The 261,509-nt window shown below is 46.5% G+C and overlaps 1 protein-coding gene across 1 annotated transcript; it reads left to right on the forward strand.

The window, feature by feature from the left end:
- Window positions 1-25,151: 25,151 nt before the first annotated feature.
- On the forward strand, window positions 25,152-239,466 carry SHISA6 (shisa family member 6). The gene is made up of 6 exons (XM_030461941.1): window positions 25,152-25,828; window positions 38,076-38,236; window positions 71,767-71,862; window positions 221,521-221,583; window positions 232,803-232,955; window positions 238,916-239,466. Exons 1-6 carry the CDS (start codon window positions 25,152-25,154, stop codon window positions 239,464-239,466), a joined length of 1,701 nt encoding a protein of 566 aa, XP_030317801.1.
- The last annotated feature ends 22,043 nt before the right edge of the window (window positions 239,467-261,509 follow it).

Consider the following 261,509-nt stretch of genomic DNA (forward strand, 5'->3'; position numbering starts at 1 on the left):
GTACCATTTCTAATCTGGATTCTCCAAGGGATGTTGCAGGGGTTGTGTGGGTGAGCACAGAGCCCCAGCTCCAGCCTGGGTTGGGACTCCACAGAGTGTTGCCTGTCCTCTGGTGAGATGAGGAGCAGGGGATGTTCCTCTGGAGCTAAGTCTCCTCCATCATGCAGATCCTCATTCCCAAGGCACTCACCTCCCAAGAGCTCCCAGGAGGAAGGAGCTGAGCAGCACTGATCCACAGGGAAGGGTTGGAGGTGAAGGAAAGCTCTCAGCTCCAGGAAGGTCATTACTTACTGGGATGTTAATGACCCAGAACTATGCAGTGCAACAACCAGGGAGGGACCAGGGAGATATCGTGCTCCCAGCACTGGGATTTCCCATCACATCTGGTTATTAGCACAGGGATGCTGTGAATTCCAGACTCTCTTCTGCAGAGTATTTCAACAGGACACAGAGGGAGAAGGGCATTTTGACCTTTCAGAACCTTGAGCTCAAGTCTTAATCATTGGACCCAAATTCCAGCATCCTGCTTCAAGGGCAGGAAGAAGCACCAGGAATAGGTGAGCCTGAAGGGAAAAGTAAAGATCCAGAGTGGTCATGCATGATAGAATCCCACACTGGTTTGGGTTGGAAGGGACCTTAAAGCTCATCCACACCTCTCACAGCCCAGGTTGCTTCAAGCCCCATCCAACCTGGGCTGGAACACTGCCAGAGATGGGGCAGCCACAGCTTCTCTGGGAAACTTGGGACAGGGGCTCAGCACCCTCACACCAAAGAATTTCTTCCTAAGATCTGATCTCAATCTCCCTTCTTTCTGCTTGAAACCAGTGTGAAATCCTGTGTGCCCCAGCCTGGTGATGTTTGGTCCCTTTCTCAAGGACAACACAGCAGGCTCACAGCCTGTCCCTGCAGATCCTGCCTCTGCCTGAGGACAAGTAAAACACAAGAGCAACACTGTCCAACCAACCTTCCAACTGTTCTTGGAGTGAAGTGACACTTTTTCCTGTGTGGGGACATAGAGGTCTCACTGTGGCCACCTCCTGTAGGTCGGGCCATCAGTTCTGCCCAGGGTAGTGCCAGATCTGCCCAAAACTGGCAGGGCTTTAGGGGTCCCTGGCTGCTTTCTCTGCTCCTGAGCCAGCAGCTGCCAAGTGAACTTCACCACCCAAACCTCCTGCCCAACACCCTCTACCTGCTCCCCATGCTGCTCTCTCCCTCAACACAAATACTGAAAAAACCCTTGCTCAGAGCAGTTTTTCTGGTTTCTGCCATTCTGCTGCAAAATACCTCCTGATAGGTGGGACTGGCACAGCAGAGATTTGTGGGATGAGCTGCTTGGGGCAAGGTCTCAACCCTTTAGACATGTTGGGTTTTTTTCAATCCCCCAGACCCAGGGGAAATGACAGATATTTAGGGTTTTATGCTTTAGCTGGAATCCAGCCATCGACTTTTATATTGCTCAGGTGGATTTTCACATTGTTTTGTTGGTGAAAAGGAAAGTTCTTTGAGTTTTCTTAGGTTTTGGGGGTTTTTTTTCTTTTCCTCAGAAAACAGTCAGTATCTGGTTAAGAAAAGAAAGGAAAAAAAAGCAGCTGAAAATCCAATTTTTCTTTTCTTGATGGAATAATTTTGACAGCCCTCATCATGACACAATAAAAGCAGCTCTCCAGGGATTATGGGTAGTGGGGTAGCACCACTAATGAAAATAAGCAGGCATTTCCAGCAACCTTTAACTAAAGACCTGTCCTGGAGGGAAGGAGAAAGAAAGCCTCAGCACAGAAATGGGAGGTAAAAGACTACTTAATCATTTGTCAGGCCAGCTCTGGGGAAGAATGACAGGACACAGAGCCTGCCACAGGGATAAAGAAATGTTGTTTGCAGCAAGGACCTGGTTTGAGATAGATATCACCCCCCTGATGTGAGCCAGGGATCTTCAGGACCAGGAACATTTTTTCAAGGAATGAGAGAGAAGGAGGTGCAGAGCTGTGGGCAGGGATGTGGGGTAGCACATGGCACTGCTGTGGCCCCTCTTCTGATGGTGGCAGCCATCCTCTGCAGAGAGCCAGGTCTGAGGGAGGAAACTGCAGTCCTACCCCAGGCTCCTAGGAATGCAATCCAGTTGCCTGTCAGATATCCAAGAAGAAATCTTCTGTGTTTTCTGTGCATTTACTAGATATGTAGGATGTAAGACATCATCAGTTATTGTCTACTTCACCAAAGACAAGTTCACCATGTGGCTTTCAGAGGCATCAGGAGGTTTTCCCCTCCCCAGAGCTGTGCATTCACAGCTTTTTCTTCCCTATCCAGACTATTCCCTTCAGACCTGGCTCCATGGAGCCTCAGTGTCTCCATCTGCCTGGGCATGTCCCAGGTCTGCTCCTTACAGCCCCAGAGCAGCCCCACACCATTCCTCCATGCACAGCCCAGTGCTGCTCAGCAGTTTGTGGAGCACCAAACCTAGAGATGTATGAAGGTTGCTGGGAAATCCAGCTCAGCACAGCATTGCTGGATGCTCTTCATTTCCCATCTTCCTCCTGCTACATCCCATTAGCTCTGAACCCAAGCCTGGGGTCCTCTTGCAAGGGGGGATTTTGAACCCACAGTCTCCCCCTCACTCTCTCCATCAGCTCATTCTTCAGCTGCCCCCTCATCTCCCTACTCATTATTGTAGTGGAACAAAGCAGTCAGCTGCCTCTGATTACCAAGAAGTGGGTGTGAGCCAGTATCAAATCCACCTGTGCCCAGTTAGGGCAGGCCCCCTGTTGAGCATGTGCAAGACCAGGGGGCCAATAAAAGATGAGGCTCACACCCACCGAGTGGCTCACTCTTGGGCTAGTCACAAGAGAGGCTGGTAGCTCATTGAGCCATGGTCTGATCTTGCTAGTTCCACTATGTGAGCACAACTCTCAAGTTTATACTGCTACACCTACTCAGACCTTGAGGCACCGATCCCTGAAGAAAGATTTGTCTGGCTACACATTATTCCCCAGAGCAGAAGGAGCTGGTGTCTGAACATCTCCTGCCTCTCACTGCATGATTCTCTCTTCTGGTCAAAAATAAAGCATCTGGGATCCATCCCATCAGGGCTAGAGGAGCAAGCTCTTCCCTTCCCTCAGGCTCACCCAAGGAACAGTGATATAGCACAGTGAGCACAGAACGAGCTCAACTTCAGCCCTCATCATCCTCACCTTCAACCCTCTTCACCCATCTGGTAGAAGATGGCTTCATCTGTCCCAGTCAAGCTCACAAGGCAGATGGAGCTGAACCTCAGCAACCCCTACAGTGTCCCTGGAGACACTTCTGTGCATTCCCTCTGCCTTCCAGGGGGATAATCAAAAGGTAGAAAGGGCTTGTTTGGTTCTTTGTTGCCAGAACTGGGGTCAAGAAGGGCTGCAGAACATCATTCCTCCAGGCATCATTCCTCCAGCTCCAGGAAAGGTGAACAGCAGGTGTTACATGGCCACATGGACACTTTGCATTGTATCCAGGAACATGTGTGACTGAAATGCAGGAATGCAGTGAGAAGGAATGGAAAGGGAATATTTTGGGTACTACCAGACATGTGCCTCTTTGCCCACAGGTAGACAGGGCCCAGTTACAAAGCCCCAACTCCTTGGAGAACATCCAAGTCATTGCTTTTTTTCTCACAGGAAAAATGAAATTAAAATGTTTCAGCTTTCTGTGAAATTTCCAGCCTCAGCTCCAAAGCACAGAAAGTCTGGAATTATGCAAAGAATAAGTCCCCAGTGTTTCTTGCCTTAACAAAATGAGTCCTTTCCTCTTCAGCTCCATCTCAGAAATAGCAAAGTTGTGTGGGTGAACCACAGAAGAAAGGTTCAGCCCCAAGGGTTCATGTGTGGCAGAGAAGCAAGGAGTTGAACACAGGGCTGTGCAATGGGAGGCACTGGCAGCCCTGACATTTCCAGCCTTACTGGTGTCTCTGGTGATATTGATGTGCTTCCAGCTGAGTGCATCCTGGAGTGCTCTGCTGGGTGGGGGCCAGCTCCAAGTGATGCTTTTGCCATGGATGGAGGGCAAAATCAAACTGCCCATGGGATTTGTCAGACTCTGCTGGATCCACTGAAGAGCTTTGTGTCAGCATCGTGTCGTTGTTTTGTGAGCATCCCCTAGAGAGAAATCCCTTTTCTAGGGGAGCCAGGGCAGAGTCCAGTGGTGGAGGGCAGAGAGCTGTAAGGGAACAGCCTGAGGTGGGGGGTGAGCAGGGCTGCCCACCCCTGCTTGAGGCTGGATGCAGATCCATGGTTCAGCAGAAGGAAGACTCCCATGTGGTTCACTCTGAGCACTGCCTTGGGGGTACCATGGCTTTCTGCTGGCTTTGTTCCCCATGTGGAGCTCCACAGTCAGTGGTGCTGGACAGGTTTTGTCACCAGCCTGCTTCACCTCCTGTGTGGAAAGGGTGGCTCCTGTCCTGGACAGGTGTAGTTGAGGGATTCACCTGGCCAAGACATCAAGCTTAGAAGGGAAAAGGCTGCATCCTTGCAAGGATAACATGGGCTGAAGTTCCTCCAGAACAAGCTCTGCAAATGTGATCTTGTGGAAAACCCATGCCAAAGGCAATGGAGAAGGTAGAGGGTCAAGAGGATGAGGAAATCATAATGAGAGAGGGAGAACAAAGCAGTGTCCTGGGCTGAGGGATAAGCTCAGTGGGGTCACTTTAGACATCTCCAGAGACTGTATCCAAGCCTCCATCACCCATGAGGTGCTGGGTTCTGTGTTTCTGTGCCATGGACAGAATCACACTGGGTGCATCCCCAGCCAGCCCTTCCTGGGGTCAACATTCCTCCAGAACACAGCTGATGGGGAACAGCAGATGAACCATCCCTACTGATGTTCCTCCTCCTGACCATTACCAGCCTCCTTTCTCCCTCAGCAAGGCAGCATGGCCTGTCACATCCCCATGAGGGTGGTGAGACCCTGGCAGAGGTTGCCTGGAGAGGCAGTGGAAGCCCTATCCCTGGAAGTTTTTAAGGCCAGGCTGGACAGGGCACTGAGCAACCTGAGCTGTGGGAGGTGTCCCTGCCCATGGCAGAGGGGTGGAACCGGATGAGCTTAAAGGTCCCTTCCAGCCCTGAAAATTCTGTGATTCTAGGAGCAGAGAGGCACAGAAACCCTGATCCCACCCTTATTCCAGTTTAACCAGAAGCCAAGGCTGGTGAAGGACCAGTGAGTGCCAGGCTGGGGGGTGACGTGCTGTTTGCTCACAGCACAGCCTAACAGGACCTGCTTCAGTCATAAAAATGAAAATCAATAAAACCAGAGCACTAAGAAATGGAGGTTGATACCTGGCAGAGCAGGGCAAATCAGGCACTGGATTAACATCCCATTAATGGGGATGGGGCCAGCATCACCGGGCAAGCTTTAAAGAGTCCCCATGGAGTCTGGCAGAGGAGTGAAGCCAGGATCATCATTGCCTTGGCAGGTTCTGGAGTCCCATATAGGTTACCCAGGGAGGTTGGTGGCGCCCCATCCCTGGAAGTGTTGAAGGCTGGTGGAAGGTGTCTGTGCCCATGCAGGGGGGTTGGAACTGGATGATCTTTAAGGCCCTTCCAACCCAAACCTTTCCATGATCCTATGATTCTATATCAGGGGGGTAGGAGCAGCTACAGCATCAGTGGCATCAAGGACACAACGTCCCTGTGAGGACAACCTGCACAGCATCCCCATGCCCAGCACAGACAGCAAAGCCCCTGTCCTGCAGCAGAGGAGCTGGGCAGACCCCACTGCCCCCCAGCATCTCATCCTGCAGCATCTCACCCATCCCAGCCTTGACTCTGTGGGGCCCCAGGGTTGGTGCTGGGAGGTGAAAGGAGGGCACTGCCAAGGCTCCTGCACAGACCATCCATCAGCCAGCCCTGCCAAGGGGCTGGGCCCTGCTCTTTAATGGAGGAGAAATTCTGAGCCTGAAATGAAAAGCAGAGGGGAAATGATATTTCTTCATCTGTTCTGCATTGCTAAGAGGTGGAGAGATCTCCCATTTATAACCAAGAAGCCAAAGAGTAATTGCCTTGCTGGACCCAGCCCCTTTCTAATAGTCCCGGGCAGCTGATGGCTTTTTCATTCAGGCTTTTCTAAGGATAGTGATAAAAGAGCTAAAAACTGGCACAGAGCACCTGCCAGTCCTGTTAGTGCCCATCCCAGGTGGGGGACTGAGAGTCAAGAGTCTTTGTGGAAGTCTGTGTTGCCATTTAGTTCCACCCAGGGACACTCTGACCACCACAGACCAGGTCTGGAGCAAGTGCCTGGGGCCAGGGGCCAGGGACACTGCTGACACAGCAGCACCTTGCAGATGCACACAGCCTCTGGAGAAAACTTCAAGCTCCAAAGATTTTTCAGGAGCGTGACATGAAAATATAAGAGCAGAAAGAGGATTCAAATAGAGGAACAGGGCAGGCACAAGCACCTGAGGTGCTGTGTAGTGTCACCTGCTACTGTGCCACCCACCCCATCCACACCCCCAAGGTGTCATTTAGTATCCAATAGTCCTGTGTACAGATCCTGGGATCCAGGGGATCTTGAATAGTGCCAGGCAGTGTCTGGGTGACTGAATCCAACCCAGGTGTCAGCATTTTCGTTTCTTCTTGCCATTACTGAGGGGTGTTACAAACTCACCATCTCCCACAGAGCCTCTCACTGATGTATGTCATGGGAAGAAGAGAGCAGTCCACAGGGGACGAATTCTAAGGCACCCCATGCTGCTTCCCAGAGGAGTAAACCTGTTCCTGAAGCCCATTCCAGGTTCAGCATTGCTGGGTCTATGGCTATAACACCTTTTGTGCCAGTGACCTGGAAATCACTTCTTACACCAAATGGATTTTAGAATAAAGGATGCAGAAAAAGCACACCTGGTGTGCTCCAAGTCCTAGGGAAAAATTGATGAGATTCAGGCCCTAATTTACAGGGGTAAAAGACAGTTGTGCTTTTATTTTCTCACATCACAGACGAGTTTCCAGAAGTTTCTTTCTGCTCCATCCATCTCACTGCCACGCAGCCTGGTGGCTGGGATCCAGGGCATTACTGGTACTCGTTTCATGGATGAAGACAGTGATTTGTACACAAGAATCTCTGTTCCTCATCTCTTCCTAAGCCTCTGCTCTGACTCATGTCCTGTGGATGTGGAAGAGCCAAGCATCCAGACTTTTTTTTCTTCCTAGTTGAGCTGCCCCAACTATCCTTAGATGCACTAATGCCCATGGGTGAGCAAGGGAGAGTTCTCTCCTGTCCAGACAACAAACAGAAGTTTCTGGAAGAATTCTGATGCTTAACTACAAACACAGGATTTGTGGGAGGGAAATGTTTGGTCTCAGGTGGGGGGAGGTCTTAACAAATCTGTGTGTGTGATAGGCTTGTAACACAAAGCCATTGTCTGAGGGAACACCCAGTTGTCTCAGGGTACAAAGGGAAGGGCCACAACCCAGAACTGGGATTTTAGGAGCAGTCAGCTCTTCACATCTGAAGGAAGAAAAGGTGGTGGTTTGCTCCTCCTAACTGGATCCTCTTGGCTGTGAAATAGCTTGGCTGTGCTCACCTGATCCTGTGGTGTGTCTGAAGGAGGGGAGTGAGGTGTTCTGGTGAGGAACAATGACAGCTTGGACCACTCTGGCTGTGCTCTGCATAGTCCTGTGACAATCCCTGACCTTCAGGTCACCTTGGTACAACTGTGCTGGGATGTTGATGGTGCAGAGCACGGTCCTGCAGCATTGAGGGTGGTGCTACCTCTCCCTCCAGGCACGGAACTCAGTACCTTGAGAAGTGGTCCTGTAACCCCATCCCCTAAAATGCACACTAAGTCCCCTGCTGTGCAGATGACACACTTCTTGAGAAGAACTTTTTGTTCTGTCTCTGAGCTCTTTAAGACAGAAATACAGGCAGAAAGCTGTGCTGGTAGAAAATGATGGCTGTGAAGTTGGGCCTGGGGGAAGAAAGGTGTCCTGTGCTCCAGGCATTTTCCTTCACATGCTCATCACTCTGGGCAGTGGTCGGAAAATGTGGTCACAATCATGACTGACCATAATTGAGACAATGCATGAAATTGCTCTCAAATTGCTGGAAATTCATTTGGTGATGTGGAAATGCTCTGGCTGGCTGTTTGGGAAGGGACACAGTCACCCACATGATGCCCAAGGGCTGTCTGAGGCATCTGCACGGGGCCAGCAGATGTGACACAGCAGCAGCAGGAAGACAGCATCCTTCTGGAATGATGGCTGGGGGATCTCTGCTATCGCTGAATACCCACAGGGCCTAAAATGACATTAATCATCCTTGTTTGGTCAAAATATGACACAAGCTCTTAAAAGTGGTGCTGAAACCAAAGAAGAAAAAAAGGAAAAAATCCAAGAAAGATGGAATTGTAAAAAGCAGGATCTTCCCAGGAACAAGATCCTGTCCTTCTCTGTCCTTCAGCACAGGGATGTCCTATCCACCATCATGCTTGGTGCCAGGTAAAGCAAGGAAAAATGGGTGAATCTCCAGGCACTGCTGGCTATCCCAGCCAGGAACTTGTTAGATTCTGTGCTACTGATGGAATTTACTTCAAAACCTTTGCCAAAGGAGCTCTTTCAAATCCAGATTTTTTTTCTGTGTGTTTTTAAATGATCCTTTACACAAAACAGTGATCGGTGCCTTTTAAATAAAAGTTACCTTTAGCATGATTCTTTTTTGCAGGTAACTGCTGGTGTATTTTGCTGTAATTTTATTGTCCCTAAGGTTTGGGAAGTGTTTGGAGTGTGTGGTTTTAAAATACCTGGTAAGTAGGAATCCAATATTGACCAGAGGCAGCCAGCAGGGCTGGGATTCCTTTGCATGCTCCTGGTTGCTGTGCTATGCAAACTTCTCTTTCTTTACAATAAGAAAGTGGATGGCAATAAGGGAGTGGATGGCAGTGGTGCTCAGATACGTTACCAGTGACACAACCCACAAGAAGAAGAAAAAAAAAAAAAAAAAAAAAAAAAAAGGCCTTGTTTTGAAAAAAGGTTCAACAGGGATTCAGTTTGGTTTGCTACCAGGGTTCAGAGACACTTCTGGCTCTGGATTTCTTAAGAGCCTTGGTCTCATGGCTTGTGGAAAGTGTCCCTGATCAGCAATCTGCAGGCAGGACCATGAGGACATCTTAAGGCACTGTCTCAGTGTTGTCATACAACAAAGGGTCTTTTTGCTCCATTTACAGTACCTTGACAGTGAGGTTTTGGAAGTATCTTCCTACAACATGTAGTGCAAAGCTCCTTCCACTTGCTGCTGTGTCTCCCTGGTCATCTTCCACAGCTGATTGCCCACTAGTGGAGCAAAATAACAGCAACAGCCACAGGGAAAAGAACAGTAGGAGAAGGCACATTGTACAGCTAAGGAAACAGGGATTTCTGAGGAGAACAGCAACTTTCCAGACTGGGGAGATGTTTGCATATTGGGGTTCTGTGAACAGACAGGGCTTTCCAAAGTAGACAAGGAAACCTTGGCTGTGGTGGGACAAGTGCCCAACATCAGTCATTCCCATACTGCTGTCCTGATGAGACTGGAGTGAGTCCAAGGCACCTGGATTGCTCTGCCACCAGGAGATGAAAGTCAGAGTGTGTGAAGCACAAGATAGGAGGGATGGAGAGGGACCAAACATCAGAGAGCTCTAGCAGGAAGGGAAGCAGTAATCCCTTGGCTGCTTGACAGGGACCTGCCAGTTCTGCAGCAAGCAATGCTTCCAGCTTGCAGAGTTGGATAGGATTATCCCAAATAATCAGGTTTCCAACAGAAAATTCCCATTTCTCTGCCTTTTGTCAAGAACATGAGCTTGGACACCCCTTGCTGAGGAAGAGCTATTGCCTCCTCCTTGAAGGAAAATTGCTCCCTTAAAGGAGAAAATATTTATGGATCCACAGTGGAAAATATCCAGCAGGAAGCTCAGGAGTGTCACTCAGTTACGCTGGGCATGCTCTAGGGCACGAGAAGTTGGTGGTGTTGGGTTAAACACCCTCAAACTCACTAAAAATCCCATTATGGGGAGTAGGTCCCACTGTCTGTCAGCTCTGGGACTTGTTAGCAAAAACCTTACAGAGCAGGGAAGTGAAGTCCTTGACACACGACAAGGGACAGTACTTTCTGTTCACATCTGCCATCCTGAGCAGCTCAGAGGAAAGCATCGGGGGAGTTTGTCACTCCGAGGTGCACCAGCCCAGCAGAAAAAGCTGGGACTGCATGGCTGCCTCCTGGCTACCAGCAGACACCTGAGGAGGGCGATCTCACCTCCCCAGCATCTGTGGTGCGCTGGCAACCTAGGGCCCTCCCTGAAGTGGCTTTAGGGGCATACTTGAACGTGCCTCAGTTTCCCCACTGGTTTCTTAGAATGCTGGGGTTCCTGCCGTGCTGAGGGTTAGGGGAGGGGGTGGCCCAACGAGGGAGGTCGGGCCCTCCGCAGCCCTACTCCCCGGAGCTCTCTGCCCGCTTTGGGCTCCGGCTGGACACAGGGCTGGGGGGGGCGGTCCTGCCCGGGGGGCTCCGCAGCTGAGGGGTCGGGATGGGAGCGGCAATGGCAGGGGCTGAGTCTGCCTGGAGGGGCCGGGATGGGCCGCACCGTGCGGGTCTCTCGCAGGCTGGGCCGGTCGGTGCGGGTCGGTGCGGGTCAGTACGGGTTGGGCCGCTTGGTGCGGATCAGCGTGGACGGAGCGGGTCGGTGCCAGTCCGTGCCGGTCGGTGCGGGTTGGTGCGGATCGGTGCGGGTCGGTCCGGTCGGTGCGGTCCCCGCGGTCTCTCCCTGCCCTCTAGCGGTTTCTGCCGCCGCCTGCTCCGGGCGCTGCTCCGGGCCCGACCGAAGCCGCAGCCGCCACCCCGCCTCCCGCTCCCAAACGCTCCCGAACCAGAGGGACCGCCCGGCTGTCCCCACTGTCCCAGCACCGCCTCTGCTCCGCTCCCCGCACCGCAAACGCAGCTCGGGAGCGCTGCCTGTGCCTGCGGGGAAGCTGCTTCCTCCGAGCGAGCGGGACCCCCTGTGGAAGGGCTGCAGGGGTGTAACCGGGAGACCCCCGGGGGAGGGGGCTCAGCTCCTGGCAGCTCCTGGCTCATGCCACGAGAAAAGCCGTACGGGCACTGGTGAAGGCGGGATGTGAGAAGAATAGAGGGTCCCAAGGATCAGAGACAGGTGTCTTCACCTGTCTGCACTGAAGCCCTGTGTGTCATCCTCTGATGCTACACCCCTTTTTAGCCATCCCAGGTGTAGACAGTAGATCCCTGAGTTCCAGCAGTGGAGGGCTGAAAGCTACATCCAGCCCAAACTACCCACGCACCTCTCTCCACAGACACAGGCATCTCCAAGGAATTTCACTCCTGCAACAGGAGTTGCAGGCAGCTGCCTGGAGATGGAAGTCGCTTTCCTCACCCATCAAGGGAGTCCTGGAGATCTATTTCAACCAGATCTCCATCGGGATGAGCTGCAACCTTCTCAGGCATCCTGCAGGAGATGTCACAACCCAGAATGTGCAGGTTCTCCCAAACGTGTGTGCAGTATCAGTGGCACTGCTGATGGCTGCAGCTTCCCAAAGCTGAGAGTCTGTGAGAAAGGGGAAGGTGGCACCTTGGAGACCAGCTCAAACCTCCTCCCATGATGCTGCCCTTGTTGGTGCTCAGGGGAGGGAGATCAGTGTTTGTGATTCCACAAACTTTGCTCCTAGCTCTCCTACAGACCCAAATCCCCAGAATTCAAAGGAAGGTCCCCCACTCTTTCCTCCTGTGCCCTCCCAGTTACTGCAGAGAATCAGGGCCAGGGCTGAGCAAAACACCTGGGCCAAGATATTTCAAAACCCTTTAGGTAGAGAAGATGTCCATTTCTGGCCTGCTTTCCTCCATTGTCAGACTGATGGAGACTTCCTCCCTGTGTACCCAGCTGTGGGTCAGGCTGCAGCCTCTCACTGTGATGTCTCGGGCTCTGCAGAGTGTGCAACAACAGAGAGAGGGGTAAGCTTTTACTTTGGTACCTGGATTGTTTGAGTTTCTTCTGTTCCTGGGCTTGACAATGGGAAGGACTTGTGGAGAAGAAAAGAAGATCCATTCTAACTGTCATACAGAGAGCAGAGCTGCTTTTTGGCTCCAGGTGCATCAAATATTGTCACATTTTTTTTCTTATCAACACAGTTGGAGCAGTGCACTATTGGACTAGTCCTGCCACTGAGAGCAACAGCAAAAGCTGCAGTGCCATGCAGCTGAGCTGAGAAGTGTTTCATTCAGAGCAGGACTTAAAGAGGAGCTCTGGGAAAAAAGGGCTGAGCCCAGTTTTCAAAGAGGGCATATCTCAGGAATTCAGACTCTAGTTTTCCTCCTCAAACCCTCCTGCTGAAAGAGATGGGAATGGGTCAGGACAATAAGTTTCATTCAGGAACAAGTGCTTCCTGAGCTGAATCTGTTATGCATGTAGCCTGTGTGCTGCCAACATCTGTACATGCCACAAAGCCTTGCTGTGAGTGGGTTGGAAATGGAAGTACCATGAATACAGTGATGCTGTATACAGTCTTCCTGTAAGGACAGGCACTTTCAAAGATAAATGAATCTGGTACATTAAAATATACAGTGAAATCAAAGAGAAACCAGAAGGAGGTAGAAAATAGATCATAGAGATACAGAAGAACAGCTGGAGTAAATTAAGTTAGGTAATTGGAGCAGGATAAGGTAGGTGAGCAGCAAAGCTGGAAGGAGCTATTCTTAGCACAAGCATTTACTCATCAGTGAATGTAATCCTCCTTTCTGCTTGTGGGTGGCCACTGAATGGTTTGCCTTTTGGCTGAAGCTGCTGGTTACTCCAAAGCCTGTGGTGACACTTGCATGGAATGTGCCAGGGGGGAACGGCCCCCTTGGTGTGCTGGGGAAGCCACACTCTGCAGGGTGTAGGGAGGGAAAGGGGCAGCTCTCCTGGTGCTCAGGTAACAGCCCCATCACTGCTGGGTCCTGTGCTCCAGAGGACTGCTTCAGCTTTGCTTCCCAGCCCAAAAGGCCAAGGCAGTGATCCTTTTTCTTCCCTGTGTGTAGTTTAGCTTCTGATATATTTTCCAGGAGTTGTTGAGGACTCCTGAACTATGACTCAGGATGGGTGTCCCTCAGAGGAGCAGAGCCCATGGCTCCATCCCTCTGTGTCCAGGGCAGAACCCAACAGGAGCAGGGCTGCCAGGAGAACCAGCCTGGAGGGCAGCTTCAGAGGCAAGGCAGAGCCACAGCCTTCCTCACAGCACGGGGGGGAGCCCAGTCCACCCCCCACTCCTACCCAGGGGCCTTGGGTGTCCCTCACAAGTGGGGGTTCCGATCTCAGGGTGAGGAGGGTGCAGGTTGTGCTGGCTCTTTCTGCAGCTGCATCCAGCTCCAGGGCAGACATGGGCCATTGACCTGGGGGACATGAAGAGCAGAAGTGTCCCACAGCTGCCATCAGCTGCACATGCATGAAACCAGTGCCATTTCCAGCTGGCATCCACCTCTACACAGGGTGGCATCAACTTTTCCAAATATTTTCCAGTGCTGTGAATGACACTCAGGATGGACTGTGGGCATTTACCTGCCCTGGGGAGGCCATGGAGTTGGCTAATGGACAGTCTGCATCTCTGTGGGGCCTGCTGGTGCTGTGGCTACACGTGAGCATTTGTTACTTGAGCACAAAGCATCCCCCTCAGTTTCTGAACCAAAATCCATCAGCTTCAGTTCCCCAAGAGAAGCCACTGACTCAGCTGTAACAACCATTCAGGCCAGTGAAGTCTCCTCCATTTGATACAAAATATCAATTAATATAAATCATTGGAATGCAATAATGTGCTCCAGCCCCTTCTTATCCCTCAACTGTGGAAGAAAATCCCAGCAAACAATTTAGAGTAAATACCTTCATTAAACACTTAAGTGAAGCAGATAGGATTACAGCACATCTGTAAGCAGGGGAAGGAAGGGGCTGATGTAATCTAACAGAACAAAGCAAGGGGACAGAGCTGTGTGTGTATAAAATGAAGCTTTCTTACTAAAGAGCTGATAAGTAAATAACAACAGGAAGGCCTAATTAATGTGTAAATGTCAAGGCCCTCAAACTGTGTGGGTTTGCACTGATAACGTGGGTGGGGACTGGGTAGGACAGAGCCCTAAGAGGCCACCACAGAAGAGGATGCTGTGACCACCTCCAGCTTGCAAAGCAGCAGCTGCATGGCCCTGGCTGTCCCAAAGCCACCTTGTCCCCTGGTGAGCAGGACATGTTCCCCAAAGCACTTGGCACAATGGGTTCATCCAGCTCATGATGGTGGTACTGACTTGGACATTCTGGGTCCCCAAGGGGAAGGAATGTGTGACTGCTGGGGGGCATGGGGAAGGTCAAAGCAGCCATGGCTGTGCAGGCAATTGCTCACTGAGTGGGGACTCAATAAGGAGCAAATATCACAGGAGAGGTATTCCTGAGTTACACCACCTGAGCTTTGGCTCTGCAGCTTAACAGACCAGAGTCAAGAGTGACAGAAGCCAATGCCCCCTTCCCACCCTGTCTTGGCTTGCCACTTCCAGGAGCTATTTTGAGGAGCCCCAGGGACTCTGGGCACAGAAAAAGGGTCCTCAGCAGCACATCTGTTTTTTCTCAGCTAAATTTTGTCCAGTCAGAAGCTGATGCAGCTCCATCAGAAGCCGACCATGATGACCTTAACCTTGACCAGCACCACCATCAGTGTGTGGACATCATTTCTGTGGAGTCTCCAATGGAAGCTGTCCCAGCCAAGAGCTTGATTGCTACAACTGTGACATAAGGAGAGCAAGAGAGGGGTCTGTCCTTCAGTGTTGTCTCCCCTGGGCTGGGGAGGCTCCTTTTGCACACTTTGTGCTCTTCCCCTCCACCCAAACCTGTCTGTGATCCAGTAGAGGAAGATGAAGCAGGATTTTTGCTACCAAATACAATGGGGATGCTGAGCAGCAGCATGTGTGTGCTTGCAGCCACCCCTCTCCACGTGTCCCTTAGTCACCCCCCAGGCCCCAGATGGGTGGCAGCTGTGACACGCAGAGCTGGGGACAAGCTGCTGGCATGCAACTTGGAGCAAATTAATTTCATAAACCAAATAGCTGCCTCTCCTGTTCCCTGAAGAATCCCTGAAAAATTCATGCATGTCCTTAAAACATAAATAGAGAAATAAATTCAGGCAGACAGTGACCTGATGTGAAGCTGAGGCTCAGAGATAAAGGATGGAGGAGAAAAGGTATCCTGGGATTTTGAAGCAGAACTTTAAACATGTATAATTTTTTGTTTGCTTTGCTGGAGAAAAACAAGGATAAAGAGACCATCATCATCCTGGAGTTAGTAAAACTAAAAAAGACCCGTTGGTTGTGTATTGTGAAGAATCTGGCTGGTTCCTTTTGGGGGTGGGAAGGGAGATTCGTGCTTGCTCTCCCAAAAAGAAACACATTGCCTGTGCTGACAGGCACTGGAACTCATCCCACCACTGATGGTTCCATCACAGTTAAGATTTACTCCCATAGCTTTTGTGTTTTATAACATTTACTAACAGTCTTGATCTGTGTGTTAAAACCCTGAGGAGTGGGCAGTGTCTGTCAAGGTGTCTCACATCCCTTTGGTCTGAGGAAAGTTTGGATATTTTTATTTTCCAGAAAAAAAGGATTTGTCAACAAAGGTCAGAGCTTGTATTACTGCAGCTGGTAGACTGGAAACAAATGGTCAAGCCTGCAGATGAACAAGACTTTTATCTGCTCTGTCCTGTGACATGGGGTTTCTCAGATCTGGGAGCACTGAAACCCAAGGTGCAGAGGTGTCAAGGGGCCAAAGCTGATCTCAGAACATTGTGTCTGTGGCCTGTTCTCACCATCCCCTTGTCTGGTCTCATTAGGAAGGGCCAACAGCCTAAGGAAATTCTCATCCAAAGGGCTTGGTGTTAGGGTTGTGAGTGCCTTGGAATCATTCGCTGTCTGCAAGCCTGGCTTTTGATTTCAAACAGCTTTGTGAGAGGGGAGCAGTGGGAGAGCAGAGAGGCTGCAGGCTGTGCTGTGGGACTCAGCATGGAGCCCTTGGCCTGAGCCCAAAATCAGGTGGAAGGGGATGGGGGGGGGCACCTGAGTGACTCCAGAGTGAAGAACCCCCAACTTTCTGGGGGAGGGAGTTCTAACACAGTTCTCAGGTAGCTTCTGCCCCTTTCCAACCCCATGTCTGAATGTCCATCACGTCCTAGAAGGAGAAGACACTCACTCTACAGGAAGCCTGCAGACACAGTACTCTCCTTGCATCTGAACAGAGAGCTGCTGGTCCAGCAAGGGCTTTGCTCTTCTGTGTAGTTTCTTTAAGCACCTCCTTTGCTCACTGCTGTCTTGTTCAGGAATATCACAGGCCTGTAGATGTGCAGTCAACATGATTTGTGTCACTGCAGGGGTGACTGGGGAGAGACTGTCTCCTTTCTTCTCTTGTCAAGAGCTGCTGAAGGTGTCCATGCCCTGTACCTCATCCTGCTCCACAGCGGTGAGCGCTGGAGCCCCATGCTCTTCCTGAGGAACCCAGTTCTTCCTGAGGAACCCAGTTCTTCCTCCCATTTGGTAGAACTGGCCTTGCCTTGGAGGCACCTTGGAGGTGCCTACAAGCTTCATTTTCTTCCCTTTATTGCCAACCATAGACAGTGTGAGTGGCAGCAGAGTTCCTGCTGTCACCTGACTTGCCCACATAAAGATCCACCTGGTATAAATGAAGGAGCTCACTCTCTGCCTTTACAGCCCCATGAAAACCACAAGGGGAGGAGAAAAATGCTCTGAGGACCTCCTGTTGTGCTCCAGGCCAGAGACGTTTGGTCAGGGTCTGTGCTGCTGCTCTGCCCACAGCAGGTTGGTGCTGGGGGGGGACAGGCAGTGCCTGCACCTTCTCCTCCCTGCCCAGCTCAGGTGAGGGAAACAGGGCTGACAGCTTCCACATCCATGCCAGCCACAAGCCACAAGCCAAGGGATATTTCAGTGTTTTCGAACTGTTCTGAATTGAATATTTTCTCACTGCCTTTCCTGTAATTATATCAATGAGAAAAAAAAAATTGAGTAGGGATTTTAATATAAGTATAACAGTAACCAGATCTAATCTCCAACCTTTTGAAATATAAAGAAGCTGCTTTATCTGCTTGGAAGCACAATCTCTCCCAGCAGTGCTGGGAATTTGTGGGAGTTAAATTAACTGAGGCAGTGCTCCCCTCTTGCTCGTTGAATGTAAGTGAAACATATTAAGGATTGATGCAAAGGGAGAATTAATAAAAAATGTTTGGGAAACTTTCAAAGTTTAAGTAAGTTTACTAAAGGTTTCCCAGGCACAGGCAAACAGGTAGAGAGAGAGCAGCCCGGGTGACACCCCAGATGCTTCTCTCTCTTTCCCTGAGAAATGAGGAGAAGCAGCATGCAAAAGAAGGTGCAAACATGGCTTGGCATCCTGGTGACATCCATTGGGTGAAAGAATCCTTTTGCAAACCAAGCAAGTAAAACGTGTGCAGGGTACCCAGATCAGGTGCTGGTTACCTTTAGCTGGGGAGTTTGGCAGGGGAGACAGTCTTCAGTATAAGATCCGGTTACAAATACTAAACAAAAGGCAAGGTGAGGGGATAGGGAATTATTTACATCTTGAGAGAGCAGCAGGAGAGGAGCAAGATCAGTGACCCTGGTCACAAACCTCTTGTCTGACTGCAGAGTGCCAACTAGAGCAGAGCAGAGCATATTTCTCCAACACCCTGATTGTTCCTGTGCTATCAGTGCCAGCTTGACCACCAGGCTGTAGCTTGACATCAAAGCCAGAACGTCTCTTGTTCCCAAGGGACTGATTACCTCCTGTGCTGAACTCTGTGCTCTTGGACACATTATTGATGAATCCTGCACTTTTCCATTTAATTTTTTTTTTTCTTACTATGGGTCCCAATTTCTTCCCATCAGGTTTCTCTCACTCAACCCTCTCTTCTAGCAGCTGGCCAGGGGGGTTCAGAGGACTGAGCTGTGGTCCAGGCTCATATTGCCAGTAATGGTAACATGATGCTCTGAAGGATGCTCACTAAATTTGTTCAGCAGATGGGTGAGTTCTCACAGCTGCACACTTTCAAGGAAAGTACAGCATGGCAAAAAATGCCCTTGAACCACTCAAGGATTCCTGCAAACACCACCCCAGTTCGCTGGTGTTGCAGCTCTTAGATTTGTGCTGGTTCCTACAGGCACACGCTGCAAACTCTGCAGGGACTGAAAGCCAATTTCAAATAAAAACCTGGTGATGATGCATTACACTTTCCCACCATTTAGTGGTGAAATGAAGGCTGTTTTCTGAAGGATGTTGATGCCCACGGGAGCACAAGTCCCGCTCCTTCCCGCACAGCTCTGCTTGGTGCTGTGGCACTGATGGGGAGAACACTCCTGGGCTGCTCCCACAGCTCCTGTGCTGGCTGCTGACAGCAAAAATTGGCCTCCTACCATGTGCTTTGGCCTGGTTCAAGAAGAGAAGTGGTGGCAGCAGCACCAAAATGTAAGGAAAAGGGTTCCTGTTCAACCAAGGGCATCCCCATGCAGTCACCCAGCACCACCTCCTGCACACCAGACCTGCTCCTCCTCTGCTCCCTGTTTTGGAGTTGCTGATGAACATGGTTAAGATTACCCAGCCTGCCATGCTAGCAGTGCTCCTCTGCCTCATTCTTGTCTGCATTTTGCAAGCCTGGGGTTCGGTTTTCTTTCATCTGCCTCTCAGCCTTGGAAAATATCCCAATTTCAGCGTGCTCTGAGCTCTGTTCAAAGGGCTTTGGAATCCTCCCATCTTCCAGTCACTCAATTGGCCCATGAATGCCTGAGAAGAGCTGGCTCATCCTTGGGGATTTTAGAAAAGGTGTAAAATCCAACTGTAGAGAGAAGCAGAGGGACTTCCAGAGAGAGGGACCAGGATGTGTGGCACCACTGGGAAGCAATGCCAGGGCTGAGTAACTCATGTGCAAAGAGGGGGACTGAACACTGATTCTTCTCCTGAAGAGCCTGTCTGTGAGAGTTGTGCAGCTCCATCTTAGGCAAACCTGTTAGGCAGTGTCCCTTTTGGCCAGCTCTGCCCATATCCTCTCTTGCTGCCACTTCTTCATCTGCCCCACCTGAGCTGCTTCACTCACCATGAGGAAGAGGAAGGGTCATTGTCTTGCTCCTCTCTGCTTCTAGGCTCATGCTGCTCTGAGTGGGGGTACAAGAGCAGGTAGATAGGGTCTCTCTAAGACCAGCATTCAGCTCTTTAGTGGGTGGTGGGCACCCAGAGCTGTGTGAGTGACAGGCAGTAATACAAAGGTTTCAGAAGAGCAGAAAGAAGGCTGATGGAGAAATTCTCTTGGTCTGCAGCAAAGCCAAAGTGATTTGTCAGGTTCAGCTTGCATGTCCTGGCTGACACAGTGTGATCCTCCTGCTCTGGCTTCCAGCCTCTTTGCTCTTTCCATACAGATATCAGTGATATTGATCTCTGCTGCTTAGGTCACAAGGTTGAGCACTTGAACCTAATTACTCAAGCTGACAACTTGCTGTTCTATGTAGGAACATGGGCTCAATTAAGGGGAATGAAAGTTTCCAGGTCTACAATAAAAGAAGGGATCTGGTCTATGTGATAGTAGCTGGGAGTGCCATAACCACAGCTTTCCAGAGCTTTGCCAAGGTATATAGTTTCTTCCCCATCTTCAGATAGGGTCTGAAATCTTCCTGCAAGGATGAGACAGATGTGTGGCACCAGTAGTGATGAACTGTTACAGTCCTGGGATCACACAATCTTCCCAGCTATAGCAGGCTGCAAACAGACCCTTCTGTGGCATTTCAATGCTGGGTTTCTACTGTTAAATTAACACATCCAGATACAACTGTCATCAGCCTTGGATGAGGTATTTGGAGAAAAGAATAATCCACATCCCCTCAAGGTTGTCTGAGCCTGTGTGAAGTGGGCATGGACCCAGGGTGTGTTGAGCTACAGAGCCAGAGGCCATCTCAGAAGAGGAAGCTATCTGAGTAGCTCATCATATTGCTGGCCTGTGATAATCATCACCAACATTCACCTCTCTCATGTCCTGTTATCACCTGCATCCAGCCCATGGCTGAGCTAATGATGCACAAGGCATTGGATGAATGCAATCTGGTTCCTTCCATCTGCTTCTCAGCTGATTTGGACAGTTTCACCTGGGTCAGACTGGCTGGTGCTGAGGTGCTTTGAGCTGTGGGACAATGTGAATGGAAGAGTGACTGCTGGGCTTGATAGATCCCATGGAAAAGATGGATCTGGTGGACAATGGTAGAGCTGTGCCTGGCCAATTGCTGGGAAGAGGAGAAACCTACCCTGGAGTTAGTGAGAGAAGGTGGTGCCATAATGGTAACAGACATTACAACATTGACAGACATGATATGTCAGTGAAAAGCTCTTACTGGTTTCCCTTCTGTGCACACAGTGATAAGGAAAATAACCAGCAAAATGGAGACAAGATGCCTTTGTCAGTCGGGTGCTGCTCTTCACCAGGATATTGCCCTCCATGGGCTGAGAAAAGCCCAGCCTGTAGGAAAGTCCCAGTTTGCAGTGGCAAAGGGAGAAAGCCAGAGCAGTTGAACATGTCATTCCCAAAGTGTTAGGAAGGGCTGGAGGTTGCACAGTAAGTACCTGTAAAGAAGAAGCCCATGCTGAGGTCTCTGTATTCCCTTGGGTCCCCTGGGGATGTCACATATTGCTGTGAGCAGTTGGAGGGTTTCCTTTCTGCCTGATTCTCTGTTACCAGTAAGAAGGCTCAGCAAGATTTGACAAAGTGCAGAGACACCAGCAGGTGAATGCTTTTTAGGTGAAGTAGTTCTCTATCAGCTAAGAAGGGACCACAAGAGTGACCTTAGAGCTGTTTTCTGCATGCAGATCTTCTTCCACACATGCAGGAAGGAGCAAAATACCTCTGGTACCCCCAGAACTAGTGCTTGTTGTGTTACTGCATTTTAGAAGAGTTCAAACCAGAAGTAAAAGGAAAATCTGTGAGCTGTGCAGGCATCAGCACTGTCCCTCTGCACACCACAGAACATTACTGGAACAACTCTGTGGGTCTGGATGGTCAGTTTTGTGTCAGAACTTCTTCCACTGAGACAAGACACTGAGCCTCCACCCATCCACCTGACCACAGGACCTTGCAGTCTGCAGAGGTGTAGTGGTAAAACTATTTTTTGAAGCCTGCTCTGAAAGCAGACCTGGAGAAATAATGAGGCATCAATCATTTGCTGGAGAAGTTCCCTCATCTTTTCCTTACAGATGGCTCTCATGGACATTTCAAGTGAGTGCACTGCTGACCTGCCTGGCCAAAGCTCTTGCTGATGAGACATCAGTGAACTCATGGAACCTCTCCCAGAAGTGCTGGGCTGTCTGATCTAGTGGCATCACCTGCTGCTGACATTGCTGCAGGCAGCAGCAGCATCTTGATCCCCCCAGTTGCATGGGTGGGTAGGTTGTCTGGAAAGCTGTGCACACATCTGTCAACAGCCTGGCAGTCTCCTCCCCTCTCCCCCTCAGTGAGACAGAAAACAGAGCATTAAGTGATGAGAATGCCCCAAAGACAGACACAGACGTCACTGCTGGAGGACATCACGAGCCTGTGACATTCACTGCCACAGTGGCTGGATAGAGAGGAAGAATGAGACAGAAACAAGATGTTCCCATGGGTAAAGATAATCACAGTTCCACAAACAATAAAAAAACATATAAACCACGGAATTCTCTCAGGCACCAGAAAGTAAACCAACCGCTAAAAAGTGATGAAATGTCCCTTTTCTGAACTAGTTTCTTGTCCCTTTGAAGCAGCTGCTCAGGAAGCTGCATCAGAAGCTGATCCCATCTGGCACTGCCTGGAGTGCTGTGTGACATCCCTGCTGCCTCCCTGCCTGTTGTCACTGCACTCCTTCCCCTTGCATTTCCCTGCCTGGTTTCCATTCTCTGTCTGTCTGGTCCCTGGGAATAAGCAGCCTCCTGTTTTTAACAAAACTCGGGATCCACCCTGTGCCTTCACCACATTCAAAAAGCAAGCCCATAGCTGGTCCAGCAAGAGAGAATTCAGCTTCCAAGCAATAATCCCCCAAACCCCTATTATTAGCTTTTTGTAGCTACATTAATTTTAGAAGAAAAAATTAGGTCCAAAGTGCTGGGCTCATTTTAATAAAGCTTCACGGTCACCATTTAATCCCTTGACGAAGAAGAATCAGCTTTTGAGCACATCAGACTCATTACAAACTTCTCACAAAGTCATCAGAGTCCAACAAGTGGTGGGAGGAAAACGGGCTGAAGGTGAATGGTTCTGGGAAAGAATTAGACTCAGCAGAAGTTACTGAACCTACACTTCACTGCCAGCAGCTGCGGCACTTCCAGGAGAGAGATGAAAGCACCCAGGAAAGAAGATAAACAAGAAAACAGCTCTGAAACAGCCATGCTGATAAAAGCAACCTGGGGAGGATGGGACTTGAGATAAAAGAGAAAGTGCTGGAGATCTTGCAGTGACTTCCAGGTGGGATGAAGTCAGGGAGTGGAGCTGTCACCAGAGTCATCTTCCCTGAGGATGGTTGGATGGTTAAGCGTGGAGCAGTGGTTTTCTCCCACAGGCATCTCAGCCCTAGGAAAGTCCCAGCAACCTGACACTGGTCCTTGGTGACTGTTTTCTTCTTCCCCCATTTGCTTTAGCTCTTTCCATCCCAATATTTTGGCTCCGGGCAAGGCAATACAGGAGATCCATAGAGACTCTGTCCTCCTTTAACATGTTTATTAGTGTTGATAAAGTGAGCAGGGAGAGGCAGAGGCACCTGGATGTTTCATCATTCCCTTGGGCTGATGCAGCCATAGTGGTATCACAGGAGGATGTGGAGTCCCAGCCTCAGTCAGAGCTGGAAGCCATGCAGACACACTAAAAAAGACAAGTCTCAGGCCCCAAATATTCAGAATACTCAACATTTAGCACTGTCCTCCAGGGAGATACTGTTTTGGTAGACTTTATTCTGTGCCCTGGTAACATGGGGTGGTTTCCTCTCCACTGCTCTCTTCCCACTACACAACCCTCCCCAGGCTCCTGAAAAATCCTTGCCTCCAGCTACAGGATGAGTCTTCATGTGCTCCTCTTTGCTGTGCTCACTCTCTGTCCTGTGTCCTCACAGCTGGCAGTGCCTTGTACATCTTCAGGGGATGTTTGTAAAGGCCTTAGTCTTGCTCACAATGGGAAATGGGGGAAGCACTGAGAGTTGGAAGATATTGTAGCATGGGAGCCCAGCAACTCACAGCAGTGGAACCTTCTGCACCTGCAGGAAACTTGCTCAGAACTACCTCAAACAAGAATGTGGTGTCTGTGCCTGGGTCACTGCCCTAGAGAGGAACTAGTTTGATGAAGTGGGGAGTCTATTGTACAGGTTGGGGTGGGGGATGTCTTCTCCCTGCGGATTAACAGCTGAGCCCTTGTAGCAGGGAACTGGGACTCAGTTGGACTCCATGCACCTTCCCAGGCAGCTGCCAACAGCCCCAAGATGGTGCAGCAATCCATGCAGGTCCTGGGGGGCATGTCCCTGTGGAGGTGGTAGCAGGGCAGTGGGGACAGCATGGCCCTGGTGAGCAGCATGGTCTGCCAGTCCTGAGGGCAACATCTGCCCTGAGGGCAACATCTGCACCAGATTGTGCTGTGGCCACTGCCCTGGGACAGGAACCTTCTGGAGAGGTGAGGGAGCTCTCCCCTGAGCTTCCAGGGGCAGACCTCTGGGGACACCCCAGGCTCTATGAACCCTGGGAGCCTGCATATAGCTCTAAGCTCCCTGACCTTATGCATATTTGTAGGGCCCTGTGGACACACCTTGATTAGCATTCCACCTCCCACAGACACTGTTACAGGGATGTATCACTGCAGACGTCCACAGGGTCTCCAATATTTATACGACCTATAAGGTCTACATAGCCTCAAATATCTGTAGGGACCATATTGCCTGCACACATCAACTCATAAACTTGTGCACACACTGTTAGGTACTATACAGACTGCAAACCTACAGCCAGCACAGCCCCTGTGGTGCCCTGTGGGCACTGCTGTCCCCTGCACCGACAGGGACTGTACAGAGCTGACCACAAGGGACCAGAACCCCATGAACAGGTACACAGGGACCATACACCACACACCTATATGGACCACAGCCCTGCCCACCTCTGTAGGGACCATCACCCCATGCACTACACCTTGCTCACACCAGTGGGGACTGTACCCCCCAACCCTATAGCCCCCGTGCAATCCTGCAGCCCTGTGTACCCTTACAGCCCTACACACCCCTATATCTCTGCACATCCCTGCACCTCTGTAGTCCCCCACACCCCTATAGACCCGCACATCCCGCTATAGACCCACACACCCGATAACTCCACACCTCTCCGGACCTCCATACCCCGCTATAGCCCCGCACATTTCTATAGGGTCGCCGCACACCACTATAGGGTCCGTGCCCACGCTCCCGCAGGCAGCCGCACGGTGCAGCACGACCCCTCCCGGGAAGAGACGTCCGGGTCCGGAGCTCGAGGGGTGGCGAGGCGAGGCGGGGTGGGGGGTCCCGGGCCGGGGTGTTGCCCCCTTGCCGCCCCGCGGGTGACGCCGTCCCGGAGCGATGTGATGTCAGGAGCGGGCCGGGAGCAGGGGGCGGGCCTACCCGGAGCACCCGGCGCGGTGCCCGCCCCTGCTCCGCGCCCCGCTCCGCTCCGCCCCCGTCTCGGCGAGGAGCGCGGGCAGCCCGCCGGCTCCGCGGCCCCGCTGCAGTCCCGCTCCGGCATGGTAAGGCCGTGGGCGGGGGACGGGCGGAGGGGCGGGCCGGGGTGACCGGGGCGCGGCGGGCTCTGACCCTCTTCCCGTCTCTCGCAGCCCCTCTCCGCAGGAGCACTGGCCGGCTCGGGACCCCGCCGCCTCCAGCCCCGCTCCGCCGGGCTCCGCCGCTCGCTGCGCGCCGGCATGAAGCGCCCGGAGCCGGGCAGCAGCCGCTGAGGAACCGGGCGGCAGCAGCAGCAGCAGCGGGACAATCACCTCCACCTTGGCCCCTCGGCGCCCCCCTCCCCCGGCTCCTCGCCCCCACCCCCCACCTCATGGGGCAGCTCCGCGGCCGTTGAGCCCCTCGCCCGCCGCCCCCCACCCCGCGCCGCCCCCCGCGGCCCCCGGCCTCCCGCTGCCATGGGGCCGCGGCACCTGCTGCTGCCGCTGCTCCTGCTCTCCCTGCAGCTCCTGGCCCTGCTGCTGACCACCCAGGCGGCCGGGCCCCCCCGCGCCAAGGGCAACCGGACCCAAGGGGCGGCGGCCCCACGGCGGCCCCCCAAACCGGGCAAGGAGCTTTTCAACCAGACGCTGGCGGGCCCGGGGGCTGCCGCCCCCACGGCGCTGCCCGGGCGAGGCAAGGGCGGGGGGGGCGGCAAGACGCCCCCCGGAGGCGGGGGCGGCGGCGGGGGCTCGGCCCCGGCACACGAGACGTGCTGGGGGTACTACGACGTGAGCGGGCAGTGGGACAAGGAGTTCGAGTGCAACAACAGCCTGACGGGCTTCCGCTACTGCTGCGGCACCTGCTTCTACCGCTTCTGCTGCAACAAGCGCTCCGAGAAGCTCAACCAGAGCCTGTGCCGCAACTACAAGAGCCCCGAGTGGGCCCACCCCACCACCGCCAGCGGCTCCCTGCCCGCCGATGGCAGCAACGGCGCCGACGGGGACGCCAACAAGTACGACCCGGACAAGGACAGCACCAACGCCACCGTCTACATATCGTGTGGAGCCATCGCCTTCGTGCTCATCGCTGGCGTCTTCGCCAAGGTGGCCTACGACAAAGCACGGCGCCCGCCCCGGGAGATGAACATACACAGGTGAGATCCTCCCTCTGCTTCCAGCACCCATTCTAGCTAGGGACACCCTCCTCTCCAAAGGTTCCTCCTTTGTGTTGCATCTCCAAGTCCCTTTCCAACATCGGTCCAAGGTTTCCCAGTTTCACTAACCATTCATGGGGGCCTCCTTTCATCCACCCATCCAAGAGCTTCCCATTTGTGCAGCCAGTGCAAGGGTTTCCCCATTGCATGAGCCCTGCAAGAATTCTATCTTTGAACTGGCTGTCCGAGGGTTTCCCTTTCTGCATCACTGTTCAAGTGTTCCCTGATGCTTTACCTGTCCAGGGAGTGCCCCTGTGAACTACCTATTCAAGACTTCATCCTTTGCACTGCCTGACTGTTAATTTCCCCCCTTGCACCACCCTGTTGAGGATTTCCCCTTTGCGATGGATGTCTAAGGGCTCCCCTTTTGCTTCAAGGGGTCCCCTCCTCCAAGGGTTTTTCTCCTTTGCAAGGGCTGTTCAGGAGTTCCCTTTTTGCACCACCTGTCAGGATTTTCCCTTCCCATCACCTATACAACAGTTCCTCCTTTTTACCGTCTGGCCAGGGACAACCCCACCCCCCCATGAACCATCCCTCCTTACCCTCACCCACTTCCCACCCAAAGATCGCTCCCGTTGCCCCCCCCCCTCTCAGCTCTCCCACCCCTCGGTGTTTTCAGGGCTGGGGTCCTGCTCCCGCCATCAGCACCGCGGCCGCGGACAGCTCCGCGCTGCCCTGCGCACATCCCGCCCCCCACGCACCCACCCCCCCCCCCCCAAGGTCAACGCAGCCGCTCCTACCCCACACACACCCACCCCAGGGGCAGCACAGGCTCTCCTTGCCCCTACCCCCTCCACCCTAGAGGCAGCAGAGCCTCCCCCTGCCCCCTCTCCCCCTCCTCCAGGGGCCTCAGAGCTGCTCTGACCCCCATACCCCCACCCCAGGAGCAGCAGAGTCTCCCCTTACCCCTCCCCTGCTGCCCCCCATGGGATGCAGAGTTGCTCCTAGCCCCCCTCCACCCCAGGAGCAGCAGAGCCTCCCCTTTGCCCCCCCCCTTCCCCCGCACCTAGAGCAGCAGAGCCTCTGTGCACCCCACAGATCCTGCCTGGCTGGGCAGAAGTTGAGGAAAGTGTGAAGGGAATCACTCAGCATCCTCTGGGCAGGTGCCTTTGCCTGGTGGGCTCAATGGTGCGGGGGGGAGGGAAGGGTTGGGGAAAGCAGTGCTATCAGGGAGTCCTATTTTTCTTCATACATCTTTTTGTATTCATTTCTCCTCTACACCCGGATAGCTCAAGCTAGTAGGCTGTCCTTTCTGGCTGGCTGCTGGGCAAGCAGCTTGTTAACCTTTCCTTGGTGTTTTTACAGTGCTGTTTTTACCCTTTTAATAAGAGAACACACTCTTGGCATGTCAGACAAAATCCTGTTCAAAAGGCAAAGCTCAGGCTTCCCTAACAACCCCCCTTTTGGACAAAGGCATGTACACTCTCAATTAATATTTTTTTCTCCCTTTTTTGATGAAAAAGTCCCTCCAAGTGATGCGTGCCTCTTCTGTGCTGTGAATCCAAGAGGCTCCTATATTTGAACATAAAAAATGGTGAGGAGCTTCTGCCTAAGAACATGAGTGGGGAAAACCCTTATCTCTAGCAGATGATGCTTCAGAAAAATTATATTAACTATTTATGTTTTATCAAAACAATTAAAACCATTGCTCGTACTTTTAAGGCTGAATTTCAGTGGCAGTCAAAAGAGTCCGAGGCAAGAAATTTTAGCTTTTTACAAAGAAAAAAGAGATAAATGATGCAAGTTTTATTTATTTGCAAAGATGTGTTTTATTTGGACTTCTCTTTTCGTAAGACCACACCAGGGGGTGCTGGCTGGTGGTAGTTACTGTGTCTTTAATGAGTCCAAGCCATGGTGGTGACACTTGCTGAGATTCTGGCCCATCACAAAACCTGCCTGCCCCTCTCTCTGCCTTGACAAGAGAAGAACTTTGCAGCGTTTGAAACATTGTGGTATATTTTAGGTCACTTGTGTCTATATAGTAAAGGGTCCTGAAAGGAGCTTAGTAAGAAAATAGGCTTAATTTTCTTAATTAAGTGCCAGTTCCCCACCTGCCCAGCTCTTTTGGCTTCAAGGTAACTTAGTCTGGGCCTTCTCACTAAATTTGGAAGGCTGAGTGGGATGCCCCTCTGTTACTTGTGCTCTAGCTCCAGTGTGCCACAAGGTTGAATCCTACCCCCTTTGCAGTCAGAGACAGTGTTGCCAGACTTGTCTGAGTTATTCCTGATGTTTTCATTTCTTTGATGCTTGCTTTTCTTTATTTAGATAAGTTCTGGTGAAATGATTCACCTGTGTGTAGAAGTATGAATGGCAGATTGAGTGCTTGGGAAGCTTGACTTGCAGAGCATTTTAAGGAGTTGATTGACTTCTATAATATGGTAGTTGGTAAAAGATTATACCTTTCAGAGCTCTGTTACACCTGAATTTGATCAACATTGCTCGATGGTTCAAAGACTATGAAGTGCATCTCCAACAGACAGGGTCTGCATTGGTTGGGGGGAAGATGCTCCAAGTGTTGGAAGCAGAATGCAAATGTGGGGAGAGGAGCGGTCTGGCTCTGAGAATGGCTGCTGAAAAGCAGGGGAGAAGAGACTCAAGAGTGTAGTCAAGATATTTCTATCTGTTTGAGGTTGTGAAGTGTAACATCCAGAATTCACTGGAGTGATGACAAGTGTATTATGTCTCGGTGTGCATCGCACCGAAACCTCTGGCATGAGGCAAGCAACAGTATAAAGAGAAATTATTACAGGGGGCTAGAAATAGCCCATCAGAAGCAGTATCTCACACCCAGGAAAGATTAAAAAGACTTCCCTGCACTTCACCATCAGCAAGATCACCCTTTCAATTTTATTTCCTCGTAAATGGCCAGTAGCAGAACTGTATGTAGACGTTATTTCTCTGCTAAGTTCTCAGCCAGCCTTTACAGAAAATCCTTATTAACTCAGTGAGAAAGAACATTTTGATGGAGGCAGGGCTCATTTCATGTCTTTCGAGAGAAAGGAGGGTTTACAAATTCACAGGAGAACGGTCGCTCTCATGTGAAATGAAAGGCTGTCTGTGCTCTGAGATATGCATGTGCATTTCGGAGCTGAAAAATGCAGCCTTGTTTTCAGGCACCTTTAAAGCAGAGGCACTGCTGGGATTCTGGGCTGAGCAGAGCCAGTAACTGATCCTTAAGTTCATGTCTAAGAGCAGTAAGTGGAAGCGCTTTGAAAAACGCTGAGCTGAAATATTCGTATTTTACAGAAACGTTTGTAGTGTTTAAAAACTTTGTTGTTTTTTTAATGATTATGGGGTATTTCAGCCTGGTCATGTGTGACCTCTTGTCTGGATCTTGCTTTGGACTTACACAGCCAGAACTAATGTGTGCTGGGCTCCAGCTAGAAGCTGGGGCTGGTTTCTGAGAGCTCTACCCAGCAATGCTGCATCTGCTGATGCTCTCTGACTGCATTTTTGAGGCCAGTTTGCTTTCAGCAGTTTGTCAGGGTTTGTTTTGGTTTTTTGTTGTTGTTTTGGTTTTGTTTTTTTTTTTCTCAAGCATTTCTTAAGTGAGCAGAGTCTTTTGCTTTACTTACAGTAAGGGAACAAGCTTGGAAATCTTTGACAGTGAACAAGGAACCTCAGCTGTTTGTTTTCAAAGCTGGGGATGCATTTTTCTGTAGCAAGGAGGGGGTGACCCAGAATATTCTCTCCCCATAGCCATGACCCTATATCCCCACTCGACAGCACATCAAGAACTCCTTGCTAGCAGCATCACTCTGTGACCCCTGTTTAGCCCTCAGCAGCCCTAACCACCCCTCTCTCTGATGAGTTTGGCATGCACAAATCACGAAAACTGTGGTTTGCAACCTTACCCATGGCTGGCTGCACGAGCAGCTGAAGCCCTCCCTTGCAAGCATGAAGGAGAGTGGCAGTGATGGCCCTGGGGCAGTGGTGGAAGCCCAGCTGTTCTCCTCTGGCTGCTGAGAAGAGGCCCTGGGATTTTTCCCAGCAAACTAGCTCTGTACCCTGCTAAAAGGCCATCTTCTGTCTCTGGCTGTGCATTGGGTGATGGGTGTTTTGGCTTTCAAAAGGGAGAAGGGAAGCAAGCATCTTCTGCCCAGGGTGCTCCACACTCCCCTGTTCCTAGGGCATCTTTGTTGTTACAAACAGGAAAGCTGTTTGTGCTCCTCTTTCCGTTTGTCTCTACATCCTCTGCTCAGTGAATAGCACCAGTGACTATTTTTCTAAATGAACATCCTTTCCCCGGGTGGAGGCTACAGTTGAGGTGATCAATTTCTTGCCATTTTTACTCTGTGGCTCTGGATTTTAGCAGAGCTGGGAGGCAGCGGAGCTGCTTGCCCCACAGACCCAGCTGCAGGGCACTGCCTTTCAGGATGCTAACTTCAAATCCAGGAGGTTTTCTCTTCCTGCAGACTGCCTCTCAGCACAGCTCCCAGGCCCTGTGGGTTCTGGGGGGGTGTCTGACGGGTGGCTAGGGCCAAAGCTCTTCACTGACAGGGGAGCTTGTCAAACCTCCCTGTCTCTAGGCTTAGTTTTTAAATTGTGAGCTCAGCTGGCTCCTTCCCTGCTGGTGTGTAATGCTTGAAAAGGGAGAGGGTGCTACAAACACACACCTGGCTACAGGGACTAGACAGGAGATTTTCTTCCATGGATGCTGCCTCTTTCTTTTACCATTTGTTACTCATTTTTTTCTTTTTATGCTTTGCTTTTTTTTTTTTTTTAACTCCATTGTCATTCACCTGGCTAGCTCACCTGCTCCTTACCCTGTTTTGTATTTGTCTTGGGTGATGACAGAATTGTTTTCTCCTGATGGTTTCTGAGTCTCTTCTCTGAAGTACCTTGTCCCTCCCACAGTGCCCAGAATACAAGCTCACTAACATGTGTCAGGCTTGATTAAGGTAAACGAGGAAAACGCACAATCTTGTGACCTGAGAGAAGTTACTCATTGCTACTTCTATTTCAGAGGAGTACCTCACCTTGGGGTCACTGGGATGACTCTTGTGCAGGGAGAAGACCCAAACTTTGTCCTGTGTGCATTGATGCACTGACCAGGTGTAGCCATGTACCTGTACACAACATTTCTCCTTTTCCTTTGCTTAACGTGTACTGGGGAAGCTTCAGGCTGAAGCTGTAGACAGTTTGCACAGGCTGGTGTCTGGTTTCTTTTGGCCAAGCTTTCCTCTTGGAATCTATGTCACAAAGAGCCTGGCTTTGGTGACAGCTGCTGATGAGTCTTCTTCATTTCTGAACTTTTCCCAGGGAGAGCTGCCTAACCAAATCATTGCAGTGTCTCTAATTCCATTTTTTTGACATTTTTCTGCTTTCTAATTAAATTTTCTCTTGGTAACCCTCTATCATAAGGTGCCAGGGGAATCCAGTCTAGCTCCAAACTTTTATTTCTTTCAGTTTTGTAATCTTTTCTGTCCTTCAGTAACATCTGATCTATGTGTCTTTGGAGATCAGCTGCCTTTTAAAACTTATCTTTCACGCAAGAAGATCTGAACCTTATCAGGAAAATGAGATCAGGGTGCTTTTTTTCCTTGCCTTTGCCCCTACTCACATGGGCAATCTGTATTTCCTTAGATCTGTGTGTTCTGGATTGCGTGGAGGTCTCCAATGTCTCATTACCCAGACAGATAAGCCTGGAATTCTTTCATGAGAAATATTTTGCTGTAGTTCAGCTCTTGCCCCAACCTCCTTTACTGCAGTCATAGGACTCTTCAGAGAAAGTGCAGTGTTTGCTAATGAGTTTAAAGTCCCTTAATTGTTCTTATCGTGTAGGATTTGATACAAATAGACACCTTGTGTGTGAAACCACCTCTGTGCACTCTGCAGTTTCCAAAGTGCTGCAGATCCACCAAGCTCTGGTACTGGCTGCGTGCACAAGCACAAACAATAACAGATGTAAAAAAACCACCAAACTGGACCAGCTGAGCTCTCAGCAGAATTCCTTCTGGCTTTTCTGCCTGTGAAATACCTAGCAAGACCTGCTATTTTTATTTTCTCTTTATAGTCAGTGCTGAATTCCTTTTCTGTACAATAACACTGCTCCCAGTCCCCCCAGCACCCACCTGTGCTTTTATTGTTGGGTGCTTCTCTTTTCCAGTCTCCTTTTTGCTCTCTCCAGCTCCAGGGGGATGCAGCTGTATTGGTAGTGGGTCCAGAGCCAGGGAAGGGGATGCTCTGAGGAGCATTCCCAGCAGGACAGCAGGTGGGAGCCAGGAGAGGGGATGATCTGAGAAGCACTCCCAGCAAGACAGCAGGTGGCAGCCTGATCTCTGCTTGCCGGGAGCTCCGGGATGCTGTGGGACATGGCTCCTGGAGGCACCTGCTTCTTCATCCCTCTTGCTGGCCCTAAATAGCCTAATACTGGATTTGGAGGTGGATCTTTGCTCATTGCTGCTCTGGCCACGTTCTGCTCAGTGTGAAAGCTGTCTGCAAAAGGATGTCAGATGGATTTTAACTTTAAAATTACAAAATCATTACCTAACAGTTTCGTTCACTTTGGACCTGCTGGGTCACTGTTCAGAAGCAACAGTGCTACCTGTTGTGAGTTTTGTGACTGTGGAAAATCCCTCGCCTGTAGCACAGCAGTGACAGGAGACTCCCCCAGTTTGTATATCCCTGTCAGATGTGTACGGTGCCTGAGGAAGATGTGCAGCCTAAAGCACTGCTGGAATCTGTTGCTCTGGAGACACAGCCTAAAGAACCTGTCCCAGAGGCAAGAGCTTTGCTTTCCAGTTGTTGATTCCACCTCACATGCTAAAGACAGAGGAGATGAGATCAGAGGGACGGTTGTTCTCTCATTGCTCTGTAGCACCTGTACTACTTCTAATTCAGCTGCAATGGCGTTGCCACGTACAAGCATTCATGCAGTGGGTGTCTTTATGGGATGTAATTATGTCACCGATGGGTTAGTTTGGAATTCACCAAGAGGAGTGAGTCAGGAAACCTGCCAGCCTCATTCTGCTGTCATTAGCCAGGATAACAGCATGGTCCTTAGTCCATCTCTAATTAAGCTTTCAGTGAAACTCGTCATTGAAGCCAAACTAAATTCCAGGAGCTTCAGAAAAAAATCTTGTATTTGCCATCAAGATTTTCCAGAGGACATCTGCCTTTCCCTTTTCTTAAGAAAAAATATTTCCTCACCTATGCCGGGTGCATGGGCACAAATGCTTCACTCTTGTAAGGGTGTCCTAATGCTTCATTCTCTTCCTCCCTTACTCCGTGTGTGCATTCACCCATTTCTGTTCACACACACCCACAGGCACCCACCACACACCCACTCAGGTTACTGTGCCAAACCATTTCCAGTGTTCCCCCTCATCCCCCCTGCTCTGGAGCTCCATCTGGCAGCTGCAGAGATAGGTTATCTCCTTTGCTGACCCAGGACTGATGCATCTCCAGGAGGCTGCTGAGCCCTTGCACTTTCAGAACCATGATCTGTTTTATCCAAGTCTCTTCCACACGAAGGAGGCTGCATCCCAGAGAGGTTTGCTGGCAGGAGCAGCAGCCCGGTGGTTCCCTCAGTGGATCACTTTGCAGTGGTGTTTGTGTAATCAATTAAAGCCCCATCCATCTGGCAGTGAGATCAGAGCACCATGGCCAGACACGGGCCCTGGGGGTGATGCCAAGGAGGCAGCAGAGATGGGGAGAGCTGACTAAGGGCTGGGCACATTTGCTTTCCAGCTGTCTGCTGTTTCCTAGCTAGCACGGGGGGAATCACTCAGACAAGCAGCACAAACTGGAGGGTGGGACAACAAATCCCCATCTGGGCCAGAGGTAGCACATGGCTCGGTGTGGTGAGCATTCAGAACATCAGAAGGTGCTCAGCAGGGCTGGGGTCAGGCTCCAACCCAAACCAGGGGTGATGCCCGTCCGTGCTCTGCCAGTGAGCAAAATCCCTCTCCCTTGGAACTTTCCCCTCCAGGTGAGTGGCTCAGCTGGAGAGATTGCCTCCAGCTCAACTCCCTTTTTCTTTCTGGGTTAGTAAAGCATAGGGGGGAGTCTTTAGCCTCACTCCTTTTTTTTTTTTTTAAAGACTTGTAGTGAAATCCTGGCTGCGCTGAAGCGGATTGGAGTTCTGCCACCAGCTCCATCACAGCTCTGCTTTCAGCAGGCTTTTAGCTCAGCCAGACACTGCTCTTTTTATTGTGCTCTGCCAGATCCATTTGGTCACTCTTTTTCCATTCTTCTCCAAATTCACAGGGACTTGGGACAAGCAATTCTGCTTTCTGACAGCCCCTATTGTGAGGTCCCCAAGAGAGGGGATTTTCAGGTGGCGACTGAGTGAAGGTTTGTGTGTGCATCACCTGCACTGCTGGAAATAGAAGCACGGAATCCTAGAATGTCAGGTTGGAAGGGACCTCAAGGATCAACTGGTCCAACCCTTCTATTATTGTTTATATTAGATGTCCCAGCACCCTGCTGAGCTGAGACTTCAAACTTTTCAGAGTGGGGGAATCCACATCCTGGGAACAACTCAAGTGTCTGACTGTCCTCAGGGTGAAAAATTTTCCTCTTGTGTTCAATCAGAATCTCCCCAGGAGTAACTTGTGCCCATTGCCCCTTGTCTTGTCCATATGATTCCTTATAAACAAGGAGTCTCCATCTTCTTTGTAGCCATCTTTTAAGTATTGGAACATTGTAATAAGGTCTCCCCTAAGCCTTGTCTTCTCATGGCTGAAGAAACCACAAAATACTCTGCTTTTCCCATCTCCTGTCCCTATCCAGTGTCCTCAGTCACTGTCCTCTTCTCCAGTCTGATCTCCCACAGCCCACAGCCCAACCTGTTGGAGCTACCAGCAAAGGCCCCCTTGCCTTCAGGAGAAGAGATATGTGTGCCCACACATTCATACTGACATCCTGTGTTTCAGTTTCTGCCCCTTGCCTCTTGTCCTGTCTCTGGACAGCACTGGGAAGGGCTCAGCTTCATCTGCTTCCCACCCTCCCATCAGTTATTGATACTCATTGATGAGACCCCCCCGAGCTTTTTGCTCTCAGGGCTGAACAGCCCTGGCTGTCCCAGCCTCCCCCCTGCCTATGAGAGGCTCTAAACCCTTCATCACTTTTGTGACTCTGGATTGGACCCACCCTATGGTGTGCATGAGGAGCCCATCACTGGACTCAGCACTTCAGATTGGTCTCACTCGTGCTCCGTAGAGAGGAAGGATCAGCTCCCTCCAGCCTGGAGAACATGACTGATTATTTACTTACCTACAGCATGGAGAAGCTCCTCTCTTCTCTCCCACATCTCTGCACCAGGGCTGAGAGCTGAATACCCTCCACATATCTGCTGGACTTCACCCTTTGCCTGGTCTTTAATGTGGTTTGTTCTGCTCACTGTCTCCTTGTTCTGGCTTGGTTTTCTGTCCCTCCCTGCCATTGCCCCTCTCCTAGTTTGCCTTGCCTTCCCTCTTCCCTCTCTAGCAGGGTCAGCTGAACTCATCAACACTGGGGCCCAGCTGATGTCCAGCCATGCCACCCTACAGCTTGCCCCATCCCTTTTGGCCCTTTGCATGTCCAACAAGACCCTTTTAAAATTATTTTTTGGAAATGCCCACAACTGCTTCTTTCCAACTTCCCGTGTTCATCCCCCTGTGTCTCTTCCTGAAGTGCTCACTCAGTTCAGAGTTTCCTGAAGGTCTTTCCCTGCTGACCCACCTAGAGTAGGACCTGCCCTGCCTTGAGATGTCCCCCTGTGCAAGACTTTTAGTTGGTTTTTCTCCCATGCTGCTTGTCCAGCACTGGTGTGGAACAACACCCCTGATGTCAGTGTGTCTGGTTTGGGCTTAGGTGGAAAGAAGCTTTCATGTTCTCCCATTAATGCAGAAGCTGTCATAAATCATTATCTGGGGAAATCATCCCACAGTTACGCAGCTCTGGCTCCTCCAGCCCCTGCCACAGGTAGCACGTTCCAGGGAGCGAGGTTTGTTTGCTGGAGATAAGAGATGTGGCATCACAGGAAGGTTTCTGAAGTGTCTCACAGCCTTGTGCAGGTGATTAGGATGCTGCTGGCAGCAGTGGGACTAATTGTACCTAAGTGGCTGCACACACCAGACCCTGAGATTTCCAAGTGTTGCCCTGTTGAAGGTTTTGCAGTGGACAATTAGATGTACCTGAGAGACTTGTACTCATCAAATCCTTCCTCCTTGTGGTGTCACTGACCTTCCACTGTGGTGATCAGTGCTGCTTGGAGATAAACCTGATATGAGATGAACATGATTGGGTTCACAAGGAACTAAACCTGTTCGATCCAAGTCAGTTTGATGTTCTTCTCCACCAATAATGTTTTTTTTTGCTGGTGCTGGAGTCTCTTTCCTCTCTGTTACCAATGTCCACAGTGAGGACACTCAGGACACTATTTGGTGTATTTAGGTTACAAGAAGATTAGATCCTCAGCAGTGCTCAACCCGATCTGTTTCAGTCCCACACACTCAGGAGCTTTTGCCAGCTCTGTTCAGTTCCTCTCAAGGATGGTCTGACAGGACAGACATCACTTCTCTCAGTACCACCTGGGGTTTCTTCAGGCCCTCTGAACAACCTCTTCCTTTCCATATAGTTGGAATCCAACTCAGTGTCATGGAATTGTAGGATCATAGAATGGTTTGGATTGGAAGGGAACTTGAAGATCATCAAGATCCAACCCCCCTGTCTGGGCAGAGACACATTCCACTAGACCAGACCTCACCCAACCTGGCCTTGGCCTTGTTATGTTGCGACCAACAAGCAACCCAGAGAGTAGCTCTTCTCAGTTTTCCTCCACCATGAAAAACAAAGAAGGGATTAAATTTTTTATCATCAGAGTTGTATTTTTGTTTGTGGTGGGGTTCAGTGAGCTCAGCTCCTTGTAGTGAAATGAGGCAACCAGGTGCCACTAATTACCAGTAGTGGGCATGAGCTTGTGTTAAGCCCACCTGTGCCTGATTAGGGCAGGCCCCAACTGCGCATGAGCAGGATTAGGGGGCCAATAAAAGGTGAGGCTTGAAGCACAGCTTCAGCTCTTTCCTGAGCAAGCCAGCAGAGAGGTCAGTTGAATCTGGAGTAGAACTGAGCCTGAGGGCGACAGACTTGGAGCGCTATTTGTGCACTTCTGCTGGAACCCCTGTTGGAGCTCAGAGCGCGGTGCCCTAAGAGAGGTTCGTCCTTGCAACAGGTCCTGGTTGTAACCGAGGAACAACTGAGCATAGTTTGATGAGAAGCTGCTGACCAATGTTTCCATTATCTTGGCCATGTTTTTGTCCTCATGGAGAGCAGCAGGCTCAGGGCTGGGCTCTCAGGTGGCCAATGACTGAGAGGATGAAGCACATCTCATCAGCTCCAGCTGTTCCAGAGAATATTAACTTTAATTGTCTCAGGTGATTGCAGTGAAAGAAGGTAAATTGTTCATCCAGGAGACAGAGAAATTATGGGGCAGTTCAGCCTGGAGAAGAGAAGGCTCCAGGGAGGCCTTAGAGCCTGTAATGGAAGGGGCTACAAGAAAGCTGAGGAGAGGTTTTTTACCAGAGAGGGTAATAACAGGACAGGGGGCAATGATTTTGAACTGAAAGAGGGGAGGTTTCAGTTAGATATTAGGAAAAAATTCTTTACCATGCAGGTGAAGAGTCCTCCAAGAAGCACACAGCCCCTATGGCTGTGTACTGAGCTTCTGGCAGAAAAAGTTCAAGGATTTAATGAGTGTAGGAGGGTGGAGTCCTAATCTGATTCAATCTTAGTTTGTCTTGGGCAGAGCAGTTTTGGTGTGAGCTGTAGAAGATGATAGTGCTGGAGTCTTAGGGCTGTGGGGTGCTCAGTGGTGAGCCTGTCTGAAGGCAGTGCCTGACACCATGGAGAACAGTTCATCTGAACTGACACTGACAGCAGGAGAATGATGGAGAGATAACATAACCCTGGGGTGAAGTGAATTAGTGGAGGCATCTGAAAAACTAAACAATAGCCAGGCAAGCTTGTAAATACAGGCAGTAGATTCACAAAAAGAAATTGAGCTTTTAGGCTTGGCCTTTTTTTTTTTTTTGCATACTTATTTGTTTATTTTCTTATTGTTGCTTTGTTTTCTTTTTATGGTAGAAATCCAACTACTGCTGGACTGGCACAGTGACTGTGGAAGTGACAATACTGAATGGCATTCTAGCTACTGTGTGAAAACACATTTTGATCTTTTTCCCCTCTATTTCTTTCTCTGCAGGGCTCTGGCTGACATCTTAAGGCAGCAGGGACCAATCCCAATAGCACACTGTGAAAGAGAGACTATCTCGGCCATAGATACCTCCCCCAAAGAAAACACCCCTGTCAGGACATCTTCCAAAAACCATTACACCCCCGTGCGCACCGCCAAAAGTAACCCAGGTAAGTGCTGCTTTCCTGTCCCCTCTCCTCAGCCAGGGCTGCAACAGCAGCATCTGAGAAGGCAGCAGAACCTCATGCTTTACCAGAGTGGATTTTGTCGGGATTAGGATAATAAATGACTTTAAAAGGCAATCAGAGCAGAGGAGCACAAGGATCAGTGGTGGTTCTTGAAGATTTTTTGCCTAACTGTTCTCTCCAGGCATTTGAAAAATTCAGAATTAGGGAGGCAGAAATTGAGTTTATACCAAAGCGTTCCTGTTAAGCTGAGGATGTTGTGTGTTTCCAGCAAAACTGGTGTGCTCTCAAGCATAATTGGGCTCTCTGCACACAGCAGCTGAGAAGAAAGAAATCCACATAATTGGGGCCACTTTATTCATTCAGGTGAACTATAGGCATGTGCAGAGAGAGTAGTGTGGAAGTTGACCTAGAGTATCCCAGGAGCTGGCCTGAGGTCCTCTAGGAGCCTTGGCCTGGGAATCAGGACAAGTCAATTTTTTTCCAGCTTCTGCCAGCTGTGAGAATTTGGTCACATCATTTGTCTACTCTTTGCCTTGATTTCCCCAGTGGCAGGAGGATGCCAGCCTCTTGGGTAAAGCTATTGTTGTGATTTATTTAATGCTTTGTACTATTGGTAGTTATCAAAACAATGTCTTGATGGTTGCTGACCACCTTTGTCAAGCAGGATGTGGTAGGCTGGCCATCACTTGCCATCTCAGTTGCAAGGGGATGTGTGCCTCAAAGATGTGCCCTCATTCAGTCACAAGCTATTCAGATTCACATGGAAGTTTCTGAGTGGCATTGCCTGACCTACATCACCCGGTGATCAGAGGAGGTATTGCTAATAGTCCCTGCTGGGAAAGCTTCTGAAAGAAGCTCTCAGGTGCTCCACAACCTCCAGGGCTGATTGTGCCCTGCTCTTTGTGGGAAGGGACTGGATTCCATTGCCTTGTCATGGTGACTCTTAGAAGGGTTTTGGTTCCTTTTGTGCAGACAGGACCAGGTGACTGTGTTCTCTGGAAACCTCCCCTGCTGCTGGGAACAAAATAATTGCCCTGAGAACTCAGAAGGATTTCTTTGCTTTCCAATTTTCACTCAGAGGTCAATGAACCCTGTAATTTTGTCTGCCAGAGAGTTCTACCTGTGAAATAAAAGGTTGGGCTGGAGAACGGTGCATGAGGTGGGGTGTCTGGAAGAGGAAGGGGCTTTTCCATATCTAGGGCTTGGGACTGGATCTTGAGAGGATATGTGATTCTGCCCCAGGGCAGAAACAAAAGAAATAAAGGTTTATGGCCAGTGAGCAGCTATAGATGCCTTCAGAGAATCTCTCACATAAGCCTAATGATAAGAGGAATCCCTTTCTGCAGACCTCTTGTCTCATCCTGCTGGCTCCTGTTGCTCATGTAGGGCAGGAAAATGATGGTTCTATGATGATTCTAAAATCCTGAATGAGGATGCAGAAGAAATTCTTTGCTAGCAGCAGAAGCAACCATCTAGATACTGGAAGCCTGGAAGTGCTGAGGCAGTGTCAAGTCTGAAAGAAGACAAATGGGAAGGTTTGAGAGGGGAATCACCAGCTGCAGTGTTCCCTGGCTTCTGGCCATTGCTGGTGGCTCCAAAGGACATTTTGAAGCCTTAGTACTGCACTGGTGGAGGCACACAAGGACCAGAGCCCAGTGATTGGGGTGCTGGTGCAAATGGTCACGCTAAAAAGTGACAGTGCCTGGGAAGGGAGTCTGCTTGGTCCTTGTGGGGACCAGAGAAATGATCCAAGGGCTGGAGCAGCTCTGCTCTGGAGCCAGACTGGGAGAGCTGGAGCTGCTCAGCCTGGAGAAGAGAAGGCTGCAAAGGGGAGACCTTTATTGCAGCATTTCAGTACTTAAAGGGGCCTATAAGAAAGATGAGAAAGATTTCAGCATGGTCTGTAGTGATAGGACAAGGGTGATGGTTTCAGACTGGAAGAGGACACATTTAGACTAAATATTAGGAAAAAAATGTTTAGAGTGAGGGTGCTGAGCCCCTGTCCCAGGTTGCCCAGAGAAGCTGTGGCTGCCCCATCCCTGGCAGTGTTCCAGCCCAGGTTGGATGGGGCTTGGAGCAACCTGGGCTGGTGGGAGGTGTCCCATCTCCAAACCCAGCTCCAACAGAGGGGGATTTCACTTCCAGCACAGCTTTCCTTCCATTGGCAGCTGTAAGAGGAACTGATTCCTGCTGAGGGGCAGCCAGTTGGACTGAATGTCACACCCAGACCTTGCCAAAGCTGAGAAGGGAAAACTTGATCTTGTAGCTTGCCCAAAAGAACTTGTTCCTGGCTCAGTTGTATCCATTATTAACATGTCCTCATATATAATATGAGACAGAAAGCTAATCACTTACAAAAGATCATGAGCTCATAAACCAGCTCTCCAGTCAATGGGTTTTTTTTAATACACTTTCACTTGCAGAGTAGAGAAAAGCTCTGTTGTAACTATTCTCTGTTACTCAGTTAATCTTCAGATCATTGCTGTAATCAGGAAATTGTATCAGTGAATGCAAAAATCTCTTAGATTGGTAGAAAAGGAAAAGTTGCAAACCAAGAATGGGTTCTAGCCCCTATAGCTAGAACAAGGCTGGTAAGCTCCAGTATGGAATTTGAAAAGGAGTCACAAAAAATACTTGTTTTTTGGGGAGGAGGTGAAGGAAAGAAATAAAAAGAGGGGAAGCAGGGCCATCTGGGAATAAAAAGGCAGTGGGATGAAATGGCAGGATCCAGGCAAGAGCACTGCTCACTGGTGCTGCAGAGTGGCTTGAGAAAACCTCAGTGAGATCTGCAAAGCCTCTGCTCTGATGGCTGTGGTTTGCCTCAGGACTCCACAGTATGAAAGTTTAAGCAGCCAGAAAGGACAATGGTGCTCACATACATCCTGAGATGGAATTTTGTATTTCTTTCACCTGGAACTTTTGTTTCCAAACTCCTAACTGCAAGGGTGCCCTTAAATTTTTTTCCATTTGGCTTGGCTGGTGCCAGTGAGCATACTGATTGTGGGTGACAGTGACAAATGGAGGTGGTGGAGCCCAAGCCAAGCAGTGTGTGCTGTGCTGCTGAGGAGCATGGAGCTCCTCTTACAAGGAGCAGCTGAGGGACCTGGGGGTGTTGAGCCTGGAGAAGAGGAGACTGAGGGGAGATCTTCAATGTCTCCAAAGATGTTCAGGGCATTGCTGCCACCATGCAGTGCTTTCAGAGGTGAAGGGTCCCCACTTGAGCCTGAGGCAGGGAGGTAAAGTCTGTGCCTGGAATTTGCTGCTTCTGACAGCCCCCAGCATCAGGAGGCTGTAAGAGTCCAGATGTTTTTTTTGTACTTGCTGGAGAAAAGATTGTGGCCTAGTTTTGTGTTCTTCTGGCCTCTTAATTCTCAGAATGTGAAACTGCCTCACCAACAGAATGTGCTGGGCTGAAACCAGCTCCAGATGTGCCAGTGAAGAGCTCACCCTGGGGGTAAACTGAGACAGTTTTGCAGTGTGAACAATCTTCCAGCATTCACCTGTGCTAGGGATGGGGATAGCAGGTGTGAAGAGTTATTGACAAGCATTACCAGTTTGAATGCAGCAAACAGCACAGGCTGGTGTTCTGATTAGCTTGATATATCTAGGGAAGGCTTTTAATAATCCATTTGAGTCAGGATGTTCCAGGGATGTATGTATTCAAAGTGTTGTTTTCAGCAGTACCTACTGAAAAATCAAGAATAAATCAAGAAGATACCCAGAGGCATCTTCTGAGCTTGTTCTGAATGGGAACAAAAATGCAGGAGAGGCCTTGAATCTTTCTGGCAATTGTAGCTAAGGTCTTTAACCAAATACAGGCAGAGCAGGATGGGGAGTGCTTCCATCCTCATGGTTCCAGAGGGAGGAGATCCCATGGCCCTGGTGAAGCCCAGGTCAGCAGATTGAGCCCAGGTTGGATACACCTTCTCCTTGTCCATCCTTCTCCCCTTCCCCTCTCTGTTTTTCCCCAACTCTCCAGCTGTTCTCTGCTTCAGATCGCTTCCTTTATTCATTCACTGAATTCTCCATCTTCTCCCCCAAATCCCCAGCAACTATTTGAATTAATTTACCGAGGCTCAGTGCAGAAATGGATGTCGAAGGCGTTCAGCTTCCCTGCTGCTTCACAGTTTGTGTTGTCATTTACAGCTGTTCAGGGGAATACAAAGCAGGTGTAAAATGAGCCCCAAGTTCCCACAGTAGTGTTTAACATCCCCTGTGCTCTGCTGTAAGAAACTAGTTAAGGTGCAGGCTGCTGAAGAATTAAGGAAACCACTTGGAAAAGGCCCAGAGAGTTCCAGGAACAAGGTTTGTTGGTTTTTTTTTTTGTTTTCTCCATATGCCTATTGCCGTTCACTGACATTTAGAAAGAAAGAAACAGGACCAGCTTTGAAACCTCTAGTATCTGTAGACAACCAGGTGATTCAGTACCACTCCATCTGCTTTTTCCTCCCAGCATTCCCCTGTTGTGGAAAGCCCTGGTGCTTCCCACAACTTTCCCTCCCAGGAAAATCCCAAATGAGTGAATACATTTTCTGAGCCAGCAGAAAATGTCAGATTTTTGAGGGGAAGAGTTATTCAGTGTCCTGGCATCCCAAACAGCACTGCCAAAAGGGAGGATGAGCTCAGCAGTGTGGGGAGAGATGGATGCTGCTGGAATTGGTGCTGGGTAGTTGAGTTGGGACAGAGCTGCTGTCTTTGGTGTGAAGGGTATAGGTTCCTCTCAGGTCAGCATCTCTTGGAGGGGTGGGCTGCAGTGTGTGCTTTAGGACTTCTCTGCTTGCACAGGGATGCTTTGTCACACAGGCACAGCCCTGACTCATTCAATCCCATAATGAAAGAGCCAGAGGTTTCAGACTTGCATTGGAAAACAAAGACTTTGTCCCAAATTACTTGGAATGCATGGAAGATAAGAGAATGGATGGCTTGGAAAGTCAAGTGAAGGAGCTACAGTGCAATGAGCTTATTGACCTTGATTTCAAATGGATCTTTTAAACTGTTAAATCACAGAATCACAGAAAATGAGAGGTTGGAAGGGACCTCAAAAGAGCATTGAGTCCAACGTCCCTGCCAGAGCAGAGTCACCCATAGCAGGTCACATAGGAACACTTCCAAGCAGGTTCTGAATGTCTCCAGAGAAGGATGTTTCTTTGCTTATCCTTTCTTAATCTTACTTCTTTGGATGTTCTCCCCCCCGTTCTGTTGCTGCCAAAGCTTAGGACCTGGTGCTGTGAATTGATGGTTCTAAACTGAAAGAGGGGAAATTTAGACTAGATATTGGGAAGAAATGATTTACAAAGTATATGGTGAGACACTGGCCCAGGTTGCCCAGAGAGGTGGCAGAAGCTCCATCACTGCAAATATTCCAGGTCAGGTTGGATGGGGCTTGGAGCAACCTGCTTTAGTTGAAGATGTCCCTGCTGACTGCAGGGGTGTTGGCCTTTAAAAGTGTCTTCCAACCCAAACCCCTCTGATTTGATGATCTGATCAGATGGAGCAGCCATAAAGGTTCATCAGATGCTGCCCACTAATCCTGACAAGTGCACCCTGAGGTCCCCAGCACTCTGCTGAGCCCCACAGCCTCCTCCTTCCCTCAGGCAGTCTGAAACTGCACCTACTCCTGCTTCTAGTTATTGATTTATTCTGATCTCCTGAGTGTTTTACAGACTGTAAAGTTTTAGGATAATCTGTGAAAAAGAACCTTTGGGAAAACTGTGTCCCACTAACAAGACTCGTGAGACAACAAAATATCCCCAGAAGAAATCTATTTACTAGTGAACTTACTGGAGAACAAAAAGCAGCCACATTTGCAATCGTGTCTCACATCCATATATCTCCCATGACTGATATCAGAGTTTCATGCATCAAAACAGTTTGGGTTTTTTTAAAAAATGAAAGAAGGAAAAAAAAAAAAGAGAAAAAAAGTCTGACTGCTGTGGGGCAAAAATTGTGGGTGGTGTGTGTGTGTACACAGGAATAAGTATAATATCTTGATGCTGACTTGAAGCACAGAGCTGTGACAGAGGAACAACATCCAGAGCTGTGGGGTAAATATCTGGTGCCTGCTAAAAAGTATGTTGGTGGAATTTAGCATTCATTTGACAGAGTGCAGTCCCCCTGCCACAGGGCCGGGCACAGCAGTGCTTATCATCCAGAGTGGTATCTGGAAACTGGAGGTTACTATGGTAACAGCATTATTTATTTATTTATTATTTATTTAATTTTATTTTTTTTTAAGAGAGAGACTAATGCAAGTTGTGAGCAGGAGAGAAGCTTTAGCATATTGATCTACTTTGAAACAAAACCTCCCAGGGAAGCTCAGCCTGCTGGAAATAATACAAAAAAGCAGATGGAGAGCATGGCAGTGAAGTGAAGCAGGCTCTGCTGGCACCATCCTCCAGTGGGGGAGAGGCAAGAGGGTGGAAAAAGTCTGGGAGTCTGAGGCAGGAGTGTCAGCAGGCAGGGACCTGCATGGTGCAGGGGACAGGGAGGCTGTGAGCATCTGCTGGGTGCTGTGAACATCTGCTGGGTGCTGCCCCGGGTGGTATAGTGCTGCACGCATGAAGGGCTGGGAGCAGGCAGGGCTCCTTCCCAGAAGTGGGCTTGGGGTTTTTTGTAGGAGTTTTTGGGTTTTTGGGCAAATCTCAGGGCTGATGGGGGTATGGCATCCTGGGAAGTGAGACTGATGGATGCAGGGGAGTCACTAACTGGGAACAGTGAGAAGGAGTTCTGGAGAATGGAGACCATGTGTGTGTGTAGGAGGTCCAACCTGATACATTTGAATGCTTTCCTGATTCCTGAATCTGTACAGCTGGATCAGGAATGGCAAAGAAATGTTCTCAAAGCTTACAGAAGCAGAGATGGAAATCCCAGAACACCTAAGTTGGAGGCTGGCTCATGATCTTCTCCTGTGCTGCTCACATTGCACCCTCTGCATTGTGGGTGATGGGAGGGAAGGATGCATGAGCCAAGGGCTTCCCCTCACCCCATGTTTCATCCTCCCCTTCCAGACCTAGGCAGGGATGGGGAGCAGAGCTCTCTTAGATCAAGGACCTGGCAAAGGGGCTCTGGAGGAATTTTGAGTGCTGTGAGAAAGGGCAGAACTGGAGGGGTACTCCCTTCCCTGGAGAGCAGGGGGCGTCTGACCTGAAGTTGTTGCCACACCATCCCAGCATGCAGTTTCTCAGGCTTGGATCTTCTGGGAGCAACTGGAAAACAGGGCTGGGGCGTTGGGGAGGGGAGCAACAGAAAGCTCAACCCCAGCCCTTCCAGTGGGAGGGCAGCAGGTCACCCAAGGATGCAGTAGGCAAGGGGAGTGATGCTCCTGGGTAGGTTCTGGGCTTACCTGTGTCTTGATTTGAACCTGCAAGCTTGTTCATTTGTCTTCTTCAGCTCCAATTTCAGGGGCACTTGAGTCAACTCAATGACTCTTCTCCCCTTGAAGCAGAGGTCTCAGTCCTCTTCTCACATCTTCTGCCTTGGCCACTGCACTCTGCCCTGACTCTGGTGCTGTCACATTATTAAATTGGCTGATTTAACTCAGCAGCTTCCCAGTCCCTGAAGGGGGTCTAGAGGAACGCTGGGGTAGGGCTTTTTACATGGGTATGTAGTGAGAGAACAAGGGGCAATGGTTTAAGACTTGGAGAGTAGATTCAGATTAGATATTAGGATGAAGTGCTTCACTGTGAGGCTGCTGAGCCCCTGTCCCAGGTTGCCCAGAGAAGCTGTGGCTGCCCCATCCCTGGCAGTGTTCCAGCCCAGGTTGGATGGGGCTTGGAGCAACCTGGGCTGGTGGGAGGTGTCCCTGCCCATGGCAGAGAGGATGGATCTTTAAGGTGCTTTCCAACCCAACCATTCTATCATTCTATGATTAACCCAGCAAAATCAGCTCAGGAAGAGGTCATTGAACATACAATGAAATGTAGGAGTGCAATCAGGAGCAGGACCAAGGGGATTACTCTGTTTAGGCAGCACTGAATTTGAAACTACTGAGCTGTGTCCCAGGTAGCTGTATCCTTGGATATGAGTTTTAGAGGTTGCCTGTGAGCAAGCCTGCAGGAGAGCCTGTGCCTAAATGTTCTGGGAACTTGGTGTCCAAGTGGGGTTTGACTATCAGCACCTTCAAAGCTCCAAGCACTTTGAGATGAAGTGGCTGAGGTTCAGGCCAGCAGCCTGGGGATTTTCCAGAGATCAAGTATGACACCAGGGTGGCATTTTACAATCAGAACAATTCTGCTTGTAGTTAAGGCATTTTTGGTTTAAATTGCTCAGGAATTTCCTTGGGAAAAAAAAAAAAAACAAACCAAAAAAACAACGAAGGCCACTGTCTAATCAGTCCTGTCCTTCAGCTCTGCTGGGTACTGGGAAAGGGTAAAATTTCCATAGCAGGTTTGCTTCTCTCTGTTTCTGTGTGTCTTGCTAGATCAATTATTGTTTGTAAAATGCATTAGATCTTCAGATGAAAGGCAGAAACACAATGTTTTCTTCCATTAATCAGAGCAGTTTACACAAAACATCAATTTAAAATGTTAAAGCCAATTTGCAACTCGTATTGACAACCATTAAATTTTCCTCCAGAAAGTAATGCAGCTACTTGCTTTTGACACTGTGAAGGATGAAATCTTTATAAGGACATGCTGTGGGTTGAGCTTCTTCCATTTCATGATTGCTGATCTTATCACACTCTGAGGAGTAAGCAGAGGTGAGGAGCTGGAAGCATTTCTCCAGTAATAATGTGCCACCATCAGTAAACTTTCCTACCCCTCTTGTTGGACCTCTTCTCAAATATTTCAGCTCAATCTCTGCTCTGCTTTCATCGCCATCAGCTTCTTTTCTTTGCTGAGTTCAAAATGATGCAAAAATGTCCTGAAACAAAGATTCACTGCTTTGTGCCTGGCATTATCACCAGAGGTGGTGAACTCCCCAGCTGACCCCTGGCCACTGCCTCCACGAAGAGCAGCAGCACCCAGGCTCTGCAGAGCTGTAAGCAACTCTTTCATGGTTATGTCATGGCAAACCACCTGCTCAGCTTACAGACAGGGGAGAATAAAGGTGGTACTGAGGAAGCCCTGGTTAACTTCTCATAAGTTAGTCCTTGAATATGTAATGAATAGCTCATCTGTCAGCCAGGTGTGTAGCTTTTGAAAGACCCTTGCAGGACCCTGGCTAGGGTGAGGGGAAGCATCACCAGCAGCAAGTATTGCTCAGGTCTCTGAGAACCTGGTTTATTTGTTTTAGTTTAGGCATTTAAATCCTAAGAGGCTTAGTCAGTTATCTGTCATTGTCTTGTCTCAAAGTCTGCTTGACCAGAGCAAGGGGGTGAGGAGTAGTCTGCAGAGCTGCCTTGCCATTGCATCCACAAGTGCTTCCCTACCCCAGGCAGCTTGGCTTCTCCAGCACAATGCTCACAGCTGCATGGTATTCCCACCTTCTGGGGTGTTTTCTGGTGGCTTTCAGCAAAAGCTTATTTCAAGGCTGGAAGATGGCAGGAAAGGTCTGGTTCATGCTGAAGATCTGAAGACAGCTTTTGTTGTTGGCTGCAAGCAGCTTTTTTCAGCAGTGCAGTCCCTGCTCTTCTTGGCACATGTGTAGCTTGGAAATGAAGTGGGTCTTGCCTCACTTCCCCTTCTCTGAAGCTTTATTACCCCTCAAACTGTCTTACTTGTTGCAGGTACCTGAAAAGACTCCCCTGTGGCTATTTAGATGAGTGTACCTAAGAAGGAACGATGTCCTCCTCCATAAAAGGATGAATCTAACTACTTCTGCTGATTGATTTAAAATATTTGAGAAGGAAGGGAAAGGGAGTACATCTGTCACAATCTCCCTTGCAATCAGAGAAGTTAATGGAAAGATTCCTTCTGACTCTCCTGGGCTTTGGACAAGGCTCTGTACTATGACATTAGCAAATAATATAGTTCACGTCTCATCAAATCCTTCTCAGGAAAATAATTCTAATATATGTGGATGGCCTTTTGCAGCTCTCTCCCCAAACCTGTCCCTGATTTGTCAGCTGTGCCAACACCTCTATCTTCTAGTGTTAAATCCCTTCTGTGGATATCTGTTGCTCTCTAAATCAAGCCCCACACAAGATGTTAAATTGCTGCCAGACATGGAGCGATGGCCCAGAGCTTGGAATGACCCCTCTGGAAAGGCAGTGAGGTAAATATTAATGCTTGAATCTGTGGCTTTCTACCCAATGTCTCCCAGCTGCAGGGATGAAGCCTCTGTGGTACTTGCTTTCATATCATACCTCTCTGCCCTGGGTCTACAGCTTTCCCTACTGAGAAAGCATTTCTCAGCAAGCTCCATGGGCAGGGTGCAGTTATCCTGTCCCTGTCATACTTAGCAGAGGGACCTGCAATCCTAGTTGTCCCTGAGGACACCTGCTAGATCCCTGTACTGGTCTCACAGACAGCCTGCACTCACAATTCAGGTACCCCAGCACCCCATCTCCTCTGTAGCAAGCAGTGCTGTGGTCCCTCTAGGAAGGGTCTTTGTGGAGCTGAAGTGCTGCAGGCTGCCTGAGATCATTGACAGTGAGGGTGGCATCCAGGCTGCACAGCTCAGCAGAACAAGTGTTTCTGTTCAGTCCTACAGAAATATTAAATATTCAGTGATCAGGAAGCAGGGTGGGGGAGGGAAAGCTGAAAGAGCTCTTTATGTGCAGGCTACAGTCTGGTAACTCCAACCACCTCTCTGGAACCTCCTACTACTGCCTTGGTGTGGGGTCATTGAGGATCTCAGAGGTTCTTGTCCCAAGTTTCCAGGTTTGTGACTGCCCACATTGCATCACTTCATTGCCTGGCACTGGGTAAACCATGAAGCACAGAGTTAGCTGATGTCTTCTTTCTTCTGAGGCTATTTGTCTGGTGTGGGATGTCTTCTTTGCTGAGCACCAAAGAAGTACAGGAATGACCCAAAGGGCTTTTGTTCTCAGCCCCTCTACTGTGGCAGAGGGCAGCCCTAGAACCTGAACTAAAGGACTGATTACCTCTCCATGCTCCACTTGCCTGAAATGGTTCTGAGTGGCATCAAAGGATTCAGGTTTTTTCTATCTTGAGTTGATAAACTGAATTTTTCCTCCCCAGCTGACACTCAGTGCCACTTTTGCCCTTCTTGCCTCTCCTAAAGAGTCCTCAGCTTGTTGTGTCTCATTTCCAGGTTGCTGCAGACTCCCTGGTACCCCTGCAGTGTCCACTTTCCCAGCCCAGACCACAGTTCAAGTTCTGCTTTCATTTAGTTGAAACTCCTGGCAAAACCATTTCTGCCAATCATTCCTGACTGTACCCTATGGCTTTTCATCCCTGGCACCCTTCTTGCAGTGCTTATCTAATCCAGTTCCTTCATGTACCTCTTCATCCCCCTTTTCTACGTTTCACTGCTACTTCTTATGTGTGCTTGTGGCAGCTCCTCTGTCTGTCACCATTTCTTACTATTTTGGATGGATGCAGTGGGGAAAAAAAAACCCAAAACATTTTGTGCAAGATCCCCAGAATCAGCCAGGACTGGTGGTGAGGACCATGCTGAGCACCAGGCAGGTTTGGGATCACTATGACTGGAGAGCAAAGAAGATGAGGGCCTGAGGCAGAGCAAGTGGTGAAGACTTCTACCAGTGATCCCCATGGCTGATCTGGAGCAGTGGAAGAAATTATCAGAACCTTCCTCCTTTCAACTTGTGCAATTTAGTAGCCAGAAGAGCAAGAGGTCTGCAACTGTACATCTGGTTCCTTCTCAATAGGAGAACCCAATGATCTTCGGATGTTTGGCCCTACCACACTTGGGCTTTTTAGCATCTTTTTGAGCTCCTGTTCTGGCCTTTCTGCTGTCATACCACATGTACATAGCTGTGTGTGTCCAGGCTGGCAGGCACAGGCACTTCAGGAGCTGACAGGCAGTCCCTGGTGGCTTGGGTGGGGATTTAGATGTGCTTGCACAGACATGGTCCCAGCATTGCATTAAGTTGCAGGGTATCACCTGTGAACATCAGTTTAACATAATTGTCAGAATGATACTTGGTGGAGCTAATGAAATATTTACCTTTGAGCAGCTGTAAGATCATTAATGTTTCACTGCTGCCAGCCAACCCCTTCCTGATTTACATTCTTGAATTGTTTATGAGCCTGGTTAGACTGTCCTTCATCAATCATGGACTCAGGCTTTTCTGGAGCACTTTGAGTTGCCTTTTCTGGGGCAAAAACCCTCTGCCCTGCTGGCATCCATGGCAAGAAACCAAGAGATGGAGGCTGGCACAAGCACTAACTTTCCATCATCCTCCCCCAGGTCCTTCCACTCACCTGCAGCATGTCCTGGGGTCTCAGAGCACTGGGGTGGACATGGTGCTATAGCCAAGCTCACACTTTCTGGCTCTCTGTGAAGTTTGGAATCACACAATTGTTCTCATTGGAAAGGACCTTTAAGATCATTGAGTGCAACTGTTAACCCAACCCTACCAAGTCCAGTGCTAAACCACATCCCTGAGCACCACATCTACATGGCTTTTAACCATCTCTAGGGATGGAGACACTTTTGCTCCTTTCCTACCAGCTGTGATGTCTTGGCATCCCTGGGGTTGGTGTGTGAGTGCCTGAGGGGTGTTGATTTAGCCCAGGGGTAGGCAGGAGACACAGGACAAGTCCAGATGTTGCTTTGCCTTTGGAAAAGGTGAATCCTCTGAAAGACAAGGATAGAGTGAGAAGGGAGAGCAGATTTTCTCTTGAGGGAATGTCTGTGGGCTTTCCAGCGATGAAATAAAGACCAGAGCTAACTCCAATTTGGGCTTGCATGTATTTTTCTTCTTTAAGAGGAAGCATGTGCAATGAAATATCTGGCTTGTTAGGTTTGGAGATTATTTTCTGTTGGTCAGTTGTGTCTATTCATTTACTGTAGCTAAAGATACAGATTTAAAAATTAAAAAACAACAAACAAATCCCTACCTAACAGAGCTGCAGATGCTCAAATCTGTAATTGCCCTCAGGGTTTTATGGACAAAGCTAAGCTTGAGGGAGCTGTCTCTCCCAGGCATGTGTTATGTATGCTTCAGGAATCTCCCCTGTGCTAGATGAAAGGGGATTCTGCAACAGAAAAATGTTATCTTTTTTTTCTTCTTGGGTAATCTGACATCTTGATCAAAAAGGAGGGAAATTTTTAAGGCAGGGATTACAAGAAAATTAAAGCAATATGTATCTTCAAAATGCAAGGCTACTCAAGGAAGATAAAACCTCTGACATGTTAATCTTTGCACTACTGAATCTCCGGGGAGAGGGGGGGTGGATGATGGCAGGAGATTTCCACATGCAGGGTAGGGGCTATTTCTGATGATCTGCCTAAAACTGAAGAATCAGTGAAGTTTTGTATAAAAACTTCCCAATGAAATGGTGAAAAATAACCTGGTTTAGGCAAGATTCACCCAAGGGGTTTTAAAGGAGAGCTGCTGAGTTCCCCTGACATTCAGGCGTGCATTTAATTGGCCTGTGCCATCCTCCTCTTCAGAGAAAATTCTGGGAATGTGAAAGATGGGGCTGGGAGAGCAGGGGCACTGCAAGGGGGATTACAACAAAAGGAGGCAGAAGAGTCAAGATGGCCTTTGTGAAAGGAGGGCAAACATTCTGAGTCTGCTCTGAGTGTTCCGGGAAGGGCTCGACTGATGTGTGGATGGAAGTGACTTTGTCAAGGCAGTGTTGTGATTTTTCTTTGGAAATCGTCAGCGGGGTCTTTCATCAGCAGTGCTTGTGAATACCATGGGATAAGAGGAAAGGTCGTCTCAAGAATTAATAACAGATTAAATGGTAGAAAGCAGTGGATGAGAACAAAGAGCCTGGTTTTGCACTGGGCAGATGATTAGAGTCCCAAAAGATCTGCTCTGGGATATGTGCTGCTTGGTGTATTTTTGAGTGATCTATGAAAGACATACGATGAGGTGACAAGAGGTTGTGTGTCATGTGGAATTATTCTGAACTCTCAAACCTGAAGTTAAGAGCAGGGACTTAGCTGGATGGAGGTAATAATATAGTGAAAAGTTTCCAATGTGAGAAGGAAGGCAGCAAGCTGGCCATTGGACAGGGAGCTAATCAGGGACAGTGAACACTTAGCTGAGGTTTTAGGCCTCAGTAGTACCTACTCCATCTTTGTATTTAGTTTTTGTAAAACATGAAGTCTTGGATAAAATCTGGTTTATGGTTACAATGTTCATCCAAATCCCTGGCTGATCTTGCCCTTCCAAAAATCAGGACAGCTTTGATCAATCAGGTTTCCTCTAAGACCTCTGGATACTGTAGCTGAGGGTCAGATCCATTCAGAAATGAAGGACATCTTAAAAGCAATATGGTCCTGGAAGGTTGGATAACCAGGAGTACTGCAGGGACCAGGGCTGTGCTGGGCAGGGTCCTTCTCAAAGGTGTGGCTTGCAGCATCCTCAGTGCATACAGCACCCAAAAGAGCCACCTCAGTCAGACTGCACTTCAGACATGTCTTGGACCATAGCCCTGTCCTCCCAGGCCCCCCTGATGGCTCTTCAAGTCAGATAGCTCTGCAGATGCTCAGAGAAGCAGCTCCTGCTCACAAAGGCACGTTGCTCTCCTTGACCTATTTGCTCATTACCTCCACAAATGTGATTTTGATTAAGGAATTTTCCTAAGTAATTACTACAGCATTAGCAATTCAGCCAAAAAGAAAATAGTCCAAAAAAGCTTTGTGGCATGGGATCTGCCCCAGGCCAGTTTGCTGGCTGCCAGTGAACTGCTGGGGATGGAGAGCAAACTCCAGTGCTGCAGGACAGATGGACGGCGCTTTGTTCTGCCCCTGGGACGTGAGGACCTCCAGGTCACATAACAGATCTTTGTGTGGCTTCTACTGCTCACCATCGTCCTCCCCTGGAGTCTGGGAGATGTTCTGACACCCCCTTCACATTCAGGGGTTAAACATGACTTCGACTTTCAGTTGAGTGTTAAAATTGAGCTGCCTGCTGAGCTCTTGTTTGGAGCAGAGGGTGAGGAAGATAATACCTCCCTAGCAAGAACAGGCTGAATCCAAGGAGCTGGCTCAATGGTGGCAGTGGCACCTACCAGCCTGGTTGACAAGGGGCAGGCTCTCATGTGTCAGGTCTCTGCTGGTACCCCCAGTGCATCGTGGCACAGCCCAAGCTGCTGAAGCAGCCCCCCCCCCTTGACAAGCTGACCTCAGCATCCTTCCCCATATGGCTTTGCAGTGGTTTTCCTGAGCCATGAAATTCTTGCTTGTTAAGAGTTTGCCATGAAGGAACTCTGCCAGAGCTTTTGCTCACAGGAGATGATGAAAATCATGTGTAAATCTGGCCCAGGACTATGAAAGGACAGGCTCAAAGTGACTCAGCTCAAGAAAATTGTTGTCCCCAAGTAAAACTGCTTGAAAAGGAGGCCGAAGCTGAGCTCACTTTCACTCAAGAAAGGCAGACCAATAATGGTGACACCTTTAAGATTGAAGCAACTGGCTGAATTCCTGGTAGTTACTCTCTGAGAATAACCACCTAGTAAACAAAGCCAGAACTCACTTTCTGCAAGCAGCTGCCTGAGTCTTCAGCAGCTTTCTAATGCAGTTCTGGGAGAGTGCTGCCAAAAAAAAAAAAAAAAAAAAAAAAGGACTCTTTCCAAGGCTTTGCCAGTGGAAATATAAATATCCCCCATGTTAATTTTGGGTGCCATAATCCATCAGTGGCTGTCTTTTGCAATTTAACTCTGTGACATCTCCTGACAGCATGGGCAGTAAAGCATTGCCTTACTAATGTAGAACAGGCAGGTGCTGGGGCAGGTTGCTGTCAGCAGCCCATGATGCTAAAGAGAAGGCTGCAGGAGGGCTGGGATGATCTGGGTGTGTGGAGCCATCAGGGAGGCAGCAGCTACCTGGTGCAGTCACTGGTTGGGGGTGATCAGTGGTGGAAATAGTGAAAGCCATGAAGAGCTACAGGGCATGGAGAGGTCTGGCCAGCATGGCCTGATGGCTGAGCACAGTGCTGCAGACAGGAGTTGGTGATAAAAATTGGAGCCTGGGTTGCAGTGTGTCATGTGTTGTCCTCAAGTAAATCCTGTGGAAAATCCCTTTAATGCTCTACTAAATGGTTTTAAATTGTGGTGCCATGGGGCAGGCTGGGACATCCTGCTGCACTGCAAAGGGAGCAGGTCCCAGCAGGCCAAGAGAAAGGGACTGAGCCCTTTGGACAGTGATCTTGCAGCCAGATCTTTGAAGTCCAGGCAAAACTGTGCTGTTGCTCACAGCAACTCATGAACTTGGGCTTATGACAGCGTGGGTATAGAACAACTCTTCCTCTGGGACCTGCAGGGATCTCAGAACAGAAATCTGGTGCTGAAATCCCATGTTCCCATTTGACCCTCTGATCATACCCCAAGATTGCATCTCCATATGGGTAAGAGATGATGAGCCAGGAGCCACAGGGTTCCTGTCCTTCAGCAACTTGAGCCATTAATGCCTGTTCTTGGCACTGGCAGTGTGAGGGTCAGCACTTTAACCCTTCACAGCCAGGCAGGACATCTCCCAGGCTTTGCCTCCTTCAAACAGCCAGGAAGTGCTGAGCTCCTCCAGTTTACCACACATGCTGGTTTACTAGTATTTTTTATTTTGGCAGAAGACTCTCATCTGTCAGTTTTCTCCAACCTCTTCATTCAGCTCGTGAGTACATTCAAACACCTCCAGGAATCTTCCCCAGTTCTGTCACTTCTTCTCAGTAGCCTTTTAACTTACACTTGTTTTCCTCTTCCTTATTCACTAAAATTTTAGTTTTAACATCACTCTTGTCTTTTAGGTTTTGTTGTAGACCTTCGTTCCCTTTGTTTCTGTTCAGCTATTCCCAGCCCAATCTGGACTGCTGTGCTTACACCTCTAAACCCTGTTGGAGCAACAGGTGTCAAGCATTAAACACAAGTTGTTGGGATATTCCTCAGGGATCTCTGCTTTGGGATCCTAGTAGGATCCCACTGCAGCAAAGCATCTTGGCCACTGCAGTCTGCACAGTGTTGATGCCATGGTCACCCCTTGCTTGTCATCATAAAGGATGGAGCCATCTTCAAGGAGCAGTCAGCTGGGGAGCAGCCCAAGTCCAGGAATTCAGAGGCTTGGATATATAATCAGCTAATAATCAAGAAAAGAATCTCTGATAATCATGTAGGACCAGTGTCCCTGTTATTTCAAACTCAGTTCTAAAGGAGCATTGACCATCCCTCCAGATTAAACCTCCCTTGCTCTTGAGTAATTTTTTTTTTAGTGTGTTTCTGAGTACTTAATGATGAAGAGAATCGACACCAACAAGTTAAGAAAATCAAGGAAAGCTGTTCATCAGGACAAAGAAAGAGGTGTGAAAAGACATCTAGGGGGATTCCCATAAGGTCCCCAAAGATAACCTACAGATGTCATGGGAAAATGAGTGGGAAGTAAGACCCCAAAGGCTTTTGAGTATCTGAGCATGATGTTCCCTCTCAAATTGATTTAAGCAAGCATCTAGACTCTTCAGCATTTGTATATGCTTCAGCATGCTCCCATCTAGATGTTTAGGCACATGAAGTACCTACAAGAGCTTTTCCTGGTCTCTCCTAATGTCAGCAGGATTTGCCTCTTAAGTACTGACTTTTCTTTCATAACTGGGGCTCATTTGAGTTGTGAGTTTTTGCAGTTGTTGTTCCTGGCTTCTTGGCTTCCAAATGCAAGCAGAAACCCTAAATGACTACATTTAAGTGTGTGAAACAGAACAACTTGCATCCTCAGACTGTCAGCTCCATATACCCATTTATTTACTTACAATTATAAACAGAGCAGCTCATAAATATTTATAAAGAAGCTCCAAAAGCCCAGCTGAGAAAATAAGGATTATCACCAGTTACCAACTGTCAAACTGAAGCACAGGCAGAGACATGAATCATCCAAAGACACCAAGCAGGGCAACATCACAACCAAGGCCATGCTGTCAGTGTTGCTTCCACCACAACCATCACTGCTGCATCATCCCTTTCCATCATACTCCCATGTTTCCCAGGACCTCCACCCACCATGCTCACATAGCACTGCCTTTAAACTTCCCCCTTGTAGGAAAAACCTGGAGTATCCTGGATTTGATGGCAAATGAGGATGAGGAACATTTCAGTTTTATTTATTCTAGCCAACAGAGGAAAGTTAAATGGTTAAAGTCTGAGGGTAGCCAAAGGCCGTCAGATGCCCATGGTGCTTGTTTCATCAGACAAAGGTTAAAGCTGATCTCTCAACTCCAGAGACTCCCACATCCTAGAACCTTCTCATTGACAGCCACATTCAGAGCTCCAAGTCTGAGCAGGTCAAGGAAGTCCTGGTAAGGTGGAGGGAAGTAGGCAACCTTGGAGGTGTTTTAATCTGAGGTACTTTGAAACAAAGATATTCTTTTCCACTGACTGTAGAAAGGAGTATCCACATGAGGACCTGAATGTCTTGAAAGCAAACTTGGGGCAAATGAATGCCTTCTGTAGTAGATTGAACCTTATTAATCTGACAGTAAATATAATGGGCATTTAATTCTTCAGCTGAGAGTGCAGAGCTGGGTGTTTCCTTGCTCCCTCCCATGCTAGGCCCACCAAGCTATTGTGTAACTCAATTCTGCTCATCAAACTGGGAGAGATGCTATGCAGGAATGGATTGCTAGAAGAAACTGTCAGTGTCTTGTCAAAAAGTCTCATTTCCTAAAGTCAGAAGGAAAACTGATCACTGTGTCTGAAATGAGAGAGTTTTGGTCCAAACACCTGGCCCAAATGCAAAGTGATGCAGGCTTGTCATGGGCTGTCCTGGTGAGAAAAGGCTGAGGGAGCTGGGGCTCTGCAGCTTGGAGGGGAGGGGAATGAGGGGTGAGCTCATCAATGTTTATAAATATGTAAAGAGAGAGAGCCAGGAGGATGGTACCAGGCTCTTCTCAGTGATGCCCAATGACAGAACAAGGGGCAGTGGATATAAGCCTGAGCATAGGAGGTTCCATATAAACATGAGGATAAATTTCTGCACTGTGAGGGTGACAGAGCCCTGGCTCAGGCTGCTCAGGGAGGTTGTGGAGTCTCCTTCCCTGGAGACATTCAGAGCCCACCTGGATGTGTCCCTGTGTGACTGCTATGGGGGACCCTGCTCTGGCAGGGGGGTTGGACTCAGTGATTTTTCAAGGTCCCTTCCATCTCCTCTCTTTCTATGATTCTCTGTGGGAGTCAGGCTGGGTCCTTGGTCTCTTGTCACTTCCCATTGAGCAGCTCTTGAATATTAAGGCCTGGATTACCCACTTTCATGTCTATCTTCTCCTTCCAATAACATACAAAGGAATCAAGAGACACAAATTCAAGCAGTTGAGCAACACAAAAACTCCCAGATCTCAGGCTGAGGAAGGACTCCTGACTCAAGAAGAGGCTACAGGGGCAGCAGCCAAACCTCCCAGTTTGAAGTTCTTGGTGTTTCTGAGCAGATCCAGCAGGTTGGGGCATCAGGAGGCAGGTTGATCCCAGGCACATCCCATGAGCAGGAGGCACCAGCTGACTGCAGAGAGAGGGGGTGGTTATGAAGCACCTCATATTCATGGCTGGTTTTAGAGAAGCTTCTAATCAAACAAATCCAGGAGCAATTACCACAGGCTCTTCTGGACCATGTGTTTGTGCTTAATTAGCTGAGGAGCTGGGGTTGCTTTGACCTCTCTGGTGGCTTAGAGATGATATTTGTGTGGGAACAGGCAGACAGACCGGGGCATGCCTCAGCTCATCTGCTTTTTGGCTCAGCAGTAGCATGGGGGCTCCTTTCTCTGTGTCAGGCTGCTTGGGATAAGAGCCCCAGCTTCTGAAGGTGTGTGGGAGTTGAGAGAGATCATTATTGATAAATCAAAGGTGATCTGGGGAGACAGGACTCCATTTGGCTCTGGGTGACCCCATCAGCTCCTCAATCAGAGACATCACTGGCAGTCAGAAGAGAGTCTGATGGGGCTGGGATTTGGGAGACAAATTACTCCAGCAGGAAGGTGTTTGTTGCATGCTGCAGAAGTGGTGATGTTCTGCTCAGGGGTCCTCAGGCAGCAGGAAGGTTCTATTGCTGCCCTGAGGTGCTCCTTAGCACCAGAACTCTTCTCAACCACTGCTCATGATCATTAACCAGGGGCAGAGTGCTCCTCCCTGCCAGATGGGGTCTCAAAGTGGTAAGCATCCTCTGATGAGCTTCCTTGTCATTGTCCCTGGAGCTGGTGTCTCCTGTGGCACCAAAACAAGAGCTGGGAACAAAGCCAGCTTCTGCACTGCTTCCCCTGACCCCTTGCCTCTGAATTCCCAAGTGAGACTGCATTAAGTATTTCCTAAGTAGAACAAGGCTTGTGTAGTGGGTTTAAAAAGATCTTTCCTTGTTTGTGTCAGGCTGCTAAGCACCAGTGCTTTAACCAGCTTGTTTAAGGGCAAATACTTTGACACATTTTCTTCCATTTCTAGTTATTTAGGACTCACCTGCCTGGTGGCATCAGGGTAAGAACATACAGCCCAGAAGATCCCCTTAAGGAGATCCCTCTACACGCACCCCTTCCCACAACCCTAAGGTGCTTTCACAAGTGGATCCTACCAGTCTGGGAGCAGAGACATTCCCAGTCACCTTCACTGGCTTTCCTTTTGAGTCCCTCTTCCTGGAGCAGCACAGAGCCCCAGGAGGCTGCAGCCACCCTTGCCATTACCAAACTGTGCCTTGCTTATGGGGGTCTTTACTTTGGGTGCCTTTGGCTTTCTGGACACCTTGAATCCCAGACCAACTCCCTCCCCATCATTTTCAAACCCAGCTCCATGTGGGACTTTCTGGCAGTGTGAGATGTGCCTGGGAACCTCTGAGCACTTTGTGGCAGCCTGGTGGTTCCTAACTTTATCACTGAATACCTGTGTGACTCCAAGCAGTTGCCAGGGGTTTACAACCCAAGGATTTCTTGTGATCAGGCATTTTTATTTGCCCCAGTTCTTCCTCTCCCCTATCTTCTTCACTCTGCTGTTTCTTTCCTCAGCCACCCTTGCATTCAATTCCACTACTACATAAGTTATTCCTGTGCCATGGAGTGGAGATGGGCACGGTTGTGGTGACCAAACACTGGGAGAATCAGGCAGTTTTGCTGCATTTCTGTTGAAGTTTGACCTAAAAGTCCCCACTCTTGAATACCCTTCACATTTAGCATCTTAAGTAACTCAGTTGTCCCACTGAAAGCTGGGATGTGTGGCCTAGGAGGTTCTCAGTCAAGCCAGTCCTGGTAGAGACCTGGAGCAAACACCATTGTATTCATCTCCTTGGTGGATCCTTCTCTTGCAGCCTGTTCTTCTCACTGTGGAAGCACACAGCTCATGATGGAATAAAAGAGCATGAGAATTGAGATGTGCTGCACAAGGCCAAGGGGGGTGTGCAGACCTAATTTCATTGGGATGATATCTGAGACAGATCTCAACAGCTCGAGTAATTTAAATCTGACCCTTGCAAAGGTGTTGGGATATCAAACCATGTTGATCTCTCACCTTAAAGTTCCTGCTGGAGACAGTCACTCCTTAGTATTCTCCCTCCAGCTGAGAAAAAGCAGCCCCTACCTTCCCCTCTGCTGATACCCTTGAAGCATTCGTGTGGTGCCTCAGCCCTCCCTCTGCCCTTAATCACTTTCTCCCAGCCTATATAATTAAATTCCATCAGGTATTGCATCTAATTTTTGAGGAGCTCCCAAAGAACAAAAGCCAGTTCAGTCGCAGGCTAACAGAACAAATTAATTAGAAGGGGAATATTAGGCCCTCTCTAAATTAGATCAGGCAAGCTCCAGCAGAAGCAGCCTGACTGCTGGGGATGCTCAGCTCTGGAGCGTTCAGAGGCACAACATCTCTGGAAAGTGGATTAGGCTCAGAGAAACCCGTGCTGAAAGGCACTCCAGGGCACAATTTCAAAGCACAGCACAGGGAATTGGTGGCCTTGTGTCTCTCATTAGTGATGGAACAAGTTGTGCCATTAGATCACCCCGTGGTACTTTGGGAACGTCTCCCTGTCATATTCCTACATGTCTAACTCCAATAAAAGTGGATGTTACTGGAGTGTAGAGCTCTGCATGGTGCTGTTTACCAATGTTCCTCCTAGCTATGGGGATCTTTATGAGTAAGCACTGGAATTATCATATAAAACCAGATTAAATACCCAGAAGCGACTCTTTATAAGCACTTAAACAAGTCAACAGGCAGCACCGGCACAACTTACAGCTTCCTCTAGGAATCAGCAGTCTTGGGGAACTGTCAGCATGGCCTCCTGTTACATGAGGAAATGCTCATGCAGATCCTGCCAGAAGCTGTGGGCAGGTGCTCCAGGCTGCTGGCTGAGCATCTCTCAGGGTCCTGACTGAGCACCCAGGACTAGCAGAGCCTCCATCCTTCAGTAACACAGGGATTTCACCATGTGCTGCAGGACCAAAGAAACAAGAAACCCAAGAGAGATGAGAAGGAGCTTGAGGAAGGTGTGTGAGGGATACAGACTGCTCAAACAATCCAGAGAATGTCAGGTTGAAAGGGACCTCAAGGATCTTCTGGTCCAACCCTTCTAATACTGTAGAATCACGGCATTTTCAGGGTTGGAAGGGACCTTTAAGATCATCCAGTTCCAACCCCCCTGCCATGGGCAGGGACACCTCCCACCAGATCAGGTTGCTCAGAGCCCTTTCCAGCCTGGCCTTAAAAACTTCCAGGGATGGAGCTCCCACCTCCTCTCTGGGCAACCTGTGCCAGGGTCTCACCACCCTCATGGGGAAGAAATTTTTCCTAATGTCCAGTTGGAATCTACCTACCTCTCATTTGAATCCATTCCCCCATGTCCTATCACTACCTGAGATCCTAAAGAGTCCCTTCCCAGCTTTCTTGTAGCCCCCTTCAGATACTGGAAGGCCACAACAAGGTCTCCTTGGAGTCTTCTCCTCTCCAGACTGAATAATCCCAATTCTCTCAGTCTGTCCTCATAAAGACATGTAGTTTGTATGAGATTTAGGTATGATGATTCTTGTTTGTTCAGTATAAAGAAGAGGTTTGAAAAATACAAACAGCCTCATGTATCCTGCCCTCAGCCATGGCAGGAATGTCTGGTTGTTATGCACCTGCAACATTCCTAGACATTCCCAGCTCCCTGTTTTCCCTGCTGGAGCTCCCTGAGGAGCCCTTGGGCTTTCTGCACATGTCTGTACTGGGGAGACCTGGACGTGGTGCTGAATTCTCCAGATGTGTCCAGGTGTCCCCTCCTGTGCAGCTGGACATAGATGTGGCCCTGCAGTGTCAGGAAACTGTATGCTATTGCATCTTCCAGGTGAAGGATTTCCCCCATCTGCATAAGAAAATAACCCCCAGCATTCTATTTAATTACAAATCCTCAGTCTTTAATGACAGCCCCGTTTTTCTTACATCCTCTGCCCTTTCCATTCTCAGTGACAGCACCAGGTCCTTCAGTGACTAAGGCCAAGACATACATACAGTTTTTCCCTCTCCTTTTATCCCCTGTCTCCCAGAGATTTCCTGAGATTTTGTGCTTTAAGGACTGAACTCTTCAGAGTTAACTGAGACAGCAGCAGGTACATTCTCTTTTTCTGCCTTACCCGGAATTAAGGATTAATCACCATCATTCTTTTCCCCCAAAAGTCACAGCAAAAGTGTTTGGGCTGTGGTGCTCGTGTACCTGTGGACACTGGATTCCTAAAATTCTGTTTATTGAGAAGTACCTCTATAAGCCAAATGCACTGGGGGACCATAACTGAAGCTTTGCAGTTTCTTTATCCAAGGAGAACACTGTAAAAGCAGACCTTTTAAACATTTCTGAAATTAATGTCTTCATATCAAACTGAAACTGCTGTTTTAAAGCCAGTTAAGCATGCAAGCATAAACCAGTTTCCCTCAGTTATCTCAAGAGATGTTATTACTTGGAAATGAAAGGCTGAAGTTGCAGAGGTCCGGGCAACACAAAATCCCAAAACAAGGCTAAGAAGTCTTGCAGTTTGAGCCAGGGATCATGCCATCTCTCTTATCCTCTGCAGACTTTGCATTTTGAGTGTAATTTTCTAACATTACTTTGTAACATTCATCTCCTTTGCAGAAGAAGTAGGTAGTATAAGTTCTTGACATAATTTTCTGAGCACTTATAACAGAGCAGTGACACTTTCCTGCTGCTTCCACCTGCTAAATCAGATTACAGAGAATGGGAGAGCCACTCAACACTTCCCTCAGGTTACTTTTCCATGTAGGCAGTTGCTGCTGTTCCCAAAAGAAGGCTGTAAATGCAGCAAAGGAGAGAGGTCTTGGCTGCATATTTGTGACTGGAAGCAGAGGTGCTCATTGTAATCTCCAACCTCAAATGGGTACAAAAAGCAGCATTGTTTGTCAAGAATAGAATCACAGAATCATAGAATGGTTTTGGCTGGAAGGGACCTTAAAGCTCATCCAGTTCCATCTCCCTGCCATGGTCAGGGGCACCTCCCACCAGCCCAGGTTGCTCCAAGCCCCATCCAACCTGGGCTGGAACACTGCCAGGGATGGGGCAGCCAAAGCTTCTCTGGGGAACCTGTTCCAGTTTCTCACCACCCTCAAATTAAATAATTTGTTCCCAATATCCAACCTAAATCTCTCCTCTTAAAGTTTTAAACCATTCCCCCTTGTCTTCTCCCTACACCCCTGTGTCCAAAGCCCTCCCTCAGCTTTCTTGTAGCCCCTTCAGACATTGAAAGGTTGCTCTAAGGTCTCCTCTTCTCCAGGCCCCAATCCCAGTCCCTCAGCCTGGCTTCACAGGGAGGTGCTCAGCCCTCTGAGCTTTTTAACGGCTCTCTCTGGACACTTTCCAGGAGCTCTGTGTCCTTCTTGTGTCTGGGACCCCAGAACTGGACCCAGCACTGCAGGTGGGGTCTTACAAGAGCAGAGGGGGAGAATCACCTTCCTTGACCCTTGTCTGTGCTTCTTTTGATGCAGCCCAGGACATGGTTTTCTTTCTGGGCTTCAATCACACATTAATGGCTCATTAACCTTCTGGTCCACCACCACCCCCAAGTCCAAGCACAGCCAGCTCTTGTCTTGTTCATACCCTTGTCAGCAGGAGCAAGCCAACTCCCTCAAAAGAAGGAATGGGAAAAGTGGATTATATACATAATTATATAAATTATATAAGAACAATAATGCAGGAGAGGTGACCCCAGGTCAGAATAGGACCTTGAACCAGGACACCTATGCACAAGCTTCTCTTTGAGCCTTTGTTTCTTCAGCAAGGCAGGTGTTGCCATCAGCCCTCCAGGAGCTGTATTTTCTGTATGAATTGCCAGTACATGTTCCTGAGTTGGCCTCAGGAAGCAGAACTTCAGCAAAATACCTGAGTAGTGAGTACCTCCAGCATCCAGGGGACTTGAGGTACCCTACAGTCACCCAGGGCTTCCTGTAGCAGCTCTATCACCACTGTTGGTCACCTCAATTAAAAGCAGAGCACACGGTGCCTTCTGTGACACTGTGGCTTCTTAATAACACCAATTTATTGTGAGAAGCTTAAAGGTGTGACAATTTCAGTGCCTAGCACTTAGCCAGCACGGACTAAATTCCAACATAGCATGAAATTTAACACTGTTAAAGGGAAAGCAGCCAAGATATTTATGAGATAATTAATTAAAATGGTTCCTCTAAATGTGTCAGCCAAATTACTTTATGTGTATCTAAGCTGGCATTTTCTCTAGCTGGAAACTTTTGAATTTCTTCCATACTGATCTGGGAATTAGTGCTGGAAGAAGGGAACTTTATAGATAAAGCATTACCCTCGAAATCCTTCATAGCCAAAGGGTGCTCACCTCATGTGTGGAGATGAAAGTGGATTGTTAGTTATTTAATGTCTTCATATGCAAATCAAAACACGAGGAGCAGCTGAAGCAGTGCTAATGCTCATGGTTCATAGTAATGAGAAAGAGGTGTTCGTACATAGACATGGATGTGGTGGAATGTGTCCAGATCAGAGGCAAAGCACCTCCCCTATGAGGACAGACTGAGAGAATTGGGATTATTCAGTCTGGAGAGGAGAAGACTCCAAGGAGACCTTATTGTGGCCTTCCAGTATTTGAAGGGGCTACAAGAAAGCTGGGAAGGGACTCTTCAGAACCTCAGGTAGTGACAGGACATGGGGGAATGGATTCAAATGAGAGGTAGGTAGATTCCAACTGGACATTAGGAAAAATTTCTTCCCCATGAGGGTGGTGAGACACTGGCACAGGCTGCCCAGAGAGGAGGTGGAAGCTCCATCCCTGGAAGTTTTTAAGGCCAGGCTGGACAGGGCTCTGAGCAACCTGATCTGGTGGGAGGTGTCCCTGCCCATGGCAGGGGGATGATCTTAAAGGTGCCTTCCAACCATGTGATTCTACCCTTAAAAAGTTATATAAAACTTACTAGTACTTGACTTGGATGTCTGGTGTTGAGCTCACTCTTCCCAGGTCTCTCTGGTTTGGTTATCATTTTGTCACCAGGGACAACCTGGCTTTGTCAGGCTGCTGCCACAGGCTGGTGCCAGAGCAGAGCCAGACCAGGGTAGGTGACAGTCCCTGTGCTGCCATCACACCAAAAGCAGCTCAAATCCAGGCAGCTTTGGTAGTGGCTCCATTGTCCTCTCTGGGCAAGGATTGCATCTGGGTGAGTTTTCTCTGGAGATGTCTGCCAGTCTTGATTTGTTTGTGCTTTCCCTGCATTTTACATGATGTCACTGCTGTAAATTGCACACATAATGGAAATAGATCCTTATGTCCTCAAGGGGTAAGAATCAGTGCCCCTTTTCCTTCCTTCTTCCCTCCCATGTGAAGGGGAACATCTTCAGCACAGGGATGGGGAGTGCAGTAGTCCAGGACATCTGATGTTTGTGTGAGCCCTTGGCCCTCATTTCCTAAATCCACAGGGTCTCTTCCCTCTGTTGTGCTATGGAGGACAGGACTGCCCTTCCTTGCTTCTTGGGAATGTAAATGCTCTTTGTGGATCTTCCACATGCTTCAAGACATGGATGTGTGCCTGGGTAGAGGAGGAGCAGACAATGGGACCAGAGCTGTCTCCTGCACAAACCAAAATCTTCAGTGGGTTTTTCTGCTACCCAACACATGCACTGGGAGCCTTGGCAAGGGGCTGTAATTTCTTTTCCTACCAATTTAATCCTCTCTCTTGGAAAGTGTTTTTATTGAGACATCTCAGTGGAATATGAACTCATGGCTGTATTTCTGTCATGCCCAATGTGTGTTGCCACAAGACCCTCCAGCACTGCACTGCTGTATTTTTCACAGAGTCATTTTTTAAGTTAACAGAACCTAAAAACAGTGTGTCCTGAAGCCTCTTACGGCTTGTTACAGCTTCCAGGGGGGGTTGCAAAATCAAGGACAACTGCTAGGTAGCTAACAGAATAAACAATTAATGAAAGGAGATGTTCTCTTGGTCATTTCTGAGGAAGAGCCAGCAGAGCTTTTAGCTTCCTGGTTCTACATGTTCCCCAATGCCAGAAAAATCCATGAGGATGACCCAGACTCATGCAGCTCCTTGCACTGGATTTGGCTTGGGCTGCTGTGCAGTAAGGGGGCACATTTTTGGCAGCCTTGCTAGTTTGGGCTGGCACAAACCCTGTGCCAGAGAACTGTTCTCCATTCTTGTGATGTTGTGTGAAGTCTTCCAGTTTGCATCATTTCTTATAAAGTCCAGGTCCTGGCCAATACATTTGACTTGAGAGCTCCAGTATTCAGTTGTGAATAGGAAGCTTTTACCTGTCCTGGTTGTAAAGAAGGCTGGAAGATATGATGCAACTGCAGTCTGAAAGCTGGTAAGGCACAAGTCACACTGAAAGAAATCAAAAGGAAAAACAAAGATCTCCCAGTTTTCAAGTTAGAACAATCCCCTTGTTCTATTTTGAACCCAAAGTTGCTCTTTGGCTTGGCAGTGACCTTGGCTTGAGATGGTACCATGTGTTCTGGTCCACTGGGAGGTCAGTTATGCAAGGGCCATGTGCTTGCTGAAGCACTGTACCCCAGTGGGTCAAGGACACCCTGGTGACATAATACTCATGGTGACACAAGACCTGGCTCTGTTGGCTCAGGTGTGGCCCCCATTCTTCTTCAGAACATGGCAAAAGCCTTGGGGACCGGGAGGGATCACAGACCCTGGACCAGGAGACCATTCCTACTGAGCTGCAGAGAGGAGATGGACAAAGCCATGGCCTTGGTCTGTTTGGCACAGTCTGTGGCCAGATGGCCTCATGAGGGTTGATATAAGCAGGTTCTCTGTGGTCAGCAGTCACATGTGGTGTAGAAGAGGAAGGATGAAGCAGGGAAGGATGTGACATAGGCTTAGCATGAGGAAAAGACAGAAGAGGCAGTTATTTTGACAGAGAGTGAAGTCATGGGTAGGTTGTCACATTATTAGGCAGGTGGAACACATCTCTCCTGAGCCCAACTGGTGTGATTTACACTAAGGAATGGATGTAGTACATAGAAAAAAACTTTATCAGTCCTGATAAAGAAAACTTTATACTGATTTGGACTACATCTTGCCTGTGTCTGACAATGCTGACAGCTCACCCTGAGTATCTCTGAACTTTTTCTAGTTGCTTGTTTGTTTGGGTTATTTTTTTTTTTTTTTGTACATTTGCATGTTCAGTGACCCCAGAACTATCGTATCAAACCAGAAAAAACATGCTGTGGTGACCCTTACTGTGCCCTGGTTCTGACAAGTGTGGGAGGCTTCTGTTTGTGAGGTTTTTAAAGACAGAAAATGGTCCTAGTTCAGTGGCATCCCTTGGGTACCCCTTCTTATCCTTGTCAGCTCTGTTGGCCTGCTGCACCCCGTGCTGTGGTGAGATACCAAGGTGTCCAACCTGCCTGCAGACACTTCCACAGCCATGGCTAATAGCCTGATTTCTGCAATAAGACTTCCTTCCAGGGGAAGGGATTTGTGTGCTTGCTGGCTGACCTGTGCAGCCCCTTGGTGAGAATCTCTGGGGTCAGTTCTGAAGCCTCCCCTTGCATGGGAAGGAGATTGTGGCTGCTGGGCAGGACAACCAGAGCCATGCAGAACAAGCTGCCCTGTTCCCAGCAAACCCCCTGCAATCATTTTGACACCTCATGCCCTTTGTCCTCATCTGTTGATACCTTTAAAATAGCTCCAAAAAGGGTAACTCCAGCAGAAAGGAGCAGCATCAGCTGCAGGTGGGCTCTGTGGGTTGGGGTGTGGGGAGGTTCCTCACCTAAAAAAGATGATTTTTTTTTTTTCCTATGGAGTTCTGTCTGAGAATAATATTTGTGCTGAGGAGCTTGGGTGTGGGGAGTTGATTTCTTTTCCTCCAAGGAAATCTGTGAGAAGGCTGAGGTCAGAATCCCAGAGTGTATCCTGCAAGAGGCCATCCAGCACAGTCCCTGTCTGCCCTTCTCGGGTGATGCAATCCCTACTCCGGAATAATGTTTCCAAGAGGTGGATAACAGCATTTTAGTTCAGCTCTAATAATTCTGTTAAATCAGAGCTGGGGTTGTAATTGCTGTTTGTGACTGAGTTTGTTCCATATGTGTGTTACCCAGGATGCCATTGTGATGCAATGTTCTCTCTTTGAGCTGCATGCCCTAAAGAATCTGCCTTTATTGTCAGGCAGGCAAACCACTCAGCTGCTCTCTGCCTCTGCTGAGCCTCACAACCAAAGGAAAGGGGGAAAAAAAAATTAAAAAGTCCTGTTTCACTTTGTTTCGATCTCTTCTGGTAAATTTAAGTCGTAGAAGTTTTTATTTGCTTTAGCAACATGCAGTTTGCTGGAGTCTTGGTCATTTCTTTTAATGAAAAGACAGCCTGTGTGTGTCTGAGGGTTTGCTGAGCATAGGGATGGGGGGGGAGTCAAACACCAGGCTCTGAAGCAGCAATTTAATTTTTATCCTGACTGAAAAGCAGGCCTCAGAGTTACAAAATCTGTTTGAGAAATTGTGCATTAAAAGAGGGCCTCTTGTGTGCTGGAGATGGGGCACGGAATCATAGAATGGTTTGCGTTGATAGTGACCTTAAAGCTCATTCAGTCTCACCCCCCTGCCATGGGCAGGGACACCTCCCACCAGCCCAGGCTGTTCCATCCAACCTGGGCTGGAACACTGCCAGGGATGGGGCAGCCACAGCTTCTCTGGGCAACCTGGGCCAGGGGCTCAGCAACCTCACACCAAAGAATTTCTTCCTAAGATCTCATCTCAATCTCACCTCTTTCGTATTAAAACCATTCACAGTCTTCTGTCCCTCCCTACCCTTGTCCAAAGTCCCTCCCCAGCTTTCCTGGAGCCCCTTCAGGCACTGGAAGGTGCTCTAAGGTCTCCCCATTGCATCCTTCTCTTCTCCAGACTGAATATCCCCACCTCTCAGCCTAGCTCCAGAGCAGAGCTCCTCCACCCTTCCCAACATCTCCGGTGCCTCCTCTGCATTCACTTCCACAGCTCCATCTCCTTCTGGTGTTGGAGACACCAGAACTGGACCCAGGACCCCAGGTGGGATCTCACCAGAGCAGGGCAGAGCAGGGCAGAGCAGAGGGGGACAATCCCCTCTCTCACCCTGCTGCCCATGCTGCTGGGGATGCAGCCCAGGACAGGGGTGGCTTCTGGGCTGTGAGTGCACATTGCTGGCTCATGGTGAGCTTCTCATCAGCATTATGAAAAAATCTGAAGAATAGCACCTGAGCTTGACCCCCCAGCAGCCCTCAAGGTGCTTCTGAAAGTAAAAGCCATTTATCAGCATTTTTATGTCAAGAGAAATGATCAGAAGTGAGCAAGCACTAAAAAGCATTTTAAACAACCGTAGCATCCTGTAAAGTATCTGTAAAAAAAGAGAAAACTCGTGCTCCTTGAAGTTTAAAAGTTCAAGTTTCTCGTGGGGAAAACATAGCTGCTATTCAAATGTTAATGGATTGTTATCACAAGAATGATTTAATTTAACTACTATGTACTATAGGAAGGGGCAGAGCAAGGTTCAGAGAGCAAATGGCTGATGAACAATCTTCAGTCTGCCAGTAAATGTTTACTTTTTTTTTTTTTTATATGCTTCCCCTTCTTGATCTCTGCCTTGAACAGATTTTCCAAAGGGACATATAAAAGACAGCTGATTTCAGCTAGAGGTAATAGCATGCATCTGTGTGTTTCTTTTATCCTTGTTTAAAATGGCAAATTTATGGCACTGATAGAGTGCCAGCCAGCAGAGTAGCTGGCCCTGAGAGCACAGAAATTGATGGTAGAGGAGCGAAAATTGGCTCAGTGGAAAGAAAAAAATGCAGCACATTTTAGAAAAGTGATAGGAAAAAAAGAGAAGAAAGTGAATTGGGCATTGTAGCCACAGACCATCTTCTCAGGAGAAGAACAAATATCTCACGAAGCAAGAATAGCTTCCAGGGACTCAGAGGCAAAAGTCTGTCACCCTTCTTCAGGAACACAGCAGCCAGAGCTGGCAAAAGCCAAGTAGGAAGAAGAGAGCATGAGCCCGTGAGCTGTCCTGCAGAAGCAGAAAATCCTTCTCTCTTTTCTAATTTTTTTTCTGAAAACTCTTCCCAGTGAATTTAAGGTTGGATTTCCCCACACTGGAGGTTTTTTGCAGCCCCCTTGTGTCACTGTAACTGCAAGAAGAAAACTGTCTCGCTGCTAACACTCCCAAACCTTGGAGAAACACTTCATCTGTGTTTTGAGAAGTTTATAGAGAACACTTGACCTTGACCAGACGAAATATATGAGGGAAAGGAGTGGGATGCTTTTTCTATTAGATAGGAATAAACATTTGTCAGAAGTCTCAGCAGCTTCTGCCTGCCATATGTGAGCCTCCTCTGAGGAGCTTCAACATCCCTGGTGATGGCACAGCCTGTGCTTGACTCTCCTGGCCAGACAGTTGCTGGGGTCTTCCCTGCATGGGGAATGGGCATGGCACCAGCTCAGATCCATTGCAGGGACATCTGGGGACACTTTAGACCTTACCTTACCTTCAACCCACTCGTATGCAAGGTGGACTCTGGTGACAAGAGTAATGGACTGAAAAATCAGTGGGAGCTGCTGGGCTGAAAAGGAAAGAGGACTTTGCAGACTGATGAGCTTTCAGAGCCTCTGTTCCAATTACTTCTCAGTGTTGCCAGAGAGCCTGGAAGTGGATGGGAACAAACAGCATTTGGTCTCAGAGTTTGAAAAATAGTAAAAGGGCTGTAGCATCTGTCAGAGGCAATGTGAGCCAGGCAGAACATGACCCTAGGCTGCATTTCCACCTGGATCTCGTGTGACCCTCCCTGTGGCCTCCTGACTCAGCTCTCCTGCTCCAGTGCCTGTGCTGGACCATCTGCCAGGCTGGACCTCCAGCCACCCTGGCTCAGAAGAACACTGACACATCAGGGGTGTGTGCAGGAAGGCATGGAGAGGATGGAGACTTCACAGCCAGGGAGCTGCATTCTCAGCCCCTGAGGCTGCCTCTCTTCCCTCCCCCCCACCTATCTTATCTTTGCCTCTTTCTAAAATAAAAGGAATGGAGAAATTAACAACATGAAAAAGGGAGGAGATGATAAAGAGTATCTGAAAAATTATCTATGTCCTCATTTTAGAGCTTTGCATGGTAACAGGGAGGCAGAGGCTTTTAAGATATATTTTTATTATTAATATATTAAAATATTAAAAAGCTGGGTGTCTCCTGAACCTACTCTCCTGTCATGGACTGAGAAAGCTCCTGGGAAGGGTTCTGCAGAAGATTCTTGCTCTTCAGAAACTATCCAGAGATGCCATTTAAGAGCAAATCAAAGCTATAAGTTTACTGTCACACTTTTACTGGGCACTTGGGTCCAGCCTGGACAAGAGCAATATTTCCACCTTTGCTTTGTGCTGAGACGAAAGCTCTACCAAGAGGACATGGATGCTGCCAGGGGTCTGCCTGGAATAAAAAAGAATCAAAGTCACATCTTGTCTGATTTTCTTTAGCTCCTTAGTCTTGAAGGTCTGAGTGATACGAGTTCCTTGGGGGGGCTGCTCCTACCAAACCTGAACCTGAGCCAGGGATGATCAAATTTTCCAGGCATTGGGGTGTTTGCTTTGGCACCTTCATAGTTCCCCTCTTGGAATCCACTCATTCCTTGGCAGTTATCAAAATATCATCATCGAATCATGGAATGATAGAATGGTTTGGGTTGGAAGGGACCAGAAAGCTCACCCCCCAGCATGGGTAGGACACCTCCCACCAGCCCAGGTTGCTCAACACCCTAAACAGTCTGGCCTTGAACACTGTCAGGAATGAGACAGACACAAATTCCTTGGGCAACCTCTTCCAAAATATACAATTGTTCTGCTTCATAAATCTTTACCAATAAAGCACTAAGACTTTGATGCTGCTGTGGTAGCCCCTCTGCTTGCCATTGAGAATGTAACCATGTGGAGGGGCCTTGCTACTTAAAAATGAGGGTGACAGTGGGGCTTTGTAGCAGATATTTGGATATTTCTATATCTATAAACACACTTTCCCACTGAAAGAAAGGTTTTCTTGTCTTCTTTTCCTCTGCAGGTCCCTATGGAAAGGATATTTATCGAAGTGGAGGGCCAGATCTCCATAACTTCATCTCCTCCGGGTTTGTCACATTAGGAAGAGGACACACGAAGGGTACAGTGGAAACAATTTTTTGCTAAATAAAAAGATTGTTTTAAATAAATAAAAAAAAAAGCTATAACTCAGAAGCTGGGTTCTAAGTGCCATGAGGTAACAGTATTGGACTGTAGTCAGTAGGTTTATTCTAGGAGATCTCACTGCAGGTAAAATACTGTGCTCCTGGCTGAACCTTTTAAACCCTAGGGAGGGGCATGGTGGGAGAATATAGAGCCAGGCAGCCTGGCCCCAGGCTCCACTCTGACTTTGCAGTTCAAAGATTTCTACTGCTTTGTGGTTTCCCAGGTGTATGGTTGAAAACCACCTGTGTGCTGCTGTCCTTATAAAGGGAAGGGGAAGGAGTGAAATGCTGTCCCAGGGCAGGCAGTTAACACTTCAAGAGAGTGGGTTTGGATTTCTTTTGTTTGACTTCCAAGCTTTTTTTTTGTTGTTTTGTTTTGTTTTTCTCCTTGTTTTTGAGGGGTGGGAGGGATGAGTATTATGAATCTTTTCTAAAATTATTTCTTTTTAGGTCCTCAAACGTATATTTTATGTGTTCATATAACCTGTGATATAATGTACAAACATGAAAACACAAAAATATACATATCCTGCTCTGTGTATGTTCTGTGTACGTGTACTGTATATAAAATCTATGTAGAGAGACAGCTGTAGCTCTATTAGCTAAGTAACCGTATATCCCAGGAGCTGTGGTGCCAGCAGAGCTGTAAGATCTGACTCCTAGGAGCTGGTCACCAGAACCCCAGCTGAATGTTCATTTTATGCCACTGTTGCCTATTTGGTGAGTTTTTCTAGTGTACAGTGAGACTCTGATCTTTGGAGCATCTTTCTGTTGCCACCCACACCCTGACCGAGTCCCACTGGTGCCCTGGCAGTGAGTTGGACACTGAGAATGCAAACATGTACCAGACATGTGCTGTGCCAGTCCTTGGCTGGTTCTGTGTCCTCTGCTGACTTCTGAGACTGTTGTACATTTCTCTAGATGCAATGTATGTGGAGATGCCTATATAGACACAATGTACTGTACGTGGAGATGTGTCCTTGTGCTTGCCTGGTTGAATGCACCTGTGTTGTTTCTGTGGATGACCACAACTCACAAATTATTAAAAGACCTAAAGACCTTTTGACCTTTTTTTTTTTTTTAATTTTATTTTTTATTTTATTTTTTAAAAATTTTTATTAAAAAAAAAAAATTCCTGCGCTTTTCCAAATTCTCCATGAGTTGTCATCCAAAGCAGTGTTGGTCCTGTAGAACTGTCAGAGAAGAAACAAATATATGTATATTGTCTGTGTATGTCTGTGTGTGCTTAAATAAAGTTTACTGAGGCTGAGGCAGCACCCGTGGGACTTGTAATACAATATTCTGCAATACCAGCCTGGCACTGCTCTGGTGGAAGGAGAGCAGAGAAAAACCACCATAACCCTTCAGGTGGGCTGGGAAGAGATGTGGTCCAAGGAAGGACTCATGGGTGGCGTTTCACAGAAGGTCTCCCTTTCTCCTCCCCATCCAAAAGGAGTTTTACAATTGTGTTGTATCACATCAGGCCTGAGGGTGTATATAGGGTGAGGCAGGAAGGGTACCCCAGTAGATGTCTACAGAGTGGTGTCTCCTGGTAGCCTTCATCCAGCACATGGGGAACCCTGGGCAGGGCTGTAAAACCTCCTTCTTTGGCTCAGACATTTGAATTATCTCCAAGCAGCTTTCTGTGCAATGTACTTTTCCCAGGTCCTTCCCTGATAAGGACAAAACCTGTTTTCCTTCTTTAACTGAAGAATCTCGGAGGCTCTGTTCTCTGTTAGTGGCCAGTGGTTTTTACACCTTTTCCACTGGCTGGTAGCCCCACAGAGAAGATTCTCTGTCCCTGGGAAGGTGGGAGAGTGGGCACTGGGAGCCCAGACTGTTCATGTGCTACCTCTGCCAGCAGCCATCAGATAAGGTGGTGCTTTCCAGAGAGAATAAAAGGCTAAGAGTTGAAGAACTTTAACTACATATTGGCTCTTTATGAACATGAAAGGATTGATTGATGTTTAAATTTACTTTTCAGCTACCTGCAAATCCGGATTTTATTTGAACAGCACCATAATGTTAACTTCTTGATAGCAAATCCACACGCCCACTCCTGCCTGGTGCAGGTGGTTAAAATCTCCACACATTCCGCAGGCAAACTGCCTGGTTTGCTTCTGCAAATGTGTACAGCTGTCTTTGTCTGTGATAGGATTTGAGTGCTTGTTTGTACAGTGAAAATAGGGCCTTGGGATGTAACAAATGACTTAGGGGCTCTGCCATTAGGGCTGTGCCCTGGATCGTTTGATTATTTCTAGAAATACCACATAATAGATTTCCTGTGTTCAGCTTGAGCTGGCAGCCCAGTTGTACATGGACACAGGAGTGCTCCAGCAATGCTGAGAGTCCTGAGCTTCAGCTGAGCAGCTTCCTGCTCAGATTTTGTCCTATTTTAGTTCCAGTGCATGAGTTAAAATCTCTACCTCTACCATTAGCCAAATAACCTTGCCCTGCCTTGCAGTTACCAGAGACTTCTGCCTTTAGACTGAACAAAGCCAATGAAGTTTATCTCAATATTTCTTTGCACATTTTTGGTGTTTTCTCAACTGTCTTCTGTGCTGTGGCAGAACTCCAAGTGCTGAGTAATATTTAAGAGCTAATCTATTTTGGGCAGGAGACAAAGATGTGAGACATGCCAAACTACCATGGATACCAAATCAGCAATATTCCCATGTCTGACATCCCTGAGCTCCTGCGAGGTTGTGATTTATGATTCTTACATGACACTCCATTGGGTAATGCATCACTGCCTGGCATTTAAGTCTATAAAATCACTACAGAGTGTGTTCTTCAAACCCTGGTAAAAGACTTCACTGTCAGTCTGTCATGATGATGTCAGAATGAATCCAAAGTCTTGAGGTCATAGAGATGCAGGGCAGGACTAATCTCAGCTGAAGTTAGATGGCTAGAATTTAGACATTTTATTCTGAGGCAGTAACCTCCAGTTCCATGTAGAGGCACATGGGAGACACCAGCACCTCTACATGAATGTTACCTGGATGGTCTGGGGGCACCTCATCCCCTCTCCAACAGGGCCATCAGAGGGGGGCAGATGGATCCCTATTGCTCTGTACGTGTGGGATCCTATTGCTCCAGTTGCTAAGAGAGTTCAGTACTCCAGTGAAACAAGTAGGAGCACTGAGGAGAGGAGTTATTGCATCCCTCCGTGCACTAATCCAATTTAAAACTCAGCTTCTTCAGCCTGTTCTTTCTTCCAGCATCTTGCTGCTCCCACATCTCCCAGGCTGGGACAACCCTACCCTGGACCTTACACCCTGTCCTGCCAGGGCTCTACTCTGTCCCACAGCCTAGGATAGAAACTCACATAGCTGCAACACAACTTGGAGCAACTTGGTTTTTTTGCTTGTTTGTTTGTTTTTTTCACTATTAGACTTAGACTTTGAAAATAGCATGGGATTGGGCTCCTTGTATTTACCCAGTCTGTGACTGCAGTAGAAATTCTGTAGGAACTCACTTAGCAACTTCTCTGTTTTCCTGGTAGCTCTGAAACACTATTAAAAATAGTGAGGTTTGTTTGGGTTTCCTTTGTTGTTGTTTTGTTGGTGTTTTTTTTCTGGAAAACTGCAATTTCCCAGTTGAACTGAGTGGGAAGAGGGAAGCAGGAGGAATATGGGATTTCAGACACCTCTACTGCAGGGTCAGCTTGTAGGGAAAAAGCAGGACTTGTCCTACAATCTCATAGTTTCTTCTAAGTCTATGCCAGGTCTTTGAGGAGGTGCAGAGGTAGGACTGCAACTTGAAAAGCCTGTGTGGGAAACTCAGGAAGAGGCAAATGTCCTGACAGCCTGCCCAGTAACACTTGTAGAAAAAGAACCTCTCACTTTTTGGTTCAAGGCTCCCAGTTTTTGCTGCTTCTGGCTTCATTGAGTGATGAGCTCTGACTTGGGGCATCTGCAGAACTCTCCTTACTTCCAGTATCCCACTAAAAATTTGCACCAAGGATGTTCTGCAGCAGTGTCAGTAGACAGGGAAACAAACAAACAAAAAATCAAAAATGAACCATGTATCCAAGTCAGTGTGATGTGGCTGCTAAAGCTGCTGGCATCTCTGTGGAGCTGCACCAGCTCCTGCAGTGTGGGCAACGTGAGAACAATGTTGGGGTAGAAAAGCCAGCCTGGTGGCTGAGCAATAAAAGCCACCCACAGTCACATTTCATCTTGTGATATTTGGTGCAGCTATGGCAAGATTTCCAGCCTGCTTTGCCTGCCTCAGCCTCTGTTCTCCCTGCCCTGCAGCATGGATGTACCTTAGGCATCTGCAGGGTGGCTCAGGGAACTCTTGATGGCACAGCCCTTCATGGGAGGTAAAGCTGTTCAGCCTCTGCTGGTTTAATGCATTTAGTGTGTGGGAACATGGTCTCTGTTCTTCAGCAGGACCTTATGCCCAACTTGAGGTCATACTCCTCAGATACAGCCTCAGACTTTGCCATCTCCTGATAAAATCCCTGAAGGGATGCACAGCATCTGCATGCGGGCAAAGGGGGAAATGAGAGGTCATCTGTTGCTGACTTATTGCTTTTCCACAGCTGACAATAATTCTCTCAGCTCTTTTTTAGTGCATGTCTAAAAGGAGGAAATGGTTCTTGATCTAGGCCCACCTTAGCCACAGGTGTGTGCCTGAGTTGGTTTGAGGACAGGCAGACCATAAATCCCATGGTGCCAGGGCACTGGAAGATGTCTACCAGATGGATTTGATGTTTGGAAGCTACAGGGGTTTGTGAGGGTGAGGGGGAAAGGGTAATGTCAGGATGGGAGGGAGAGCTGAAGGCTTGAGATAGCAGCTGAGTCTCACTGCTCCTTCCCATGGGCTTGCCTTTCTTTGGGCTCCAAGAAGTTGAGGGAATTATCTTGTCCCTGACCTGGCACATTCTGCTGCCAGCCCATGGCCAACCATTCCCTTTGTTGGGTAGTGCCCTGCAGCCTCCTGGAGGTGCAGACCATCCCAGGGAGCATTCCCACCATCACCCCATGGGCCAGCACCAGGAGATGGAGGACCTGATATCAACAGGGTCACTCAGGCTCATTGCAAGACAATGAGTGAGAGTAAAGCAACAGCTTTATCTGACAGCTTAACATTTGTGTGAGTTTATCAGAAAGCCATCCCTAAAGCCAAACATTCAAGAGGACAAATGCAGCTCTAGATCATACTTAGAAACCAAGATCTTCCTGAGCTGCTTCAGTGTCTCAGCCAGCTGAGGCAGGTGGCAGCTCCAGTGTCTCCTCTTTTCTTTCCTGGATGCTCCAGAGCTTTCCCAGCACCATGTCTCTCCTGCTCTCACTGGAAGGTCTTGCCTTCCCCCTGGATGGAAAGAGGAAGCACAGAGTAAATGACTCATGAGTAAGTCTATGTTAGCCCAAGACACCACTGCCAAGTTCACCTTGGTGTGACTCTTAGGAAAACTTCTTGATGATGATAGGGCTGTGGGACATCCCCGTGTCAATATGAGGATCAGGTTATTTCCTTCCTGAGATGTCTTGGTCTGCCCAAGACATCTGAGATGTCTTGATTGTCCTCCCTCATTTACCCGTTCTCTCTACTGTTGGTGGATTTTCTGCAAGCTGAGGAGTACCTGTGACAGGCTCTGTATTTTATAAACGACATATCTGTGTGCAAACTAATCTTTATGCAGACACTTCAATGGATTTATAACATTCAGCAGGCTGTGAGCTTTGCATACAGACTAAAGGTAATAGGATGTGGTTGAAAAGGGATTAGGTGTTCACATTGGTTGCCACTAGTTCTTCCTCTTGGACACACATTGTGCACGTTCCCCTTTTACACACTGCTCCTCTTGGACATCCCAAACTGAGCCCCTTTTACAAGAATCTACTCAAGAACCAGCAGTTTTACCCATTCACTGGCATGTAAATAAGATTCAGAGATGAATGTGAGGAGAGAGATTTATTAATTTAATCATCATTAGCAGTTGGAGGATTGTGCTTCCTCTCTCCAACACTTCCCTGGCTCCCTGCTGTCATGGCTGGTTCCCTGTTGCTTGGTTGGCAGCCTTGTGGTCCAGATTCTTTCCCAAAGTGCTGGTTCATACCCTTAATTTGTTATTTTTGAGTCTCGGGTTACGTTTCTCACAACTGACATCAGCTACAGAACCTGCAGTGAATCAGCTCCAAGATGGAGTTTGCTGCCTCCCCCATCATTAGTAACCCTCACTTGCAGCAGGTTCATCAATGCAGGGAGAAACAGAAGCTTAAGGGTCTTTTTTTTTTTTTTTTTTTTTTCATGCCTGTCCCTGTAACACACCATGAATAGATTATGCAAACAAAATGAGGGTTGGGTATGTTGAGTCCTTTTTCTCATTAAACACTTGTTAGACATCTGGTATCCGTGGGGAGATCTCAGGCCAGAGCCAACTGCATCCCAGTGAGTTGTTTTTTGGTTCATCGATCACTTGCATCCTGATTCCAGATTAATTTCCAACTCTTGCATATTCTGACACTGAAAATGTATTGACTTGAAAATAGGATCATTGGGATGTGGGAACTGCTTCACAGCAGTGCAGAAAGATTCCATTACGCAATCGGGCATTTCAAGCTGCTCTGAATTATTGAACTGACTTCAGAGGCAAATGGCCATTTCTCAGCAGAGTCTGGACAGCTTTTTTTTTTTTTTTTTTTTTCTTTTATATATATTTTTTTTCTCCCCCTTTTTAATAGCCCTGTGAATAGCTGGGTAGGAGGAGAGTGGGAGGTCATGGAAACCATAGCAGTGCCAGCAGCAGTGGTCAGCATGCCCCTGCTGGCAGCAAGGAATGAGATGAACATGAGCAAAAACCACATCAGTCCCTGGGCTCACCTACTGCAAAGGACGTTGCAATATCCCAGGTGATGGGTCTGTGCCTTTCTCTCTGCAGACAAGTTGCCCACATGGAGAGACTGGTTTGGAGCGTGGCTTTCCCAGCTAGTGTGTCCCACACTATGAGTGATGAGCAGAAGGAGAATTAATTGGCAGCTAATCTGAGAAACTTCAAGCTTATTAAGGAAACAGCAGAAAAATGACCACAAGCAGGTCACGGAGCACACAGATCACTGCTAAGCCAGGAGACTCAGCTGACTGTGGCAAGAAGAAGCCCAGCACTGCTCCTTAGCCAGCTATGAAATGAGGAATGCTTCCTGCAGCCAGGAAAAAAGCTTCCCCTGTGGGTATCTCCCTGGTTCTGTGAAGAGACACTTGTCAGATGGAGATGATATTGTTCCCCTCCTCAGCTGATTAATGGCATTTTTAACTTAACCTGATCAAAACATTCTTCCCTGAGGATGCAGGACTGAGGTGGGAAGAAAAGGTGCCAGCCAGATTGGATTGTCTTTTCTTTCTCACCAAGGGACTGTCAAACCCCCAGTCTTCTGTCTGAGCCAGGGGAAGGTCACCCTATGTGGTCTTTCTGTGTGTGCACATACAGGCTGGGTTAGCAATGAGGATTGGCAGCCAGTACTGAAATGTGCAAAGTTGGAGCTAAACTTACACCTTGCACTTTGCATGGGGCATCTCTGGCTTTTGCCTTTACTTTGTGGCCCCCTTTCCAGGCATGCCCAGGAACTCAGGACAAGCCTTCACCACTGCCACTGCTGGGGACCTTATGTTCCCATGTCAGTGTAAAGCACTGAAGTTATCACTCAGCTCTGTCTCCATCTGTGGTCAGGGAATTATTTTGCTGCTCACTCTCTTGTCCTACAAACTCCATTGCATCCAGCACTCCACTGAATTTCCATGGCTGTTTTTCAATAATTAGTACTTCAGGATGTATTTCTTCTCCTTCTGCTGTGTGTTAACAGGATATCAAAATAACTTACAATAGCTAAGGGGAGAAGAACAAAGCCTGTTATCCCATGCCCTTTCCCAGAGAGTCTGTCAGCTCTCCATGATGTTTTGGCAGATGCCTTTAAAAACTGTGCTGAAGGCTGTTGAAAAGCTGGCAGTTACAGCCCAGCTACCTATGAGACAGGGAACTTCAGCTGCATATCACACACTTCACTCTGAAGAATGTCTTTTTCTATATTTATTATCAATAACTGATGTTTATAAAACCTTACAATTTCCTGACGCAGCATCACTAAACCTCTCAGGCTGGTCATCTCCCCAAAGAGGGAGTTTAGGTGAAGTTAAGGATCACTCTCACAGTTGGGATGCTGTCTCTTTAGCAGCTCATCATTCAGTCTTAATTGTGTTTGAAGACTGTAAATAAGAAATTAAAATATTATCCAAACCCTGGAGATTCCTGGGTGCAGGTAGGGGCTTTGCAAGAGGAATCTGGAGTTCTGAAGCATCTGTGATCACACCAGTACAACCAAATCCCATGGTCAGATGAGGAGCTTGGGCACACCCCAAAATCTGGTCTAACAAACCCAGTGTGTTAGATGCAGTTTAACTTCTAAAGCTCCTTGGGAGAAACATTGGCTCCTCAGCAGAGAAGTCTCTTTGGAGTCACAGGGACTGGGCTTGTTTTCCAGATTTACTTTCAAGGTGTGGTACTCACTGGCAGGGTATTGATTTGGTCTTAGGAGTTTCAGTTTATCCTTCAATAGTCAGTTCAAAACTGTGGACAGCTGTAGGGGGTTATACAACAAATGCCACAAAAGTAATAGAAGACAGTCCTTGAGAGACAGGCTCGAACTTATTGATTGACTTTTTCTACTCTTTGAAACCAATTAATCTCCATCTCCTGACAGCATGTGGGCCCCTGCCAGTGACTGGTTTGTCTTGTGGTAGCATCTAAAGGCCACGCATTGAAGATGGGAACCATGATGGGGACAGCTCAGAGGGAGACATGGCCCAGATATCTTATTCCTTCTTACACTGGGTGTACAGGTGTGCAACAGCCTCTCTTGAAGCAGGAATGTTAAGTTCCACAGTTCACAATATTTCTTTGTTGTCCTAAACCCAGAGGTGTGCTTCTCTAGTCACTTAGTTCCTGTTGTGGTCCTCTGCTGGAGGAATTCTTCTTCATGTGGTTCCAAATTCAGTTGTGTTGATTGCTGCTATGGTGTCCATGCTGCAGAGTATAACAGCTGAATGAGGGCTCTCCTGCTGCAGTTGTTTTGAAGTCAAAAGGATAATACAATTCTCAAAAAATGTGACTTTTAATGTGTTGGGCCCATAACCTAGTCCCAGCTGATATGAGAGAACCTGTCGTGGAAGACCTGCTGCTGGTAGCACATTGCTCTGCTGGTTCAGAGGTGGCTCATGGAGATGTTTTCATCCAAGCAGGGCTGCTTTACCCTTCCAGGACAGGGCAAATCCTGTAGGCTGAGAACCTCCTTCTTGTTTAGATTATCTCTTAGTGACTAATGCTGGTGACATTTGTCTGTGAGCCATTAATCTCCCATTCATGGGGCTGCAAGGACACTTAAGAAGTCTGTAGTGAAGCTAGATGGTTTTGTACCTTCAACCAGGCACCAAAATCCTTCTCTACTCAATGAAGGAAGCCTGGGCATTTCATCACCTGAGGTTCTGTCTGGGGTCACCAGTAGCACCAAGATGACTGTTGCCTTGCTTCTGTTCTTGGTTATGTGCCAGAATACAACGTGGGCTGCTGGCAGCCTGGGCTTGTGGGAGAGTCAGTGCTCACATGTGGGTGGCCACTGCTTTCAGATGCTGGGGGAAGTGCTAAGAAGTTTGCCCAGTTAAACCCAGGTTGTAGAAACCAGAAGCCTGGTTTTCGCTCCAGGGAAGGAGAATTTTCTCTCTTTGGCAGAGATGTTCAAGAGCTTGCTGTAGCCAGGAGGTATTTCTAACTGTTGAATTATTCTCCGTGCAGGGAGAGACAGATCAGCAGTTTCCTGCCTGCTGGAGTGACATTGCTGTGATTGAGTTTAGGTTATGAAACCAGGTTGGAGCAAACCTATTGTATAGGTGAGGGAAGTCTGTACAGTGCAAAACTTCTGTTCTCTGAGAAAAGAAGTGCAGAGATGCCAAGAAGCAGGGAGGTGACAACGGGGGCAACTGTACCACATTGTCCTTTGTAACTGCCTGGAGGCTGACAGGAATTTTCAGTGCCCTGTGGCAGGAATCACTTCTGCTGCCAGGGCAGTGGGGAAACTGTTGAGTCAAAGTGCTTCAGTCCTCTCAGGACTTGAGTAGAAGGAATGGGCAGCCCTCACCTGCCAGTTTCATGGGGATGGAGATGATTTGTTACCTGGAGGCTCTCAGGAGGTGGTTGGGCATGTTCTCTAAGAAACCCTGAGTCATAGAAAGTTAGGGGTTGGAAGGGACCTTGAAAAATCACTGAGTCCAACCCCCCTGCCAGAGCAGGGTCCCCCATAGCAGTCACACAGGAACACATCCAGGTGGGCTCTGAATGTCTCCAGGGAAGGAGACTCCACAACCTCCCTGAGCAGCCTGGGCCAGGGCTCTGGCACCCTCACAGTGAAAAAATTCTTTCTTATATTTGTATGGAAATGCCTGTGCTCCAGTTTATAACCATTGCCCCTTGTCCTGTTGTTGGTTGCCCCTGAGAAAAGCTTGACTCCATCCTCCTGGCTCTCTCTCTTTACATATTTATAAACATTGATGAGCTCACCCCTCATTCTCCTCCAAGCTGCAGAGCCCCAGCTCCCTCAGCCTTTCCTCACCAGGAGATGTTCCACTCCCTTCAGCATCTTGGTCCCTCTGCCCTGCACTCTCTCAATCAGTTCCCTGTCCTTCTGGAACTGAGAAGCCCAGAACTGGACACAATATTCCAGATGTGGCCTCATTAGGGCAGAGTAGAGGTGGAGGAGAACCTCTCTTGACCTACTGACCACCCCTTCTAATGCCCCCCAGGTGCCATTGGCCTTCTTGGCCACCAGGACACATTGTTGGCTCATGGGCATTCTTCCACCCACCAGCACTCCCAGGTCCCTTTCACCTATGCTGCTCTCCAACAGCTCAGTCCCCAGACTGTACTGGTACCTGGGGTTGTTCTTTCTCAGATCCAAGACTTTACACTTGACCTTAGGAAGAGTAAGTTATGTTGGGAAGTGAGGGAGGGCTGTGAACTAGAGGATGAATAGAGAGCATTTTCTGCTTGCTTGGACTTCCCAAGGCAAGCCTTGCACTCTTCCTTCCTCCTGCCTCTCTCTTAGGGCACCAGCAAGTGCCCTAAAAATTGTCATCTGTTGGGAAGAACATATTGCTCAGGGACATTGGATAGGAGAGGAGGGGTTGCCCTGAGTCCCCTAGCAGCTGTGCCAGCCCTTTGGGGGCTGAGCCCCTTCCCACTGCTCAGCTCCTGACTGTTGCTGGGACAGCTGCTTCCTTTCTGACAACATCTCCTTTTCTCCTCAGAACTGGAGTAAACCCATTCTCTTATCCCTACTCTTCAGGCAGCAGCTTAAGCCTCCCCAGGGCCCTGAAATCCCTCATGAAGTGGCTGTGGCACCCCTGGAAACCACTGCCCACCACTGCTGAGTGTAGCAGTGAGCATGTCCTATCTGCTGGTTAAACTGAACCTGGAATTTATTTTTTTTTTGTCTGGCAGGTGGAAAGCAAAAAGTGGGCCTTTTATTTTATTTTTTTCCCCTGCCTCTCCTAAATTAGTGGCTGCAGAATACAGCAGTGTTTCAGCTGGAGAGAAATGATGAGATGTGGCCCAGAGCAAGGAGAGGCATGGAGCAGGAAGCCTTAGGGCAGGACCAGATCTCTTCATGCCAGTTTTTCTGACTCTTGGATAGTCCTAGCATCAAGTGAATGAACAGAGAAACTATGTTTTCACCAGTAATTCATATAGCTGGCATACAGTTGCTGGATGACAGCCTAGTTCCTCAACTAAAGAGCTGATTCCAAGCTCACTTTCTGCCAAGGATTGGTAATTTTTTAAATTGCTTTCAAAGGCACCAGCTTGGGTCTGCTGCAGAAAATAAACTTCTGTATGCCAATGCTGACCACACCATGCCCCTTGGGAAAACAGGAGGGTTTGTTTTTTTTTCTTTTCCCAGTGTGCAGTGCATTCCCCCCTGAACAAGGAATGAATTAAAGACACATTAGAGGCTTTTTTGCCTTCTTTCTTCTTACGTAGCTGATGTTCCTGGAGGAAATGTGCTTATAATGTGAACAAAAAGGAGTTTACTGGTCAGGCTGAAAATCAGTCCCTGTCTCTAGGAGTTAAATCATTTGACTAGTGGGAGTTTGTTGAAATTTGGTGATCAATGGATGAGCCAGATTGAGCTCGGGGGCTTTTCCTTCCTGGCTGCAGTAAGGAAAATGTTAGTGCAGGGAGGGAGGTGCACATCTGCTGAGTAAAAACCCTCATCCTACACAGTCATATTTCTGAATAGATCTGCTCTTTACATGGGGCCATATCTGTGCACACAACTCATAGATTTCTCTCTGGAAACACAGTCCTTCAAAACTGTATTGAAGCACTATACTCTTCTCTTTTCTTTTTATGTCATCACTCTGCCTCCGTTGTTTGAAGTGTAACACAACTTTCATTCCAAAGTATATGTTAGTGCTGTTAATTTCAGATCTGCCCAGATATGTAGAGCGTTCAGTCTATAAAAGGCATGTCCTCATATTAATTTTAAGCCAGGAAACTAAAATTAGAGCCAGCTCAAATGTAGGTGATGAGAATAACCTGAGGTTTGTATGAGGAGGTATCATGTGAATAAAGACTTTCAAAATGCCAAGCAAAGTGGCTGTGCTTGAAGGAACTGCAGGCAGAAGCTTGTAAAGTAGGTTTGGGGTAGAGGAGGTAGTTTGGTGAGTACTAAACACCCTCTCTGTATGGCAGCAGCAAGGCCTTGAGGGTTTGGAATCAGATGATCTTTAAAGTCCCTTCCAACACAAACCATTCTATCATTCTATCAATTAAGAATGTGGAGTTCAGAGCCAAGAGCAAGAAATTCCTTTTGTCTCAGCCTAAATGTCCGCGTGGCTCTCCCATCCACGAGATACTGCAGAGATCCAGAGGATGCAGGACACACAGCACTTGGATCCTCTGCAGCTGGTGAGCCAGGCAGGGCTCCTGTGAGTGTGAGCAGGGCAGTGAGGGAAGTGATGGAACCTTCAGGTTTGAAGCTTCAGTGCCTCAAGGGAAACCTCCTTGAGTTCATTCCTGTCCTGTGAGTGTCCAGGGCAGGGGTTCATCATGTAAGAACACCGAGGATCAGAAATACCCCTAGTTTGTTCTGGTTTGGTGTGACCTGAGTGAAAAATAGGAGGCTCCAAGTGAAGGGAGTGAGAACTCTTCCTCAGCTGCATGGGCAGAGATGGGGTCACCACTGAAAAGTCCAATTTGCTGTGGCACCTTTGCAGAAGACATGAGGTGGGTGCTTCCCTGGGGACTTTGGGCTCTGGTCAGGACACACAGCTTTGACACTGTGCTTAGTGACACCTCAGCCTTTTTCCTTGGGGTTCCTTGACTTGCTTTGTAGCTGAAAGTCCTGGCTGAGACTCAGCCAGCCTGTGGGGTGTCCAACTTTGTCCTGTCCCCAAAAATAGGCAGGAGATTCAGCCTCCTGAATACTTGTAGCTGCTGCATGGACACTGCACAAGCAAACCACAGCCCTTGCGTGGCTGAGCTGACCCCATCCTCAGCTCTCACTGGGTCATTGCTGCTCCTGTGGCCTGGCAGGGAGGTGTTTTGTGTCCTGGTGTCACCCACACTGTTTATCTTCCTCTCAAATGTCCAAGCCCTCTGTAGTCTCTGAACCTTGCCTACTGCCATGCCAATCTCTCACTGGGGGCACGGTGCCCACACTGTGCCAGACTCTTCCCTGCCCATCCCTGCCCTCTGAAAGCAAAGCAGAGTGACACAGGTCCTGTCAGCAGCTTGGCAGATCCCAGCCTCCTGGTGTGCAATACCCAGTGTCAAATATCAGAAATACACCACAGAATCTGGAATGGTTTGGAAAGGACTTTAAAGTTCATCCAGTCCCAACCCCCTGCCATGGGCAGGGACACCTCCCACCAGCCCAGGCTGCTCCAAGCCCCATCCAACCTGGGCTGAGACACTGCCAGGAATGGGGCAGCCACAGCTTCTCTGGGCATCTTGGACCAGAGAATAGCACCCTCATAATAAAATTTTCTCTCTAAGATCTCATCAGTTCTGACTTAACTTTTAGTGAGTGATAGAAAAAAGGTTGTGCAAAATGATTGTCTCATGTACCATTGGCTTCTCCTGTCTCTGGTGAGGTCTCTGGGCTCCTCTGCAGCCTCTCACAGTCAGGGCAGACAGACGAATGGTGGCACTTTGTGTTCTCCATTTACAGAGCTTCAAGTTCAAGTGCATCGTGTGAAGATCTTCCTTTCCTATTTCCCTGCCATTCCTTCAGTTATCAAACAAACCTTCTGGAAGTTCTGAAGCTTCAGGTCTCATGTCTCCAGGTCCCTAAGTGACAGGGCAGCCCTTTGAAATGCTTCACATGCAGGCAGCAGCAAGACAGAGCCTGGTAGCATTTGAGGACAGCCATGGGGACAGCATGGGGACAGCACAGGGACAGAATATCCAGGGCCTCCCTCTCACATCCCCCTTGACCTGTCAGGAGGAGAGCTCTTTCTCCCCATCTGCTCCTGCTCCTTGCAAAGCTTTCACCCCAGAGATATGAAGTACTGGTGTGACCCCTCAAGCAGCCAGATGAGAGAATTCAAGTGGGTTGGAAGGAACCCCAGCTCAGTGTGTGTCCCCTGGGCTGCTGTGCTGGCAGAAGGACAGGAATGGGAGGGAGCAAGCTGCAAAGGGCAGGGGAAGGATGATAGGACTGGTTCAGCAACATTGCTCCTCAAAACGAGCATGAAACTCCAGCATGAGTTGAAGCCTGCTCTGTAGAGGTCACAACACAGTGCACCAGAGTTGGAAAGCACAGCATTATAGAAAGACTGTCCCAGATTTGTAGCTGGCATCACATTCATGTTAGGAAGTTGAAGAGCTGCAGCAACCGAGCAGCATTTCTCTTGCTCGTATTGATCCTGCCACAGTTGCTGTTTTTTTGTGTGTGTGTCTTTATGGATTCTCAGGCAGTTTAATGTAGGCTTGCAAGAGAAAAAAAAAAAAAATACAGCAGCATCATTGGTTGCTATGTGCAAGCAGAGGAGCCCCAGAGGTGCTGGGGAGCCAGAAGGCTCCAGAGACCCAAGGAAGGGGGCTCAGGGCACTGCTGCTGCCAGGACACTCCTAGCCTGAGATTTCTCTATCTGCTTGTGTCAGCTTCAGGAACTCTCCCAAAAGCTTTCTCCAAAGACATCCTCACTCCTTTTCTGGTACAGAGAGGGAGGACCAAAACACAGTCCAGCTGCTTGTCCTACAAATGTGATTTCCAAAGCCATGCTCTCAGGTGGCTCCATGGCAGCAGAGGTCCCAGGAGTTGCATGGTTAGCATCTTTTTTTATTTTATTTTATTTTTTTCTCTCTCTTTTTTTTTTTTTTCCTGGTTTTTCCTTGAGGAAGATGACAGTATAAATGTCACTGCAGGCAGATTTTTTCTTAACTCCCAGGATTTTAACATGCTTGTAACTTCTACACCCCCCCACACCTTCAGCCAGCTACTGATAGCACACTGGGGCTGCATGGAGATTTACAAACCATATGCTGCTCAGTTGCTTTCACCACTCAGTTGGAGGAAAGTTCAGAAGAAACCCAAGCTTTTGCCTTGCTTCTCGGTAACACAGAGCTGAGCTCCTTGATGGGCTCCTCTGATGTCGAGGAGCTGCAAATGCTCAAGACATCAATACCTACAAAAGGTTGGAGGAAACAGCAGATAATGTGTCCCATCATCACCCCTGATGCTGAGGATTTTTCCCTCAACAAAGCATACCCTTCACTTTCCTTTGAAAGATGAGGATGAGCCCAGTGCCAACATTTGTGACTTGTGAACAGCCCAGGCCAGGTAGTAAAAAGGGCAGACAGGGTCCAGCTTTGAAGATATAGGGGAAAGCCATTTTACAGGGCCCTACCTCACACCTACCACCATTGTGCTGCTTTGAACCATGAGGGTGAGAGGAAGAGGACAAACTGGATGGGACTGGGAGCTGCAGGCTTTGTTTTAGTTGGAATTTTGTTTTTTCTTTTCTTTTTGTCACCAGGGAAACAGAAGCAGAAATGACAAATGCATTCAATTTGTCAACATTTTCCACAGATATTTTTGGTCTTCTGGTGAAAAAAACAAAGCATACATATTTCTATAGTTTAGAACTATCTGAATGCCCTTCCAAAATGAGTGTGGGAATGCTGCCAGGGGGGTGAAGGCAAGGAGGGATTCCTGAGAAGATGTCCCTTGTCACTTTGGACCACTTGGCTGGTCTCCACCCCATGAGTTGTCATCGCCTCTCCTTGGGCAGAGCCACCAACATGTGTCACTCACTGCAGCCTTTGTCTCCTGGAGGTGCCATCTGGCAGGGCACCCTGACCCAGGGAGGGATCAGGGGACACCTGAGCTGCAACTCAGAACTCCACTGCAGCCAAACTCATTTAAACCCCTTGTGTCTCCAGTGCAATTTCATTTGGTAACAAAGAGTCTTATTCCCATCTAGGGAACAGGTGTCTTTGTGGGCAAAAAAGGGTTTGCTGAAATAATATGTTTTTCTATATATTTTTAAAGAGGTAAAATACAGGCTTTCCTTCCTGTAAAGTGCTCTCAGGACAGTCTTTTGAATTGTAAAGTTAATCTGGAAAAAATTGTAGGAAGTGAATTGAGGAGCTACAACCTGCTAGGACTTCCCTTAGCTAAGACCCACGTCTCTGGAGATTATGTTTTGCAGGACTGAATACATCCTGCTGAGACTTATGTGCAAGTTTTTCATGGAGAGAAAAGCTCTTTGATTATCCTGTTGCTATTTGTCAAATGCAAAGGACCATGTAAAAAAAAAAATAATCCTTTTCAGCCTTCAGAATTACTATGCTTTCCCTCTGCTTTTGATGTCTGAGAAGGAAATAGCCCTGTGAAGCAACCTGATTTCTTTTGAGCTATTAACAAATCTTTCGGGGTCCCAGGGTGACATAACAGGTCTGGGCTGACTCATTCCATCTAAGAGTGTCTCCTTCCAGCCAGAAATAGCTCCTATGTGCAGCTGTAAAAAACGTGAATCAATTCATGTCTTCTATTAACCAGAAATGCAGATAAATCCCCTCAATCAGAGGAACAGAAATTACTAGTTCCCTTTCCTTCTCCCTCCCTTCTTTCTTTGTATTTGGCTGCTTCTTGAATAGATCTTTTTTGGATGTTGACTCCAGCTTCACATGGCTATTTTTGCAGCTGAGCCTCAGACATTCCGGGTTTAAGAAAGATATGTCAAGAAGATACTGGATCACACTCTAGGAGATCATTAGCTTGCTGGGAGAATTAAAAAATTATCTTGGCACCAAGTTAAATAGGAGCGTAGGCTGGGCTGGGAGAATGAGGCTGAGGTAATGGCTTCACATGGAGTATGTGGGTGTGTAGTACATGGGGAACTCAATGAAAATGCATCCTATGCACATACGTTAGTGGTATTTATTTTAAAGAACGTGGCACACTGCTCCTGGCTTCACTGTGCCTACAGCCTCCTCCCTTGCTGTGCTCTGATCAGTAGGATCCCAGCACGTAGTTCCCTGGAATTGAAGCAAGAAGAGAGTTTCATTCCCTCCCCCCTCTATCCCAGTGTCCATCCCATTTTCCATCCTACTCCCTGTCCCACTCCCCATCCTGCTCCCCACATCCCACTGCTGGCACCTGTGGTCACTCAGCTCCAGAGATGTTTCCTTCCCTCTGGGCTTCAGGTCAATGCTCAGCTCCTGGTGAATCTCGAGCTTGTGGAATGCAATGGTTCATTTTGCCTGTCCCTTTCTGCATCTTCCAACGTGTAAAAGCCTGAAAGAGACAATAGGTGGGATCCACCTTTCCATCACAGCCTCTTTTGCAGTTGTCAAACATCAATGAGCATTAACAAGGGTGTTTCAGCATCCATTCTTCTGCCTAAGCTGGGTACCAACATTTAGCAATACACACAGCTAAGGCTTAGTCCCAAAACCTGCTTGATGCTATTTTTAAAGGGGGAAAAAATACCTTTTCTAAAGAATCTCTACGTGAAAATAGGTACATGAGTCAGAGCACACATTGAGAAGCAGGCAGGGAAGGCATTAAATAACAGGATTCATTCAGGTAAAGCATCTCATTTTCTCTGAAAGAGAAAGATTAGTTAAAACAGAAGAGTGATTATCTAGGAAAGTACAGAGGGAATCTGAATTTGCTGGTTTCCTCACTCAATGAGTACAGGGAGCCTGAATTCCATTATGCACTAACCTGAAGGGTTTCAATAGCCCCCAGGGTGGAAGCAGAACTACAACAATTTATGAATGCCTGGGAAAATATCTCCCTGCACCATCACTTCATTTTAACCTGCTTTCCAGGAGAGTGGCTCAAGAGGGAGCAGCAGAGGAAGCTCTACCCAGGGTTCTTTCTGGGAGCATCTGGAAAAAAAACAGTGCAATCTCTAAAGAGTGGCTCAGTGGTAGGATTTTAAATCAAATGCAAACAAACTCCACAGCACTGTGCACACACACAGACACACACAAACCAACCAAACAAAAAAAACAAACCAAAAATGAAAACCAAAAATTCAGACCTGGTAATTACTAACAATTTGCTTTGCTTGAATGGGTTGGATTTTCCTCTGATTTTTATCTTCAAACTTGAAATTTAGTCTGGTCCATTTTTAAATGACGGATATGAATTCCTTGAAAGTTCAGGCTTCATTTCTTATCTGCCCATGCTAAAGATGTTGCTGTCGCCTCTGATCTGTGCTGGCATTCAATGGAAAAATCAGCTGCTTTCTTTTTCTTTTTTTCTCAAATGTGTGAACTTTGGGGACTCTGTGATACTGTGTAACTGAGAGGTAGGTGGAAGAAAGGAGGGGAAAGCAAGCTGCTACTACTAAAAAATAATATATTATTCTGGCATCTAACTTCCCTGCACTTTGGTGGATCTGGAAATTCCATTTAGTTGTCCAAAAGCTTCTTGCACTGCTCCCACTTATAGGTAGAGAGACAGACACAGAGAGGTAAAGGTATTTACACAGAATTGTGGGTACACAGTGATAGCAAACACCAACTGATCCCTCAAGCTGCCAGGGCAGTGCATGTGCAACATCCTCTCCTTTGATTTCGTCCCTCAGTTTGTCAAAGCAAGAATTGCAGCCAGCTTCATCCTTTTTTCCTTATGAGCCTCAGAACTATCTTCAAAGAAAAATATTACTCATCGCTGCTATTGTTTTCATCATCATCGTTAGTATCATTAGTATTATTAACATTATTATGAACATCATCATTAACTTCGTTATTATCATTATTATCAAAAGGAGGAGGCTGTTTCTTCTGGTTAGGGCAGGTGGTGAGTTGTTAGTTGAGAAAGTGACATTTGGTTTGACAAGGCTCTGTTCTTTGGGGAAAGAAACAATTAGTAGTCATACTTGTGTTTAGTCAGTAGATCTGGATAACATCCACTTCATGTGTCAACAGAGTTTGCTAATAAGTGTTCCATGGCTCCGCCAACTCTGCTGAAAAGGGAGAGGGAGAACAGCAAGGTGCAGGGAACAGTCAGATGGAAAACCAGGATTTGAGAAAGGGATGAACAGTTGTCCTGGCAGCGGTCATCTGATAAGTCTGATTTAATCCTCAGGACATGCTTCATTATTGCAAGCAGGAGGCATGAACACCAGTGGGCATGAAAGCAGAATTTAGAGTTAAAATAGTGGAATTTTTATGTTTGTAGAGAAGGTACATAGAGGATAAAGAAAGATCTTCAAAAAACCCAACTGCACCCATCTGAGGTCTGCTCTGCAGATAGAATGGGAGAGCTGTGGCACAAAGGGGTGCAGGTGAAGAGGTTCCCTCCCTTGGGGTGAAGAGCATCTGTAAAAAGCCATCAGTCCTTTGAAGCTCAGCCCAGACCAAACCATGGGGGACAGGATCAGCCCCACTTGTCTTGGTTTCAGTTGAATGTTTCTGAATATTCCAGTCTCACAAAGTCTTTCACACAATTAATTGAAATTGTCTTGGGGACAAGTGCTGACTGGGCAAGAGCAAAAGCTGGGCAAAAGCAGCTCACAATACCCTGCAGCATTTCAGCTAACAGGAGCTGTAGAAGGGTGCTAAAAAGGCCAATATTTGCTCCCCATTCTTCTCACTCTTCTATTAACCACCCCAAGCCTTCATCACATCCACACTAAAAGCTGAGAGCCAAAAACTTGGCTTTGGTTTGATGCGTGGGGTAAAGACTCAACAAGTTCCTTTCCTCATCACTCTGAAGGATCTTGTCAAATCTTGATTTCTTTTTCCTTGAGGAGCTTTCTCTAGTGTCTGGACAGTGTCCTTTGCCAGGGGAAGAGAGAGGCAAGGTCCTGCCACAGGACCCTGTGGGCAGAGTTTGGCTTGGAGCCATTGTCCTCAAAACTTCAGGACTCCAAGGGTGCCTCAAACGTTTGGTTCAGCTGCAGAAGCTCCTAAAGCATCTCTGCCTTCATGCCCTGTGGTGAGGCATGAAATGGGCAACTGGTGACACCAGAGTCAAGTGTGGATTTAGTAGTGCTGGCACAGAGAAGGCTGCAGCTTGGACACATTGCCCAAGCATCTTCAGCTTAGCAGGTGCAGCAGAAGCCTGGGCAGAAAGCAGGAAAGTGGTGGGGTTTGTGCTCTCCATGTGCTAACTTGTCACATGGGCAGGAGCTGGGAAAACAGATTGCAACAACTGCTCTCTATCAGCAGCACTTCTGCAGATGCCACCAACAAAGTCTTACTCACTCCTGTTCAGGAGGGGAAATTCAGTGGAAAATGCACTTGAGACAATTCTACAAAGCCCTCATCTGATCCCAGGTGAGACAACCTCAGGCATCTTCAGTGGCAGCATTGGAGAGATGCAGTCCTGGAGAGAACCTCATGAGAAAATATCTTGTCTTATCCAGAGAGGGTGGCAGAAAAACACTTCACAGCAGTGCTGATAGGAATCAGAGACCCCTCTTCATCTTACATATTTTTGCAGATCTCAGGAGCTCAAGCTGCACTTCTTAAAGCTTTGAGGAAAACCACAGCCTCCAGAGTGCCTGGAGAAATAATCAGGGCCACTGAAGGGCAAAGGAAATGTCAATAGGGCTCAGACCATCTGTCTTCCATCTGTCTGATCCCTGCTCAGAAGCACTCCCATTTTGTGGAGAAGACAACCAGCTCTTCAGTGACCACAGCACAGGCCCTACGGTTCACAGCATAAAAAAAAAAAAAAAAAAAAAAAAGGTTGAACATCACTGATACAATTACAGAGTTGAAAGTACAGCAACAGCTTACAAATTGTAGTGAGCCTCTCATTAGTGTGCTTGAATGATGACTGTATGTATGAGTGGGGCTTATTTAACAATAAATGTCATCTTTACATAACATACAGGATGATACAGGCAAATGTAACCAGGAAGTACATTAAATTAAGAAAAGAAAATTTGGGTTGAAAAACAGGAAAGTAAAGAATTGCTGGTGCGTGCTGTAGGCAAAATCAGTGTGGAAGCATTGAGAAAGATTTCTGTTGTTAGATCCCAGTGGTATCACTGGCAGGCAGGATGTTTAAATCCCCCAGACGCCAGGGAATTACCAACCTTTAAGCTAAATTGATACCAACTGTATTATTGGGGTTGCCTTATTTTACTATTGTGCAGTACTCATGTTGTAACTGTGGGATTTGCTTTCAAGAATAAATACTGTGTGAGTGCAAAATCCCTTGTATGAACTATCACTTCTCACAGGAGAACAAAGCTGATCCATCCTGGGGGCTGCCATGGGCTCTTATCCCAACACTCTTCTCAACGTCCCCAATCCATTGTCTCAGCACAACAAACTGGATGGATAACTCATACCAGGTCACCCATTAAGCAAACCAGTCAGAAAGGCTCCCAACAAAATTATCAGTGATTGAGCAGCTACTCCAGCTAATAAACCACTGGAGTGGTTGTGTAGTTACAGCATGTTCCAACAGCAGCTTTACCTCGTTATGGAATTGATTTATTACCAGTTGCTGCAGACCAAAGGGACTAAAAAAGTCACATCCAGATGGGATTGCCAGAGCACCTCTGTGAGTAGCTAGAGGAGGGATGAGTCTGAGCTGAGGACCTGCAGCAGCAACCACAGATGATGCCCCAACTCCAGCTGGAGTTATTGCTGTCCTCCTCCTCCACAGGGGGTTGGCTAATTGGCATGAAGGAGAGCTAAAGATGACATTAACACTGCTGAGAGATGGGTAACAAAGATATTTCACTTTATAGATTTCTCAGCTCAGTGTCACTTAGCTACGTGACTGCCTACAAAGCTGGCCAGATGAAAATCAAGCCTGAGCCATCCAGGAGTTGCAATCTGCTGTGTTGGGCTCACAGCATCACGGGGCAGGAGCCACATGTTCAGTGAGATCTGTGAGCAAACTCCATAGTTACCTGTGGTTGGGTGTGTGGGTTTTTTGGGTGTGAGTAACCTTTGTGTCCAGGTGATGCCATGAAGGAGAAAGGGTAGCTGTGCACAGAGCAGTGTCCTCTGGGTGAGAGGGGTGTCCTAAGGGCTTCCAACCCTTTTTGCTCCCATGCATCCAGCATCAAAAAATGAAAGAAAAAAAAGAAACTCCTTACCCATCCCCACTCCCATGCCTATGCTTCAGTGCCTGAGCCACTTGAATTCAAGTGGTGGATTCCACCACTTTGGAAAGTTTTGTCTCAGCTCAACAGGGTGCTGAGACATCTCACAGAAAAAAAATACTAGAAGGGTTGGACCAGATGATCCTTCAGGTCCCTTTCAGCCTGGCTTTCTCTGATACTCTGAATTCAGCAGTTCAGCTCACCTGAGACAGCTTTGGAAGATGCAGGTGTGAAAGGCCACAAATGCTCTGTGGCACCCCCTGTGGTGCCTTTGTTTTGGATTGACAGATGCCACCCAGCTGAGGGGACACACAGAGGGGAATCACAGCACTGCTCAAGTAACCAGCACATCCCTGGAGCTGACTGTGGAGCTGGAAAATCTCCATTATCTGGGCTTGAAAAATGTCAAATACCTGGGTTTAAAGACAATAAATACAGCCAATTTAAAGCACTCAAATTCATGAGACATTAGGGAGCTGAAACTACAAAGTGCACAGGGCTGCATTCTCAGAGCACTGTTGAAAATTTCACTAGGTACTTTTTAGTTAATCAGGAGCTGTCAAAATTTGACTTTAATTGCATTCAGTGCCTAAAGTAACATTATTTCTGTTAATATCCTCATTCAAAGCAAGCAGTAAGATGACAGCCAGGTTAGTCTGAATACCAGGATGCTTGGAGGACAATGCTGGGTGAGGGTAAGGAAACCAGGCATGTCTTTTTCCTTCTACTTGGAGAAAATGCTGAAATTGGGCTATATAATTAGGCATCTCATTTGATGCCCACTGCCATCTTCACTGACAATTTAAGTAGAAGTGAGAAGCAGCAGCCTAAGTGACTTCCTCCTCTTTTTATTTATTTTTTTTTTACCATTCTTTCATGCAGTCACCAGCACGGACATTCATTATTACTACCAAGTTTTCTCAAGAAGAGAAGAACTGCTAAACTGAAACTGCAATTAACTGATTAAAAAATCCTAGAGAAGCCTGAAGCCTCTGAATAGGGGAAGGCCTATCTTCATCTGAGGACTTTCCTGTTGGATCTTCCTTTACATGACTGATCTCACACAAAGAACAGAACCCAGTTTATCTTTCCACTGCCTTTCCATCCTTTGAGGATGGGGAAACCTTTGTACCACCTTTCTTGTGCAACAAAACACTCATCCCCAGATGGCAAAGCAATCCTGTTTGAGATATGACATCCAAATATCCTCTGTGGAAGAGACAGCTCACTGCAGAAGCCCAGCAAGACCAATGCTCTGGCTGGATAAGCATAGGAACAGGCAATGAAATGCAGCAGGTAGTGCTTGGAAGCAGTTGTTGGAGGTTTTAAGTGCAAAGGAGATAGATTAGCAAGGTTCAGCAGACCTGAGTGGATGGTGGGCTGCCAATGATCAGGTTGGGAACTCAGCTGTAACTGGTTCTTGACAACTACATTTGATCCTGGGGACCTTGATGTGCATCTTGTCAGCAGCCACATTCTCTTTCTCATCAAGGTGTATCTGGAGTATTTATCTGGTGTTATATGGACATTGAGAGGCTGGAGTGTGTCCAGAGAAGGGAATGGAGCTGGGAAGGGTCTGGAGCACAAGTCTGCCCAGGAGCAGCTGAGGGAGCTGGGGGTGTTGATCCTGGAGCAGAGGAGGCTGAGGGGAGACCTTGTGGCTCTCTGCAACCCCCTGAGAGGAGGTTGGAGCCAGGGGGGATCGGGCTCTGCTCCCAAGGAACAAGGGATGGGACAAGAGGAAACAGGCTCAGGTTGTGCTGGGGGAGGTTTAGGTTGGAGATTGGGAATGATTTCTTCACTCAAAGGGTTGTCAGTCCCTGGCTCAGGCTGCCCAGGGCAGGGCTGGAGTTCCCATCCCTGGAGGTATCTAAAAGCCATGTAGATGTGGTGTCTGGGAACATGTTTTAGTGGTGAATTTGGCAATGTTAGCTTTATGGCTGGACTCAATGATTTTGAAGTGTCTTTTCCAACCTAAATGATCTGATGTTTCTCAGCCAGCATCAGACACATGCAGTCTGTGGTGTGAAACCAGGCAAAGGTGCACAGTGCCTTGAGCAGGTTAATTCTTTTCACCCCAAAACCAAGGTCAGATTCCAACTGAGGGCGACAGAATGGAGCTAACTCCAAAATGGGCTCATTTATATGTACATATTCTGACTGAGGTTTCACATGATTGCACACACAGCTCTGGTCTCATCCTGGGCACAAGACAGATGCTGATTGGGTACCTGCTCAGTATTTCAGCAAGGTCCCCAGGTACTTGTGGTGCCAGGCATGCTTTACTGTTGGCTCTCCAAGGTCTGCACTGAACACAGAAACATCATTTTCCTCATGGTCTTTTCTGTGATGCTTGGAGTATATAAATTCACTCATAATTACATTTACTGGTTTTCCACACCATTTTTAGAAGGGGAGTTGTCTTTATTACAACCAGGTAGCCACACTCAGATTAAAGACAAAGTTGTCAGTATAGCAAATTTACTAACACCAAATTACTGACTTTCATCCTTAATATTTTCTCATGTCTTTACCAGCAAAGTTCCCTACACCACCTCCTTCCTTTATGTTGTCAAGTGTTCTGTTTCTTGCACAAAATTCTTCTTGCATCATTTTAAGGCACTTCCTATGTCCAGAGCTGCATCCTCATTCCCTTTCACTGTGTTTATGAGAGCAGAATGGGTTTTGCAGCTCTGCCTCTGGAATTTCAGCTCTGCTTGGAGTCTAGCAACTAGCCCTAAATTTGGCATCTTGACCTGACAAGTTGGTTGCAACCTCACTGAGGTTCTTTGATTTGGATTCCCAGTGAAATTTGAAGATAATAAACAACCTGAAATATATCTTTCCCTTCCTGTAGGATGTCATTGATCCTGCTATGGCAATCAGCAGTTATGGGAGCGTTAGATTCACAGTTATCTCCGAGGAATTAGGTCTAAACCTCATTCAGTTGGTCTCCTAGGTAGCTGGTCTCACAAGGCACTGCCATCATCTGTAGGGCCCTGGCAGTACCAGCAGACAGATGCACCGAGCATGCAGCTCCATTGAAATTTGGGAACATGAGGTTCAGCTCTGGAATTCTGCATTGCTCTGTGGAGATCTTTACTTCTTTAAGACCTTTACTGCTTTATGCCAATCTCTGATTTCCTTCTGGCATGTCTCAGCACCTATAGCTTTGCTTCAATCTGCTATTTCCCAGCCCTCCTTCTATTCTCAGTGTTTTTTGTTTTGGGTCCCAGGTACTTCTCATAATCCCATCCTCCAATGTATGGAAATATTCCATCACCCTAATGAGCTTTATCCTGCTTATCTTCCCATCTTAAAATTATTTCTTGCCTCTCTCTGCCTTAGTTCTACTTTTACCACCCTGCCTCTTGTGCCATTAGCACCCAACTCCTGCTCTTGGCTCTTCCTTTCCACCCTTTCATCTTCTTTTTCCTCCTACCCTTGGTTCCAACCTTCTAAATTGTCTCACCCCTCCTAGGTACCTTTTTTCCTCCTTCTTTGTGGCTAACTTCATATGGTCAATCTTTGCATGTTGGTTGCAAGAAAGGCAACACTGGGCACGGAGAGCCCAGGACAGGCAGAGCTTCTGGTGGCACTGACCTGGGAGACAGTCTCCTCCTTAGTGTCTGCATCCCTGTTCCAGAGCAAGCTCAGGCCATACAAAGGACACTGGCACTGACCACCTGGTCAGCATGGAGTATGAAGGAGACAGAGCATCCTTAGGAGGATGCTATAGGGAATACAGCTATAGGCAATACATTTTAAGGAATTTTCTTGAGCCATTTTGCATTGCACGTTTTAGATGTTCATAACTTTTGCAGTTTGGGATAATGAAAAGGAGCAGTGAACAAGACACCTTGCCACCCCAAGTGCTCTACCACACCTCAAAATCCTGCTTCAAAACAAATCAGTGAAGTTATTAAAATACAGGCAAATCCTTTTCTTGCTATCTCTTACTTGGGAAAGGATCAAACATTTTTTTTTCCCCCTGAAAATTAAAAAAGGAAAAAAAAATCAATCTTGAGAGATACGTCTAGCCTGAAAAGGTTCAGCTGTATTAATTCCATTTTTCAAGTCATTATCACCTAGGAACAGGTTTTCACAATGAAAGGTGCTAGACAAACTTAAATTTAGGCCTTGGTATTTAAAGCAACCACAATGATTACTGAAATCTTCTCTTCAAGAATTCCCACCCAGCACACAGGGAAGCACAGGGCTGGTGCAGTGTTTTGTCACAGGTACTTTGTGCCATGGGTTGAATTCTGCACTGCAGCATTGCTCAGCCCATTTCACTGCTTGCAGTAAATGTCACTGCACTTCTACCTAAATAGATATTAACACTTATTAGTTGCAGGGATTTCTTGTAAAGAGCAGGGATTTGTGAAACACCTTGCAGATGTAACTTCGCAGGGCTGGTGAACTTTGTAAACTCTCTGTAGGTCTGGGTGGTTCATTCATTTTTGGGGTTACTATCATCCAAAACCGTTTAATACCATGACTTGGAAACTGAAATTAAAAAAAAAACTGAGTGTGAACACTAGCCCAGTGTGGGCTGGAAGGAAAAGCTGAAAATTTTTGGTGACCCTCAGACATGGGCTGGGACCCAAGCCCAGAGCAGGGCTGTGGGTGACAGTACCTGAAGGGGCTACAGAAGGCTGTAGGACTGTGTGCAAGGGCCTGGAGGGACAGGACAAGAGGCAATGGGTTTAGAGGAGACTGAGATGGGATGTTAGGAAAAAGTTCTGCCCCATGAGGGCAGTGGAACAATGGCACAGGTTGCCCAGGGAGGTGGTTGAGGCCTCATCCCTGGAGATGTTCAAGGTGAGGCTTGAGGAGGCTCTGAGCAGCCTGATCTGGGTGAGGGTGTCCCTGGTACTGCAGGGGCTGGACTGGGTGACCTTGAGAGGTCCCTTCCAACCCAAACTGTTCTGTGCTTCTGTGATTCTATGTGACAAGGATGTTAAGCCAGAAAAACAAAATACAACTTGTGGTAAAGCTTGGCTAATTTATCCTGGGGGATAAATATGGTGTGGCTGTGGGAAGGTTGTGTGTTGCAGGTCAGAGACATCTCCCTGCTGGAGCTGGGGGGGGGGTAGGACAGGAGGGCTGACTGGGTGGGTGTTTTGGCAGCATAAACCTGCCAGCAGCTTTTGGTTTCATGTGGTCAGTGCTGTGACTTGGGCAGTGTACCTGGGTATGGCTGTCCTCATCGCCCATTTGTCATCTTATTTGACAATTTTCTTTTCGGTTGGCAGAGACAAGCTAATTAAACCTGAATTCTTTTCAAAGCCATGCATCAAAATGCTGTCCTTGGAGCCAGCTCTGCTCCCTGAGGGTTTGCGTGCTTGAGATACTGCTCTGGTAGTCTGAATCAAGATCTCATCAGAGACAATAAGACGCTAAAGATGGTTCTTAAGAGCTCAGTTTAAGCTCCTGTCAGGGAATCTGTCTACTGACATGACTAATACATTCTCCATTTCCAAAGACATCGTTCAATTTAGTCCCAAAGTTACCCTTGGTCCATACTAATTTGGGGTCAACCTAATTCAGCATCTAGGAAAACCGTCTTTATGCCAAAATGATAGGATTGCAAAGGAAGTTGACAGTAATGAACAATCCCCTTAGAAAACATCTATTATCCACAAGTACACATGTGCATGCACACAGACACAAGACAAACACAATTTTCTGAATAAAAATACAAAGCCAGAAAACATGGGCAAGAAAACTACTGAATGTTCTGAATTTTAAAAAAAATAAATAAAAAAAAATCTGCTTTTTACTGAAAATATAATTTGCATGAAAAATATGTAGCTTTCATGCAAGTTGGTTTTATCTTAGAGGAAAACATGCCTATGTGTAGTTTTTCCCTGTATCATAAATGATTTGATTTCCCAAGATACCAGTCACACCCATCATAAGCTCTTAGTTTACCCCAATTCTTCTCTTCTTGAGCAGCCAAGGAGGAAAGGGACAGAAATACCAGCAGAGCTTCAGGAAGCTGAACTGCTAATGGTCCTCAGAGAAATGCTATGAATCTTTGAGGCATTGCTCTTAAAGTCAGAGTTCATCTGAGGCAGGAACAGGTAAGGGGAAAGGAGTGAGGGAAATCTCTGCTGTGACTCCCCTCTCCATCTGCCCTGCAGGAAGTGCAGTGAGTGTGTTTCTCTGGAAATTTGAGCCCCTGAAAATAAGCCCTTTAAAGAAATCTTCAGGTCCTGACTATGCCAGCTTTATGCTCAGTGTCTAGGGAGGTTTTTACAGGGAAGCTGCTAGAGAGAGGTACTTTCCAGTCCAGTCTGGGAGGACTCCATCCATGTGCAACATTTTGGATGCTGCTCCATCAGTCACATCCCTCTGGTGACAGTGATGTGGGCAGTGAAGCACCTTCAGGTTCTTGCTGAGGAGAAAATTCCACCTCCAGCCACTCTCATTTTATCCAGTGGAGTGCAAGTGTTAAAGGAAGATTTTGGAGGGTCTGGTGTGAAGAAGCAAGTTACGTGTCCCCACCCTCATGCAGCTGACTGAATGCACCTTATTGATCTCTCTTGCAAAGACAGTGAAGAGTTCCAAGCCAGCTTGAGAGTGCTGAGTGACTGGGTTTAGTCTTCTGGATCACTCCCATGGCCTCCATTCTTACAAAAGAACCTCTTATTTAGCTAAAAATCCTAAACAAACTGAGCAGGTGTAAAGCCATGGCCGGCTGTGTGTGTACATGGGGATATTCCTGCCTGGCACTTCTTTGGTTTCAGTACTTCAGACTTCCAATCACTGTGTTGGTGACATCTGCCAGCACAGGAGCAGAAAGGTAATTGCCATCACTAGAGGTTGCACAAGAAAGCAGCTCTGTTCCAGGTCTGCTGCTTCTGCCAGCAGTGGGGTGCAGTGCCCACTGCCTCCTGCACAATAGACAGAAGTTGCAGCTGAGGGCTCCCAGATTGGGAGGAGAGTCTGTGCCCTCAGGGCACCTTCCAGTGCCTGAAGGGGCTGCAGGAAAGCTGGGGAGGGACTTTGGACAAGGTCAGGGAGGGATGGGGTAAGGGCGAACAGATTCAATCTGAAAGAGGAGCCAGTGAGATGAGATCTCAGGAAGAAATTCTTTGGTGTGAGGGTGCTGAGCCCCTGTCCCAGGTTTCCCAGAGAAGCTGTGGCTGCCCTATCCCTGGCAGTGTTCCAGCCAAGGCTGGATGGGGCTTGGAGCAACCTGGGCTGGTGGGAGGTGTCCCTGCCCATGGCAGGGGGTGGGACTGGATAAGCTTTAAGGTCCTTTAAACCCAAACCAGCCTGGGATTCTGCGATCTCGTCAGCTGGAGGGCTCAGGTGAGGCCAAGCAGGTGATGAGGGGGCAGCACCCAGCACTGCGGAGAGGGCTATTATCAGGGGCTTTTGAGGAGTAGCACACCCTTCTGCTGGGGGAATCAGGCGAGGCCAAGCAGGTGATGAGGGGGCAGCACCCGGCACTGTGGAGAGGGCTATTATCAATCAGGGGCTTTTGAGGAGTGGGACACCCTTCTGCTGGCGGTCTCAGGCAAGGCCAAGCAGGTGATGAGGTGATGAGGTGATGAGATGGCCTGTTTCAGTCACCCACTCCTCTTTTCCAAACTCATACGTATGACCCCATCTCCACGTTCCTATCTTCTCACCCAGAATTGTAACACAAAACCCTCCAACTTCCTTCTGAGAGACTGAGAGACAAACTGCACGGAGGAGGAACCTCCACAACCATCAGCTCCTCCTCAGGGCTCCTCTCTTGTGGATGAAGTGACCTGTTACATTTGGGCACGTTCCATTCCTGCGCTAATCTCATGGTTACAATTATTATTATTACCATGTTACCCATATTACTTCTTGGTCTATCGTATCATTTTCATCTTATTTTTATGCTATTTATGTTTTGGCCATTTTTCAGATAATAAAGCCAGCTGCTCTGACTTGCTTCAGAGCTTCATTGTGCTAGATGCTGTAGTGTCCCCTGTGAAAAGACAGTCCTCACCCTGAAGCACTTAAAAATCTAATTAGAGAGGACATACCAGCATTATCTTCATCTATCAGAAGCTTCAGAAGCAAGCCCTCTCTCTCCAGGATGCTCAAGGTCACCCTACTGGGCTTCCTGAAGAATTGGTCAAACTCCCAATATTCTCAGTGCTGGTGCCAACACCATCTCCTCACAGCTTTGAAAACAACCTAATTGCAGTGCAGCTTTTCTAATTCTTCCTGAACCACACACACAGACCCATGCAGACATTTACCCTGACTCACTTTATTCTTTACCCCCTACAGAGTCTCCCTGAGAGATGTGTTCTTTCATAGAATCAGAGAATCCCAGACTGGTTTGGGTTGGAAGGGACCTTAAAGCTCATCCAGTCCCACCCCCTGCCATGCCCAGGGACACCTCCCACAGCCCAGGCTCCAAGCCCCATCCAACCTGGGCTGGAACACTGCCAGGGATGGGGCAGCCACAGCTTCACCAGTCACAAATCACCAACTTCAGAGAAAATAATTTTTTCCTAGAGTCTAACCTAAATCTCCCCTCTTCAAGTGTGAAACCATTGCCCCTTGTCCTCTTGTTACACATCTGTGCAAAAAATCCTACCCCAGCTTTCTTGTAGTCCCCATCAATCATAAAGTTTTTGCATAAAAATAATTTTTAAAACCTATTTTAATTTTTAAAAGTTATTATTTGTGTTATTTAAAAACCTGATTTTTTTCCACATGAAACTTTTTTATTAAAATCCTGAGCTATAAACAAATGTCCTAAACTCCTGCTGCAAAAGGAGGGCTGCTCCTGGCATTCCTGTTTCTGGGAAGTACCTGGGCACCGCAGTGCAGGAGTGACACAAGCACAGGGATACCATGGACACCCCATCCCCAGAGGGATCCCAGGGGGTGCAGGCTCCCTGCAGGCTGTGCTCCCCTTGGTTGGGCAGAGGAGCAGCAGCAAGGGCAGCCATGGCCCTGCTTCCTTTCACCTTCCCAGCAGAGCCACCCTCATCCAGAGGGGCTTTCAAATTGCTTGGAAATTGGCTGTTTTGCTGAGACACAGCTCTCTGCCTCATCTCTCTGCATGTTCATTGAATAACTCAAATGTGGTTAAAACCCCAGAATTAGAGCCTCCATTTATTTTGCTGTTTCCCATCTTTTCCAAAAGGGGAATGTTTAAAATGATGGATGAGCCCACAGTGTTCATTTATGGCTCTGGCAAAGCTTTCCCCGTGACTGGAAAACAGTGGGGACATTGGCAATCGATAAGACTCCTCCAAACAGCCCTGTCCCCACTTTCATTAGGAGCTTGTCACAAAGTTATTTCAAACCCTTGCTCGAGTAAATTGGCTGCAAGCAGCAGCAGCTCAGGCTGTGCCTGCCCGATGCTCAGCTCTGGGGAGTAAAGTTCCAGAAAGGATTTGTTTCACCTCAATATTAAATTCTGCCATGCAATAAGGCTGCTAAAACACTGGCTGGGACAGATCTGTGATTCCCTCCTGCAGGTACCACATGCAAACAGCCACTGAGTGGCTTTGCAATGTTGATAGTGGGTGGAGAGCTGTAAGAAAGGGGTCTGGCAGATGTGGTGTCACTCCCAGAGTACTTTTGGGGACAAACGTTTCTTATCTGGTAATGCTGATGTTCCAGGACGTAACTGGTGGGAGATCCTGTTAACATCAGTCCTATTTTTTTCCTGCTGAAGTCAACAATATCGTTTGTTAGTAAGAGCAGAGTTAGGCTGAATTTTTTTAAAAATACCATCTAATTCTCAAGCTGAACCCTTTTGGAGGAAATCCAGCATTTTGGAGTGGCTGTTTGCATTCTAATAAAACATAGAAGGAATTATTGTTCCCTGAAATCCATATATATTCTCAAAATCTGCCACTTCCTATTAGAATGCTGCAGAAGCCCTGGAAGAATAATGACATTTTTCTACAAAAGGTTAAGCAAAAAAAGCATGAATGGAAAATTTTAGCTTTGACAGAATAGAAACAGAAAGTTTTAAGTTTTAAAAACCATCCAGATATTTAAGGCTTTTTGAACGAGCTTGAAATGTTTTGTGAAACACATCTGGTAGGTAAAGACTGAAACACACTTTTTCAATTTCAAGCAAAGTAAGCTTTTCAAAATATCCTGTGAGTGTTTTAAAAATGGAAACCCACTGTCTCTGAAGCACAGCTCCTTCAAAACCAAAATCTGAAAACATTTTGTGGGCCTGCAGCTCCAAAGGCTGATAGCAACCTGCTGAGAGCAGCTGCCAGGATGCTCTCCTGGGTACCCATCTATAGGCATCATTGATGAAACCCTGGGAGGACTCCAACCATGTCCCTACAGACCAGTTTTCTCCTCAGATGGGACTTAGTTGCTCCTAGGTCATGTGTAGATGGACAGTCAAAACCACCACCCAGGAGATGTTTCTTCATATGTTCATTCTTCTGCCTTGGCAGTGGGAGATTATTTCCCTTCTAAGCAGTTGCTGGGGTAACAGTGAATATCCTTCATCTGGATTTTCTTTGCTATTACATCTTGTAGATTTCTAAGCTGCTTCTCCTGAGGAGGGTATTTCATGTAATCTTACTGACAGCACTTCAAAATTCATTTTCCTGTATTTCAAGGGAAAAAAAAAACCCACAACATTTTGGGGGGTTCGATAAGAAAGCAGGAAACAGACTGTCCCTTGCTCTAGCTTTGCAGTCAGAGGAAGAAGATTCATTCCTTCTGCCCCAGGACAATCCAAATCTGAACTGATAAAAGCTGCAGTGGCTCTTCTGTGTGAAAGATCCAATTTTTCTTATACAGGGAAAACCTGTGTCTGAATTGCAGAGATTGTACTGGGAAATCTGCTGCTTGCTCTGGGGAACCTGGGGATTTTTCACATCCCATGCAAGTGCTTCAAGTCAGCTGGGTCAGGATTCATACAGATTTTCTTCTGCTTTCTCATTGAGCATCCTTTCCAGAGGAGCAGTTTATTTAATTCTAGTCCTTCCTTTAGATGCAGGTCTGGCACAGGCGACTGCTCTCCCCTTAGGTCTTATGTTATTGGGAAAAGGCACAAAGAGGAGACTGGAGCTTGTTGGTGGGTGATGCTGATCAACCTCCTTCCCATTAAGTGCATCCTTGCCAAGGACTGGAGAGGAGGAGCAGGCAAGGTGATGATATTTGCCCATTGTACAGCTTCTCAAAAGCCTTTGTCTTGCTGAAGTTTGAGACCTGACTTGTGGTGGCACACAAGCAAGTGTGATGGATCAAATTACCAAAAGTGAAAACTACTTCCCCTAAAATTTTGGGGAAATTTGCCATTACTCCAGCTGTGCTCCCAAGTAGTCTGGCAGATTCTTCTGCAGAGATTGTAGAGAATGTGGACCACGTGGTGGAGCAATCTTAAACAAGAGAAGTCAGGGCATGCCCAAGAAATATTTGCTGCTTCACATTTTCCCCTTATTTCACCACTGACACTTGAGAGAGGGAGGGAAGGAGGGAAGTCATCTCACTTAACCTCAGCCAGCCAGGAGTCACTTGGCCTCTTCAATAGACACTGGGAGAAAGCCACTTAAAGGTCTAAAAATCACAGAAAGTATTGAGAGATTTCTCTCTGCTCCAAACAAAAGAGTGCAGGCAAAAAGGTGAGTGCAGACATCACACTTATGCCTGGTTTAAATCAGAGGCTGAAATCATCTCCATACTGGTAACCAGAATAACTTGGTTGTGATTAGCCTCTGATTTCATCCCTGGTTAGTCAGGACTCTTGGCTCCACTTTGCAAGAGTTTCAGGGCACAAACATGGCAGCAGCCATGCAATAAATGCTTCTTTGTGTCCCAGAGCCACCCACCTGCTGTAAAAGTCAAAGGAGGGGTGGGAGGATTGGCTCCGCTCCAGGTTTTCCCAGCTTTGCAGTGGAGCCCCAGAGCCAAACCTGAGGGCAAAAAATGGTTCCAGAAGTACACCTGGCACCCATGGAGGGGGCTTGAGGCTCTGGCACTACCTATCACCATCAGGTCTGATAGAGATGCCCTGTGAAACTGGCACAGAAAAAAAATGCTGACACAGCAAAATACTCAGGGTTCTTGTTTTTGAAGCCATTCTGTAGAATTGCTTCAGAGACCTGCCCTGGGTTTATGAAACAGAACTGCCATTAAATCCATCTTTACCCCTCCACATGGCTTTACAGGATGAGTGGCATAGGACCAGTGGGCATGGTGCTATAGATAATTTTTTTTTTTTTGGGGGGGGGGGATGATTGTTGGACCCAGTGATCTTAGAGGTCTTTGCCAACGGTGAAAATTCCAGGGTTCTGTGATTCCCTGGATCTCTTGTGATTACTGATGGAAACAGAGTGAAGCAAACATTCCTCATCCAAACCTGCAAAAGAAGCTGATGTGCTCAGATCTTACTGACTTGAGGAGAAGGCACCTCAAATGCTCAGTGCTTCAAGGAATGTCTCTGTCCTTTACATCATTCATTCTCTGCACTTTGTGGCAGATTTTGCTCCAGGACAGAGCAAATGACACATGGGTCACAGAGCTGGGTGACACATGGGTCTTAAGCCCTACAGAAGCTTCTTCAATAAGTCCATAAGAGGACACAGCTGTGATCTCCTTGGATCTGCTTTGTCCACAGATGGGAGCAGCCAGGTTCTGCATCAATAGCAGGGACCATTCAGGAACCCACCAGCAGCACTGCATCTATCCCCACCTTCCCTTCCAGTTTCTCATCTTTCACATAAGGGTGAATGCCTCAGCGAAAGTGCCCCAGATCCAAGCTAGTCATGTGGCTCAGGCTTTATTTGCTGTTATTGCTGCTTTCAAGTGGAAAATTGATATAATAGCAGTCCTCTCTCCACACACAGCAGTCTGTACATTTGTACAGTGTTCTTTGAGGATGATCAGCACCCACTGGCATAGAAAAGTGACAGATGCTGTCTGCAAATAATGAGCTGAAGCAGTTGCCTTTGGAAGGGAACTTAAGCAAAGTCCCTTTGAGTTTGAAAAGCCAGTGAAGTCCCCACGTGGTCTCAGAAGCTGCTCGTAAGCCTCTGCTGGAAAAGGCATATTCTGCTAGCTCATATGGCATAATTTTTTTTTTAACTCATTTTTTCTCTCATAAAGACTTCTGAAGAGAGGAAATGATTGGTTACTTATATACTGAGCTTGGTTTACTGTGGACAAGAATGAAGAGAGTTTATGGAGAGTTTTCTGTTCCTTCCTCTAGGGCTCCCTATGGCCTCTGGACAGGTGACAGTGATGAGGTGTGGCTTTGTGAGGCAGAATTATCGTAGAATCATCATGGTTGGAAAGAACCTTCAAGATCATCGATCCCCTGTCCCAGGGGAGGTTTAGGTTGGATGTCAGGAAGCATTTTCTGATAGAGAGGGTGCTCAGGCATTGGGATGGAGTGCCCAGGGGAGTGGTGGGGTCACCATCCCTGGGGGTGTTTCAGGAAAGGCTGATGTGGCACTGAGTGCCATGGGCTGGCCAGGGTGGTGGGGTCAGGTCATAGGCTGGACTGGATAAGCTCAGAGGTCCTTTCCAGCCTCAGTGATTCTAGGATGAAGTGTATCACATGCCTTTGTCTTTGTTCCTTATCTCTCATACAAAAACCACTCTTACCCATCTAGGCCTGTGAGGAGTCTCACACTTGTGAGATTGCTAGAAGACTACTGGGATGTTTCCTCCTGAGCCTTTGATCCTCTCTCCTCCCCTTGTGCTTTTATCCAATGCAGACACAGTCAGGTGCCAGGGACAGCTTTTCCACCCCTTTAATTGAAAATTAAAGACTCAAAGCTTCCTAACCAGATATTCCCATATTTGTTAGTGGACTAGAGGCAATTTTCCTTTAATCATCCAAATCTTATTTCTATTGCAATATGTACAATTCAGATCTTTAGAGTTTGTGATTTTTGCCATAGTTCTGAATCCTGATAATAAAATAAGTCTTACTGCTCTGAAAGCCTTAGCTCTTGAGGTCTTGGAAAGAGAGATCATCCAGTATGTGTTACTTTCCACATTCATGCAGATGACTGGAACTCCAGAAGGATACCAAATGCATGGGGCTTCCTTACTGAAAAAACACTCCCTCCATCACTCTCATTAGGGGCCTTAGAGTCTATAAGAATTGGTTAGTTTCCAGCATGACCTGTTCTCTTGGGCTCCTCTAGTGCTGGAAACCCATCCAAATCCAAAGTAGGACACTGTAATTCAGCACACATTATAGCTGGTATGAATAATAGAAGCTGTGCTGCACAGCACTTTAAATCAACAGAAAAAGGGACCCAGATAATAAGACACCAACTATTAAGACATCAGGAGGTAGAGTGAAGGCACAGCCTCAATCTTAATTTTGTTTCTTGTTTTAAAAGAACAATTTCCAAAACTTTATGTGTCATTTCTCCCAGGATTCATTTTACTTTCCTTTTACTGTTTCATAGAATTGTAGAATGGTTTGGTTTGGGAGGACTTTAAAGCTCACCCGGTGCCAACCCCCCTGCCATGCCCAGGGACACCTCCCACAGCCCAGGTTGCTCCAAGCCCCATCCAACCTGGGCTGGAACACTGCCAGGGATGGGGCAGCCACAGCTTCCCTGGGAAAAGGTCCTTTTCTCTCTGTATGCTCTTTTTTTTGCACATCTATAGATGAAAAGCATACTTGGTCTAATTTAGAAATGTGCAACATTATGGTACATTAATCAATCTTAATAATTATTTCTGTATTCTATAGATGAAACCTAAAAGAAAGGTAACCAAAAGACACGGTCCTGTAGTCTGTAGTGAAATGAGGCAACCAGGTGCCACTAATTACCAGGTAGTGGGCATGAGCTTGTGTTAAGCCCACCTGTGCCTGATTAGGGCAGGCCCCAACTGCACATGAGCAGGATTGGGGGGCCAATAAAAGGTGAGGCTTGAAGCACAGGCTCAGCTCCTTCCTGAGCAAGCCAGGAGAGAGGTCAGTTGAATCTGGAGCAGCAGAACTGAGCCAGGCTGACCAGTCCTGAGGCAACAGAGAACTGTTTGTGCACTTCTGCTGGAACACCTGTTGGACCTCAGAGCGCCGTGCCCTAAGAGAGGTTTGTCCTTGCAACAGTAGTCTCTTAGAATAATGATTCCCTGTGGACCACAGCTTGGTCACAGGAATCCCCACACATGTCCTGGTCCTGAGCACAGAGACTTCTGTGCAGAGAAGCCAGGGGGAGATGACACAGAGGACAGAGCTGTCCTCCTGCCTGGGCTCCTCCTGACTGCTCTGAACCTCTTGAATCCCCCCAGGCTGCTGCAGAACAGAGCTGCAGCCTTGAGCCCAGCAAACCTGAGCTCTGCTGACAGAATGTTCAATTCACTTGAGTTCTGATGCCTTTAAAATCTTACAGCTCTGGACCTGAATGCTGAACATTCAGCAGTTTGTTCAGGGTTTGTTTTGGTTTTGGGTTTTTTTTGCTTGTTTGTTTGTTTGACTGTTGTTGTTTTGCTGTTGATTTGGGCTGTAGGGTTGTGGGTTTTTTTTAGCTCTGTGCTGTTCAATGAAGTGTAATCTGTGAGATGGGAAACCCTGGCACTGAAGGGATAATCATTTTGTGACAGGAAAGGACAAGAAGGTTGCAGAGCATAGAAAATAAAAAATGCCCATCCCTCAAGCAGCACACCAGGGAGGATTCCTTTGCTGCCTAAGCTGGCAGGTGGGTGGGTGTTTGTCTGGGGTAGGCAGCTGGGATGCTTAATGGAGAAAATCCAGCACCTCTAAGAAAAAAATTAATCCTTTCCTGGGTCCAGATGGGTTAAGGTGGAAACGCAACCTCCGACACTGCAGATAGAGCTGTGAGTGCTGAGGACTTTGCAAATCAGTCTGTAGGTGCCAAAAGCTGAAAAACAAGTGACCATGTGGTACAGGGTGAGGAATTGTCTGACATCTCATAGAAACCCTGGTGCAGAGGCAGGCTCCAGGTCTTCAAAACAGCTCCTTAAGCACCTCCCTGCAATCACTGCATCAGTTGTTTTCCTACTTCAAACTTTCACCACAAATGAAGACATCTTCTGGGCACAGCTCACCCCAAGCACCAAGAGTGTTCTATAAAAGATTATTATGTGCTCGTGGAACTCAAACCTGCTTTCCACAGCATCTTCATAGAGTTCTCACAACCTGGACATGCAGGTCACACGTTTCTATGAAATCAGATGAGAACAGGATTAGGCTGATCCAGAAAGCTGTTTAACCCTTACTCGGGCAATAAAGAGTGGAAGCTCCAGGGAGGTTCTGGAGGGCAGCAGGACATGGGTAACAAGCTACAAGGCATCCTTACAGGTCCAAGGGGCAGGGATGGGCCCTGTAGGGCATTTCATATCTGCAGAGTCAAGAGAGCAGCTGGAGGAGTCAATGAAGCCCCCAAAAAAAGGGCACTGAGGACAGTGCAGGGGACAAGGACTTAGCCACAGCCTGAGGCATGGACAAACAGATACTCTGCCTTGTCTTTATTTTTATTTCTGTTTTGGTGTTTTAAAGGAAGGCTTGGACACCCAGGCAGGAACAGTGCTGCTGTCACAGGAACCATGATTTGCTTTCTGCTTCATTCTCTGTACAGTTTCCCAGAGGAACAGGCAAAAGGGGACTTTGGGAAGAAGATTCCCGTAGGAAAAGCTGATGAGCGGTCTCAGGAGCTGTGTCTCCCTCTGCTGTAGGGTGCAGGGGGGTTGGGTGCTTTCAGCAGCTGGTGGGCCAAAGACCTTCTTACCCGTGGGTCTCTGCCTGGCAATGTCCTGCTGTTGCCCTCCCCTGGTCACAGTGCTGCTGGGACTTGTGGATGGGTTCCCAGAGGATGGTGTGCCCGGGCAGTTTGAGGTCAACCATCACCTTCTGCCAAGGGCTTTGGCTTCCTGATTCAGGCAGACAGATGGGGCAGAGGCTTGAGAGCATCCCTGAGGGCACCCAGATCAGGGGTGGGGGTGAGGGTGAGGGGCGGGCTGGGGGACCTGGCTGTGCTGTCAGGGGACATGGGACGTGCAGACCCAAAAGGGTTCGGGCTGAGACAGGGAACAGCACGAAGAGGCCAACAGAATAGTGGAGATTAAATTGCCTGGCATCCCCCCCTCCCCTCCAAGCATCCCTGCCCACGGCAGCAGCTGCAGACAGCCCCTGCCTGCTCTCTCCTGCCTGTGCAGAGGCCTCCCCCTCTCTCTGGCGTAGAAGCCACCTCCTTCTGCCTAATCGCACAGACAAGAATTAATGTGAAACGCCGTCTTACCTTGCACGCCACGGGCTTCGCGAATCGTAGAGCGGAGCCCCAAACCGAAGCCGAGGCCGCGCCGGTTCGGGCCCTCGGGGCAGGGATGCTCCGGAGTCCCCGTTGTCCCCGCAGCCCCGGCGCTGCCGATGCCGCAGGTTGCAGCTGGGCAGGGCCACCGCTTAGGAGACCCCCGGCTCCCTGCCCGGCAGGAGGGACGTGGGGACAAGCGCGGTTTGTCCCTAGGAGTAAAAGCCCCCCCGGTGCAGGCGGCTCCGTTCCCTCCTCGGTACCTTGTGTCTGGCTGCAGCACAGCCCTGGTGCGACTGCTGCCAGAACAGCTGGTGGCCAGCGATGTACGGAGTGATCGATATGTTTGGCTTTTCATGTTCATCCATCCTGTGAATCTGCTCTCGGGATGTGAATGAGGTTTGAAGGCATCTCTCTGGACTTTGCTCTCCTGCCATTTACCACCCTTAGCCTCCGGCCAGAGCCCCTGCACCTCCCAGCACCCTAAAGAGCAGCAGGGTTCATTGCCACCCCTCCTCACCTCTCCCCCAACCTCCACCACCACCAAAATAAAAACAAACAAGCACCAGGTTTGGATGGTGGAAAAAAAAAAAAATAAAAAAATCTGCCCAGCTCAGGCGGGCACTCTCCTTCTCAGGCAGGCAAGGAGTGAAAGCCAGAGGAAAAAACAGAGCTCCCAGTTTGTTTACTACCTCTTGGCACAGCTCCATCCCCAGCTTTTCAGACACCACTTCTATCAGGCTTCGAATCCTGGTGAACAAGATGCAGTTTTGCCCCATCTCTCCATCCCCCCCGTGCTTACCAGCTGCAGCACTTAGGACCCTCCTGGGCTGGGCTGAGGTTGGGACCTGCCTGGAACCAGCCCCTGTCTGCAAAAAACATCCCTAATCTATAAATACAAGAGAGTGTGTAGTGTTGGGGGGGGATTAGGGGATTTCAACCCAAGATGCACCATAAAAAGCTGTTCTATGAGTTTCTGAGCTATCATGGGGAAGAAAGCTGGTATCAGAGGAATATTTCTAAGCAGGGAATTTTGTGGAGGTTTCTGGAGAGTGGAAGGAGACAAAGGCTAATCCAGAGGCACTGCTGGAGAGGATCAGTTGGCCTGGAAGTAACTCAAGGCTCATTGGTGTTTTGGAAAAGACCTTCACTCCCTGGGGCAAGGGAGTGGTGAATTGAAAAAAAAATTATTTCTGCAAGCTTTTGGACCTGTGACAGTAGGGGAAATGTGACCATAATGCTTTTTTAAACTAGAATGTAATTCTAAAATAAGTAATAAAAGGAAAAAAAACACCAAACAATCACTCATTAATCTAAAACTAATTTCACCAAGAGCCTGACTCCAGCCATTTGCTGGACCTAGCAGGCAGCTGGCACTGACATTGCCAGCACTGTAGGCTCCAGCCAGCCACTGACCAAGGTCTCCATGTCCCTTTCAAAGTGTTACCCCTCCAGGGTTTCTCCATTGCAGCAGAAACCTGTTTTCTTTTTGGAAACATGACAGGTGTGATGGGACCATCCATCAACCCCTCCTCTCTACCTTTCTCTCCTTTGGTCTTGGAGGCTCCCCTGACATCCAGACTGCTCCTTCTGGGTACAAAAATGTTCAGTGCCATCAGTGGGTGATGACCCCAAAATGGCAAATGTTCCATGTTCCCCAGACAGCCGTGAGTGGGATTTATTTTTCTGCCTCTTGTATTAAGTATTTCAAGTCAAGATGGCAACACCACAGTATTTTATGGTGGACTTTTTAGTTGGATTGTGGTCGAGGTTAACAACATTCAAATGGGTTGCCCTAATAAGTGGAGTGAAAATTCAGGTGGGCTGGAAGGAAACAAAGCTAATTAAAATAATCAGCTTGACTTTGATGAGAACTGGCCTGGATCCTGCAGCACTGGTTGGGGCTGGATGCTGTAAGCACCATCCACAGCCTGGCCGTGGGTGTGTGTTGCATTAGCAGGAACAGTGACAGAGACACTGCACAGGAAGGAGCATTCACGTGTCAGCTTGCTCCTTGCAATGTTTTCATTCCATTGCCTTTCTTTCTTTCCCAGGAACAAGGCAAAAAAAAAAAAAAAAAATATCCTTGAAGCCCTTTTTAAAGAGCAGCATCCAGGGGATGTATCTGTATTGTAAGAGCAGCCTCAAGGACAAGTTTAGAGGTCAAATACAGCCAAAGATCATTCACACTGTGGCCCTCTGGAACACCTCTGGGGTGATTCAGAGGTGACCCAGAGAGATCTCAGCCTGGCCTAGGTGCCCTGTGGTGAGCACAGCTGCCTCCAGCCATCCTGCCTCGCCTTGAAATGCTAAACCATGGCAGACAAACCCCAAACCTCATGGTGGTTCTTAAACACATCCCAAGGAGGGTTACTGTAAGACCTACTCTATTTGAGTCACCATGAAGATATGCCATCAGGTCTTTGGTTTTAGAGGGTTCTGGGAGAGAATGGGTTCAGGCTTTTAGTTGGCTCACAATAGTATCCTGCACACCTGCTACAAACCCATTATATACATATTTTATCTATATATATAAACCCATTAAGGATTTCTTAGTGTTCCTTACCCTGACAGCCATTATAAGGGCCACATATGGCATTCTAAAAAGCTAGTTTTCAAACATTAACATATTTATAAGTAATGCCCTAATTTGGAGGGATACCGAGTTCTCTTAGATGTAAGTAGTTATTAATTACAATGCAACAGGAAAATTCATTAGGGAATAGAATCAAACTTTCAATTAATGTCATTTTTATCCAGAAACATTAGATGAGCTTTTTTTTTTTTTTTTTTTTTTTGTTCCTTTAACAAGGATCTGGAAACATTTGGTAATTTCCAACTATTACAGTTAATTCTGTGAAGTAATGTGATGTCTCATTTGCATATAAGAAAACATTTTCTGTATTCACTCTGACTCTGAGCTGCCCTATTTGTATCAGTAAATCGAGCTGAAGTCTGCCTGCACATTTAAAGAGGAGGCTTTTCTTATGCAGAACAACAACACATTTTACCAGTCCCATGGTGAACATCTTGCATTATTTCTGGGGTTTATTTAACCCAGTCTCTAATGTTGGGCTCTGCATGAGGTTTCACAGTGTGGCTGAGCAAAAAGCCAAGGGCTGCCTCTTGCTGACTGTTACACAAACATTCCCTTCAGTCTTTTTTGAAACACTCTCTGCACTTCTTGTTCCAAATATTGTACTTTCAATTTCATTTTCAGTCTCAAAGCCAGACCTGCTTGAAATAACAGTCTTCAGATGATGGGCATGAATTGTGTCTCATTCAGAACTGAACAAGTCAGCCACCTCCAGCCTCATTTGCTGGTGGATTTAGTTTTCTTTCTGATTTGTGAACATTTTGTTCCAGTTTGGTTTTGCTCTGCTGGTTGTATATACAAGCATCTCATTCTGCAGCATCCCTGCTCTGCAAGGCCCTGGGAACCTGATCTTTACTTCCAGAGGACTGACCCACTGATATTCCATGTCTAGCTAAGCACTGAATAGATATTTTTGGGGTTATATCTGTGTTCTTCTGATGAATCAAAAAAAGCTTGCAAAAATTCCCTTTGCACCCTACTTGAGACAATCTCCTACAGAGCTTTTTTTCTCCCAGATTTCCATGTATTTTTATTGCTGCAAACATCAGATAAATCAACTATTTAAAAAAAAAAAAGCAACAAAAAACCAAACAACAGAACACAAGTAATAGCAATCATCGTTTCATCAGTGGTCTTGACTGAGTACCACAAGGGAGAGCAAGCCAGAGACCCAGCTGCCTTCTGCAGGGAGCCAAGAAATCTCCGAAGCTGAATTTCCCAGCAGTGGGACACCAGCTGTCCCAACACCAGAGTCCTGGTGGCTCTCCTTCAAGTCCTGCTTCATTCAACACCTCTGCAGAGCCCAGAGCTCTGTTCCTCTGCCTGCCACCCCAAAGAGATCCCCCAGGTAGATCAGTTCCAACACCCATCCTGGATGTTAGCTCCTTGCTCTTCTGATGTTCTTCCCAAGCAGGTATCACCATGAAAGAAGCAGTAGGGAGGATGCTCAAGTGATGGGAGCTCATGGAGTAGATACTTAAACCCTGCAGAAAAGGACAAAAATATGAACCCAGGATCGTTCTCTGTTTATGATTCTACTGGAGAATGGAGGACCTGTCTTGATGTTGTCTGAGATTCTTCTGAAGAGCTGGGAAAACTGCTTGTTGAAAGCTCTTTTATTGGCACTGGTTGGGCAAAACAGTCTGGTAAGCTGGGGTAGGAGGGAGGGAAGCATTAAGAAAAATAGGTTAAAATGTTTATTTTCCAGACCCGAATGCAAATATTCATTATTCTATCAGAAATGGGTTTCCATTTAAAATGTTTCAATCCCAAGTTAATTTCAATTTTTAAAGCAGAAAAATCCATAAATGTTTCATTTGACCCTAGACATTTTTTTTTTGCTGGCTGTTTTCTTCTTGCTTAAAACACAAACCAAACCAAAACAACAAACCAAAGTAAAAACGTTTCCAACCATTGTAAACTCAATTATTGATTTTTTCCCTAAGATTTCTGAAGTGATAAAAAAGTAATAATAATTTCCACCGTTCAAAAAACCCCTCTTTGTTAGACCTGTTGTATGGATTAGGAGAGATGCCCCAGGCTGTTGCATAGATGAGAACAGAGAGAAACTGAGGCAGCCCCCATGCAGGTATGGCTCACCCTCTAAGCAGGGGCCAGGGTTTCTCTGAGAAACCTCTTTTTTTGATGAAACCTCTTGATCTATAAGCCTGGAGTTCAACTGTCAGACTCATCACCTTTCTAGAGTGAAGCCATCAAGATGAGCTCAGAAAGGAAGTGAGCAGGATTGCTGTGACCTTGAAAAAGTGTTCCTTGACCCAGTAGTTAAAGAAAATGAAATGTCAGGTCAGTCTCTGAGGGAGATGGTTCAAGAGGAATGGACAGGATCTTGTGGGCACATCCCTCCAAGTTCACATCCATCTCATCCAGTATTGGTGTCCCCATGGACCAGGCTGGTGGACCAGGTCTCAGCCCTTGAGGACATGGATGCTCTGCAGGACTAGGGGCACAGACTGGCTGCATGACCTGGGAAGCTGCTTTCTCTCTCCATGCCTTTCTTTTGCCCTTCAGCTTAGATCTGGTGAGTGCTCTTCCTCCTGCTGCTCCTTGTGCAGGCCTCTTCCAAGATTTTGTTCCTTTGATGGCTGAAAAGTTCCTTCAGTTTTCCAGTCTGAATTTATAATTTATTCATGGCTAGTGCATACTTTTTGTTCTTGTGCCAAGTTTGTCTGTTAGATCTTCTCCCTCCTCATCATTTTCCTTGCCCACATTTATTTATAGAAAGCATTCTTCTTCTTCTTCCTTTTCTTTCTTCTTCTTTCTTCTTCTTCTTGTTCTTCTTCTTCCTTCTTCATCTTCTCCCTCTTCTTGGTGTTTGTTTTTTTTGTTGGTTTTTTTTGTTTGTTTTGTTTTTGTGGGTTTTTTTTGTTTTTGTGTTGTTTTTTTTTCAAACAGAACCTTTTCAGCATTAACTTTTCTAAAACCCAACTTCAGGACAGTTGTCGAGCCTTCTGCTCTAGCCATCTTTTGGAGTCATGGACCACATCTCCCTGTGGACTTCTGAGATTCCATTGTACAACTCCAGGTCAAGCAGAAGTATATCTTAACCTTATTTTTCTTGGTGAGACTTCAAAGTGCCTTTCAGCTGTCTCTGAGCCCCGTGTTTTTCTTGTCAGTTTAATATGCTTAGTAATAACACCTACCACTTTTCCATGTCACACTCTGCACTCCTTAGTCAACTACACAGTGAATGGCAAAGCAACACAAAGAAATTGGATTTAACCAGAAAGGGAAAATGCTTCTTTTTTCACTAACCCTTGCCTCCTCCAGGTACTTTTACAGGTCAGAGGATTAGAGTGCCTCAGTGACTCACAGCTCTCCTGCTTGGCAATTATTAGTCTGTAGAGCTCAAAGCAATTACTGAAGCCTTAAACAAACCTTTCCTGGGTGCAGGAACCTCAGTGACACTATTAGCATCTTGCCAGTGAGTGTGAGTCTGCTGGAATCACTGCTGGGGAATGAGAATTTGGGATGGTAAAAATCCTGTTTGCTTGCAGTGGCTGAAGTCTAAATAGATATTTTAATCTAATTCAGTAATACATATCTACACTGATATTTTACAGACATGGATGGAAAATATGTTGTAGTAATAGGATACCAGGTCCTGAGGAAAGTGTATTTTGGGATGAAAAGTGAGGAAAAAAAGCAAACCCGAACTGTTTTGAGAATTGAAAAATGTTTCAGGTTTTCAAAACGTGAAATGTAACAGGAGGATATTTCAAAAGGAATTGAATTGTTCAAGAGAAATGTTTGTTCCTTTTGAAAAGATTATTTCACTTCAAAAACTGGTTTTGGCCAACTCTCTTCAGATGGTTGGGTCTGAAAGAAAAACCAAAAGGGACTCAGAAAGGGGCCCCAAGCATGGTGCAAGCTGTGAGAGTGTCTCTGTTTAAAGCAAGCCGTGGGTATGTCCTCATGGGTGTTTAAAGGTAAAACTGCATCAGTTGGGTACAAAAATGGAGCTATATCTCTGGTGCATCCCTGGCTGTGTGCCTAACTTGGTCCTCCTGGGATACTGACTGTGTTCTCTTGGGTCTGGGAAGCACAAGGGTCTTGCAAGTTTTGGGTTTTTGCTAGAAAGGGGGGGTTGGAAGAGTCTGAGAGACAAACATAACCTGGGTTGCTAAGATGGGAGGTGACAGCACTGGAGCAAGGCAGAGAAGTGAAAAAGAGATGAGTGTCACCTAGGAAGTCCCAGGAAGGGCTGAGAACACATCCTAGTGCTCCCCTTCCCTTCAGCCCAGCCAGCATGGGCTGGTGCTGGAGGTGGTTAAGGTGCTCAGCAGATCTGCCAGAGTATGAAACATCCACATAGAGATCAAAATGAGGGAAGGTGCCCACTGCAAGGCCTTCTGGCAGCAAGGCTTGTGTAGCCAAGGAAGAGGTTTTCCATGATATTATGATGGGCTAAGCATTTAGGGTGCAAATTGGCACCCAGGTAAGCAGCCCTAATTACTACTTCCCTTGTAAATGTTGTGTTTTGTCAAACAGGAGGCAAAATGTATCATTCTGGCTAAGCTAGAGGAATACAGTAAAGTGTTAGTACAGAGATTTTAATGCTCAACTAATTAAAAAGAGTCATCTTTCACACTCCCAGGGGGATTTGATTACTTTTTGTATGAAGGCTGGAGGTATCACCATTTTCAGATGATGTAATTAACATGACCTATTTGGTGGCTCCATATTAATGTTTCTTTGTGATGGATTTACAATAAAGCTTCATTATTAAAGACTTCAGAACAAGATTTATTATAATCTTGTTTCTTTCCATTCATTATTCCCTTCTCATTTGGAAGTGAGTCAGGACCCCTGGGCGCTTTTCTTGTGCCTCCCAGAAATCCACACACTGGAGAAGACTTATGGGTTTGACCTCTCTGTTTGGCAATTTACTGCCTTGCAAAGTGGGGGCAGAGATAAACCACCGAAGAGTTTCACCAGGCTTACGTAATTCATGGAAGAGCACAAAGAACCATAGATGAGACAGGCTGGCAAAAGGCTTGTGAGGTTTTCAGCTGGTACATCTTGCTATTCATGGTCATCTTTCTTCTTGCAGTTCCAAGCCCAAATCTGCTGTGTTTAGTGGAACAACTCCCACTGACTGCAGTTGCCCTTCCTTCATTTGGAAGACTTCAAAGGCATCACACAGGGTTGGGCATCCAGCTGTCATTGAGGGCAGGGAGAGGTTATTCATTAATACCTGTTTGTACCTTAAAGAAAAACCCATGAAATGCCCAAACTGAGTATTTATTTCAGCAGAAAGGGTTTTTTTCTGGGGGGGCTATAATAGGTATAGAGATAATAACATTGAAAGTTTTTGTTTTGTTTTTTGTTTTGCTTTGCTTTGTTTTGTTTTGTTTTTTCCAGAGGAAACTGCAGATGGATTTCTGTACCTGTTTTAACTTCAAAGGTCAGAAGTCAGCCCCAACCCTGATGCATATTTTGTTTCATTGATTGCCAAGGCCAGAAAAGTCTCAGTGTAGAAGAGGGTACATTTAGACTAGATAGAAGGAAGAAACTGTTTACAATGAGGGTGGTGAGACCCTGGCCCTGGCTGCCCAGATTGGTGATGGGTTCCCCATCCCTGGAAACATTCCAGGTCAGGTTGGATTGGGCTGGTCCAGTTGAAGATTTCCCTGCTCACAGCAGGGGGGTTGGATGAGTTCTTTCAAAGGCCCCTTCCAACCCAAACCACTCTTGATTCTGTTGGTATTAAACAAACTGATGTAAAACTAACCAGAGATTTAAATTTCTTTTGAGGTGCTGACAGAAGTTTATCTAGCCAAGGGTGACCGAGTTACTGTTGTACATCAATAGCCATGGCCAGGTCTTTTGTAGGATACTGAGAAACATGCTTAGTATTTTGATTCCTCAGTTGGAGCTGAACTTTCCTAAAGACCTGGTAACAGCAGATGTGCTTTGATAGTCCCACTGGGAGCCTGTCTTTAGGTACCTGCTGCTTTCCACCAGCACAGAATCAGGACACAGCTCGGAATATTTCAGGTGGTGCTGAGTACCAAGCTCCATCCTCTGGGTATCCTGAGCACAGGCAGGAGGGGTTCTAGAGAAGGCCAACAGTGCAACATGCAATATAAATTTCATGAGAAGAAAATGTTGTCCACAGTGCCTGGCTAGGTCAGCCGTGGCATCAGAATTCCTTGCCTATGGTAGACAAAGCTCTTTTTTTCCAGTGCTGAGCTGTTCCTCTCTGTTATGCCTGTGGAATAAGAACTCTCTCTGTCACTGGACACAGAAGATTTATTAAAGAGATGAGCTGGCCCTGAAACACCATCCCTGCAGTAATTATTTGGCTACTACTGTAAAGTACAATAGCAACATTTTGAGAGACATTATCTGCTGTCCTGCTTGAATTAAGAATTCATAAGGGCACAAATCATTTACAGGCTTTGTTTTGCTTTAAGTTATACTGTATACAAATTATCTGAGAAGAGAAGCTGATTCATGACATAGAAAGAAAGAGCCCAGAAGACAATACATCTCTTCTCTATCTAATCTACTCTGCCTTCCAGCCTGCCCATCTGCCTGCAGGGCAATGCAGTGAAGAGAAAACCAAACACTCAAACTCCTGCCCCAGGCCCCTTTTCTGTTTCTCACCTGGTGTATCACCAGGGTTCTGATAAATACACATTTCTGTAAAAAGCTTTCAATTCTGAGGCCAGGGGAAACCAGCTGTCAATCCTCAGCATCATCTCTACTGTGTTCAGTGCTTCCATCACAGCAGGAGTCTGCTTTACCAGCTCCTAATCACCTCCTGTTTGCACCAGGGATTCCTTGGTTGCAAGATGGATGTGATTAGCCTCTCTTTATCCAACTATCCATTAGATTGCTGGATTTTTACTTCTTCTCCTTTGAAGATTTCAGATCTTATCTCAGCTTTCCAGGCATGGTGCTATGGTGGGCATGAGCTTGAGCAATGGATGGGACAGAAGTTGGTGTGACAGGCAGACCAATGCCAGATGTTCTAGAGTCTTCAGTTACCAGGGCAGATGACAGATCTTCCCAGCCCTGTTAGACTGGGCTGTGATCTGCATCTCCCAGGCAGGTCAGGCACAGCTCAGTGCAAATCCCAACTGCACCTTCCGAAGCTCTCAAGGCTCCTCCCATCGTGTCCCCCAAGGGAGGCACCATGTGCAGTCATGCCCAGAGGTTTGCATGACCACATAATCAAAATGCAGCCTAAGGATCTCTTTGCTGTGTTTCCTTTCCATCAAAAGAAGTATCTACAGAGTTTGTGGCACTTGGAGCAGCTTGGCCAAGCCTTTCCTTGGCTGCAGCATACCAGTTGTCACTGGTACCAGCCTGTCCCCATCCAGGGACAGGCTCTCAGATGGCACTGGATATTTCCAACTAGTTGCTAATCACAAGGCATAGTCATGAATGAGGATTGTTATAAAATCTGTTTCTGAGGTCACCAGTGCTGTTGGTGCCGTGTCTACCCAATGCCCATGAAGCTGTTGGGACTACAAGGAAGCTGGGGAGGGACTTTTTAGGCTGTCAGGGAGTGACAGGACATGGGGGAATGGATTCAGACCAGAGGAGGGGAGATTTAGATTGGATGTGAGTAAGAAGTTCTTCCCCATGAGGGTGGTGAAACACTGGCACAGGTTGCCCAGAGAGGTGGTGGGAGCTCCATCCGTGGAAGTTTTTAAGGCCAGGCTGGAAAGGGCTCTGATCAACCTGAGCTGGTGGGAAGTGTCCCTGTCCATGGCAGGGGGGTTGGAAGGGACCCTTAAAGTCCCTGAAAATTCTGTGAGTCTTTGATTATAAATGGTTGGAGATGCTCATGGTGAGTAACATAATTATGTCTGAATTGTGGGTTGTCTTTTATCCTCCCCTCCCCCCAGAAATGAATTTCAATCACTGTCTTTGCAATTGTTTGGTTGTTTGCTAAAGAAGGTTTTCAAGCATAGAACAAAAAGTTGTGTCTGATGAGCTTCTTGCAAGTTTTATTCATTTCAGTTTTAGGCCGACACCAGAGGATATTTGTACTGCCCCAAACCAGGATATTTTTGGAGGGGAAAAAGAGATGTGAGGGAAATGACGAAATGTGGGTTACTTATTTATTTATTTACTTTTATTCCAAAATGAAATGAAAGCAAATTTCAGAATGGTGGAATAACCTTTTAAATGGAAACCCCAGAGCCCTCCCATTCCCACAATCTCTGCCACCCTTCATTTAGCACAACCAGCAGGGGAAATAAATACATCCACAAGGAATCCAGCTCCTTCTTCAATAGGTTCCTCAGCCTTCTGGGGTGGCTTAATCCAGGCTAACCAGATGTGTCAGGACAGGGAGGGTCAGGTACCTCTCAGCAGAGGGAGGAGTTAGATGGCCTCCTGAGAGCCACTTCATTTTTCTCTGATTCATCTCAGATGACTTCACCTGATGCAGCACAGGCCACTGAGTGAAGATCACTGGTGACAGCAATGTTGGCTTCCTGATGGTCCTGTGTGCCATGCCCCAAGTCTGGTTTGGTTTAGCTAGTGAGGATCAGCAGTATCCCAGAGCTCAGTGTGGTCATGCTGCAGAATGATCTATGGAGCATCAACTCCAGTTAAATTAAGCTCACAAAATGAGCTTTTCAGTGGGAAGGGAGCAGAGCTGCAGGGACTTGAATTAAACCAGACCAAAACTGTCAAGGGAGGAGGCAGGCTGAGCCAGAGCTTAGATGCAGAACTTAAAATGAAATCACAATATACCTCTTCCCTGAGCTGCCACAGGGATCTGAGCTGGAGCCTCTGACCTGCAAAGTACAAATGCAATTTGCCACCATTCTGGGTACCTGGAAAAGCCAGAACTGGGGCTATCAGTATGCAGTAAGAAATCAAAGCAATACATCTGCTAACAAATGAGAATTGCAGGAATAATTGAATCTGAAAGAGGAGCACAGCAAACAAAGCTCAACAAGTTCGTTTCTGCAGAACATTCTTACTTCCAAAAAAGACCATTTGGTGCCTCATTAGAAAAAAAAAAAAAGAGGGGGAGGGAAGGGAAAGGTGACCCTCAACCAAGACCCCAGTTTCATATCTGTAGAGGAGCTGGCAAAAGATACATGAGATTTAGAGTAAAATCTGGACCTGAATGTAGAGAGGGCAGGTTAATAAGAGACTAAAGTGGGAAAAAAGAGAAGGAGGAAGAGAAGGAGATAGAGAGAGCACCCAAGATCTCCTACTCTGAGATGGGCAAGTGCCAAGATGCAATACAGACAGCAGGAAAAACTTGAGGAAAGTAGATAAAATGATAGTGGGAGTGAGAAAGTAGCAGATGGTTCCAGAAAACAGAGCCAGTTTGTTAGGTGACCTTTATTCCAAAGTTTGTGGTCACTGCCAGTAGAAAACTGATAACAGGAGAAAACAAGTCAATAGCTTTGTAAAGATCTCAAAACCTTAAAAACTTCCCCTGGGTAGCAGAAGATTCCCACTGGCTGCCTGCACTCCTATCCTGCAGGGCTTTTCCTGCCCTCAGGCTTTGCAGTGACCATAGGATTGCACATTATTCTTTGGGCATTTTTGGACTGAATATAATTAAAAATAAGAAAAATGCATTCTCCCCAATTTAATGGAGAAAGGGCAGCTGGTATTCATCATATGGGGTAGCTGAATTAGCTACAAAAAAGTATAATCAGAAGTGATCTTTGCAGCTTAGAGGCAGTCACTGAAAGACCACAAGGGAAGCCAAAGTCAGATATTAGCTCTCTGATTTAAAATTAAAACAATTGATCAATTGTCCTTGCTAGATTTAATAGCAAAACAAATAAGCCTGCATTATAGAACTGGAATTCATTGTCTAGATGTGACCAAATCCAAATGGATGGATTCTCTCAGGACTTCTATGGATATTTATTATGGCTGATTGAATTTCAATTTTTAGCACACAAAATACAGATAGAGGAAAATTGAAAAGTAAAAGTCATTTGAAAGAGAAGAAATTTGGGGTTCTGGGGGGATAGAGATATGGGGATATGGCACCCAAATCCCTATTTATTGAAGGGAAGAGCAAAAGGGAAACTCAGGGTGGGGTTTGGGTTCAGTAAAATCACAGAATGGCTGGGGCTGGAAGGAACCTTAAAGATCAGCCTACAAAAAAAGGGCAGCAGGGTGTTAACTGCAGAGCATTTCAGTGAAGCCAGATGACAAGGAATTGATTCATAGGATCAGAGAATGGGTTGGGTTGGAAGGAGCCCTAAAGATGATCTTGTTCCAACACCTCCCACCAGCCCAGGTTGCTCCAAGCCCCATCCAATCTGGGCTGGAACACTGCCAGGGATGGGGCAGCCACAGCTTCTCTGGGCAACCTGGGACAGGGGCTCAGCAGCCTCACACCAAAGGATTTCTTCCTCATGTCCAACCTAAATCTCCCCTCTTCAAGTTTTAAACAATTTCCCCTTGTCCTCTCCCTACACCCCTGTGTTAAAAGCCCTATCCCAGCTTTCCTGGAGCCCCTCAGGTATTGGAAGGTTGCTCTAAGGTGACCTGGGAGCCTCCTCTTCTCCAGGCTGAGTTATGAATTCATGACCCAGAACTCAGTGTCCCACCTCTCTCACTGCTTTGTGCAATTTCCCTGTTTCATTTAATCCCTTCTTGGATACTGGGGCAACCTTGGAGTCTGTGTGTTTCCACAGGATGGGTCTTGTGGTTCTTGTTTCTGTATCAGCATTGCCCTGGGTGGGGAATGGGGCTTGGGCACACTGGGAGCTGTGTGCTGGGCTGGGAGGTTCCTGCTCACTGGCCCACAGTCAGCTTCTCTCTTTCAGCTGGCTTTGTGTTTAATAATGGGCTTTATTTCAAATTCAAGGTTTTCCTTTAAATGACAAGTGAAAGATGTTTGATAATGAGCCAGCTCTGAATGAAAATATAAATTATTTCCCTTGAAAGACATCAAAATGAAACATTTCATCTGGAGTGGAGGGAATTACTTGTTTGCTTTGCTTTTCCTTGAACAGAGAGTTCAGCAAAAGTAAGATGAGTTAATAAAGTATTTCTGATTCTATTTTTTTTTCCCAAAAATCATTCAAGGACTTGCTAAACACTTCAAATATCCAGACCCCAACCATCTCCACTGCAGGTTACACCAGGACTTCCTGGGGCTCCTGAAATTCCAGACACATCTCCTCCCTTCTGCTCCTCAGCTCCAGAACTCCAGTTTCCCTCACCGCCTCTCAGAGCTCCTTCTTAGTGGTTTTTTGGTGTCTCAGGGAAGAACTTCTCAGGTCTGGTACAGGGTAGGGAGTGTGGGTGAGCACCCTCAGGACCAGAGGGTCCTTTCCTTTCAAGCTGTGGATATCTACATTGTGCAATCCACAGAAAATCACAAGAGGCAGCAAATGTGGGATGCACAGTCGGTGGTTCCCCTGACTGAGGATGCATTCCCTGGCAGAGGGAAGGGAATTGTTCTCTCACTGATGTAAATCAAGAATATCTCCTCAGCAGTGATTATTTTACGCTCGTGCAGTTCTTAAAGTCAGTAAGACTGGAAACAAACCCAGGGAGTGATTTGCTGAAAAGCTTTTTCTCCCCTTTTGTATTGTTTGCTCATCTGTAATGTGGAGGAAATGAATGCATGAGCAGTTCTAAAATGATGGAGAAGGATCAAGTGTTTTAAGGGGAATGCTGCTCATGCTGTATCTCATCTCACCTGTGTTTTGAAGTGGCCGCACGACAAATCTGAGCTGCAGCAAATCCTTCTATGAACTTTAGGCAACATCTTTCAGAACAGCTGCTGTTGCTGATGGGCTTCAGGCAAATGTGTGCTGGGGCCTGTCCTGTGAAGCTACCCCAGTATGGGACACCAAAGGCTGTCCTAAGAGTTGCCATACACACCTGTGGAGTCTGAAATCCCAGACAGAGCAGTATTGAGTTCAAACCTTGTTATGGTCCCAAGGAGCTTGCTGTACAGGGATGGAACTCCGAATACATTGTTTCAGTTGATGTTTTAACAGTCTAGTTTTCAAAAAAACCTAAATATTATTAAATAGTCTTGTTAATAAACCAGTTAAAATAGTTATGCAGCTCACTGGTACCTACCTCTGTCCTCTGGGGTTGTGCTCACCCTTCCCATGTCCTTCTGGGCCCTAAAATCAGGAGTTCCTGCTTTGCTCAAGAAAGTGAGGAGGAGACATTACAAGCACTCATCACCATCCTTATATCTTCTCTGGGAAGGTGGCAGCATTTTCTTGTTCCTTGTTTTGGGACTGCTTCTGACTACTTTTGTATATTTTTTTATCCCAGGGTGCAATAGCACAAAGGGATGTTGTTACCAGGAGCTACCTGGTTTCATCAGAATTATCACAGACTGGTCCTTGAGCAGAGCTGACCCAGGAGAAGTTCCCTAAGCCGTAGTCACTGCACTGGTACAACAAGTAGAATAAACCACAATCAGCTCAAGCAGAGGCAAAACCAAACCTGCCCTGAGACTCCATTCTGTAAGATATAAAAAAAGCCTTGGGTAAAGGGAAAAGTTATATTTACTGGTCTTCCAGTTAGGAAAGACCAATGGAAATGACTACCATGTAAGAAAACTCCTTTAATAGTACTTGCAGGTGGGCTCCAAACATCTGTAAGTGTCTCTCTGCAAAGCTTTGTCTAAGGGTTTGTGTTCAAGCAGTGCCAGGGCTGAACACACCCAGCACCACATTTTGGGCAGAGTGGAAATCCACTGCAGGTCCAGCAGGATGCAATGAGCTCAGAGAAGTGGGGTTGTGCTTATTGCTAAGGTGAAGAAGCTGCAGTTTGAGAAAGGGTTGTCATGGAAAAGAATACTGAGAGGTGTAGGCAAAATAATAATCAAGTTGGATATTTCACCCAACAGACCAAGCCTGTCTATCCCTGGCATGACATCAGTGCTGCTGCTGCCCTGGGAGCACCACAAATTCAGTTGCTACTCCCACCCTTGAGTGCTTGCTGCTTGATTATATTTCCTGAAGCCACAGCCCTAGGCACTAAATTGAAAAAAAAATCCAAAGAAACACAGGAGAAAAAAAAAAAAACAAATAAACAAAAGCTGGAGCTTTCCTAACCAAATTTCTTTGTAGTGGAATTGAGACTTTCCTGAGGCACATCATTTTAAGGAGTTTTGCCTCTATCAATGGATTCTTGTGAGAAAAGGTTTCATAGTGGTGAATTGACATCATGCCAGGAATAAAGCCTTGGGAAAAAAAAATTCTGAACACTCTGAACATTACCATCTTGTTTGTTGATCATTTGATGGGGTTGTTCTGCATGCCTCATGCACTGTAATATCTGTTTGAAACACCAGGCAAGCAGATGAAGGCAGGGAAAGCTTCTCATACAAGGACTCCAAGAGATGAAGGAGATTGAAACAAAGCTGCTGTGCCCAAAGTGCAATTTCCAGATGGGCTGGTGGAGAGCAGCTGTAAAGTGTAGGTGACCTCCTGATGTCAGAGAGAACAATCCATCCAGCAAGGTCAAAGGACTGGATTTAGATGAATTGAAGAGCTTGCCCAGTAAGATAAAGCAGTATAGTGAAGGTAAATATTTGCAGCTTTATTTGCTGTGAGATTAATGTAATTGGTTTGGATTCCTTCACATCCTCCAGCCTCTTCATAAACACTGCACACTGTTAAATGCTGCAATAATGAAGGTATTTTGTCTTCATCATACTGGAGGGCAAGAAGCAAGGGAGAGCTATTCTTGCAAAATATTAGCCCAGTTTTGCAGACCCCAGAGGATCTATTAATTTAGGTTAGAGTCTCCACATCTAAGCAAGGGCTGAGCTTGCTAAGCATGTGAAGCTTTCCATAGCCCCACCTTCATTTCCTCCTGGGCTTTATCTCCCCCCCCTCTTTTTTCTTTTTTTTTTTTTTTTTTTTTTCCCTCCTCATATAGACAGTGCAGAACCCAGGCACAGAGTAACCCAGAGCAGGGGGAGTTTGTCTGCATTCCCTCCCCAAGGCCACAGCTCTGTTATCTGGCATCATTGCTGTGAGAATTTGCACTCAGAAATCCCAAATCTCAGCTGTCAGAGGATACACAGAGCAGCTGATCTTAAGGAAGAGGAAGATAACTGGGAAGGGAGACTTTGATCCCAGTCCAGCCCCAATAACCAATGTAAGGGTCTCTCTGTGACCTGTAATGGGGGAGGAGAACAGTGTCTTGGGCAAAAACTCAGGATAAACTCAGCATCACCCCAAGACAACTGTGATTTGTTAATAGCTGTCTGACTGCCAGCAACAGCATCACAGCACCTCTGGGGCTAGAGGAACCTCTGGAGACCACCCAGCCCTCCCTTGTTGCCCTGTGCAGGTTCATGTAACACCAGTTCCCCAGAACTGTGTCCAATTGGGTTTGAAATATGGAAAGGAGAAAAGTTTTGCCTGTGTTTAAATGGAATTTAAATGGTATTTCAGTTTTATATTAAGTTTTTCTAGTACTTTCTCTAAACACTGATGGGAAGAATCTGGTTCCATCTCCTTTCCTCCCCTCCATCCTCTCTGAGATGCTACAAGCACAGACATTTGCAGATGGCAATGAAAGAGATTTCATCTCTGTTATTCAGAACGTTTGGCTTCCCACCCTGTCCTAACAACACTGACCCTCAGAAAGACAGATGGACACTGCCAGATTGAAGGGAAAGCCTTTCCCTTTCACTGTGCAAGCTGCTGGAGGAAATGGGGTGGTTGGGTAAATGAAGTCCAGCCTCAAAGCCAGTCAGGATATCCCCTGCCTGGGAGGGCATGGATAGGCACCTGTCCCACAGTGTTATTGGAAGCATCTCAGTGATCAGAAAAGTGAATCTGTATCAATTAATTAAAACCTGCATGTTCCTAACACAGGACAGGTTACCCACTGAAACCTGCTCTCCTTTCTTACTTTTTCAGTCCAACATGACAGCCCCTAATTACTTGCCTCTTTTTTTTTTTTTTCTTCTAGCCATCCATTCAGTGGCTATTTGAGTGCTCAGAGACTGTTAAGTACTTTGGGGACTATTTTAAATATCTCCTTGTCTGTTTCTCTGCTCTGTGATTTACTTTCCAAACTGGAGACATTAATTAGTAGGGTGCTTCACTAGAATGCATACATATTCTATGATTATTGTCATCAAAATGACACTGTCCACATTAGCTTGTACAACAATAATGATACATGGCTTGATGAGCTATCAAGAAAGTCCCAGCCAGAGGTATTGATAAGATGGTTTTGGCTTAGCTACTGAGGAGCAGCAGAAATTGTTTATTGCAAATATGCTGTGGAGTGACAGGGATAATTCACATTATATAGGAGCAGCTCTGCTCTGGAGCCAGGCTGAGAGTTGGGGTTGTTCAGCCTGGAGAAGAGAAGGATGTAATGGGGAGACCTTAGAGCACCTTCCAGTGCCTGAAGGGGCTCCAGGAAAGCTGGGAAGGGACTTGGGATGTCCCTGGAGGGGTGGGATGAGGGGAAATGGCTTTAAATGGAAAGAGGTGAGATTGAGATGAGATTTTAGGATGAAATTCCTTGGTGTGAGGGTGCTGAGCCCCTGTCCCAGGTTTCCCAGAGAAGCTGTGGCTGCCCCATCCCTGGCAGTGTTCCAGCCCAGGTTGGATGGGGCTTGGAGCAACCTGGGCTGGTGGGAGGTGTCCCTGCCCATGGCAGAGTGTGGGACAGGGTGGTCTTTAAGGTCCCTTCCAACCCAACCCAGTCTGGGATTCTGTGATTCTATAAACTACCATGTGAGTGAGCAGAGGGATTTCTCTAATTGTCCTCTACCCTGAGTGTGTGAAAGCCAAGCACAGGGGACATGGAGAGCAGGTTGCCATTACAGGGGCTTCAGAAGGGGTGGATAAACATTGTAAGCCAAAGCTGGAGGAAGTGGCTGTGTAGAAAAGGAGCACCATTATTCAATGGTCCATCAACGATTTCCACATTTCAGTTTCTGGAATAATATCAGGATTTCTTATATTGTATCTGAGTGGATTTTGTATTTCTCAATTCCACTCTGGAGACCTGAGCACCCAGAAGGACTCAGTTGTTTCAGTAGTGCCTAGATGAGACAATTTAGTGACCAAAATGAAACACCCATCAGATACCACTGTCTGAGTGGCTTCTTATCCTGCCTGTGCTTCCACCCCTGGTGGCAGCAGTGGAGTAGATGAGGACTGATGAGGGAGGGTCTGCTGTGGTAGGGCTGTTGTGTCTCAGCAGGGTCTCCAGTCCCCCAGATGCTCATCATGGGCTTCCTTTAACTCTAAAAGTCTCCACTTCAGCCCATAAGTAGATATCAAGACATAATCATTGTGTTACTATTTCCACGAGCTTCCTGTAGGTGACTGTGATGTGGATCAGATATCTGCCAGAATGTGAGCAGAAGGTAATTTCAGGTCTGTGATTTCTATATATAGAAATTAGCATCAAATTATATTGGGTTGCTGTCAGCACAAACCACCCACCTGGAGACCTGAGTTGTCCCAAGGTGTTACAGCACACATCTCCTTTCTTGGGAACTCACCATTTGCTGTGTGTCCTTCGAACACAGGAGTGCTTCTCCTTCCTGTGTTCCTTCACTCTTCCAGCAGTGCTGGTGAGAATGAGTGTTCAGTGGGGAGGAGGTCTGAGGAACAGTGTAAAAAAAGCCTTTGTTTGTTTCTCACTCTCATCCATGGGAGTCTTTCCATTCCATCAGTTGGGAACATTGCTTGAAGAATGCAGGTGAGCCATTAGCAGTACCCAGCTGCTGTCTCTGACATATTTCTGGGCAGCTGGGGGAAAATCTGTTTTCCTTCCTCTTCACAATTTTCTCCAAGGGAAGGTCCAAGAGGACCCTTCCAGCTCCTTGTCCCATCAGTCCCTTCAAACAGCTGGCAGTGTTGCTGTGTGCTGGAGATGGACACAAGGCACCTCCAGTGCTTGTCTCTGATCATGACAGGGTTTTTTAGCAGCCTCACACCCACTATCTGATCCGAGGGTCTTCCCAATGCTTTCCTCCTCTGGGTTTTCCCTTCTTGAGCCAAACCAGTTTTGAAATTGCTCCATCCCCTGGAGGGTGCTGCTGGAAATCAGGAGGGTCTCCAAATTCCTGCTTTCTTATTGAGACTCCTTGCCTTCCCACTGACTGCTTTTGTCCCTCCCAAGGGCTCTACCTGCTGCAAATACACAGATGATAGCACAGCCCTGGGCTGAACTTGCTTTCTCTTGTCTTGTGCAGTACTCACAGTCCTCCCTTTCCTGAAGCTGAAATGCTGAAGATGTAATAGGAGATTCAGGAAATTTAATATGAGGAGCTTACAAAACATTTAATTCACTCTCTGAGATATTGCAGCTGAAGTCCCCTGAATCACACAGTGATAAAGCTTCCCTTTCTAAGCAGAAGCTACCAGATGATCTACTTCATAATGTCTTTATCATTCTTTAATTGCTGCTTTTGTTTTGTTTTTTTTTAAATAAATAAGCACTTAAAGAAGCTGAGGAAAGTATATATTTACATAAAAGTAATTCAGATATATGAATGAAAAGAAATGAACCAATTTAACAGGCAGGAAAGGTTAAAGATGATTACATGCCTTATAATCTATGCAATCTCTTCGCAACACTGCTCATTCTAGACCGTGGTTACTCTAACATAAATGGCCCTGCATTTTAGACCATTCCTTTTAAATCACTAAGCAGAGTGTTCTTAATGCTGTAGGCAGAGAATTAAGCTTTTTAAGGGACTGGATCAGTGCTGGGGACCAGCACACAGCTGGCTGATTCACATGCTGCCTAGAAATGTCCACCAAATGTTTCTGAGCCCTGGAGAGCATCAGGCTGAAAAGTCAAACCTTGCTAACAGAGGCTCTCTGTTCCTCCTCAGATGATTGTGGCCTCAGCAAAAGAGAAAGTGCTATGGAACTGGAATGCCTCAATAAACAAGCACTGGTCAGAAGAAATCCCATGTGGGAACTCTCCAGGGGTGCTCAGCTGAGAGATGTTTGGAGGGGCTGGGGCACTGGCCATGCGTGGCAGGAACAGCCCCTGGCCCGCAGAACAGAGTGTCCAGACACAGCTGGTGGGGAGAAACACAAGGAGAGAGCTGGTGAAACCCATCCACCATCTTCAGTTGCAGAAATAAGACTTTAGTCAGTGCAATCTTTGACACTGGCATCCTGCAGTTTTTCTGCATGGCAGCTCCTTACTCACTCTTGTTTTTGCCTCCCCATCAAAGCTTTCCCAGGTTTCAGTTTTAATTCTGTCTCCTACTCAAGTCTCCATTGCTCTCCTAGACTGCTCTTAGGGGTGGCTTGGATCAGGAGGCTTTTCCATCTTTCTTCTTGCCCTCAATTCCACATGGAAGTTCTTGATCCCCCATAGTAACCTACTCCTCTGCTGTCCTGTAGAGCTCTGTCTCAGAGTGCACCTGGGTAGGATAAGGGGTAATGGAGTTAACCTGAAGGAGAAGAGGTTCAGACTGGATCTGAGGAAGTAGTTCTTCAGTATGAGGGTGGTGAGACTGTGGAACAGAGAATCTGTGGCTGCCTCATCCCTGGGGGTGTTCAAGGCCAGGTTGGATGAGGCTTTGAGCAACCTTGTCTGGATGAGAGTTTGGAGGAGATGATCTCTAAGGTCCCCTCCAACCTCAGCCATTCTCTGATTCTCTGATTCTCTGTCCTGGACATGAGGGCTCAGAGGCCACAGAAATGAGCAGGCTCAGAACTCCCACAGTGGCTGTCACATGTCACCATGAGTCCTTGGTGCTTTCTGGAAGCTTTCTCTTCTGATCTCATGGTTGTCTTCAAAGCAATACCATCCTGATCCTGCCCCTTTGCAGGGCTTACAGCCCGTGTCCCATTTGCTGGGGCACCCCCAGGAATGAAGATTCACAAATCTCTATTCTCTTGCCCCTGTTCCTGGCAGATTGGCAAATTCATCCCCAAGCCATAGCAGTTGCAGGGCAGCTCAGAGCTCATCCCCACTGTTTAATCCTCTGATATCTCCTCTGCTTTGTGAATGCCTTGGGCATTCTTCTGGCTCCTTCACCTCAAAAGAGGACGAATGAAAACACTCCTCACTAATTCAGGTTTTCCTTGCATGGGGAAGCAGTTCACACATTTCAAATATGAAATTTCAGAAGCTCCCGTGTTTCAGTAGTACTTTAAAAAATATGAATGAAAAGCAACACACTGGAGCTTCAAAATAGCCTGGGGTGAGATTTTTCTGATGAGGAGGAAGGGTAGTGAAGAAAAAAAAAAAAAGAAAAAGATAATTTTACACACAACCCGAGATGGAGTTGGGTGACTTCTTATGTCAAAAAATGATCATCCTATTTTTGAAACAGTGCCTTTTTTTTTTTTTTTGGTCTCCATGAAGCAGTCTCAGGGAGGGAGGTCTATAGCTGAACTACTCACTTGGATGTTGGATGCTTTTTCTCAAAAAATCTGTGCTATGCACATACAGGTGCCAGCTTGGTCAACAGCGAGAGAAACTGAGGATTTGGTACCAGAAGCACAAGTCATTGCTATGGATAAGAAATTCACTCAAGGCTCCAGGATCAAGTCCCCTGTCCTTCTAAAGAGTAATCATCCTGACTTTGTGTGCAGAAGGAAATTATTAGTGGGCAAAGTCCTTCCCACTATGCTTAATCACGAGGCTGGGAAATGGGACCTTATCACTGCCTACAGCTACCTGAGAGGAGGTTGTAGGGAGTTGGGTGTTGGCCTCTTCTCCATAGTAAATAAAAATAGGAACAGAGGAAATAGCCTCAAGTTGAGCCATGGGAGGTTTAGACAAGATATGAAAAATAATTTCTTTACAAAAAAAGTATTCAGGCTGCCCAGGGAGGTGGTGGAGTCACTATCCCTGGAGGTACTCTACAAATGTGTAGATGAGGCAGTTCAGGACATGATCTTCTGGTCCTGGTGTTTTTTTCTGGGTTAGTGGTTGGACTGAGTCATCTTTGAGGTCTTTTCCAACCATGACAGTTCTGTGATTCTGTGATATCAGAGCAGACTCCCACTGCTGGCTGCAAGGGTGGGAGGTGCCAAGAAGGACAGTGATAAGACAGATGGAAAAGATTGTAAAAGTAGAATAAGACAGGGGGATACAATCATGGATTTGCCTCCAAGGATGATCCCCTCCCTTGAAAGCTGTGTTCAGGACCTTTCCAGGTCCAGGGTGATCAGTTCACAGATGTGTGCAGCTGGGAACTGCCACATGCCTACTCTGGAGCTCCATGGAGGAGAAACCCTGGGAATACTTCAGAGCTGAGCCATGAGCAGTGCTTCCATGGTAGGACAGCCCTGCACTTGGTGTGGAGCAGGGCTGACATTGATGACTGATTTTCTGTACACCCTCCAGGCTCCCTTCCCTCCCCAGGCTGGGATGCACAATACCAGCATCTCTTGGATCAGAACATCCTTGTTGCTGACCCCAGGACATAAAACCCAGCCTGAAGCTACATATGAATTTCTGAAGAGCTGAAAACACCAGCTGGTCATTCCAGTGTAGAGGCATGCAGATCATTAACAGTCTATCCAGCACCACCAGCTGTCCAGCAAGGCAGCAAATCATTGAGAGATTATTAAAAATACTAATAATTGATGCCACAAAGCTCAGGCTGTGCACTAGCTTCAGGTGAGGTGGATTGCAGAAGAGCATTGAACCAGGCAAAAACCAGACAGCAGCAGCACAGAACACTGAGTGGTTAAATTACAGAGCAAGCTGAAGAGTTGGTGTGATTGATTAATCAGAGCATCAAGAAACTATGAAGCAAACATTCACTCTGGTGGGATTTATCTGCCAAGAGACCAGCAGAAGTGTCAGGTTTGGCTGCTGTTTTATCAGGAAGGTGGTTTGTATGCAACCATGGTAGTGGCACAGTTTGCAGTCCATGCAAAACACCCTCAAATGGATATGGGTGATCCTGCAGAGGAGAAATGGAGATGCAGGATCAGGGAATGGAGCTCTCCCGTGACTTTGTGCTGCTCAGGCAGTGCTGGAGCCACTGCCTCTTGGCATGATGGCTGCAGGACTGAATTTCTAGAGCCCCAGAGTCTCCAATGGGAAGCAAAGGGGAAACTGCAGCTCCTCCAAGGCAGCTCTTTAGTAGCATCCTGGTACCTGCTGGCACTGGTGACAGATTCAGTAGCTTAGGAGAAAGAGACATTTCACTGCTAATTTTTTTTTCACAGAGGAACTGCTAATCTCATGGGTTACAGACCTGCCAGGACCTCTTCTCAAGCTGGTTTGCTGCTTCTGCCTGTAAGCATCCATCTCCTGCTGTTGGAGGATTCAGGGAGAAGGCTTAGCCTGAAGGGCTAATAACTGCCACAGTCCATAGTGCTGTAGGGCAGGGAGCTGGGAGGCACAGAAAGAGACTGGAAATGCTGGTTTCTGCTTTGAGAAGGAATCCTGCTGTGAGGACCTCACCAGGTGAAGTGCCCCAGCAGATCAGTCTCTGTTGGCAAGCAAGTGCTGAATGATACTGGGATGCCACTGTAAATAAATATTTGTGTCCTCTGAGTGACCACCTGGTGAGAGCCATCACAATGATGCAGATGGTGTTCAGTGAGGAGCTGCTGATGGGAAGGCACAAACCTGTGTAATATTGCAGGTACCAAGTCACTGCCTCTGCTGGATCCTCAGCACTTGGCCAAAGTGGGATGTTCAACAGGATACTTGCATTATTTTTGTGTGTTCTTAGCCTGGTTCCACATCTCCAGACCTTTACCTATTTGGCTCTGGCTCCAAGTACCAGGAGTAAAACATATATTTATGGAATAAGTCATTTTAAAATTTGATCCTGCTAATTATTACCTTCATTATGGCACAGTCCTGAGGGAGTGCTTGAGGTTTTGTGAGCTTTCTAATCAACTGGTTCTAAAGCTCATTTTGAGGTCATTAAAACATGCAAGGATCTTTCATCTTTATGTATCTTTTGAAATTGCTAATGCTCTTAAATAAAATAGGATTTGTGTGAAAAATGCAGCATGGCACCAAACATACCAGGTAGGACTTCGAAGGAGTGAAGAAGGTGGTGATTTAAAAGCTTTTATGAAGAAAGTTTTCCAAATTAGTTAAGGAAAAAGGAAGTGGAAACTGTTTTGTGGGTTCAGCAGAGAACAAAGTTAGCTCCTGGGCTAAGGTGAAGAGTGAACCTCTTGAAAATGGTCTCCATCCAATAGCCCTAAGGATGGTTCTACAAAATGAAACTGTTTGACACTGACCAGCACTGTACCCAGCTTGAGGAGGGTCAGTAGCCCATGCAGTAAGTTGGTGAAAGAAAACCTACCAGGAAGGAAGAAGTTCAGTTCACCTTTGTTCATAAGATGCTTTTTACGTGCTGAGCTGGGATGTTGGGAACCAACTTTGCTTCTTTCCAAGTACATTCTGCACATCACCAGTTATTTAATAGCTTGCACGTCTGTAGCCATAAGGGAATCATGACCATATTTTTCCCTTTAATTTACAAGATTGTTTGCACACTGGGATGCCAGATGGCTTGAACTTTAAGTTAGAAGATAATGAAGTCAAATACCACGCTCCCATCCTGAGAGAAGGAAAGAAAATCCCTCGTTCTTGCTGAGTTCTCACAAACATCTGCATGAAGGGCTTAAAGCCTCTGCAGGGGCAGCAGTCAGACCAGCAGGTTAAACCATCTCTCCAGTTCTTCCTTAACCATGACTTCAGGGGATGCTGGAGAACAGCAGCTGCAGCTCCTCCATGCCTGCTGTGGGATGGGAAGGTCATGGGATGTGCAATTAAGGATTCCCCAGTCTCACTTCCAGTCTTTGCCCTCCCTCTGCCCCTTCTCCTATGAGGTGCACAGACCTTGGTGGCCAAGCTGACCCTGCTCTCTGTGACCTTGCTGCAAGCTGGAGTAGTTGGGACAAAAGGGCTTCTCCTTGCAAGTGTGAATTGCACCATGATGGACAGTGTTCCAGATGAGACAGTGCCATTCAAACAGGGCATCAAGGTGGTTGTGGACAAGAGAAGAAACAAAGAACATCAGGTTCAGGGCAGGAGAGACCTCTTCAGGGGAGTGTTTGTTTCCTCTCAGGAGAAGCCCATATGAGTATGTCAGATATCTGCACTGTCATCATTTAGAGAGAAGAATCTGTCTCTCACTGTCACTCACCACAAGTTTTTACAGACCTGAAATGTTTATGGGATAGATTTTTAAAAAGGTCACCAGCCTCCCAAAGACAGAGGACAATGTCAGTCGGGTGCCATTTCCCACAACACAGGTGTCCCTCCAGCCTGATGGAGCTGGGTGGTCCAAGCCAGATCATGATGTGGCCAACCCAGACACCTCTGCTGCTGAGGAAATGAAGTCTTGTCTCCTGAGCCCCAGACACTGGATTACTCCCCCCAAACCTCTTTCTTGCTAGATTTTATGCTGCCAGGCTTTTCATGTCTTCAATGGAACCATGTTAAGTTGTGACCATGGCAATAGAGAGGACACTTGTCCCCAACTTTTTCTATGTTTCTCTCCTTTTCTTGGTGCACTGCAGCAGTTATGAGTTGGTTTTCAGCAGCACTCACAGCTCTCTATGGAGAAACGATTGGCATTAATTGATAAAATGCTTTCATTTACTTAGTGACAGAATTATTAGGGGCTGATAATTGATGGAATGATCTGCACAGCTTTTTTCCAATGATCACATTAATTATATATCCCCCCTGCTTCTTCATCTACAGCACTGGGGCTTCCATCCCTGTTCCTTTCCAAGATCATGCATTTTATTAGAAAACAATAAAATATTATTATAGGGAGAATCCCAGCCATAAATAGTGGCCTGGGCTTCATTATGAAAGCTGTATTTTTTTAGGCTGCATTTTGGAGGAGTATTTGCTTCATGTGTTCAGGAAGGGGCTGGTCCAGAGTCCATTGAAGTGGAGATGGCATCCCATCAGTTTGTTGTGATGTGGATCTGAAGGTTAATGGGGTCACCACAGTGAGAGGGATATCCACAGGTGTTTCAGAGCTTCCCAGCTCTTATTAGTAAAAATTAAGTGAAACTTTGGTCTTGGGAAGACAAACCAGCAGTGACTTTAAGGCTCAACACAATGGCTGTAGTTGGTCACAGATCCCTCAATCCAGAGAGGCAGGTCATGGAACTGTGTCATTTCCACTCCCTGGTCAAACTGGAAAGTGAAGTCAAATTGTTGACAGACAAAATGGGGTCTTGGCTGCAGAGTTTGTTTTTTTTTCTTTACACTGAATCAGCCAATTTAAGCAAATGTTAAAAATCAAAACACTTGATTCTGAAAACATCAAGGGAAAATGCTCCAATTGTTCTGAAATTAAAAGAGAAGAACACCACTTTTTTTTTTTTTTTCCAGTCTCAGACAGAATAAATTTAAAAATTCACATGGGATGGGTATAGTGAGTCTGAACTTTCCCCTTTGGGAAAGAAAATACTTTTTTTTTTTTCTTTTTTGTCGCATTCATTTTAGTTCTATCTTAAACCCCTCCCTGTCATGCCTGCACATCTGCAAGCTCTCCAAGTCCCTCTCATCCCAACCCCTAACTCTTCCGGGGTTTGGGAGCTCCCTGTATGCCCCTGGGATGACTAATTCAGCTGTTCCTCCAGGTACTGTACACCTTAAGGCATAATCTTCTTCCTGATCAAGGGGAAAAAAAAATTCATCTTCCAACTCAAGAAAAATCTGTCAGTGAATGCACCTTTAAATCTTGGGTTTCTTGGAGGGCCAGAAATACTTGTCTTTAAATTTAAATAGTGATGTAGAAGCATGCAAGCTATGGATGTTCCCTCCTAAGCTGAACAAACATCTGGGCTGGGCTGGGCTCTGAGGGGGCTTCACTGCAGCACTCTCCCCATCAGGTCTCCAGGGACTCCAAAGCTTTGTAGCACAACGAGGAACAGCCCCATCTCTGAATGCCTGGCAGTTTGCTGAGTTTGAGGAGTGTGTTCACCAGTGATTGTAGCATTGCTAGTTCACTTACTGCTCCCTGCTGTGCCGAGGCTCACAGGTCAGGAGAGAAGAGGGACAAAAGTCCCTGCAAACCTCCCTGACCTTGCATGCTCCCCCCTATTACTCATGCCATCCTGCTAACTTGGTTTAGCATTAAAAAAACTTGTATGAAGCAGAAGTTCAACCCAACTCCTACAATCTAAACCTTACCTTCTATCTGTAGGATCTGCTTCCCTTTCAAAAATTCTCCATCATGCAGTCCTTTCCTCCCCTCTCCAAGTCATAAACACCTCTGCTTCCCTGGAACTGCTTCACTCTTACTTCAGTTATGAATATTCAGCTAATATTTTGCCTCTACCTGCAGTTACAAATATAAAAAAAAAAAAAAAAAGTGTTCATCAGCAGTGGCAGGGCATTTTACTGGTGCTGTGCCTTTAAATTCTATCTCCATAATCTCTTAAATCTGTGCCATTCAAACGAGGTGGTGATGGTGTGCGTCAAGAAGAGCTTTGGGGAGCTGCAAAGGTTCTCGTGTGTGGATTGGTGATGGGGAGCAGGGGAAAGATAAAAGAAATAAGATTGGGAGAGGTGAAAACTGTGGTGTGTGGTACAGCACCTGCATCCCAAACAGGCCAGAACTGCAGGTTCAGTCTGTGCTGAAGCAGAGGTGCGGGCAATGCTGTGCAGGGGGAGCTGGGCTGCCTCGGCAGGAGCAGGGCTCAGCCTGCTCTTGGTGGCATGGAAGAACCTCTTCATTCTCTTTATTCAAACACTGAACCTTCCCCCTGCAAGGCCACCCTGTATTTAATACATACTTAACTTTGCCTCTCCAAATCATAGAATGATAGAATCATAAAATGGTTTGGTATTGGTCAAACTCCCAACATTCTCAGTGCTGGTGCCAACGCCATCTCCTCACAGCTCTGGAAGCTCTGGAAACAACCTAATTGCAATGTAGCTTTCCTCATTCTTCCTGAAGCACACACACAGACCCTTGCAGATATTTACCCTGACTCACTTTATTCCTTTCCACCCTACACGCTCTCCCTGAGAGATGTGTTCTTTCATAGAATCAGAGAATCCCAGATTGGTTTGGGTTGGAAGGGACCTTAAAGCTCATCCAGTCCCAACCCCTGCCAAGGGTAGGGACACCTCCCACAGCCCAGGTTGCTCCAAGCCCCATCCAACCTGGGCTGGAACACTGCCAGGGATGGGGCAGCCACAGCTTCTCTGGGCAGCCTGGGCCAGGGGCTCAGCACCCTCACACCAAAGAATTTTTTCCCCATGTCCAACCTAAATTCAAGCATGAAACCATTTCCCTTTGTCACTACACCCCCATGCAAAAAACCCTCCTCCAGCTTTCTTGTAGGCCCTCTTCAGATATTGGAAGGTTGCTCTAAGGTCACCTTGGAGCCCCCTTTTCTCCTGAACACCCCCAAATGCCCACCTGCAGTTCCCCTGAGCTCTGTAAGGCTGCAGTGCCTGTGAGCACAGGAGCCCGAGCACAAAGGGTTATCCAGGGGTATCTGTTCAGGAGACTTAAGGAATTAAATCTGTTCAGTCAAAGATTGCTTCTGTCAGCAGCCTTTTGCTGCTGTTCTGGCTTGGGAGCCAAACATATGGCCTTGCTTGCAATGGGGGCAAGGATTCCCCTGACAATTTTCACTGACATATGAGACAGGAAAAACTCCAGTTTGCTCTCCCCTGGCAGCGAGAGGCATCTGTGGTGCTGGGAGCACTGGAACAGGGCAGGAAAACCCCAGGATAAAGGGCACCTTAGAGAGGGGAAGGGAAAAATTAGTGAGATTGAAGGTAATCCTTTGGGTCAGGCTGAAGTGGCAGGCAGAACTGTGGAAGGATTGCTAAAAATGCAGAAAATGAGCCCAAAGGCAGTGCCTGGAAGAAACCTCCCTCTGAGGGGTGGGGTGGATGTGTGCCTCTGCCTCTGAAGGTGGCCATTGAGCAGGATTTGATAAAATGGCACAAACTGCCCTGGGGGTCAGCAGTGAGCAGAGGGGATGTGCAGGCAGCAGAGAGCGTGGGAAACCCTGGGGCTGCCCAGAGCTCACTCTGAGTCTTTTTTATGAAAGCATTGGAGAAATAGTAGGGTGGCTTTCTCTCCTGCCAAGGAAAGAGAGAAGAAGAAAGTGAAACAGGGGAACCGAGCTCCTCAGAAAGATAGAAACAGTCCCAGCTGAATCCATGCTGATGGAGGTCTGTCCTTGGGTGGCTTCCTGCAACTGCATCCAGCACAGCAGAGCCCTCAGGTGTCTTCTTTGCTGAGCCCCTGGCCCAGGTTGCCCAGAGAAGCTGTGGCTGCCCCATCCCTGGCAGTGTTCCAGCCCAGGTTGGATGGGGCTTGGAGCAACCTGGGCTGTGGGAAGTGTCCCTGGGCATGGCAGGGAAATTGGAACAAGATGATTTTTGAGGTCCCTTCCAACCCAAACCATTCTCTGATTCTCTGGTTCTATTCCAGGAAGGGCTGAGTGGCAGAGCTCACCTCAGCCCACCTCTCAGTTTGTTCAGAAACCTGATGGGCCTTTGGAGCAAAGGTGTTTTGTGCTTCAACAGAACAGCTCACTTTACATTCCTTGAAGACTTGGTTTTAATCCCCATTTCAGAAAATAACCATGCCTTTTCCCCTCCTTGTATGTTTCCATCAATGACCCAAAGGTCAAGATCATGTCAAAGGCTATAGAAGTGTCTAGCAGAAATGGATCTGGAGTGTGTGATATCAAAACCCAGTTGCCTGTGATGCATTTGGCTGGAAGCAAACCCCCATCGGAGTAAAGAAGTGTCAGGTTGATAGAATTAGCAATGTCTTTCTTTTTTTTTTTTTTTTTTTTTTTTTTTTTTTTTTTAATTAAACTGAAAGAATTATGAATAGAGCATATTCAAGACATGGTGCCTCAGAAGAGGTTTCTAGATCTGGGAACAAACACTTGGTGTCCCAGAGCCAACGTGTGCAGCAATGAAACAAAGGCAGAGCTTTGTGGAAAAATAAGCAAATCACAGAGCTAAGGCACAACGGGACAGAGATTCCTATCAAGGAGTGACAGCAGCACTGTGCTGAGCAGCCCTTCTAAATAACTTTCCCCCCAGCAATGGCACACATCAGTCACACTGACACTGAGTTTAAAGCCTGTACACCAGCTCTGCCTTTATGTACCTGATTAAAGTTTGGAGCTGGTGAGTTACACAAAGCATCAGGAGGCAGGTTCTGATCTGATTTATTTTCTGTATTGCACAATGTGGAGATAGAAGAGAGCCTTGAGATAGGAGTAGGAGAAAGAGGCTTCCTCGGGGCTGTGCATGGAGCAAAGGGATCTTCCTGTGAGCAGCTTGCATGGAGGTGTAGGAGTGACAGCCCATGGATTTAGAGCTGTGTCTGGGAATTACACAGAGGTTTTCTGCTCTGGGTACCAGCCCTGTCTGCTGCCCAGATTCTGGGAGGACTCCACAGTGAACATCTCCAGACAGCTTAGAGAGAAAAGACTGAGTCCCCAAGTCTGTAGAAGAAAATTAACCACTTCATGTGCCAAGCTGAAAGAGAATAGATTTCTACTACATCTTAGGAACTAGATTTTTAATTATGAGAGTGCTGAGCCCCTGGCCCAGGTTGCCCAGAGAAGCTGTGGCTGCCCCATCCCTGGCAGTGTTCCAGCCCAGGTTGGATGGGGCTTGGAGCAACCTGGGCTGGTGGGAGGTGTCCCTGCCCATGGCATGGGGATGGAACTGGGTGAGCTTTAAAGTCCCTTCCTACCAAAACCAGTCTGGGATTCTGTGTTCTGACCAGTGTGTGTTCACAGTCAGATTCACATTTCAACTTTATCACTGCAGAAAGCTTTAATGCCAATCTGTCCCCCTGTGACTGGGATGGTTTCCATGCTGTCACACTGCAATTCTGACTTTCCCCAGTAGCAAATGGAATGATACTGGATGGACATAATCCTGGGCAGGCCAAGTTTCAGTTGCCCAACCAGGTGTCCTGGGTGATACAGGAAAAATCACATCACTTCTGTCCCTTCTTTCCTAACACATGCAATGGGAAGTTTGATTCTGGACTTTGTATTAGGCTGCTCTGGGGGATGGTGATTAAAACTCCCCTGGTTAGGTGGTTCAGTCTGTAGGGCTGTTGCAGGGCAGCAGAAATTCAAGGAGCATCTTTCTGTTATCGCTTAGCCCAGCAATAAAACATCAAAAAGTTGTTCCCAAAACTCATGAAATTTTAAAAGAATTTTTTTTTTTTTACTGTGTAAATCTGCTGAATTTGTGAATGTGCACACTGTATGTTAATCTTCCTTCTCCAGCCAACAGAACAGCAAACTTTTATTCGTTAATAAAGCTGGGTTAGTCAGAGAGTAGATAGTTTAGAAGATGGAGCATTAAAAAGCAGCAGAAAATAATGCTGCATTTCACTGAGTAGAATCATTGGCTTCAATACTATTAATTTTGTTTTTTATTGAACTAGTGAGCTTTTTGACTGCAATAGGCAGTGCCACACTCCCTGTCCCTGGCAATACCAAACCAGAATTTTTTAAAAGCAGAGAAAATGTTTTAACTAGGAAGTCTCAGAACTGACCATGACACATTTTTTTATTGAAACGTGTATTTTATCACTCATGAGAGACATGAAAAATCAATTTCACAAGACATAATTTTTTAAAGCAACATATAATTGCTTGCAAATAGGGACTTAGACCAGAAGGGCCTCCTTCAATTATACAGCACAATCTTGCAGAATTAGTGCTCAATGTATATTACTTTCTTGACAAATCAATAAAAAAATGAACAAACAGCAGCAGATTGGTCCCAAGCTGATGCCAAGTCCACTCCCAGAATGAATTTTATGGGCCTTATAAAAACTGAGTTTATATTATGGCATCTTAATTAGAGCAGAGCTTCCAGTGCTGCTGTATATTTATGTAAATTGTGGGTTTCAGTAGCTGGGACAGCCAGGCTGGAATCACTGCTCTTACTGGCATTGGTTATAGTTAGAGAAAGCTGCTTGCTTCCAATTTTGGCTTCTTTGAGAAAAGATGGGACATGAAAGTGAAGCTGAGAGTGAAGGTTATATGAGAATTACTGAGATTTTGGGCATTTTTCTTTTCTGAAAATAGAAAAGAGAAAATATTCACTCTAACTGATAACAGAAATTTGGGACAGATCTTGCAACCTTTCCATTTCAATCTTTGAAGATATTTATTTCTCTTGTAGTATGACTGTAAGTGGATTTTTGAAAGAAATGTCATTTAGCATGAAAAAACACCCAGAAGGGTTTTTTAAAAATCTGAAGAGACATTTAAAGAATTTATGGTTGTTTGCCTGTAAGTGTGGGATTCAGATTTGTCAAAATTATCTTTTGGTATAAATAATTATTATTTTTTGAAGGCAGAAATCAAGAATTTGAGAATCACTCAAAATTCTCTCTCGAGAAGCAAGAAATGTGGAGGCTTATCCATAAGGCTTCTCTTTGCCTCACCTATAAATTCAACCAAAACTTTATGGATCCTCACAAGATTCTGTGAATTAATTGCCATTTCCTAAAGAAAAGTAAATACTGTTTCACATTCGAGCTCTGAAACTGCAGATAAATGTTAGAAAACAGTGGTGGGGGGGTCAGAGGAGAAGATGTCTGTGCCACATGAATAGCTGAGGGTTTGTTCTCATGTTGGGCCACCCTGCAGTTCAGAACAAGCAGGTGCCTAGGAAGAGAGAATTCTTTTGATCCAGGAATCCAGAGAGTTTGAATGTTTGTCCAGAATAAATACTTTAAAGTCCAGGTAGCAAGCTAGGGTTATTCACTAAGTTGGTAGATAGGAAGAAACTGAGGGAGGACTCTGAGAAGTAGAGAACTTCCATGAACATCAGCAGGGAGGTGAGAAGAGAGGAGATCTTAGGAAGAAAGTTTTTAATAATGAGGATGGTGAGCTCCTGGTCCATGATGCCCAGAGAAGCTTTGGCTGCCCCATCCCTGGCAGTGTTCCAGCCCAGGTTGGATGGGGCTTGGAGCAACCTGGGCTGGTGGGAGCTGTCCCTGGGCATGGCAGGGGGGTGGCACTGGGTGCCACTGGTCTTGATGTTTTCTTCCAACCCAAACTACTCTGTGATGCTGTGATTCTGTAAGAGACTCCTCCATCCTTTTGCTAGTTCTAGCTGTGCTCTGGCAGATATCTAGCAGAGCTTGTGGCCTTTTCTGGACTCTGATTCCCTTGGCATAGCTGAAGCTGGGATGCTCTGCAGGGGGGCAGCAGTTTCTTTCCTTATATCAACTTTTCCTCTGGCACTTGAGACAAAGCTGCTTGTCAACACAGTGCTTCAGTCTGCCAACATCAAGTGATGCTGAACACAGCCAGGGACCACCCAGCATCCTCCCTGAAGCGTCCATTGGTTTCCATGGGCAGGGCAAATGCTCAGCACTCCTTCACCCACCCTGTCTCACTTCCTTTTTTACCAACACTTCCTCCCATGGGAGTCCTCCAGCAGGAGCCTTTTCCTCAAACTGGGATTTACACCAAGGTGGCCAAGTTGTCCTCCTGTCACAACCCCCTGACAAAGGTTGCCTGCCAGGCAACCAGGGGACAGGTTGAAATGTGCAAATGCCTCGACAGGCAGAGTGGAAGTCTCAAAATATTTGATTAACCTGAATTATTTGCTTTCATAAACAAGCAGGTTTTGAAGATCTCTCCAGGACTGCAAATCATTTTGGCAATTATCTCAGAGAGATAATTACAGATTTCAAAGGAGGATGCTCTAACAGGGATAAGAGAGGATACAAGGTGACCTACTGCAGTAATCCACCATGAAGATTAGGGAGGAAGACATCAAAAGGAGCTGGGTTTATTGATGCAATTTCTATTAACAGGATTAGTGGTGATAGCAAAGGAAAACTGTCCCAGACAAGAGACATTTCTCTTTTTAGATCTGAAAACAACATCTGTATTCATTATCCTGTTGTATTCACTGTCCTGGAACTGAGATTTTCTTCAGGCACCATCACCTGGCTGAGAGGCTGCTCTCACCCTTTGGTCCTTCCCCCAGCCAGACCTGATGAAGTGTTCTTGCTGCAGCAAAGTTGTGAGCTGGGTTGGAGGTGCTGACTCTTGTTGAAACACCCAGACCCTGACACAGTCCTCATCCCAACATTAGGGAGTCTTGGGCCACTCCTCTTGCCCAATCCCCTTTAGAGGATGCAAAGGTTGGGCCCTCTCTGGGCCAGGTGTTATTTTAGCACCTGTTCTCTAATAGAACAAGAAAGATGAAGGAAAAGAGGGGGGTGGTTTTACATGTCTCTAAAACTTTTGCAGAACCTGGTAGGTTTTGAAAAATAAGCCCTTGTTTTTCATGGGCAGATGATCTTGCCTGTTCTCAAATGCTCAGGATCCAGGCTTTAATGAAACGGGGAAAAAAACAACCACAGAACCCACAATAGGGTCTCTGATTCCCAATCATCTTGCCAGGTTTGATTTTCCTTCTCATTCTGTTGGAAAAAACTGTTCTCAGCAATTTATGGGATAGGAAGCTGGTTCTGGACTGCTTCTGTTCCTTTTGTCCCACCAAGGCTGTGGTCACAGGGAGGCTCCAGCCCAGCAAAAGCAGCAGAAGCTCAACCTACCCATCTCCAAAGCTGGTGTTTCCATCACCTCTTCCTCTGCTCCAAAGCTGTAAATAACTTCAAGGATCTACTAAAGCCAGTGGGATAAAGTGGCAAGTTTTCTGAAATTAATTGTGTGCTGGCAGTGTGCACAGGAGTCCCAGGTGCCATGAAATGTTTTGGTTCCTGTTTCATATTGAAGAGATGCTGTGAACACGTTTGTAGGACAGAGTTTGGTATGAAATGCCTGGGAATATCAATGCTGCTGGATTCCCAGAGTGCCCCTTCCCAGGTCAGCTCCTGGTATAGATTTGTGGTGGTTTTTTTTTCCCTTCTAGCAAGCTAGGACTTTAAAAAGCTTTATTTTTTTTTTTACTTCAGAGAGAAAGCCTAAGAAATGTAAAATCCTCTGGACTTCCTAAACAATTGAGGTGGAAAAGAAAAAAGTTGCCTGGTTGGGGCTGGCAGAACAGGGCTTCTGGAGCACTTGGAGATTTTGGTTTCTAGCTGTTCATACTGCATATTCTCCAGTTTGGAAAAAAAACCACAACAAAACAAACAAACAAAACCCAAAACAAACAAAAAAACCCCCCCAAACAACAACCAAAAAAACCCACAACCCCCCAAAATGAACAACAAAAAAAAAAAAACACCCCAAAATTCCCCCTGATTTCTGTTCTGACAAAGTGGGGTTTGAATTTTTGGTGTTGCTGCATTTCCCACCTCCACTTTGGAGATGTGTGGTGAAATGAGGCAATCAGGTGTTGCTGATCACAAGGTGGGAGGCCTGAGCTTGTGTTAAGCCCACCTGTGCCCAATTAGGGCTGACCCCAGCTGCGCATGAGCAGGATTGGACGACCGATAAACCTTGTAATTAGCAACACCTGATTGCCTCATTTCACCACAGAGATGGCCTCGCTGAGCTGTAGAACCAGAACCACCTTGGCTACTGCTGTTGGGTGCCCTGAGCCTGGATGTCCCAGAGCAAAGCCCCCAGGACTCAGCTCATCTCCCCAGGCTGTGCCAGGAGCCTTGGGCACCTGTGATGTGCTACAGACATGAGGAGCCTCCTCTCCTGGGGGTCCCCTGGGTGCTCCCCCCATGCAGGACCAAGACTCCAGCCTCAGGACAAGGCAATGGTGACATCCTGCTCCCTTTGGAGGTCTGTTTGCAGAAAAATCTGAGGTTTGCCAAGCCAAGGTAAGATCAGCTGAATGCTCCAGGTTGTTAATAATGTTTGCTGTACCAGCTTTGGCTTTGCTGCACACAGGAGTTTTCTTTATCCCTAGGCCAGGCTGTTCAGGAAAAGCAACAGCTTCCTTTAGTAGAAATCTCCCCATGAGATTTATGAAGTGTTCCCCACAAACAAGGTCCAGGGGAGCATCAATTGCCTCTTGGCTTTCTGATCATAGAATCATAGAATCATAGAATTAGCTGGGTTGGAAGGGACCTCAGAGATCATCTAGTCCAACCCTTGACCCACCGGAGCAGTTGCTAGACCATGGCACTGAGTGCCACATCCAGTCTTTTTTTAAATGTCTCCAGGGATGGAGAATCTACCACCTCACCGGGCAGTCCATTCCATAGCCTAATCACCCTCTCCGTGAAGAAATTCTTTCTAATATCTAACCTAAACCTCCCCTGGCACAACTTAAGACTGTGTCCTCTTGTCTTGTTGAAGGTCGTCTGTGAAAAGAGTCCAGTTCCCACCTCGCTACAGCCTCCTTTCAGGTAGTTGTAGACAGCAATGAGGTCTCCCCTGAGCCTCCTCTTCTTCAGGCTGAACAGCCCCAGCTCTCTCAGCTTCGCCTCATAGGGCCTGTGCTCGAGTCCCTTCACCAGCCTGGTTGCCCTCCTTTGGAATGACAGGAACTGTCATTTTTTTCTCAGTCTAGCACAGCTAAATTTTTACCAATAACTGCATTTTTGCTCCCCTAGAATACTTGAAGCCACCTGATAAAACACATGAAATCATTCTTAATTTTGGGTATGAGATCCCTAAGCAACCCTTGCTTGGGAGTGAGAGGAATATAATTTGTGCTCTGAATTCCTGATTACATTTCCAGATTGCAGAGCTGAAATGTGAATGATAGATGGGGACATGTCAAGGTGTCACAGTGGCAGACAGTCCGTGTATTTCCAGCATAGCTTTCTGTGGAGGGAAAAATTGAATTTTCAATCAGCAAAAAATTCTAGAAACTGGAAAAAAGTATTATTGAAAATTATTTGGATTTTTTTTTTGTAATATATATCCCCTTCTTGATATTTCCTGGAGGAGAAGTCAGCTTCTGCTAGAAAAAAAAATCCTTTTTCAATCTGCTTTCCCTGTAGTAAGTTATTCTGGCTTGAACACCTCGGCTATTCAGACCCAGGTAATTTTATCAAGTTAAAATCTGATCATAAAATTTGCCCCCAGATTTCCATTTTAGGGGAAGTGTTCATTTGCTGTAATACAAAAAGGCAGAGAAGTAACTTCTTAAAAATCTCACCACAATCTCCAAACCAAAGAGAGTCCTTGAGCTGAATAAGCTGCCAAACAAGGTCCTGCCAAGGAGAGAGGGGGGTTGCTCTGTTTGTTGCCTCTAGAGAGCTTCAATTTGGATTTCTCCATCACAGAGGATCTGTGAGCAGGAACCATACAGGCAGTAACCTCCTGGTTACCCCTGGATCATCTGATGCTCTGCAGGAATTCTGGGGCCAAGACAGACAAAATCTCTTCTGATTCTTCAGTTTCCTAAGGGAAATTCCAGCCCCTTGTTGGGCATTAAAGTAGAATCAGAGGGAATGAATATCAAAATGTTTTGGAAATAGGGATTGTAACAGCCATGGATTTCATTTGGTGATCCTCCTCCCCAGTAGAAGCAGGGTCCAGAGAGTTTTTGTGCTTGTGCCTCCTGCCTGATGAGTTGTGGATATCACCAGCACTTCACCAACATTTGGGATACTTTGGTGCAGCAGTCTCACAGGGGCTGAGGGTGCAGAAAGGGCACCTGCAGCACCTTCCATTTCCCATCTTGAAGGTCACTGGGGATCAAGGAAGATGAACAGAGAAAGTGTGGCAGGGATGGTTGGTCCCCAAGTCCCCTGGAAGCAGGGGTTGGCAGTCACAGACTGACTGACTTCAGCAACACAAGGGGCAAGTGGCCTCCTGGCAAAGGGGACAGCTTTTTGGCCCCTTGGCAACACTTTCAGGAATCAGAGTTTGTGGTCCACGAGGATGTTGCAGCCTAGAAAGTTGAGTTTAGGTTTTTTAGACCTGTCAGGATGCAGTACTGGTGGTGGAAAGGGAACCGTGCCTCAGATGTGCTTACATGGCCTGAAATGGGGAACTCAAATCAGCCCCATGGAGAGATATCTGTTGATTCATTCAAATGGGGGATAATTTGGGTGCTCCTCAGCTCTGGGAGCTCTGGGACATGTTAGAAGAGCAGAAGGGTGTTTGGCTTGGGGCTTTTCATAAGCAGTCTCCAGTGATACAAAGCCAGAAAGCATCCATCTAACATGAAAAGGATGGAGGAAGGAGTTTCAGAGGCAACCTATAATTTGATAATTGGGGGCTGCCCAGACACTGATGAGAAGGTTTCTACTTGGAGAGGGCTTGCTGGAGCCTTGGGCAGTCTCCAAGATGCAGCAGAGATGAGAGCAGCCCCTCTTTAGAGTTTCAGTACTCACCATCTCCTGTCCTGAAGGAGACATGCCCCTCCTCTTGAACAGGAATCTTAAGACCTCTTCTTGAACAAAAAGTCAAAGGTCCAATACTCAATCAAGCACATCAAATGCCTCCATGTACATGACCAACAAGACAGGTTAGGAGATGGAGACTTCACCCTTCCCCAGCTGCAGAATTCATCTCTCCTGAAGCAGCAAACCAATGTCTCAATACCAACAGAAGTGCTGTGAACCCCCCACCCACCTCATCCCTTTTGTACCTGGCCCAGATTAGGAGAGGAGCAGTTAAACCCAGTCCCAGTGCAGAAGCTGTGTGAGACCACCTGGCTTCAGGTTCTCACCTCCCAGTGTCATCTCACCCCAGTTCCCTTACTGGCCTCCCACATCCCTCCCCAGCCCCAGCAGTGGCTCCTTTGTGCTGCTGTGAAATGTGCTGAATAATTGATGCTCCAGTTCACTGACTGAACTGAAAAATGAGGTTTTAGGGTCAATCCAAAATTAAATGCTTCTCATTTCTTTTGTTCTGTTTTGGTTTGGTTTGTTTGTTTTTTCCCTCTGCCCCCCTACCCAAGGTGTGAAAAAGAAACCCACAGACGAGCACATTTAAGAATGGACTTAACCTTTTGTTTTGTAGTGTGATTAATGCTCCTCCCTGTGTCCTCTTGGGTCAAAATTGAAAAGGAACAAGGGGAGAATAACAAGAGATAGGAAATAAACAGGTTATGTCCCTGAAACCTGCAGCTCCATGCTTGGCTACCCACAGACCCAGCTTATGCTCTGTGACCTTATCAGCTATGCAGTGTCCTAGAAAACTGTGAGGCAAAATTGAGCTACAACAGCATCCTGCACCTTGGCTTAAAGATCCTTGCAAAGTCTTTTGAGAGTGAACTTACCTGCTGTGGTGAACATACTTTTGTTATAGCCAGGAGATGAAAGGAGACACATTCCAAGAAAAGAGAAAAACCCCAAAACAACAACAACAACAACAACAAAAAACCAAATAGAAAAACTAGAAAAACTTAACAAAACTGCAAGGGTCCACCAGAAAGAGGGAGCTCTGGGATGTCTCCAGAGCTTCTGAGGACACAGAAGGCCAAACTGGGGAGAGGAAGACCTCTGCTCACCCTCCTGATTCTATGTTAAAGTCAGACTACTTCCAAAGACAAGGAAAAAGAGATGTCTTGAAGGTGTCGCACCTGCTGGGGTAAGGATGAAGAAGCAAGGTGTTCAAGCATCCTTCCTATCTCTATCTAGGATGTCATCAGCATCAGCAGGTAGCTACAAGAATAGTCCCAGAAAAAAGTCAGAACTCCCACGTGTCCTGGTGTGCAAAGGAACAGGGCATCCCCAGGCTGCTGGCAGATCTGTGCCTTGTGTGCTGCTCCCAGCTTGCTGAGCCTGGTCCTCTGCAGCCTGGGAAAAAGGGGGGGGAAATGGGTAAAACAAGAGATGTGGATAATAGGAAATATGGGTTCCTGTTGAAAAGCTGAGAGACTTTTGTTTGGAGGCTACTTTCTGGGCAAAAAAGTAAAAGTAAATATCCCTTTTTGTCGGAAAACTGAAACTGGCAATAAGGAAACATTTTAAAGAGGAAAATGTCATCTCTGTTCATGGTCCCACTTTGCTTACAAGGGCTGAAAAACTGCATCTCAACATGAGGTTCCTTCCTGAAGGACCTGAGATCAGGGGCTGTAGTTCTCTCTCCTCAGTCTCCATGACCAGCTCAGACCAGGACCACTTCAGGTGCTCACTGCTTTGGTTGGTTTCCTTGGATCCCATGGAGCAGAGGAAACACATGGAGCTCCTTGTAGGTAATGCAGGACTTCTTGCCCTCTCCTGGCTACCACTGTCAGACAGCATGAACTGGGAGGGAGGTCCTGGTGGTCCATGTCTGTTGTCTGACTGTGCAGATGACCCCTGGACATGCCGTTCCCTTCCAGAATTTTTCAAGTGCTGAAAGGTTATCACTTGCCTCTGAGAATGCTTGAAATTGGTGTGTTTGTCTCTCTCTGAAACAACATACACCCTACATTCAGATCAGATGAGAACTTAGAACAAAAGGCAGTGAAAGAAAACAGAGCAAAGAGTTTTGCAACCAACACAGAAAGAGAATTTGCAAACCAGAGTGTGCTGTTATCTGTAGCACGTTGCTGAGCCTCCTGCAGTGTTTGGCAATGCACAAATCTATCATGAAAAGCCTGCTTGATTTTAGACCTAAAGCTTCCTGCTGCAGAAGAACCTGAGATTATTGACCCCTGAATCACACTCTAATGGCATAAATATTGACAGTCATGGAGGTAAACATCAAGGTTTATTGACCAAGGTGCAGTAGCTATCTGGGTTTACAGAACCAGAAGGAATAGCAAATCATGTTTCATGAGACAGGCTGTCAATACAGACTTTTATCACTTCCCCTGGTGGGAAATGTCTTCCTTGAGGTTTTATGTGGAGAGAGCTCATCCCTGCTCCTGGGATCAGACTCTTCCAGGTGGATCTGCCCTGGCCCCAGTTGAGCCCTTTCCCCCTAACTAAACTAGTTAGTTTTTTCACCAACTGATGACAACACTTGCAAATGATGCATTTTAATTGGGTTATCCAAAAAAAAAAAAAAAAAAAGGTTCCAAGGAAGTTATTCCATGGCCCTATGGTTTGCATGGGTATTTTCCATGCAAACCACCTAATGCAGGGAAACAGCAGAAAAGACAGGTTGAAAAAGGAAAAGCCACACACATTCGGACTCCTGAAGATGTGCACACTCTGATGAAAATGGTAATTCTGAAAACCAGACGTGCCATTTGTCACCTCCCACCCCATTATGTGCATTTGCTTCTCAAACAGGGGGTCTGTCCATTCCAACAGGAATTCAGACCCTACCCCATGAGGTTTGTGTCAGCTCCATTCACCCTTTGCCTGTGCATGCACACAGTAACCATTTCTGGGTCATAATCTGTTATCTTTCAGAGCACAAGCCAACAGCCAATAACTGGTGTAGTCCAAAGAGAACATTTTCCCCAGGCACTTTATTTGATAATTATCCACCATAGGGTTCCTCATCTGTCACTGGTCCCTATTGGAACAGGAAGCCAAGCTGGAGGGCAGCCTGGCGTGATCAGGTCTGGTGATCTCAGTTATTGTAGGTCCTACATGATTACCTTTCCTGAAGCCATTCCTCTTCAAAGGGGCTTGTAAGCAGATGTTCTCCTTTGCTACCATGACCCTTTCCAGGCAATCCTGTCTCAGGCTTTCCCTGTTCTAACACAGGGACTCAGCTTAGATCATGCCTCAACATCTCCTGCATCCCTCATCCATCCAGATGTGTTTCCTCTTTATCCAGCCAGCAGTCTTCTGGGAGATTTTTTGTTTCACCATCATTTTTTCCTTCCTACAGAGGAAAGGAAACAGAGAACTCAAATGGGAGGAGCTACAGCAACCAAGATTTCTTATTTTGCACAGCAGTTTCCCCTCTGTCACCCAACACTGGAGCTACCTGAACACACAAAGAATGTGTGAGGCTCAGAGTGGTGGAAATTCTCCCAATGTCAGATATTTCATTTCCACCCACAGATTCTGATGATGGACCAGTCACTATGGAAACCCTCCCAGCTTCCTTCCTTCACCTTCTGTTACAGATTGTCACTATCTATTTGCCACTGGTAGCAGACATCCTATGCAGAGACATTCAGGAAAATAAACTAGGAACTCTGGGGCTGCTAAAGGAAAAAAAATAGAGGATATTTGCATGCTTGGTTTTCTGAGGCATCTCCACTACCTTACTGCTACTCGTAGCACACATCCACCCTCATTTCAAGAGAAAAAAACTTCTCCTGGATTACTGCAAAGTCAGGGCAGACAATAAATATTCAACAACCTCCAAAAAGGAAAGAGGGAAACACAGTGAAATTTCAGGTTGAATATTAACTAATAATTCCTATTAATTAAAATTAGACTTCAAGGATTTGAACTGAGCTCGTAGTCAGCAGTAGTTAGGTGGAAGTGAATGAATATTTAGCATCTCTTATTCCTAGGATTCAAAATCTCACTGAGCTGTGGAATGTTCTATGCTGCCCAGAGTAGTAGTCTGAATTTGAAAAATATGAGATTCATATAGGAAGTGGCAGAAACAAGTCTCCTTGTTGCTAAAATGCATTTTAGCAGCTAATCTGCTTTGTTGCAGCAAATGGAGCATCAGAATTATTTGATTATTAGTTGTTGGAATATTTTGCATTTAATTTTGTTCTTTCTTATTCTCTGTTGAACTTCCAGAGGCACTAACTTAACGAATGGGTGTGCTTTTCACACTCCAAATCTAGGGAGGTGGTAGGATAGCATAAAGGCTTGCTCTTAAATACGGGGTTTGGCTCAGTCAAGAGTTGGATAAAATTCAAGCACATGCTTGAGTACAAGGCTGGAAAAGGAGCCCATAAGGAAGAAACTAGCAAGTGCTCACTAGTATCAAGGGAAATAGGCTGGAGCCACAGTGCTCATTCGTTTCCATAAGCCCATCATTGGATTCAAAAGCAAGCTCAGCTTCAGGACTTCTGGTCTGCATGGCTATTGCTGTGGCTGTTTCTATTAAAATTAATGTTAATATTTCATTTATTGACTTTTTTATCCCTTCCCCACATTAACTTAATATTATTCCCTACACTTGTCTGATATGAAATCTTTCTGTTACCCATGATATAATGTCTAGGACAGACCTTGTAGTCTTGCAATGTATTCTTCAAACCATACCAATACATTTTTAGAAATTCTGCATCACAGGAGATGGTGCCTTTTCTCACTACACTGGTGACTGCATAGAGAAGTTGCTTCCTCCTTAAATCAGCCCAGAGTCTGAACGTCCAGTTTGACACTTCAGTTTTTCAGCTCATAAAAAAGTAATAAAATATTTATTATTTTCCCGCTCTTGCTATAATGTTTTTGACATTTACATTTGCCCTGCAGCCACCATTAAGTTCACTGAAAGGACCTGGTGGCATTTGGTTTTGAACTGGAAGGGTTCAAGCAAAACACATTTATAGTTCAGTGTGTACCTGTCGTGTAATTTTGAGAAGATGAGCCATGGGCCAGAACATTCTTTACTCCCATGGGCCAGTGCAGCATGAGTGAGACAGGTTGGGCATTAAAGCTTCTGTTGAACTGGACATGTCTTGAAGGATGCACACATCAGATGTCAGCTGCTTCCAGCACCATCTTGGCCTGGTAGATCTGTGATCCAATCTCAGTTCTGGCTGATAACCCCTGAGGATTGGGAGCAGCTGAACCAGCCATGGAATTAAAGAATGGTTAATCAGTCTGAACCTCCTTGTGCATTTCTCGTTTTTAAAATGTTACCAAACTAGGTCTCAAACATGGTATTAATGTGATGACATGGTGCTGAATTTATTTCCTTCTATCAGAGCAGTCACAATTAACTTAAGCCCAGCACTCAGAACTTGCAGTGCCATTAGTACAGGGCCAGATCCTCCTGCACTGTGGCTTCCATGCAAACCAAGTGCAAAATGCCTGTCTCATGAGTTCTGACCTTTGCCCACACTTGGGTTTGAAAACCTGTCCAACACCACTGTTTTGACAAGTTATAATGGATTAATGAGCATTCTAGGGGAAATATGGGGTCCCTCTCCTGCAGTGAAAGCTCCTGACTTCCTCCTCAGTGAATTAATCCTTTTATTTTCAAGTTTGGACTTACTCATTCTGTGGAATGACCTCAAATCTTTTCAGTGACTTTCATTTAAACATAGCTCATTCTTGAAAAATTGCTGTTCCTATGGCGAGCAATACTCAAGTGTTATAGCTCTGCTTAACCAGTTTGTTCCCCCCCTGACCCCCAGGGCCCACACATTCCCCATGACAAAAAGCCCAACTTTCTCATGCAGAGAGATCAAGTAAACAACCAAGCAATAACTGCAGCCAAAGCCCCTCTGCCACAGCTTGCTAAAAGATAAACATCCATCCCCTGAACTTGTCTGCTGCAGCTCCCACTCAGGGGCTGCAAAGGCAAAGCATCTTGAAAGCTTTTGTGGGTTAAGATCAAAGGAAATTTGCTTGCATAAATCATAATATTTCTGGAATACTAAACTGGGATAAAGGGAAGCTAATGGTGCAGGTGGAGGGAAATGTAAGTGCAGATTGTTGAACCATCTCCCCCAGTGGATCTGTCTCGGGATCCCTGACCTCAGCCACCACAGAGGCTGGCAAGGACCCTTCTCACTTTGGACTCAAGTGAGAGGCACTGAGGGTGCAGTGCTAAGCCTGAGTTAACACCCTGGAAGCTCTTGTGGAAAAGATGACCCTGGTGAGCAGAGCCTGTGGGGCTGATGTGTTGGTTAACAAAACTGCTGCTATCCCATGTCCCCAATGTTTGTTTTAACAGATGAAGGGAACACATTCAGCCCCTGGTTCAAGGAGAGTTGGTCAGAGCTGTGAGAATCAAAGGAGCACACAGGTAACAGCAGCCACAGCTGCAGCCAAGGCTCCTGGGGCTGGGAACCAGAGATGAGCTCTGCTTCCTCCTGCCAGGCAGACACCAGGATTTGCCCAGGCTGGAGACTGGCTGACTAGAAAGGGACATTGGTGTCTTTGTGAGCAACAAGTTCAACATGCCCAAGCAAAGACAAGTCATTAACTTCTACAGAACAAACCTCCCACATTTTTGAAAAATCAGTGCTCTGCTTCAGAAATGAGGCTGCTTTATTTTAAATCTGTCCATAAAGAGACCAAAGGAATTACCCTGACCGTGCAGACATTGGTGTGTAGGTATCAGCTGAAACAAATGAACCCCACTGCAACCAGTTAGTCTGATCATTTGTATGAAATCAGTTCATCCCTTGTTTCCTGCAGAACCAGACTTTCTCTGCACATTTTTATGAGGCCCAGTCAGACCAGCCTCAGCACAGCTTTTCTGAACTGCCTGGAGCTTCAGGATGGAGGTCAGGAAGGAGGGGTGGTTGGTACCAGCCAGGGTTCCTATTGTATTCAGGAGGTACAACCACACTTCAGCAAGCAGCTGGGGAGCAAAACCATCTCAGACACTTCCAGCAAAGCAGCCTGAGCAGCAGCTTTCCCCTTGGGTTTGAGTAGCTGTGCTTGAACCTACAGGGCTGAACCTCCATGTTCTCAGCTGAAGGTGAATGCCTTCGTCACAAGGCTTGAAGACAGGTCTCTGCTCAGTTCTCAGCTCTCTCCTTCCCCTGATTTTCACTCGAAATTCCATCTAGGTGCCAAGACATGTTTCCCAATTAAGAACGTGTTGACACTGGTACGTTCCCAAAAGCAGCATTAGTTTGAAGACATCTATGCTTTTTTGAGGAAAAGCTGTTTCTGAGGAGGCTCCCTTCCCTGCTGTGATCCTCTACCACCCTGTGAGCCATCTGGGTGACATTTCTTCCAACCTGCTGGGCCAGCACCAGTCCTTCAGTCTCATTTCCCCCACTTGCCTCTACTTCCAGCAAATGGTACCTGCACTCATCTCTGGCTAGAAGGTGCTTGGCACCTCTGCAAGGTGTTGCAGGGCACCCTGCTCCACTGTCAGAGCAGGCAGCAAGGCACAGGGTGCTGTGTGACCTCTCCCTGGTGGATCAAGGATTCTCTTTAATTTGCCTTCCCCAATCTCACTGCTTACTATTTACTCATGAACAGGGCAACCCCAGATTTGTTCACATCAGGAAAATGAGGATGGGATTGCTGCCTGCCCATTGCATTTGCATAGGTTGTGAGACCATTTCACATCCAATTGAAATTCCTTCTGCGGACACGTTAGGGGCTGAAGAAATGTAAATACTTTCCCCTTTCTTTTCTACAGGGATGACTTTTTGAACTCAGAGCTTCTTAGAGCAAATATTAATGCTGTTCTAATTAGACACCCCAGCAGAACTATCTGAACAGGGTAGGATTAGCTGGGAAGTGGGGATCACGTTTTTCTCACTGGTAGAAGGACAGAAAACAGTTAAAAAATTTTGAGCCTAAAAACAAAACAAAAAAATCCAATAGAACAGAAAAACAAAACACCTCGGGCAGTGTCCAGACTGCTCATTGACAGGTTGAGTCTTGAGGGATCTTGCCAGCAAGAGCTTCACAAATTCATTGACCCCATGAGCACTTTGCAGAAGACCACTCTCCCCTGCAGCAGTCAGTGAAGCAAAATCCCACTTCAATTCCAGGACAGAAAGAAAAAATGAGAAGCAGGAAGGGGCCAGTCTGGCTTCAGAGGGACAGACTGAAGGATTCAAATATGTTTAAGGTAATAACTTAACACCTAAAGAAGGTGAGAGAGAAAAATCACACTTCTGCTCTGAGCATACACATTGCAGAGGGAGGGCTGCAGTAAATTAAATTCCTCCCCAGTGTGCTGTGACATGGTTGATTCCAACAGACATGTTTCACATGTTCAAACACGTTAAAGCTGATTCAAGTTTGATTTGTTCAGGCTGATTGGGAGAGCCATCTTTAGGACTTGGCAAGGTGCATCATGGCCCAGTCTCTGGATGTAGTGCTGGCCTCCAGACCATGCAGGTTTTTCTGTGCTGTGATTGCAGGTAAATCTCAACAGGTTTTTTGTCAAAGTTTGGGCACCCAACCTAAAAGCCTCAGCTCCCACTCTTCAGTGCACATCGCCAGGTGTCCCTTCATCCCTCCTAACTCTAGTAAGGAGTAAACCAACATTCTCAGAGCATTTGATACTCATAATTGTTAAGGCAATGCTGTGATTTGGAGGGTATATTTCCTGCTATTTCAGTGTCCTGACAGAGTTTGAAGATAGGTGGTTTCTTCCTGCCACATCTTCTTTCCCTCTTCTTCAGGGTTGCAGAGACAGGATATAGCAGGACTGGAAAAAGCCCTATGAGATGGTCTGACCAAAACATGAAAAGGATTATAATTTGAGAGAGAAAGAAGGAGGCAAAAACTCTCGCAGCTCGCAGGATCTATGAGTCCCCCTCGGGGAGCATCAGAAGACCCCAGACTGTTGGGTTTTTCAGTGCCTTCCAGTGCAATTTATGTGTCCCAGAGATAGGCAATGAACCATCACCAGCTGGGAACTTTGTGCTGAGGGAGGAACGTGTCCTTGCTTGAGAAGAAACAAGTTACAAGCATAAATTCCCTGCTGTCCCAGCTGGATACCATGGACACTCAGACCTTCTGCAGTGGGAAACACCGAGGCAATATTATCAGGACAGCCTCTGCCTTTCAAGGATGAAAGCAGTATAACAAGCTATAAAATTAATTATTTTTCCATATGTCTGACAAGCTTTTTTCCAGGAGAGAGAAAGGCTTTTGACATCTTCCAGAATCAAAGCCATAATCTAAGTTGCCAAAGGACAATTCTCCACCCCGTGAGCAGCCCCTTTACAAAGAAAAGAACTTGACCAGGCACCTGGACCTTGGTGGGCTGTGGGAGTAGGAGAGGGCTCCTTTCAGCAGGCTTCTGTGTTTGATGTGGTCTAACCCAAGGTGATTTGGTGACCTCAGGATCAGCCTTGGACTCCCATGGGCTGTGTGGGGGCCTTTGTTCTGTCTCAGGTTGCTGCCTGTAGCAGTTCTTCATGTCAGGGACAGAGAGGGCTTTCCATCCTGTGCTGAGTGCCCCTTTACATCTATAAAAGATGTTTTTCCATTTCTCTAGCACCATTTAATCCAGTGATTCAGTGTGTTCCTCCCTACTAAACCCACACAGGCAGTACCACTGGCTTATTATACGCCTCAAGAAATTGGTTTTGATCGACATTGATTTGTGTTTGACAGAATTGTCACCTCCAGTATTGTTCATCAAGATGTTTTCTTTAGGTATTAGTGAGGGATTTGATCTGCTTTCTCTCCTCAATTAGCAGGTCCCCAAAGTTAAATGCAGTGGCCTGTTATTTCCTGAAGTCTCATCTTTGCTTTTCATAACTGGGTCTCACCCCTCTGTTCCCTCCTGAGCTGGTAGGCAGTGAATCCAGCATTCAGCCTTTCCTTTCCACTGCTTTAGGGTTCATTTCCCCCTTCTCAACAGCAATAGGTTCCCCCTCTCTTAAGTCCAGGTTGCTTAAAGTTGATCTTTGAGCAGCACAAAGGATGGCTGTTTCCTTTCCACACACCAAAATACCCTTCTAATCTGCATGAGGAAGGTTGTGTCTTAATCAGCTTTTTTATTTTTAATTTTTTTTTTCCTTTTTCTTTTTCTATTCTTTCTTAATGCTGATTTCAATGAAATTAACTTCTTGCAGTGAAAAATAGTTCAACCTAAAATGTTCAACCAGCTTATCAGGACACATCTATTCCCTTAGCTCTGGTTCTGGCCACCCACCTTCTCCAAAGTCATGACCAAGGAAAACTCAAACTCTGCTCTTGTTCCTCTGGTTTCTTCCAGGATCTGTGCAAATTAGGAGGAGGCTCCCTAAACAGTTCCATGGTACTGGTTACAAACTGGTGAGTGCAGAAGCAGGTCAGGTACTATACTGGAGCCTCTCTGGAAAGGTTCAGAGAAGAACAAAACCAGTGGGAGGTGGAATAGATCACAGATTGTCAGTGGCTGAGTAAATTTATACAGTTTTGCTAAATAACCCCTTGAAGTTCAGAAAATCATGAGCAGCAGCCATAGCACAAACCCCAACGTCAGGCAAGGACCTATCCCCATCCCTCCTGGAGCCCTGGCAGCTGCAGGGATGCTGTTGTCCCAAGGGAGCCATGGGGCAGGTGTGCTCTTCTCCTTCCACCCCAGCTCAGGTGCCTTGTGACACCCCTGCTCATCCCTTCCATCTCCTCCTACACAGCCCTACACCACCATTTAGGGCCAGGGAGGCATTTGGCTGAGGGAGAATGGAGGGGCTTATGCAGAGGGGACAAAGTGGCAGGTGATGTTATTGGGAATGCAAAGCAAGAGCTGAAGACAAGAAAGTAATTAAAATTCTCGACTTCCCTCTCTAGTCTCATACACTTCTATCTTTTTGCTCTCTCATCTTTGCTTTTCTAACACAGTGAACAACCTAGCAGCTGTCGTTTCCCAGAAACTGGCAGGCCCTTTATCTCTCAAGATATTTTCCATCAGCCAGACTGCAGTACTACAGGAATGTTGGGTCAGGACCATTACTGAGTATGTAGGGGGAAAAAAAAAAAGTGTTTTTTCTCTGTCTTTAACTTATTAATTTGAAGAGACAAATGTGTCTGTAGGGCAAAAGAGGAGCTTCTTCCTTTGGGAGAACTTCACTGCTGAGGCTTGGCTTATCAGCTCACCCCCCTGGGTTTAACAAGTGACATTCCTGTCAGAGACAGCAGGCGTGTGTGCTTTCTGCAGGTGCATACAGAGCCTTTAACCAAAAGGTTATTTATATGGAAATTTGCAGACATGATTCATGGGTCTTTATAGGAACCATGGCTACAGCACCCTCTGGGAGGAAAAAATTGTGCCTTTGGTCTTGATGGTCATGGTGATGAGGGTCATAGCAGGGGGAAAGGTGGCTTTGTACATTGCCAGCACACCTTTAAATGAGCTGAGGGAGTTCATCTGAACATTAGGGAACTGAGACAGATGCTCAGTCCCATGAGCAGCTGCTTTTTTGACCTTTCAAGGTCCAGCCTGAATCTGAATGCAAGTTAAACTGATGATGTGATCCAGAATTACTGAAAGTTCTGTGCTATGAACATGGGTGTAGAATAAGTTGTATTTGGTTTTGTCTAAAGGCACAAAGATTTTGTAAATGTAATGTTTGGTCTTAGATGTGACTTACATGCAGTTTGTGGTGCTAAGGATAAAAAATAATATTCCTTTACCCAGAGTGCATTTTGTGCTTGGCTGCTTACCAACCTGACCATAGTAGAGAAACAAGAAATTTGACCAGGGTGATCCACACAAAGTAGTTGTAATCCAAGCTACCATCCCACTATTTGAATAACCCTCAAAGTCCTGCTCCATCAGGACTACAGTCCAAGCATAAGAATTAAGAAAAATTTTAATCAAACATTTTTCAGATGAAAGCTTACCTTTGCTTTCCTTATCTTGTGCTTTTCCCTCTCTTGTGCTTTTCTCTTGTACATTCTCTCCTGGGAGAGAATGACCAGGTGCAGGTCCTGGTGACATGGTAAAACTTGGGATTCCTCACCATTGATTCCCAAAGGAGAAGTAGTTTGAGGCTATCAGTTGTCAAGGTTATCATAAAATGAAGTCTCCTTATAAGACATCTTCAGCCTTTAAGTTCCTCTCCACTTGACCCAGCTGCCTGGCATGGGTGTCCTCTTTGATACCTCTTTAAAAATCCCTCAGCCATCATTGAGGGATTCATAACAACTTTGTGATCACCCCAGTTAAAAAATGAGACATACTGCAATGACTAATGCTGCCTCCTAGATGAATCTTGTTATATATGAAGGGCTTATAGATTATCTGAAAGAGTTTAAGATTTTAAAAAAGCAAAATAGTGGTTTATTCTACCAAATAAACCAATAATATGTATGCTGCTGGGATTCTGCTGTTAATAAGGTTTAGATGCTGAAATAGCTCAGGTGAAATAAAATACAATAAATCTGTTATCTGACATAAGCTTCAAAAGCTGTCCAAGATGAAAAACTTGATGGAAAACTTTGTGTGGAAAGTGTGACCACATCTCTCAAGAGAAAGAGCAGTCATTTCCAGATCAAACAGGGAAAGGACATGCTGCCACTTAGCTCAGGGAGGAGACAGATGACAAGGAAAGTGCCTGCAGACATTTATTTGAATAGTTGAATTCAATTTCTTTGGTTGTACTTATGGCAGCGTGTTTCCAGGTGTTCCTCTCACCTGCCTTTTATTAGGTGAAGTTACAGTTTTTACAATTTTTAAAAGTTTACAGTTTTAAATTTGTTTTAAATTTTAATTTTACATTTTTAAAATGTACAGTTTTTAAATTTTTACAGTTTTTAAGATTTTCCTTTGAGTAGTGGCCCAATGAAATGCCAGGGTTTGAAAAAGCACCAAAAATGCATTGGTGGACTTAAAATACCACAAGATTTAATGAAACTTGGTCTTGGGAAGTTTTGAAATCCTACATCAGATGTGTGCAACCAAGCACAATGAAATAGCACATTTGAAATCCTCTGAATTTAAACCTATTAAGCATGAAGTAAGAGAAAATTACGAATATTAGAGCTGAATCATTTCTTGGTTTGAGAAAATTTGACTTTATTTAACAAAGAAAACAGGGAATCAGCACTGAATGTTCTGAATATAAAGCCAGCACACACACACACACATCGGGTAAGCTGAGCTGAGATGACAGATCTAATAAATTGTTTCTTTAATAGCTCAGCCCAGGCAGAAAGAGAAAAAAAACAGCTCATCCCAGGAAAGAAACATGACCAATAAGGCTCAGAGATTCTCCATCCCTGGAGGCTTTCAAGACAAGGCTGGAACAAAGACAAAGACCTGATGTGGCTGTGCAGTGATTGACACTGACCAGGATCTGACTGATCACAACCCAATTTCAGGAATTTTTCTTAATGTGCCCAAGTTCCAGCCAAGTCTCAGTCAGGAGCCAAGGTGCCTTGTGCACTCAGCAGGTAAAAATGGGACATTTCTAAGCACAATTTCTCTTATCTGAGATGAGAATTGCCACTGGGAGGGGGTTGTAGAGAGAGCATAGTCTGCTGCTTTTCAGATAGCTAATATTTGGTGATATGGATCCCTTCTGAGTCTCATCCTAGCTGAACAGTATGGAAGGAATGTGCTGAGAGAAGAAATTTCACCTGGGTTTTAACCTCTACTTCTCATACTGGGAGCTCAGCAGACTCTTTTGCAACGTCCCAGCTGCTTGTGATAGGAGGTTAATATTTTAATTAGATTTTGGAAGTCTTTATTGCTAGTTTTATGTAAGGAGTTCAGAACCCAGTGTCAGGAGCTTAATAAATCAAATTTGTTGGTCTGGGGAATTGCACAAATCTGGAGCAAAAATTCCAGGAGAATTTAGTCTTGTGTTAGGCTGTCTGATAGTCAGGAGCTTTTTCTTCTGTACAGCCAGTGAAGACAAAGAAGCTCCTCTGCTTGGCAATTCAGATCTCAGATGGAGCCTATTTTCTGTTGCTTCAGCAATTCTTGTAGTAATAAGGCCATGAGCTCTTTCTTTATACCAGAGACCACTGGGAGCAAAACCAATAGACACTTTTTTTTTTTTTTTTTTTTTTTCCCATTGTATCATTATTTGGAACAAATGAATTCTATATATCAATAAAATTCATGTTTATTAATACTATTCAACAGCTGTCAGCCCATGGTAGCTTAATGCTACATATGGAATGCAGATTTCTGCTTGGATAACTAATTACCTGCAAGGATGTATTACCTGCTCTGTACAACTGATGAGGAAGTCAGGAAGATCTCAAGAATGCAAATTCTTTATGAAGTCTCCTCGGGTTTCTCTGAGTGCTCTTCACTGAGCCTCACATTTTTCAGGTGAAACGGGAACAGCGTGTTCCTCCTCCAGCCTCAGGGACTTGAGAGTTGCTGGTGATGTACTGCTCTTTTTGACAGAAGAGAGTTTCTTGGGTTTATTAGAAGACGGTTTCTATAGCTGTGAGGGAAAGGCAGCTCACGTGAGAGGGACTGCGAGGAAAATGTAAAGGTTCATTTCCATTTTTCTCAATAAATTATGCATTGGAATCAGTCAGTGCAGGAAAACTCCTGACTCAGCGCTGTCAGGTGGAGCTGAGCGAGAGCCAAGGATGGGTTCATTAGGGAGCCAGGACTAAGTGGCAGTGACACTTCCCCAGCCCAGTAGGATCTCAGTTGGCTAAATAGAAAGCAGCTTCTGAATTGTTTGTTTAAACTCCAGCTGGGGTACTCTGCTATCGTGCTTCCCCTGCTTTCTAAGAACTGCAGCCTGGAGAAGGGAACTTCCCTGGCAGCAAAGCTCCTTCCTGGGCACCTGCAAATGAAGGCTCCAGTAGTGATGTGCAAGCTCAAGCTGCAGTTCTCAGAGCCTCCACGGGTGCTGAGCATCACTGTCAGTGATTCCAGCTCTTTCTGGGGAGTGTTTGCCACCCACCCTTCTGTCCTGCCAGGATTTGCAGTATCCTTTGTCATTTGGCCTGAACAGAAACATGTGATTATTCCCGATTAATTGTTTGCTGTGATTCCTTCCAACCTTCTTCCCTCATTTTTTGCCTATGCTTCTGGCCTTGCCTGAGCCTTTAATATTATTCCCCTCCTTTCTCATGTTTGGATTCCTAGCCAGGCAGCTCATCTGTGAATTTAATTAATGGGTGATTGCAGTGGTATGGGAAATAATAGACACAATGTAACAGAATTTATTCTGTCCTGCATACACACAGGGTTTTATCCATTACACTTGCAGCCCTTGATCCATTATTCAGAGCTTGGAACGCTTCTCTGGGGCAGAGTTTTGGATCTTACCTCCCATGCCCTCACTAACCAGCACCCTGGGTCTCCAGGCATGGTGGAGTTGGCTCCCACCCTCTGCCTTGTTCCACAGGGCAAGACAAAGAAAACTCAGACTCTGCAACACTCAGCCACTCAGGGCCTAAAGCTTTGGGCTTTTCATCTTGCCCTTTGAAAACAAAAAACCTTGGTTGAAAGCAATCTAGTAAATTTGGAAGGTTTCTCTTCCATTATATACATTAAGCTTTCAGCAGCTGGAGGAAACATCTCCATAATTTCTGAGCACCAAGACCAGAGTCACCTTTAAAATATTCTCCTTCAGCAGAAGTATAGTGATCACCCCCAACACATCCTCACTTCTTGGCTTCCCTATGTCTTCTTTTCTTTTTCAACCCCCAGTCCCCCACCTTCTTCTTTTTGCTTTCCAGGAGATTATAACAGAGGTTGACAAAGTGCTAATCTTGCTGAGGATTACGCACGAGGAATCTCTATTGATTTCTTTTTTTTTTTTTTCTTTTACAGAAATAATAAAAGCCTGCATTGCAGGGTTTTGGGAGCTGCTAGGGATGATAAAGCACTTTTTTCTAACACTAACTTTAAGGTTTTTGCTTGCATAAAATATTGATTTATTAGAGGATCACAAAAAAATAATATACCAGATTAGACATGTTATATTTCTATAACTACATTTCTATAACTGTTTCTATAGAAAATCCCCATTAATGCATATAATAGCTGAAGCATAATAATGATTCAGAAAAGGAATGATATTATTACCATGTAGTGCTGTAATTTTATACAGATCTATATAGGTCTATACCAATCTATATGGGTTTATACCAACTGTACTTGTAGTTCCTCAGTCCTTTCTGCACAGGGTGGTGTGTCTCTCCTGTTTGGGCAAGTATTTTAATTTCTAGCAAGTGAATGTAATTCTGTATTAATGGCACTTTTCCCATTGTATTTCCATGAGATTTCTCCTAGTCTGAAAAGAAAAGCATGCCTCACCACCAGTCCTGACTGGGCTGGACCAGAAGTTGTAAGTTTGTATCTGGAAGAAAGGGTCATGGCCAGGAGAAAGGGCACTGTGACCTCTCACAAGCCTGTAGGTCATCACTTGCTTAGGAAAATGGGAATGGTGTGTCCTTGCATTCCCTTGGCAGAAGGCTTTGCAAAAGGCAAATCCTACTCTTTCTGTCCCCTCCCCTTAGGGCACAGCCAGGACTGCTGCCTGCTGCCAGGTTTGTCAAGAGTAAAGAGCAAAGATGGAGGCTGTTACCATCAGCTCCTGGTAATCCACTCCTCAGACCAGCCTTGGGTCATTGTATAACTGCTTGCTATCTATTTATTTTAAAATTTACCCCAGAATGCACATAAGTCATTTCTGCATGGACTCCTCAGAACTGTGAAGTCCTGAAAACCCAGTCAAGATCACCAGGCTGCTCTTCCGTCCTTGGCACTCAGCTTCCCCACACAAAATGTGGACAAGAGAGAGTGAAATAACCCTCCTGCTCTTCCCTCACAGAGCTGACAGGGGTACTGTGGCTTTCAGAAAACCTTGGGGTGTCACAATTTCAGGTCATTTCCCTCTTGGGGTGGCCACTCACTTCAAGTAAGGGCTTGCTCTGGGAACCACCAGGTCACTAGAGGGGACCTAACTTGGCAGCCCATTGCAGGGGGGATCCTTCCCACTGCTTTGCACCACTGCAGGGTGGGAACACTTCACCCATGGTGGCACTGGAGATGAGGAGGAGAGCTCTGGCAGTGGGGCTGCCAACCCCCAGATTGCTAGAGGGGCCCCACACACTTGGACAGAGTGGTGATGCTTCAGGAGAATGCAGGAGAGGGACAAACAACCTCTGCTGTTCTGGGGGGAATTCTAGTGTAAAGATAGGCAAGGGAGTGCAGGATCTGGGGTTGAAGTGATGGAGAGTCTAGTAAAAACTGTCATGGGACCACATAGTAGAGTGTCCAGTCTGTCCATCTGGGGTGACAAGGGGCATTAAAAAGGGGCACACAATAACTCCAGGGCTCTTTGAAGGACTACAACTGGTGGGATGATGCTTCATGTCCCCACGTCATCTGTTCTGGTTCTGAACACCAAAGGGACATTGTGGGGTGTAAAATTTGGTGCCTGCTGACTCCCTCCCTTGCACCCAGCTGTTAGATCTGTAGCTGCAAGTTTACCACCCCATAAGCTTTTTATTGATCCTCATTTTAATTAAAAAATTCCCTGTCATCTCATCATTTGAAATTTGAGAAAGTCTTGAATACTTGGAGCTCTTGAGATGCTTAGCTCATTGGCAGTCATTTTCCCAGGAATTTTGGCAGCTGTTCCATCAGATGTTTTCTTTATTCACAGATTCCAAATCACATCACCAAATGAAACATGTGGAATGGTGATCACGTCTTTTGCTCCAACAACAGTTTGTTTCTTCTTAGGATGACCACAGAGAATAAAGCAAAAATCTCACACTACTAATTCCACTTTAGCTCTTATCATGTTCTTTTAAGTTCCCATTAATTAGGTTTCTTTGCAGCCTCCAGAGGCTGAGTCCGAGCAGCTGAAAGTCACTTTAGCCACAGGGGATGGTGTGGTTTTGGAATTCAGCATAGTTTTTCAAGGGAAACTTTCCCATTCTTTCAGCAGGATAATATCAGCAAATTATTGTGAGAGATTTGCTGTTTACTGCTAGAATTGCTCACCGTTTTCAAGACTAAAAAGTAATTGTTGATAGCTATCAATACAGTTATGACAGTCACAATGTTAACACCAGGAGAAATTGTCCATCCAAAGAGCTTCTGAAGCATTTAACCTGAGTTGTGTGAAATACATAAGAAAAGTATTGCTACTGGGGCATTATTAGAAGTATTTACTACTACAGATAAATTTAGATATCCCTTTTAAGAGAGCTCATTCCCAAAATTTATAACCTACTTAAATACATAGATTCCATTGACCTGAAACTCTTGAATTAAAACCAATTCCAAGTACAATTTGTACACAAAACCTGTTCCTCATGGAGATTCGGGAGAGACATAATTTGTCTCTTGCTTTCCATGCAGTTTTGGGTTACAAGTTGCAGGAACACTGCTATCCAGCTGCTTGTAGGTTTTTAGCAGCTATCACGATTCCTTTGTGGCTCTCCCACTGGATGGAATAAATGTTCATATTGATTTCAAGTCACCTACCCAGAGGCCACAGAATTTCATGAATAAATAAGGTAAGAACTGAGAGAATAGCCCACACAGGAAAATAATTTTTGGTTTAAACTCAGGGAGCTTTGGCCACCTACACAAGCTGAGGCTCTTCCCAACAGACATGATCCAGGACTTCAGTGATGTGTCACATCCTGAGGCTTTCTCTGCTGTCCTCTGGAGGGGTCTCTCCTTTGTGTGGTGAGGAGAAACCCAGAAAAATAAGCTCAGGACACCAAAGTTGGCTAAAGACAGCTGAGGAGCCCCACACTGTCTTCAGCAGCTGTGTCAATGCATGTAACATTTTCACACAAGAGCAACTGGTTTAGGAAGACCCAAGAGCAAGAAGGATGCAATGGGAAAAGCAGTTTCTGAGGCTACAGAAGATGCCTCACCTTTGAGCTGAAGGCTGCAGTATGATTTCCTCTTTTCTCACTGAATAAAGACGTGGGAGTACACCTAAGGATAAAATTCCCATATTAAGGAGGGACTTAGATACTACGTTCCATATTCAGATGATGGCTATATTAACAGTCTACCTCTAGAAAAAGGTGCTTGTTGAAGCCACCCATCAGACATATAGATACAATAAAAATAGCATAATTGCACACAGAAACATCCCTAATAGGGGCTGGTAATGCTACACCTGACTCACTGATCCTGGTATCAAAGTTCCTCAAAATTCATACTGTGATTCCCTGAGGCTCTTCTGCCACTGGAATCAGCAAAGAGTTCTAGTTAGGACACAGCCAACATGAAGACAAGAACTGCACATTCTAGCCATAAATAAATGAAAATTCAGGCTTCTGGCTGTATTTGTTTACCTGGGATGTAGTCTGAATTCTGACATTGCACTGGATTTCTAGAACACTTTGAAGATACAAGCAGTTTGAGGCAAATCTTAAAAAAGAATGATGAGGAGGGAAAGAAATACCTTATTACCCCTTTAAGGTCCTGTTTTGTCAGTCTTTCCATAGACAAATCAAAAGAAGAGCCCAGATGCCAGCACATATCTTGGTTATATTATCTTAAGATGGATTTATAGAAAAAATACAAATAAATTGATTTGTTTTAAAGTCAACTAAACAGATGGTTGCATAATTGTATTGACATTTAAAGAGACTCAGATTTTTCTGTTCATTAAAAACGTTAGGGAAACCATTCTCCCATTTAATATCCCTTTAACAGACTGATTTACTTTTCTAATGTATTCTATTAACCCACATCAATATATCAGCATTTTTCCTCCAAGCCAAAGCTTGGGAGGGAAAAATTTTCCAGATAATTGATGGAACATTTAAAAGTCATTATGAAGAAGAGGACAAGGTGGAGTCATGCTGGAACAGTGCAAGGCTACAAGAATTCTAGACCCCTTCTGAAGGCATAGCCAGAAGCACTGGGGCTTGCTTTTGCCTGATGCTCTTTACCAGCTCCCTGTCACTTGGCTGAGACTCTTTCCCCAAAATCTGAATTTTCCTTTGGAAACAAGTCTCATTTCCTCCTTGACTGCATAGGGAACAGGGTGCTTTACAGAAGAGTCTGAGTCTTCATCTGATACCTAAGTTATATGTAGGAAGGCTCTCGGGTGTTTCTCCTGGACAACAGTTTCATCCATTCTTCAGTAGAGAGAAGAATATAGGAGGCAGACAAGAAGCACCTCAGAACTCCATGCTAGGGATAGTGTAGTTTGTTTTTCTTTTAGATTTTGAAGAAATCTGTTTTCCAGTGATTTACCCTGTAACACATGAAGTATTTGTTACTATTCAAGAAATTTTCCTCTTTGGAAGTATTGATTTCATGACTAAAGTGAAAATATAAGATAGTTTCTTCCAGAAGTGACCAGGGGTTAAATGCTCTGTAGTCATCTCTAAATCAAAGCATGTGATGTGATTCACCTGGCCAGCTTCATGGTTGTTCTTATTATAGAATACAAAGGTCACATTTAACTACTAAAAAATAAACCATAGCCTAAAAAACACTCATTCCACAGCAAACAGTTTGAGCAAATATAGGCTACTCCTGTATTAATGTACGATCCAGTCACTGAGCTGACCTACTTAGGGGTTATTTAGGGCTTCCCAAAAGATTTAACGTCCTCCAAATGTCAATCTTATTTCAGTTCCATGCATCAGCATAAGTCTCCTTACCTCAGAAGAGACAGTTATTTAGATACAGATTTTATAAAACTTTAACCAGCTTAATCTTTTTACAAAAAACTCAGACAATTGAGATGAACCTGACCATACTGTTTAGCAGCAAGAGGAGGACTTAAGTGAACACTGATTTTGCTCTACATTGTATACTATTCTCTTTGTCCCTTTGACTACATGAGGTGTAAGTTCTACCAAACCTGACAAGATCTGCCAGTGAGCAGGGTCAGGCCTCTGTTGAAATTCTGTTTTGAGAGCTCTCTTTCAGAACTCAGACAAGGGATAGGACCCTGACTGTCATGCCTCATGTTTCAGCTGAAGAAAGACGGGATGTTTTCTCTATAGCATGATAAGTTACCCTTATCTTTTACCTCTCTCCTTTTTGGTAGGTATTGGAGTCAATAAAAAAGGCATCCCAGCATTGATTGCTTTAAGTCAGGTCAGGCCAGAGCTTGTTTTCATTTAAGTCTGGTGTGTCTGGACTGTCCATATTGGGTCATCCCCAACACCAGATGAGTGTAACTTTCCCTAGGAAATTGCTTTCACTGACTGAAGGCTTGGCTGGGCCACTTGTGATCCAGGCTTCAGTGCAGTCATCCAGGTTTTGAAGTTCCCAGCAGCTCTCAGCTGGCCATTTCTTCAAGGGCCTCTGCAAGATGACTTCTCCAAACACCCCCACACAAGCTGGGCTCTGCACACCACAGAGGACAAGTCTGTTAAACAGCTCACAAGTCAAAGGAAAAAGCATAGGAAGTCACAAGAGAAAAATGAGTGGAAGGAGAAGTCAGGAGCAAAGCTGAAATAACATCGGAGAACCCAGACTTAGGTCTCCCTCTTCAGCATTTCTTTCTGACTGTCATGAAATCCCTGCCCTGTGCTTTTGGAGTGCTGAATCTCCTCTACCTTGTGCAGGAAAGCCCTGGCACTGCTGCAGAATTGGTAGCAGGTTACCAGCCTTGCCTGATGCAGGCAAAGCAAAGAAACTTCTTCCAGCTGCCTTGTACTTGGCAAGATAACCTGGAGGACCTGAGTGAAAACAGCCCTAGTAACTCTGAGCAAGATGCTTTAAAGACCCTATCAAACCCCACCAGATACATTTAGATATTAATGTTTTCTGTGCACCCCTTGTTAAACTTCTCCTTCTTGCACTAGGAAGGACAAGGACAGAGCTCTCCCTTCTCCCCAGAGCTGTGAAGAGACACCAGTGCCTGGAGGAAACCTACAGAATGTCTGGAGAGGGACCTCTCGTCAGAGTGTCCAGTGACAGGACAAGGGGAAATGGTCAGACTGAAGGAGGAAGAGGTTTAGACTGGATCTAGGAAGAAATCATTTAGTATAAGCTGTTGATACTCTGGCCCAGGTTGCCCAGAGGAGCTGTGGCTGCCCATCCCTCACAGTGTTCCAGCCCAGGATGGATGGGGCTTGGAGCAACCTGGGCTGTGGGAGGTTTCCCTGCCCATGGCAAGGGGTGGAGTAGATGATCTCTAAGTGTTACCTGGAGCACAGAATCCATTAGGATTATCCAAGCAGTTTGCCTGCATGGGGAACAGAAAAACATGGAGTAGGAGAGCTGGAGACCACCTTGCAGGGCTCTACCCATCACCTCCCTCCCACTTATCCCACCCAGGGCCACAACCTGCCTCTTGTTTGCCTCACAAACATCTCAGGATTTCAAAGACTACATTCTCCTTCTTGATGACACCTCAGCATTTCTCTGTTGCTCTGTGGCCCAAGAGGAACAGAGGTCATGACATGAAAAATCATGATTCTGACCACATGCCTTGAAGTGACAAGTCTTGCACTGGTAAATCTGAAATACATCTTTTTGAAGAAACTAAGATTTTTGGGACAAGATGAATTGAAACGAGTAGGGTCAGATGTCAGGCTGAAGAGTGAGAGACCCATTACTAATGAGCAGACTGCTTGGGAGTCTGCTGGAATGGAATTTCTTGGTGGAGAGAAGGGTAGCACAGCCATCACATCAGAAGGGATTCTAATGAACTGTGACATGGTGACATTACTAGAGCAAGACCATTAAACCCAGCCTTGTGCACTTCAGCCTAATCTCATCTTCAGATAGAATAATACTTTAACAAGCTTAAGGTGGCATTGAATTCTTTCCCCCCCAACCCATTCACCAGAACTGAAATCAAGCAAAAATAACTGTAAATGATTTAGCAGTTACCAAGAATTAGGGAAATCCTTTATTGTTAATCAAAGTGGATTTTTTTTCTTTTTTTTTTTGTGTTGCAGACCTGTTATATATACTCACTTTATTAACTAAACTGAACTGAGGATCAGTTTCTTAGATGTCTGTACTGAATATGGATTCTGTTTGCCCTGGTGTGATTGTTTATCTGCTTGCATCCAAGCACCCTCTGATGGATAAGTTGCCTTCCAGTGCTTTCAATTTGTGTAACAGCATGGTGCATCAAGATGCCATTATGCTCTACAAAAGAAATCTATTAATAGAGAGGTCTGGGATGGTCAATAACCTCCTCAGCGTGTGTGCATGGTAAACCACTCCAGATGCCCACACTATCTCTGCTTTGTGAGGCTTTGGTCTCTGGAGATCACTTGCTGTAGATCAGATATCTGCTTGTTGGGCTGATACAATAGCAGGAGCTGCTTTGCAACCATCCATCAGTCCCAAGCACTCATCTCAGCAGGGCAGCATTGACAAGCACCCTGCAGCCTCCTCTCTTGTCTCTAAGTAGCTTGGTGATTTATCTGTCCAGAAGATGCAAGATTCTCCTCAGATCTCTCCAGGTCATATCTAGTATAGGCAATGCTATGACTACAGTCCATTCATAATCCCTTGTTCCTCATCAGTTCAAGTAAATGCATTTCTTGAGACACTTTCTGGTCTCACACTTTTGCTGAGATTTGGCCCACGATCTGTTATTTTCCATGACAGGTGCCCTGCACCTCTTCACAGAGCAGGGTTTACTTAAACCTTTTTGCTCTCATTCACATCAGTTCTGCCTCCTGACCTTGCCAGGAGCATTGTTAGGCAAAAATGACTTCTCTGGCTATCCTCCACAGGGCAATCCCCCAGGCACCACCTCTGAGCTTGGACACAAGAAAGAAATAATTAATGGTGAGGGTGATGAGATCCTGGTTGCCCAGAGGAGCTGTAAGTGCCCTATCCCTGGAAGTGTTCAGTGGAAGGTTGGTGGGGCTTGGAGTAACTTTATCTAATGGGAAGATGTCCCTGCCCTGGCAGGGGGTTGGATTGGTGTCTGTAAGGTACCTTCCTGACCCAAAGCAGTCTGGGATTCTATGGACTAGAACTGGTCTGGATTTTCAAAGGCACTTAGAGATTAAAGTGCAAGCAATGCCAAATGCCTTTTTCACCATCACCTAAGAAAGATAATGTCTAATGACAGTAAATCCTTTCCTTGAGTAGATTATGTTTCTGTTTATTTAGCCACTGAGTGAGGAGAGAAAAATGTATTATGATCAAGAGATTGGAATTGAGGTTTCTCTTTCCCAGGAGTGGATTTTCCTACTAGAGTCCCTAATACTTATCTCCTTCACTCTTCCAGCACAACTTGACTTTTCTGTGCTTTTTACATAACAGCTTCATCATTGGAAATTATACCTGCTCAATGTGTCTGTAATCTGATGGCTTTGGTGGATTCAGAAAAATCAAGTGGGAAAGGGCACCAGCCCCTTCTTCTGAAATTCCTGTGCATGGAGTTGCTTACAGTCTTGGGCACGGGTTTCACCCAGCTCTGGTTCTGTGAAACTTTGGGCACAAATGGGCTTTGTAGGCTCGTCTAGGGCAGAGAGAGGAGGGGACCAGCTTTACCAGGGAGCTGCAAGCTATAAACTGGCAGGGGGTTTGGACCTTTCCAGGTCCCTTCCAACGTAATGGGATTCAGTGATTCCATGGAACACTGAGCTGTGGGTGCATGGAGGGTGAGATGGAATCCTCAGTGGTGACTTTCAGGAGGGTAAACTTGAGCATAGACCTGTCCTACTTCCAGTGCCTAAATCTCTGTAAAACCAGGATTTTAGACACTTGGCAGTAACATAATGTCTAGCTTTTGAAGCATTGTGTCCACTGCCTCACTACACATCAGTTATTCATTTCTGTGGTGACACAAGAATGACTGTATCTACATTTAAGCTTATCTAAACATCCTCTATCCTTATTTGTCTTGACTGGAATATTTGTGCTGTAAGTTTATTTCAAGCAAAGGTGATTCTTGTGTTAGCCACATGTGCCAGCACCTTTACTCAAGAGCTCATAAAACCATTGTGAGGCTGCTTTACTTTTTGGACTCCTAAAAGATGTATCTGAGATGTTTGGTATAGTATCTCTTTTTTTTCATCAGTTTCTCCAGCTCCCATTACCTGGCCTATCAAATATCTTTCTCTTTTCTGAACTCTTTCTACTGTAACCTCCTATCATAATAAACACAGTATTTCAGGTGCTTTCTTACAAGAATTGTTGCCATGTAAAGAGTACCAATAACAGATGATGACTCTATATGTGGTGCTGAGAATTATATTGGCCTCTTTTGATTCTCCTTCACATTGCAAACGTTACTGCAAACTCAATCAGATGTTTTGGAAAATACTAAAGCAGTGAAAATAGAGATTGACAGAAAAATACCTTAGAATAAATAGACCTGCTGGAAAAAAAATAGGGAGTTTGAGTGGGGGAATGTCAGTCTCACAAGCAGACAATTTCAACAAAATGGGCTGCCCTGAGTGAATAACTGTATGTGTAATTATTTGTGTGGACCATGAATGGAAAAAAAATCACTGGAAAATATGGCAATGCATCGAGTGAATTTAGATGGCTCAGGTAGAACAGTATCAAACTTCAGAAGGAAGGAGCTGTTTTCATCTCCTGGGAGAAATATCCTGGAAATGCAGGGAAACATGTTCAGCATAATTTCCAGTATTGGTGCTGCCTGTGCCATTCATCACTGTGATTTCATCTGGTGCCATCACTGGTTCCGTGTCCTCCCAAGAACAACGAGAAGCCCCAGAGGCTCTGAGGGGAAATGAGCTGTGGAGATCTTGCACAAAACTGGATCCCTCCTAAGATATATCAGGTATTTGTTCAGCACAGCCTGCAAAATTGCAAAATTCATTCATGACTTAGCGACATTAATTAGAATCCTATCATCAATTAGCCAGGCAGATAACAGTCAGGCAAAGAACTGACTCACTCTCTGTGCAAGAGGCTCCCCCTCCCCACTCCTGCTTTTGAACACGACCTTTTGACAATGGGCACAAAACAGAGGGTCAATTGTATTGATGATGCCAGCATGCTTTCCCTCTCTCCTACTGTTTCTTACTCACTTTAACAAACAGTGAGACATCAACAGAAATCGTGGTCTCAGTCTCATCTGTCCTGACAGCCAGACAGGATAAAGGATATTACGAAGAACTTGCCTCTAACCACTGATTACCAGCTAAGTGATAGGGCTGAAATCAGGGGACTACCCCAGACAGTGTCCCAGGACACCACTTCCTTTCAGCCACTCTCTGAGTAAGGATTACCAGACAATCTGACAGAAGAAATAACAAAAATCTGAAATGGCATTGCAAGAGAGAAAAAAATCCCCAAAACCTCAGGGAGCAGTTATTCTCTTCACTCAGAGACAGCTGCTTTCATGTAGTGAGAGAAGCAAATGAGAGGAAAAGATCAGTACTTAGGGGCACCATGCCAAGACCCAAAGTCAGGCTGGCTGTGGGCTCCCATGGACCTCATGTACCCATGGAAGATGTCTGGTCTAGCTTAGGGTGCTCAGTTCTGCTGTGGGTTTGATCTCACCTATTGGTTTTTGGAATGAGAAATGTGCAGGAGAAGGTATTGCAAAAATTGCATCATTCCTGTAGGTACAACCTAAAGGTGTCTTTGCTCCTCAGGAACTGGCAGACTTGTGGCAGTCTGGCACTGAATCCACACTATTATCCCTAACAAGAGGTTCCTCTGTCTCCTGGGGCTGGGCTGTAACCCATGTGGCCTCAATGGCTCAGGACAGTGTCACCTTGGGACTCTCTGGACCACCCCCTTTGGAAGTGGTGATGGGACAGTTCTTGGACTGCCCATGTTGGAAACACCAGGGACACAGGAACTCTCTGGAGCAACCCTGATTCACCTGGCCAGGCAACATTCTTGTTCTGCTGTTGGACAGATTATTCTTTTTAGATTAGGGTTGAAAAGGATTTAAAAAGAAATCAAAAAAAGATCTATCACTGTAAAAAGTGACAGCCTAGAGACCCAATTGCAGAGCCAGCAGTATAAGCTTTGGTTTTATCAGATGACCAGGGTAATGACAAGTAGCTGAATTCCACTGGGAGTGCTGTATGATGACATAATTTTTGTTTCATTTTGGCCAGAATTGAGAAGATTAAAATGGGTTGATCTGGGTCTAACCACCTCCCATTCCATGGCAGCCTGTTGAGGGCACTGGGCATTAAATCTCATAGAAAAAGTAGTAAAAGAAAGAAGATGTAATAAGTGAAATAGCAAATAAATCTGGTATCCCCAAGGAAAATTCAGTCCTGTGCTGGGAAGACTGCATTTCAGGGTACATGTCACATTAGTGACTCCCTCAGACTTTAACTGGGAGGGCCTTGTCTCCAGGATAATCAGCAATTACAGGGACTACAAAAGTATCTGTGTGAGAAGGGGACATGACAGTCCATGAGCCTAAATTCAACTGGAGATGCTGAGCATGGAATCAAGGAGAAATCTCCTTTTTCCAAGGCAGAAATATCTGCTCCACTGCAGCTTGCATCAATTACACTGAGCACCTACAAGGAATAGATACTTTTTAACATTGCATATTAATTATTGCTAAAGTGAATTTTTCTGAATTTTCTGGTTTCTGAGCCATCAGTTCAGTCAGAACCCCCAAATTTCAAAAAACCAGATAATGTTCTGTGAGGTGTTAAATGGGCAAGTTTGCCCATAGCCCTTTTATGAGCTTTTGTAGAGCAGATCTCTGAACACTTCGTTGGGATGGAGAAATTCTGGACATCAGCTTCGTGTTTTGCTTTCAGTCCAGTTGTGTATCGTTGGTCTGTCAAATTCAAATGCTGTCCTTTCACTTACAAGCTGAGGCTTCTGTCTCCCATCTGAAGGAACCATCCTCACTTGGAACTCCTCAGTGTAGGCGTGGACTGACCAGACTTTTGGGGGGACTGTCTCAAACTACAGGTGCTCCTTATGGAAGGCAGGACATGTGCTGGTATTTCCTGGAACAAGTCCCTGGAGACTTGAGGAGACCACAGCCTCGTGGTGCCCCAAGAAGAGGTCTTGGTGCCTCCTTTCCTTGCAGCATCCCCAGCACCTCCTCCCCAGGGAGGTCAGTTGTCATCAAGTTCTTTTTCTTCTCCAGGGAAGCTGTTTCTTCACAGCTCTATCAAGGTCCCTACTTACTGCCTCCTCTTATTTCAAGTAGATTTGTTCACAGTGGGGAACAGCTTAAAAGGGAATCCTTTTCTTTTTTAAAGCCTCCTGTTAAGTTTTCCAGACAGACCTTACTATCATCCACACTGCAAAAGGAAGGGCTCAGCACTGAGAAGATTTGCCCCAGGGCCACTTTCTGACCTGAGCTGACTTATATCTTCAAACTTAAAGGGAACAGGCTGATTGTTGATGCCTGAATCTCAGAGCAGATGTTTCCAGGCCATTGAGGCAACCCATGGCATTCTGCTTCCAGTTACATGAGGGGTGGAATGTGAAGTGACCCTCTGGGAGCACCAGAGCATCCAGAGTTTGAAGAATCTGTGCTAGGCATCCTTAAAGTTATTGCCCTTGTCTGAACCATGAGGGAAGGAGACTGTGGTCTGTTAGAGAATGTGCTCAGTCCTTCTCCTTCACTTTGTGTTAGAGCAGTAGCAGCAGGAAGAGGGAGGAAAGACCCAACCACCTCAAGGGTGATGCTCTAGGACACCTACCAGAAGATGGAAACCTTCCACTGTGTCTCTAGGAGAAAGAGTAAAAGGAGGCACAGGCCTGGGCAGCAGGAATTTCTCCCACTGAACAGAGTGAGTCCAACCTGCTCTGCCTGAGCTGGTAGAGCCACCTCAATGTGACCATCACTGTGACCATGGCAGAGCCTTGCCATGGTGAATTATCCTCCAGATCTGTCACAAGTTGGGCTATTGTGCAGACAGGTGGAGCCACAATCTACCCAATGGTGACACCATCCCAGGTACACTTTGACATCTCCAGCCCCACCAATGTAGTCCACCCACCAGGGCTGCCTCTGGGACTGAGGTCTTTGAAGATCAAGGATGTGCTGCTTGAGGCTGCCTGGGATGTGCTGAGCAGGATTATCACTGTTTTGGTCTTAGCCCTGTAGCACAGGACCAGGCAGATGTTGATCTTTATCCCACTGAGTGGGATCCCACTCTTTAAATTAGAGAAGAGGAGATTTAGATTGGATGTTAGGAACAAGTTCTGTCCTATGAGGGCAGTGGAACAATGGCACAGGGTGCCCAGGGATGTGGCTGAGGTCTCATCCCTGGAGATGTTCAAGGTGAGGGTTGAGGAGGCTCTGAGCAGCCTGATCTGGTTGAGGATGTCCTTGCTTAATGCAGGGGGTTGGACTGGGTGACCTTGAGAGGTCCCTTTCAACCCAAATTATTCTGGTGATTCTAAGAAATGTGCCCACATGGTGGGTTGAAGTGAGAGCAGTGTTTAGATAGCATTGCCCTCTGGATTCTACAGAAGAGAATGTAAAATGTGGTGTTCAAAGAAAGAAATGGAGGTTTAAAGCCCTGGGAAGCTTATTTTATACTAAAGGAGCTCAGCCCCTGCTCTTGAAACTGAGGAAATGGGGGAAAAAATTAATGCTGGCTCAGACACGCTCCATGCCTAATACCAAAGGGACATTGCCCAGCCCTTCTCACCTGAGAAACTGCTAAAGTCAGGGTCTGAGGAAGGACTGAGTATTCTCAATGGACAGTTAAAGGTCCTCTCTCTCCCCTGTTTGTGCTTCCCCTGGCCTGAGCTGCTGAATTTTTACAGGGAGGATCTGATGATTCAGCAGTCCCCAGGGACACAGATTGTGCCTTCACTACTTGTCAGCAGATGCCTCCCAGGAGCCAAACCACAGCTGGCCATAAGCAGTCTCCCAGATGTTCCTTGCAGCTTTAAACACTCCAAAATACTGAATTTCTTGATTCAACCTGGAGTCCAACAGCCCAGGCACTTACCCTGTGTAGTGGTTAATTGATTTAAAACATAATCCCTCTGGCTGTACCTGCTCAAAGCAGAAGCAAGTGAAATCTTGCATGAGTTATCTGTATTAGGAACAAGATTAAGTTCCTGTGCTGCAAAATTGGAAGTACAGTTGTAAAAGAAGCAAGTAATAAAAAAACCTGCAACCTTATTGCCCTCCCCCCCCTCGAACTGCTTTCTCTGCTCTCCCTGGGTTTCTGCAAATCAGGTCAGAGTTGTAGGAGATGAGGACAGCTCAGAAAGTTGGTTTCTTCCCTTCCCAGCTAGACTCAGAGTTTCCTTGCTGCTGTGAATGTAAATGAAATTTCAAAGCCCACTGGAAGAGCTGCTCCTCTCCTTCCCATCTCCTCTAGCTGGAAACCAGCTGGGCTGCAGCTTGTTGTGAATTCTGGTGTCTGAGACTGCGGAGGAAGCATCCTTAATCTTCCCTGTGATGGATGTCCTTTGATGTTTAAAAGGTTTTGAGGAGTGTTGACTCCTCATTTCTGTTCACTTTCTTTTTCCCTCTAGAAGGCAATTGACTTGTCTCTGCTTATCTTGTGAAATCCTAAGGATTCAGACCCCTGTGACAGCTCTACATCACAAAAATGCCATCGGGCTTGGCTTCTTTTCCATGAGACCCCAAATTGCCCATTTCCCAAAGCAGGAGGGTTTAGGCCACCTGCCCTGGCCATGTGCTGCTGGGGCACAACTACTCATAGGTCTTTGTGCTGTAAGAGCCAACCTAGTTTAGGGGACGTGTAACACTGCAGGATATTTTTCAGGTTCCTTGACACTTCTATTTCATGCTTTCACTGGGAAATTCATTGCTTAGATTCATTGTGTAGCCTCCTGAATGCTCTCCCCAGGCACTGGGAGCAGAGTCCTGCTCAGCCTCTACACCCACCCTCCCTGTCACCCTCCTTGGCATTTCCAAAGAAATTTTGTATCTATGATATACAATTCAAAATTTGTTGGAAATCTAGAGGATTTCCCAAGCTCAGCAGAACAATTGCATAATGATGAAAGAGCTTTTAAATCCCTCAAAGTTGTTGGTTTGGCTTTTTTTTTTTTCCTCTCTGTGGCCATGATAGGAAATGTTTTGTTCACATCCATCCTCCTGTGGGTACAGTTTCTCCAATAAACAATCTCACAAATGGAAGTCTAACACCAGCTCTGGATTAAAACATTTTTTATTAAACTGCTTGGAATCGTCTTCAGCCTTTTGCTTTAACTTGGATAGATGAGTTCATCATTAGTTTCCACAGTGATAATTTCCATTTTGCTTTTCTCTGTATTTGATCCTGAAGTGTTTCAAAGCAGCTTTCTAGTAAGATGCTGTATGAGGGAGACCTGCTGCTCCCCAAACACAGTTGCTTCTCATTTCTAAAACAAATCAAGTCAGAATAGTTCTAGATAAAAATACTGTTGTGTTTGCTATTAGGCATTCCCATCTCATTTAATATCAACTTCAAAAAGTATTAAAATGTCAATAATGTATTTTTCCTCTGACAGGAATTCTATTTTTTGTTGTTGTTCTGATATATATGAATTAAAATAATACTGAGCATTCCTTTGCAATAAAATGTTTGCCTTGCTCAGCAGCAGATGAAAGGTAACATGTGCTGACTGCCAGGCTTTCCAGCTCTGCAGTGAGGATCTTGTTGCTCTCTCATGGCAGGCAGGTTGGTTGAACCTTCTGCTTTCTTGCAAATCACCACTAAAACCTTCTCAGGGGGCTGTGACAGTTTGCAGATCCTCTTTCCCCCTCACTGGATCACACATGTGCCTGTAACAACCAGCAGTGAATGTCAGTCAGGAATAAGCCCTGGTCATTGCTTGGGTGATGTTTTCAAGTTGTGCTGGAGGCTGGTAGTCAAATATTCTCAGTCCTGGGTGCTCTTCTGCAGTGCTGATGCTCAGCCTGTCACCAGCAATCTGGTACTGCCGCAGGATGTGCTCTCCTCTGCTGTTCCACCTCTTGGATGTTTATGCAACACAACATCACACAAAGATGGGCAGAGGTTCATGAAGACCAGTTTCAAGTTTTTACTTGAAATCTCTCCCTTCAGGACTATGTTGTATGTAAGGTGCATCAGCTCCCTCTTTGGTCAGTGAAGAGAAATTGGCACTTTCAGGAGAACAAGGAACTTGTTCTGCAAATGGCCATCAATTTTTTGCCCAAGTGAAAACTGGGAGTGGAAAGGTCACTTACAGCTTGGTCTGTTGAGGATACCACTGCTGGATATTTCCACCAGGAATTTCTTTTCTCATCACTGTATGTCCCTGTAGTGAAATGAGGCAATCAGGTGTTGCTAATTACAAGGTGGGAGGCGTGAGCTTGTGTTAAGCCCACCTGTGCCCAATTAGGGCTGACCCCAGCTGCACATGAGCAGGATTGGGGGCCAATAAAAGGTGAGCTTCCGAATGCAGGCTCAGCTCACTCTGGAGCAGCCAGAGGAGGAGGTTTGCTGAGTCTGGAGCAGAAGCACTGAACAAGGCTAGCCAAGTCTAAAGGCAGCAAGATTGGAGCACTGTTTGTGCACCTTGGCAAGAACACCTGATTGCCTCATTTCGCTACCTGTCCCAGCACAGCCTGCTGCTCCTGTGGAATCATCGGAATGTATTTGAGGTAACCCTCACCATCCCTCCCTCCTGTGAGGAGGGACACAGGGGGGTATAAGATGTCATGGCCATCCATGCTCATTCCACTGGTTAGGACACAAGGACAGCAGGATGTCATAGCTGAGCATCCCTGAGAAACAGAGCTGGAGGAAACCAGCTGGAATGTAGACATCTGTGGGGAAGGGGTGGATGCTCAGCACCCTGTCCATTTCAGTAATCCATAGCACCAGGTGAAGCATCTGGGGAGAAAAGGGAGATGGTTCCATTCATCATTTAGAAGGCTACAGGGAGGAGTTGCTGGGTTATTTTTCAAACTATTAAAACATCATTTCCCAAGGTAAATTGGCAAAATGCTGTGCAGAGAAATCCTGACACTTACTTGAGGAGTGCAGATTGCCCAAAGCCTAATGGATGCTTTGCCTCAAATAGGAAATGTGCTTTGTTGATCATGGTGTAAAGGGGATCTGTACCAAGGGGTTTGGGAGCTGGAGCAGCTGCTCTGGGTGCTGACAGAGGACACTCAGAGCTGGGCTGACACTTGGAAGCAGCACACGATCCTGGTTGAAGGTGACCTTCAGGCTCAGCCTGTTAAATGTGGTTAGTCTCAAGAGGCATCACCACTCTGTGAAGGAGAACTGGTATTTTTATGACTACCAGTGCTTTCAGATGCATCCCACCTTTGAAATGTACTCTTTTTTTTTTTTTTTTCTTTTTTTTTTTTTTCCTTCATTTTAGTGCAATTTCTGTGTCATTTGTGTGACAAATTTGTACCTTTTTTTCTATCATTAACTTCTGTGTATCTTGGGTAAAGCAAAACAGAATGCATCTGCTTTGGTCCTGTGAAAGCAATCAATTCATCATGTATGGGGAGGTCCTGGGGGCATCCCAGGTTTAGATGTTGCTGCTCTTGCAGTATCTACAGCCCAGGAGTGATGTCCTGCTAGCACTGCAGAGTGGATCCTCAGAAACTGAAGTGGCAGCTTGGGCTGTAACAGAGGGAAAGGGATGAGAAAGGTGTCCTATCAGCATCACATCTGGTTAGAAATAAGCATGAGGCCAGATGTGTGCTTTGGTCCAAAGAAGACCCTGAGCCATGAAAATATCTCCTGGGAGGGAGATGCTGAGATTTCCCCTGTGGGCTTGGTGGCTTTGGCAGAAGTTTGGTCTGCTGTGTCCATTACCATAGCAAAGGTAGAAACCAGGCAACACTGGAGATCAGTGTTGTGTGAACAGTGGACCTCTGTGATACAACTTCAGTCTCCAGTGAGGAAAGAATACCTAAACACAGTGGGGAATTTAGGCCTTTGTGTCCATCAGAAAAATAGGCTGTGAGGCATCTAGATGCTGTGTAATAGATGCCAAGAGCTGAGAAGCTGGGCAGGCTGAGCCCATGGCAGAAGTTAAATGTTATGTTGATTGCAAATTTAAAAGCTAAAAGTCCCTTGAAGATTTATAATGAAAGTGAGAAGAAAATTTTACCTGGTTGTACAATTTCCAGTCAGGAGACAAAGTTGTTGTGCAACCTGATTTCCAGTTATGTTATTAGCATATATTTATTTGTGTTAATTAGCACAAGTTGTTAAAAAGCATCTGCTAGGAGGCAACATCAGCATAGCTCACACTGATGCTTTTCCATGCAGTACCTGAGAATAGTCATGGGTCTGTAATGAGACCTTTATTATTCTAGTAATTATTGTGGAAGTGAATAACAGTTTACACTTAGAAAGAAAGCTTATTTTAAAGAATGTCTGTAGGCCCTCCTGTCCTCTTCATTTCTAGAGTACACGCTAAAAGACCAATGACTCAGACATGTGGGCTGCATCCCACATGCAATGCTCAGAGATAATGAACCTCAGGACACTTTGCAGCTGACCAGTGCCCCCCAAAAGGTCTCCCTAGAAAAGGCCCTTTCCTTGCTATTGTAGCAGGTTTTTCAGGAACAGAAGGATCACTATGAGTCATCATAAAATTGTGTTTATGTCCCCAGTTCACAAAGAATTCTCCATCCTTGGAGAGGCTCAAGATCTGGGCAAAGGCACAGCCTCCTCCCCCCCCCCCCAATCTCTACCAGGACTGTTTATCTCTGATGTGATGTTGGTAATAACGTGACAACAAGTTCCAACCACACTATGAAGACCTCCACTGCATGCAGCCTGTCACAAAGCTTTTTTTACTTTTACTTTACTTTTTTTACCTTTACTACTGGGATCAGCAGGAACAGAGCAAGTGCTGAGAGCCACATCGGAAGCTTTCAGAGGCAGCTCTGGCCCTTGGGCAAAGAACACTTCCACCAGTGTATATTCTCCAGAATTTTTGTCAAGTTCTGTTTTAAATAATTGGATTTCCACCACCTGTCAGAAATATAGTATTAAGCAGCTTTAGAATTTTCTTAGAAAGCTTTTCCTGTTGTGCAGATCCACAGCTTTTCCTGTTATTTTCCACCATCAGTCTCACCTTTTAACTTTAGGCTGTCCCTCATCAGACAACACCAAACAGTTGTGCTCCTTGTCTGGCTGTTTAATCACTGTTAGGCCAAGCCATGCATAATTTAGTTCCTCTGATCCTTCCTATTTAGCTTCTCTTTCAGTCATCTTGCAGCTGTTCTGGAGGGCCTCTGCTTTCTCTCTGACCTTGTCCTGCCAACATCCCCACATCTGCTGTGCTGCCCTGGGTCTGCAGGGCTCCTGCTGGCTCTGTTGCCTGCAAATTCAGAGGGTGATTCTCCACGAGACCCGCATGTGGATTTGTGTCACATTTGTTTTCCCCTTCTACTCCAAGATTTCTTTTACTTTTGCACATCTTTCCCTTCATAACAAGTATTTGTAACCTGTGCTATTTCCTTTAAGGTTCTGGAAATATTTTCCCAAATTTATTCCCTGTTGCTGTTTCCATTCTCTCTCATACTGCCCTTGGCTCCTTGCCTGCCCTCTTCATTCTCAGGCCTGGGGCAGTAACCACCATTCAGTTAGAGATGTAAGTCTTATAAAAATCTTAAGCCTTTTTTTCCATTAACTTCTTTGGACAACACTGAGGTCAGTATAGACCTTTTCATTCTTGATATTCTTAGATCTGGTGCTAAATGGAAGGTGGGGTATCCTACATAAGAAGTTAGGAGTTGTGATGCAATGTCTTGGCTGAATTTCCCCAGATAAGGTGAAAAGGAAAGGGTATGAGAGGCAGAAAAGTCCTGCAGAACTGTCAGAGATTTCAGGTTGAGAGGTCTGAAGCAGAGCCCTCCCCACTGAGAAGAGCTCTTTTGGAGGGCTCCTGCACTGTGAGAAGATCTTGGAAGCTCCTCTGCCACATCAGGCTTCCAACTGGGAGAAGGCCTCTGAAAACAAGGACATAAAGCCTTCCTTTACACATTCATAATATAAAATCTGCAAAGGTATTGCCCCTGCAGCAAGACTGTCCATTTTGAGAGCCCAGAAGAGGACTGAGTGCTGCTTGGAAAGTGCCAGGTAGCTGATCTCCACACCATGGAGAGAGGTACTAGAGCAGCATCTTGCCTTGGTTGGTGCAGTCAGGATGATAAGAATTCCAGTCTGTATAATGCATGAGGAATGGGAAGGGCATGTTAATATGGGAGCTAAAAGGAATGAACTTTCAGAGCCAGGGTTTAACATTGTGTCCCCAGCCAGAGGGAGAGTTTCATATGCTTCATGGCATTTTTTTGTCACTTCTTCCCAACGACTGAACCTTGAGCTGCTAGAATGGGAGAGAAACCAAGGGAATGAAGGGTTGAGGTTTTATGTACTAAAGCAACCCCATATCCCAATTGGTGGTGCTGTGGGGAGGGCTCCATAGGAGGGTGAGGGCCAGCGCCAGCAGGAGTTTTCAGTGGTCACTCTTCACATTTGGGAGCCAGCTCCAGGCATTTGGAATTTTGGAGCTGAAATTGGCCAGAATGTGAGAGCAGCAGAGGAGACCCTGAACCCCTCATCACCAGGGTGGCTGCTGTCCCTTCCTATCTTGCTTGCTGGAAGCATTCATGCACTTCCCCAACAAAATCCATTCCCTGTGGGGCTGGTGACACATCAGCCAGCCCCTGCAGCACAGCCCCAGCTCCACCCCGTGCTGAAAGGGCTGAAACAGCTCCACAGTAAATACAAACATCTAATGGAACATAATTACCATCTGCTTCTTTCCAAGGCAACACATCTGAATTACCAATTGGGAAATAATTACAGCCCACAAGTCCCCAGCACAAGGGCCTCAGCTTCCCTCTTGAATCTGCATAACTTCCCAATTCTTTACGAGCTCCAGCACTGCTGCAGGTGCTGCTACAGTCCTCACCTTTCTTGGGCTGCAGGGAAGTGTTGGTTGAAGGAGTCAGTGGTGAGATCCATCCTCTGAGGGCTTGTCTTGTGTCAGCCAGAGGCATTTCATAAGCATTTGATGTTACTTACCCCTCAAGCAAGGATTTGAGGCTGTGAGGGAAGGCAGGGTGGGACAAACCCCATCTCTGTTCACTGCTTTCAGGAATTTTAGCACCTACTGAAAGCAAAAAAAACAAAACCAGAGCAGAGGAAGGGAAGTAGTTTCTTGCAGTAGGATCCTGCAGCATGTGAGTCCCTCATCTCTGGTCACATCACCAGGGCCCATCTGCCCACATGAGGTCCTGGGCTGAAAACCCAGGGTGTCACTTAGAAGGCTGTACATGAAAAATGTTCTCCTTGGCTTTGGCTTTGCCTCAGCCTCCCCTCAGCCCAGCAGCAAAGGATGCTGCTCCCCTTCTGCACAGCTCCTGGGCTCTGCTCTGGTCCTTGTTATCAGTCGTGACCCAGATCTTTATTCTGTTCCAAGGAGAAAGACTTCATTAGCCCACCTTAAGGGGCAAATATCTGACAGTGCCTTGTGCCATGAGGCTTTTAACTCCTGAGTCCACTGTGTTTTTTTGTACATGTCCCTCCATTAGCCAGCCTGGGTTGCCAGAGAGGCTGGAGAGCCCTTCCCAGGGAATGGCTGCAGAAGGACAAGACTCTGCACTACAAATCCCATTTCTACTTCATGTTTAAGTAACACTCTTCCAAGTCCAGTCTTTAAAAGGTTATTTTTTGTACACGCTGTTTGCAGGGAATTGTCCTCCATAAAGCAGTGAGCAATGGCATCTTTATCTGATGAGTGAAGAAAGACCCAAATCATTTGCCATATGGTGTAGCACATAGGCAAAAGGTGCAGTTTAATTGTCCAGTCCAGTCAGTTTCCCAGAAAGAGACTAATCCAATTACATTAAGTCCTCAGAAGCTAGAATTGCCCTGGTATTTGACAATATCTTTTACCAGAAGCTGTTTCTCCAGGTTTTTCTGTAGCTTACAATGTGTGGCAAAGCTAAAGGTTTTTCTTTTTTTTTTTATTTGTTTTTTTTGTCACATCCTTACACTGTGTTGACTTCAATTTCTAGACCTTGATTGTACAGAATGCAATGGGAAAGGTTGTACCATGACCCAAAACCCAGATGTTTGTGCTGAACATGTCTCCAATGGGAAAAAGGTCACTTCTTAACTGGTCAGTGAGTTTGCAGGATGATTTGAAGTTACTGATCTGGTGAGGTATTATATAGAGAACTGAACACAGAGTCATGGATAACGGGTTGAGGCTGGCACTGAAAACAAGTTTAGAAAGTCAAACAGACTGGGGAGAACCTCAGGAAGTCTTTCTTCCACAGGCTGAAGCAATAAAAAGGAAAGGCAGTGGTGATGGGTAAAAGCAATGCAAGTGTTCAGAATGCCAGACGCTAAAAAGGAGGAGTGGACACATGGTGCTCTTGAAGCATAGCTCTCCAAGGTCACATACAAACTGAGCTGGTGAAAGACAAGGGCTGAAAACAGACAGGATGATAAATTTGCCATGGATATGACAGAGGGGGTAGAAATGGCTGTCCAAGAAAGCAAAAATGTGCAGAAATAAGGTGATCAGGGGAATTTAGAGGCCACATAGTAGAGGAAGAGGCCAGTGCTGGTAAAGGAAAACACGTAAGGAATAGATTTGCTGCAGCATCTGATATGCAAGAGAAAGCAGTACAAATGTAGATGAGGTGATTGTGGAGCAGGGAGGAGCACCTCATCCTTTAAAAGTAAAAGGAGATAGTGAAAGGGGAAAGGTTGGAGTCTGACCAAAGCAGAGGGCAGAGTATATGGGAAATGAAACAGAGAAACAGTGTTCATGGACAGAAGATAAAAGAAGAAAACTGGAAACACAGAAAGAGGAGTAGAAAGGTCTGTGTTGTTATTCCTCATAAAGAAGGGGGACTCACACCAGAAGAAAACAGGTTACAGGAATGTGATGTAAATGCAACATTGAAAAGTGTCTGGGACTGTTAGGAAGTATCCAGATCACCCTTTTTATTGAGGCAAATGACACTGTTGCATTCCACAATTAAATCCATAAAAGAGGAATGTGCCAGATGAGGGAAAACTTTCTGTAACCTTCTGTGGGATTTGTAGGATCTTATAAATAGGGTGAAAAAAAGCACAAAATAATGAGGATTTAAGGGTGGAGCAGAGAGAAAGGCTTTGAGATGTTTATTCTGGAGAAGGAGCTCAGAGAAGAAAATACAGTTCATGGCATGGGCTTCACTTGAGGAGAAAGCTGACATGACTGAGGCAAAACGAGGAGACAAGGCTGGGAGATACTCATTACGTTCTCCATATCTTGTAGAAGTACAGAGGAGAAGGGAAGTCTGGTAATCAGAGACAGCAGGAATCTTGGTGATGAAAGGATGTGCAGAGAAGAGAGGAAAGGACAAATACAAGCCCGCAGGAGTCTAAATAGTAGTGAAAATCTGTCAGAGCACCTAAATAAAAGGCCTGGAGCATTGGTGTGTGAGCAGCAGCAACAAAACTCAAGAAACAGCTATTGTGAGGATGTGAAATAGGAGCTGCTGGAGTTAATAAACACTGCAGATCAGTAATTGAAATTGTTTCTTGAGCATGCAGGCTTTTAGAACAAGTTCAAGGGTAATAATGAGAAGGGCAAGGAGACCACGACTACTGAAGTCTGTCATGGCCATCACTAGTCTGGGGCAGGATGGTAAAAAGAGGGTTTATAATGAAGAAGAGGGTTTATAATGAGCTGAAGACTTGCAGGATTGGGTGTAGAAATGGGTAAACATCTCTGTAGTGTTAGTGAAGAAATTTTGTCATTGTTAGGAATCTTAATTTCCTAGATAATAATTTACAGGACAAGAACAACCCACAGTGGTAAATCTCTGCTGTCCTAGACACAATAACTCATGAATTTCATTACCAAACAGTCACTCCATAAGCAAGAGGCAATACATACTCTGAGGAACTGAGAGGCATTACAAACAGCAGGTTGAACAAAATGAACTTGGCTGAAATGATTATAAAAGATTTCAACTGAAATTAAATAATAGGAGTGAATACGGATCTGTGGGTAAAGTCCTCCAGTTCAAAAAAACTCATGGAAATGTTCAGCAAGGATTGAGGAGCTCTAGGACTTCAGTTCAAAATAGGCACATCAAATTCTAGGAGTAAAACTCTATGGAATCTGCATCCAAGCAGTGTTTTCAGGGAATAGAGCTCCACAAGTGACTGAATTTAGAAAAGATTCATGGACAGTGAGCAGAGCTTGGAGGGAAGGAGAGCAACTTGATCTGCAAGCAGGGTGACCAGGAAAGTGTGGTCAGGTGTGGCTGTGTGTTCTGTTGCTTACACTCCATCTATTAAAAAAACCAAAAGAAAACACAAAACAACAGAAACCCCAATCTCAAAACCTTGAACTCTCCCATAGCACCTGTACCATCCCCACCCAGCAAGGCTCTGCAGAAGCCATGGATAGCCTGGGGGTACACTCAGTGCTGGCAGGCAGCTGACAAACAGAATATTTGATGGCTTTTCCCTCAGTAGAGACACTAATTTGAATCTCTCTCATCTACTCAGCTGCCAATTTTTGGACAAAAAAACCACCTTAATTATCATAGGTTCTTCTGCCATCCTTTCAGGTGGGGTTGAATTTGGCATTGGATTTGAAAGTTATTGCGGGAGAAGAAGGTGAGTGATTAAATTATTATTTTTCTTCCTGTGGGAAACCAAGCAAAAGGCATTGATCAGCAAAATAGTACATCTTAGAGGTCAAGAGGCATAGTGATGAAGGAAGAACTGTCAAGTGTCAAAGTGAGTTACATGCTAAACTAAAGAGAAAAAAAATCTTTGGTAATGTAGATGAAATGAGGATGAGAAAAGAATAAGGGAGGCTACTGAGAAATGAGGGGGATGTGGAATCAAAGCCATACTCAGTAAGACTCCAAAATAAAAGGAGGACTTAGCTTCCATTCTTAATGATGTGGATGGAGACCAGGATATCAGGAACAGGATAGACAATAGGAACACAAGGACAGAGACAAAGCAAGTGTAACCAAGCAGAAGTAGCACTCCAGGAGCTAATGCAAAACCTCAAGAGGCATCAGATATTTCACCACATGTTCTGAAACAAGCACCAGCACTAGAGCCTGCAGGGACTAGGAATCTCCTACATCCAGTCAGTTGTTACTGGGTTGGAGAATGACAATTTTGTATTTTCCTTAAAGGAATATTGTCAAAGCAGACAAGCAACTCTCTATCCAACTACATCAATTTTATTTGAGCAGCAGCTGAGCCATTCAGACTTTTTCAGTCCAGAAAAAAGTGGCAAACTTAACACAGCCCCTCCAAGGGACCATGCAAGGCATCCCCTCAGGCTTGTGTCTTGGTGCCACGTGTGAGGTCTCTCTCTGAGCCATGGGGTCCTGATATGGAAGGGATTTGTAGCCTGAAAGCTGAACCCAGCTTGATGCAAGCTTAGAACTAGATTTTGAAGGCAGAAGTAATTAAAGGCATTGATCTGAGTGGTAAATGGGCTAGAATGAAGCATGGCTTTATCCAAAGGAGATTGTGGCAGGCTAATCCGATATCTTTCTCTGATAAGGTAATAGAGTTTTTAGACAAAGGAAACATGCTAGATATCATCTTGGAGACTTTAAGAAGGCATTCGATATGGTGTCACATGAGGAGCTGATTAGTGATGCCAGAGAAAATTGAGGATTACAGAAGTATTAAAAGGGAAAGGAGGAACTGCATGAAGGGGCAAAGAGCTTGTGTTAAAGGGAAGACTCGGGCTGGAAGGAGGTTAACAGGTGTCCTAAAGACATCTTAAGGCCAATCTTACTTGATATTCTGATTGAAAAGCACATCAACCAACCAACCAAAAAAAAAACCTCAAAAAACTGTAAAAGCCAAAAAAACAAAAAAACCCAAAAACCAAACCAACCAACTAAACAAAAAAAGGTAAGTGCTGATAACAAATGATAGGGAAGAACTGTAAATACAACCAAAATTTGGATATTGTGGCAAGAACCAGACAACCTGGAAGACTAGAGAAATCAAAATTGGAAGACACAATCTTCTGAAGGAAATTTTAAGGGTCATAGATGTGGTGTTGGAGGGTATTGTTTAGGGAGAATTTTGAAGAGTAGAGCTGATGGTTAGACTCGATGATCCCAAAGGTTTTTTCCAACCTGAAAAACTCTAAATTAGAGCAGAATCTGGTTGTGCAGGAGCCTGGGTAATCCAAGAGTCTCTGCACAGGCCACTCAGTGGTGTAACTGCTTAGTGCTGCTTCCAAGTTCTTCATTCTCACATTTAGTTTGCTTTGCTGAAATGCCCATTGTCTTTCAACCTGGCATTTGGCTTTGTTAACTACACCATTCTAGAGATTTGAATTTTCCCCTAATGAGCTCCCTGTAGACATTTTCAAATTTATCAACAAGTTTATTAGTTTTGTAGCTCAGGATATCCTGCAGTTTTCATTTCCATGCAGGGAACACTCTGACATCCATCTTCTGACATCCATCCAATTCAGTATTGACAATCTGATACATCTGCTGGAGATGTATCAGAACTAACAGATTCTTCATTTACCAGACTGCCAAGCTTTGTGTCAGGCTCCTTTTGTGTCCCAGACCAAAAATGTGGTAGATTTGGGATGGTAGCCACAGAAAGAATTACCTGAGGTTCTTCTTTTCCTTCATATACAGAAGAGCAGCTGCTTGCTCTCTGCAGGAACAGCTTTCTTTCCTTCCTTACCCTTCCCCTCAGGGAAAAAAAAAGCACATATTTAAAAAAAAATATTTAATTCTATGTATATCTTGAACCCCTGAGTGTCCTGTATCTTCCTCTCTTCTACAGATCTCTAGACCAGGGGCTGGGGGGAGTTGTGTTGAAATTCATTACTTGGAATTTTTCCTGTGTTGGAAATTCCAGGTTTTTTTCACATGTGGCATGTTTAGGATTTTCATTCTGACCTGGCCTACATGGGAATAATTTCAACAACACATCCTGGACATATTTCTCAGTCTGGGTATGAATCCAGCAGCATCCTGACTACATTTTAGGGTACTGTCTGATCACACATCCTCCCTTTGGGGTCTGTTTTCTGTACAAAATTGTCAGTCCACGATTTGGAAACATGTTTGCAGAAAACTCCTCAGTCCCTGTGTCAGAAAGTGAGATCTGCAGAGTTCCTTTGCAGATTAGATAAAGAAATCTGGAGCAGCAAACCAACTGGGAGAGCATGGAGCATGCCAAGCCCATTTCCATCCCTCTGAGCTTCTGAGCCACTAAGCACAGGTTGTCTGTGTAGAGAGTATCTGACCACCTACAGATGTCTACACTGAGGACAATCCCTCCAGGCTCTCTTCAGAGTCACCAGAAAGAAACAGGCATTTCTAGTATTCAATTCAAAACACAGAGCTGAAAGAAAAGCTTCCCATTCCTCCCCCTGCCTGTAAAGGGAGTCTGAGGGGACCAGCTCAGAGGGAAATAAGATGTCTGTATCCCAGATGACAGGACAAAACAGTCTTGGAAATCAAAGTTCATTTCACCAGCTTCCAAGTGGCTTGATGCTGCAAAAGCCTCCTGGTTGAAATAGGTCACTCCCCTTACTTCTTATTATTCATTATCTTTTCATATCTGTTTAACATCAACTGTTTGAAAAGCTATTATTCCAGCATATTTAGTAGTGAAATGGATGAAGTGCTCTTCTCCCCCCATGTTGTGACCTCTGTGATGGTAGAGAATAACACTAATGACAATAAATTATAGAGGTGTTGCTGGATGTTGCCAGAGGAGTGATAAAATGTGATGGCAGTTAATAGAGCATGTTTAAGAGACACAAGGCCACTGTTGTCTACTGAGAGACACCCAAATGCATTAGTAAATAGAAGTGGCATTTTGGTGCTCGGGGCTCCATCACTTAAAAGCACCCTGTGGCTTTTAGCTCCAACCTCTCTGGTGCTCCAGCTCCTCTGGCATCTGTTGCACAGCTGTGTGTTGCTTCTCACCCTGAAGCACATCTGGGCATGGAAGTGCCAGTGATACCCAAATTCACCCACAGCTCTCTTCACTGTCTCAAGTGTGTTTGACACATACTAATGCAGGATTCGGGTTTCCTAATCTGCAGTGTCTGGTAGGTTGCAATTAATTATATTAAAAAAAAAAAGTCTTTCCCCAGTGGGAAGCCTGGCAGTTCTCCTGGAGTCCTGGCTGGAGTTACAGGAGGGGAATCCTGCACCAAGTAAATATCCAGCCTTCCAAGCAACAGGAAAGTGCAAAGTCAGTCCTTTGCCCATCATTGGACATCTTTGCCCAGCTCATCCTTAAATGTCAGCTCTCTGTGAAAAAAAAAAAAAAAATCACTTCAGAGTATTCTAAAGGACCCAGTGGTTGACATCAATGCATGTGTTTTCTACTGGCCACAGAGAGCCTGGGACTTCCATATCATATCCATCTCCATGCTTCCTAGCACTGAGCAGAACTAGAAGGATGCAGTACTTTTCCCTGGGGATCTTGGTCTGGGGGAGTGCAGTCTGTTGGAGGTGGATTCATTCCAAGTGGCCATGTCAAGACCTGCAGCAAAGAGGGGAAAGCTGTGCTGTGTGATAGGAGGGTGAGTGCTACCTGAGGAGCTGGGTGGGGGACTTACAGTCTCATAAAACTGCCCAGTAAATCTCTGTCCAATGGAAATGGTTTCAAATTGATTCTTCCCGGTCTTCTGGACAGACAGTCTGGCAATACAAAGGAAATCAGGCAGTGGCTAAAGTTACACTGAAAACAGCTACCTAGGAAGGTTTGAGCATCAGCCAGAGGCAAGAAAGGCTTTTCCTAGGAGACAATGCAGAAGCAAAGGGCTGCACTGGCAACTCACAATCTAAATATAAGGTCTACACATCCCCCTTGTGTAGCCCTGTGGTGTCCCATAGAGGCAGTGTCAGGATGACTGTCACACCACCTCTGCATCACCTGTACAGGTGGAACAGCTCTGAGGGTGCTCCCCATGTTAGCCAGGGCTCTGGGGGACAGGTGTGGAGCTCTGTACCATGGGAATGTGTGTGCCCCTGTACCATGGGAACCCCAGGTTATCCCAGGTTTGGGCTATGGCAGCATGGGAGCATTGGTGGGGCAGGTGCTTTGTGCTGCACAGATGTGCTCTTGCCTGGTGAACCCATGTGCCAGCAGAAGGGTTTTGTGCTCCTCTGCAGAGCAGCTCACTGCTCCTCCACTCCAGGAGCAGAGCAACATGGATGGTCTCCTAGTGCTGAGTTCAGATACCTCTTGTCCTGATGGTTAATGGCCTGACATGACCTTTCCATCAACCATTGCCACATCTTGTGGCCTTTCTGGATCCAGGTGGGATGAGGTGCTGCCCCAGTGTAAGGATGCTGTGAGGACACTTCTGTTACTGACTTCCAGTCTTGGCAGAAGAAGCGTGGGAACACAACATGATCAGCTACTCTAGGCAAAAAAAGGAGGAATAGTTGGGGAGACTTAGGAGCTCCTGAGTGTCCTTTTTGGTTTTCTGTGATATGGTCTCCCAGCAGTACCAACAGAAGCAGGGAACTTGGCCCTGCCACAGTCTAAGTGAGAGTGAAGCAGACTTGTCCTGACAGACTGATGCTCTAGAGTTTGGTTTGTCAGAGCATGTACAAACTCCCTGTCTGCAGAGCTGAGATAATCACAGGCTGTGTCTTTAGAGGCTGCTGGGGGATTTGAGTAGCTCTGAGTTTGTTCAAAAAACGTCAAGGACAGCAGGTCTGGGATGCTGGAAAAAGACCAATAAGCATCTCTTGATCACTACTGATCCCACCCGAGGCTGAAGTGCAAAGTGCAGGTGCCTGCCTCTTAGCAAACTGAGATTATCCTGGAATTCCATACTCGCTCTTGCAGGTCTTGTCAAACTCTGTAGGTGTGTGAGGAGCTCAGGTAGCTCTGGTTTTGTGTCTGCCTTTAAATCTTACTCCCTCCATTCGCATGGGGCTGTAGAGCCCAGGCCACATCTGGTGTCCTTTGAACAAAAGTTGCTCCAGCTCTTTCTGTTCTGCTCTGGTCTAACCACTTGTGTCAGATGGCTTAGGCTGGACCTCTTGAGGAACTACCTGCCTTTAAATCTACCCCAAATTCGGGAAGGTTGAGGCATTAGTGTCACTACAAACTTAGCTTCTTCTCTCCTCCACCTTCTTGCCAAAGTGTCTGTAGGAAGAACAGCATTGCTGGAGTGCTATGGCTCAGCAACTTGAGGCTCAGCTCAGTGGTCATAAAGTGCAGCATAAATGTTTGGTGTGAGTGAGGAGCTGATCCTGGAGGAGGGCATCTCAAAACAGTGCCCATCTTGCTCTGTGGGTCTGAAAGCAATTGCACATGAGAAAGGCCCCAACCCACTCCTGAACAATAAGAGAAAAAGAAAGAAGGGTAAATAAAGCAGCAGCATTCATCTCCCATCCCAAACAGCCGCATCCCAAAGGCTGTAATTGCTAATTAAACAATATCTCCCATGCAATGCAGGCAACAAAGATGACATTTACCTCTTGTAGGCTATAAATATCCAGCCAGAAGCAAACATTTCTAATCAGTGATTATGGGTGAGATTATTTTCCCTGACGTTATAAGTGATTGTTTGTTTATTCAGACTTAATGGGCAAGATTATGCTGGAGGTGCTGGCCAAGGATTCCAGCCTGGTGCCTGCACCAGTGCTTTGGCACCCTGCTCAACTGGGTCACCAGACTTGGGAGAACATCCCAAGCTACATCTGAGCCTTGCAGACTTGGTTTCAAGACTACTGAGGCAAAGAATGGTGATGCTTCTGCCTGAAGGTGCATCCTGAAGGCTGCCCAGGGAGGTTGTGGAGTCTCCTTCTCTGGGGACATTTGAAACCCACCTGGATGTGTTCCTGTGTCACCTGCTGGAGGTGACTGTTCTTGGGTGGGAGGCTGTAGACTCGATGATCTTTCAAGGTCCCTTCCAATCCTTTGCTTTCTGTGGTTCTTTGACTCAACCAGGGAGGGCAGCCATGCTTGGTGTCCTTGTTTCAGAGCCTGCATCCCCAGCCAGACATGGAGCTTTGTGAAGTGAGCGGTGCTGGGGGAATCTCCTGCCCACCTTGCTGGGTGTAAGCAACCTCCCAGCTAAGGTACCTTGAGAGGGATTGAGATCAGGATAACTGCTGACAGGCTGCCCAGAGGAAAGCTTTTCCCAGAGGAGAGCTTTGCCCAGACCTTGTTCAACCTGAGTCTGAGATGATGCCAAGGTGGGAAGCTGCTCATCTCTTGCAGGCTTCTGTGCGGGGACCAGATAGATATGGAGTGGGAAACCAACAGGGACAGTGAATGTTTGGCTCAGCCTCAGCCATAGCCACTTGGGGAGGTAGAGACCTTTCTCACTGCACCAACCTTTTCCACTCCAGTGAACACCTCTGGGCTCTCCACCGCCTTCAGCAGCGTCTCAGTGCAGGGAAACCCAAAGTCTCTGCTGGGAAAGCTCCTGCAGAGTGACAAGCAGCACCCAGAGCCCTGCAGGGGAGGTAGGCAGCTGAAAATGCTGTGATGACTTGTGACAGCTCCCACCTTCCTTCAGGGAGTGAAACACACCCGTGTGTGGGGAAAAGGGGGAAGCAAATATAGAAAACAAGCTCGGGGACATGGGACCAAGCAGAGATAAGGGAACTCCTATGCCAGCAGCATCCTTGCTGATGTGTCTATATTTTATTCAGAATTGGTTTTTTCCTTCTAAAAAAAAAGGAAGCTGGAGGGACTGAGACAATGCCCTTTTCAGAGAGATGGCAATGTAACAGCTGGGCTTATCCCTCCTGGCAAGAGTGCTTCTCAAATTCTCCCTGCTCTAGCCTAGATGTTGACCTAGCAAAAAGCACATGCTGGACTCAGGATTTAAAAATATTTTCTGGGCTGTTCCCATTGTCATTCATAAACTACCCATCATCTGTTTCATTTGTTTAGACTGCAGCCTGCTACTGCCCAGTCGATAGCACACTGGGCCCTGGCAGTGGCTGCTTGTCCAGGGCACTAACATCATGCAAAGGTAGTAACTAACCCCTGTGTCACTGCACAAAGTGACAAGTGGCAGAGGCCACAGACCACCACTCTCCTGGAAAAGAGATTCTAGATACCAATCTTTTTCATGGCACTGCTGCTGATGGAAAGCATCATCTTCCCTGAATCACAGAGTCGTTTGGGTTGGAAAAGATCATTGAGTGATCCTTAAGTCCAAATGTTAACCCAGCACTGCCAAGGCCACCAACAAACCATGTCCCTCAGCACAATGTCTACATGGCTTTTAAACCCCTCCAGGCATGGGGACTCCTCAGAGCAGGTCAATGCTTCAGGTCTCAGCTGTGACACAGTGCCATCCAGTAGAGGTTCAGAGACCAACCCTGAGCCAGGAGCACCTGGGACAACTTGGTCTTAACTCTCCTGACAGGGACCTTGCTGGCTGCATGGGTCTTGAGGCATTCCTATTGCAGCATGGATTGCCTGATCATGACTTGGCAACTCAACTACCCTGTCATTAGGTCTGATGTATTTTCTAGGTATGTTTTCTAGCTCCTGACAAGTCCTCCAGGACAGCAAACAAATGAGAACTTTAATTTCAGCACTAAATACCCTCAATAAAACAGTGGTCACTGGGTTGGAATCTGAAAGCTCAGATGCAGGGTTCCTTCCTTTGCTCTGTTCCTTGCAGGTAGCTTGGGTTAACCATGCAGAGAGGGGTTGTGTCCTTGGAGGGGACTTGGCAACCCAGCAAGCTCCTGGCCTATTCCCCCTCACCTGGAAATAGACATCTCCTGATACTTTTATAGTACAAATGGCTTGGATGTGCACTGGGCTGTTCTAAAGATATATAAAACTATTTTTTTGTTGGAAACTGAACTTGCAGCAGAGTGAAATTTACCATGCAAAGTGTCTGCTGCCCAGGGAAAATGCTGATGCTTTTTCTGAAAACAGAGTGCCTCCAGAATCAGAGTATTGCTGGTTCCTTGCCAAATCACATTGCCATGGACTGCTGAGATCTCCACTTTCGCTCATTATGAGGGAGAAAGTGGAGAAGGAGTCCAAACAGAAAGTTCTCATCAAAAGCCACAACTCCAGCCACAGCTACCCTAACACTGTACAGAGCTGAACTTCCCAGGAGCCTCTGTGAGCTCCATGAAATGTCGGGATTTACACAGAGAAAAACTATGAGGCTGAGAAGGGACTTTGATAGTGCCAGAATCAACTGAGTAAGAAACAGAGTGAGCCTTTCCCTCACTGATCTTTGCAGTGAATGTCAGGGTTTCACACTAATTCAGAAAAAATTGTCCCACCTAGACTGAAGTTGCTGCAGACAGCATCATCTCTGTTCTTGCTTCTTTTGCCAAGTATCCGATTTTCTTCTCTTAGGATCGTTTCTTCTCACTTCTTCCTTGGGGTCACAGAGGTGCCTCCAACCCCATTTAGAGGGCAGCAGGGCATCTAGAGAGTACTCAAAAGGCCAGAATCCCCTAAAAAATACCTGTACCATGGCAGTCTGTAGTATGCCTAGTACTGACTCCAGATCAGACTCCAGATCCTAGTACTGACTCTTCAGCCTTATGCTGACTGTAGACAGACCACAGAAATACCTTTGTATAGCAGTAGCTCCCTGGACATTGGGAACCAGCTGTCCCCCACCTTCCCAGTCTCTTCTGGGTACTGGCTACAGAAACTTAGCATATATATTGCTGCAAAGTAACATTACTCACTGCTTTATTTCCAAAGCCAGTGTCTCCATCACTAGAGTTATTTTCCTCTCTCAGTCAGTGACCAGCATTGCTGTTAAAGAGATAATGAAAAGATAAATTGTGCAAGGCAGCTGACAGCAAGAGCATGAAATTATCTGAGGCTTGTTGTCCTGAGGCCCCAATTGCTGGTGCTGATTGCAAACAGGGTTGGTAGGGGTATTGGGATTGCTCTCCCAAGATCACCCCTGCATTTCCTGCCAGGGCAGTGTTGAGGCTGCAGGGAAATTCAGCAGGCACTTTGAAAGTACAGTTCCAAGTAATAAAGAGGGCAAGCAGGAAGGGACAGCAGGGGCTAAGCAAAAGTTCTGTTTCAGGCACAGAAGTAAAATCTGGCTGGGTTGCCACACTGACTGCATGCCTTGGGAATCAGTCTCCATCTGCTGATGACTGTAAGAAAAAATAAGCAGTACTGGGCCACAGCTGAGACCTTTTAATTTTTGGAACATGGCATATTCAGGGGAAAGAAAAATACAACACCCCCCCCTAATTGATGCTGTAATGGAGACATACCTGTGCACCCAGTCTTAGAGTACCAGGGGATGGGATCCACCAGAGTGGATCTGCCTGCTTCTTACTGTTCACACCCCAAGGTTAGGTCCAGCCTGGACAGAATTTTGCTGGACAGAATCTTTTGCATGTGCAGGTCTTGGTTTCAAAATCCTAGAGGTGGGCTTTGGCCCAGCCCAGCAGAACCATTCAGTTACTCTGCCTGCAGCATTCACAGAACAAGTTGCCCACCATCCAGATTCCTGCTGGGAATTCTGCTGCCAGGCAGGACCAGGCTTGGAATTTCACTACAAGTGACAGCACTGTAAGAACCTTTTGTCCCTCTGTCCTGCAAGCCTCGTGGTTAGAAATACAGCTCTTTGTGTCTTGGCTTTGACCATCTTCAGTGCTGATTTGCTCAAAGGTAGAGGTTTTCCTAAATAGTCTCAGTGAAAAAATAAGGTGGAAGGAGAACAGGACCATATCATGGGATTTGGAGATCTTAACAGGACATGTCCAGGGAGGCATCCAGGGCATAAGACATGCAGTGGGTGTTGGTAAGAGCCATGTGTCACAGGGACAGGTAATAAGGTGTGTGCAGATACAGGTACATCAGAGACAGAGCCTGGCACCCTTTTTGTGGGAAGGAACATGAATATCATGGACAAGAGTGTTTAAGGTGTGAGAAGTGGGTGTCAGTAGGAATGCCCAGCTTTAAATACAGTGCTAAACTCCTAAGGGGGATCTGGATCTAAGGAGATAGGGATAACAGCTCTGGGAAGCCCAGAGTACAGAGCAAGTGCAGATTTTGTTAGACAACAGCAATTTGCAACAATATTGACTTATGATGGGGACCAAGTGCTGCCAGCACAGAGTGGCCCAGCCTGGTGTCCCTGTTAATGATTCATCTGGCAAGAGGGAGGCACAGGAGAGCAGCAGGGAGTTCACGGAGAGATTGCATTAGGAGCTGTGAAATATTGATGTCTGTGCTCTGCACAAACTGTGCCTCCTCCAGCAGCCCAAGCAGGGAAGGGTGGATATGGGGGTGTTTATGACCAGAGCCCCCTCAGCACCAGCAGTCAGGAGATGCAGCTCTCCAGACACCACTGAGCAAAGCACCATAAGGTCTTTTAGCTCACAAGTGGCTGAAGAGAGACGAGCAAAAGCAGGACAGAGCTGTGGCTGACAGATGGAAATTGTCACAAGGTTCAGACACAGAGCTCACCCCGGGTCTGTTTCTCCAACCAGGGGCACAAAGGGGGAAGAAGTGACCACCCAGCTCAGGTGGGGGCTGCTGAATCCTGGCACTGAGTCCCCAGCCCAGCCACACATCACAGTCTCCAGAAGCACCAGCCCACTTTGCTCAGCAGTGTGGAATGAGCTCTGGGTTTTCCCTGGGCTGTCTTGTCACTGTGATGAGGGGACAGCGTGGTGAGGAGCCGGCTGTGCAGAGCAGATGGCAGGTGCCCAAAGATGCAAGCAGGGCTGTAGGGCTGTGCTGTGACACTTTACATAACTCTGATCTACATGGGAACATGGCATGGACAGTCCATCTTCCATGGTGAAGTCCACCCTGAGCCTCCCAGGAGGTTGGTTCTATACAAAAGCAGAGTTGATTTGTCTCTGTTCAGCAAGCAGCCTCTCCCACATGGTGGTTTGGCTGCCAAGCCAGCTCTAGTTCAGAAAAACAGGGAGAGTGAGCTCTGTTAGAAAGTGCATGTTATCTCAGAATGCCTTCAGAGGAGGAGATTCATATCTTCAGAGGTTTCAGAAAAAAGCAATATTCAGGGGGTCAGCTTTACCATTCCCTTCAGGAAATGGTAACACCTTCCTACTGCATCCCAGACTCTGGATCAGGCCCAGACACCCTGGCCTGGAACCCTGGATGCTCAGCATTTGCTCCAATGAGCCCTCCTGGCTTTGCACTGTGTCCTGATGGGACCAGGCTCAGCTGCAGAGAGGACTTTCTATTCTCCAGGAAGCCCCTTGAGACCTTCCCTGCAAAGCAGGGAAGCTGCTGCTAGAGAGTGCTCAGCAGAGGCTCTGGAGCCAACCCAGTTCCCTGATGGTTGCTGCAGGGAAAAGAAAGGGAACAAGGAAATATTCAGGACTCCCCATGGGTTTTGTTGTTGGCTGTTGGTTTGTTTTGTTTGGGTTTGTTTTTTGGAAGCTGCTGCTATTCTCTTGAGAAGGCTCTGCCATGGCAGTCTGCTCTCCAGATGGCTGCTGCTCTCCAGAAAATCTCCCAGGCCCTGCCCCATCAGTGCTTCCCCTCTGCACTCTGAGCCCATCCCTGGAAGTGGCATTGCCAAATGAAGTCCCCTGTGCTGCCACCCGCAGAGGTGGCATTGCTGAATTAAAGTTAGTTCTGCATTCTGCTGCCCACCAAGGAACCCCTGCCTGAACCCTTCCAACACAAGGTGACTGTCTTGGGGTTCTCAGCCTTTTGTACCCCTCTGCTGGGTACATCACCTCCTTCCATACCACCCTGCAGCTCAGCATCTCCCTGCTCAGCCCATCCCTGACCTCCCCAGGGAAGGAGGATCCTGCCCTAGGCAGCTTTGTACCATGAGCTGTTCTGCTGTCTCTCTGCTTTCCCATGGCACAGGGGTGGGGAGGTGACGGAGAAGAGAGGATGAGTCCTGAACAGCCACTGCCATGGTCACATCTCAGCCCATGCAGTGCTCAGGAACCTGCAGCTTTTCTTCCCTGCTTCCCTCCCTCTGCCTGCAACCCCTGCTAGGAGAAAGGAGCTCTTCTGCAAACTGGGAGTTGGTAACAGGGGAAAGCGGGAGAGACAGAGACCAGATGAAACCTTTTAGACTCTGTCACGTGCCCAGGTAATGCTCCTCCATGAGGAACTCTTGTTGCTTAGTCCATACCAGGCTCCTGTCTCCCCGGAATTTGGGGAGCTGCCACCTGCACAGAGATCTCAGCAGCTCTGCCCTGGAGCAACCCAAACTCATGGTTCCTGTCATCCCACTCATCCCTTTTAAGCATTGCCATGAACAGGGAGTGTCCCCCACCATAGCAGCACTCTTTTGGTGGTAGGTATTGAATATTTACAGAAGTATTTTTTTCAAGTGTGCTTAAATGCCATATTCATTCATTGTTCACCACCTTCCACCCCACTGATGTGTCCAAGGGCTGCCCATGACCCCTTGCCCAGCATGGAGGAATGGAGGAAGCATCTCAACCAAATTAATGATTGTCCTCACCAGGTTCTATTGATTCCAGACCCTGCCTTTGCATTCTGGTCAGGAGTTCCTGAATCATGATTCATTGCTTTGCTTGCAAAATGCAAAACACTCAGGAGAAAAGAAACAGGATAAGTCCCATGTCTTGCTCAAGGGTCTGTTCTCATCCTGCCTCCAGCAGCAGCACTGAGAGGTCCCAGTGTCCCCCTGTAAGCATGTGCCAGGGATGCTGTCCCTATAATACTCTTGTCCCAGGCTGATCAGGCTCAAAGGGATCATTGGGATCCCTGGAGCCACCACAGGCTGCTACCAGAGCCACTGTCCCTGACCGTCCTGCCATCTCCTGCTTTAAAGGCATCAATTTTTTTGACTCTTCTCCTCTTACCCGGGTTTCAGAATCTCACTTGTTGGCTTGTTCAGGACCTTCTCCTAATTTCCAGCCCAAATATGTTAATGATCAGATCAATTCTCTTTGATCTTGTGTCTGCTCCTTCTTCGTTGCTCCTTGGCACAACAGACATTCGTTAGCATTAAAAGGGGAAAAAATCAAATCTTCAGTTCTTTTGCCCAAACCCATGTAAAATACAAAAGTTGTGAAGCTAAAAGTTAGGTTAGCTAAAAAGTATGTAAAATAAAATTATACTGACAAGAAGAATCAGGCCCTGTTGCCATTAATAAAAATTCCTAATTACCACCAAAAAAATTACCATCAAAAAATGGAAGGCTTATTAAAATCTTAGATCTGGAATTCAGAAGCAGTCCCCAGCTCCCTGAGACAAGTTGTGGACAGCAGAAGACCCAGTTTGTGGGGCTCTGGGAAGCTGGTGCCAACAACAGGCAGGACTTGGGGCCAGGGTGCTGTGGGCTCAGCTCCTGCTGTCCCTGAGGCTCTTCACCCATCCTTCCAAGGTCTGGAACTGCTAGCACAGCTTTCTCCTGAAAAGCCTTTCCCTGCCACACCTGGGGTTCCTGTGCAATGGGAGCTGCTGAGAAATGAAAACAGATTTTCTGATAGTTGAGTGTTGCCCTGGCCTGAGGAAGTCTGACAAAGGGATGTTTCCCTCTCCATTCTCCCCCCCCATCCCAATCCCTGTCTTCTCTTGGAGCTCTCCCTCCTGCCACCCGTGCTGGCAGGGTGCAGGGCTCTCTGGCAGGGACAACTGGGTGCTGTAAGGCTGCTGGCAAAGCTGCAAGCAGCAGAGAGAGCAGGAGGTGAGGAAAAGAGGGAACCTGAATGGCTTGGTGTATGTAGGTATAGGAGGGATGGCAAAGGAGATTCCCAAACCAGGGTGAGCCCCTGCAGAAGCCTTTCAGAGCAAATGTGATCAAAATCCTAAACTTCTAGAAAGGTCGGGGACATTTTAAGTAAGAAGAAGTGGAAAAAGTCTGTGGATGTAGAAGGTGGGCTGTGATCACAGAAAACATTGTTTACTTCCAGCCTGGGCAGGAGAAGCAGCAGTGCAGGGAGCTTGTGGAGCATGCAGGGTTAACTTGCACCTTGGCAGAGCAAGTCCAGGGGATCCAGGAGATATCAGAGTGTCCCAGTGCCACAAGTCCACACCATAACCCCTTCCCTCTGGCCACCGACTGCAGGCAGCAGCTTTCCTGTGCCCCTGCTCTGAGCAGGGTCCCCGGGGCTCTCCCATTGCTCAGCTCAGCCCAAGGGCAGTGTTTGAGCAAGGCCCTTCTTGGTCAGGATGGCAAATCTCAGGCTTTGCACATCTGTAGTGCTTAGGAGGGTCCTCAGCACCCTGGAGGTCTCACGTCCCTGGATGTCAGGGCTGCAGACATCCCTCCCAATGTCCCTCCTGGGAAAGGTTTGGGAGAAGGAGGGAGAAATGAGATCAGACTTTCAATGAACTTCCCCTGTTGGGAAAGGCAAAGCAATGACAACAGCCCTGCTGACCAAGGCTCCTGCTTCCCAGGGCCCAGGGCTTTCTCTTTCCACTGCAGATGAAGGCACTGCCTGGGTGAAGGTGATGAGGAGAGGGGTCTCCTGTCCCCTTTTCTGCAGGCTGAAAAAACACCCTCTTGGCTTTTGGGGTACAACAGAGAAGGCAACAATGGGGGGTAGGGGGGCTGCTCTGCCTGGAGATCAACCAGGAAATATCTGTGTTCAGTCACCTCCAGCACTGGATCCCATCACAGTCTCCCCAGGGCTGGTGGTGACACTGGGGCTGAGCTCAGGGCAGTGGGACCAGGTTTGCTTGGCACAACACCCTGAGTTTTATGGACAAGAAGAATAGCAGAGTCATGTGGAAAAATGTGAAGGTCCCAGAGAAAAGACAGCCCAGGCGAGGTCTGGCTGTGGAGTGGATTGAACATTGGTCTGGGTGTCAGCTGCTCTGTGTAAGGCAGGTCAGGGCTGCAGGGCTCCTGGTGGTGACAGAGAAGTGGTCTTGCAGTGTTCTTTACAGAGCAGGATTGAGTCTGCCAGGCTGTGGGTTTGCACTGAAGCTGCTCTGAGCCATGGAAGCTGGGCTGAATCTGAGCAAGAAGCCCATCAACAAGCAGATTGGTTCTCAGAGCCTCTCCTGTACCAGATGTTGGCTCAGCTCTGAGGCAGCCCCTTCCCTGCTGATTTTACATTTCTCTCCAATTGTTAACTGCTAGATAATCCTTGGAAGAATTATTTTTTTTTCTTCCACACCACACCTAGTGCATGGCACTTCCAAGTCTGTTTTCCCCAGACACTTGCCCCAGGCCAGGCAGATGGTTCGGGACATGGCTGGAGCCCATCCTTGGCAGAGGGGACCTTACCATCTGATGGGCACTTCTCTGCTGTGCACTTGCAACTGAATTAGGTCTACTTGGCACCACTGAAGGTTAAGACCCTGACCCAGGGGCCATGACCACAGCTGAAATGTTTGTATTTCTGGCAGCCCATCACATCAAGTCCATCCATTACTGAGTTCAGGCTGTTGGACAGCTGATTGCAGCCTCACTTCTCTAAGCCAGTGGCTTTTCAATGCTTAATGCAACCACTGCAGCTTCATCCTGGGTTTCCATCCCCTCTGCAGGATGCTGCACAGCCCCACGAGCAGCCAAAATCTGAGGCTGATCCAGTTAGGAAAAGGTTTGGTTGGTCACTTTAGCTCCCAACACCTTGTCTCAGCATGACAGAGTAGGGTTGGGGAGCAGGGACCAAAAAAAAGAGACACCAGTGCCACTACAGCAGGACACCAGTTCAGTCCCTCCAGGCACAGAGAAAACACACTGTCCCCTCACACTCACCCCCAGCTGCTCTGTGTCACTGGTTTTCATGTGAAAACCAGCAGACTTTATTTGTCCTAGAGCAGAGTCTCAGCCCTCTGTGCATTTCTCCAAGGAACTGCATTTCTCCAGTGGCTTTCCTACATTTAAATGTAGGAAATTGGCTTTCCTACATTTAAAAGTGCAGCTGGGGTGGAAAATAACCCCACCATAACAGGATAAACACATATGGTGCTAAGCAAATGTAGTGGTCAGGGGAGGGGGACATGTATGTAGAATTGGAAAATGGGCACAGGAACTGAAGCTGCCCTTGTAGAGTTTCCCCAGCTTGATTTTGGAGAAATGTATCTTTTCCTCCAATTTCTCCAGGAAAGAGCTGGGAATGGAAACTGCAAGGAAGAAATTTGTCCCCAATTTAGCTGTTAGCCACTTCATTTGAGGGCCGGGCTGGCAGGCTCTCAACACCTTGCTACCTACACATAAGCAACGCTTTTTGACAACATCAAATTGATGTTATAAAACACAGGATGTGAGGAAATCAGGTGTCTCCTAAAGCTGCTGGGTGAAGTGACACTGGCCTCCAGCACACTGATTTCCAAAGGTCCTACATGAGGAAAGCAGCTGGAACTACTGAGAGAGAATGAGCTTCCCAAGCTCTGAACCAGTGATGGGCCTGGAGGGTGGGAGAAAGAAGAAAAGTCTGGACAGCATTGCTAAGGGGAGGATAGCATCCCCTTGACTCTGCTGGAGCATGTCCACAGGTATTTGATGGTATTTGGAATTTGAGCAGTGCCAAAAAGTGTCCCTCTCCTCTTCCTGCTCACCCTGAGCACCTCACACTTTGCCCCAGGGGTTCCTGACCTCTGCTTCTTCGGTCTTTGACAAAGAGCTGAAGTAACAACCCAGCATTGGGCTACAAGTTTTTTTGAATAGTTTCCAAATGGTTGGAGGCTCTGCACAGGGGTTTCAGACAACATCACCTCCTGCTCAGGTTTCTCCTCCTGGCAGCCCAGGAGCTGTGTCTCCTCTTTGGGAAGTGCCTCCCCAGTAAAGTTTTGCAGCTCCACTCTTGCTGTGGAGGGAGTCACCTTCCTCAAGGGACAGGCTTTGCATCTGGACTAGAAACACTGCAGTGTGTCAGCACCATCTGGATGGCAACTTATGACAGCACTGAAGGGGGAAAGCAGATGGAGAGTAAAGCAGGGGAAAGGGAGAAGAAAAACAGCCAAGGAAAATGCTCTGCACACTGTTTTGTATGCAGCCACTTTGCTAGTCAGGGAACTTTTCCCTTTCCTACTCCCAGTTTTTCAGGCTGAAAACCAAGTAAGGGATTTCCCCAGGCTCTGAAGGCCTTTTAGAGAAAACAGGGAGAACGAGGGATGTCCACATGTCTGCAGCTTAACTGGGGTGATCTGCTCTGGATCTCATCTGAGGAGCAGCATGGGCTCAGTGGCTGTCTCTGAGCGTGAACACCATTCCAGATGACTCCAGACAAATGTTTTTTCACTTACATTCAACCCTTAACTTACTGTGTGCTCATTTTTGAGGTGAGTGCTGCAGGGAGGGGTTTGCAGTGGTGGAAGCAGTGTGGTCATTGGGGGTTTGCAGACAGCTTTTGGCAGTCCTGCCATCCTGGCTCACCTCGCTGGACTTCATCTGGAGTTCAGCTTCTTTTGGCTTCAGTTTCACATCTTTACTGTCCCTCCCTCTCCAGGGTCACCCCAGCAGGGACCAGTGTAAACAACTGCTGGGGATCCTCTGTCCCAGGGATATTTGACCCAAAGGCTGTAGACAGGACTCCTTGCCTCACTCAAAAGGACTCCTTTGCTCCTTCTGAAATGCTTTGGTCCAGCTGGGCCTGGGTTCTCCTCCAGCTACAGGATGGTCCTGGAGAGGTTACTGAAGTAGAGGGGTTTGCAGACTTTCAGAGAACAGGGTGGTGAGGCTTGAGAAAACTATTGAGCTTGAACAAACAGAATTTTTCTTATTGAAATGCAGCTGCTTGTCCTTCCTCTGAGCACTTCCCTACAGCCATGTTTCATAGAATCTGTCGAGTCGGAAGGGACCCATCAAGTCCAACTCCTGTTCCTGTGTAGGGCATCCCAAAGTCACACCGTGTGCCTGAGAGTGCCGTCCAAACACTTCTTGAACTAAGGCAGCCTGGGTGCCATAACTAGTTCCCTGGTGAGCCTGTTCCACTGCTCTGGGTAAAAAACTTCTTCCTTAGATCTATCCTTCTATCTAACCTAAACTCCTCCCAGCACATCTTCCTACCATTCCCTGAGGTCCTATTGTTGGTCACCAGGAAGTTTTGTTCCTGTAGCAGCTTCATATTTGAATGCCCAGAATCACTGAAGTAAATCAGTCACTTGTTATCCCAGGCCCTTCAACTTGATGTAAAGGTCATTTGCTTCTGACAGCTCCATCCTCCTTCCCACCTCCACTTGCTCCCCCTTCCTTCCACCTTCATACAGAAAGTGAGACCAGGAACCTGATCTGCCCCAAAACTGCCCTATGTGAGAAAAGCAACCAAACAAAAAAAGCAGAGAGAATTTTCTGCAAGCCCATATGTACACTCAGACAGAGAGAAAGGAGGCAGGAGAATCACTGCTGAGGAGCAAGCCCACCTCCCTCAGCACCATCACCCACTTACATCCAATTAATCTGACCACAGAACTGCTTTGCTTGGCCTTGGTGAGCTTGGTGCAGAAATATAATTTTAAAACCCCAAACAATTAAAAAGCCAGCATAACTGAGCATCAGCTTTGCTAACATAAGTATTCCCACATAAGGCAGTGAGTGAGTAAATACAGGAGAGGAGTTCATACTGCTATAAATATTGTACTCTACCACATTGCCAGGTTTCAATACAGAAAGGTAGTAAATATTGCATAAGTTATCAGGGGACTTTCAACATTGCCAGCCACATATGTTAAAGAAACCACAAATGAGATCTGAAAACTAACCTGGGGTTGGATTAAAAACCACAGGTTGGAAGTAAATACATGTTGATGCCTCGTGTTTGCCTTTTGCCTTCAGGGCCTTTAAGATGCAAAGTGTTGTTGCTGCCTCTTTACAAAAAAGGAGGCAGTGATCTGTCCTTTAATGAAAAGACAGATGAAAAACCTACCTAGTCAAATGATTCAAGAACCTGGGGCTTTATAGATTTAGGATAAACCACTATACTTCTGCTAAAACTGAGATAATTGGACACCCAAGTATTTGTTTCATTTTCTATGGAACGAGATACCAGGATTCTTTTTTTTACCAAGAAAAAACAACAAGTTCTTATAAACACATCCAGATTTTATCATTTGAAGTGACTTTTAATTCCTCTTTAACAGTAATCCAGTTTTCCCACCATCTAAGTTGAAATTGAGACTTGCAAGCATGTGAAAATGAAATATTAAAGCAAATTAGCAGTTCTTCATTTCAACAGTTTTTGAACTGGCCAAGCAAAAAATTTCTAATTCCAACATATGGAAAAGAGCCTTTTAATTAAATATTTATTAAAAAAAAATAATAATCATACATAAAATATTCAAGGATCAGTGTGAATACAAGGAACATAGTACATGGTCAGATTTAGTACATCTGTCCTCAGCTCCTTCAAAGATTATTATGTGGCACCTTTTCCCACATCAAGTCCAATGGAATGGAAATACAGCAAGAACAGAAAAGGTAACCAAAGGTAGAAAAGCTACATTTTAACCCTTTGGTATACAGAGATTCCTACAGAAGTGTTATTTTGAAAGCCACTGTTTAATGTAACTTCAGTTAGACTTAAGCAGGTGCTTGAAGTTAACCATCTGTTTAATTGCTGATAGGATTAAGAACGGATTTAAATTGAGCTTTTAGTTCTTCCTTAACAGAGTGCCACTTTCTCCTTGCCTTACTAAAGCACTTTTGCCCATGGTTCATTTTAAGTGCTTGATTAGTGCTGGTGACTTCACTTCAATGCTTAAAGTTAAGAATTTGATCAGGCTTAGATTGTGCCAGGTTCTTAATTGTCTCTAAAGTACTGGCCCAAAGCCATGCTTAGCAGTTAACAAGCATGCAAACAACTCCTGCATCTTGGAATACACAATCCCACAATGCAACAAAAGTGTTCTGGTGCCTGGTCCTGAGCAGAGGGCTGAGTGATACTGAGAAAAAATCCCTGCTCCTCCCTCCCAGCAGGCACCTTGAGGCTGGCCATGTCCAGCTGGCAGATTAAGAGAAAGTGAATTTCTGTGATGTGAAGGTGAATTAAAATCTGTTAAGGAGGTAAGAGTCTGCTTATCTTGATCATCCTGTTGGTTGTAAGGTGACACATTTGTCACTCTTCAGCCAGGAGAGAAGATGGAAAATCTCTGCTCTCACAGCCCTCCCTCCTCACTGTGGTCTCTGGGCATCCTCCTGCAATATCCTGGGCAGCAGGACAAGCACCTATTTGGAGCTATTTGGTTCTGTGGGAATCCAATTTCCTCCCCCTCCCCAGGAAACTTCTGCTTCTAGCTCTCTGTTAAATCCTGTGTCCTTTCAATATGAGGAGAGAGTAAGGTGGGACAGTCATCCAGCCCTGGCTGTTCCCTAAGGTTGCAGCAGTGAACAGATTTTTGCCTTTTCCTGGCAGTGGGGATGCACAGCTCAGCCCCACTGGACTCTCTGGGGAGCCCTTCTTGCAGTGACTCCATCCTCACTTTCTCTTTACGTTTCATTAAAGAGAGAGAAAGAGGGGAAGTGCTTTGCCTTCCTTTCCTTCTCCTCCCTGCCAATACCATGGGGTCCAGAACTTCCCTGTGTTTCTTCCGAAGGTATTAACACAATTATCTCCCTGTTCTCCATGTGTAATAGGTGGCTGTGTTCCACAAAAGATTGCATTTAACTAATCCTGCAGGGTCTGGCTCTTTCCCAGATGCTCCTGCTGGTGAGTCCAGCAAAGTGCTGTTAGCACGAGGAAGACCTTGTTCTCTGTTGTCTAAACAGAGGAAAAAACCTATTTCTTCACCAAAAAAATAGCCTTTCCAAAGATTCTTCAAATAGTAGCAGTTTCCTTGGACAGAGATGTTTGGAGCTCTGTGTAACCTTTACCTTTGTTGCACTGTTGCTGTCTTTTACAATAACATTTTAGCAAAGACTGGGAAATCTTATTCTTGTGGTTTTGTTTTTCTGTAAGTGTACTTTTTAGCTCTAGTGACTTAACAACAAAACTTGTATGTCTCTCATACCAGTCTTTTCCAGACAGTTTGCTTTCACAGTTTATCACTTGGTTGCTTTTGAAAGAGCCAGTGAGTATCTACAGAAATCCACTGAGAAGGTAAAATCTGCTCGTGTGTAGGGAGCTCTGAGCAGGCATGGGATACACAGAGCTTCTCCATCACTGGGCAGAAGGTGTGTGTGGGAGGAAGAGGCTTCACTGTGAATGAACGTGTGAGTTTGTGCATGTTTTCAGCAGGGGAGATGTATTTTTGTGAGTGAAGCCCTGTTACAAACAGTCCTCAGCGTGCTGCCCATTTTTACTCAGGTGTTTGGAGCAGCAGGCTTCATTTAGGGGGGAGAGGGATTCATTTCCACCTGTATGTTTCTTTTTGGAGTAGCTCAGTGGTCTGAGGTAACCTCCAGAATCTGATTCCTCCCTTGATTTCTTGTGGTCCATTTTAGCCTTCATCTCCTACAGCCTTCAACCCCTCCTATGAACCATGCCCATCAGTTTTGCCTGCAATGCACATCCCTGCCTGCTGGAAAGCCACAAAGACAAAGAACTGAAATGACCCCTGTCCCTCCCAACCTTTCTGCCAGGAGGACCAGGTGGTACAGATATGTACACCTCAGCATCTGCCTGCACATAACCCATGCACTCATCTCTCATGTGCCCCTAGACATACCCATACACTGACATAAAAACCTGACTGATAAGAAACAGTGTAAAATCATCATTTTTCTTGAGGAATTCTCTCACTTGGAGCAAATACTTCATCCAGAGCAATGGGTTCTGTCCTACCCTTCCTTTTCTGGGTAGACTAAACACTTTCTGGAAGCAAGCATAAATTTAGAAAAAAAAATCCCTTTAAAGTATACAAATAAGAGGTCAAAAAGTAGCAAAGGACTGAGATGAAGTTTCCTGTGAAGTGTTAACTGCTACTTGCTGGTTATTTTCCAAATTAAATACCTGCCTTGAGCACTGCTTGGGCAGAGCAGATCTTGGCAGGAGTCAGGGCTGTGCAGCTTCCCAAGTCCCAAGATGTCAGGCACCAAATGGCAGCCTGGGGTCCAGGTGGACCAGACTCATCTCCTGCCCCTCCTAGGGAGTTCCTGCAGCCAAAAACACTGCCCATGGGCTGGGAGAATGGATTGAAAGCAGCCCTGAGAAGAAGGAATTGGGGGTGTTGGTTGATGAAGAGCTCATCATGAGCCCATGATGTGCACTGGGGGTCCAGAAGCCACCCCTGTCCTGGGCTGCATCCCCATCAGGGACCAACAGGGTGAGGGAGGGGATTGTCTCCCTCTGCTCCCCTTTGGGGAGAACCTCCTGCAGTGTGGGTCCAGCTCTGGGGGTCCCCATCACAAAAAGGACATGGAACTGTTAGAGTCCAGAGGAGGCCACAAAGATGATCCAAGGGTTGGAGCAGCTCTGCCCTTGAGCCAGGCTGAGAATTGAGATTGTTCAGCCTGGAGAAGGCTGCAATGGGTGCTTGAAGGGGATCCAGGAAAGATGTGGAGGGACTTTGGACAAGGGCCTGGAGGGATGGAATGAGAGGAAATGGTTATAAACAGTTGGAGGGGAGATTTGTTCAGACATTAAGAAGGAATTCTTCGGTGTGAGGGTGCTGAGCCCCTGTCCCAGAGAAGCTGTGGCTGCCCCATCCCTGGCAGTGCCCAGGTTGGATGGGGCTTGGAGCAACCTGGGCTGGTGAGAGGTGTCCCTGCCCATGGCAGGGGGGTGGGACTGGAAGAGCTTTTTCAAAGTCCCTGTCAACACAAATCACTCCATGACTCTGTGAAGTCCACAGTGCAAATCCTGCTGATGTGACTGCAGCAGCTCCAGGCATGTGTAACACCTCTAACTCATCTCTCATCTTGCTCTGCCAGCAAAACATGGAGCATCCATGTAAGAGCTTCCATTTGGCATCAGGGTGGGCTGCCCTCAGGGCTGCTGCTGAGGAGGGCACAGAGGGGCAGGCACAAGGGCAGCTTCTGTGGGGGGATGCTGGGGCATCCTGGGGCTGATGTGGGTGAACAGCAGGGTTTGCTTTGTGTGAAAGGCCTGGAGGAGGCTGAGCTCATCGTTTAATTAGAACCTTTCAAAGTCAGTTTGGTTTCTTGTTCCTTAAGTTCACCTGCAACATTATTTTCAGAAGTGTGGAGCTCCAGGCAGCTGCCATGGCCCTGCTCAGCCATGGTTGTGATAGACTCACAACCAGGGGCTGAACTGGACTGGGGGAGCATTTCCACTCCTTCCTGTGTGACCACGGGGAAGAGAACCCACCTGCCTTTATCATTTTCCCCACATGTAAACCAGGAACAGTTGCACCTGCCTGACCTTCCCCACAAAAGCACTACGATTAATAACATCTGATTTATTCTTGTAAAATCCTGTTAAAAATCTTGTAACTGTTCTGAAAAAATCTGACTCCAGTGTTCCACGACTGTTCCTTGTAAGTAATGAAGCCTTACAGATGCAAGAACAGTTCCTCCCTGGCTCAGTTTAACCTGGGGCTGGCAGACCCCACCCTGCCTGCAACAGGAGCCTGGAAGGTTTTTGTGAGGCTTGGACCAGCACTAGAGGAAAACCTGCATGGAAAATAACAGTTCTGTAATCAGCACAGGGTTTGGATGGTGTGGGGTACTGAAGAACAGGGCCATTCACTGCTTAATGAGGATTAAAATAACTCTTGAATAGCTGCCTTATTCCCCGAGCATCCTGTTCAATGAATGAGTCACAGGATTACAGCTGAAAAATAGGCTGGAATGGTAGAACAAAAACCTGACATAATGAATATCAAATTAAGAGTTTGGGGACGGCCTTTTAATCTGGCGTTTTCATCCCCTTTAGCAACTGACATACTGACATTACTAACAGCTAAAAACCTGGCTTTGTCTTGCATGCCCCATGCTACCCTCCCCTTTTTCACAGGGGTCAGTTTTACTGGGTATCCTTATCCAGGTGCAGAAACACTCTGCAAACAGGATACTCACAGCAGAAAAGTAAAAAGCAATTAGTTATTGGCTAATGTACACAAAAGGCAGCTGGGATTTAATGATCTATCAGGCTGAGTGTTCCTGTGCTCATCACCTCTGATAAGGGTGGGCAGGTCTGCCTGAGGAGGCAATCATCCTCAGCATCCCCAACTCCCTGGGATGCTCTGAGAGGTCCATCCTCAGCATCCCCAGATCCCTGGGATGCTCTGAGAAGTCCATCCTCAGCATCCCTCGTTCCCTGGGACAGTCCCCAGTGCTGGGACCTGTGTCTGGCACCAGCTCTGACTAATCAAAACTAATGGGAAAAGGTTTTGCAGAGCAAAGGGCTGGTGCCTGCCCCTTCCTGCTCAGCTTTGCTTGATCAGCATGGCAGCAGTTAAAGAACATTTGCTCAAGGGTTCCCCTCTGGACTACAAACTTCGAATAGAAAATGCCAGAGGGGGGCAGGCAGATGATAAATGAGCAGCTTTATGCCAGAAGTATTCACATTCTCATTGTGAGTTTTTGGTCAGCCATCCTGCTTGCTTTCAGGGTCTGCAGTTCTTTCAGTTTCTGGAGCCTGAAGCCTTTTGTTGAATTGAAGTAGTCTGGAAGATTAGCCCTTGAAAGGGATTTTCTCTTCATTAGTGCAGAAGCCAAACAGTTATCTTGTCATCAGAAAAATAACCCGCTTGTTACATCCTTCTCTGCAAAATCTCAGCTGGGGGAGCAGGGTTGAAGGTAGGCAAATGCTGAAGTAGCTGAAAAGACCAGAGAGGCAGAAGGCAAGGGATTGTGTTTTACAGGCAGATTTCTCCTTTTTAATCCATTTCTTTTGTCCTGTCGACTACAGATTTCAGAGCAGTTCCCAGCCTTTTAAGAAATACTGTAAAACTACTGTAAAATATTGCATAACTGTCACAGCTATCATATATCTGTAATATTGTTAGCATGTATTAAAAATAGCTTTGCTTTGCCATTTTCATCAGGAACTTTACTAGGAAAAACAGGCTGGAAAATATAGCATTTTCTGTCCATATTCTGACACTCGATAGTTTTTCTATTATAGAGCACAATAAATCCTGGTTTTACTAACAATAAACACACAAAATCCCTGAAACTCAAAAAATACACCCTAGAGGAGAGTCAAACCAAGTACCAAAAGAAAGGTTAAGCTCTTATGCAAAAAAGGTTGTTTCTGAAGAGGTTCTCCTGGACATGCAATGGGAAAGTTTTGGGGGCTATTTAAGGTTTTCTTACTCAGTTACCTGGGGTTTTGCTCCTTGAAACAGACACTTCAGGGAGTGATTTGTGCTGAACAGTCTTGATTTGACCCGCTGGCCTTGCCCATGGGAAGACAAGGTCACTCCAATGCCTGACACCTCAGCAGATGAGATTTGCCTCTGCCAAGCAGGGGATGAGGGGCTGTCCTGCACTGTCCCACCCCTGGAGCTAACTCAGATTTCAGTTGCCCATTAGGGGTGTTCTGAGGTCCCCAGAGACACTTTCTGACTTGTTCTGGGCACTCATGGGGACCAATGCCCAGAGATGTCTGAGGGAGCTGATGTTGCCCCACCACTGAAGTTACTCAGCTACTGCAGGACCATAAAGCACTCTCCATATTCACCAGGAAAATTATAGCTTCATGTTTTATCAGCCTCTGTGGAAAAGATGCTTGAGCTTCTTGACATCAATCGTTAGATGTCACGGCTGACACTAGATTAGGTAATTTCAAAAATGTGTGTACACTCTCAGCAAAATTTCAGGAATTCACAGAGGGATCCCTCCTCTCTATCTTCAAACCCAAGCTGAGGACATTAGAAAGAGGTTCTTGGGGAAGTTTGGGAAATCATCTGAACCTTCTCACACAGCTGCCCGAGCCCTGACTCCAGGCACCACAGAAACCACCTCTTCATGCAGGGCACACCTGGGCTGTGTTGGGCTGCCAGCCCATGAAGTGTCATCTCCATGGAGAGTCATGGAGAAATGTGAGGAAGTGGCAGGGAGAAGACAGAAAATAAGGACTCAGTGATGGTGCACAGGCTCAGTTGTTTCCCTGGGCGTTAAACTTGGAAGAAGACTCCTCAGGGCCCAGGATGTCAATGCCACCAGCAGAAGCAAGGTGTTATAGCCTATGGGTGATGGCACTGGTGGCCAAGAGGGTGCAGGGTGGGTAGCCCAGTTGGGGATGGTGTTGGGTGGTTGGATGGTGTTCCAGTTCAGCTGGGCCACTTCCATGGGACTTGTGGGGAAGTAGTACCAGCTCTGCTGCTGGGATAGGGTGGGAGTGGGGCTGCCCTACTCCTCCCAGCATCATCCTACCCTGGGGTTGGTTTCATTGTTCTCTAAGGTGTGCCAGGAACTTACTGGTGGGTCCTACCTGGTAGCACCTGGAAACCTTTATTTCCCTAATGGAATTTCCCAGTAACCAGCTCGGAACTCAGCTCCCTGTCTGTGCCCCGGGGACGCTGCTGCCCAGCCGGGGCTGCGCAATTAACATCTTTATCTTGATAAAGCTGCAGAGGTGCAGAGAGGCACCGCCAGCATTTGCAAGGATTTAATTGCTTAGGAAGTGGTGACAAAAGGCTGGGGACGTGGTAAATGAAGCTCGGTGTTGCATTCAGATGCCTGATCAGCTGAAAATCCCAATAATCCAGGGGCTGACTGGTTTGGATGGCATTTCTTACCAGGAACCTGGAAGAGCCTGAGTGTTTTTTAGAGGGGAAAAAGAGGAAAGGGAAAAGGGGAGGGGAAGTGTTTGGAGTGAAATGGAAATCTGATGAGAAGACAATAGTTGTGAGACGTTAATTGTTCTCAGTGTAGACAGCAGTCCCACTCAGGAGTGAGGCTGTGAGAGTGACTGCTTTGGGGTACTCTGTGTTTCCAGGAGTGAGAAACCTCTGCTCTTTCCTTTCTGGAACAATTAATGTGTTCAGGTTATGTCTGCCACTGTTTTCCATTCCACACACACGTGTGTCTGTGTCACCTCTTATCTGTCAGCTGCTCTATGTGTATAAGTAACGTTAGTTGTAAAAAGGAAAAAAAAGTCTGGATGCTTTCTGTAATTTGATTTGTAAATTAGCATTGCTGTAGCCAGGCTGGAAGCCCTTGCTGGCCATAGCTCTCCTGCATGTCCTCCACCTGCCTGAAAATCATGGGGACCAGCACAGGAACCACAGGCAAAGCTGCAAAACGTGGAGGATGGAAAATTCTGGGGGAAATCTCTCACTTTCTAAGGCTTTCAGGAGAGAAGTGGCTGTCTAGCAGTCTGGTCATGCTAAATGAAATTACCAGCTGCAAATGTCAAGGAGAGGTCATCAAAAATACAACAGGTTCATTACTCATGAATTAGTTTGCGACTTTCAGAAATAGATTTAATAAGTTACAAATATGGTAATAAATGGTGGATAAAATAACCAATAAAATAAGTGATGGACACCAAGTTAAAGATGAACTAGCAATGCGCCCTTGTGGCAAAGAAGGCCACCAACATCCTGGACTGCTTTTAGAGTTGTGCTGCCAGGACATCAAGGAAGGTGATGCTTCCCCTCTGCTCTGTACTGGTGAGCACATCTGGGACCAGTGGTGGGATCCCCAGTACAGGAGAGCCATCAGCAAACCTGAGTGGATCCAGAAAAGGGTCAGGAAGATATTTAAGGGACTGGAGCATCTGTTGTAATGGGAGAGACTGGGAGCTGGGTCTTTTCTGCCTGGAAAAGAGAAGGCTCAGGGAGATCTCCTCAATGTATGAAAACAACAGATGAAAGTAAAGATGGTAGAGCCAGGCTCTGCCCAGTGGTGCCCACTGAGCACAACTTGGAATACAGAAATTCCATTTAAGAAAATTTTTTTCCATACTGTGGAAGAAGTTGAACACTGGGGGAGGATCTGGGGAGAGGATTTGGAGTCTCCATCTTTGGAAATATCCACCAGCCTGCTTCAGCTGGCCCTGCTTTCAGCAGGGGTTTGGACAAAGTGACCTCAGGGATTCTGGAATGTTATAAACTTGCTAAGAGAACACCAGTTCTAACAGAGAAAATTTGTTCTCAGGACACAGGCAGCCCTAACGTGCACAGCACAACCAAAAACCTTCAAATAGAGGAGGTTGCTCCAAAGCTGTGTGTCTGGTAGTCCCAGCAGCCCCTTTTCTGGCTATGATGAAGAAATGCCAGTCTAGCAGGGATAATCAGGACACATTTCTGCTTGACAATGTCACCACCCAATGTGATTAATTTATTACTACATTATCAAATATGATTGATACTATACATACCAGCCCAGACTCCAGCCCCATAGCTTTTAAGAAGCACAGAATACACAGGTTACCTAAGAAAATAATCAAGTTGATGACTGATGTCTCATGACCTAGACATATCTACTTGTGGAAGAGTTTTCTAGTAAAAAATTAGTTTTAGTCCCTGGCTGTACACAAACATTCAGCATGCTGTGCAGGGAGACAAGTTTCCAGTGAGATAAAGATGCAGCCAGCATGGACCTCTCAGAAACAAACCACGTCAAGATAGTTTTATTTTTAATATTCACTGTATTTTGTGGTGAGGGAGAAATAGCTTCTGCTAAGAATCATGACCTAAATCACAGAATAACCTTGGTTGGAAAAAAATCTTCAAGATCATTAAGTCCACCCATAAACCTAACACTGACAATCAGCATGATTGACAATCATGCAAGATTTTCAGCAGTTTCTGGGAAATGATGTGAGACCAATTTGAGAAACACGTTCTTAATGGACATCTATAGGGCACGTGGCATGATGGCTGAAAACCACAGAATGTAACTAAATACCAGTGGAAGGATGAACTGATGTGGTTAGCCTTTGGTCTTTTTGTTACCAGTGGAAAAGAAACTTGGTTATTAAATCTGCAGATGATAAGAAGCCTGGATGACCATAAGCCCATTAGGGAATGGGAATAGAATTTACAGTGTTCTTGATAAATTGGAGAAATAGAATGAAAATAAATTGATCAAATGGAGAAAAATGCTATGCATTGGACTGAAAGAGGAATCGTAAACCCTTGTATATGCTGAAGAACAATTGGACAGGTATCAGGTTTTTTTGAAAAGTAGTAAAGAGAATCAGAAACTTGACATGAACAAGGAAAATATCATGCAAGGTCATGTGAACAAGGGTGAGAAAAATCCAGCCACTCCATTCTGCAGGGATCAGGTCTCATCTCAGAAATGTGGCTCAGACTGATCCTGGAGAAGGACTGAGGTCAGTGAGAGAGAGCACAAAATGCTAGAATGACAATAACCAAAGACAAAGCAAGTTTTATAGGGAAACACAAAGGAAATTGTTTTGCTTGAAGAATAAAGTTAAGGGAAGACATAGCAAGAGCTGTTGCAGGGAAAAGGGTGATTTTCTCCATGTCCATGGTAGACAGGAAATAAATAATTGGCCTAAAAACCAGTGAGAAAGACCGAATCAAACAGAGCTTGTGTGGAGAAAATGAAATATGAGTAAGTTTTTAAGAATAGCAAACTAGACATCAGAGCAGCCCATCCTGCACTGGGGGGAAGCATGAGATCCAAGAAAATTTATTGAAATCTCTTCTAACTCTGTATTGCTATAGTACTACAACAGGTTGTAAATATCTGGACAAAGATTTCATTCTGTATTGAAGGCTTGTCTGGAAACTAAAGATGACAGAATTTTAGCAGCAGTTACTTATCTATTGGTTTTATTACAGAGAGAGAGGAAGTTTTTTGCAACCCAAAGGGTGGTTACTCAGCACAAGGGTAGCACTTGCTCCTCCACTGATTGTTCCTCCTGCTTTGAAGCCTGGTGCTGAATGCATCAGATCTCACAGCTTTCTCACTTCTCAGGAGAGGGAGATCTGCAGCACAGGTGCTGCTATTTAACTCAACCTCTTGCATTTCTGAGCCTTCCCTGCAGGCAGCAGGACATGGTTGGGGTGGTTGCAGTCACACTGGGAGTCTGTTTCTCATGTAGTTGGGGCCAATGGCCTGAAACCTCCATGCTGGATGGAGATGGAGCAGTGGAGAAGGGGCTGGGGGTTCCAGTGCTTCTCAGGCACACACCACTAATACCAGTACACAAGCTGGGGGGTTGTTCCTGTCTGGACGTGCTTTGTACCTTTGCTGATAACTCTAATTTGCAAGCTCAGCAGAAGGGGAGCAGTTTCCCATTATCATGTTCTTCTTGCATCTCGAATTTTAAGTGAGCTACATAACAGAATCTTTTGCTTTCTTAAGCATTTTCTTCTCTTTTCTTTAATCATGCTGAGATTTCCTGTGAATACTGTGAGCTGTAATTATCATCTGCAGATCAGTGGGTATGCTAAGCTGTTTCTTACAGCAATTTTTTTTTTCTTCTGTGAATTTCAGATGACCAAGAACAAAATTATAATCACCTGATACTAAACAGTGCCACCCAGACACCTACTCATGGTAAGAAAAAACAAAGAGCAAAATTACACGTTGTAAGTCTCCTCTGCCAGCCAGTAACATTTACTGGTATCAAACTATTTACTGGTATCAAAGTATGTTTAATGTTAATAGAAATGCTCCTCTGGTGCATGAATGATGGTTTCCATTAATATTAAACATCAGACCATATTTTAAAACAGCGAGCATGATGAAATATGGCCCAGCCTTTTCTCATTTTACCTATCAACCTTGTGTTTCTCTGTGTCTGTTTGCTCCTTTCCCCCTTCCACACCAGCAAGGTGTCAGATCTAATTCTTGCAAACAGTTAAAACTATAACCAAAGGAAACACCATCTTGTCAGCCGAGCCCCTCAACTGATAGTGCTACTTGTGTGTATTTTTAAGACATGTTGGAAGGACAGTGAACACAGGGCAAGGGCTCCCATGATGAGATGATTTAGGTGTAATGATATGTGGCCTGAATATGTTTTCACAGCTAAATCCAAGCTGTGCAGCCTCCATTCCATGGGCCTGGCTGGGATACTGAAACCCCTGGTTCACTCCATGATGCCTCTCTGGTTTCTAGTAATGTAGGAGAGGTAAAGACCATGAAGAGGCTCAAGACTACTCCTTCCCACTTTACTACACAGCAGTGCTTCTTCTCAGCTTGTTCCACTTGCTCTCACACCCTTCCAAATCCCCTTTATTTTATTATGAAAACATGGCATATCTCTGACCCCAGGAAATTCTGAAACCTGGAACATTTTCACACCCCTGTGCCCTTCACAGTGTGGACCAGCACTGACCTGTCCCCATCACCTCAGAAGTGACAGCTCACAGGAGGTGTCCTGGGCTGCCTATCACCACCGTATCTGGTCAGCCCTCTAAAGGGTGAGAGCAGCCCTTCCAGAGATCCCACAAGGCTTCTCTAGGTTTGGTCTTTGTACCCAAATAGCTTCAAATCTGCTAATATCCCTTCTGACAGAGTTCTTGCTGAGCTCTGAAGAAACCACAGTTTTCATTTGTTCTACCTCAGCGTATGGTTCAGCACACTTCTTGGCACCTCTCTGTCCATCCCTCTTAACCTAATAAACCTGGGGATGTCCCATATCGTTCTTTAGCCAGTTAAAAAAAAAAAAATTTAGACTTTATTCAACGTTACCCATTTGTTTTTCCCTTTGTTTTCCCCATCTCATCCCAGCCTGGAGATGCCTCTTTACATCCTCCACGGCCAAAACCCTTGCTTGTCTCTGCACAGCCTTGTCCCTTCAGCCCTTCTGCCTCCTCTGCCACAGCTTCCCCTGCCTTCTGATTTCCTTGGCCCCAGAAAAGCAGAGGAGCAGCTGCTCCCTCCGTGCATCATGGTGACCACAGGGCCACACTGCCACATCTCCTGCAGCTTCCTGGCTCCATCCAAATCCAGCCCAGTCACTACCACCCAAATTGGTGCTTGCCCCTATCTCCATGCAAAGAGTCCAACCTCTGGATGTACCCCCAGGTCCTCTCTGCTTTTCTACCTCTTCTGCTGCTCCCTTGTCTTGTTCTTGTCTTTGCTCTTCCATGCACCTTTTGTGCCTTGAATGTGATGCATTCCTCCAACTTTTGCAGCTGGAACCTTTCCTTCTGCTGGGGAACCAGTAAGAGATGAGTGAATCTCATCTTAATACCCACTTCTTGTGACTCTGTTCTTTTTTCTGCTCTGGCATTTGGTTTTCACTTTGAAACCTGGTTTTGGTAACTGTTCTGTAATTGATGTGTTACGTGTTGTGTGTTCTTGCATAGAAATTTCCATACTGCAAATAAGAGCAGCAGAACAAATGCCCTTGAAAAAAAAAAGGGCACCTAAAACCTTTGGTGTTTCTCCTTCCTAGAGGGTGGGCCAGGCAGCTCCTCTGCCTGCAAGTTCTTTCAGTTGCAAGACTACAGCATTAGGCTTGTTTATTTTTTTTCTGTTTCCCCCCCCAAAATAGGAGAAAAAACATCAGCTTTAAACCTGGCATTAACACAGGAGTATTTATTGAACCTGAATGACAACCTCAGATGCTCTCCAGACTACTTACTCCAATTCTTTTTACTTTCCTGAGGAAAAGAAAAGAAGAAAAAAGATGAGTAATTGGGTTGAAATGGTACTGCCTGCTCCCTGGCTGAGCTACTTGTCCTTCAAATCCAGCATATGCTGGGTTCTGAGATCCACCCCAGCAGAGCCAGATGAGTCCTGTTCAGCTCTGTCTCTGCCCAGAAGGTTTCATGTAGCTCCATCATCAGGTCCTTAGCACATTCAATAACTGAAGGTAACAAGATGCTAAACTTCCCTCTGGCCCTGACAGATGCTTTTCTCTTTTATGTACTTGAGAGACAGAAATCAAAGCATAAATACTTGTGATCTCGGATTAGAAACTTTCACATTTTTTATCTCCACTCATTTCTTGTGTTTACTGTGTCTTAACAGTTTGCTTGTACAAAGTGACTTGAATGATCTGACTACAAATAACCATCTGACTTATTTTTTCAGACTTATATTTTATTCCTAAGCTATAAGTATGGTCATGGACTCTTGTTCATGATATTCATGTGTGCTTCTGCTGAGCCATTGCTTGGTGAGTCTGAAAGGAACCTTTCAAATAAGACATCAAAGAACTTGCAGCACCCATAGTTACTGCTGAAATTCTGAGATAGTTCAGCAACACCACGAGATTCATTTGGTTGCCTTTCTGGGGAGGACATGGTGTATGTTTTGTGGGTGATTGTGCAAATGTGTAACTGGACATGAGCTGCATTTCTGAGCACCACGTTGATGATCTCTATCTCTTAGCCTGTCTGTAGCCCCCAGCACGCAGTGACACCATCTGAAAGGAGCAGAAGAAGGAACAGAATCCAGTGTGAGGTCTAAAACATGCCCTGTGGTGCAGGCAACCCAAGTTCAGTTCACTGCAAACTGCAGTAGAACCAGCAGAGAAAGGGTCTCAGGCTACCGGCAGAGAGCAAAGAGCAGATGGAGGTGACATGGCACCAAACAAACAGCACCAGGATGAAGAGCCAGAAAGTCCTTGCTGTGCCTGGAGGAGCTCCTGGCAGTGCCCCCAAGGACTGCTTACACTTGACCTGGGACACGTGAAGGAAAGATTAAGCTGTTGGAAACTGCTGAAAACTGTTGGAACTTGACAAGATGGGAGCTCAGCTGCTCAGCTGTGGGCTGATGATCTCTCTCCCATCATTATAAGAACTTCATGTCTTTCTTACCTTCTGTAATTCCAGTAACAATGAGTCTCCAAACCCATTTAACCCCAGACTGAGCAAAGGAGGCTTTCCACAATGTAGCTGTGGGCTCAGGGCTCTGCAGGAGCATCCCTCATGGAGAAGGGATGACAGCAGAGTTCCCTGTGCTCCCCTATCCAAGCTGGTCAGTCCTTTGAAAGAGGAGAGCAAATGGCACCCACCCATTCAGCTCCCCAAAGGTCTTGGGATTCATAACAGGATCATGGTGTGTGGGAGTGATCCAGGTGTGCAGAGGGGCATCCATCCCACCAAACAGCATTCCAAGAACAGCCCACTGGACCCTGAGCATCAAGGTTTTCTTTGTTCAGCTCAGAAAAGTAGAGGATGGTGAACATCTGCTTTCCTGGAGGGATGCTGTCCTGCTGCCTGTTCCTGCTCCCTGCAGTTGTCTCTGGGATAAACTCTCTCTCAATGCATGTTGTGTTTATCAGCACCAGAGCTGAGCACACCCTTCAGTTTCTGTGGCAGGTTTTTTTATCTGTAAGAAGCAAATTTGAAGGGGAAAAGTACAACCTATGCTCACAAGGAGCTGTAATTAAAAAATAAAATAAAATAAATGCAGATTTTAGTTTAGTCCTATGAACTGTTCAGCTTCAACTCCAAGTTCCCAGGGTTAACTCCCCAAGAGTCTGTTCTGACCTGGCCTGGAGGATGCTCAGCTTCTCAGTGGGAGGGGTACACCCATGACAGAGTGTTGTGCAGCAGGAGCACTGCTGTGAGTTACTTCTTCCAATGCAAGAAGAAAGAACAACCTCCTAATTAATGGTGGGCTCACATATAATCTGTTCTGTCAGGCTGCTATCATTTAATTAGCAGAGTGAGGTTCACAGCAGAGTGCACACAGAGTGAGAAGGTCACCCCTTTTCTCCCTGCCTGGCTGGCACAGAGGGTTCACAGAGGGGTGAATCAGATGTCTGAGTTGGTTTTGAAAATGTGATGTGTTGGGGAAGACAATTTGCAGTGGAGATTGAGAGAAATGACCACAGGCAGGTGGGTAAGGCTGCCAACCCATGGGCTGCAACACCAGCATTTCATTTCTGCTATGGCTGAGGGCTCTGAATTAACCAACGTGACTTTAAGTATCCCACACTTTAGAGAATCCTGTTGATTTTCTTCAGGTGTTGGTCCTTTCCTGCACCTAATTCACTTCTATGACACTAAAGGAATGTTCCATTATCCATTATGGGAGGTATCTACAGTCCTTTAGAAACCTCAGCCTAAATTCTGCTTCCAGTGATGGGCTTCAGCCCTCAATTCCACTGAAATCAGAAGCCTGGGGTGGCTTTCCTTAGCTTTAGAATTCAGTTTTACATCACCTGCAGATTTTAAGTTTCTAAAAAACTCTGATGCAATTTTTTAGAAACACAGTGATTTCATCTTTAAAGGTGAAGGTGACTGTCCAAGTGCTAGCACAACTATTTTACATATGAAATGTAGGTAAATCTTGTCATACATTAATTTATCTTGTTTAGCTGTTTGGTCTTTATACAAAATAAGCACACAAAAGTTTACTCCTATAAAAACATTAATTTTTGGGGGGGGGGAGGAAGCAGCTGGTGCAGAAAACAGAACTGAGGCAGTGCAGCATTAGCTGTAACAGAAATATATGCTGACTGCCTGGGCTCACTTTCAGTAAAGCTTATTACTTAATTTTTTACTGCTACTGAAGTTTAATCTCATTATATTTAGTGCATATTTAATTTATGCTAACCAAAAGAATCTTGCATTAACATTTTCTTTACATCTATATAAATGACAAGCACAGTGCTAAGTAATCTAGTTAATAGGAAGTTCCTATCATAATTTTATGTCAGCTCATTGCATTTGATAATCATCTAAAAAAAATACTGGGTAAACCACCACAACAAATGCAATAAATGGCTTCACTTTGAGTTTTTAAATCACCCAAGTACTTTTCCATAGCTGATGTCTGGGTTTGCTCTCATTGAAGCAAATTTCATTTTATAGCCATACCCATGTCAACTTTAAACCAATTCCTATACACTTATGCATCTATGTGTGTGGTTTTCCTTCCTTCCTTCCTTCCTTCCTTCCTTCCTTCCTTCCTTCCTTCCTTCCTTCCTTCCTTCCTTCCTTCCTTCCTTCCTTCCTTCCTTCCTTCCTTCCTTCCTTCCTTCCTTCCTTCCTTCCTTCCTTCCTTCCTTCCTTCCTTCCTTCCTTCCTTCCTTCCTTCCTTCCTTCCTTCCTTCCTTCCTTCCTTCCTTCCTTCCTTCCTTCCTTCCTTCCTTCCTTCCTTCCTTCCTTTTCTTTCATTCTCTTTTGTTCATTTCAAAAATCCAGGGCATCTTCCTTCCCATGGAGTAATAGGGCTTTGGGGGATATGTTGCTGAAATAATTCTTGCATCAATTTTCTCACATCAGACCAGAGGCTTCAATTTGGGACAATCCCAGAAGATATGAAAATGATTCCCTACACTGTCACATCTCGTCCAACAATTTGTTGAGAGTTTTGTGTCTATTGTGTTTAAGACACTGTTTACAAAATCGTAACAATTACAGACTGTTTAAATTAGATTTATCCCCTGTAGAAATATACAGGAGGAAATTAGAAGATAATCAGATCTCTAGAATATATCCTACAGAATAAACAGGCACATTACGTAGGCTGCTCCTTCTGCAAAGCATCAGGGCTTTAATGAAAGTGGGAAGAGAGATGAACCAAGTCATCTGCCAAGGCTGGAGAGTGCAGGGCCTGCAGGTGTGTGCACACTGTAGGATTTCAGGACATCACCTTGCAATGTGCTGGGGTAGCTCAGCGTCTCTGCATCTTACCCCTTCAGAGCTGCTCAGCTCTCAGCCCTCAAAGACCCAGTGGCAGCACCATCCTGCTACACAGAGCTTTTCCATTGCTGACTGAATTTAAAATCCCACCTCTGGGGCTCATACAAAGGAGGGCAGCTCTTCACTGGGGAGATGCTGATTTACACCACCGAGGATCTGACCTGGAGTTGTATAAACCTCTTTGACATGCTTTGTGAGAGATGCAAAGGACTGTTAATAACAGTGTTTGTAACAAAAAAAAGTGAAGTGTTAAAACACAGATCATCCCCCCTCAAACACTGGAGATGTACTTATAAATTTTAATCTGAGTGTGTGAACACCAGCTTTTTGCCTGCTGAAACAGCATCTGACTTCCAGGAGGGCTCAGGAGGTGCTCCATTTTGGCACAGAAGACTACTAATTACCACCTGCTCCCACCAGATTTTCCTGAGGAATACCATCCCTTGCAGGGTATTGCATCAGAACTGGAGAAGTCTTTGTGTCTGAGCCTTCAAACCACCGAGCAGAAGCTCAGTGCTGGGAGAGCAGAGTGTGCTCTGAGCTGTGCTGAGCTGGAGCTGAGCAGCAGGAGCCTTGGTTGTATCAGCTTCTCCTAGGTGACATTGTTTGCTTTCTCTGGGTGAATGTTTTAAAAGGCATCTGTTGAAATGTCTTGCAAAATTCACAAAACATATGTGCAGACTCATATGCAAATCTGGAGCACATCCCTCTTGCCTCTTAAGCTTTGTTTAAAACTTTGCTATAAATTGACCTTTTTTTTTTCTTTTTTCTTTTTCCTTGGGTATCATCTGGTCCTGTTATTGTACTTGAAAGGTTCTGTATCTCTTGTAGACACACTTTGAAACAGAAACTCTATTCCAAGAAGAGGGGCAGAACAAGGTACTTCCAGAAGACTCCAGGTCTCATCTCTACAATTGAGTCTCCAGCTCCAGAAATCCAGAAACTGCTCCTGAGCCCTGGGCTTGCAGAAAGTTAGCAAAGCCCTGACAGTGAAATGTGGGATCTGCCTCAATTCAGAGATCCCAAAGCAGTCGAGTGCACTCCTGGAGCAGAGGAGTGAATCTGTACAGCCACTCACCAGCCAGCTGGAACTGCAGCCCCCAAAGCACAGAGGGAACTGCAACCCCTAACATCCATCCAGGTGCCATGCCAACCACAGTGCATCTTTGCAGGATACAGGATGCAGCAGGGAACACCTTCCTCTGTCTATCTCTTGCAGGTAGGAGCACTGCAGGTAGTGCTCCTGGGTCTGTGGGTGCAGAACTCTCCTGCTCTGCTCCAAGGCAGCACCTTCCCAAGTTTTCATGGAAGGACCTGGCTGGAATTCATCAGGGGATCCTCTCTGAGCCTGCCTATGAGGCCACTGGTTCTCATGGAAATACATTAGGGTTTGGACCTGCTCAGCAATTCTGGCTCATGAAGAAAATACATGGATATTGTTTGTGAACTGTCCAAGAGGAGGCGTGGGACCTGCAAAGGAAGTGTCTCCACAGAGATGCCTGCTCCCTTCCTGACCTTATTGTGTCAACACTGTGCATCCTAATGAGTTTTTTGGCAGTGCTGTGCCATGCCACAAACCCTTCCAGTGACTGGAGCAACAAGACACTGACCACAGTACTGTGAAGCCACCCGTGCTGAGTAGATGAAGAATGTCTGTGGACCTGAGCCCTCTCCTGCTGAATTAATCAGAGAGATGCTGGCAGAATTTTAAGATGTTGAATTGGCTTTAAAAAGGTGTGGTGGCTTTGAACCTGGAGTAAAGAGAATCTAGAGACCATAAGAAATGCCACTGCTGGGTGGTGTTCCCATCTTTGTTGTGCGTGCGAGCTGGGTGAGCTTCATTTCCTGTGTTCCTCTGCAAATAACCTGGAAAACCGCATCTGGAATGTGTGTCAGAGGCACATCATGGCACCTAGAAAACATAGACTAATGCTGACTTGCAAAGGCAATCCCAGTAACCACAGGACATTGTCCATTTTCCAGTAGTTCCATTTTCCCATTGCCCAGAAGGCAAAGTGGGACTAGAATGAGTGGGGATGCCAGGACACAGAGGATCATAGGACTTCAGCTGCCTTGCAGGAAATGTGGAGAGCCTTTTATTTTACATCCAGTTAATTAGTTACAACGTGCATCTCCCCTAGGAGCCAAGGAGAACCAAAAAAAAAAAAAAGGAAACTCATGATGAAGTGGTTCCAGAATATAAATTGCACAAGATATTTCTCCTTACTAGAGTGTCTCTGTTCTCTGATCTTTCTCTCAAATGACATTATGCAAAAGACATCTGAAATTATCTTTGGTCATTGCAGTTTATCCCTTATTCTGCTGAATGATGGGTGGTGGATTTCAAGGTGACTTCTCATTTGGCAGAATCATTATGGTCTGCTCCTGACTGACTGGATGGAAAAAGCAGTAAGAAGATGAACTGATTCTGCACAAGCCCATCAGATAAAAGTGTGGCACTTAATTTCACACACCTCATGCAAGCAGTCAATTAATGCTCCTGCTCTGGCACTGAACACAAATTCCATACATATGACTGGAGTTATTTCAGCATGTCCAAACCTCCATGCAAAATGGAAATTAGATACAGGTTCTGGTTGAGAAATTTGCAAAGAGATGTTACCCCAGGGTCCTTGCTGCACAAGCACAAACAGGAGTGGAGACATAGTTTAAATGCTGATATAGTCTCTGTTTACTGGATAATATCTAATCAATTGTTTCCAGAGCCCTGATGAATATGATGCAGTTCCTAATCCTGCAGTCAGTCTATTAGACATGGATTGAAGTCATCAGCAGGAAAATAATGTTCTCAGAGAGATGACACATTAGCTATACCCTCACTTGGGGCTATGTTCTTTTTTGCCAGACAATAACCCTATTCCAGGAGGGCAGAGACATACATAAGCAAAAGGGAAGAAGAGTTTATTATCCAAGATGGCTATTGCTTTGTTAAGAGGAAATTTTCACCATTGTTAAATTTAGTAGGAAAGTGCCTTGTAATTTCTCAGAAGGGGGAACAAAACAATGGTCTGGCAGAGCTGGGCTGTTCTTTCTCTGCCACTGGCTGTCAATTGTCCAGCCCAGAGGATGGGGTGCAGGTGCTGGACCCCTATTCTGACAGAGCAGTTTCCCCCCCCCTCACCAGGCTGTGTGGGCAGGGTCGGGGGTTGCAGAGGGTGGGACAGATCATCCTGGTGCTGTGGGAAAGAGGGAGCTGCTCCTCTGCTCACAGACATACCCAAGACAGAGATGGGAAAGAGTGCACTGCTGGGATTGGTTCTGCAGGGAGCTCCATGGGGAGGATGCTCATGGAGCAGCAGAGTTCATGGACCAGTGATGGAAAGGGCAGGCAGGAACAACTGCTGGGTTTGTAGGCATGGAAGTTGGAATTCAAGTGCTTACACATGGGTGCCATCAGATCTCTGAGAGGGTCCACATCATCCCTTTCAGCCCTTTGTGGGTGCCCTGGAGACCCTGGAAAACATCCACCCACCCATCTCTGATATGATTCAGGTGGCCCTGAGCAGAGCACGAGGTCTGGAGCTGCTGAGAGCTACAGGAGTGCTCTGACCATGCCAACCTGAGGAAATGAGGAGCAAGTTTGTGCCACAGACTGTCTCAACCTGTGTTTGACTGAGTGTGTCAAAGTGAAGGGTAGGTGAGAGAAGGTTTAAAATATCTCTGGGAAACCACAATGGGAGGAAAGCTGGAGGGGCAGGACTGCACACAGGGGAATAGCAGTTGGGGAGGAGATAGCCTGGCTCCTGCAATTTTTTTTACAGGAAACAATTTTTGACTCTAGAAAAATGTCTTCTGAAATACCTTCACTCTGTTGCGTGGATTTTGGTTGAGAGGTTTGTGGGAGATGAGGGAAGTTTGCAAAGGTTTGGACACCACACAAGGTCAGGGTGAAATTCTCCTGATGTTCATTTCCTTTTGGGCAGAAGCTGTGCTGTAATCTCAACCATTTCAGAGGAGATAAGAGAGTCCTGAGAGTGTGTTGAGCTCATGTAGCATTGTTCTTCAGAGCCCTCTCTAGAGAGGAGCACCCCAGGAATGTGTGACCCCATCCTGCCACTCAGAGAACTCAGCCCTCTGGTTTCATTTTCAGACAATACTTGAAGTGGTCACCTCCTTGGCTTTCTGACCCAGCTAATGCCATCCTATCACTGCTGCAAACTCCCACAGAGCACAGTGCAGTCTGTTCTGGCTTTGCTTCTAAAAACTGAAGCTGCTGGTGGTTTCACTACTCCTACCTCTATTTTAATATCTGAACACCTGAATTGTATAAATACAGCTCACCAGATCCTTTGTCCCTCAAGGCTGAGCTGAAGAGAGAGCACCCACCATTCAGATTGCAGCACAGGACCATGATTTCAATAGCAGACAAACTCTGCAGGATGTCTGTACCTGACTTGTAACACCCAGGCCCAGTGCTAATCTTTCCTGGCAGTGCCCTCAGCAAAACCATCCTGACAGCTGTTTTGACACAAAATTAAAATTAGTAGAGGGACATCCTTCACCCCTGAGGGATTCAACCTCCTTTTCTGCATCAGGAACTGCTCCAAACCTTGTGACTGCACTCAGGTGTGCACCCCAAAGCTCTGCTTAACATTTCTGGAGACCACCAGAACTCCTGGAGACATGGAGCAGCTTTGCCCAGGAGCCTCCATGTGTTAATCAGAAGTCTTGCAGGAGGAGAGAGCAATGTGATTATCAGTCCCAGTCACAATAACCCTATCAACTCATTCCAAAGGCTTTGATGAGAGGGAAGGTGAAGGTAGGTGCTCTCTCCCAAGCTTATGCAGGCTGCATTGGGATCACGCCGCAGCCCCAGGAGTCAGTCCTCCATGGCAAGCAAGGTGACCCAAAGACTGTAAGAACCTCTGTCCCACTATCAGGAGGGCTGCTTGGTTTATATGCTTTTTGAGGTAGCAGTTTGCTACTCTGCCTGATCATTGTGGACAAGGAGACAACACCAAAGGATCCATTTTTCACCAATCTGCTGATGCCAGCTTGAATTAGATCAGTCAGCTTCTCACCAGCACTGGGTCAGATACAGCTCTGCACCCTGCTAGGCTCCATGGGCATGGGTTTTCCTCACTCAGCTTGGTTTGGTGCATACTGTGGACATGTCTTTCTCTTTTGTGTTTTTTTTTCCAGACAAACCACGAATGAACAACATCCTTACTTCTGCCACCGAACCCTATGATCTCTCCTTCTCCCGGTCCTTCCAGAATCTCTCTCACCTCCCACCATCCTATGAGTCTGCTGTAAAGACAAACTCAAGTAAATATTCTTCTCTGAAGAGACTAAGTAGGTGTCAGCTCATTTCATTTCCTTTGTATCTCATTTGCTTGTAAGCTGTGGTGAGCACAATGTTAAGGCAATAATGTTCTGTTGTTGTACTGCCCAAGCTGGCATCTCCAATCTCTTTGGCTGTCTCTTCCCATCAAGGAAGAACAGAGAGAAACAGTAATGTCATTGTTGTGAGAGCACATGTGGTTATTCCCTTACTGACCTCCTCAATATGCTGCCTCCCACTACTCCACCTCATAGCTGCTCCTGGTAGAGCCACCTGAGAGTCCTTTTCCTCTCTTCCAGGCTCAGGATGAGCCAAGGTGGCTGCTTCAGCCCAGCCCAGCTCACCTTGGCACACCCAGGGCAGGTTAACTCCCCATGCCTGGGAGGAGTTGGCACCAGATGACAACCTCAGGCTGGCAGAAAGCTGCTGAAGTGGTTGGGAGCACCTATTTCAGTGGGAGGAGATCTCCCTGCCTGGAGCAATGGCTGAATTTCATGGGTTCTGGGTCCTGCCCTGGTCTGGTCTGTGCTGTGTCTCTGGTATTTCAGCATGATGCTCACTGCCCTGTGCTGGTTTTGTATTGCTGTTTCATGTATTGAATTGTTCTGCCAAGTTTCCTGTAGTTCTCCAGCCTATCACCTTTACTGATGGCAAATCCTTTAGCTGTGGTGGGATTGTAAGTGATCTTTGTGCCAGCAAATGCCCTCTCCAGGCTCAGACACTTGGTTTGTAGTATGGTGACAGGAAGATTTTCTGCCTTACTCTACATGTTTCCGTCAATAAATAAGCAGTTTCAGCTCTAAAAGTGCTAAGCACGTCAGGTTCCCTCTGGGTTTGTATGTACTCAGCATCTCTAGAATCATAGAATCACTTTTTGTTTGCTGGTCTTCTCTAGAGCCAAAGGAAAACAAGCATCCTGCTCCTAAACCTTGCCTGGTAAAATGCCAGCATTATCATTTTCTTGTGATTTATGAAGGAGATAAGTTCAACAAGAAATCTAGAAGAAGGAATATCTAAGTGTTGGTCTTTGCAAATGAATTATTGGGGATTTGTTTTCCATATACAGAATTGTTTGTTTCTAATGAACTCCCTGCCATGTTTTTTTTAAAAAGAGTGTTGTGAGGAGCCCATTAACAAACAAAATATTTCCATCCAAGTAAAACTAAAAGCATTAGTATTCAGTCTGTTTCAGATATTTGTCTAGATTTTTCCAGGCATGTCAGATAGTTAAAGGTCATTTGTTTTCCCACAGTTAGCAGAGACAAATAGTGACAGGCAGTTTCTGCCCAAGAAGGAGGCTGAATAATCAAGGAACATCCTGAAAGAAAGAATGATTAGCATCTCCTTAAGCCACACTTGAGGAGACAGAGCTCAGCTGGAGCATGGTCAGATCTACCTCATCCTACTTTAGCCATCCAGCAGACAGACACATGGCCTCTTTGCTTGCTGTGGACATCTCAATAACGAGTGCAGAAGGACAGTCAGCTCTGTATTGGGAGGAACTCTGAAGATCTCAGCCTCTCACAGGTGCCAGAGCTTCTCTGGCAAGAAGCCTGGCTCTTAGCTGGATGCTGGATTTTAGGAACATGGTTTAGCAGTGGATTTGGCAGTGTGCTGGGTTAACAGTTGGACTCGATGATCTTAAAGGTCTTATCCAACTGAAATTACTCTATGGTTTTATAACAAGACTCGGGTTTGGTGCCTAGAGGTTAATGAAGTCCATCTCACTTCAGGAGGTTTATCTAAGTGATCTGAGCAACAGGGAAGAGATGAGCTCTCCTGCTGCCTCCACCTCTTCCCTCCCTGGGCAGGGGGCTTGCAGGGCAGGCACTCACCTCTGCTGCACCAGGGCTTCTGCCCCTCTTGAAGCTTGAAGCCTTTTACAGAGCAGTAGGAATGAGGTTGCTGACATAGAGAACCAGGTCCTGAGTCCTACTGCAGGGGATGGGCAAGAGGAAACCCATGTGGGGCTGCTGCCCTTGGAGCCAAGGGGGGGAGGAAGTCTGAGGAGCAAGGTGGGTGGGAAACCCCCACTCACCTTTCCCTCCTCACTGGGAAGCCCCCCAGTGACTTTTCCCACCTCACTGGGAAGCCTTCCACTGGCTTTTTCCTGGCCCTGCCTTTGGGCTGAGGGATGGGAAGAGCAGGGGGTGGGTATGGGAAGAGGCAGCTGAGCAAGAGCAGCCACATGAATCCTGTCCTGCCCAGCCCTCCAGGGAATTGCTGTTTCCAGCAAAGTGAGAAAGGTCAGGCAGGAAGGAAGCTAATATTTTCAGGCATATTAAACCTTTTGATATTGGCTAAAGAATCATCACAAATGACTAGGCAGCTTGAAAATGTTAGAGCCAATTAAAATGGGAGAGAGAAGCCCAAAGAGGAGCTACACAGGAACTGCAGGGAAAGAAAAGCAATTACCTTTCAGAAAAGCAAAGAAATTACTATGATGGCCTTATATACGTTTGCACATATAGTAACACATTAACATACAGCCATGAGAAGAAAAACTGTCCTTGGCTTTCCCATACTCTCTTCTCAGACAGCCACAATGTCTTTGTTTCTCCAACCAGTGTCAGAGGAACTGTGCTCCACCTTCCTGCCATGGCATCTTACACTTGTTGAGGGAAGATGTGTGAGTAGGACCTTTTGTTTGGGGCTTTACCTCCATATGGAAGGGGGAAAAAAGCTTCCTGGAGGCAAATCAACTTATCCTAAAGGCAAATCAAGCACTCAAATGCTGATTCTGTGATTCCTGAAGCTTGGTGCGACCAGCCCTGGTCAGTGGTCCAGAAACTGTAAAGGGAGGGAAGGAGAGGAGGGGGGACAAAAAACAACACCACCACACAACCAGAAAAACCCAAACAAACAGACAAACAAACCCCCAACAAAACAAAACAAAACAAAATGAAAAAAACAAAATCAAAAACAATAAGAAAAAGCACAGAAATTGGGCAGAAACTGTGATTTCCAATTTCACTTCCACATGTTTTATAAAGATAAGTGAAGTCCCAGAAGGAGGACATTAGCTGAAATAAAGAGAAATTTCTGTTAATAGATAGACCACCAATTTCTTTCTGTGTGCTCATCAATTATGGTTGGTTGGAATCCACTGAGGACACATTTTTGAATTTTTAATCACATCCCATAACAGGGGGAGTCTATTTGATTGTGCTTTTATTTTGGCTCAAATGACAAAGTTCAATATTCACATGAGCACCAGTGGAAAGATGAAGGGCGGCAGTGTCAGAGCCCCAACATCCCAGGCAACAAACTGGTGGAGTGAGAACGAGATGAATGAGACTGAAAGGTTTCAGGTCCTGAAGATATTTTGATCTTAGCAAACCATGCAACCAGAGGACCACAGTTCCCACCCCCCACCCACTGGGTAAAGCACCTGGTGCCTCCCATCTCTAAAGCCTCGAGCTGAGTTTGCTTCATTGTTGGGAAGCAAAATGCCTCTACCAGTGCAGAAATGCTGCAGTTCTAGAGCTGAGCTATCCCCTGGGTTTAAAGGCACCCAGGTGACACAGCACACTTGGCCTCTCCTGGACCTGCTTTCTCCACCACTGGTTCAGCGAGGCTCATGAGCTGACACCACCTTTCAGAGGCAAGAGGCTGTGAAATGTCTGGCTGGTGCCTGCTCGAAGCAGCATGTTGTTCATGGGACGCTGCCAGATGTTTCAGCTCTGAAGGCTTTGAGATGGAGATGTGAAGTTTGTCTACGCCTGAAAATATTCCTGGAATAGTTGTACCAACATCTTAAATGCATCTCTCAGCATCACGGAAGGAGTGAGCCTGCATCAGCTTAGAAACACCCCCGAAAGTGGTGGCCAAAAGGCCACCCAAGACTTCTACACTTGTTTGCAGGGATAGAAGAAGGAAGGAGAAGACAATTAATTTTTAACACTTCTAATTGGCGAAATTTTAAAAATGTAGAGCATGCTGCCTTTTTAATCCAAATTAAGCTGCTTTAGCTCTTCCAGGCAGTCACCATGTCCAGGTGTGAGCATCCAAGCACAGCTCCATTTGGGATGTTCTCTGTTTTAATTACATCTATTTAGAGCCACTTGGGCAATTCTAGTGGAACTTCTCTATTCCAAAGCAGAGGCCAAGTGCCAGAGTGGTAACTGCTTAGCTCCCCTTCTGCACCCAGCCTCAGACATCATTGTCAAGCCTGGGCACACAAAGTGTGTGCAAGTCTACCTATGGCTACATCTTCGAATAAAAATGTCCAAAATTACAGTGGCCATGTGAAATTTCCCCAGTCCTTCTCAGGCTTCTTAGAAGGTGATTTTAAAGACACAAGTGTTTGAGGCCAGGGGAGCTGCTGTCTAACACTGGCAATGAGATACTCTTCCAAGAAGGTTTAGCTTGCAAAAAAAAGGCTCATTCCTGCAATATATACTCTGGAGAGCATATCTCAGCAGCAGCAAGCACACCAGAAAAGGAGAACTTTGGACAATTCTCATGCCCTCGTGGTATGTAGGCTACAAAAAAAAGTTTGTAGAATCATGGAATGGTTTGTGCTGAATGTGTGGGAGGGGAGATGAGGAAACTAGTGAGTGAGATCATCCAAGCTCAGGATACTTACACCACTCCAGGGTTTAGCTGAAGACCTTAAGGCACCAATGCTGACTTGTAAGCAAGTTTTTGGGATGTTGTCAGCACCAATCACATGTCATAGGGCACTGACATTTCCTCCAAAAGCACTCTGCCTCATGGATGGCCAAGCAGTTGTCTTTATTTTTCAGTCAATGTGGTGCATGAAATCCATAGATTTATGGCATTGGCAGAGGAAATAGGAAATTTCAACACCATATTTAAATGTTAGGTCTGCTGAATGCCTACAGAGATTCTTAATATCAGAAGTGGGACCATCTACCTCATACATCTCATGATTGTCCAGACTTTACTGCAGAAGAGATTTGCTCTATTACTCAAACAACCTCAGAAACTCCACACATGTAGCTTTTTCCTCTTCCACTATCTTATACTTCCCTATCCTAGGTCTCCAACTGGATGCAATACTGGAGCAGAGATCAATGTCTTTATTGTCGTTATGGTGTAGTCTTTATCATACTTGTTTTATAAGCAGAAGACTCTCCAAAGGAATTTTATGATAGGTCCCAGAAGCTGACCAGGTCACATAGGAGGTTATGTTTTTGCCCATCAACACTTGGCTCAAGACTGGTGGGGAAAGTACTTATTGTATCATGTGTGTGTGTTCCCAGGTCTGTGCTCTCTGTGCCAGGCTGTTCCCATACAGTTACTCTGTGAGAGATCTTCTTCCCTCTCTGCAGTGGAGAAATTGTCTTTGCCTTTGCATGAGGAACCCCCTTCCTGCACACCAGCAGCTGCTGAGCTGTCTTCTCTAAAAAGAGGATCACTGTCTGCCAGGTGTCTAGGATGAGACTCACTCTGGGATCTTCTCAAGTCACCAAAGATCCCACCAAATGTACTTTGTGATTGCATTTGCAAATAGTACATTAAAATGTGATGAGGGCACTCATGAGTTCCAGAGCACACGTGCATGTGAGGCCAGAAAGGAGGGATGAGTTTCCTCAAATGGGGAACTTGCCTGTCCCAGCTCCCCTTCCCTGTGCTTTCTTTAGAAGTGGATTGTGAAGGTGACATTTGATAATTTCTCCTTAACTCACTATTTGTGTAGCTCACGTGGTACCACGGCCTGGATTCAGCAGCATATGGAGTCTGTTGTGTCATGTCTGTGGTGCACTGCACAGGGACTTATATCTGTCTGGATGCAATTACAACTCAATCTGTTTGCCATGAGTCCATGGGCACACAACTCACCCAGGGCTGGAATCTCTCTGATGGGAAGCACCCTGGTGTAGATGCCCATGCCCACATCCAGCTTCTTGGGTCCTGCCAGGAGGCTCTGTGCTGCACACAGCCCCTTTCCACCCCCTGGAATACAGCTCTAGTGTTTCTAATTGTTCCCTTTCCTTCCCCACAGCTGACAAAGAGGCTGATGAATACTACATGAGGAGGAGACACCTGCCCGACCTGGCAGCCCGGGGCACGCTCCCCATCAACGTCATCAAAATGTCTCAGCAGAGCAACCACCGGGACAGGCCCCGCCGTCCCATCAGGGCCATGTCCCAGGACAGGGTGCTGTCTCCCGAGAGGATCATGCCTGAGGAATTTAGCATGTCTTATGAACGGATCCTCTCAGACGAGCAGCTCCTGTCTGCAGAGCGTCTCCACTCCCAGGACCCCCTGCTCTCCCCGGAGCGGTCGGGGTACCCCGAGCAGTCAATGTCGCGGGCGTTGTCCCACACAGACGTCTTTGTCTCCACCCCCGTCTTGGATCGCTACAGGATGACAAAGATGCACTCCCATCCCAGTGCCTCAAATAACTTGTACAATACCTTAAGTATGAACCCAACCTCGGCCAAGCGCCAGGCGTTCGCCTCCCGACGGCACAACACAGTTGAACAACTGCACTACATCCCGGGCCACCACCACCACTACCGCACAGCCAGCAAAACAGAGGTGACTGTTTGATGGCACCTCCTCCTGCGGTGTAGATGCTCCCGAAGGACTGGGGTGGCCACAGCACCCCACACACTGCAGTGGCCTTATAGGCCAAGGTAACCTCTAACAACTCAGTGTCTGAAAAGACTTCTCCGACAGTCCCATCCAAGTTGTTGTTTTTAACGCCATCCCGTCAGTCGGTGACAGAAGAACCCAAGCAAGCAAAAAGACAGCAGGGAGGGAGAAAAGAGGAAATTTCCTGACGTGCATCAGTTTCTGTCAAAGAAAGCCATAGCAGTAGATGGCTCCTTCCAAGGGCTCCCCTGCATTATCTCATTGTTTTTAGGAATTTAGGACTTTTCAGTTGCTACAAGTAGAAACAGTCTCACACAGACCAAGGCAGGGAGGAAGAAATGCAGCACCTCATCCTGGTGGGAAGGAAGGGGCCCTGTTCTCCATCCTCATGCCTCCTGTTTGGCCTTTCTGTAGCAAGTAGGTGAGCTTCTGGCTGCTGGCCAGCACCTCCAGACCGCTCAGTATCAGCCAGCACCCATACATCTGTTCTTCCTCACCCTTGGAGCAAATTCAAGGGCAGACTTTCCTAGGGGACTGGCAGATCTAGGGACAAGAATAGCCTGGCTGAGAAATAAACTTTTAGTTTATATTAAATATGCTCATAAGATAAAAATATACTAGTGCCTACAAATTGCCTGCTCTCTCAGTGTAGGAAGTAGTGGGGTTGATGTGTTCGATAAGCACAAATATGCTGAAATGCTTGTTAGACCCTTTTCTCCACTCATCCTAGTATCTTGGCATCCCCAACATGTAAATAGGAATGGGGTTTATCTTCCTGGAATAGGGTTTATCTTCCTCCAGCTTCTTGCCAAGGCTGAACCTAAAGTACCAGAAGTGCTTCAACTTCACACTGCTGACCTGAGCTGGGGGAAGTCCTGACTCAACCAGGACCTCCAGACAAGGCTACCACACCTTTCACTGAGCCTGCATTTGTCCCCAGAAGTTTATTTTCCTGATAACATTTTCCACTGGACCACTTCCTCACTTTTTCACCATATTTTCTCCTTTCATTTGCAAACCTAGAGCTCCATATGTAGCAAATCTTTTTTCTGGCCCTTAGCAGAAGCACAAAGCTGAGGGTGTCTGTCTATCCAAAAGCAGGTTGGTAATATTCCATATTTTCTCTCCATGTAATGGCCCCCGCAAAAAACCTTCCAAATTCCAGTTCCACTGAGTACTGATCCTAGCCATGAAGACAGTTACATTTCATGCATATAAATTATATATCCAGCGTAATTATAATAAATGGGCATGTTGTATATCTGATATAATGCTAATTAGATATTGTATATTTGTAAAATCATTAAAACATAAGCTCGTGGGTCCAGAATTTGTGAGGGTTTTATCTTTGGTTTTCTAGACAGATTGAGCATTGCTCTGTTTCTTATTGGGTTTGGTTTTGGTTTGCTTAGTCGCTTTTTTCCCCTTTGTATTTGTGTTCCTATCAAATTCTGTAGAAATAACTCCCACTAGAACAAACTTCTCTGGCCAGGAAAGGGTCTCAGAGGTCCTGAAGGTCAGCCAGGCCCAGTGCTCTTCCTGTTGGTGCCGGATGCTATCCAGCACTCATGGATCATGGTGTCCACACAAAGCTCCACCACATGCACACCCCTGTGCTGCCAATCCAAATGACAGGCAAGCTCCCTCCTCCAGGAGAAAAGACAGCTGACTTTAGGCTGCACGCGCATTCACACAATCATGGAATCATGGAAGGGCTTAGGTTGGAAGATACCTTAAAGCTCATCCAGTACCACCCCATGCATAGGCAGGGACACCTCCCACCAGCCCAGGTTGCTCCAAGCCCCATCCAACCTGGGCTGGAACACTGCCAGGGAGGGGGCAGCCACAGCTTCTCTGGGCAACCTGGGACAGGGGCTCAGCACCCTCACACTAAAGAATTTCTTCCTAATATCACAATTTTTTCACTCTATTCCTATACCATTCTTCTCTCTTTATGTCCTACTTTCCTGCACTGTCTTTTCCTACATGGGTCTTCACTAAAGTTCATTCAAATCAGCTCTGCCCTTCTCCTTCTCCTCAGATACCTCCCGCCTCCTGGTCTTAATTATGTTCCCAGATCAACAGGTCCATCCTGTAGCATTCAACGGTTGTTATGTAGGTTGTTGTGACCTTGAGCCTTGTGTGGAGGCTTGTGATGCAGCTCCAGGTTTTTCTGGTGCAGCGTAGGCAGGAGGAGGATGATGTCTTTCCCTGTGGGATTTAGAGTTAGGCCTTAGTGCAGTGCCCACGTGGTCTTTTTCTGGTCCTAATTCATGATCTTTATTCTGCCCAGCCTGATGAAGAGAATGTTCAGCAAGAACTCCATCTGTGAGATGTAACAGGGCTTTGTTTGACAGAAACTGAGATGGGAAGGAATAAGAGTCTTCATGGTTCAGAAGGTCATTAACATTCAACCTTAGTCAAAGTCATTCTAGGCAACAACCAGAATTGTCTGTAGATCAGGTTGGCATTCATGGCATGGGAGGGAAAGAGAGAAAAGGCTCAGACCTCATCTCGTGACCCTTTCCCTTGAGGGACTCTTCTCTCCCCTGACTACCTCCAATCTCCTCAGCTCAGTCACTGGATATTTATTCACAGAAGGCAATCTCTGTGAAAATATTGCCCTTGCTGACCTTCCCACAGACCAAAGTTTGTGACTTTTGTGAAGAGAAATGTACATGGCTGATGGGGAGGCAGTCCCTGCTGAGGTTCTGCAGCTCTTTCATTCTCTCTTGGCCCAAACAAAGCCAAGACCTTCCCCTCTGCAAGCAGGAAGATGTGAACACTGTGGGAGAGGAGAGTCCTCCTTAGAATCTCCAAGAGGTGAGGTGGCAGAGCCAGAGGAGCAGAGGTAACCATGTGAGGCCACAGGTAGGTGAACACCCCTCTCTTTCCATTTCCACAGCTCTGTGTCTCAAGCTCTAATCTTCACCTAAATCTTCCATTTGTGAACTAAGAAGCTGCTGGACCAGATGCAAATATGGAAATCTTTCACTCAAGTTGCCCATGCAGATGCTGTGCTCCTCACCAGGCCATTTGACCTCTGAACCTTCTCTTATTCTAACAAATATCATAGGCCCTCTCCTAGCATCCTACCTAGGCAACAATCCTCCAAAGAAATCTTAGCCCCCGGTTCCTCATCTTTTCCACGCATTCATCTGTTTCAAGCAGATGTGTCCCACAAGAACCATCAAAAAGCCTCTCTAGGCCAAATATGTTCAGGATCACTGCCACCACCACCAAATATTTTCTGCAGATTTCTGTGGGAAGACACAATGCCCTGGATGACCACGATTTGTTCCTGGGTGCCTTGTGTTCCCATGTCTTTCTTTGTGTTCTGGGATGGGTGGGCAGTGAGAGCAGTAAACACAGTAAACACAGATGTTCTTACATCATTTTTTCCCCTTATTCCTCATTCTGAGAGTGTCACTGACCAGACACTTGGCCTATGACTGGGTGTCATGATCCACAGCCTGGTCCCCAGCACTTAGGTTGCCCGTGTTCACGATGTGATGATGATGATGATGATGACCACACTTTCCTATCCTGCAGAGGCATTACAAGGGGTCGTACCATGATGTCTACCAAGTGCTTTGAGACCCTCTCACACCTGATGCTGTAGAACAGCAAAGCATTTTTATTAATATTGTTTGTCATCCTTGTCCTGCCACATCATGTCTGATGTGTTGCAATCTCCAGAGCGAGAGTTGCTGGGTTGGGGGCATGCAGATCCCCAGATTGCCCACAGCTCTTCCTCTGGTCAGGGTCTCCAGCAGGCAGCAGCTCTAAGGGATGCTGTTACCTGCACTTTGACCTTTCTGCTTTCTTCTCCTCATGTCTGAGTCACCATAGCATTCTGCACTCAGGAGAAAAGCAGAAAGCAGTCATATTGCTCTGTACAGTACAATATAATCTGCCTTGATTAATATACTCTAAAGAATTCATCTGTCTTTTTCTCCATCCCACAGGTGGAAATACACATCTGTGGAGCATCCAGTTCCCAGAGTGCATGTGCAGGGACTGGGGGAGGGTGATGTAGAAAAAAATTCCATTATTTCCTACAAATAGATAATTATTTGCATTCCCCAAGCAGCAACCTGTGCTAGTGAGCTGCACTGGATTTTATATAACTCACTCATTACTACAGGCAGATGTATGTATGTGTATGTACACACAGGCACAGATACATACATACCTGCTCTAAAATGAAATAATGAAGTTCTGACTGACCCTGTACCAGTCTCAGCTTCCAAACTCGATTGCATCACTCTTTGAAATAGGGAAAACTATTTTTAATGATCACCACATGGAACGGAAGTTTTGTCATTAAAGCCTTCTAATGCCAGTGAATCATGTTTTAAGGAAAATGAAGTATTTTTCAATGTTTTAATGTTCCTTTTATAAATGATGATCTGTTACTTGGGGATGGGGGGGAGGGTGGGTGGGAAGAAACAAGGACAGCTACCCAGGACTAAGCCCTCCTTTCCTGGCCTAGATTTACTTTTCTGTCTGCTGTTCTGGCAGACAGCAAAGATTGTCCCATGAACCCGAGCTTCCCATCTGCATATTTCTGTCCTTGTCTATCAGAAGCATTCCCACCACGAATCTGAAAGAGCCTGGCATCAGGTTTTTGTAAGATGGGTAGTTCCTGGTAGCTGGGAAGATGATTTAATCTTCTCTCACCACAACAATCAAACAAAATCATCATGGAAGAGTGAACTTTAACTGTCCTTGAAGTAAGTGTTCTAATTTGTGACCAGTTTGCCATCTTCAGTTCATGTGGTGGAGATGTAGTTTGTCTTCCTTTTGTTTCAGATTTAGTGCTTAATGTGGAAGGAGGGACTCTGCTGAAAGACACTCAACATGTGCTGATTTTTGTGTTCAAGTGTAGTTCAGATGAGTGAAAAGTTAGTGGGGAAAAATATGTGAGAAAGGGGCTTAAATGTTTTTGTAAAAAGTGCTGCTAGCAATAAGCTTGTGTTGGGGCTGCTTCTTGGAGAACAGCCACTCCTGTGCTGAATGTCCATCAGTGGATGGTAGCAGGTATCAAGCCCAGCCTCTCCCAGCTGATTCCTGGCTGTCAAGGAGGTGCCCTCACCAAACAGCTGGGAAACTCAACCAACATCCCCAGGGAAGCTGGGGGCAAGGGGAGAGCTGGACCACCCCGTTCCAGCACACTGGTGTCCATCTGAATGAAATCTCTGCTCTCAGCAGTGAGGGAAGCAGCATCCCATGTCTCCACCATGTCTGGAGGTCTCCATCCCCACCACCTGGGCTGCAGGGGGACAACACCACCCGAACCCTCCATCCTTGTGCTTCAAATTGGCTCCTGACCTTCTGTCTGCTTCAGCCCTTCAGACATTTTTTTGTAGCAAGAATTTCTTGGCTCTGAGAAAGACATTTCCTACTGTAATATTTTTAGTTTGGGGGACAATATTTCCTAAGAGGGGTTAAGTGGATATTTTTGTGCTTTAGCCCAGTTTATGGATTCAATGTTTATTATACAGTAGTACTGAAGAGGGAGTACATTTGTATCTGTAACTTTGCACAGATTCTTGGTTAACCATTAAACAAGCTTCAAGACGAGCAGTATTTGACTGTTTTTCTCTGTATTATTCTTGTTGTTATACTTACCTGTAAAAGCACATTCTGTATGTACTGTAAACAAAAATATTATCAGTTTAGTAAAATTTAGAGTCTTAAGGATTTTTCCACTTTTTGTCAGTAACAAATATTTATGGATTAAAAAATAAAGGCAATTTCAACAAATAATTTGTTTCTCCTTTTTTTTTTTTTTTCTTTTCTTTTTTTGTATCTTCTTGGGATGGGGGGAAAGGTCATTTTCTTGGCAGCCTTCCCAATCTTTGTAACCAGCATTTAAAAGGTATATATCTATATTTCTGTGTGCAGTTAAATAGCATCTATTAAAGAGAATGCTACAAGGTCTGGAAGAGTCGTTATTTTAACATATTTATTTACTGCATTTCATCATCATGCCAGAAAGTAGCAGGGGGAGAAGTGAGACTTTACTATTGGCTGTAAAATTTTGCCATGCAAGCCTAGAAGATTGTATTTAAAAAGTTGTCCTTTTTTTAATTTGCATTTGCAATCTATGATTCAGTCTCCATCTAGAAAGCTTTGGGCTGTGAAGTCAGAATTTGTTAAAGGTCCCATAGTGCTGGAGGTTTCACAGGGTCTTTGCCTTTGCTCTTGGCAATGCTGCATACACAGGAGTTTCCCCATCATTTTTCTGAGTTGTAGAAGTGCTGAGGAAATCAGAGTGTGGTCCTCACTGAACAGCCCTCACTACTACCATGGGAGGTGAGGATGATTTTTTCATTTTTACCATCTCTGAATCTGAGCTTTCTTTCTATGTCAAGCTGGGAAATGTGGCAAGGTTGTTTTTTGGTTTTTTTCTCTTCCTTTTTTTGTGGAGGAAATGTCAAATTTTACATCTCCATTTTCAGATTAATTTGCCTTTAGCACTGTTCAGGTTTGCTTTGCTTCAAAATGGGATAGCAGCTAATGGGGAAGGGTTGCTGGAAAGAAAAATCTTCATGGCATCAGCCACTCCTGCCCCAGTGAGCTGTCACAGCACAGCTTTGGGGGTGGGCAGAGGAGGGCAGGTTCTGGGGGGGGGTGTTGGCAGCCTGTGCCTGTGCTGCAGGGTTTTGGGAGAAGTTCTCCTCATCCAGCTCTGCCAGTTCTCTTCCTCTGTCCCTTCTCTGCCACCTTGCAGCTCTGGCAGGGAGCTCCAGAGGAATGCTGCTGAGATACCACCCAGGGACCCTTCCCCATCAACCCCTTGCCATGGTGCAGAGGTGACCACATCAGCATTGCTCACCCACAAAGCCCCAGGCTCTCCTCTTCAGCTTTCCTCAGGCACACATTCCCACTGCTTTGCTGTCGCCTTAAACAGATTAAGCAAGGCTTGAAGAACAACACCTCACTGCCACCAAAAGAAAGTCACCTTCCAGGTTGGGTCCAGCAGGGAGACAAGTCCTTTTTGTAGCCCTTTGGCCAGGTTAGCTCTTGGGGTGTCCCATCTCCAGAAGAGCAGAGCTCAGCATCAGCAAGGCTTCATTAGCACTTCCTAGGAAACACAGGAATCCAGCAGAGTTAATTAAAATCCATTTTCAAGGGAGAAGCTTCATTTTGCCTGGCAGTTCTATTCAAAATTACCCAATCTTTTGTAGCACTAATAGGTAAGGAGGGAGCAATGGGGAATTAGCTAATTTCTCCACTTCCCATAAAAGGTATTGAAGAGAACAGTGGGATTTATGGCGTTGAGAGCCAGTGATGACGGAGATGAAGCTGGAGCCAATTCTTACCTCAAAGGATGGTAAATCCCCCTGTGTCCAATCCTCTAATAATTGATTTCAGTACTTTGGGGAAGAACTTACACTCCGTTAGCCAGACATTTTCACTGGCCCCACTCAGTGATCCCTGCAGGATCTCTGGGGTGGCCTGGGCAGCTGGCATCACCCCTGATGCCACAAGGAGTGTGACTTCACATGTGTGACCACAGGGATGTGTTGGTGGGTGTTGTAGAAGAGGTTGAGCTCCTGGCCCATCCCAGCAGTTGTCACAGCTGGTGCTCTGCTCCTGGATTCTGCAGCAGGACCTCTGGGGGTCAGGGGGGAGTGGTCCCTGCTGGAACAGACCCAACCAGAGCATGGCACAACTCATCCCCACGTTCTCTGGGGAAAGGTGTGGTGATGAAAGCCCCACCTCACTTCTCTGGGGATGGGTGCACAGTGCAGATCTGTTCCAACAGCCCTGCCTGGAGGGACATGGTGAGGCTGAGCAGGTCCCTGTGACCCAGCAGTTATCCTCACGGGGGACCCAGAGCAAGAGAGCGCAGAAAGGACAAGATCAGCTGTCAGCAGGGGCTCTGTCAAATGAAGAACCTTTATCTGGAAGGACTTAGGGATGGGCATGATGGTATGGGTATGTGGGGCTACCTGAGGGACAATAGAGCTGGATTTTGACAGCCACTTATTTTCCTGGGAAGAGACAACTTGTTCCCAGGTCACTCCTACAGCAGGGTCCTGGTATCACCTCCTCACACCAGTGCTGGCACTGAGCAGAGCCAGAGCTGCAGGGAGGCAAAACTTTCAATTTACAAAGCAGCAAAGACTCCATCTGGGAAGGCTAAGGTCCTCACAGGTGAAAAAAGGCAGGACTATGTCCACTTCTGGAAAGGCAAAATGCAGAAACACTGCTGTGAGTCCCCAGAGATGCTGTAGAAGTCTGAACAAGGAGAAAAGTCCAACTGTCAGAGATGGCCAATACATTGGTCACATCTCCTCAGCATGTCCCTGACTGTCCCTGGACTCCAGCTCAGCATTCAAGAATGTTTCCCAAACCTTAAGATTAGCACTGCTCCAAAGTGCCTTGGAAAGGTGTTGAAAATGATGAAGAACCGAAGGACTGTAGGATAATTACCACCAGTCAGCAGGGGTTTAAGCAAAGCAGATCTTATCAGACAAACCTGAACTGATTCTCTGATGTTCTGGGCTGTCAAGGATGATCTGCAGGTGTCACCTATTAAGCTTTTTCTCCAGTTGTGGGTCATGTGCTGCATGGACAATCTGATTTATTTTTTATCATTGCACATCCTTGAGAAAGCTGATGTTAAAGGGATGTGACAGGGGGCAAGTGGCAGGTCTCAGGGGATGGGTTTCAGTGGGTTTTGCCCTCTAAAGATCTGTTGCAAGTGCCATTTGGCAGAACTCAGCTCAAGACCCCACACTTTTCAACAGTGAGCACAGCAACCCAGGAATAAATATGAAATTGTTGCTTTAAGGTGTTGATCTCCTGCCTGGTCTGGTGGGAGGGGTCCCTGCCCATAGCAGGGGGTTGGCACTAAATGATCTTTAAGGGCCCTTTCAACCCAAACCAGTTGGTAATTTCATGATAAAAGTTTCAGGAGAGGCAGAGGGTTGGTGTTGCAAGAGCAAGAGAAGAGGGAAGGTCAGGGTCAGGGGTGGGCTGGGTCCTTGGAACAGAGAGTGCCATCGTGCCATGAATCAACTTCAACCCTGGAGGAACTGGAGCAGGGCTCTGGGATGGATGTGGATGTTCTAATGGAGGAGCAGTCCAACTCAAAACTGAGTTGAGGAAATTCTTTTCAATGAAGTTTTTACACAGCTCAGCATTTTAGTTTGTAAAGAGAAACTGAGAGGTGACTTGGTCACTAAGTGAATGTCTTTAGGAATTGAAAAGTGTCAGGTGTTATACAGCTCTTCAATCCAGCATCAGAGGCACCAGCTGATGAAAGCTGAAGTGAGATGGGCTGTTACTGGAACAAATTTATCAAGGAGAGAGTAGATGGGTGATACTTCTTGCTCTAATACATGCTGTGTGGCTGCTAATGCTAAGTCTTACTGCCAATGCAATTCTTTGGACAGGACACCACTCTGGGCTATTTTATTAGACACTCTGGGCTGTTTTATTAGAGGAAACCTACAGCTCAGTGATCTCATCTGTGAGGTGAAGCTCACTTCAAACCTGGATGTGTTCCCTGCCCATGAAAGGGGGGGATCTGTTTCCACAAGGCATTCCCTCCCAGGCAGTAACACCGTGGAAAGCATTTAATAATTAATGGAGCTTTGCAAGAGCTTTCAGGAGCTTTGCCATTCCCTGCGGAGCAGAGAGGACATTTGAAGGAGAGACCTTGGGAAGTGACTCATTCCAGTCACAGAGTGAGTCAGGGGCAGACTGGGAATAGGACACAGTCCCTCCTCTCCCTCCTTGTCCAAATGCCAGGCAGCAGCTCTTCTCTTCTGCCTCTAGGTCTGGGAAACATTTTGTGTTTGTTAATTTGAACTGTGGGCTGCCAACAAAGCTCAGCATCTGCCAAAAGAGCAGTGAGCTCCAGATCTGCAATGAGCACCCAGGGCTGCTGCAGGAGGGCAGGAGACATCTCAGAGGTGATTTGCAGCACGTGCCCATTCCTACATCCAAACATGGCCAGGAAGGATCTTTCAGCTCATCTTCCTGTCTCTTCTTGCTTGACACAAGAATGCATCAGGTCAGAAATGAACTCAAGGTTGACCTAAGGACCTTCCAGAAGATTTAGTGCCAAACTGCTGGCTCAGAGATGCTTAGGAGCTAGAACTGCTCAGGGACTTTGCAGGGTTATGTGTGACAGGTGCTGCAGTGATCAAACCCCTGCTTGGCTGCAACAAAGCTCAGGAGCCACCTCTGTCTTTTCAGGCCAACCTGCAGTAGGTGTCTAATACCATTTGCCCCCTGGGGAGGCCCAGAGAGGGATTTTCTTTTTCACTGGGGCATCAAATTTTAACATATTTAAAAGGTGAAAGGCAAGTGCACTGATCAAGCTTCCACCAACAGTCTCCCAGGAACCATCTTTTTTTTTTTTTTTTTTTTTATCTGGATGTGATCACCCTCCCTGTGCCATGTCCCAGGTGCTGGGTGGCCTCAGCACTGTGTCCAGAGCCTCTCCAGGGATCTGCCAGGAGCTGCCACCAACCAAACAGGTGGTTAGCTGGTTATCCCTGGTATAGGCAAATAGCTGGTTATCTGAGGTATAGGTTGTTAGCTGGTTATCCAATGAACAGATGGTTAGCTGGTTATCCATGGCACAGGTGGTTGGTTAGCTGGTTATCAGAGAACTCTGTATGCAACCCGTGAGTTGGAGTAATTGCTGTGAGCGTTGCAGGAGGGAATCAGTGCTCATTAGAGACCAACTGAGCTGCCTGCTGTGAGCAAAATAAAGAGGCATTTACCCAGGGGCTTTGTGTACACAGGCACATCCCTCTGCCTTTGGGATTAAAGAGCTATTTTTACCCAAGCTCCCAAGGTCTGGGTGGGTAAATGGAGACATATTGGATGGAGATGATGTGGTCTCTGTGCTCTGCCCACGTGTGGGGATGTTCATAGCTGGCTTTAAATAGGAAAAGACAGAGTCAAGTGTGATGGAAAAGCTTTACCAACAGGGGAATCTGGCATCCAGTTTGGATTTAGGTTTAATTTCCTCTAACTCAGCACCTGGGGTTTTTTATGAGCTGGAATCATTTCAGTGCAGTCAGGTCACCCATCAGCACTCCCTGTTCCTCCAGGCTGGGCTGTCTCCCACAGAACATGTCTAGTTGGTAGGAAAACATCACAGCTCTGATTAGGGTGGAGAGGAAGAGGAACCAAAGTGTTTTAGTGCTGTCCCAAATCAGGGTCTGTTTCCAGGTGTGCAATAATCCAATCCACACACAGAGTAAAGATATTTGCTGTATTCCAGTTCCACACCAAAGGGGTGCTAGGTGCTAAGTCATTCTCCAGGCATACCAGGCTGTGTTGGTCCTGCCTCCCTGCTTCCTGGCCCACCTGGGGGTGCAAATTCATTATTTCCATCCATCCCAGTTATGGCTTGAAGATATTTTTCCAAGGAAGCCTGGTACGCAGATCAAAGAGCTCAAGAAATGGATTTAGTCAAATGTTGGGTGATGTGATTAATCTGCCTTCCACATCACATCTTTTTCCCAAGGTAAATTCAAATTAGCACCTTTTGGAGAGCCTATTAGTCAATGTCTGGGCTCTGGTGCATTGGAATTCAAAGGCTTTCTGTGTAACACAAGACAATTTCTCATTGTCTCAGAAGCCAGTAGCCACCTTCTTGGGTTGTAATTAACAAAACCACTACAAAACCACAGCACAGAGCCACTACTTCAAGATTTGTGTCCCCAGCCTGTAAAGCCCTTCCATGCTCTCCAGGGCTGGATGGCTGCTTCTTCCCATCAGCCACAGGTGGGATCTGGATAATTGGATCTCTATTGTCCTCCCAAGAGGGTCTGAGTTGAACAGGAGCAGCTTTAAACCAAATGAGAAAGGATTTGGGCATGGAGATTTAGGGGATGCACAGGAAGTTGCAATGGTTGTGGGTGTGTTCACACCACCTTGTGGAAGTTCAGGCTCTTAATGTATTGGTGTTATCACAGACAGGACATGTGCCTAACTCCAGGCACATCCAAGCCCTGCTGGATCAGGCACAGATCAGGTCTTCCACAGCTGGGGTGGATGGAGCTGAGCAGTCCAAGCTGTGAATCAAATTTCCAGGAGCAATCCAAAGCCCAACTGCTATGAAGTTCTTTAGAGAAATTCTCATCCCATGTGGAAAGTCCTGGAGGGACATCACTCCCAGGCTGCAGAACATGGATGGCCTTCTATGGTTGGGTGTGGGGGTTGGTGGGACCCAGTTCTGAGAATGTCCCAGGAGACCTGATCCCACCTCAAGGACATCCAGAGCTCTGTGGCTGTGTCCTGGCAGGTTCTTCAACAGCACTGCACCCAAGCAGATGGGATAACTCACACCTCAGGACAGGGCAATGGGAGATGGGCTGTTCTCCCAAAGGAAAAGAGAGGTCACCAGTCTGTGAGCATGGAAAATCCAGCATCCATGTGAGTGCATTTGGAGAAGGAGGTCTTTGAAGTAGATGACTTCACAGCATGTACCCAGTCCTGGCTGCACACAAAGCTGAAAAAGTTCCAGATACAATTGCTTCACTTTCTTTAAATATGTCTGTAGAGAACTTGGTCTTCCTTGATTCAGGCTGAGATACCCTTCCTGCCCTGAAAACCTAATAAAAGACTTGCTGGTCAGTTTTGGAAAATGAGTCAGTGGAATGTTGGTCCCCACCTGCAGAAAACCTGCAAGAGAGCAGCAGGGCAGATGTGCTACAGGATCAGCTGTGAGCATCCCAGGGCATGCTGATAACCAAGGCAGGACAAAATGATGGAAATCCACCTTCTTTTCTTCTCCCAGCCTGCACCCCTCCATTTCTGCTCTCCTGACAGAGTCAGATGCAAACCCCAGCTCAGGGAGCATCCAGTCAATGGACAGGGAAGGATCAAGACCCTGTCCTGGTGCTCCCATGCCATTTTTTTCTTGCTTCTTTTGTTTGTATGTTTTGTTTTATATATTATTTGTTTGGTTTGGGGGGGGGTATTGTTGGGTTTTGGTTTTTTTTTTTTTTAAGTGATGCTTCCTGGTGCTGTTGCTGAGGTCTGGTATAGCTTTGCTGCTGACACAGCCATGACCAAAGCTGATCCCAAAAGCACCAACACTGACCTGGATTTAGGAATCAGACCAGCAGAGCAACTCAACATGACTCAGCAGCAAGAAAGCCAAAACTGTTCTTGGATGTACCACCAGAGGTACCACCAGAGGAGAGGGACCAGGGCAGGGAGGTGACTTTAACCTCTGCTGAGGACTGTGCTGAGGCCAGCTGCACACATTAGAGGGATGATAAAAAGTGAATGAGTGCAAAAAAGAGCCATAAAAATGATTTGAGGCTAGGAGAGGACACTTTGAAGTGAAGGATTTAGAAGCTTGATCTGCTTAGCTAATTGAGGAGACACTTGAAAGGCAACGTGCTCACAATGTCTTAGTAACTTCATGTGGAAAAACACCAAGTTCTGAAAGGCTCTTCAATAAACTGGGAGAGACAATGCTAGGACCAGTGCCTGGGAGATGAAGCCAGGAATGTTCAGGATGGAAAAAAGAGGCAGATCTTTATAAGGAAGGATGATCCAGGGACAAGCACCAACAGAACTTAAGAGCTCTTCCTCTATTTTTCAAGGTATTCCTTTTGGACAAGATGTATCCCTAGTCTGGTTTGGTTCCACCTATCACACTGCTCTCTAGAGGAGCCAGAAACACAGCTCTGCCCCACAGCATTGCCAAAGCTTCCTGAGTTCCCCAATGGCCTTTGAAGAGATATTTGTTCTTCATTTCCTGCTCCAGGAGTCCATTCATGCAGAAACACATTTTCCTGACTGCTCTTTGCAAAGGAAGGTTAAAACATGAGCTAATCTCATGTGCAATATGAAAGAACTGAGTAGGCAAGAGTTTGTGCAGCAATGACCTGAGGAAGAACCAAAACTCTCTTTAGCGCTATACATGGGGCCTTCCTGGCAACTCTGCCTCACCCCCAGGCTCTCCTGGTGAATAGGACCTTCCCTCTGGATCTGCCACCCTACACACACTGTGCTACTTTCTGGCACAAATGGGTACTTGAAAGGTATCGCTGTGGATTGCCTTTTTCTTTGAGTCTTGCAGATCCATCTCCCTGAAATCCACGTTGCTCTGCTACAGGTGTAACCAATTAAAGAGTTTTCTTCTTGGTTTCTTTGAAGGAAGAGTTGGGCTATGGTCTGCCTCTGGCTATTCTGTTCTGCCAGGGAGGAATATCTGAGGCACATTTGGAGGAACCACCTCTACTTGTCATGTTGTGATCAGCTCACACAAACACTGGTGGTGGCCAAGAAGCTCTCTTCATGTGTCCCTCTCTCAGCAGCAGTACTGGCCTCTTCTTTAAGCACAGATTTGACTTCTAACAAGAGGATCCACCCTGTACACATGGAAACTGAGGGGGGAAAGATGGCCCCTAACAAAGCCCTTCTCCACTCTTGCCAGTGTTAATAGAGCTTTTTTATTGTTATCTGCATCAGCTCGCACCAATTATCCCATTCTTCTGTCTACTGGCACTGCTCCCAGATACAGAGGTCATCTAAAGTCAAGTATATCCCAGCTGGCAATCAAATGTCTCATTAATTTGCCAGTATGGCTCTCATGCCCTCTCCCACACACCAAGCACTGTGCAGCTTCCCCAGCACTTTGCTCCAGAAATTCTCACTCACATCCCCTGGGTCCCTGTTTATTCTGTCCCACCAGCCTGGCCTGAGGTGACACCAAATGGTGTCATTGACTCAGCCCAGATGTTCCTGAACCAAACAAGCAGATGATGAAGCCACTTGGCTGGGACAGACAAAGAAGGGGCAGGACCAGAGACCCATGGGCAGGCAAAGCACAGAACTGGGCCTTGCTGAACATCAGGTGGTGCTGGCTTCACTGGGATCTCCAAGCAGAGCCAGTATTGGTGCTTCTAATCAGGCTTGGAAGAACCTTCCCTGAGGATGGGGTTGACCCATGGGGCTCAAGCAGAGGAGAGAGGACTGAGGGAAGAGCACACAGCTTAGGTGGGGATGGTTCATCTTTGGAAATAGCCCTGAGCTGACTTGTCTGCAAGCATGGGGAGCAGAAGAGAAGACAATCACTCTGCCTTCCTGATGCCTGCAGGGACAGAGAACTCTCAGCTCCACATCCAGGACTGCAGCTGGAGTGCTGACTATGCACAGTGTAGGGGAAAGAACCCCTGGAAGCATGGGTCAGCACTTCAGTATCTCTACCAGGAACTGAGCTTGGATAGCTGCTCTGCTCCAGGGAGCTTTTTCCAACTCCACCAGGTAGATTTGTTGCCAGCTTTCTGCTGTGAGACCCCACTAGGACCATGGTCCCTAATGGAGGCTTTCCTCCTAATACCTGCCAAGTAGCCATCCCCACCCTCTGGCTGCATTTCCTGAGCTCAGATTTTATGAGCAGATTATGCATTCTTAAATGAAAAACCTCCCATGGACTACATCTATTATTTCTATGCCTTTGTCAGCCCAACCTGTAATTGCATCATTTGTTTGTCTGACAAGACCCATGTCCTGTAAAGCCTCAAAGTCTGGCAGTAATTATATTGCTGGCATTGAATTCAGAGTTAGAGGGTTTCCATCTGGTCTTTCATTCATGCTTTCTTCCTGTGTACCTAGTTTACTAGAGACCTGTGTATCTAGTTTGGTCATCCTAGATGGCCTTTTCATGATGTTTGGGGCTTTTCATGACACTTTGGGCACTTTCATGGAATTTTGGAGCCTTTGGAAATTCCCTGGCATTCAATAGCAGCTCAAGTGTGAACAACATCCTCACCTCTGTCTGGGGAGAGCCATGGACAAACCAGCCAAGTGCATGGAGCCCTGTAGACATCAACACCCTTGTCTAGATATAGATGGTTGGGATTCATTCCCCTACTCGATTAAACACAGGAAAATGTCTCCCAGCATGCAAAAGTTTCATGGAAAACACAAGACTCTGGTGCCCACCTGCCAAAAGCAGGGACTTGACCAGAGAATATCATGGCTCACTGTAGGCTTCCTCCAGAGGAAATCACAGGATAGGGAAAACAGGAGCTGTCAGAAGGAAATGTTTTGTGTCTGGATAGGTCACTAGCACATGGACAGGGTGCACTTCCACACCTGATCCTAAAAATTTAAGCCCAGTGTCACAGCTAGAATAAAGTCTAAGGATAAATCACCCCTGGAGGGTTTGTGTCTCTGTACAGTTCAGAGCCCAAGTCCATGTCACAGGCTGAGCTGAAGCATTGAAGCCAAAGAAATCATCAGAATTCACCTTCCCAACTTAATTCTGCCCTCCCTGCATTTCTTGTAGAAGCTTTCCTCACTCAGAGGTGTGGGACAATTTATTTCTCATTATCTAATCATTTTGCTCCTCTTTGCTGCTTCTTCCCAATAATAACATCACAGCAATTAATTGGAACACTTGTTAAGTAGTCAGTGATCAATCAAAGTGTAGGCAATGTCATACCAATCCCATTCCATAAAAAATACAGAGGGATGGCAGGGATGGCCTGCTTATAGGAAGCAGGGCAGGATTTCCAAAGTTGGTTTTGTTCAGATTTCTCCTGTCTCTGCTCTGACAAACTGAAGGGACACTTCCAGCCACCAATCTGCCAGCCTGCACCTGACAGAATTCTCATTTCACTTCAACAGTTCTGCAGTTGCTGTGCAATATTCTAAGGCCCTCTGGACCCTGCCTGTCCCTCACCATCATTTCCCCATTTCTGCAGTCCCAGGTACCTGGTGTTTTGGTGAGTCTCAAGTACAGTTCTGCAGTAAAATCTTGGTTAAGGAGATGGAATGGTGCATCACAGAGCTCAGGGTTGTCTTCAGCAGACAGATAGGATCAGAGTACCCCAGACTGGTTTGGGTTGCAAGGACCTTAAAGCTCATCCAGTTCCAACCCCGTGCCATGGTCAGGGACAACTCCCACCAGCCCAGGTTATTCCAAGCCCCATCCAACCTGGGCTGGAACACTGCCAGGGATGGGGCAGCCACAGCTTCTCTGGGCAACCTGGGACAGGGGCTCAGCACCCTCATGGTGAAGAATTTCTTCCTAAGATCTCATCTAAATCTCCCCTTTTCCAGTTTAAAACCATACCCCTTGTCCTGTCACTACATGTCCTTGTAAGATATTCCTCTCCATCTTTCCTGCAGGCCTCTTTCAGGCACTGGATGGCCACTATAAATCCTCACATGGTTTTAACCAAATCTCACAAAATACCATAAGTATCCTGATTTTTCCAAGGCAGCTGAGAGATGAGGGCACCTGGAAGTGCCCTTCCCAGAGAGCAGAGGGGTTGCAGACTCTGGAGCTATCACAGCACTCAGCTCCTTCTGTGCTTTTGAAAACATCGAGCCATGATCCTGACCACAATATCCAAAGCTTCATGGCTTTTAGTTTTCATCAAAATGAATGCTGTGCTTCCTAAAAGTGAGCCTTCAGGCTGGCAGACAGCTAAGAGGGCTTCAAAACCTTCAGACAACGTACTCATGGCCTCAGAGAGTCCCTCTGCACTAACTGGGGCACACTGGTACCCAGATTAGAAGGGCTGCATATAACTCCATGAACATCTAACACAACATAAAAGCTTTTAAATGAGGTTCACAACCATTAACAAGGTAAATACATTTGTAAATTTGTCTGGGCAATTGTAGTAATTTAAAAACCAATGCATAATAACAGACATTAATCTAATAAATCATTGCTAATTAAATGTATTAATGCTGCTTCATACAATGAATGCATATAGCTGATAAGCTACAGCTGGTTTTGTGCTGTAAATAACTGAGCAGTGATAAATGCAGATTTTGCCTCACTGGGCATTGCCAGTGGCCTAAAATAGTTGCAATAAATTTGCCCCAGTGCAGCCAATCTGCTGCCTACCAACCAGGCTCTCCTTTTATGTGTCTTGTCTACATTTTCCTTCTCTCTGTGTGAAAGAGTTGCAGCAGAATGGAGCTGGTGAACCCCAGAGTATGGGGCATGGTTACAAAGCAGTTGTGAAGACCTAACTTTGAAATGTGCTTTTCTGCCAGTTAAAATTTGCACTCACAGGCTATGGAAAAGCCCTTTGTCTCTGGAGAGTTAATTCCATTTTAGCTACTATTTAGTGTTCAACAGCACAAATTTCCTTCTTTTACTTTCATCCCTTTGGAAAATGTCACCAGTCTGGAGCTAACTAATTGACCCCAGACCTTTTGAGGAGCCCAAAGCAGCCCCAGGGGTGCTATTAAGTGTCACCAGCTACAGAGACACAGAGAGGTCCCCATCCTTGTGTGTGAAACCCATGGGCTGGAGGCTCTGGACTCCTGGGACAGAAAAAGGGAAGGACGTGGTGAGTCCTGGGCTCCATATGCAGTTGGCAAAGAGAACCAAGATGTGTTGCCAGATCCTGATCTCACCAGGAGATCACTGAGTTGGGGCAGGGGAACCACTCACTGCTTCAGCCCATTTGTTTCTGCTGGCTATGAAGTGGGACCAGAGACTGGCTCAGACTTTACAGGGCCTGAAGTCAGGGGACAGGGATACTGGGCTGAGATTCCAGCTGGGCAGAATTCAAGGGGCAATGGTCCACCCTGGATCTGCATTCAGAGCTTCCTGGGACAATACAAACAAAAAGGACTAAGGTTTTTTATCTTATTTTTCCTTGGCAAAAATTGAGATGTGATGTCCCCAAACATACTTGGTTTTTAGTATCAAGTCTTTTGATGGGGAAATCCCAGGCTGTGCAGCCCTGCACATCTCAAACCATTGCAGAGTTCAGGCACACTGGAGACACAGAGGGCTCCTGCTTGGTTTGCCCTGTAGGACCAGAATCAGGCCCAAGTGAAATAGCCCTCCCCACAGTGCTGGGTGTCGTCCCCTCATAAGCAGCTTGGCCTCACCTGAGACCTCCAGCAGAACTGTGACTGCTCTTCGAAAGGCCCTGATAATGGCCTCTCTGCGCTGCTGGGTGCCACCCACTCATCACCTGTTTGGCCTCACTTGAGACCACCAGCAGAACTGTGACCACTCTTTGAAAGCCCCTGAAAATGGACCTCTTTCCCCAGTTCTGGGTGCCGTCCCCTCATGAGCTGCTTGGCCTCGCCTGAGACCGCCAGCAGAAGGGTGTGACGCTCTTCGCAGCCTTTTTTAATAGCCCTCGAAGTGGTCCAACAGGAATCCCTCAGGGGTTGGGGTTTTTGGGGTTCTCAGTTCTTTGCTGCTTGGTTCCTGCTCACAGAGGGCTCAGATGGAAGGAAGGTCAGCACTGGGAACACCAAGCAGGCAGGGAGCTCATAGACAGTACAGGTTCACCCTTCTCTCAGGCACCAGCACTTCTAACCAAGAGGCAGCCTGGCTGCAGCTAGTTCTCTGGTTCAGGTAGATATGGATGGGAAATCTCATGCCTGTCAGATGTCTTTTCTCCTCCTAAAGCATCAAATTATTCACTATTCTCTTGTAGCATTTTGCAGCCAACTCTTTCCCGTGATGATTTTCAAAAGATGAAGAATGAGCGCCCTGGTGACATTTCTAGTATCTATAAATATCTCCCCACTACCCTGCCTGTCCAACTGGTAAATTATGCAGGAAGATATATATATATATATATATATATATATATATAATAAAACAATCGGATCCATTTTTTTGTCAACAACCCATCCTTCAGCTGGCAAGAGAAGAGCCTGGGCTGCTGCTCTGCAATGTGACTGACCTGTCCCTTCCCTGGGGCTATGGGGGTGGGAGGGAGGACAGCACTGAGAGGCCCCAGCATGCTGGGAAAGGGAAGATGGGGCTTAAAAGAGGAGAAGTAGCAAGTTTAGGATTGTAACAGTCTCCAGGAAATCTCACTCTGGGAGTTTGTGTTAAAAGAAGCACTGCAGGGACACCAGGAAAGCTCTGACCCAGCACAGGTCTCTGGAGCACAGGGCACCTTCCTGTTTCAGCAGGGTTCTGTTTAATTACCCAAAACTCCTGCATGCTGAGATACAGGGAAAATGGAATTCACCCGAGTTTGCAAAGCTTAAGGAAGTGGCCAGTTTCCACTCCATAGCTGACTGGCAGAGTTTCATTCAACTCCACAGCAATAGGATTTGATTCAATTTAATAGCACAGCTTTCCCCAGCTAACAGACCTCTTCCAGCCAGCTGCTCATGATGTGGGGAAGTCTACAGATTCTGTTACCTCATTTCTGGGTTAAGAGGCATTTTAAAATAGGAGGTTTAAGACAGCTCTTTCCTTTGCATTAGATATTCAGAGGTGTCTTTGGCTAAGCCAGAACTTGCTGCTTTATCACTAATTTTGGGGGCTGCCTTGCAGACACTGCCTGGCAATTAAACAAGGCTCTTACCAGAAAGTTTTCTCCCCTTACCTTGGTCCAGGTGATCACTCTCCATGACTGCCAAGACAAGGATTTTGCATCTCCTCATCCCTGCAGGAAGACAGTGCTGCTCAGACCAAGAGAGTGACTGGAGATCTGTAAAGCCTCAGGACTTCACCGTTATCCATTACTTCGTGCGGGAGGACAATGTATTGTGGAAAGCTGATACACTGGACTGGCAGAGAGCTGACCACATCCCCATCAGTGTGTGCCACCATACATCAAGCTGCTCAGTTTGATCCAAGGCTGAGAAACAACCAGGACCCACGGAAAGAGGGAGGTGGGGTAGCCCTAGCAGGCAGCCAAGCCCCATGCAACCCCTGGATCCCTCCCTCCCTCTCAGTGGGGTGCAGGGGAGAGTCCAAAGGGTGAAAGTGATGGAACATGTGAGGAGAGACAGCCAGCTCCATAGGCAGGGGAAAACCCACGTGCACAAGCAAAGCAAGAGCAGGAGTTCATTCACCACTTTCCATGGGCAGGCAGATGTTCAGCCATCTCCAGAGCAGTTGGGCTCCATCACATGTAAATGATTACTTGGAAAGACAAATGGCATCACTCTGGATGTCCCTCCTTCCTCCTTCTTCCTCCAGCTTGTATGGCTGAGCATGATATCATATGGTATGGAATATTCCTGGCTCAGTTGGGTTCAGCTGTGTCCCCTCCCACCTTTTTGTGCACCCCAAGGCTCTTTGCTGGTGGGGTGAGAAGCTGCAAAGGCCTTGAGAAGTAGATGTGGTACAAGCATTGTGAAGGAGGAACCAAAACATTCTCTTCCCACCACAAACCTGAACATACAAACTACTGCAAAGGGAATGAACTCTGGTCCAGCCCAAACCAGCACAGCTACACACCCACATCTTTTCTCTAATGACCTCCTCAACAACAGTGAGACCTTCAAGAGTGGCAGGACACAAGTGAGAAGCACTAAAAGTGCTGGAAATATGGCTCAGCCAACCAGTTAAACCGAATCATCCTTTTCCCCAGCTCCCAGCACTGGGCTCTCCCCAAGACTCAGTTTGACAGAAAGTTGGCTGAGTGCTTGGAGCATCCCCCTGGCCCCCTGGCAGAGCTGCACCCAACACAGCAGTGTTTCCCAGCAGGCCAGGGAAGGGTGGCAGCATATGAGGACAGAAAAAGAGTGACTCTAGTGCCTTCTGGAAGTTTCCTGGGGCACAGAACACAGCACAGCCATGCTGCGAGGCACTGTGACACAGGCAATACAGCACAGCCCAGGGGGGACATCACTACTGCTGCTTCCTGCAGTTTGGGTTGCTCTCTGTTAGGGGATTTCATTCTTACCCACCTCCTTAGGAGGAGCTGATGGAGGAACAAAGAGTCTGTTGAAGTCTTTGGTTCATGGGCCTCTCTGGAAAGCTTTCTCTGTAGAGCTCTGCAGTGCTGCTGGTGGGCTCCTCTGCATGAGACACAGAAATGGCCTTGGCCCAGGTTCTGGAGGAACCTTTCACAGGATTTCTGAAATGCTTTTCAGGATGGGCTTGGTGACATGTGGAAGGTCAGAGTGGGCTCAGTATGCTACAGGAAGTAACCCCCAGATCCTCTTTGTGGTTTGTACATCAGCCTCTTACCCATATCCCCTCCAAGATTCACTCCACCATCCCAAGCACTGCACAAACCCCACAGCTGCATTTCAGG

The sequence above is a fragment of the Calypte anna genome, chromosome 18 (genome assembly GCF_003957555.1).
Source record: "Calypte anna isolate BGI_N300 chromosome 18, bCalAnn1_v1.p, whole genome shotgun sequence".
Lineage (NCBI taxonomy): Eukaryota > Metazoa > Chordata > Aves > Apodiformes > Trochilidae > Calypte > Calypte anna.

Excerpts from the sequence above, each read along its gene's own strand:
- SHISA6 (XM_030461941.1), top strand. The coding sequence starts at position 25,152 with ATGGGGCCGCGGCACCTGCTGCTGCCGCTGCTCCTGCTCTCCCTGCAG. Across the intron at positions 71,863-221,520 it reads AGGAAGAGGACACACGAAGG|ATGACCAAGAACAAAATTAT; the intron begins GTACAGTGGAAA and ends TGTGAATTTCAG. Across the intron at positions 232,956-238,915 it reads TTCTTCTCTGAAGAGACTAA|CTGACAAAGAGGCTGATGAA; the intron begins GTAGGTGTCAGC and ends CCTTCCCCACAG.